This window comes from Aphelocoma coerulescens, chromosome 3, assembly GCF_041296385.1.
Source record: "Aphelocoma coerulescens isolate FSJ_1873_10779 chromosome 3, UR_Acoe_1.0, whole genome shotgun sequence".
Taxonomy (NCBI): Eukaryota; Metazoa; Chordata; class Aves; order Passeriformes; family Corvidae; genus Aphelocoma; species Aphelocoma coerulescens.
In genome coordinates, this window is record NC_091016.1 from 78,417,062 (window position 1) to 78,670,071 (window position 253,010).

Consider the following 253,010-nt stretch of genomic DNA (forward strand, 5'->3'; position numbering starts at 1 on the left):
TAATGTTTACATTTCAAAAAAATTTAGGCACATAGGGATCTTCCTTTACAGGCCTTAAGTTAGGTATCTAGGGAAACTTTGTAGCTCTTTAGTACACTCTGCTCCTCTCAAGAGCTCAGCCTCTTCCCTTTTGAGAGAGGTCTCTTGAGATCTCAACTATTTCCCTAGTAGTTCCCAAGAACAAGAACAATAAAATCTCACTCTTCATAGTCAGATAATTACCATAGAAAATGTACTTTGCAAACAGAATATGGGCAGGTTTGACTGCAGTTTGATTTCTGAAGTTTTTGTAACCCCAAAGATTCACAATAAAAGCACTGGTGTTTAAATTATTGCTACCAAAGAATTTTAAAAGTATTACTTGAAAAAAATAATACTAAGTCTGGAAAGGTATGTGAAAGGAAAGCCACCTTTGTGGTTCTGCTATTTGAGCCCTGTATGTTCACAAGAAAAACAGCTGAAAAGGAAAAAGAAGGAAGATGGACATGAGATAATCACCATAAAACAATAAAGAGGTTACAGAGATACAGAAGATATACCTCATATATAGATAACTTCATATGTTCCAGCTAAATTGGTGTTATAAACAGAAAGAAAAAGTCATAAAACCAACAGCAAAACAGAGAGAAAAGTGCACCAAACCAAGAGAGGATGGATAAGCTGAGAAATGTGATGTGAGGAAAGCCTTGGGTTTGTCTAAACTTCCTTCCTGTTTATGGTGATGTGCTTACTGTACATGTTTTATTAATACCCTACAGCTGATACAGCAATTGTGCACGCAAAAGACATAATGCTCTGTGAGAGACATCTGCTACGGTGGTACTTAGGCTGTGCCTATTTTAGGATCAATACATGAAAGACCAGTGCCAAAGGAGGAATTTGCCCTATCATTTGTGGACTTTCAAAAGCCCCAGGGGCCGGGAAATGGCATGTTCTGCAACCGTAGCTGAAATTCTAGCCAGCTCCCCATTAAACATTGACTCACTTTCTCACAAGGTATTGAAAATAGACCAAGATTTCAGTAGATCTCACATGCAGCATTTTCTTTGACCATAAGGAATATTACAATTGCCAATGACTTTTAAAAAAATTACCTGTGTTGTTGAAGTATGCTGTTAGTGACACACCAAGACAACTTTTCCATAAACCATTTTATTTGTAAAGCTTTTCAAAGTTGTGCAGTATTCCGCAAAGGTAAAGTGGACAGAATTCCAAGCCTGAAGAGTATGTGTTCAGAGAGTTTAATTTTTCCTTCTTCTGTTGATCTGATTAGAATTTGTACTGTAGTCAATGAAAAGGGTATGCCTATATCATCCAGAAAAAAAAAAAAGCTCTTCAGTAAAATGCCTAACTTTACCACAAATTTTCAACAAGCAGTCCAGTAGAAGCAAATCCAAGAAAGCAAGGAACTATACAGAGAGGACATGAGGCTAACAAAATTTTGTGGCCCATTAGACTAATACATGATATTAATGATTAAGCCTTTTTGTTCTTTAATTTTCAACTAGTATTATTAAGACAGTTATTCAGCAGAAGGATTTGGCCTTAGGTCAGAAAGATGAGATAAACAGGATAACCATTAAAACACAAAAACATATGGTATCGCCAACTGCGTGAAGATCAACATTAGATTAAATCCCATTCAGTAAGCAGTGTTTATGCATCTCTCAGCCAGACAGGATGTTCTACTGATGTTTCAGACTGGGCTCCAGCTGAGTCGTATGAACTACAAGGGCTGCATCTGACTGCTGAGCAGATGAGTCACATTTCCAAAGGTGAAAACCACAGATTTTACTTGTTTACCGTGAGGAGTGTTGAGAGCATCTAACCTAAATTTGATAATACCTACAGTAGAAGTTTTCTAGACTGCTATTAGTTGTCAATATATAGGTTCCCTCCTAATTCCAAGCAGTATGAGAGAGGGAAAGAAAGTAGACTAAATGTCTAACTAGTGAAGCTAGAGAAAAGCAACACATCCAATTCTCACGTCCACGCTTATTTAAAACACCGGTTCCAGACTTAACATTTTCCTTTTTTACGTTCACCTTATGGCTGGGGACTGGCTCCTTTACAAATTAAATTCAAGTGTGGTTTATCATTCAATGAAGAGTGGATGGGACTTGACTGGCTGTTGTCTGGAACATGGTTGACACATAACTGCTACTCTTAAAGGTAGGCAAGTGAAAGAAAGTGGCAGTCACTACCTGTCAAAGCCCTCTGCCCCTGCCAATCCCCAGCTGCACAAAGCTAAATTTTTGATGGCAGACTTTTAGTGTAGGATTTCTCTAGCCTACCTTGTCACTGTCTCCACTGTGAACATCTGATCAGGGACATATGTAGTGTTGGTAGGTGGGAACAGCAGCACAAATTACTTTAAACATTAACATTTATGATGAGATAAATGATACTGAAGGAGCCCACATGACTAGCTTAGATGTACGATTGAAAACTCTAGACACTTAAAATTTGGTGAAATTAATCCCATCCTTGGATATTAAGTTGAACATCTTAAGATAATTTTTAATCTGACGTCAAACCTGGAATTTGTTTTGATCCTATTGCTAAATGAGGAAGCATGAAGAATACATTGTCCTAGCATGATCATTCATCTCTCTTGGCAGTGAAATAACTAACAGTGCTGGCAACATTCTCATTCAGCTTCAAAGTCAACACCTCTTTCAAATGAGCAGGAACTGCTTCAAGCCATTCTTTTAGGCTGTCTTCAGGCGTGGTTTGATACCACTACACAGGTCAAGTATTTCATATTGCACACATTATCATAGGATCTAAGCACCTCAGAGTTCCTTCCTTTGTTTATGTAAATTTAATATCTTCCAGATCACCTTTGCAATCTCAAGAACTCAATTTTGCTTTCAACAAAAGTTTGGATCATCAGAGAAGCAAATGTTTTACCAAATAAACCTCATCAGGTAGTTGTCTAGAAGCAGATTTTGGTTGTTTGCTCAGTGGCCACTCACTTGACTTTTCAGGCTGCAAAAAGTTGAAAAAGGAAAAAACTACTACCTCTGACAATACTACCTGGAGTGAAAAACCACCAGGAATAGATATTACACTAATCTTGCTCACTTGATTTTTAAGAATTCTAATTTCTATGGAAGTTAAATTAACTTTGTTGATCACTGTTGTCCATTCGTCCCTTTGAAACTGTTTCTGTATTAAGGACTATAGCAAGGGCTAGCAGGTGGTAGTGGCCCCATTTCAAGGTATGATTTACAACACTCAGCATTTTACTTACTAGGTAAGCAAAACTGTGTATCTAAGGGAGTCAGTTCAAATATTAAGGCATATGAAAACTGTTAACAAAGTCTTCCATGTAGAAAGTCTACTTGCCTTTGCAAATTGAACAGATTTGTGTTGAGAAATACAACATTAAAAATCTGACATTTTAAGACTGATATGGGGGTACTAAATACAGCAAAGAATAGTTTTGGGCTGTACATATTTGCATGGAAGTATATAAATGATACAGGACATTAAGTATATGATAAATAATTTCATGCATCTACCTTGCAGCTGTCACAAAAGGACCTAATTTCATTCTACTTTTCTGCTCACAGAACTGCTTTAATATATAGAAGATTAACAAATGTGATAGTTTTTCTTTTTTTTAAAATTCTAAATTATTGTCCTCAGCCTACATCTACATTTTAAATATCATCTGAAATCCTGAATTTAAAGTTGGGTATCCCACAAGAAAAAATCCAGTCTGTTGCAGGTCAGTAAAGAAAAAACAATTACATAGTCTCTCTGGCTCACTTTTCTCCAATTGATAGGTTATTTAACACACAATTCATTCCATGTATGGTAATATGGGTAAAATAGACTTCAGCAACATTTAGTTTGCAATGACTGTATTTTGTGAAATAAACATAATGATTCTTGTTAGCACCATTGAATATCTCCTCTCTTTCAAAAGCAGAATTAAATTAATCCTTGTGTTGACAGAGATTTTTTTAAAGTTAAATAAATCCTGTATCAATGGCCTTCCTCTAAATATGTATTTACTTTGTGGTTAAATAAAAATATACCACTTGTTCAGAAGTAAGCACACACATAGGCCTTGCACTCTCTATTTATACTCTGATAAAATCCATCCCTACCAGACTAAGGGGATAACCATTACTTTACGTATAAAAAAAAAATAAACTGGTACAGAAAGAAGGATTTATAGTATGGCATATATCCACACAAATCAATTTAATTAAGGAATCCTAAATTGCTCTCCCTATTACTTAGGCTGAGCAAGACAAGGTGCTACCCCTGGCCAGCCTCACCCGTGAGGAGTACGAGGTTACCTTATAGCTGGTCATTCATAGTGCAGCATTTACTTGAACGCCAAATGTGAATCATCCAGATCCAGTGGCTCCCAAGTGCTCTTTGTCCTCCCTCTGGCACAGCATCTTTCATAACTCAAGAGATGCACATAGACTAAGATTCCTCTCTGGGATTCCTAGATGCATTCCCTGAGACAGATAAAATTAATAATCAATTTTCTTTATCATCATAATGATCTTCCGAATTATTTAAAATAAAGACTATGTAAAGATTTTTCATTACAGAAGCTTCTGATCACAGCACTGTGACATAACAGATGCAGTATCAGTTTTCAGGTAGAATTATTCAGTATATAAAAGGTCTAACTGTTTAGGTGTCTGTCTGTGTCTTACATTTTAGTTAGAAACACTTTAAAGGAAACACTTCCCTCCTTCTCTCATCAGGGTGAAATCAAGGTCATCTTATTTAAACTCCCTGGGATAGTAATATTTAAAATTAAATGACACTCCACCTAATTATTTTACTAAAAACCTTCAATTCCTCCAAGCTCTTCAAGCAACATCTAAACCATTAAGAAGTTGCCAACTGTTTGAATAATAAACTACACAGAGTACCACCCTTTGAGGGAAAGCTTGCATGTTCAAATTGGGCCAAATAAGCAACAAGACAATATAAACCCAAGCCATTTAAACCACATGAATAATTCCCAGACACTTAGAAATCTGATTTATAACCATGCATAGGCAGTGCTATCGTCATTTCAGAATTCACTTTGCTGGAATTTACTGAGGGATACTGCTGTGTACTAACAGGGTTTTACAATTAATAAGACCTATAATGCTACTGACTGGGCATGAAAACAGTGTACTAAATTATGTACAATTCTATTTGAGGTAAATTTGCTATGGAGAATAACACTATTAATCATTAAGTCATCTCAGGTTTCTGTATTATCTGAACATACTTAGTATTCCCACTAAGAAAGCCACCCCTGACATAAGGAAGTGATCTTAAAAATAACCTGGGACCCTTAGTTTTACAGAAAGAATGTTTGCTGACCTTTAACGACCCACTTTGTTCCCAGATTTTGTAGCTTTGTAGTTCCTTTGATCTTAAGGCATTTTTCTAATTGTATTTCTGCAGGATATTTGATGTGCTGCCACCAGTCAGTAGAAAAGCAGGAGCTAAAGGACTACCAACCCTTTCTTATACCTACTGTTATATTTCCACACATACAAGAGGACCTTTTTTTTTTTTTTCATTAGTTAGCTTAATATTCCAAAGGCATGTGGAAAAAGTTGAACAAGAAGAAAAGTAATTATTCTCACATAAGGCTGTTTACATGTGAATGGTTGTGGAGTAAATACAGACCTGTAAGTTGTGCTTGCACATGAATTATTGTGCGGGTTACTACAGAGCTTTAACTTCAGACCATCTTTTACTTTATTCAATGTAATAACTTGCACCCACACAGCAAATGGGAATAGTTAACCTGGTGTCAAATCTTATTGCAGAAACACTTGTTAAAACCCTGCTCACCTGTATACATCCAGCCTCCTATCTGCTTTTCTCCTTGGAAAAATAAAGTTGTTCTTTATTCAGTGTTAGAAGGGTTGATCCACTCCAATTTAAATACAATTAGCAAGATTGTTACACAAGTTGCAGTTGCCAGATCTTTGTAGCTGGTAATACCTCTGCCAAAGTACACACTACTTTTTGGTTTCAGTATGACTTTGCAAGGCTATTGGTTGGAAAAAGCAGATTTTTGGTTGTGCAATTAATCCAAGCATAGCCAGGAGTTACAGACACTTACAAAAAACTCCAACCTTGTGTTTGACTTCAGCTTTCACAGTAGGACTGATGCTCTCAGGGTAACCTCCAAAGGGATTTGAGAGGAACTTTTTCCCATTTTGCTTTTCCTGATGTGCAGGGTCAGTGTGAGAGAGCTAGACTTCTGATTTTTTAGAGTCAAGATGCGTGCTTCTTGTAAAGATGAGATGTCACTCTCCTTTTGGAGAGCAATATATGTATGAAATATTAACTGGAAGCACTTATTGTCACAGGAGGCTTGATGTCTGTTCTCTGGTTAGACATCAACTTACTCTGGTTGTATCCAAACTCAATCTCCCACATTTCAAAGCTTTGCTGATGCAGAGAGACCCGGTGTTCCTAACTCTGGATTTCTCAAGCAGATTGCCAGGTGCAGATCCAATGTTTAACTCCATTCTCACTACCTCTTCTCTCTCCTACCCCGAAACCAACCCTCCTAATTACCTGGATTAATTCCTCCTGACTCTGCTCTTTCCTAAATATGTGGTTACGTAACAACAGTTTTCAGAAACAGGTTTGATGTTAAAGTAAGGAGCACAGGCTTAGAGCAAAAATTTCTTACCCATTAGCATGTAAGAGTTACAGGTTTGTTTGTTTTTTAAACAAGCTTTTGAACACAGTCCCTGTGGTCTGCCAAAATTATTCACCAGCAGCAAATCCTGGCCTTACTTTGAAGCCTGAGGCCAGACAACCCCTCCAGACTTCTGCTTCAACTGGCTTGTTTCTGGTGGTCTAGACACTCCCTCACTCAAGGAAGCACTTTCTTCTCTGACAGTGAGAGGACTTGTAACTCAGGGTGTCCCAGAGCACAGGCCACTGATGACAAACACAAGGGAAGACTTTGCACACTTCTGGTCTGCGTACAATAGCTTGGGAAAGGACCTTGAGTTAAAAACTGTTACACTCTCAGTCTAGGAAGAAATTCTCTCATCGTATTTTGATGGTATCAGTACAACTGGAAAGTAAAACACAGTATTTCGATCAGTTTCAAATATTAAGTGCTTAAAAGTAAACCTGGCTTTTTGGCAGGACCCTGAGTACCTCTTCCAATTTTTTTTTTTTTTCTCCTTTCAGCCCTCAGTCTCACATCAGGACAACTAAACTTTGAGCCACACAAAGCTAGATAATCTTGCTTCATATCCAATTCATGCTTCTCCAGGCAAAATGGTCACCAAAAATTATTTAAGGAATGTTTTCCCCCCGCACTTACTGGGAACTTCTGTACCCCCTTCTGGCCCAGCCATTTCTGTAACGTCAGCTTGGACCTCCTTGTTAACCCTTCCTCCTCCCTACATTGGGTGTTACCAATCCCGAGACATAAAACTCACAACATTCCCTAAATAACACATTGTAGTTAGCCCTACAGAGCCATTTCAATGTGAAAATGAAAGAGAAATTCAGGCAAGGAAAAGGAAAGTATCAATGTATTTGTCCATTAGCCATTGTTCTGTCTTGCTGGCTTTTACATCATTCCTGAAACTTTTCCCTTTCACAGCAAAGAACCTGACTCAAGCTTACATTGATTTCTCAGTAGCAGTCTTCTCTTCTAACCTCCTCCAGAAGTCTGTAATTTAATGCATATATTATCTGTATCTGCATGCTCTGCTTTTTTTTTTTTTTCCTTCTGAAATTAAACAGGTCATTTCCCATAGATTTGTAACAGCAGGAAACACCCTCTTATATTGACTTTAATTTCAGCTTTCCATGTCAATGCATGTCAGGAACATTTGATGTGACAGGAAACAACCCCAAAACAATGCAGATTCTGCAATACCATTAAAACAGGACCAAAAGTTCCCGTGCTTCTTGTTACAGCAGCGAAACAGAGTTAACTGCAGAGTGAACAGAACAGTGTTCTTTTCTCCTTAATGTATGACAACACTGATTTCACACACCGAGTAGCTCTGGCATCTGATCTGTTAGTAGCTGACAGGAAACCTGAACACAATTTCCAGAGGTGTTTTTATGCTCACTATCTTTTTATGGAGACTCAGCAACTGCAAACTCCGCTTTCTGTACGCCTTAAAGGCCGCCTAAGGATAGCTAACAATGCAGGAATTGCCATCTGCTGGCCAAGCCGGGAATGGGCTTCGTCCGCAATTTATTACTACATCTCCCTGACTAAATTTGGAAATGGATTTGAGCAAAGGAGACGGTGCCACTGCCAGCTGAGCCTGCCCGCAGGACAGAAGTATGTACATACTTTTCCAACTCACGCTGGAAAGGGGGGGAAAAACTGTAGAGCAGATGAGTTCGGTGATCCACGATGTTGAAGTACTGATTTTAAAATAGACAGTAAAATAGTTATCTTCCCTCCTGGAAATTACACTTTAATTTTTATACTTTCGTGTGACAAAAAGAGAATGTACGGGTGACAAAACCCTTGCTGCTGGGAGAGGAAGGCCAAGTGTCTGCAAATTTCTGTGTCCAGATAAGAGCTGGCTAGAGGCAGCAGGGAGGCACCACAGTAATCCCTGCCCATTCTCAACCAAAATCCTGTGTAGCACAGCACAGACATCCCCTGACTCTCTTCTCTCATCTCCTTTTTCACAGCTGTGACTTTTCATGTCCCAAGCCCTTCTGTCTCCAAACTCCTTTCACAAACCACCTCCCAGCTCTCAGTGTCAAAGCATTTCTCCTTATTCTTTCAATCCAGAACCTCTCATATTTTTCATCTTCTTTCCCATCCTTCCTTAAATTTTCTTTTCTACCACGTCTTCCTCCTTTTCCCCTAACTCTTCATGCAGGCACATGAGGCACAGACCATCTCACTGCACAGCTGGTTTGTAAAGAAGTAAGCAATAACTTTCTCTTAGTATTCCCCAGCCTTAGTGGAATTATGATATATGGAGTTTTTTCTATCACTTATATTTTCTAGCAGCAGTTCCATAGCTTAAGTCCCTGTGTTAAAAAATTGCATCCTTCTATGTGCCACCTATTTTCTTCATTGCACAGTCCCAAGTTAATTAATTATGTCTTTTCCTATACAAGAACAAAAGGGGCAAGAAAAATGGCCTCAAGTTGTACCAGGGGAGGTTTAGATTGGGTATTATGAAGAGTTTCTTCACAAAAAGGGTTGTCCAGCATTGGAACAGGCTGCCCAGGGAAGTCGTTGAACCCCCATCACTGCAGGTATTTAAAAGACATGTGGATATGGCACTTGGGACATGGTTTAGTGCTGGGTTAATAAATGGTTGGACTCAATGCTCCTTGAGGTATTTTCCAGCCTAAATGATTCTGTGATCTCCATGTCATCCATGAATTCCTATTTTTTTGCAATATTTATTTTCAGTTATACCCTTTCCAAGCAGGAGAGCTAATTGATTTATTCTTCCTGTAGAATCCATTTCATATCTTCAGGCCATCTTTGGCTTTCTCTGAACTACTCCTGTTATAGCCCTTTTCAAGGTGGAGAACAGGGATAGCTGAACTGCACACAGCAGGCAGGGTATGGGCACACTTTGGATTTATATAGCACCAAATTTTTATACTCTATTTAATTTTCCTTCTACTCATTCTGATTTCCCCATTCTAATTCTTAACATTTGATTTCCTTTTTTGACTCTATCAGGGTGACTTTTTCCCTCTCTACTACAATTGCAAGGTCTCATTCCCCCATTTTGTTTTAAATTAATGTCAGTTTTGTTCATTGTTTGTATGTAACAACAATGCATTTAATTTGTGTAGCATTAAAATGCACATTCCCAACAGTCTTCTGGATGTCTTTGTAGATGCCAGTCATCTTTATAACATCAGTCAAACTTCATCATAATAGATTATCAAACTACAAGTTATGGGAGAACTTAGCCATAGCTCCCTAAACCATGTCTAACTGACACATGGTATCATAGGATCATCGAGGCTGGAAAAGACCTTTGAGATCATTGAGTGCAACTGTAAAAATTTTACTGCCCTGTCCACCACTAAGCCATGTCCCTAAACACTGCATTTACAAGTCTGAAGCTGAGCAAATGCCCCAGCTGCAGATTTCTTGGAAGGGTCCTCCTGTTTCTGGAGCTCTTTCATCTGCTGGCATTGGCGTTGCCAAGACAGTGCTGCACATAAATATTCAGCCTCCAGCTGAACAATAATCTAAGAAGTGAAAATCAAAAAGAAAGTGTTGCACAAGTCAGAATTAGTCATGTAAAAATACCTTTGATATTACACACAATTCTCAGAAAGAACATAACCAGAAAGAGTACAAAGAGGACAAATAAGCAGTATTTGTCCTGTTTTACAGTTTCTGTGTGAAAAATATTTAAATTGACCAAGACACTTCAGCTTGGGAAAGAAACCAGTAAGGAAACTGAGGCCTGTAAAGTCATGATAGGTGTGAAACAGGTGAAGGGAAATGTTTATCTGAGAACACTCAAATAAAAGACCTAAGGAAGATCAGAGAATATGATCAGACCTCAAGTTTAACCCAGTAATTCCTATGCCACTCAACAAAACTAAATTATTAAACTAACCAATACAGAGTGTTTAAGATGCCAATATTACATACTTAACCAAACAATAGGAAGCATCATAAAAGAAAGATGCAGTAACAACAAAACACAATAAAAAGATTACTTCCAGCTCAGGAACTTTTCAAATTGTGGATTTCTCTATACTAGGAAATAGCAGGAGAGGTACTGAATTAAAGCTCCTTTGAGTTTCTCCCTGTTCTCATACTCTTTCCCAAAATACCAGGAACTTAATGCTCATTGTAAACTTCCAGGGTGAAGCACAAATGCAGTTCCCTGCTACCACAGACACTGCAGTGTATTTTCCCATATTTGAGGAAATCACAGGGACAACCCATCCAGCATGTAAGAGGTAAGTCTCACCCCTGGGAAAGGAAGTGTCTAAATCATGTCCCCTCACATGAAAAGGACTCTTGATGATAGTTGAGTATAGTTCTTTTTTGCCTTGTGACATGGGTGGAAATTCAAAATGTGTAGAAGTACAAATGTCAAAGTAAAGCATTGTGCTTTTACTAAACTGAATTTCTTTTTCTTCAAAGAGTAAGATTGATATTTGCATTATTGGTAATATTATACTGAATATAAAGGTATGAATGTTTCCATGGTAACAAATCAACTTTCTCCTTTCCTCAGAGTTTTCATGCAATGGAAAGTTTGACCTTTTAATTCTGACTTGGAACAACTCAAAGTTTGCAAATGTTGTGATTCTGAGAAATTCCATTTTTCTAATAGCTTATTCTTTATCACAGACTGACTACGAAACACCAGTGTGTTTGTTTGGAAAAGGAAGGTTCCTGTCACTTGAAACCATTCATCTTGGAGATATCTTTATTCACACAACTTCTAAACCTTAGTGATCCCATTGAGATCTCTCCCTCAGCAGGAAGTGAGAGTGGCAGTGAGCTCACTGAGACTTTCTGGTCCATGGAAGCTGGACGTATCCCACACCCAAACTATCGATCTAAAACAACAAACTGCCTTAATCATGCAAGTACTTCTTGGCAAGTACAAAACACAAAGGAGGAGTAACGATTCCCAAACAGAGAAATGTCTGTTCTCATTAAGGTTTTCCCTCAGTGTGGGGAAAACAAGGAGCAGGGTTCTCCAGAACACACTGTGTTCAACTCTCTTCTGCAATGCATGGTTGCAAGTAAACAGGAGAGATTGAAGGACAAGGTCTTAAAGCTTGTTTGTTTTATAAGTAGAAGCTACCACCATTCAGGAAAGCCACGTTCAGTCTCTGAGTAAATCTCCAAGTCAAGTGTCTGGTTCAGTGTCCAAGAGGAGACATAGAAGACCAGAAAGTTTCTGATTTCAGTCATCTGGCTTTCATTGTGAGAAAAACACCTCTGCTATTGCCTTGTCTTAATAATATGGCTGTTCTTTCTTAACACTCGTTTTGCTGACAGAGTTTGGGCCCATGGAAACTAGCTCTTTACCTAGTAGGTTTAAAAGTTCATCCTGTTCTACCTTTTAATAGAAAAGCAAAACTTTCCTGTAAACTCAGCTCCCAGAATTGATTACAAAAGCTGGCTCTGACCAAATGCTGGCACCATTTTCATAAACCACAAGTTTTGACAAGCTTTTTCCTTCTTCTCTGCTAGCATTTATTACATCTTTTTCTCCAGGCATACTAGTCAGGTGGCATAAATCTCCTGCCACAAGCACAAGTTCCTAAAGGAACATGAATTACCTTTGACAGAATGTCATGCATGAGATCATCTTTAGGGTAGGTTTATTGTGTCCTATGCAGCTCACATGCTGAAAAAGAATTTCACCTTTCATTTTTTGATAATTGTCTTTTAACTCTACTTTTTCCTTAACATGGACAGCTTTGTCTACACATGCTTAACCTCACTTAACCACATAGGCCACAGAATAGATTTCCTTCCAGGAACTGAAAGAAAAGTAACTAAGAACCTAATCAGCTATTTCATCCTGAAAACAGCAACATGCATCTAATGAAATTTAGATGAAATTTAAAATATTTTTCATATCTGGAGAAAATAACTAAATCTGTCTTCAAAAGATTTGAGGCTCATGCTAAGACGTAGTGTTAGCTTTCCAAGCAAAACATACATGAAGTATTTCTAATCATGCTCAGACTAGAACAAGCCCAACTTAATCTTTTATTCAAATTCATTAAGCAATATCACTTAATGCAGTTCAAAAAGTCTTGTTCATGGCATGGCTCCATAGCATCAGAGGGAAAAGAAGTATGTTGAAAAATCTTCATAGCAGAGAAAATCCTTCCAGATAAACCAGAAGCCACTTAGGGAGTTTTGTCAGGAGATTACTCCTGATTAGCAGGAGAAGTTTCCTGAATATAATTTTGAAGGTTGTCTTAAAACCAATCTGGACAGATTTCTTAATGTTTTGCTAAAAGAGGCACAGAAATGACCTAGCATCTTTCTTACAAGAATGATGACCAGGGTTGAGTGGTGTTGGTGTTTGTTGAAAAAGCTCAGCATTTCTGAGAGGTTTTCTTTGCAAAGAAAATGAAAAATAGTAAGTGGTTCCACTTAGGTCAACTTTTTCCTGACTGAGGGACGCTGGCAGCTGTGCCAGCTCCACCACAGCATAAACAGCAGAAGCTTCAGCCACAGGAAGGTACATGGAAACCACCAACAGAGACCACACTAACAAGGAATTAATGACTTCCACGTTTTATCTTTGTTCCCAAAGCAAATCCATTTGGTAAAAGTCAGCTAACCTTTGCTATCACATCTGTAAAAAAGCGCTAAAAGACATCGCCACCGGGAAAGCTGTTATGAAGCTGACTGGCAAGTATAGGTCTCAAACCCCATCCACTTCCTTAAGAACAAATTCAGAGCCATAGTAATTCTCAAACTTGGGCACTGTCTTACAGATATTGCTGTAAGCAGCAATACACGTGGCAGGAGTTCCCTTACATCTCCCGTCCCACCCCAGCCTTTTGTTTCCTCCCCAGCACAGCAGTGCACATCCAGCTGTGCTGCGAGCCAGGTCAGGGAGCTGAGCCAGGCTTCAAAACAAAGTAAAACCCCTTCCCTCTCCCCCACCCTGCCTTTTCAAGCGAATTCAATTCCCTGACCTGATTGCCAGTCCCACAAACAGCTGCACCTTCCTAACTCCTTATGTCAGCTCTGCTGCTGCACTCCTCACTTGTTGTTACCTATAAAGCATTTGGTTTGTAGGTTTATTTGATTTTTTTAAGAAATGTCATTATGTATGACCTACTGCCTCCGAGAAACTGGAGAAGGCTAATGGCAGGAAGGGTGGGTATCCCTCTCTCTCTCTCTGGGAGGAAGGAAAGCAAGAAGGAAGTGCCTAGCAGTTACCACATCTCTGAATCTTTCTTCAAGGGAGCCTTTCTGCATGGCCCTGAAGAGGTGATCATCTGAAACACAAAGAGAATCCCCTCACTGATCAACTACAGAACTCACTTGAGTTGTACTACTGTTTTCCCTACAATATCCCAGGAGCCTTAGGTACTTCAAGTATGTTCAGAGAAGAAAGGAAAAAAAGAAACAAGAAAAAAAGAAGGAAACCATCTACAAACTTCTTTTCACAACATAACATATAAACCCTAACATTTCTTTCAAATAACCCTGTTGAGCAAGGAATTATTCCTGTGTGCAAAATAAGCCAACAGGAGCTGAAATCTATTGCCTCTTGTGAATTAAAAGCTCATTACTGTTTATTGGCATGCTGCATGTGCACTTTGGAGAGCCTCATTGATTCTTCATAATAATCTGTTTTCAACTGAAAAAAAAATTAAATGACAGCAATGGGAGGTGAATGCAAGTTCTGCATCACACTCTTGGCAGCAATCTGTCCCAAGACAGACTCCCTGATACAGCAGCTGTGACTGCCCATCTTCAGCAGTGACTCACACCAAACAAGTGAGAGGCTCATGAGAACTTTGCTTAGAGATGTTTGGGGTGAATTTATACTGCCAAATATCTCACATTTCTTTGTTGCATTGGGAAACTAGTTTCTGTCACATGCAAGAACATGACACACCAGGGGGGAGAGAGGAGACATTTTGCCTGAATTTTTTCTTCCTCCTCTTCACTTCTGTCGTCCCTTCCTCACCTTCCTCCAGAGGAGAGAGCAACTTTGAGGCAAAGGAGCTCACTGGAATGAAAGTTGCCACTGGAATGAAATATTAGGAATTCGCAAAGCTGAAAAGATGCAACTACTCATGGACTTCTTTGGATTAGAAAAACAGAGACCCTGACTTAGTACAAGGAACATGCCTTCATCTGAAAAACAAGTGGAGAGGGAAAAGGGTTTTAGAATATCTTTTGGCAACACATGACCTTGGGCCCCAGCATGCCTATCTACAGCTAACACACATAATCACTGTTGCAGCAATAATTCCAGGGCATACAGCAGCAGCAGTAATTCTCCTGCCTAGAGGCCAGCAGCAGAGACCAGTGGTTTAATTTTGCAGATTTAAAAGGGGGAGAAATAACGCCAGTACCTAAAGCAGCCTTAGAATTGATCAAAGAGCTCTGCCTCCAGTGACAGCCCTTTCACTGCATGCTTGCTGAGCACTGCCTTCTCTAGGGAGTACATCTAAATGTCAGGAAACAGGCAGAGAAACTTAGATTCTGAAGTTCACCTTACTTTGCATTGCAGCACTGTATATGTGAAAAATGCAGTTTGTTGTGCATAAACAGTAAAAGACAAGAAACTCAGCTTCTTGCCAGCACAAAGAGATGTTCTGGACAAACAGTGGGAAAGGGGTCACTGCAGCTCTGTCATGTTTGCTTTGGAGGCTTTGAGGGGGAAGGGAGTCAAGAGAAGGAAACTGCAACAATCAAAACAGAAGACAGGGCCCATACGGACGTACTTCAGGATCATGGATGGAGTCAGAAATCCAGATTTCATAGGTGATGTGTTGCAACACAGAAAGAATTATGGGATTATCAAGAGGGAAAGTTGGTACTAAACAAGATTTTGTCATTAAGCATGCATACTCCCTGTTAACTTCTACTAAAAACTTTATGTCTACTTCCCCTTAATTACTTTGTGCTTATCTTGGGGGGGGAGATCAAGTAAATGGGATATGACTGAAAGTCAAACAAAACAAGAAATGAAGAAGAGATGCCTTAGAAATTTTTTGATCAGAGAACATCTGCTCTGTTCACTGATTGCTCTGAGTAGATGATGCCCATGTTATTTAGGACAAATCTTAATCCCAGATTACCTATAAATTTTTCCTCTCCCAATACCCACCTTCATTTCTTTGCCCACACAGAACTTAGATCCCTCCTGCCTACCATGATCTCCAAGATAAGCAATTTCCAACCTCATCAGGTAGGTCTCTAAGAAACCCTATGTGCTCCCAAAATTTTGGAGTTTTTGACAGATTCTTCTCACTATGTTCTGTATAGATGTGTGAGAGCAAAGCTGTTCTTGCTATATAGTGTTAGTCATATTGCTAACTTGGAACATTCATCCTTTTAGAAAGGCAATCCTACAGAGACTTCACATTCAGAAGCCTCATGTCTCTTTTCCATGTACATTTTTAGGAAACCTGACTTCTGATGCAACTGACCTATTTCTCAGCCATGTCTTTGGATTGCATCTGGGATGTGTCAGCACTGCTAGAGGCACTTTAGCAAAGTTCAAAAGGAGGAGATAAATTGCACTGGGGGACAGGGGAGAACTCTCTGCACCATGTGTAATACACATGTTAACATATATTATGTATGGCTCTGTTATATATATAATGCACAGCTAACATTTTCCACTTTCTTCTCTTTAATAATGAAAACATCTCTAACAGAGTTCTGCTCTAGTCTCCTTACCCTGCTCCCCTGCTCCTTCATGTTTGATAGCATCTAGAATAAGCCTTTTTTCTGCTGGCTGGAGGATGCAGCAGTCAGTGCGATACCCAATGTGTCTGCCATGTCCTCTTTTCATGCTCTTTTCTAACCCTCCCCAGCTGCAACCTAAACAGTGGTGGAGGGAAACCCTCACAATCAAACCCAGAAAGCACTTACTGAAAACAAATAAGGTTGCTAAGGAACTGTGAAGATAAGCTCAAACCTACCAAGTCCAGGAAGTTCATATGCTCTTTTCAAATGCACACCACTCATTGCTCTCTTTGCTCTCAGTGCTCAGTCTGTCACATTATACTACCACAGAGCTAAGGCTGTGAGTGTGTGCATGCAGGACAGATACCCAAAAATGTGGGAATCCCAAGAACCTAGCAGGTTTCAGCACTCAGTATCTACCTCTCTTCCTGCTTTTTATAATTACACCACACCTAAAAAGAGCCAAGAAGACTTAAAGTGCAGGTAGGCTATATATGTGTATCAGCAGTTATCTATAATGACAGGAGCCTGGCTAGCAGCAGCACCCAAAGACACCAGCTGCACAGCTGGGCAACATCAGCATAGAGACCAAAGGTCACAGAAGGCACAAATTGTACCCTCCTTGCCCTTGCCATCCTGCCAGCTAGACTAAAGAGAGTGTGGGCTTGACTGCTGATTTCCAGCTTCACCTCTGTTTTTCTACACAGGCACAGCCTCAGCAGTCATGCCTTGCCCACAGGGATTTTCTTCAAAACAAAGTTATTACTAAGCTCAACCCATAAATAAAGCTAACTCCTGTGTGTTGGGAGGTAGGAAGATGAAAGCCAGAGGAAAGGGATGAACATGCCAGTTATGCCTTGTCTATCCCAGGCAACCCCTGGGGCCATGTTTATGTGTTTTCAGAGCCTGGTGAACTCTGGAAGCAAGGAGCAATTGAGGTAAAGCAAGCCCCTTTCATCAGCTGCCCTTTGAGTACTGCACGTTCTGTTCCTCATGCACACAGCTACAGAAAAATTTCCCTACACTTTGAAAGACTCTGGGAAATAAGAACATTCCACTAGAAAGATTATATTTAGCCCTCCTATCACCATTCACCTTGAGTTAAATCAGATATTTGGAATGCAGCCATTGCCTAGGGAGCAGATGGGTGGCTATACCTGCTGTACCCTGAAATGACACCAGCCACCAGCCTTGTGGCTTTATCAGTGCTTCACAGCAAGGCTGAAACTTCTCCAAAGGGCATGAGGTCATCTCATTTGTTAACTTGGCTTCATCCTATCTCGTCATACAGAGTAGAGCAGCTCATTTCCGCTGTGAAAAACAAGAGAGCATTTCCACTTCCCACTCAAGAATTTGCACCAAAATGGCACTACTTTGAGTACTACAAAGTATTTATCAGAAATACAGCAAGTTTTAATCCTTGCTAACAACATAACCTGAAAGTGATTGGCATGAAAAAGCATAACCTAAATATTCTTACACTATATCCAGAAGAATTTCTCCTTGCCTCACACATCTGGTACATTTTGTCCGCCACATAGCTGTATTTCACCCGTACAAAAAGCTACATATAAAAGGGTATTCACACCAACAGCCACAGGTGATGGACATCAGGAACTTTAAGTTCCACCTGCAAAGGGCAAATAAACACCCCCCACTGACTGATTTCCCATGCTCAAGGACTTCTCACCTCTCTGAAGCTTTAAGTAACCACTCTCAGGTGTTGGAAGGTGTAGTAGCCCCAACCTGTCCAAGACTCCTCCTCATACAAGGAGCAAACCAGCATCAGCATTAAAAAAAACCCACACCAGGATGCAACAGCTTCTCTCTGAGAGCTCTACTGAACAACAGTTTCACTTTTTACATTAAGAGGCTACAGGATTTTATATGGTCTACAGTACTGCTAAGAAGTTAAGTTTTAAAACCCAAATTAAGCACCAAAATTAGCTTCCAAATTAGGAAAATTTTGAAAATTACAATCTTTTAAACTATGGGCACGCTGTCTTTTATGAATTTACAGTATTTTACTATTACTTTTATGACTTAAAGCTTGCAAAAGACAGCATTGCCTGCTAGTATGGTTCTTCTCCAGCTTTCAGACAAAAGCCTAGTGATTTGTACTTCAGAAAGATACAGTAGGAAATACAAATCTGAAGGAAATTTATGGAATCATCAATTTCTCAAGCATGTGGTTATAGATCGGAGAAAAGGGTTTGGAGAGAGCCATGCAAATACATCAGTGATGAATATGTTTGTGCCCCCAAAATGAACTCAAACTTTTAAAGCCCTCTCTTTTTCACACCACAGATTTTATCAAATGAGTACTGCAAGAATGTCATAGGTGGCATTTGCACAGCCACAGTTACAGCTCAGCCCAACCGTAAGGAAAGCGAAGCTGCCCAACAGCTTCCATCCAGGATGCAGAAGAAAATTGAAAATAACAAACCACCTATTTCTGATGTGACATTTCAGCTGATTAGAAAACGAGCAAGAAAAGATCAAGTATTAAAAACATAAGTAGGATGAGCAAGCTTGCTGTGTTCATGATAACATGTGTATACTTCTATAATAATTATGCTTTTAAAGGGCAGAGTAACAACTTCCAAAGAGACAAGCAGAATTTAAAAAGCCAGGTTTTTCAATATGTTCCAAAGCAGAACACCACACCTAAGTCTCACTAAACTCTTAAATTCTCATCCCCTTTAAACAAGTCTTTAGCTGAATCTGCACTAACTCATGAGCACAAACTTGGGAGGAAATCAGGGTAAGAAAAAAAAATATCTGTAAAAATGTACCTTTCACGGTTGCTTCACATACTTCCATTCTAGGCACAAATCAAGCAGCAAAGATTGAAATTCAACCTGTAAAGGTTTCATTTATGCCTAAAGTAAATATCAGGTACTTTGCTACCATGGTGATGAACACAGTAAAAACACCTTAAGCACTCCCAATCCTGCCAGTGCAAAGAAGGGCCCGGTGCAATAGGCAAAAGCAAAGCCTGGCCATCACACATGTATTGAGGTCACACCTGAGAAAATGGTTTAAAGTTTATTGAGTGTTGCAGTTGTGCAAAATCTGAAATACATAAACAATAAATGAACAGAGAAGTTGTGCATATTATGTGCCTTCACTGCTCTGGTCCTGCACAGAATTTGTAAGAACTGACTGATCAAGGGCTCAAACATAACAGCAATAAAACTAAAGTGTCTGGGGGGAGGGAACCTCAATCCATCCCACTCTGACCAGTTTGATGACAGCAAGAGATGCCCAAAGCCTGGACAGGGATTGCAGGTCAACAGGAGAGCACCTGAAGGGCAGCACAGAGGAATTTCAGCCTCTCCCACCAGCAAGCCACTTCATTGGAGATGCAATTTAAATGCCTCTATGCTAAAAGCACAAAGCATAGGGGATATTAGGAAGAAATTCTTCCCTGTGTGGGTGGTGAGGCACTGGAACGGGTTGCCCAGAGAAGCTGGGGATGCCCCATCCCTGGAAGTGTTCAAGCTCAGGTTGGATGGGGCCTTGAGCAGCCTGGTCTAGTACAAGGTGTCCCTCCTCATGGCAAGGGGGTTGGAACCAGACAATCTTTAAAGTCTCTTCCAATCCACTCTGTGAAACTGTCCAGGAAATGAGTCACCTGTTTGACTCCCCTATATTGCTTATACCAAGAAACAAATACTCAGCTTTGGAGTATTGGTTATAGCATGTATTTTATTTTAAATAACCAAGTTCCATGTTAAAGCTCAATACCCCAATGTTCCCTTTAAAATGACAAATGATTAAAAAGATTTTGGTTACAAAAGTAAAGCTAACAGCAGCTCAATCTTTTATGTCTGACAATTTATATTACAACATATATTCTAAATTTGAAAGTACAAAGAGTTTTCAAAGCTGTCCCAGACTATCAAGCTGACTTTGACTTTTTGGGAGTAGGCCCACCATCTTCAGCTGACTTCTCTGCTGGCCTCTTTTTTAAGCCTTTCATTTTCCGTGTCTGCAGTTTACTAAGATCTTGCTTCTGCATGTGGATTCGACCATAAGTTGTACCAAACACATCGTGGGAGATATTCTTTTTCTTCTTAGGCTGCAAGGAAAGAACAATGTCAGTATTTCTGAGTACAGTCCCAGGAGCTCTGGTGAGAATCAAGCACCCAAAAGCAAGGCCTCATACATTGGCTGGAGTTTAGAGACTAAGATTTGTGCTGGGTGTTTTATGTGCTTCCAGGGGAGAGTCTGGATGCCAGCTGACCACCACAGAAGTGCTGTGGGCCCAGGAATGTCAGTTGGCCTTGATGAAAGTAAGCTCTGGTCAAATATACAACAAGTAACACTTCAGTCTTTGCTCTTCTTCACAGATAGATCTGAAAGCAATGCCCTTTCCAAGCTACATACCTTCAGGCCTTTTGGCTGTTTCAAAGACAGCTTATAAAGGTCATCTGAAGCTAAATGTGTCCTCCTCATAACCAGATCTAATGAAGGTCCCATCTCTTCCAGTTCAATTCTGGGTATTTTACAGCCAGATTTCTTCAGAAGCACTCTAGGAGGAGAAAACCAACCAAAATCAACATTGTCCCCTGTGCTAAAGATGTATCCATCTTCCTTAAGGATAGGATTAATCCTGCAGCTCAAAATACTATTAAATCAACTGCTACCACTAACTCTATTACTGGGAAAGGCATCTATCAATAACAATTTATAACAAATCAGTCCCATTACAATTTGAACACATCCAAAATATGACCTGGCAAAAGTAATTTATTATTTTTTCTAAATGAGACCAGTATAATCAGTATCACTTTTAAAACTCAGCCTCAGCACCCTGAAAGCCATATCACTTCTCAAATTCAAAATAGCACTCTGGGTATTATTAGGCATGAAAAATATTCACTTTAATTTACAGCAAAATAACCAGAGCACTATCTGAGAAAGCATTTTGGTTTTTTGTTTTTGAGTGAGGCTGATTGAAATGATTTTGTATTAAGAGAAATCAAAATCACATGGAACACTATGTGTGCTATGAATGTTCACAGCCTCCTAAGGCAGGGAGTGAACTGTAAGGGTAAACACCAATGCAACAAGAAAGATTGCCTTATCCTGCCTTTTCCTGGTTTTCCTTGTGTGTCTCTGTCTGCAGCCTATCCCCTGCTATTCCCTGGCAAACACCTAAGTGAGGAGAGTCCTAAAAATCAGCCTGAGAACAGACTAGTCCATGAAGTCTACGACCGTACCCAAGAATTCACTAAGTTAATTCACACCACCTTACTAATCTAGCCATATGGAAGAGCAATCCTCTGAGCCAGGAGGAGCTCAACAAGGAAGGAGGCAGCAGACTTAGGGCTCAAGTGTTCTCCTGCTGTACAAATTATGCTGGAGCACCTCTACACATTGCATGTTCTAAATGCAGCTCAAGCCAATGCAATTTCACAATTACAGATTAAAGTTGACAAGTGTACCAAAACCCAAACAAATAGATAAAACACATACTCACTTGTAGCTTCTCATGTAAATTTTCCCATCTACAGCTGTGAAATGCAGAACATACTCTAAACCAGCCAGACGAATATTGGGCACAGTGGGACCTCTGAAGAAATCTGAGAGAGTATTACAATGAATAAATGCCAGGTTTTTTGGCTGAAAATAAAACCAACAGATGCCTATAACAAACTGGTGATGTGATGTGGGTCCATTTTGATATACGAATCTCACAAAATAGCCACTACTTAAAACTGCAGCCTGGCCAAAACACAGGACAGAAATTTAACATTGCATGTGTTAGCACGCACTGATGAATCCAAATGTGTGTGGAAAACAAGAACACAGTGACTTTCCAGAGATAATTTGGTGGCAATATACAAGCTACCTATATATATATACTTCCTATTTGTAAGTGCATGAAAAAGAGCAAATACACCTTCAGAGCAGTAACTTAACATTATTAAGCTAATTGGAATAATTGCATTGTCTATGCTTTTAAATATTCATCTCTAAAATCAGGGGAAAAAAATTATCTTATTTGGTGTTTAGGCCGGTCAATGCTCAGCTAAACACAGATCAGTACAGAGAAGCCATTTGCTCAGGTATCTGTTTAAAGACATAATTCAAACCTGATACTTAAATCTTAATCATAGCCAGATTTGGAAGACTAGAAAGAGGGATCAAAACCAGTACACAGCAGATCAAAACTGCACCTTCTCTACTCTTATCTACATTTTCTCTCTCTGGGAAAAAGTTTCGATATATCATTTCTTTCATATCTCCCTCACAACAAGGCACCTCTGTCCTCTAGGTAAAGCAATATTTGTCATTATGTCTAATGTTTTCTCTATTAATAAGCAACACATCTGTGAAAATAAGATACTTCAAATACTTGCTCAGTTTGCAAAGAGAACACTGAAATACAGGTTAAATACAAAATGAGCCACCTCTCGCAAGGTCCTTATATCAGGCTATGAAAATATACTGTGCAATCAGAGAGCCTGCAATGAGCACAGCAATCTGTCCAACACACACAGAGGGTGGAGAAAGAATGTGACCTTGACCAAGAGAACAAGGTGTGCTAATAAACATGACAGGGCAATGCTGAAATATAGGAGAACTGCTAACAGATGCAAAACACATCACTCTTTCCCGCTCTGTCGTGTTTTCAGATCCCTTGGCTACTTGTCTTTTCCTTCACTACCTTTTTGCAAGAGAATCAGCACTGGAGTAACATCCAAAACACAGTTTTGCTGGCAAATACCAGCTGGAGTCAGCCCAGGAAACTTCCTTGGTCGATTAAACACTCTCTTCTCCTTTCGAGTCTAACTTGCAGTTAGCGGAAAAGTTGCAAATATAACATTTTGTTTGCCTGTGGCATATTTTTCCCTTCAATTAGCTCTCTGCAGGTACACAAGCTTACATTCATAGTGGTTTTATTGGCAACACTTCCCTTTCATATTTTCCTGTGGCATCATACATCTTTTTACCCACAGGATGATCTCTTCCAATAAACGCAGGTGGTCAGGAATTTGTTTCCTGGCAACACTGAACAGCTGCAGAAACCTTACACTTCAGCATACCCAGAGAGTTGAAATTTTTTTAACGTACTCTTAATTTACAACTCTTGCTTTGGTTGGACTAGAGACTTGCTTTCTCCTTTCTTTCCATCCCTAGTTCTCTCTCCCCCTTGTCCTCAAACATGTTTCCAGAACGTCTAATTTACTCTTTCCTACAGAGAGCTTTTCAGGACCTTTCTATTTCCAGATTAAATTGCTAATTGATTTTGGAATGTAAGTCGTTCTGTATCAATTCGTATCCAAAAGCTGGTAACACTGTAATCTATGCAGCTATGGTTAGGTGAGTGCAGTTCAAACTGTATCCCAGGCATTTCCCAGCCATCCCCTTTCCTGACCAGAAAAAGCCCTCAAATCTTTTCAAACACTCAAAAGCAGTCTGTGTGAGGAAGGCTGTTTGAAGACCAAGGTGACAGCCAATCTAAAATTGCAGAGATGTCCTGCAAACCAATGTTTTAGAAAGTGTATAAGCAAGCCCTATAGTGCCTGGCCATTTTTAGGCTAAAATAGATGTTCAGTAACTAAACTAACAACAAGCAGGCAGTGTTGTAAGAATTGAAACATTTTATAGATACAGGCATTAAATGTTATTAGCATTTCATTAACTGCATTACAAGACTTACATCATAAATGAACTCCTACACTGCCACATCAGAGAGCAATGAAAACCAAAAGAGAAAAAATGGGATATCTTTGTCTTTCAGGTCTCCAAAGAAAATGCATCTGTCATTTATTCCTCCTAAACAGCATCCTTCCACTTCACAGTTTAACCAGACTATAGCATTTGGTTACCATGAAGACAATAATTCACCTTTGCTCTTAGTTTTACAAAGAAACTGCTGTAAGATGATTGTACAAACATGCATAAGCCCTTTTGATATCACAAGACAATGAAAGCTTGGTTGTTCCTCAGCATCACTGGCATCACACTACTTTGGCATCAAGAAGCTGTCAGCTATCTAATATTCCCTCTGGGATACCAACAATACTGGTACAGCAACAAAATATTTGCAGCTGTTGTTATAAAGACATTCTCCTATCTTTCTTAGCAAGAGTAGCATCTTAAAGGTACCACCTTTTGCAGAAATGGAACAAATCACTTCTTCCTTATGTTAAGTGCAGTTTTGAAGCAGGTCAGATTAATACCCAAAGTATTTTAATTGGTTAGTGATACCTTCAAGCTTTTATTCTCCTTAACCTTTTTCTTTGTCTATTGTTTTGCATCTAGGTATTTCACAGAAGTCAGCAGAACAATCAAGACCTGGAGCACTTGGCATATGTTCAAGAAGGAACATTGGGTGTGGAGTACATTTGACTGCAAAGTCATTAATGGCTAATAAATAGGAGAGGAGAAAGGACAGACAAACATCAAGAGAAATAGGAAGGACTATTCAGTTATTTGGTAACTATCTTACTACACCTGTCTCCCACTTCGGCTGTTTGACCATGGGGTGCAGAAGCACATCTGGATGCCCATCACTGTGCACATGCCTGAACAAGATACACCCCAGAAAAGGCATCTGCTTCCTGCAGGGTAAATACTCACTGACAGTGACACAAACATGCAGCAGTAAAACTCACTTATCTTCGTATTCAATCATCTTCAAAGATGTATAAGCTCAGTTACCACCCTTTCATCCATCCCCAAGAATCAGTCAGCTGCACTGAGAGGATGAAAATTTACTCCTCTCCTGCTCCCTTTCAGTCTCATTCCAGATGAAACATCTTGCTTTAAGGAATAATACTAAGGAAAACAATTCTCATTTTTAGGGTCTGTTTCTGAAGAGCAGTCATTTATCCATTTGCCTAGAAACCTAGAAAACCAAGAATGGAACCGAAAGAACAAGACTGTTCTTACTGGGCCAGGTTCAGTTTTTCACTAGTTTAGGGAAAAAAAAAAAAAAAAAAAAGAAAAAAAAAAAAGAAAAAGAAGAGGAACTAATCTACTTTTAGGACAACTATTAAAAAGAAAAAACACACCACCCTACTTTCTATATCTAATTCTACCAAGCAAGATGCAATTTTTAAGTGTCAAGAGACACAGTATTCAGACTTCTGTGTCTGAAAAAGCTACAATGTGCTTTATCTTCCAGAGCCTCCAACCTTAGGATAGTAAAAAATTTCATGCCAGTTTGTTTCCTAAGCTCCAAGCCTGCCTTGAAGTTAGGGCACAACTATTATCTACAGCTGATTTTTACTGCACCTGTTCTTTCCAAGTATCCTAAGCAACAGCACACTTGTTAGAACTGGTGGAATTTCCAACAGAAAAAGCTTTCATTACAAAAACAGAAGCTGAATCATACTGATTTGACTTTTCTGTAAGCAAAAATATCCCACTTTCTGAACTTAGTCCACTGATTTGAATTTAGATACTTCAAAACATTATTTGGTTAGAAAAGTGATAACCCACTACAATTATAAGGCCAAGACTTTTTGGAAAATGACAGTTTTCCCACAATCAAAGTAATGAATTCTAGTGAACATGAAGTTTCATCTTCAGAGTCTTTTAGGACAGTTTTTTTTCCTCCCTTTAATAGTCCTCATGACTTAACTTTAATTTAATGTGACATGAAACCTACAAGTGCTCATTCTTGTTTTCTTTCTGTGCTGAACACAAGCAAACATTTATTGACAAACTAGCTTTTCCCAACAGATCATATTACTACAGATCTATGCAATCCTACTGCCCAAATCATCAAAATACTGACCAATAAGAAGGCTCTTCAGTCTTCTGTATTCTTCATTCACGTCAAACACATCACCAGCAAATATCAACATAGGTTTTGTCCCTTCAGGACATTTACTGTTCTGTGGAATAAGAGTTTTAAAACAACAAAAATTCAGATAGTGTTAGGGAACATATTTTTGATTTGATAGGTGGCCAGCCATTCAATACTGAATGAAAAACTTCTGTGACCTGTGATCAATCGGGACAGAATAGACCAACCAAACTAAATTAAAAAGCAGAGCATAAAATTAACATTCTGGAGTACAGAAATTACCATCCTGATATACTGCATGAAACACTTTTTTAGAACAACTTGATTCACTTCAGGGCACATAAAAAATTGCAACAAAAAATCCACCAGTAGGCGTCGCTGAAATACTGAATTAGCAATTCCTTACCTTGATATCTTTTAGGGAAACAAACTTCTCAACGCCCAGCTCAATCATGTCTAGCACGTGGTAGTCAAACATGCGACCTGTGAGAGCAAAAAAAAGAAAAACCAGCTACTTAAATATTCACTGAACACCCCATCATCCCAATAAAAACCCAAGTGAGACTTATTACCTATTATCAGGTTGTTAGGTCGCTTCTTGTTATGAGAGCCAAAGAGAAACAGAGAACAATCTGATTTCTTGGAAAAGAATTCCTGCAATTGAGGAAAAGAATAAAACTTGTTAGTTTCAGTTCACAGGATTTAAAATATTCTGCAAAGGTATATGGCACAAACACATGAGTTTAGGAGCTGCTTAATGAGAAGGGCAACTGCACTTACCAGAAGAGTTTTGAGCATGTCATGAGTGTTTTTCAGCACTTACGCTAAAACTGACAGCTGGATTCAAGACTCAAATAATTTCTTTTTTTATTTCCTATTGCACCTTAAAAGTCAAGTCAGGCAATTTTTTCTTGCCATTTTATCTATAACACTCTTTTTTATAATTCCTCATTATTTACTTTTACACAAGTTACTTCCAACCACTTCTCCTTGCCTGACAAATAAGTATTTGCAAGCTGGCTGCTGTTGTAATGCCTCATTGTAGTTTCCCAAATAAGCTTTATGCAGCATATTAGCTTTGCCTGACAGCTTCTGAACAACCAGTTAATTCCCTCAACAGCAAGTCTAACAACATCTGCACTTGGCACAGGAGTCCTACTACACAGAAACTTCATGTCAATTTATTATTTAAGACTAAGATGCTACTTAAAACCAAGCCAGTGGTGACTATCACAGAGATCTTTTCTCCAGGAGGATTAGAGAACCTATTGTATCCTGAGTCAACATGACAGCAGTTCTTTCTAAAGATGTCCAGCTCCAAAGTCCTTTTATGCACTTCTGCCTCCCAGGGCAGCTCCTCATCTTGTGTATCAACAGTGGTTCAATGATAGACACACACACACAACTTATCCAGTGCTTCCCACAAGTATGTACCTTGTACCAAGTATGAACTAGGCAGCTGTGAAGCACAGAAGGATACTTCACCTCCCACCCTGCAACAGCAGCAGCTCAGAGAGGACATTGCAGCTCTGCCCCTCTGGGAGGTCAGAGACACCTGGAGAGGCTGGGTTAATTGCACGTACAAATCACACAGCTCAGCACCAAGTTCTGCCACCAGATCCCTGAGAAATGCTGACACTAGACAGGCCAAAAACAGGCCAGAGGGGACTCCCCTTGAACCATGTGCTCACACAGCTGTTAATCACTGTGTGTTGATATCTGTATACTCTCCAATAGCTGTGTATTCTATTAAAAAGATGCAAAAAACTCAAATGCCTCAAATCTGCCCTGCATATTCTGCAACAACACATACATTGCAAAACTGCCCTTTTAAAAAATGCCTCTAGCCAGTTAACCAGGACTGCTAAATGACTGAAAGGGGCTTGGTGAGCTTTTCCACTCGGTCCCTAAGCACCCTTGATGGATCCCATGCAGCCCCATAGACACGTGTGTCTAAGTGGTGTAGCAGTCACCAACCATTTCTTCCGGGATTATGGGGGCTTCATTCTGCTCCCTGTCCCTCTTTTCCAGCTCAGGGGTCTGGGTACCCAGAGAGCAACTGGTGTTGCTATTGCAGACTGAGGCAAAGAAGGCATTAAGTACCTCAGCCTTTTTCTCATCCTTTGTCCCTGTGTTTCCCTCTGCATTCAGTCAAGGATGGAGATTCTCCTTAGCCCTCATTTTGTTGGTGATGTAATTGTTAGAACATTTTGTATTGTCTTTTATGGCAGTAACCAGATTAAATTCTAGTTGGGCTCAGGCCCTTCTAATTTTCTCCCTGCATACCCTCACAATATCTTTGTGGTCCTCCTGAGTAGCCTGGCGCTTCCAAGGGCAATATACTCTCTTTTTATCCCTGAGTTCCAGCCAAAGCTCTGATCAGACAGGCTATTCTTCTTCCCTGATGGTTCACCTTTTGGCACACAAGGCTAGCCTGCTCAAAACTGTCTTAAGAGAAAACACTGTTTATACTTACCAATGATGTTTGGTCCTCAAAAGGCCTGGTAATATTTTTCCTGAGAGGAGGGGAAAAAAAAACAAGTTAAAAGAAAAAAAAAAAACCAAAACCAGGCCCAGATAGCCACTTCTAATTAGTTCTCTGATAATAAAAAGTCCTGCATTCCACCAGAAACTCCAGCAGTAGAGGCTCAGTTTGATATTAATATTAATATTAAACATATTAATACTGCCAGGAATGCCTTAGTGCCACCATTGCCATTTTAAGTACTTTCCTCCATATTTCCTGTCTCCTGGGGCCTGACTTCCAGAACACCAGTACTGGTGACACACCATGAACAACTGCCTTTGCCTGTTCATTCAATGTTAAATTTAGCTATTACAACTGTCTCTGCATTACATTCATACAGACACTGGGTTCCCATTTTGAGCAAGACTTAGACCTGAAGCTTGCTCTGTACCACCTGCCACAGAACAGGGCTCAGCACTGATGCTGATCACACATAGCTTGTTTCCAGTCTATTGAAAATTATAATCAATCAGTCATCTTCTGCACCCTGGTCATTGTTCAAGCCCCCATGCTAGCCAGCATCTCTATTCGTGCTCTGAAATTACCAAAAGCTGTCTCTCTGTCAGGAGAGTCAAAGATGTCAAAGTGAGACCACTTACCTTTTATACAGTACAGCAAAAGGCTTCTTCACAGCATACTGCAAAACACAAAGTTTAACACATGTCATCTCTAAAACATGCACAGCACTGTTGTTTCTATAACCCAATAGTTTACAGGATCACATGAAACAGTAACTGTGCAGATCAGGCTAGAAGAAGGTACCTCAAAAGGCTCACAGTAATACCCTTCCAGCAGGTGACAATCTTGTTTCCAAATTAATTGCATAAGGAATTATTTGTAGAAACTAAGAAATAACAAAATAACTGAGAAATAGCTGAAATCAAAGCCATGTAATGCAATCCCTCTGCTTCTAAGGGGCATAAGGAAAAACAGGGAGAGAACAACAATTTGATTATAAGAGGCATAAAGTAATAGGAAAACAACAAAGCAAAGAGAAAAAGGAATGTAGGAACAGCTATAATATTTTAAGCTATGGAGTTAGGAGACATGATTGGTAGCTTAACATTTTAGGAGAGGCTGAAGCCTCCCTATCAATACAGTCAGTTAACAGGATTCTGGGATATGACTTAGCTGTGTGATACAGTCCCAGTTTTGTACCTAATCCTCTTGTTTTCAAATGGACTTAGCAACACTTCACCTTACATACTGGACAATTGTGGAAAAAATAAAGAGAGGAAGCTCAAAACTTCTGGCAAAGAAGAAACTGGAAGAAAATAATCTCCATTAAGAAGTAGGTAATGACACCTTTGGAATACTGGTCAGTCTGAGATTTGGAGTACAGGGAGAGTATGAAAATACAGATAGTGCAGCAGAGACAGCAAACTGTAAGAAAGAGAGAGGAAGGTTGCATGCTATGTCCAACAACTTACAATGTCTTTAAGCACTTCGGTCACTGTTAAGTTTGCATTTCCTCCTTTTATGAGCATAGCATTTTTTGTATTTTCATTTAGCTTGGGTTCTCTCTTCTCAAGAAATCTTTTTGCTCTCTTAGTTTTAGGCTTTCTGTAACAATAAATTAATAGTTAAAAACTTAATATACGTAACAAGACCTGACACTGCAGGAAACAGTGAAACCAAACAGGAATTGGAACAAACTGTGTTCAAGTAATTTATTTCAATGACTTAATCCCACCCTGCAGAATTACAACCAATGCCTCAGGTGAATGTGTTTTACTGCCACTCCTCTTCCTCTCTGTCCCCCCAAATTAGCAAAGGTGATTTTACAGTCTTGTGCTTTTCAGTTTCTGCTAATTTAGAGCTCAAGCTACACTAGAATTCCCAGCCTACTGACAGGCTGAAGGCTTCACCTCACACCAGCTCCCTCCACAAGCCAGAAACTTGCTTTTGAGAAGAAAACAAAGTTACTCAAAGACCACCAATGGCACCCAAAATAAAGCACAAGTATGGCACATCTGTTGTCAGGAACCAGCAAGCAGCACTGGGCACTATCCAGGTGAAATACCCCAGCCTTCGCTGGGGCACACACCTTATACACATCGGTGGCTACATGGCTTAAGAATTACACTTCTCCACTAGATTACCTTCTGAATAAACATTAATTTTAATTTCTTCTTTAAAACAACCAACCACACCCGTTCCCCCCCAACAGAATTGTCGCGGTTGGAAGAGACCTCTGGAGATCATTGAGCCCAATCCCCCTGCCAAGGCAGGGTCACCTGGAGCAGGTGACACAGGAACGTGTGCAGGTGAGTTTAGATTGTCTCCAGTGAGGGAGACTCCACGGTCTCCCTGGGCAGCCTGTACCAGTGCCCTGCCACCCTCCAGGTAAAGAAGTTCTTCCTCAGGTTGAGGTGGGACTTCTTGTGTTTTAGTTCATGGCAATTGCTCCCCATGCTGTCGCTGGGCATCACTGAAACTTCAGAGATGAAAAGAATTCTCTCAGGTGTACGGAAACAAACAAATTCAACACCAGCTTGTCACCGCGGTTCTTTTAAGCTACCAGTTGAGTAAGGGCTGTTTGGCCACCACTAAAAAGACGGCAGCGCTCGGTTTCCTCTGTCCAGCGCGTTTTCCATAGGGCCTTTCTCTCTGCTGGCTCCCCCCACCGCAGCCCCGCGCGGGCCGCCGCCCGCTCCCGTTTCCCAGTGCGGGGGTCCCCCCGGTTCACTCACACGACCCGGTCCAGCGCATCCATCGCTGCCCTCACGTGCGGGAGGATGTGCGGGAGCCGCCGTGCGGCGTCACATCCGCCGGGAGAGCAGGGCGGGGCACGGCGCATGCGCGGGGCGCGGCCGCGGGGAGCCAGCGCTCTGCCGGCTCCGCACACTCGTCCCACGTGGCGAAGGGTCTGGACGGGAATCCCTACGGGGAGCGGCTGAGGGCACTTGGTCTGTTCAGGATGGAGCAGAGGAGACTGAGGGGAGACCTCACTGCAGTCTGCAATATCCTCGTGAGGAGGAGGGGCAGACACGGATCTCTTCTCTGTGGTGACCAGTGACAGGACGCGAGGGAATGCCCTGAAGTTGTTGTCAGGGGAGGGTTAGGTTGGACATTAGAAAAAGGTTCTTCACACAGAGGTTGTATGGTTGCAAAAGTTAGGATAATAATAATAGAAACAAAAGCTCAACCATTAGAAATAACATTTAAAATATTAAAAACCCCCAACATTATTATGAATGCACTCATAGTTTATGATACACATAAAACGTTTTCAAAAAATAATACTGATTACCAGATAAACTAGAACAAAGAAACAGCTTCAGTGTAGCACTGAAAGAAAAGGCTGAGAAGGCCAGAAACCAATTCCACTGGAATACTCTTGTACATAAGGAAAAAAACTCACATACGTGGTGACAGACTAAGCAAACAGTTAAGGAAACACCAGGGAGTTGCTGTGTTTGCATTCTAACGGAGAGCAAACTCTTGGAGCACCTCTCTGTTCTCAGTGGCTGAAGCAGCCGTAGCAAGAGCGCTCGACCTCCCGCCCCCCAGCCCTCTCTGCAGGAGGCTCAGCTGCCATAAGTGCACCGCAAACACTCCCTCCGGCACACAAGAGCATGCGTATTCCCAGGATCGTTATTCCACTTACAATTGTCCTCTATCTATCAGCACCACACAAATCAAGTGTGACTGATGATGTTTTTAAACTTCCATGGTTGCAGTTAAATCCAGGGGGATGGCTGAGCAGTATCCCTGAAACCTCAAATGCAACACTACCATGTAAAAGATCCCCACCCAGGCTGGAGGCACACAGGACGTGTTCCCTCTTCTTCCTCTCCCTGCCTCCCTTTCCCCTAGGATTCAAGTTGCTTCTACACAGAAAAAAAGGAGAATAATGGGACTGATGGTTTGAAACTATTGCAGTTTTAATGACTTCTCTTGACTGATCCTGTGCTGTGAACAATGCTGGGGGTGAGCTTCTCCTCTGATCATTACTAATTAAAGTATTACATAATTATGCTGGGATTAATTAGGTGTTCCCATCCTCACAGCATTGTTGCAGTTACACTGTTTTGAGGGAGGCAGAGAAAGGTAGGAAAGAAGAAGGGTCTGGAAGAAAATGTTTAATGTTTAAAAATTGTTATTCTTTTAAAAATGTTATCCCAAGTGCACCACACACTCAACTGTGATATAGAAGAGTGTATGGCAGTATAAATGATGTAGCAGAAATCAACCCACAGACTAGCTAGGCACCACTATGCGGTCACATGGACCAATCTGGGAACCACTGATGCATGGGTACAGGATCTTAAGTAAATAACCCTTCAGAAAAATGCCAGAGAGGAAGATTAGAGCCAAAAAGTTACTGTGAGGAAAAAGAAAAAGGGGTTGATCACACTTCCTTTTGTATAACACACATTATATTATACAGAAAATGGGGGAAGGAGAGTGACAGATGCCTCTTCAAGACTGAGATTTCACTTGCTGGCAAGTTTGCAGGGGTTTTCAAGACTTGAGTGGACAAAGCCCTGAGCAACTTGCCCTGAATTCAGTGTTGACCCTATTTTATAGGGAAAGCTAGATGAGAGACCTCCTAAAGTCCCTTCCCCCATGAAAGATTTCTAAACTCCATCAAGGAGAAAAAGGACACTAGAGAGAATCTAAACGAAACAATCTGATGACTATTCAGTCAATAAAAACCACACTTACTTGATTTATTTTGTTTCAATAACTGCAGTACCAGAGCAGACATAGTATGCAGCTCAATACAACACACAAGTGAAGCTATACTTGAAAAGTTCAGGACTTTATTTTAAACAATGATGTTTCTTTCTTTTTACAAAATGTTCCAGACTGTACAATACATCAATATTTTTCTAATGTAGGAGTTTCTTTTAATAATGTAACCATTTCCACTTGTTCAGTTTTGAGGTAGGGATACATACATTTCCAGTCAGTAATTTTAAAAAACACTTAAGTCCTTTCCACTATAATTCAAACACAAAAGCAATGCACAAGAACACAATGTCTGTTTTTCCACTATTCATTTTTCAGATAAAGTGGAAATCATGTAATGGCCTATAAAAGTTGGCCCATTAATTCTGTGAAGAAATCATTAAAAGGTCAGAGTTAATATCATGGAGGTACATCCTCTAAGGCAGCACTTTCAGAAGGAGATTCCTCTGCCCCAGAAGCAGAGCTGTCAGGCAGAGGAATAGAGGCATCTATTTCCAAGGTGTCCTGCTTCTCCAGGTCACATTTCATGTCAGAATTTTCTTTGCCACTCACCTCTCCCTCTGACTCTTCAGCCAATTTATCTTGGGCCTGACCTGACTCCTCAGAATCATCCTTTTCATGCAGAAAACTGCAAATCATATTAGGCCTGCTGTAGGAAAAATCTCTGTCCTTGATCTGTAACCACTCTACTCCACCTGATGCAAAGGAGGAAAATTCTATTAGTGACAAAAGGAGTTAACAGCAGTTTTTTCTTAGTTTAAATTCACTGCTATTAAGGCTGAGCCTGACCAAGATCTAAGTAAAAGAACCACTTACGATAGAAAAATGTGTTTGTCCCTCTCCTATTACTTTTCACATACTCATTTACTACTTTTCATAGTCAGAAATACAATGCAGGACTAAAAAGAGCTTTGCTCTGATCCAGTATGGCAGTTCCTGTTGTATTTAGGTGTCTGATGTCACCCTTAGACTCTTAAAATAACTTAAACATAAATCAAAATGCAGAGAAAATATTTCACGAATGCAATGAAGAGAATAGAATGTTTGTTCACCTAAATATTAGATCTTCTGGCAATAGGTAATGACAACAGAGAGAGGACACAAGTTCTTGCACTCTCTAACACAAGTGTAACAACAAGTTTCAATCTGTTGTTCCAACACAAGTTGGAACAACAGATTGAAACCAACCCCAGACAGAAAGGGGATTCCACTCCCATTTTGATTTTTGCTCAGTACATGTTGCCAATTCACAAGGTGTTGTAGTTACTTTGTATGCACAGGTTAAATTTCTGTCACCTCATAGAAACAAAGTGGTTTTCAGTAATTATCATCAGTATTGCTTCTCCAGAATAAAAAAGGCCTTGATATTAAGCAAAATACTCTCTAGTATCAATTTAATATTACCTATACTATTACAATAATAGTTTCAATTTAATATTACATAATTATTTCTATGGAGAGAAGTGGTACATGGTATTGATAAGAATGCTGATGTTTAGTTAGATTCCAGACGACATTTCATTTTATACCTCCTATGGCCAGTGTCCAGCTGACTACTCATATTTAAGGTAAATTGGCTATACATTCTTAAAATATGAAGCAGTAACACTGACTTGAGTGAAAAAAACCAGCAAAAAGCAGTAGAATAGTTCTAATGAATACTGCTATATATAGTAGGATACTCAGTGTTATGTAAAAGTACTGACTTTTGTACAAAAAAATGGATAAAGCAAACATCTGAGCCCTGAGTTCTGCCTACAGAATTAAAATCAATATGAGTGGTCTTCTGGGTATGTCTTTGCAAGTAATTTAAATTCATTTCCATCTAAGTGTAAATTCAGTAAGTACAGTTCAGTTCTAATACAGACATGGAACTTCTTACTAAGGATATTATAGCTTTCCAATAATTACAGAGACTCAGAAAGTCATTAGAAAAAATGATGGAAGTAGGAAAAAACAAAATCAACAAAGAACTACTAAATGCCGCTTCTGCTTTCAAAACTTCTAGATGACAGAAGAACATACCAGGGAGCACCAGCATGTTTGCCTTGCTCTTACACTTCTTTGTAGGAATCTCCTACTAGATATTTCTGAAGGCAGCATTGGTCAGAAATATATTTAATTTTTAAAATTTAAATATACATATTTGGTGCCTAAAGAAGAAAGTTCCTTGAACTTCCTGCATGCTCTTGAATCAAACACTCAGTAAAGGCTGACAGTCCCAAGCATAATCCACCCATGTCCACATGCATAAGAGCAGAAGCACTCACCAACGTTCTCTTCTCCTTCCTTCTTTTCTGTCAGAAGGGTCCGTGTCATGTTCAACTTCTTCACTGTGTGGCACTTGTATTTCAGTTGCACTTTTTGGTTGCCTTCTGCATCTACTAAGAAAAGAGGAGAAAAAACAGTGCCCAAACCCCAATTGTTATAGGGAATTCCACTAGCAACTGAAATAAAAGAAATATTTTTAACCTCCCCAGCTACTGAAACGAACAGAACATCAAATCATAACAATTACCTTGCTCTGTGTTTTCTTCAAAAACCACACAGGTTCCCAAGGTATCTATGAAAAACAAAGTGAGAAAGTTTTAGAGACTAATTTATATCAGCTGCAGGTACTGTGCCCACTGGCCCAGCTGTGGGAATGTTCTAACTTCCAGCCCCTCACAGAGGCCCAGCACTGTGAAGGAACTCAGGAACAGACAGGAGTATCACAGTCATTGGAAGTCACTACAAGGGAGGACCCCAGACCTTTTCCTTCCAGATTAGTGTTGTCACCACAGGGCAAATGAGAGAACTACAGATTGCACAACATGTCAGTCCTGCTTGCACAGGGGACAACAAGCACTTTATGGCATTTTATATCCCACATTTTTGTCTGCAGTAATACTAGCTGTTGCACCCCACAGTCAGCTTCCAGGCAGACTTTCCTGGAAGTACCATGGATGCATGGTTAATTTAGCAGTGAACTCAGACTGCTGCTGCTCTACATGGTGTTATTCAACTACCCACAATTTCAGCATCTCACAGGACCAATTGCAGTAAAACTACCTGATGTTAAGAAAGTTCTTTTGGTTACTTGAAAAGGGAGAGATTGTATTCACACAGTTTTTCCTACCTTCATATTCTCCTGCAAATACATATCTGTCCACTTGTAAAATGGGCCTCTCTGTCTCTATTCCCTATAAAAAGAAGGACAAAATTGCACAGATGTCAGGTCTGTATTAGCCCAGGTGAATTTCTCACTGTAAGACCAGAAAAGACAGAAATATCAGAATCCAGATTACATCAGTTCCTCATCATACCTGTTCCTTTAAGCATATTAAGTACAAAAATAAACCAGATAATACTCTTCTAGTAATCACAGTAAAAACTAGTATAAAACTGTATAGAAAATGCTCTAGTATATCAAAATAAATTTAGATCAAACTGCAGCCAATGGTCTAAGTTAAAGTGTTGTTATTTCCTCGAGAAAATTAATGTAACCTCCATTTCAAATTAATAAAAATATAAGTGTTTGCATGAAGATGATGTTATTTTCTAAGCTTCAATTAATGCAAGTTCTGGAAAGCAGAATAACTTTCAAAACCCTTTGGAAAACACACAGGGTGAGAAAGTCCAGCCTAAGGCATTACATCAGCACCAGGAGTGCCACTGCAGGGTCACAGAAGCTTCTGTGATTACTGTGTATCTATATAGTGAAGGAGTTGGAAATTGTTGCTATTTTATTTTTTTAAACAAGGAGTGGAACAGTAGGAAAGCATTTCCGTCAGCTCATTCCCTTCCTCTACTGCACAGGTTTTCCAAATACACAGGCCAGGGTCCCATTTTTCTTATGTAAGATATACCTATGTAGTGTATTTTGATAAAAATCAGTGTCTGAACAGAATACACTAATTAAGGCAAAATGACTTTGGATAGTACCTTGTGAACATCAGAATTATTCAGGACATGAAGACAAGCATATGCTAAAAGTTTTGAAGATAAGGCATTATGTGGTAAATTGCATAAAATACAGACTATTACACAGGTTAATATGAATTTGTGCAATTTTCCTCTTAGATATTTCTGTGTTTCAAAAGTACAAGATCAACAAGATTTAAGTTCTGGGATTCTCTTCTACATAAATTGAGAACATCAATAACATTAGGCTAATATAAAGAACATTGTGGGGGGAGGTTGTGGGGTTTTTTGGTTTTGTTTTGATTTTGTTTTTTTTACAGGAAATAAATAAAAATAATAACACATCAGTACTAAGCAATAGCATTATGGGGGTTTTATATTCAACATTTTATTTCTTTGGCTGATTTGCATTCCTTTATGGACTATGCAGAATTGGAGACTGTCTTCCCCTTATGTGACCAGCATCACAGAAAACTTGCTAAACAGAGTAACATACAGCAGCACCTTTAATGAAGGATTTAACAACAGTTGTCCCTTACAAAAAGTCTCAAGGACTGCTTACTCAGTGGAGTGCCTGCAAGTAGACTTGGATACAAGTAGGACACAGTATGGATACTTTATAACCTTTTACTAGTAACGTTACAAGGGAATCTCAAAGCACAACATTAAAAAGAATCCCACCAGCAGTATTGAAGTACCTGTAGCCATTCAGCCACCAGTAGTGAATCATACACCTAACAAGAGATCAAGGAAGGAAACCTGCTTATAAAAGCATATCCATCCGGAGATGAATATTTTATGACTCTTGATTGTATTTCTACTTTTGAGACATTCAGAGCTGACTTTACCACTCACATACATTCTGATCAGTGGCAAACTCAGATGTTCTCTTCCATCTTTTCAGTCTGTAATAAAGGTCTGCTTTCAGAAAGTGTTTACAAATCAGTAGTACTTGTACTATCTATACAGCTCTCATAGTCCACACAAGTTTTGAAGGGCAAATAAAATCTGTCCTATAAAGTTATTAAAAAACTCAAAAGGAATAGGACAGGGAAAACAGATTCCTACAATAACCTCACAGTGAAGCAAACAACATCCAAAACTATTTACCAGATGCTTAATACCCAGTTATCCTTTACAAGACTTGAACTTGCCAGGACACATCTGCAAAAAACCCCATTGTAAATACAGTGAAAATCTTAAATATTTTGCTTTACCTGTCACCTGTATTCCAGTTATTTGATGAAGTGTGATTAAATTTTTTTTAATGTGCAAAATACATAAGTAAAAAAAAATTAACTTAGAATGTGAAATCAGAGCAGTTACTGGTCCAAGCTTATATATACTTCTGAAAATGTTTCCTTATATTTACACAATAATATATTCAAAGACTTTGTGCTGTTTCTGAAAGAGAACCCACAACATGCAGCCAAATACAGCACACATAATTCTCTATCAAAGATTTGATCTAAATGTTATCAACATCAAGAAATTTAGAAGCAGCCTCAGTCCCTTGTTCACATCCATAATAACTTACCCCTTTCCTATTGTGCTGTAATCACTCACCAAAATCTTGCATTTGTTTTCACATTTTTCTAAGAAGTCTGAATCAATAATTCCTGATAGCTCAACCATGACCAGTTGCTCCTACAAGAAAAGTTGATAATGTACAGCTAGAACAGGTATAACAGAACTCAGGAAAGAAAAAATCCACCCCCCCCCCCGAAAGCGATCTACACCAATAAGAACAGCATACAAAGACCCAGACTTTAAGGATAAACAGACCCCAAATTGGAGTTATGCTCCATTTTGTCAAGAGACAGAACTCTTGTAATACACAGGGAAATGTAGTGACCCACTATTCCATACAACATCTGTTTCACACCTGAATTTCCTGGCCTTTTCTTCCTAGCTAGGAATGGGGGAACACTTTTTTCACCCTTGAAAATGAGCACCAATATGGCTCTGGGGAGACCCTAGAGCACCTTCCAGTACCTAAGGGGGTCTATAAGAGAACTGGAGAGGGACTTTTTACAAGGGCATGTAGTGACAGGACAAGGGGCAACAGATTTAAATCGAGAGCGGGTTTAAATAAGATACTGAAATTTTCATTAATGAAAATGAATTTTTTTACTGAGGGGGGTTGTGGCACTGGAACACGTTTCCCAGAGAAGCTGTGGATGCCCCATGCCTGGAAGCGTTCAAGACCAGGTTGGATGGGGCTTTAAGCAACCTGGTCTAGTGAAAGGTATCCCTGCCCATGGCAGGGGGTTGGAACCAGATGATTTTTAAAGGCCCTTCCAACCCAAGCCTTTCTCTGATTCTGTGATTTTATGGCGACGGGAAGCAACAGAACGTGGAAGATCGCTTCCTGACCACGCCGTTTTCCGGGAAGCCCGAAGCAGAACTGCCAGAACCACACAGCCCTGAGGACGGGACCCCTGTGGGGCCCGAGAAACCCGCCAGCCCCGGGGAAATGCGCTCGGTCCGTGCCCGGCCACTCTCCCAGCCTGCCCCGCCGGCCGGGAGGAGCGGGGCCGGGCCACGCCCCGCGGGGGGCCGGACCCTTCCCCGAGGGCTGGGGAGCGATCCGGTGTCGGCATCCACTAACCTCCACCTCGTCCTCCTCCGCTCCATCGCTCCTCCCGCCCTCGCTGCCCGCCGCCGCCGCCGCCATGTCGCCAGCGCCCGCCCCGCGCCCGCCTCAGCGCGCACCACGTGGGGCCCGCGCCGCCATCTTAGAGCGGAGCGGCCCCGCCCCGCCGCCGCAGCCCCGCTCCTCCCTCAGAGCCGCGCGGTGGTACCGAGCGGCCCTGGCCTCCGCTCGGTGCTGAAAAACAAAAATATTAGCTGCTTTTTGGCACTCCCGAAAGCTCTTCAAGTTTTTCTTGAATCTCAGATGTGGTACCCGAGAATGGGGATCCCTAAAATATCGTCTTCCCCCCCGCCTTATTTTTAAAGAAAAGGGCTACCGGACACATCTTATTATTAACACAAATAATGACCTCCTTCTGGTACAGACCATTCGTTTAGAAAGCTCTTATTAAATAAGAAAATATACAGTTAGTTTCTACTCCTCGTGTCCTTTGCATGATGCTTTCTAGTTATCTTGACAGGTTCAAACACCACCCATCAAGTACATCCCTCTGACCAGGGTTTCTGAGATAATGTCTTAATCTATAAGTGCAGGATGTTGTTTTCCACAAAAATCAGATTTGTTTCTCAGTTTGCAACAATAATTACAATATAAGCCAATAGTTACACACTTGAGAGAGGCATTGATTATTTTATTTCAGAGTTCTGCAAGCCTGGGTGCCCAGTGGAATTCCACAAATCAAACACAACAACTATCAAAACCTTTTACTATTTATACATTTCAGCAAACAGGAATTAATATTCATTGGCTAAAGTTTTATAGTTCTCATATTAATTAGTGTTCTATCTTCTCTTGGTTAATGATTCTCTCGCTTCTCATGCTAATCAGTCCCATGGTGTTTCTCTTCTTTTGGGCTGATGGGTTTTTGGGTCGATGAGTCGGTGGTTGGGATCTCCCCCTGCAGAATTACCTTTTACCCGGGCAGAGCTGATTCAGCACAGTTGCTGGGTAGGGTTCATTAGTTTGTTCCTCATCTTGGGGGTTCTGTCAAATGTCCTTGTGGCCCATAAATTCTGCATTCTTTGTGTCTGCTGTCAATGGTACATCCTTCTTCCCAACTTTGTTAACCTCCCTCTAGGTGTGAGATGGCTGAAACCTGTCAGGCCCTAAAGCTTAACAAGGCATTTCTACCAACAAGTAATTTGTCTTTGTAACACCTGGACATCACTTAGAGCTTGTTGGCTGCTCTCTGTTTCACAGATTAAATCTCCCTTCTTGTTGATTAGGTTTGAAAGTATGCAAAGGTCAAACATTAAAGAACATCCTTTCTTAAGAAAATTTTACATATTCCACATTTTGCTACAATGCTGCACTCCATAATTCTAAGTCTTATACTGATTTTGTAAATTTCCCATTTTCTTTCAGTATGCTGTATTTCTTATTTTGTATCAAAGGTGTCTCCCTACTCATTGTGTTAAAATCATTAATTAAAATGTTAAATAAAAACTGATTGCAAGGGAAATCACTGAAAATTTTCTTCCAGCCTCTCCTTAACTTCCGTAAGATAAACATAAATGTCAGCATTGCACCATACCAAGTGTTTAACTATGTCAGCATAGGTGTAATCTAATGCACTTCTCCTTTTCCTAGAAAAATCACAGATCTTAATAATATCAAATAAGTTTAGCAGGGTTTTTCTTTGGCTTTAGGCTTTGCCTCATTTTCTGTTAAGCTTCATAGTTTTAATTATTTTTTCTTAGAGCTTGTTTTAGAATATTGCATACTGCTGTGGTAAAAACAGCCTATAAATCTGGAATTGTTCTAAATACAGAAAAAGATGCTGGATCGTGTTACCTTTTCACCAGGCAAATTGCAAAGGCTTGAATTTTGACTGCAGGTAATAAAAGCTGTGGAACAGATGTTTGGTATACTACAAGTGTTAATTATCAGATATTTTAAAATAACATTTTATATCATTGTCTGTATTTAGGAGTTTTAGAAGATGACAAAAATAAATTTTTGGGTATTTGATATCTGCCACTGGAACAAGATAGACAAATAACATTATGAATAGCTTGTTGAGCATTTCTGACAGAGGTTTTTAATGAGCTTCTAACTTTTAAGGATGTAAATATTGGTAACTTTAGCTAGCTGATCTCATGCTGTATGAGTACATGTGTAGTAAACCAAATCTGTTAATAATTCTTAACTACTGGTTTCTCTTTATTAATCATTATACTCAGCAGTTTTTGCACCAGGTCTGCCTCACTTTAGATAAAATTTTTGTTGTTAAAAAAAAAAGTTCTACCTCAATAAAGCAGAATCAACTCTCTATTTGGAATATATATATATATATATGAATTAATTGTCATAACAGGCAGTGCTTCTGCAATGTTACATTAATACAATCATTCTCTTTTTACAGCTGGGAAGAGGTGAAGTGATATAGTTAAAAACTACAGAAAGCCCTTACAGGAATGTAAATGTGTGCCAGATCAGCCTGTGTAAATCATAGGCTGGCATGAACTGCTGTGAAGGAGCAAGTACATTTATTTGCATTTATATCAGCCTAAGTGGCATGTGGTATCTCAGTCTCCCAGTTTTTGTGATTCAGGGCATGCAGTTGGATGCCAGGAAATTTTTGGTGCATTAGTGCCAAAGGTATTTTAGAAGAGATTACTGCATTGTCAGGCTAAATTTGCCATGGGTATTGGTGGTTTACCTTGGTCTTTCCTATCCTGGCAGGAGTATTTCAACAACTTATCTCTTAAAAGACACGGTCCTCAGAGTCTGCCAGCGAGATTGAACTGCTTGATGAGATAAATATGGAAATACACATCTTGAGGATCCATGTTTTGGGTTTCTGAGGCATCAGCTAACAGTCCTGTCAGTGCTTGAACAGATTTATGTGTGCGTGCTGCCAGAGGCCAGTACCTCGGTGGCACTTAGGTAATTCTGAGTCAGTGAGAATTGAATGGTCAATTTAAAATAAATGATTGTGTTTGAGATCTACGTACGGAGTATGGATGCACTGGTTTCTGTGGGTTCATCTGCAATTTAAGCATGTTAATATGTATTTTATTTTGGACCATGTAGTTTGCAAATATTAATTGTGGAAGTTCATAGATTAGAGGCTTGGACTATCTGTTTAGCAAATAAACATTGTTGCAGTTAAGGTACATTACAGGAAATTAGAGAAAGTTCACTGAAACACATAATGAATAAATTCTGGCTTACTACTTTGTCTCATTTTTCCATTTTATTTTGATTTTTATTTCATGTTTGGAATTCCTTCTCAGTCATTTTGCAGAAGGGAAGTGCCCTTTCTCCATTCCCTCCTGAACACATTACTTTCTTTGTGAGGCCCTGGCACTAGTCTATCTAAGTAAAAGGTTAAATGTTTTGTAAAAGCACAGAGTAAGATAGGAGTCTTTGTTTGAGCTCTTGTGTTTTTTTTCTGTCTGTTTAGATTCTGAGTGTCTCTGGTTGAAAGCCTTTTGTATTATACAGTGAGAAACTACAGAATTTAGCATTTAAAAATGATAATAGGTCATATGTGTGCATATAAACACACACAACTTATATTTAATCTTTGTGTCTGTGCTATTTGCTGAATTGACAGCCTCAGGAGAAGGGCATTGTAGTTCCTAGGCTTATTTTCAGTTGGAAATATAACTAAAAGCAGTGATATGACAAAAGGTGATTGCCTGTGGATATCAGAAGAGACTCAGTAAAATGCTACCATGTGAAACATCTAAATGCCATAACACAGCTTCATAAGGTGCAGAGAGATGCAGGAGAAAGCTTTTAAGAGACTAGTGTGTGTTTCTGGCTGCAGCTGGAGTTACGAAAGGTAAATTGGCCCCAAAGACAAAGTTAATTTGCTGATAGTACTACAGAAGATGATTTCCATTTCTCTGCAGCTACATTGCTGAGCCTCTTCAGTTAGGAATTTGCAAGCCAAACCAGCTCACAGGTATTGACCAAAAAAAAGAAAAAACAACCCAACCCCCACGAAAATCCCACGTGCTTGTTTCCTTTGCATATGTGCCTTTGTCTTTTCTAGAATTCCTTAGGCATTATGTAAGGAAATCCTAGGAAATCTATTAGACAAAGCAGTGAAGGGTAGGTAGAGTAAGGGGTACAGAGCTGGTTCTGTTTACTGTGTCTAGTCTAAAATAATGGAGTGAGGTGGTTCAGTAGGAAGGGAAGGGGGAGCAGTGGGCTCACATTTTTCCCAGTATTTCATTTGTCCCCTACAGAAGCACTTCTTGTTCTCTTTGACATCCCTCAAAGGCTTCAGTTCCAGCTGGGCTTTAGCTTTCGGGACCTCATCCCTGCATACCTGAACAATGTCTCTGTATCCCTCATAGGTTACCTGCTCTTCATTCCACCTTCTCTATGCTTCCTTTTTGTGTTTGAGTTTGGAGGTGCTCATTGTTCACCCACAGAGGTCTCCTGGCATTACCCCCAGAGGTCTCCTGGCATTTTTGTCTGACTTCCTGCTCATTGGGGTGGACAACTCTTGAGCTTGGAGGAGGTGCTCCTTGAATATTAACCAGGTTTATTGGGCTCCCTCTTCCCTCCAGGGCCTTATTCTACGGGGCTCCTGCAAAAGTCCTTGAAGAGACTCATTTTGTCTTGTCTTCCTTAGGAAAAAAGAGCTTAGCTGTTAAAAGTAATGGATGCTGCCTCCTGCACGCAGCAAGCTCAGAGCTTCAAATACTCCTTCCTTGGGAACACCCTGAAGAAACTTGGTGCTGTATCCACATGGGGAAGGAATGCATATTCATGTATTTAAGTGATAGATCAGGAGGGGAGTGGTGTGGCAAAGTTGAGAACTGCTGCAGTGTCCTGCATGGAGTTCTGAAACAGGGATCCCTCCCAGTAAAACTTGGCGGGTGACAATCTTCTGAAGCAGGTGGTAACAGATAGGGAGTAAATTAAATTAGTTGTTATCCAGCTGGGTCAGAATGGGAAGTCTAGCTACAGAGCTGACTTGCTAATTTATGAGATGTCAAAGTTTGGGATCTTTTACAGGACCTCAGATAATTTGGCATCAGTTATTTGAGATACCAGGATGGAAATTCTTGTTCCTGTTGGGTTGAAAGGAGCTGAAAGCCCTTGACTTCAAAGTTCACCAGGAATAATTATTTTTCAGGGCCAAGCTCTTATTTAATCCCAGCTGGCCTGTCTGTATTTCATAGAATCAGAGAATGTCTTGGGTTGGAAGGGACCGTAAAGATCCCTGGGTTCCAACCCCCTTGCCATGGGCAAGTCTACTGCAAGTTGCAGTAGACTGACTTGCTCAGAGCTCCATCCAACCTGGCCTTGAGTGCTCCCAGGGATTATGCATCCACAACTTCTCTGGGCAGCCTGTTCCAGTGCCTAACTGCCCTCACAATAAAGAATTTCTTCCTAATATCTAATCTAAACTTGCCCTCTTTCAATTTAAATCCATTCCCCCTTGTCTTATCACTTCATGCTCTTGTAAAATGTCTCTCTCCAGCTCTCTTGCTGGAGAGAGTTGCTTCAGGTATTGGAATGCTGCTCAAAGGTACCTCTGGAACTTTCTCTTTTCCAGGCTGGACAGTTCCAAATCTCTCAGTTTTTCCTCATAGGAGAGTATTTGTTTAAAATGTATTTTAAACAAACTGAAATGAATGACCCTTGGAATTTTTTTTTGCATACAATTATGTAAAATCAGAAGGTTATTTTTCTTTCATATTTATTCCCTGATTTTGATCAATGTTCCCATGGCTTACTTTTAAGTGAAATATTTTTACTGAATTGTGTTTTGTTTTCCATCTACATGAACACTGTTTTGCTTGTTAGTGAAGTGCTGTTAAAAGCAATTTTTACATACCTCAAGAACTGCCAGAGTGGTTTGCAGTAGAGGAAATAAAAATTAGTTATTAATCAATCTGCATCAGAAACATCAGAGTCTTGACTCAGTAGGTTTTTATTGAGGTGTAACTTGGCAGCAATTTGGAATTCCTGGTAGTTTAGTGCTTGTGTAGTTATGCCCACTGGCCTGCAGAAAATGTTTCTAACACAGTATAAAAAGTAAGAATCATATTGCTGAAACCTGAGGGTCAATACTATATGGATTTCTTTTTCTTACTGTGATATTACTATAAGGTGTAAGAGTGTTGCTTTTTTGGTGTTAGTTTATACTGTGTGGGTGAAATCATAAATGCATTCTGTGTCTCCAAAGAACAGGACAGAACTGCCGAAAATGAGGCAGGATAGAGTGGAGTAGCCCAATAAATAAGTCCAGTTGTGCAACCAACAGAAGGATGCACTGACTCAGTTATCCATCTGTGTGCATCTCTAGAATTACTAAAAATCTATTGCTCCACGAACACCAAAACCCCCAAATCCAGTATAGGGAACTAAGAAAAAGCTAGTTTAATTTGGGAGTGTGATACTGTGTATATGAGACACTTGAGGGAAGGAGAGTAAACACCAGATATAAAGTATATAGAGAACGTGAAAACAGCCCTTTGTACTACTGAAGGATGTTGAGACAAATCAGAGTTAAACTGAATTCCAAATAAGAAATGCATCTTGTTAGGACTGTAGTATGTAGATGGTGGCAAACACTTCCTGATAAGGAAAATCAGGCACTGTAAAAGCAGAAAACAAAAGAGAAAAGATTGTCTGTGTACTCTTGAGTGTTGTAGGTAAACATTACATTGATCAGAGTCATGAGACTAAAATTTTTGGTGCCATAAAATTTAGGCTTCTTGGCCTGGACTTGATTTTTGATCACCATCATGCATGATCTGCTTCAAACTATTTTTATAGAAGAACCATTCTGAAATAATGATCTTGCTGTACTTGCAGCTGATACGCTTGCATCAAAAAAAGATCTGTTTGCATAACAGACTACAGTGGACTGTGGCTCTTAAAAGAAACTAAGCTGCCAAAGAAAAAGTTGTTGATACAGGTTAGGAGAAAATGGTCTGTTTTCAAAATGAAAGGTGATTATTCGTGTATTTTCATGGAAATTTGAAGTGTGAAACATACCTCTAAATTATTTGTTGGAAAAAAACTTAAAAAACAAAGATAGAAAGTGAGGCACTGAAGTTAGATGATGGTACTGTATTTTCAGAGTTCTAAAACTGAAAGCCTACTGTGAGATTTAACACATGACTGGATGGTAAAACTGCAGGTGAATGGCAACCATTCTCTGTCTCAGGAACTCCTGAGATAAAGATTGGTGAAGAATGAGGAAATAGCTTTGCATGCTAGTCCTGTGTGTTCTGCTGCTTTTCCCAGGCATTCACTATGGGCTGATTTAGGTGACAAGGGTACTGGCTAGGTGGATCTTTGATCTGTCTCACTGTATGGCTGTTCTAGGCTCCTGAATTCGGTTCGGAATGACAAACTGAAAAGCTGGCAAACTTGTTACATTCCTTTCCAAAATTTGTAAAGGCAAAAATTTATATGAACTCAATGGGAGATTGGATGAGTACTTGAAGGAGGGATCCACTGGGAATAATAACATGGGCAAATCCTATCAAACCAAGGCCATAACTGACCTGACAGATGGGAGCACACCGTATGTACTTGTGTTGTTCACTCAATGGCCACTGCTGCAGATGGCATAGTGAGTGAGCTAGACCCAAAAGGTGAAACCTTTTATGAGCAATAAATTGTGTTTAGCAGCTTCATTTTTAATTCTAGATATTTAACTCCACTGTCTCTTGTACAGAGAAGCACAGGAATATAACATAATAGATAAATGACAGCAGATAAAAACCCAAGAGATGGAAATCCCTGTGAAGTTCCCATTGTCACTTAACATATCATGGCATTCGGTATGCTTACAATTACTGCTTTTACTCATGAAGGTATCAGTACTTGGGAAAGGCTATTATTGGGCTCTTTAGGAATTCTATGTAGGAAGACTGTGAAAAGTATTGTGAATGACTTTTAAGACTTTAAAGCTATTGGAAAAGTAATTTTGAGGAGTTGTGTGCAAAACCAGTGCACTGACCCACTGACAGCATGTCTTGCCTTTATTTTCAAGAGGAAGGAAGAGTAATGAATGGTGAAGAAGGACCTGAATCTATACAAAAGTACATTTACCATTTACACTGACTAGGGAATACTGTTCAGCAACACCAAGCAAAAAGTGGAAAGAAGGACATTGTCACAGTTGACCACATTCTTTCAGTAGTTCTTCCTTCCGGACTCACCTTGTGTGATAGATAATGTGTTTGGAAAGCAAGGACAGAAATGCAACATGATAATCTCTCCCATGACAGTTAGATCTCTTAAAATGTTTTATATTTGTATGAATCTGTTGTTTTTTGTTCTGCTTTGTTTTGTTTTTTAAATTGGTTCATAGACCAGCTTAGGCACCACACCGTTGTGGTGATGTTAACACAAACTCACATTACCATATCCTGTAAGATTTTGTTACTCCATTTCCAGTATAGTTTGTATTATGCAATTAAAATGCAATTAATTGGAGAACCAAATCCTAAAACTAGCTTTTGTTACAGCACACAGTGCCTAGGGTCATCTGAGGGGATATCTACATGGATGGGTGCAGACAGTGACAGGTTCACTCTGCCTGTGCCCTGAACCAGCCAGAGTAGCAGCTGCATAGCTGCGATTTGTGTGTGGCTGAACTTGAGTTAATAAGGCTGGCTGTGAAGCAGGATACATTAGCTTGGGCTCAGAACTGTGCTAATGTGGCCACATGATTTTTGGAAAGAAGCCGGTCTTATGTCCAGCTGGCTCAAAGCATGAAGAGAGCAAAGAAATGACTGTCTCTGTAAGCCAGTCAGAAATGCAGGTCAGGAGATGAAGTGTGAAAGAGTTTATCTATATTTTTATAGCTGCTGTGAATGAAATTTTCACTTTTTTTTTTAAGAAAATAAACCTACTGATGACAATTGTCTCATCTAGTTTGCAGTAAGCTTATGATATTTTCAGTATATATGAGTGTACACGTTTGACTTCTAACATATATCAGGACAAATTACTTTTTAAAAATAATAATTTTAATTTGTTGGGGGTTTTTTTCCCCTAGAAAAGCAGGTGGGAAATTTTTTTTAAAAACCAAAGATCTATTACCCTCAAGGCTTGAAGACCTTACTATCCCTTACTACTTACACTTGCAGTGAAGCATAGCTGGTTTTTTTCCCAGCAAGCAATCGAGAGGGAGATATAATTGTCAGCTCAAATTCCAATTGGACCTAGGCAGCTCTGGAGGGAGTTATTAGCTGTCTGAAAATGCCCCAGCAGCACTTATTGCTGATGTGATTTTTTTTTTTTTTCCCCATAGAGATTTGCTCTTAGAGGAGAATAATTTATACTTTCTCATATGTATTTCCAAATGGTGGATAGACTTGAGGCACTTTATACAAGTCTCTAATGAAAATGGAAAATATTGAATTCTGATGGCATTGACTTTTTAAGCTCTCTTTATTTGCACTCTTGGAGATTCTGAAGGCAAGTTGTTTACACTAAGGATCATCTTTTACAGTCAGTAGCAACACATAAATACGCTCTACACATAATTAATTCAGGACTTTCTGTTCCTATTTCTGCTCTTACAAGCATGTGTTGTATTTGTGCTAGTTCCCCAGTGCATCACCTTCTAACACCTTCTTTTGTAACTAATTTCATAACTTTTTATTGCAGTTCTTGCATTCTGAGTAGGTTATACTGGATAAAAATGTTACTGATTGAATGGTGACTGATGCTAAAGTACATTCATCTGAACACGTGCTACATAAGTTTTTTTAAAAGAAGATTGCTATTAAGTACTGCTTTATCTGCCAGGGTCCTCATACTGTAATTGAGCATCAAAATTACAGGAGCTGAGAGAAGATGCCCATAAGTTTACGCTGTCATAGCTTTATTTTAAGCCGGTATTTTTGCTTTATCCTCCTTAAAGGATTGAACATGACATCCAAATGTCAGACTTGAACATCTTAGCCATAAGGTCAATCATTAATATCTATCATGGGTTCAGAATCCCCTGCAACGAAGTAAGAGACTTCTGTTTTAACAAACAGAAGTTTATGTTGCCATTTAGATACGTATGTTCTTATGAAAAAAACACCAGGCACCAATTTTAAGATACAAAATTACTTTATTTCTGAAGAGGATAATTTTTTAGAAGATACTATGGTAAAACCCCAAACTTTCTGTCTTTACATAAGAGTTATATAATATTGTACACTTCCACCGTGCATGAAAGCATGCCCAGTCCCTTGGAAGGAGGAGAGTTTTTCCTCATGTAGAAGCTACAGAGTAACACCTAAGACTTGCTCTCCCTTATACTCAGTGTGTTAAAACACATAATGATGTGTAACTGGCACCATTTCAGTTCCTTTAAGCTTATCCTGCCAGCACTGCTCTGGAAACCAGAAAAGGCAAGGCAAAGCATTACATGGATTACAAACACCCTTCTGTCATCTTCATGTTGGGAGCAATCCAGATGGAAAGATTCTACTGGAAAGAACAGCTTTGGACCAGTCTGGGCAAGGGATTGTGTGTTTGGCAACAGCTACAAAATGGCCAGATCTGGCATTGCTGACAGGAGAAGTGGTCACTGCCAACATCTCTCTTTTACTTCAGTTTCTCAAATCAGCTCAGAATTAACAGGCAGTAGTTCTGAATTTGTGACTAGAAGCAAAAAAAAATTTTCTCTTTCCTTCTTCTCTGCTATCCCAAGCAACTCTTCCCCCCATATTAGCAGATACACAAAGTGACCAGCAGTAAATGATTCATTTATTTGGCTTTGCTGCTTCTCTGGAACTCCCGAACTGCATCCTTTTTTTTTTTTTTTTTTGAGGAAACACGCTCAAGATATTTAGGAACTATAAAACTAATCCTAATCTACCACTGAAGCAAGAGATACTATGATGAGTATTTTCACTGCTGGACACAGCAAAAATGTAAAAAATTATTCAACTTCTACACTATTCAATCTTTACACTGGTGTCTTTAATCAATGTCATTTTGGTTACTCAGAAGAGCGTGAGTAGTTCAAATTTCTTGGTCGGATTTAGAATATATATATTTATTCTTATGTAGCCTTAAGATTGTCTTATCAAAAGAATCCTCATAATATTGTGGAATCAGGGTGATTACCAATGAAGGATCATTCCACTCAGCCTTTCCATGTTACCATCTTTTCTAACATTCTAGTTGCCAGTGGTGCTTCTGTGACATGAAGTAAATGCCATTATTTCTATACTGTATAACTGGTTTACAGGATTGTGAAAAGAGTAAGCACTTCCATTCCTGCATGCAGTCCCCATGACTCACTAGAAGTCCAAGTCCCAAGATGAAGACTTATAGGTCATGTGTCCTTCCCACTTGGTCCTTAAAAGTACTTAAAGAGACAGTTGCCTGTCTTCCTGTGTGGTTTCAGTTTACATCAGATTCAGTTGTATTCTGGGTTGCTTATCAGTACAGTAAAATCCCGAATGGCTTTTTTTTTTGTATGGCAACAGAACATCCTTTTAAGGGGGAGACACATGTGACATTTCCATTCTCCTCAGCATACAAGCAACCATTCCTCTGATTCCAACAGGGTCCCTGAGGCAGGGGAAGGAGTGATCCAGCATCTGCAAAAAGGCCTGACTTCAAATCTTCCCATTTCACCCCAGAATGAATAAAAAATGTATCTTTCTGCGGATGGCTAGAGGTCCATTAAGAAATTGTATGGGATGTACGGTTCCTGGAAAAAGAGAAACTTCCCATCACACTGTCTCAGAGCTCAGGCTCCACTGCTAGAGTGCAATTTGGTTAGATTTGCAGATAGAGCAATCAAAATAATTCCAAGTCCCTTCAGAATCTTAAACAATCTTGAAAATTAGGGATCCCAAAATAATAAAACTTGAGGAATTGTTATAAAAATGGTAATCTAGAACTGCTTATTTTTAAGGTGTCCTTCATAGTTTTCCATATTTATAGATATAAATATATACCAGTGTGTATTTACTTTATATGTAAAATGTGTATTACACATGGAATACAGAGATTGTAAAAATTTCTTGAGTCACCATCACATAAACTAAAAAAAAATTACTATTTTGAAATATTCAGTATAAGTTGAACATCTGTTTCTGTAACCATCTATTTTTTGTCTATTAGTTCGCCTTTACTACAAGAAATTGAGCAGTGGCTCAATGAGGTGGCAGTCATCCAAATTTAATAAGAATAACTTGGATTACAATTCTTTAAAAAGGAGTTAACACAGTTTTGTTAAACCTGACTTAAATGTGGTTTCTGTGTGTCTCTGGACTATTTTCTTTGTGAAAAATCAAACTAGATAGCTTTTTTGAATAGTTGGCTAATTTCTTACCTACTGCTTGACATAGTAACATGAGCAGTTGAAGAGAAATTTACAGGTTTGAAACTTCTTGTCTGCTGAGCCCTTCTGGGTGGTCTGCATAGTTTAAATATTTCAGGAATGAAGTATTTAAGAGATTACAATGTTAAGAAAGCAGGTAATCAGAAAACATATTCTTCTCTTATGTAGCAGCACACTAAATGGAAGAACTGAAGGGCACAAAAATAAATTGTTCAGCTTTTTCATGTCATGGCACTTAACAACAGAGTACAACTACAAATAAACTGTTTACCATGCTTAAAACTAGAATATTAAAACCTATGAATTTACAGTTGATTATCTGCCTAAAACCAGTGCAAGCACAGCTGAACAAATGAAATTCTAACATTAAAACCAATATTAATCAAGAGCACAGACAATTACAACACTGGCTGTTTGTTTGTCTGTTTGCTTTACTGCTTTTACTAGCCCCATCAGCTCTGTGCTCAGCATCCTTCAGTTGTAGGTACTGTAGCCTCACCAATTACACCCTGAAGCCTTTGCAGCTTTACCTTATTGTTATAAATGCCAGCACTCTAGGGAAAATACACCTTCTGTAGGGGGAATGAGTAATTTTCTTATTTTTCTGTCCTCTTCCTCTAAGCTCCCCCATACTTCACAACAGTTTAGGGAATAAATAAATCAGGCCTTCATTTAAATCAGCAACTTCATCAACACTTTCAGTTTTATATCAGATTTTCACTCTAAATAAGATTTTAAGATTTGAGAATTAGAAACTATGAAATATTAGATCATCAAATCAGAAGAAAAAATTCTGCACTTTCTGAACGTGTCTGTAAAATATATGTAAGAACCCTTAAAACTGGCAAATCTGGGCTGTGAGAGATGGTTTGGGCAGTGTCCTACCTATGATGTAGCTAATAATGTGGCTTTAGGAAAGATGCAGCCTAGAAAGAGCCCAAGTCTCCAAGTCTAATTAAGTGAACACACAATGAGTAGACCTAATGATATGTGCCTGGCAGGATATTGTAACAGTACTGAGGGCGCTTTAAAACAAATAAAAACATATTCTTCCCTCTCCTCTCAGATAATGCAACAGCACTATCTTGGCTTTAGAACAGCACCATGAAATAAAAACAGGAGAAGCATCTTTAGTAAAGAGAAGAGTTTGGAGAGGGCTACCATTAGAGAACAGCCCTAAGGGCTTAGGCCCTCTGGTTAGTTTTAAGTTTCATCCTGAAATAGCATGGAGCATGTATGTTACTGCTGCCTAGGCTGTTAGGGGTTCTGGCTGCAAAATATCACAGCAGCTAAGAAGGAATCTTTTAGTTAAGTACAGTAGTTTTATCTACCTTTTTATAGCCTGGGTTCTAACTTTGTATTTGAAATCTGACCTTGTATTTGGCTAAATATGTCCTTACTCTTAAGGTCAGTGCTGTTAAAGATGAATCTAGTGAAGCTGACCACTACTTAGCAAGTTCCTCTTCAAAAGAAACAAGTCCAAATTTAGGGAGTGGAGATGGCTGTAAAGCTACAGTGGCTGGTGTGTTGATGGAGCTGTCATATGGTGTGTTTCAATAAATAATCTCTGGCAGGCACAGAGGCCAGTGCCTCTTCTGGAAGAAGCAGATGATGAAGAGGCACTAAATTGCTCCAAGTTTCTGAGCAATAACAATGGCTTTGGAACATTTTGTCTTGTTCTGTTACATCTGTGTAATTCCTGTCCACACAGAGAAGAAGCTGAACCTTAGTCCTATAACTGCAGCTTAAAACTCTGTTCAGTCCTATGCTGGTTTTTCCTTGTCTCTCTACAGCTTTGTTGGTGCAGCAGTTTTAATAATGTAAAACAAGTACCAAATACTTACTTTGGCCCATAAAGTAAGACAATGAAATTTAATAGATGGAAATTAAGACAGTGGAGCCAGACATCCATTTCTAGTGGAAATAAAGAGTCAGAAGTTTTATTTCTATGGCTCAAACTCAAACCAGAACCTTGCACCTTTCTAATGAAGAGGGCAATATTGGGACCAGTGTTAATTAATATCTTCTTTAATGACATAGATGAAGGGATCAAGTGCACCCTCTGCAAATCTGCAGATGACATAAAACTGAGCGGCACAGTTGACACACCTGAAGGATGGGATGCCATCCAGAGGGACCTGGACAAGCTCGAGAAGTGGGCCTGTGGGAACCCTATGAGGTAACAAGACCAAGTGCAAGGTGCTGCACCTGTGTCACAGCAACTCTCACATCAATCCAGGCTGGGGGATGAACAGATCAGGAGCAGTCCTCCCAAAAGGACTTGGGGGTGCTGGTGGATGAGAGGCTGGACATAACCCAGCAATGAGCACTCACAGCCCAGAAAGCCAATCCTGTCCTGGGCTGCGTCCAAAGCAGTGCGGTCAGCAGGGCGAGGAATTCTGCCCCTCTGCTCTGCTCTGGTGAGACGCCACCTGGAATCCTGCAAATTGCTCTGGGGACCTCAGCACAGGAAGGACATGGACCTGTTGGAGCGAGTCCAGAGGAGGGACACCAAGCTGATTAGAGTGATGTGTCACCTCTCCTATGAGGAAAGGCTCAGAAAATTTGGATTTTCCTCCTGGAAAAGAGAAGGCTTTGAGTTACCTAATTGCAGTCTTCCAGTAGCCGAAGGGAGCCTGCTAGAAAGACGGGGAGACTTTTTACAAGAGCATGTAGTTACAGGACAAGGGGGAATGGCTTTAAACTGAATGAGTGAAGGTGTAGATTAGGTATTAGGAAGAAACTCCTTACTGTGAGGACAGTGAGGCACTGGAACAGGTTGCCCAGAAAAGTTGTGGATGCCCCATCCCTGGAAGTGTTCAAGGCCATGCTGGAATGGGCTTTGAGCAACCTGGTCCAGTGAAAGGTGTCCCTGCCCATGGCAGTGGTGTTGGAATCAGGTATCTTTAAGGTTCCTTCCAACCCAACCAATTCTGTGATTCCATGTCTTCAGATGGGCAGATGCCTTACATGCTATTTTGAAATCTCGGTATTTAAGAAAAATTTAGAGTGATGGACTGAGAGGATCAATATAATCTAGAAAAAGACATGGGGAAAATAACAGGAAGGCTATAAATGACATAATTTAGAGTTAGGGATAAGGTAAAGTACCCATATTAGGAATTACATGATACAAAAACGTGTGTTCACATTTTGGCTAATCCAGGAATGAAAAATGCTGAGATAATGGTATTCATGTGTCTAGTCTTGCTCCTAAATGTGACTGTACATATTTCACCTGTATATATATATTTAAAATTAATAGCAGTTGTTAAACACAGAACTAAGCATGTTATAGAGAATGTAAAATTTATATAAAGATATGGCTTTCAGACATCTGCAGAAGCAAGACTCTCTAGGGCCTGCTTAATTTTTAAAAATGTAACAGCAGCTTGAGTATTGTAAGTAGAGTGTATAACAAGCAATAGAAGAAAATGGAACAGTTAACTTGAAATTTGGTTAAAAATTATTTCAAAGTGCTTCCTTGCAGGCAGGAAGTATGGTAATACCAAACATTGTAAGCAATTTTTACCCTAATCCAATCTCCCCAAACAGCAGAGGACTGGCTGAACTGTAAGCAATATGCAGAATACTCCATGGACCACACCACTGGTAATCCCATAGTATGATATTAAGTGGGATGAAAAATTGCAAGTGTTACTTAACCTGAAGTTAAACACATAATTGAAAGTCAATGGAACTGTCAGGCAATGCCTGTCTCAGCAGTTTCCTAATGACAGTGCTCTCTTCAAAAGGCTTGTCTGTAGGTACTTGCATACTGCGTCTCTACTAGCATTTGAAATTAGAAGTTTTTGAGTATGTCTGAGAACATGCAGGTGATTCTCTGCATTCCTTTTACACATGAATCCCATTTGCTTAGCTTCATGTAGCTGCCAGAGCAGCTCCTCAGCTGTTAATTTACCTTTCTACTGAATTGTCATTACTGTGGTTCCATGGGAACATAACAGATCAGCACTGAACTATCCTGTTCTTTCTAGGCTTTGGCCACAGGCTCATCTTTAACACCTCAACGGGCTTCAGATTATACAAAAAAAAAAAAAAAAAAAAAATCTATCTGGAAGCAACTTTTTCCACTTCTAATACAGTTTTGCTATATAGCTTGGGAGAACTCCACACCTCAGGAGCATATCCTCACCCTTGTTCCCAAGCCCTGTGCATTTAGATACTGGTGGCATTGCTTTTGGGATTATCACTAAGAGAAGAGAAATCTGAGTTTACACCACCCCAGTTGGCAAGGTTCAACACTTCTGCCAACACATAACCCTGCACCACCAAAGCAGCAGCACTACTGACAGCCAGTACCTGTTTCTAGAGTCATCCCACCCAGATACAAGTACCAGAGCAGAGTCATCTCTTTGGCATCAACACACCACAGTAAAGGTCTAGGATTGAAAACCACTACCTTTTAATGCCTTTTCAAGTGGCTTGGTACCAGCTCTGGTGTCAGCATCTCCCTTTCTGCCCCAGGTTGAAAGGACATCAGAGTGCTCAGGCACAGAACTGCCTTATTCTCTTTCCTGCCCCAATCATGCTACCTGCACTCTGCACATTCTCTCCATCCCCACACAGTCTAATAATAGAATCATAGAATGGTTTGGGTTGGAAGGGACTTTTATCACCCCTGCCACTGGATGAGACACCCCCAAGCTTTGCAACCCCAACACTGAGCCCTGGGGAACACCACTAGTGACCAGCCACCAACTGGATGTGGCACCACTCACCCCCCCCCTTCTCTGGATCTGATGACCCAGCCAGTTTTTTAACCCAGCAAACAGTACACCCAATTTCTCCAGAATGTTGTGACACAGCATCTAAAGCTTTACTGAAGTCTAGATGGACACCATCCACCTTTCCCTCATCCACTGAGTGGGTCAGCATGCCCTAGATGGAGATCAGGTTGTCAATCAAGTCCTGTCTTTCACAAACACATATTGTGCTTTGTGACAGTGCTCAATATCATCTGCTCCATAACCTTTCCCTGGCAACAAGGTCAGGCTGCCAGATCCTCCTTGTGGCCCTTTTTGTAGGTGAGCATCACATTTGCTACCCTCCAGCCAACTCAGACCTTTCCAGTTAACCAGGACAGCTGCTAAATAATTAAAAGTGGTTTGACAAGATCTTTCACCAGCTCCATCAGTACAATTCAGAGGTAGATTACTGCTAACTTGTCATAGCTAAGACAGGCTTCTCTTGATGCTGCAAATTGGAATTTCTTATTTTCATAGAAGTTTGTTGGGCATTTTAAAAGGTCTTAAGTACTTGAAATAACTACAAGTTACTATTTACTATCCAGAACACCAGAGGTATGTAACACATCACAGGTTATGTCTGGTGACTAATGAAACCTGTACCCAGAACTAAACAATTTAAAGGTTTTAGACCTCCAGTACTAACGCAATACTTAGGTGACTTTGGGGGATTATCAGCACTGCTAGAGCTTTGCAAGTATGATTAAACTGCAACTGCTCTTCCTGTAGGACTTACCACATGAACTCAAGGAATTTTCAGTTGTGCTGGTTACATCTGCTTCGCACTGACATTCCTAGCTACTACCTTCTGGCCTAGATTACTATGCAGATTAGGTACATGCCTACTTTACCTTAAGAGACAAATCTCACCTTGACCTCTCAAAGTCAGTCTAAGCTTAAGTACCATAAATGTATGCCAGTTTGTTACTTAGAAGCAGTTGTCTGAATTCAGAGGACTATTTAGAATATTTAATGCTCAAGAAAAAGATACAGGTTAGATGTAGACAATGAATTTGTGTCCATTTAGAGAAACGGTTTTAGCTTCAAGAACAGCATAGCATTTTAACTTGGCTTCATTTCACATGCTTCCTCATTTTAAACTGCCAGCATGTTGAGATGCATCCCCTACAAGGGCAGAGCAAATTAGGACAGTAAGGACAGAAATCTATTTCAGAATTAAACCAGAATTGGTACCAGAATGCATGAAGAGAGTGAAGGGTAGGATTGCTAGATCATCACTACAAACAATTTAAGCGAACTTTTATTGAAGCATTAAGTTGTGGTACAGATATTTTTAAATGATCAAAGTCTAACACCACAGAAATTATAAACACCATACTCCCCCCATCCTGATCACCCAGATAGTTCAATAACCCATTCAACAGCTTTCATTTTCATAGACGAGGCTTATGCTTCTTTTTATAAGATGCATTCTTTCAGTATTACTTGAAAAGGGATCTTCAGTCTACTTAAAGGACCTCAAGCCAAAAAATGTCAGAACAATTTGGATAATGCAAGAACAAAAAAAACCCCATTGAAATATTGGTCCTCAATTTTAACACCAAAAAGCATTAGTGCCATTTACAGCATGTAATTGATAACATTGGTAAAGAACATCAATAATATGCTTAAAAAAAAATCAAAATGTTCCAACCACTTGATTTCTAACCAAGCAGACTTTAGTTTAGAAGCACTGAAAAAGTGCTTCATTTATAAATACAGAAGGAACAAAAGAACCATTGCATCAAACCAGAAAGAGTCAAAACATTGCAAGGACAAGAGGGGAAAAATAATCTCAATTTTGTTGTTAACATGCTGGTCTCACAGCTGTTAAAATCCCAGTATTTTGCAAACAAACAGCTGAAAGTGTGCCAGCTTTTCAAAGCCTGCATTTTAGTCAATACTCATTAAAGTGACTTTGAATTACACACTTATTCATGCTCCATGAATAGCATTCTACTTCACTTCTGTCCAGGTGTCCCAGACAGTTCTTGTTCTATGCCTTCACTTAATGCCCTCAAGTCACAGTAAGAGGAACCACCTTAGCAATTAGGAGGAAAAAAACAGATGAAGTCACAACACTCAAGTACAACATAAGTCACATGCACAATGTCACAGGACTGTCACAAGACAGAGGCACTAGCTTTGCTTGGAACAACAAATGAAGTGACACTGGACCAGTTTAGAAGCACTCTTTACAGTCCAAAGTGGCAGGTCACAGGTTTTACTGAGAATAATCCAAACCAATCAACACACCCAGACTGGCAAATTCCACTCCTCCACTTGCCCTACCTGCCAGTGCTCAGGAGCACCAGCTTCCTGTTCTGACATAACAGGTGATTAGGACAGAAATGCCTGGTGCCAATATGAACTTGCACTTTGCAAAGCTGTCACACAATTATGCCAAAGCACTTGAAGCCTGGCTCAGCTCTTCCCCTATCAAGTCTTGGACCTTCATCAAATTCTGCCGTTGCGTAGCGGTGTGACAGCTTGGGGATGCGGACAGACAAACGAGCATTAAGGTGAGACAAAACTTAGCCTGCACTAGTACCGATACCCAAGTTACTAAAGGTGAAAGACCAATGCATTAGCCCAGTGCTACAGGAGAGCTGAGCAAATTCCTAGAAGCTTTATTAGAGCATGAAAAGTCAGCCCGATTTAAAAATAAATCAACCACCACCTGTAGTAGCAAAACAATTTGTAACTGTTTTAAGAACTTTTTCCAAACATGAAAGTGTTAATTAGGAATCAGTTTCATTAGAAATCATAGAAGTTCATCAAAAACTGTTTTAGACTTAAATCACAACTTAGATTAAAAATAAAAGAGTGACAATTTAACAGAGAACTGTCCCCAGTGAGTAGGTTGAGGCTGAAGTCTAATGAGGACGAAAGCCTTGTCTGTGGGGAATTTTTGGTGATACTTGGAGAAAAACTATAGTGTGTGTAATTCTACCTGAATCATTTTTACAAGTGTTGTAAAGTTTCATACAGTAAGATTTTTCTACATGCACTTCAATTTCACAGCAAGAGTGGCATAGAGTACCTAAACACAGAAGAGAGCATTCATGCAAGATATCTAACTCCTTGATATAATAATGCATACAATTCAAAATGGTTATACTATGATTACACCTAGGGCTTTCCACAACTACAAGGTGGTGGGAGTGGAAAGCATGGCCCCCTGAATCATTAACTAGAAAGCAACCACCACCTTCTATATGGGATTTCTTTTTGCGCTTTTTCTTCATTCTTAATCAACTGTGCTGTTGCTGGCAATTTTTTGTAAAACTGGTAAAAACAAAATTATAATCACTGAATTGGGCAATCTGGTGATCAAGACGTTTAAACCCCTCAATCTTCTGGGCAGAGGAAAACACTGTGCGACATTTAGAGCTCTAGAAAACAAAAAAAAGTAAAAGTTACTTTTTAAACTGTCATTTAGAGATGGATTAGCACACTGCATTTCATATATTGTTCTTAGTGTTAATAACATGTTTTAAAACTCTTCCTGACAGTGGTGCAGAAAGTTTAATTCCCAAGCAGTGATTCTGCTCCCTACATATAGTACTGCTGTTCTCTGAACCACTGTGAGGGGTGGAGCACCTCTCCTACGGACACAGGCTGAGAGAACTGGGGCTGATCAGCCTGGAGAAGAGAAGGCTCTGGAGAGACCTTACAGCACCTTCCAGTGCCTAAAGCAGGCTGCAAGAGAACTGCATAGGGACTTTTTACAAGAGCATGTAGTGGTAGAACAAGGGGTGACAGATTTAAACTGAAAGAGGGTGAATTTAGATTAGATACTAGAAAAAAAAATCTTCACTATGAGGGTGGTGAGACACTGGAACAGGTTGCCCAGAGAAAAGTTGTGGATGCCCCATCCCTAGCAGTGTTCAAGGCCAGGTAGGATGGGGCTTTGAGCAAGTCAGTCTAGTGCAAGGTGCCCCTGCCCATGGCAGGGGGTTGGAACCAGATGATCTTTAAGGTCCCCTCCAACCCAAATAATTTTGTGGTTCTATGATTAGCTGAGAGCAACACCATTAACAGCAGCTGTTCTACAACTGAGTTGCAGGCAAATCCAGAAAAATGTCAAAGCAAGAAATTATGCCTACACAGAACTACACAGGAAGTCATTAGAATACTGAGACTGGGATGCCTCATCTTACTGTTTCTGAAGTTTTCTGAAGATCAGATTTAATACAAAGCAAGACTGAAGAGTATTTTTACTTTCCAAAGAAACTACCACCTAAATATAGAGGCAAACTGGAAACTGTTAATCTCCAGTAAAAATCTCTAGCCTTGCTTCATTTGTATCTATGTGTATTTCATCAGCTGATAAGCAAATGCAAGAAAACTCACCTGATTAACAAAGAGAGTTGTCACAAATTTTCCTGGCTTGAAAACCTCTACAACTTTTCTAATCAGGTCATCATAAGAGGTCTGACTTATGTTTGTTTCAAAACTAACATAAGAAAACTCTGGTTCTGGAGTGATGTGAATAGTCCAGTAAGTTCCCTGAAAAAAAAATTAAAGTATTATTACCACCAAATACTTATTTCTTTTAATTACCAATGCTAATTAATAAGGAGTGTAAAACTTACATCCGATTTCATCCCATTCATTGAATACCCACAAGGATTGAACATTGTAGCATCAATAACAGAACCTGGTATCAGGTCACGAATTCCACTCATCTGAAACAAAGTTAAACAACTCTCTTTATCATGCATCCTTACACTTGTTTAGATTTAACTCAAAGGCAGAATGAACATCTATTCAGCAAACAGGACACCAGAATTCTCCAAATAACAAGTCACCCTGATTACTTGTACCACTGTAGATGACTTTGCTCTGCATCTTGTCACTACATAAATGGCAGTGACAAGCTGCATGCAGACTATCCCACTGCCTCTTACAGAGCCCAGCTGCATCCATCCAAGACAAGGAAACAGCTTAGAATTCCAAAATGTACTTGCTTTTGCTGCTGAAATGGAAAACTGAGCTTCTCTTCAACCACTATCCACAAAGTGAAGGCTGTTTACGTTTACTTCAGAGTAAGGATACACTACTTTATACCCCAGAAAGAAGTGGAATCCCAAGTGTTTTGATTTACCACACAGTACCTGAGCTACAGCCAAATCTCAATAGCAAATACAGTATGAGAATCAAAGCCTAAGATGGAAAACAAGATGAAGTCAGGGTACTTGTCAGGAAAATCTGCTCATGTCATGTGACTTTCCCATCTGGGAAAAGGGGAAGAACAGGCAAGCTCATCAAGTTATGCTTAGACCCCAAACCTGCCCTTCCCCTCATCCAAATGGCTCCATGATTTAACCCTGATTTTGATACCTACTTAACCTTTGCATTCCTTATCTCCGGTCTAAGCCTTACTCCTTGTAACGTACATCCTTCAAAGCTACTCAAATTGTGGTTTTATTCCTACTCCTACATTCTTCAGAGTAAAAGCTTCCAATCACCCAAAGCACTGCATATTGCTCCTTTCACTAAAGGAAGGGCATTGAAAACATGAAGTCATATTCCCCAAAAACATTCTAGAGTTAAATTCATTTTCCTCCCAAAGTATTAACCCAACACTTTCTACATCATCTCTCCTACCACAAAATAAACCTTGTATTAAAAAGTAAGTGAAAGAAGCATTTTGTTGCCCTGTTTCCACCATTCTCCAAAAAACCTTAGTTTTCAAGCAAACATACACGAGTGACATCATTTGCAGTAACACCATCTTTCATGTAGAACTGGTCCATAACTACTGGGTCAAGCTCACTCATCAGAATTTCCAGTGTCTGATCAGGCTGATTGGATATCCGACTCTCTGGGAAATCCAGGGTGTACAGGTACCTACATATAGCACAAATCAATTATGTAACACAGGTTAACAGCACCAAGTTAAGTTCTACTGTAAGCCCCAAAGACTTCCAACACCTCACATACATACCAGCAATCAGAGTTCATACGCCCCATGCAATAAGCTGCTCCATCTAGACAAGACAAAAAGCCTCCAGTTAATGTACCACAGCTGAACATTTATGTAAAAGATTACAGTCATTTCTTATTTAAAGACAGGCCTTTCACAGAACCCCACGAGGTTCACTGATGCAGTCAGCAGCTGTATCAAATAACCAGGTATTTAACTTCAGGAATGCAAAGTTAATAATAAGAAAAGCAAGCTCCCTCCGAAGTGGGTCTGGACACCCCAGCTGAGAGGCTACTACCAGGAAATTGATACTACAGTTTAGCTATGCACAGAAAGAAACCCTGGTACTCTTAAAGCCTCTATTAAATGCATTTATGATTATCATTTATTTTCAAATAACTCAGATGAGTACCACAGCTTCCATGTCACTATTTAAAATTTAAGATTCTTCTTGTAAGTCTTAAACTGTATTAAATGTTTAAATTCAGTTTTTAGCATAGTAACTTCCCCTAGAAAAGCCCACATTTTTCTTCAGTGTATTACTTACTTTAAATTACTATCCTAGCTTTTCAATAAGGCTTTCAGAATTCCACAGAGTGATTCTGAAGAATGATTGGAAGTCTGAAGCTGATACGAGGTGTTAAATGTCAAGCTTAGTATGATTTAAATTTTGATCTTGGCAAGCTAGTATCAGGAATTCAAAAAATAAGTATTTATATCTTTGGACTTTTATGCAAGGACTGCTGAATGCTTGGTCTGGCAGCCTGTACATATTGTACTGCTCGTCACTTCTCACGTAACATCAACCCTTCACCCAACTTTGCTGAAGTTTCACCAACTTACTTGGGAAAATTTCATTAAGAAACTCTACTTCTTCCTGGAAATTCCTATGTGGGTACTCCTGGTGGGAAGGCTTCATGAAATTCTTACGTGAATAAAAGAAGCTCTGAAAAAAGAAAGGTGCATCTTAGATATTGAATATATCCATCCATCTTGAATCTAAGAATTTAGAAAAATGCAAGCATTTATGATGAACCTTCACAGGACCTAAGGTTTCATTGTCAAAACACTGCTGCCTGTATTCCTGTTTCAGAAGCACATGGTTATCCCTATCTTAATTTCTAAGCTTCAGGAGACAGCTTAGTTCCAAACTTGTCTTCCACTAGAGAGAGCATGGTCCCAGTTACTCTTAAGTAACTCAGCACAATAGCATTTGTTAGTTAGCACCCACTAAGAGACAAATAAAAGGGCAAATGCTACAGCAGAGCAATCTTACATTACAATCTTCCCATTATGGGAAGTATACATTAATGTCCAAGTTTCAGAATACTTAATAAAAGAGTAGATTTGAATAGTAGTAAAAAGCTTTTTGTACATTTCAAGGAAGATTTGACACCTTACCTGAATTGAGTCAAACCCACTGTATTCCCTAGCAAGCTCCAACAGGGGAACCAGTGCTTGCAGTAAGAGGGTGGTACCACACGTCTTCAAAATGAAACGTCTCTTGGAGACAAACATGCTACTCTCACTGTAAAAAAAGGTGTTAAGAATATATTAAGTGCTCTACATGAAACAATCCAGGTCTTGGTTCTTATCCCAACCAAATACATTCAGCATATGGCAAATAAACATAGTCAGCAAATAAATCAATAGAATGCAGCTAACATTTGAGAGCTGTTATGATTTCCCAAAACAAATACCTGCTCCAAGCATGATATTGCAGAGCTGTCACACTACAGGAAAAGGCACACACATTAGACACCCTCAAACCATCCCAGAAACACAAACATGCTGTGATTTGGGTACACAGGCACAGCTATATGATATGCCTTACCAATAAAATACTGCAATTAACTATACATTAAGTCAGATACTTAACTACAGCCCAGCTGAACTGGAGATAGGCATTGATACTGCATCCAGAACATTTAAACATGCTTAACAAGTATCTTGTCACCAGGTAACTGAACAGTGGGAGTAAAAATTAGCTTAAATAACTCAATTTGGAATGCAGTTTACAAATCGACGTCAAGGTTAAATTTCATCCAGGATGCAGTCCAACTAGTTACTCTTTTCAAGATTTTGCTTTAAATATGAGTCTTGAAGAAACAAGACTTGAGCAGTTTCTTTGACTAGCTTGCTCTTAGCACAACCTTGCCCTCAAGGCAGTCTTTCAGAGTACAAAAGCTTCAGTATTTGTAATCTGAAGTAAACCAGAGAATGTCAAATGTGTCTGTAAAGTTCATGCAGAAAAAGCAAGAAAGCATTTTGCAAGATGAAAAACACATGGCAAAAGTAGTGTCCTTACAACTAACTTCAGCATAACACAAAAATTCCAGGGTTTCAGGAAAGCTACAGTTTTACAGATACCCTTAGGTCAGCTGCAAGAGTTGTTCTACTTGATTGTAGTATCTGCAGTTAAAGCTGATCTACTGATAAGGTTTTTTTGCTGATCTGTAAGTGACATCTATAGCCTATTCTGCTGAAGTAACACTAAAATTCTGTATTGGGGATACTTATTTACCCATGGACAAAATTCAGTGATGAGGTGCAAAGCCACCACAGCTTTGTCAATCCTTTTGGTTAAAGGAAAAAAGAAACAACTAATGAAGAAATCTGCACCTCTGAACAGAAGATCCCTGCAAATTGTAGCCATCAATTACAGGACATTAACCCAACAATGGATTCTCAGCCAAGTGGATCACATATGACAGCTTTCACTTTTTTCCCTCCTAGGGACTAAAAGAATGAGCCAGGGCCTTACCTGAGTACATAAGCTTCCTGCTTGTCAGTTTTTGTCACACTTATGATCAAACAATGCACATTCTCCAGAAGTTTGTCCCACTCAATCCTGTGAAGAAATTATAGAAGAGCACAAACAACAGGTTAAACAAATCAAAGCTTGGGGGAGCCCTGGATAAAAAGCCCAAACAAGACTAGAGTCTTGAGTTACTGGGTCTGAAAGCACAAAATGGGAAGACTTCATATAAGGACTGTCTCTCACAATACAGTAATACTGAATTCTTTGCTCTTGATGGCTCAGTATTCCTCAAAGTCTGATACTGTGATCTCCTGCATGCGGACAACTGCCAAACAGCAACCTCAAGCTTCTAACTAGGAGAGTCAGGATGACCTTAAATCCTGCATCCCACATGTACTAAGACAAAATTAATTGTTTAGTAACTTAAGGTACACTTTAGGTTGCATTTCTATGCACTTCAACCACAGCAGTCATTGGCAACTACTAGAGTAATAAACCAGCAAGTTATCATTAAGATGTTTTAATTATGCATACAACAGAATGTTGAGAGTCAAGTTCATAATTTAAATGAAAACCTAAAAACTAATAGATTTCAATGGCCTGAATTCCTCTTTGACCAACCAGGATCACACAATTCCTTCATACAGTGCAAATTGTAGCTATGGTGCTAGAATTCAGTATGGTGGTAGAAGTTTAACATTTCAATTCTTTACTAATATTACTCATTCTACAAGGAATCTGAAAAAAAATAAACCAAGGGCTCAAATTAAGCCAAAAGACTTTCAAGTACTCAAGAGGAATGACAGACTTGCAAAAAAACTACTTTGGTTGTCAGTTCAGTCTTGTGTCTACACCTGATCAGCAGAATCCAATATAGTCAATTTTCCTATAAATAAGACAGAAACAGATACAGCTTCCTGACGTCACAAAATTGCAAGACTGCCAGCTGTCCTACTTCTCCCTTCCCACAGCATATTCCACCTGCAGGTTCGTGCTGGCTCTTGTCCTCAGGGATGTCATGAGCCAAGAGATTTACTAACCCAGCACAAAACTAAGCTGCCCATCAGCAGAGCTAGAATAACTGCAGGAGCTGGGATCATGAAAGAATTGCCAATTTTTCATCACCAAGCAAGCTCAGCTTGCCCATATAAAACTGTCAGCCTAATCCTTCTTCAGGAGTCAGACCTCTCACCCTTTACTGGCACTGCAAAAGCCCCGTGGCTGTGATCCATGACAGAGCACTCACTGCACATCAACAGGCTTCCTCCTGCAGCCACCAGTCTCTCCTCTTAGAAAACTGGAGAGTTCATGAAGTTTTAGATTCTGTTGTATGCATAATTAAAACATCCAGATATTTTTTAGCCTCTCTAAGCACTCCAGAAAATAAATGCCTTAACTTCTCCTTAAATGAATTTACTTATTCAGGAGAATGCCCCCTGAAACTGAATTCTGTATCTTTACTAATACTTGAGGATTTCCCATTTAAAGTATATATTACACCAGAATAGTATTTATATATATTTGATTCAACCAGAACATACTTAACTTACAAACTCGTATTATACTCTCCTTTTAAATGACACTGAAGGTATTAAAAATGAGTTTAGGAAAATCCTATGCATTTTAAAAAAACCTCATAATTAAGTGCACATCTGAACAAATTTTGTCCTCTGGCTACAACACACCAGCATAAGTCTGCCAGTCACCCTTCCTGTAAACTGAACTAGGTAATGTATGAGATTGTTCAGATCATTCCAGCAACCCTATTGACATTTTATCTGCCATTAAATAAAACCCAGCATCTGACATTGCATTTGTGAAAGGTGAGGAAGAATTCCCTGATACTGAGCTGTACTAACTCCATTTGTACATTACTACAAATCTGATTTTGTACTTGCCTAAGTATTAATGGGCACATAACTATCTTAGGCTTTGCAAGAGCATACGTCTCAGCCTTCACAAGCTTCTTATCTGGTCAGACAGTAAAAACCTCAGCCTTATGCAGGCAAGTGACACTTTATCCCTGTAGTACAGTTCTGTCCACCCTTTTCAGGGAAATGGCTCCTCTAAGCATCACACATATTAGCAGAGGAAGATGTAACAAGTTTGGCAGTCCAGGGAGGGGTCAGTATAGCACCAACAATACACTACTGCATGTTAAGTCCAAAGCCCACGAAGCAAAGGAAGTCCCATTATGCTTGTTGGTGCTACAGCTGGTATTTAGGTACTATGGCTGAAATCCACAGTTGCACAGGACCTCTGCACATCATAGTCCTCACTATTGTACTACAGAAGCCACAGGTAAGTGTACACTAAATGTTGTGTTCAGCCTTTACAGAAATCAAGGGCAAGGTCATAATTTGATCTGTTTAGAGCAGCGTTAAGGGAAAACTCCACAACTTTATAAACAGACAAGATGCCAGGCTTGCTCTAGAAGAATATGTAGACTAACAAAGGATTGCAGCACCCAGGATGAGACTTTGCCACATTAGGGAGAAGTTCTGCAGGGATACTGGCCTGTATCTATTTGCATGTTAAAGTTAAGTACAGAAAACTAAAGAAAGGCTGGATTTGATCCAACATAATCTATTTAAACAAGATGACCTTAGTGTTTGGCATGTGCTATTGTTTAAAGCACACAAGGAAGAATATCTGGGACTACTTTGTACCAAGCAGATTAAGTTCACTAGAAGTCTAACTCCTGTATTTCTTCCTTTTTTTTTGATCCTCATAATTTATGTCACTAGTTGAGACAAGCAATATCTACCCACACTTAAACGAAGAAACAAAATCAACCTTAAAAGTAGTATTTCAATGGTTATCACTAAACATATTGCAGCTATTCAGTAATAAGTAAAAATTGTCTAAGTTAGTAACTCAAGTTTTTGAGAACACTACTTATTTCACAACTGAGTTAAGTTTTAACTTGGAAGCAAAGCCTCCAACTGAAAAAGGGTAACCGAGTAAGGCTAATTCTCAACAAAGTGCCACCACGGACTTCTGCTCATCAAAATTCCCCATTCAATGATCAATGTGCAAGGCATTACTATTTCCTAACTTATTTCCCATAGCCAGACATCAGGACAACGCCAGTTTGGAAAATGCTTTCCTATACTCAAGCATAGTAGAACATGATCCATGAGAATCATTGGCAGCTCTCACTGGAAGCAAGTTCTGCAGCAGACCTGCAGACACACACTTGAGACGGACTCCCCACTTATGTGGGCTTATTGACTACTTCAAATCTGTAAGATTCCATTTCTGATTTTTCAAATAACTGCTACTTATCCAGAGTCAAATTAGTTTCTTGAATGGGCAAGCATGATTCATCTGAAATGACTGCACCTTCTCAGAGAATAGCAAATTAAAATGAAATACATCTACTCAAGTGTGAAGAACTGTCCTTGCTTGAACGGTAAAAAGCTATTTGTTCTACACTTGACTAGCTGAACATCCCAAAAGGGAAAAAAAACCAACCGAGTTTAACAATCTACTCCTATCCTACTCCTACAATCTACTGTGTTGCAATATTTAGTGCCTTATCAACAGACTTGTTACCAGAGTACAAATAGCTTCCATTCAAACTGCCAACCAGGTACGTCAGTAGGGGAAAGCTACTATAACTGAGAAGTAGCTTAATTGTAGGAAGTGTGCTTCATGTTGCTAATGAATAGTGAACAGTGCCTCTCAACCAAGCTCCAAAGCATTGTATTTGCACCTTTATTTCAGAAGGAAGTTTTCCTTGACAGATAAAACCATGCTATTGAATGCAAGTTATTGGCCTCTTCTGAGCCTTTACCTTCGGGGTAAAACACATTCTTTAACAAGAGTCAAGCATACCAGGCACAATACTGCTGTTTCAGGCCAACTGGGAGAGTTGCCTGAACAGCAATTTGAAGAGATTAAGAACTACATCAAGAATTCATTCCTATCAGCAACAACAGCCTCCTCAAGCACACCACCCCAGTAGAAGTACCTTGCTAAGGCAGCTAGACAGCACTGGAAAGAAAAGCTGTTTTGCAGTAGGGAAGGAATTCTTAGCAAATAAATCATATGGAACTCCTAAATACAGCTTAAACCACATACATACTCTTGCATAGCTTTTCATTAAAATAGAACAGCTGACGATTCTGTAGTACCAAAAGTAATAAGCCTTTTAATCTTGACTGTAAGACCTTGTTTTAATGTCAAGCATTCAAGTGCAGAGCAATCTTTTATCCCTTCCCTGTTACCTACTAAGTACTTTCAGGAGCCACATAGGTATCAGTTACCTCATTAGCAGGCTACAGTTAAATAGGCAAATTCCTACCAATACCATGATCTAGACAGCCAAACTTAAAACTGTGTCTAAACTGCCTATGCAGAGGAGATGCAGCCAAGACACACGAAAGCTGGCTAAGTATCAGTGTCAGCAGAGCTGGAACATTGGTTTCAAGTGTCCTGAAACAGGCAGGAAACACACAAAAGTCACAAGCATTTAAAATCACCTCCCAGCCATTAGTGTATTTCTCTGCAGACAGCTGCATGTGAATTACTTCCTACTACAAAAATAATTCATAAATTGCTGTTTAAGATAGATTACCTTGAACCACTTACACAGCCTGAGTTTAGGCTCAGGGCATTTGCAACTTGGTAAGTTTACTTAGGCAGTATCTGTGGGGTGCACAAGTGTCACACCCTCTATATACTCTGAGCACATCTATACAGAGAGACTGTCCACATCTCCCTTATCTTAAACTTAAGGAGCTCTCCAGGGACATACACTTAATCTAGAGAGACAGGCACCTGAACGGAAAATTGCATCCACATCGAAAGTGATTCTATGCAGTACTCCTCACAAAATCCTTCTTACCTAGAAAGTCCCAAGCCAACTACTTTAGAGCATCACTACCGAATGAAACCAAAATACTTCAGCAATGGCACAAAGATGGCCACAGATAGTGCTCTGAAGGCTGCATATTCCTCCTGCTGCAGGCCTTACATGACTATTGCAGTTACATGAAATGGGGACTCCATCCTTTACATCCAAAGATACTCAAAGGGTATTCCCAAGTCTCTCATATCCAAGGACATCCAAAGTGTTTAAGGAACCATGAGGCACAGCAAGACCTACAAGCAACATTCAGGGCAAATCTGAGTGTAATTTTCTCCAGAAGGAACATACTGTAAAGCAGCAAGTATCACCAAAAGCCCCAAGTCTTCCCGTTCTCCTGGCTGAGCAAACAACCATTAGGAAAGCCCTTTGAGGAATACACCAATAGCTGCTTATTTATTTGCTACAGAGTCTCACTAATAGCCCAGACCTTTGACAGAAAGTGACTAACCAAATGCTTCAGCGGTAAAGTAGGAAAATGTCAGAAAGCCTTCAACTTAAGTCTTCACTTCCTGCAAGCAGTATCAGAATCAGCAGTAGTGAGAATAAAAGGACTTGTTTCCTTTGTGTAAAACCATTCTTTAATTATAATTTTGAGTTACAAGAAAACATTTTACCTGTAGTTTTGAACCCGATCTAAAATCTAGTTGATTAATATCCATTCTGATGAGGGGAAGACTGCACTCTTGCTTAAAGTTCTCCAGATAACCTTGCATTGCCCATAAAAAAAGCTCAGCAAGTACACAGGGACAGAAGCCCTTATCTTAGCACACCCCTGCCTTATTTCCAGAGTCACTTCAGTTTTGTTCCGAAGCACTGGCAGAGTAAGAGCAGAGCAGGGTTCATGGCCCAGCTTCCTTGTACCGTCAGTGTTTGAGGAAACACTGCCCAGGACTGGGGGAAGGGCAGAGGTGCAGCGGCACTGCAGCAGTGAGCTCACTCAGGCTACAGGGTGCAGTACAAAGCAAGGATTTACAGGACTCCTATCAAATCCTTGACTGGATAGTGCTTGGGAGCTTTCTTGTAGCACAGGATCAGAATGTGGTATCAGTGTCACCCCATGCTGCTCATTGATGCAGTTTTCTCCACATAACATAGACAAATAGGAAGCAGATTAGAAGTCCATAAATAAGCTTAATTTCAGTGTATTCCTCAGGGCTGAATGGTTGAGATATGAACTTTTAACACTGGCATCATTTATTTATGGTTTCAAACTTCTGTACATTCAAGATCCTGATAACCCTTGAGATGGAAAATGCATAGCTGCACATCATCTGAAGGAATAAACAGCTTATTTTACTGTGGGGATAGTGAATGCACCACACAGTCACCATGGAAATCCAGGGCTTGCAGCACGTTCATCATGTTTTCAGCAAACCCTCTGCTTTCTATACATAGTTTAAGGCTATTTTTTTAGAAAAAAAACATGCTTTACAAAGCATAGTGAGAACAAGCAAATTAAAGCAAATTATTTTGAGACCACGAAAACATTAACTTCATGCCACTGCTGAATATAAGCAGGGTAGGCATCTTTAGATGCTTGCCAGTAACTATTTCAACCACAAGACCTTTCTGCCTAACTCATTAACAAGTGAGCAAAACCACCCCAAAACTTAACAACAAAGTAGAGCTCAAGTTCAATACTTTTTAGTTGGGATCTTTATTGAATGTATTTAAATGACAGTCAGATCTTTTCTGAAATACATTACACCCAATCCAAACTTTGATCCAGAAAGCAGGTTTGCCTACAGGAGGAAAAAATGTGGAAAAAAAAAGTCTTAACCGCATCAGCTCAAGAGCTTTTTTTTTTGATGATGATATCCAGCAAGGACTTGAAAATATCTAGTCCCTAACAAGCATACACAACATGGAAATTTTTAGCTTCGAACACCAGCTTAGTCATTCAGTAGATGAATGGTTCACATTTCACTACTAAGCAGGTATCACAATACAAAAGGCAAGCTCAACTGGTTTGCAATTTGATTCTAATTTAGCTATTGTTCTACACTTTCAGCTTTGATTTCAGATTCTGTTCAACATAAACTAGCTTATTCAATCCCTTTATAGAATTAGCATAGCAGGATACATTGTATTCAGGACTTTCATTTGCAGCTATCAGCTGTAATAGGTAACTTAATTCTGACGGTTTTCCAGAAGAGAATGTTTGTAGAAGTTCGTTTCATGCTAGAAACACAGTATCACTGATAATTACAAGCAAACTCAGGTTAATAGCACTTTCAGACATATCACAGCTTCCTGCCAAAAAAAGTAAGCAACTTCGATTAACATGCTGTATTAAGAGCCAATTAACACAAAAGTCTTCAAAGCCTGCTCACAGCTCTGACAGTGTTAAAGACCACACGTTCAACAGTTAACAGTTTTTATCCACTCTATTAAAACTTTACAGCCATATCTAAACCACACAAAGGAACTGCGCCGGTACCTACACTGCAATTACCTTAAATGCTCTTGAGCAGTTTAAAAGTTACGTTTGCAGTTTTGCAAACACGAGTCTGAGCTGACAAATGGAAGACCAGAGAGCATGAATGTGTCAGCGAGGAAAGCATTTGCAGAATGCCACCTCTAAACTACATCTGCATAATTAACACAAAAATACTTTGGGAATCTTTCACATTTTAAGTCAAACACTGCAGGACTCCTCAAGCACCTGCGTAGCTCACATCATCTGCAAGTATTTCAGCTAGGATTTTCCTTCCAGGATTACCTGGACATTAACTGTACAAGCTGTTACCCTGTATCTGCTACACCACTAAGCCTCAGAGCTATAAAACCACATTTGATGATTTCCATGTTAAGTACATTATTCAGAAAGATCTAAATAGTTTCACAAGTCAAAGTCAGATGAGCATATTACCTCATTACACCAACAGGACAGAAGTAAAAATGTATTCTTCAGTGCTTCTGGTACAGCAGAAATGAAGCTTCCACTAACCATGAGCATTCAGATGCACACACAACATGGGCTATTCATTTTTTTTTAAAAAAAGGCAGTTATCTGCTCACTGCCAATTCAGATCTGTGAATAGCTAAGTCTACCAATATATAAACGAGAAATTTGCTGAGAAATACCAAAACAAAGGAAAAGACAAATAGGATACATCTCTGAATGGAGCTGCTACCATCAACAACATATTCCCAACATTAAATACACTATTACAAGCTCCCTGACCAGAGATCGTTGGGTAACAGTGATATGCACAAGCAGATCTGGATACACTGACAGCCAGATCCTCCAGCTACCACCCGAACCTGAAAAGCTGAACAGTTGACCATACTGAAGGTGAACTACTGACATGAGTAAAACGTGCAGATTTGCCCTGTTTGCTTAGGACAAGCCTGCCTTTTCCAGCTGTGTCAGCTGATCCCACCTACATACCATTTTTGTTGTCACTGCAAGCTCATCCACAGTTCTGCAGATTTTGTTTTGTACTTCAAGCTTGCAGCTACCATTTTCTGACACTTCCAGAACACATTTTTTTGTGGATCTATAGCTAGACCCTCCAAGTTAGAAGTCTAAGTATTCCATAGAATCCGAGAATGGTCTGGGTTGGAAGGGGCCCTAAAGATTATCTAGCTCCAGCGTTTCTACACTGTCCCTCTCCAAAATACAGCCCTGCCAATCTGCAGTACAGACGCCTCATGCCCGCCTTGTCCAGCACGGCTCCAGAGCCGCCCCGTGTGCCGGCAGGTGGCCATCGGCTCCTGCGCTAACAAAGGCGGCGCAGGCACATTCCTGGGCGGCGGGCGGGGAGCGGCGGGAGCCGGTGCCGAACACGTGCGCCGGGAGCGGAGCGGTGCGGAGCGGGCCCCGGGCCTTCCTTCCCCCGCCCCGGGCGGCGCCGAGCGCGGCGCCAGCGCATTCCCCACGTGCCCATTGGGTGACGGGCGCGGCCCGGCCCTCCGCGGCGTCCCGCTCCCATTGGCCTCGGCTCCTCAATGGGGGAGAGCGACGGGAGCGGCGGCGCGGCCCGGGAGCGCGGCCAGGACACTCACGTGTAAACCGCGGCTCCGGCCACACTTCTGGGGGAGGAGGGAGCACCCCCTTTCCCGGTGCCTCCCTCGCTCCGGTGCCCACCGCACCGCAGGGAGACACGGGAAGGGTCCCCGGGTACCGCCCGCTTCCCTCGGCGAGAGCTGCTCGAGGGACCTGTCCGGCTACGCAGTGCCGGAGGTCGCCGCCACACCGGCCATGTGAGGGAAACATCAACCCTCGCCCCGACAGCCAGAGGAATCTCCCTTTCCAGCTTGCAATAACTGAGAGGGAGATGCCTGAGCCCCCACTCTCCGCAGTACGGCACGGGCAGGGATTTCCCGAGCCTTTTCGTCCCGAAACTGGCCGTAGGAGCGGGACGTGCCGCCGCAGAGGGGTGGGCGCCGCTGCCGTGCTCCGACCGCCAGCAGCACTGCGACACCGCGCCCGCTCCCCCCGCGGCGCTCCCGGCCGGCGCGGCACACGCCCGGCTCCGCGCTCCGCTTCGCCGCCGCCACATGTTGCCAGCGGGAACCGCGCGGGGCTGCACGAGGCGGCGGCGCGGAATGGCTTCCGTCCCCGGCACCACCACCTCCCGCCGGCCGGGACGAGGGGAGCCTCCCTGCCCGGGGGTCTCTGAAGGGCGGCGAAAAGTCACCCCAGCGGGGAGATGCTGTCACCGCGGGAGCGGGAAGGCGGCCGGCAGCGCGGGAGCCCAGCCCCCACCGACGGCCACCCCGGAACCTGCCTTCCCCCGGCGCGGCCGCCATCGCCCCCCAAAGCGCCGCCACACCCGGGCCATTCAGGGACCCTCCCGCCCGCCGGCCGTCCCCCGAGGGGAGCGCTGCCCCCGCCGCCACCTCTCCCCGCTCCGACCCCACCCCGCCCCGGCCGTTCGCGGACCTGGGTATGGTGCGGAGGTCGCCGGACCCCTTGCTCTGGTGCGGCTCCTGCTGCGCGGGCTGCTGCCGGGCGAACCACACCTCCAACAGCTTCTCGGTCCCTTCGAAGAAGTGTGCACCGCTCTCCTTCATGGTGAGACAACTCGGCAACCAACAACCACAGAAATTAAACGACAACCAAACTGCCGCCCCCGGCTGCCACCGTTCGCTGCTGCTGCACGGGCCGCGCTGCTGCCGCCGCCGGGTCTCAGTCCGTCCCGGGCGGGTTTCACCTTCTGGGAGATTTGCTTAATATTAATTAAAAAAAAAAATAGAGGAATAAGTAGAAGAAGGAAGGTTTTGTTTTTTTTTAAACGGGCGAAAACCACCCGGAGTGCGCGGCGGCGGATGCGGCGTGAGCGGGTTACAGTCCGAGCGGGGGTGCGGGCGGGCGATGCGGTTCGGTTCCTTGTAGTCCGTGTGTTCCCCTGTTACAGAGAAGAGCGTTGAGCGAGCGCTAGCTAATGTCGCCGGCCATACTGTGTAAGCGAGGGGCCAGTGCGCACGCAGCCGCCTTTATATCCCGCAGGTACCCGCATCACGCCGGGTCGCGCTGCACATTGGGCGGCCGCCGCTCCGGCCCGCCCTTCTCAGCTTCCCATAGGGCGGCGGCGACGCCCGTCGAGACATATGCCGGTTCCTCGGGTCCCTCCCGCTGCGGCCCGCCCGCCTACCCGCAGGGAGCGGGAGATGGAGCGCGGGCGGCGGCGGGGCAGGGACAGGGATGGGGACAGGGACAGCTCAGCGGTAGCGCAGCGTTCGGGGCCGCGTTGTGGCGGCCGCACTGGGATCGGACCGCGCCGACCCGAGCATGGGTAGGAAGCACGGCCTGTGGTCAGCAGTGAGCCGTGCCAGGGGGAGCAGGGCTGGACACGGCCTAAAGACGGCGGGCGAGCCCGAGAATGCCGGGTCTTCCCGGGCCGCGGCGGCAGCGCTGCGCCCGCACCCGGCGCTCCTTCCCTCTGCGCCCGCCGTAAGGCGCTTCCCTCGCTCGTAAGAGGAGCTCAGCCGAGCGTTCAGGCGCAGTTCCCATTCCGTTCGCCCCTGCCAGGAGACCGGCGTGTGTGACCGAGAAGTGGGGAGTCACCGGTACGCGGGTGTGTGGCACAAGGAGCGAGCGACCGGGCAGGGCATGTGCGTCTGTGGGCGTACACGGGGGGGACCGCGGATCTGTGTGCGCGGGTCATTACTTGATAACCTGCGACTTTTTTTTCTAATATCTAGAAGAAATTGTTGAAAACCACATAGATCTATGGTCGCCTAAAGCATTTTTTAGCGACACTATAACACATTATAAGCTCCGTGTTGCAATACTTCGTAGTCCGAGGAAAGGCTCGCTACTGATCAAATGAAGAACAGAAAATCCCGTCTTCCCTGATGAGCCTACGGTACTTGCACTACATGGGACAGGCAGCAGCAGATGGCTGGGGACAGATGAATGAGTCCCTACTAGGAGACAGTGAGATAGTATCGGACGGCATAATAGGCAGTGAGCTCTGTCCACCAGCGGAGGAGTGAGTCACTGAGCCAGTGAGTCAGTCCCAAGGCAGCTGGCCGTGAATCATTCCCTAGGTGGCTAGTTGCCGCTGTACGCTCCCGTGGCACAGCCTTACTAGCTGGCAGAGAACCATGTTCTCCAGTGCTGGGGCTTCACTGGTTTTTATTAACTTTGTATGAGTTGTGACAACCCTAAGAAAAAGGTTTTCCTTTCTCACCCGTTTTTCTGTACCTCCATGCTGTCTCCTTCCTTTTGTCAGTGCAAGCACTTGCATGGCTGTGTAGTGGACTGCATCAGGTTTAATGCTAACTACTTAGTTTTAATGATGGTTAATCGTTTTTAATTGTGATCAGCTTTAATTTGCATCAGTTTCCCAAGGCAGTTCATGACCCAGCTACACAGATGCTTCTATTGGTATAAATAAGAAGCTGTGCTTGGGCATGCACGTGAAATTATGGATGGGGAGTGCAGGACCACTAGTTTCAGTAGCCACAATGGATTAAATCTGCTTAAAGTGCTAATAGAACTACAACTGAGTGTTTGTGGACTTTGTCCAACCATATTCCACATTTACTTTTAATATCAGTCCACCCCATCCTTCTTTCTAAATGTGCAGTACTAGTTCCTAGTTCTGTCTTCTGTTGATTTAATGTTTTGTCTGGTTTTCAGTCAGGTATTTGATCCTACTTGCTGTTTGCTAGTGATCTATGTGACTTTGCTCCAGCCAGATATATCTTTTTCTTGTCATGGATCCTGTCTTTATATGGACTTTCTGACTTCCTGATCTTGACTGTGGTGTGGTCTGACAGCATGTCTTGGACCGTGTGCTCACAAACTTCATCATTTCCTGAAGTCTTGACTGGTCTTTTGTCTGCCCCCTTTAATTCGTTCTTTTTCTGACTTTTTCAATTCAGGACTTTGCACTTGCTACCAGACAGAGTTCACTATAGTCAGAGTGTCCCTACCACTATCACTACCTGTGACTGTTGTCCCTTGGTTTTAAGGCACACCAATTGCCTGTAGAAATGTTTCTGAGACATTTCAGAGGACAACACGATTCAAAAAAATGAAGTACATTCTTTTTTTATTTCTGGGAAGCTTCTCAGTGGGATGGATAACCTTTGAAACCACATTAAGTATTTGTTTGAATGTTCAACAAGGGACAATACAGCTCAGTATCACCAGCTGACATGAGGAGCGAAATGATCTCAATGCTGAGTAAGATGAAAGTATTTTTTCTGATGTGTTAGGAAAGTAGCAGGGCGATGTTATATATTTGAAGCCAGAGAGTAGGGGTATGATCACCTAAAAAGATATTTGTATTAATGCTGAAGGCTGCAGGTCTTCTTCACAGGAGTCTGGATTGCTGAGAGATACACAAAAAACAGGTGGAGGAGGGAAAGGAGGGAAACAGTGAAAGCTCTTTTTTGAACTTGACTGACAACTAGACATGAACAAAGTATTGTCTGAGAGACAGGCTGAGGTTTCAGGAAGGACAGAAGGAGATTGTTTTGGATTAGAGGGAGGTTCTGTGAGTCACTGTTGGAAAGATGGTTGCTGAATTCATGTTTACAACTGAGATTACCCAGAGATAAAGGGCAGGACAGGAGCTGAAGGACCAGCAGGTTTTAAAATGTCCATTCAAAGGGGTTGTGCTAATGTTTTAATAACAATAATCAGGCATTTGAATCTGGAGGAAGAATGGCTTGGGAAGACAGGAAGGCTCAGATATCATCATATGATTGTGAGACACGGGGCCAAAAATTGTTTATGATCTTGTTCCTTTGTAGTAATCTGCTGGCACAACAGGCTGTAACTGGCCAGGTGCATTCCCCTGTGTGCAGGAGGAAATTCTGTGTTGTAAAAAACTGTTGTGACAATTGTTGTAACCTCTTTTTTTTTTTTAAATGTTAGGTGTGTAACCAAGCCCAGCAGTCAGAGTGGTTCAGAGTTTCTGCATACCAAAACAGAGCTTTGGGGCAGTCAGAAACAGAATGCAAGCCTGTATGGTGCTGAAGCTTCTGCCCATTTTCATTGCTAATCTAGCTGCAGAGCACAAAGCTCACAGAGTTAGTGTGAAGCAATCTTTGCTCTTACCCATATTCTTGAATAGGGTAAGCTTGGTGTCAGCAAATAACCAAGTCCAGAAAGAAAGATGAGAAATTATGAATGTTTTATTGTATGGAAAGGACAATGATGAATTCTGTATTCTTAGCCAGTCTCTTTACACTTTCCCAGTAGCACAGAGGGGCTGTAGAGTTCTTGAAATTTCTCCCTAGGGAATACTCCTTGTGTAGAGGTTTCCTCACTTTGAACAGCTATTTTGAGCAGCTGGAATGATCCATAAGGGGCTGTGGCAGCGAAGTCATTTAGAGCAGCCAACTTACACGAGAGGCAGTGCCAAGAAAAATTGAGATTCAAGTACAGCATTAAAGCTGCCTTTACCAGCCCTGCACCCACCGGGCAGTAAGGGATCGTGCTCGCTCTTTGTGAAGGAGGACATTCCTTGTTAATACTTACGTAAAAGTTATATTACTGCTAATTCTATGCACCTCTGCTATGGCACCAAGAAAAGCAAAAACTAATGTGCAAAAACTAATGCACTCTTAGTGTCTTCCCCAATTGTTTCAATGGTTGTTACAAAAGGAATGGGAAAGCAAGTTGCTGCAGAGCCAGTGTAGGCCTAGAAAATGCGTGACTTTCACGGCATTTTTCCCCTTCTTTTAGAAACAAAAGCACTCATCTCTATTGTTGCCAACCTGGCCCTGCTCCTCCATTCCCATTTTGATGTACTTGCCCTGCTTCTCAGGTTTCTACTTACAGAAAGGACAGCAACCGCAGCCAACTTCACAGTTCAGAGAGTCAAAGGTCTCAGAACAGAATTTCTCAGCAAATCTGGGCTGTTCTGCCACATGGTAGAAATTGTAAATTGTCACAGTAAAAAGCAGAAATGATCTTTCAGTAATGGGAGCTATTTTTAGCTCAAAATACTGATTTCAGCACCTAATGCTGTTATTCCCCACTGAATAAATGGATTTATTACCTACAACCAGGAAATAGCCTTCTAAGTTAAATGAGGAAAGTAAATACAAAGAATTGTTCTGTGAAATAATTTTCAGGGTGCCATTATGGTTTCCTCTGCATTTAGTTCAGATTTGACTGATAGATGTAAATGTAGTGCTGCCATATGATTTATCTCATGATAAATGATACTTGCTGACAAAAAAAAAAAAAAGGAAACACTGACAATTAAGTAACTCTTGTAAAATTCTGTATGTGTGAAATTGTAAAGCAGAAGTAGCATAACTTTAATACTTGGACAGTGTATGTCTTACTAAAAACATTAAATTACTGAAGCTTTTTAAGGTTTAGTTTGCAGATGCAGTTGCAAATATTTGGCTAATGGAATAATCAATCATTTACGTTTGGGAAAGATGAATTAAATGAAAATGTTAGGAATTTCAGTTTTGACCTAAGTTATACTTGCTGCTAGTTTATGTGTGTTCTACAGGCCTTGATGTCATGGTGATGGGCGATAAAACCTCCACTGCTGAAATTAACCAGCATTTTAGTGATGGGTGTGAAATTTCCTCCTCTCAGGTCACCTGGCAGTGGACCCATGAGCTCACGTGCCAGTTCCTTTCAGAAATGGGGTGGAGAAGATGCAGGGTCTTGCATTCATTTTCCTGAGTTCTGTTCTGTCCTTGTTCTGAATGATGCTTTGCCCCATACTCCTGCTGTTATCTAAACTGACCTTGCTCCCATGATCAGTCAATGTACTCATTAAAATCTGAGGTAAAGTATTCATTTCAGATCAGTAGCAAAGGGCAATTTATATTTTGTCAAGATTATCTTCCATTTCTCTGCACTTTTTATTCCATAGCACTACAGTCCTTTTCTTTGTTGTCTTTTGTTTATGGGGACGAAGAATCTTTTTTGTTGTTTGCTTTTCATATCTTTTTGAAAGTCTAATTCAGCTTGACTTTTGGCAATTCTCACTTTGTCCTTCCTTTTCTTTATCCCTCAGATAACATTTCCTTTGTGCTTAAGCCTCTTTGCCATTTTGCAAATGTTTTGGGTCTTGCTTGTGGTTATTTATTCAACTACCTCTCTTCAGTAAAACTTTTTCTGCTTTCTTGAGAGAAAGTCCAAATACTTCTATCCTTTTCACTTCAAATAATTATATTATCCTCAATATTTGAATTCCTTAGTCCCTGACTTCATAATTAAGTTCTCTGGTTTCTCAAACCTTGTATTTTTGAAATTGAGAATATTGTTTGCTTTTGGATCTTTTGCTGAATCAATTTTTACCTTACCAAATTGTTGTACATCTGTCAAAGCCCTCTTCTGTCATTGGTCACTGGTCAATGGCAATGCAATTACTATCATGCCTATATAGGTTTTCATATGCATTTGATTAATGAATTTAATGCACTGAATGCAATAATGAATTTAATTCACAATTACAACATAAATGTTTTATCTATGAAGTTTGCTTTTATAGCAATTAAATACTTTTAGCTCAGTTGTAGTTACCTTCAAATTTTATTTGTACCTTATTTACTAAATATGTGATATTACTCAAACAAAATCTAAACCAGTTACATTTGATCTTCAAAGAGGGACTGAAGAAAGAGAATTGGGTAATCCTGCTTTTTTCTTATTGGTATTAATTTTTCAGTGTTCTAAAAATTTGTGTCAATCCTTACATTTGGGTAATTAAAAAGTGCATGGAGACTGTTGCTTGAGAGATCTTGTAGTTGTGTTCCTGAAAATGAAAAGGCTTGCTTAAACCTCCCTGAGAAGATTGCATTACTGAACAAGACAATACACACATATGAGCAAAACTCAGACTTTCTCCCCTTCCACAATCTCCAAAGGCCCCTGGTCATATCGGTCATTGTAGTCCAGTCTAAAGAAGTCAGTATGCAAACTAAGGCCTTGTTCCTGCAAATATTTACACATTTAACTTTTAAACTAAATTTGACGTCAACAAAAGTACACAAATCTAGGAAGCAATTAATGTACAGAAGTATTAGCAGGCATGACAGAATGAGAGACAGACTCCTCTTAGCTCCTCTGAAAGGAAGGAAAGGTAATTTACAGTCTTATCTACTGTCTTCTGTCACCAGGGTGCAGAATAACCAGAACTGACCTTCAGAGAGAGGGGTTTCAGGGAGGAAAATGAACTGTGCCCTTTCTTTTCATCTATGACTTTTTTTGTAAAACTAAAATTTTTTTTCTGCTTATTTTTACAATAGGAATTCTGGCTGCCATGTGCTCTACCTTCTTCTCTCCATCTGTCTCTATTGGTCAGAGACCAATAGAGACATCACAAAGAATAAGGTATAATAGTTTAATTAATTATATTGGCATGTACTGTAGTTAAATACTGAATGAACATATAAGAGATTTTTATTAAAAGATTTTGTGTCTCGTTTCCTTGATGTAGATTGCTAACAGTTCATATCTGAGACCTTTACATTATCTTCTGATAAGCAGCTGAACTAAGAAAGCTGCAGTAGGCAAAGGGAAAACAAATAATTTGTTAAAAAAAACCCCAAACCCCAAAAGGTTTTTATATTTTAAAGAAGAGACAAAGCTCCCACTTTTCAAATATCCGACCTGGACTGTATAGAAAACTTTGTTTGAAGAAACCAGCCTGGGAAGGGTGGGATGTCAACCACGTGGAGGAGTTTTGTTTACACAGAGCTAACAAAGATGCATCCCTTTTTTTATGACCCCATACACAAGGCCTATGGTCGAAGCTAAAAGGATTCTTGGGGAGACAACACTGAAACCCATGTTTCTCTCAAGAGTACCTAGGTATATCCAAAGTTCAGTTTAAAGTTATGTTCCTTTTGTTTTCACTTAGTGTGTCTTCAAGGTAAAGCAAGTCCTTTTTGTCTTGATTGAGGAAAGCCAGGCTGTCTCCTCTTTATGCTGGTCGTTTCTGCAGAGACATTTGATTGTGATTGATTTATAATCAGCTTTCCACAGGGAAAATTTCATCTATTTATCAGAAAAGTAATGAAAAAATATTTATATAGCTTGTAATTGCTTACATTGTTTCTAATTGCTCATTTATATAAAGAAGGGGATTTACATTGGTTATACTATCATCAATTTTAATAAGCCTAAGCATAGAAAGTCACCAGTTAGGTCTTAAACTAATGAGATTTATTAAAAAATAATAAGATTTCAGACATTAATAAATTGGGATTTGACCTCTGGGGTATTTGTCAATGTGTACATTGAAAATTTCAAAACTCTGAAAATGAAGTGAAAAGAAAACTTGAGGCTATCATATGACTAGAAATACAAACCTTAAATTGAGACACTGAGTGATACTGATAGGATAAAAAAAAAATGGCTCTTTATATGGCTTTGGGCACACTGCTGTATTTCATCCGGAGCAAGAAAAAAGCTTTCTTATATCAAAGAGGAGTAGGTACCAGATTTAATGTATAATTAGCTGATTTACAATTGAAATAATTTATTCTACTCTATGTGACAGCATCATTTAATTATCTCTGTAGTGTTCTCTGTAGACCATGCTAGAGCTAAGATGCTGTCAGGATTTCAAAAATAAAACCTTTAAACAAAGGCTGTGACTAATTTCTGAAAGTTTCTCTAAGATAAATTGTTGCAGAGAGCATATTTCTGGGTGATATAAAAAAGTGATCTGACTGTTTTGGAGACTGGAAGGCAAAGCTATTACACAGTGTTGCGCATAAATGGAGCTCATCATAAAACCCAACAAGGTGCTGTCCAACAATATCAGTTTTTCATAACTGCAGTTTGGTTTGTTTTTTTTTTTGGCTAGGCATCAGTAGTCCTTGATTAAATTGGAATCTACTTTGTGCCCTTACTTTTCATAAATATTTCTTCAGTAGTTTAATACTGCCCCTCCCTCTGTGTTTTCAAAATATTAGCTAAGGTCTAAATTGCACAACTGTCTTTGATTGCCGCTTTGAATTTGTGCTCCAGCTATGCCAACTCTGAAAGATGTGAAAGATGTGCACTGAACTTTTATACTTACTGCTAAGTGCAGGTGCAGGAGCCTTTTTGTCATTTGGTCAACAGGGTATCTCTCACTAGTGATTTCAGTCGGTGTCCAGTTATGGAATATATGCTGCCTGGTTATGAAAAGACACATCTTAAGCAATATGGTCAGTTTCATTATAATAACTTGATTTTTTTTAAACTTAGTATTTGCAACATATAACAAAGACTGATGGAATCATGGCATGGTTTGAGTCGGAAGGGATCTTAAAGATGATCTAGTTCCAACCCCCTGCCAGGGGCAGGGACACATACCATTAGACCTGGTTGCTCAAAGCCCTATCCACCCTTTAAATGTTGCCAGGCATGGGGCATCCACAACTTCTCTGAGCAACACGTTCCAGTGCCTAACCACCCTCATAGTAGAGTTTCTTCCTGATATCTAATCTAAACCCACCCTCTCTCAGTTTAAAGCCGTTCCCCCTTGTCCTGTCACTACATGCCCTTGTAAAAAGTCCATCTCTCTTACAGCCCCCTTTAGGTATTCGAAGGTGCTGCAAGGTGTCCTTGGAATCTTCTCCAGGCTGAACAACCCCAGGTCTCTCAACTTGTCTTCATAGGAGAGGTGCTCCAGCCTCCTCTGATCATCTTTCTGGCCTCCTCTGGACTCACTCCTGAAGGTGCACATCCCTCTCGTGTTGGGGGTCCCAGAGCTGGATACAGTGCTCCAGGTGGAGAGCAGGAGAGCAGTGTAGAGGGGCAGAATCACCTCCCTTGACCTGCTGGCCATGCTGCTTTGGATAAGCCCAGGACACAGTTGTTGTTCTGGGCTGCGAGCACACATTGCTGGGTCGTGTTGAGCCTCTACTCAACCAACACCCCCAGGTCCTTCTCCTCAGGGCTGCTCTCAGTCCATTCTCCACCCAGCCTGTATTTCTGTTTGGGATTGTCCTGACCCAGGTGCAGGACTTTGCACTTGGCCTTGTTGAGTTTCATGAGGTTTGCACAGTCCCACCTCTCAAGCCTGCCAAAGTCCCTCTGGATGACATCCCTGCCTCCAGCGTGTCCACTGCACCACTCATCTTGGTGTCATTGGCAAACTTGCTGAGGCTGCACTCAGTCCCACTGTCCGTGTCACCAACAAAGATACTGAACAGCGCTGGTCCCAGTACCGAGCCCTGAGGTCACCACTCGTCACTGGTCCCCCCTTGGATGTTGAGCTGTTGACTGCAACTCTGAGTGTGGCTATCCAGCCAATTCCTTATCCACCAAGTGGTCTGTCTGTCAAATCCATGTCTCCAGTTTAGAGACAAGGATGTCATATGGGACAGTGTCAAAACATAACCTGATTGTACATATTAAGAAAAAATACTTTTTTTCTTCTCCTACCTATCATTTCTTTGGTCTCTTCAATTCATATGTCAACAAGGAGTTCAAGGCTTTTCATCTGAAGAACTGTGCTGATTTAGCTACTCTATAACCAAATTGTAATTCACATAAACTATGGTAGGATATTGTACCAATTTTCTTAATCATAGTTACCTGACATAGTTGGCGTACAAGAGGTTGATAACTTCAAATTAGTTCTTCAAATTGTAAACACCATATATGAAAATACATATACTTCAGATTCCTGTGATCTAAAACAAGACACTAATTCAGACATTCTCTATAATCTCTAGTTTTGTAAGGGAAATGCCAAGATTTAGACAGGTAATCTACAGATTTATTTATCTTTCTTTGTATCCATATCTGTTTATGTCAGGAAAAGAATGTAATTCAGTGTGCTAACACCATACATTTGACAGGATCACTAAAGTGACGAATTTTTTCTATTTCCCAGTTTAATTTTCTAGCCTAGTCAGGATACTGAACTTTTCATATTGGATTTTAGATGGGAAACTAGAAAATATTATTTATATAGAACATGAGTAAGTTCTGTCCAGGTTCTGTCTATTTCCTCTGCCTCAGTTTATTGGATCCAGATTTCTGCATGTTTCCCTCTTGGTGCATTCTTCTCACCTGTGTTTGTGTGCATTTACTTTGTGGACAGTTTTAAGACATTAATCACTTTGTGGCAAAAGGATTTGTGGAAAGGCTGATCAGTATTTTCCTTCGGTCCAGTGCTTTCTTGGCTTTCAAAAAAACATGTATTTGAGCTCTTTCAAAAATGTCTGTTTTGCTAGGAAATGTCTGAAGCAATTGAAGATACCACCAGAAAAATTAATCTCATTTAACTTTTACATATGCAATGCAGGTGTTGATAACTAAGATGTGTCACCTAGGGCTTCCCTTGGTGGTCAGTGTAGCAGAACAGGTAGGTTTAGGGCATGAATCACCCAACATATTTTAGACAAGGATTCATTAAATTTTCTAGGTACACCAAAGGATCTACTTGTTCTACTGGAAGAGTAAGTGGAATTGTAGCAGTGAAACTGTATGTCCAGTCTGGGCAGAGGGAGCAGAGAACTGAACCACCTGTGCAGCAATAGCAACAGTTCTATCACTCATTTTCAGGAACACTATAAACTATAAGTCATAGTCTATGGAATAATTTATTTTAGTAATATAATTTATTTAAACTTTGCACATTTTAAATTTTGCACATAGACTGCATGAAAAAATGGCTCCATAAAAAGCATGCCTTGCTGTTTCAGGGATTGAAAGACTGATGCATCTTTACTGGAGAGAAAATATTAATAAATTCCTTAGAAAATTTTTAAAGAATGGTAAGAAAGACGCCTGCTGAACATTGACCTGAGACCATTTGTCTTCCATCTTTACAGCATCAGCACTGGAATTTGCATTATCTACCTTAAGATGTCTGCAGTACTGATGTCTGCATCTGACTTGGATTCAAAGCAGAGTTGGTAACTGACAACCCCAGGGTTTTTAGATGTGGCTCCATGAAAAACTCTGCTGTCAGCCTGCAAGAGCTGACACTGCAACACCACATGCAGGGCTGCTCAGTCTGACACAACCCAGCTTCACCAAGTGTGATTGTACAGGGTGGAGCCACACCAACATGTGATGTCACCCTGAGCTAACTTGCACTGCATTCCTCTGCACAGAATTTTTCCATTCAAGACATTAGGATCGGTTTCACACATTTCTCTGTTGCAGTTTTTGTTTTCTTTTTCCATGTAACAAAAATCCATACTTTGCAACTTTCTGTCATCAGCACAAGATCTGTAAAAGATAATGTACCTTGCATTTGTCATTTACATATCTTTCATATACATGGAACTTAAGCAAGTCCTTCTAAAATGATGACTCATGATAGGAAAAGAATGATTTAATTTTTGAGGAGCAGGAAAAAATAACACTATGGAATAATGCTTCTGGGCCTAAAAACCACTGCACGAGGAGGTGAAACTGTTTTGCAGGTTTTGTGTGACTAGCACTGGATGAAGAAATTCAGAGTGAAGAAAGCCACATAAATGAAATTGCATGCTGAAGAGGTGCTGGCCCTGGCCTTCATCAAAGAGACACCAAAGTGGGAGCCACTCTGATGATAGATAAGCAAATAGCATTCATGCTCTAGAAGTTAGCAAGCAAAGCCAGCTTACCAGACAGTGGGCGATCAATTGGGCTGGAAAATCCACAGTGAACACAGTTGTTGTGCAGGTCTGCAAGATCATCAAGCATTTCCTACTTTCTTGAGATTATGAATCAGGGTGGTGCCTGGGGAACAGAGGAATGCGAAGCGGGGGATGATGGGGTTGTGGTAGAGAAATAGGTTGGGCGCATCATGAGTCTGCATCCTCTGAATACAAATGGGCATATTTGTCCATGATATAAACATTGGCTGATCAAGGAAGATACACAATACTCACAGGAAACATTTTTCTTTGACTGTTTTTTACTCGAGAGTGAATAGTGAAACTTGGCCTTTTCTTCCTGAACGCAGAAACCAAAAAGAAGAGGTTTAACTTTTGTTTCAGCAAATGCAAGATGAATGTGGTTGATTTACTTAAAATTCAGAAGCAACACACCCTATTAAGCCTGCTCTGAGTGAAATAAGCATGCCATTGTGCCTGCTGCGTACTTTCAGTTCAGGTTTTGTGAGGCCTGCTTTAAGCAATAGGAAAAGCAGTAGGTTGGTAAGTTAAGTAGGCAAACATCTGGTTAGTTTCTATGGCATTGTATGGCTAAGGGAAATATAGGATCCCTTCAGAACTGTGTTCTCAGGATGGCTGTTTGCTGATAGTGAGTTTTCCCATTACTGACCTGGGAAACAATAATTGGTTTCAAGTTAACTACATTCATTACTGAATTCTCCTTGCTTTGAAGTCAGAGTCCAGAGGCTGCAGGAGGGTTTGGAAATATGCAGGAGCGCAAGAACACACTTTGGAAACAAAGAGAACATGCAGCACTGATGCAGGGTTCTTCTGGACAGTCCTCCTCCTGCTGCCACATACAAGATCTCAATGCAACCTCTAGGAAGGGATCTGCAGAACAAAGGACCCTCCAAACCAAAATACTAATGTGTATGCACTTGCTACACGACCAAAACATTCTCCCCGAATTCCCTCCCCCTCTCTTCCTGCCCACAGAAATTCATCACTTCAGGCCCTGCTCTCTTTTCGAACTGCCAGGGAGCGCGCTGCCTTTGCCAGGGAGCGCAGTGCAGGAGGACGAGTGGCAGGAACTACCCTGCCTGCACTCAGTCAGGGAGGAGAAGGTTGGACTCGATGATCTCAGAGGCCTTTTCCAACCTAACTGATTCTGTGACAAGTAAGGGACAAGGCAGACGGGGCTGCCTGGAGTTAGAGATGAAGTGCATGGCTGTTAAGGGCAGCTAGGATTGAGAAGGGCGCTGGGAGTCAAAACTGAGAGCCCTAAGGATGAGGGTGTGTTACAAGGACATGTGGGCAAGCTTGTGTTGTACAAGGACGTGGTCACGTTTTAAATGAAAGTGTTTTTATAGAAACGTCTGTTTTTCAGTCAGCATTGTCATTACAAAGCAAACCTATTCTTATGCTAAGGAAACTGCTGGGGTTTGGTTGCTGCTAACATTAGTATATGGGCACTCAGCACACCGGTAATGTACTCTGCAGTTTTCCATGCTCAGGGACAAAAGCTGAATTGGTACTATAGAACAACTTCACAGGAGGTTAATTTTGCAATTTAAATATCCTTACTGAAAGCAAGCAAACAAAAAAAGCAATGAGTGAGTATGTATGTGATCAAGAATTTCTCAACATTTTTTGGCTTGTTAGATTAATGGGCTAAACCTGCCTTTTCCCAGCGACTCAGCGTGGTTTCTGCACTGGTAGTCAGAGTTTTGCTGGTTTCCCTGGCTGGGTAATCAGGCTGGTAAGGAAGGTGGCGATAGCTGCTGTTCTCAGGGCAGACTGGGAATTACAGCTCTGCGGTCATGGACATCTGAGAAATTCCAAGGAGGAATTTGAGCCTGAGGGAAAGCTTGTTTCTTTTGCTCCACGACTCCTCAACTTGTCTAAAGAGCTGATTGATAACAGATGCACCTATCTGCCTTTCTGTTTTTATTGAAGCATGTTGTTTTTCTGCAACAGGATTTTTCCTGTGATCTCCCCAGGATATTTCTCCCCTTACTGTATATACTCATGGTCAGCATTCTTTGCAGAATAAAGAGGCTCTGGAACTGTATTATCTCTTATTTAACCCGTTTTTCTCCTTAACCTGCATCCATCCTTCAGCAATTATGGAGACTGCAGTTTTCTAGGACCTTCCATCAAAGGAGAGATTGTTAGATTTTCTTGGTAACAGGAAGGAGAAGGTATTTGGAAATTCCTGAGACTTCTTTCCCTGCAGGAATTTCTGTCCCTTTCCAAACAGCTTGCTCTGGGTAAAGGCATTGCTGCAGGGAAGCTAAATTGCTGGGGATTGCCTGCGAGTCCTATGAAAGGGGGAACTGATATAGTGGCTCTTAAAGTAGGAGGACTGGAACAGCATAGTCAAAGTCAAACTCAGTACAGGAAGCAGTGGTTATGACCATTGTAGTGTCCCCAGCAGTGACAAAGGCCCAGGTACACACAGTTACAGGTTCCCAACCATATGTACTGGGATGACCCAAGGGCATATCTTCATGGAGTGAAGAAAAGCTTGGGAACCTAAGAAAATTATGTGGAGGCACCAAAAAGGATCCAGGAGGATGAAAGAGTCATTTTTCTGTAGGTAAAATATATATTCTGAGGAAATCAGAATTTTTCCCTTGTCTGCAAGTTGAAGAAAATTCAGCTACCACTAAAAGCCCGTTCCTTTCTTATGCTAAGAGACAGAAGAAAAGAAAAGGCTGTTCCTTTCAAGTGAAAGAAAAGTCAGGTTCAAGCATTCCCACAAAGGAAAAATCATACCTTTTAAAGTAATATGCAGTAGGACATCCTTGAGCTCCTACCCCCTTTCCTTGATGTACTTGACTCTTTGTAAATCTGTCTCTAATCCCACCCTGTTTCAAAAAAACCCCTCTCCACACTGATTCCTGCCCTGCCTTAACACTCTGCACTCTGCTTGCTCTTCAGGGCTGGGAGTTTTATCCATTTCAAGTGTGAGCTGTTTGGGGGGATTACATTATTCAGGCAACACAAAAGCTGAGTTTTCACATCAGTTTTGTGGTGGAAATATGGATAGAGATGACAAAAGTTAACACTTCGATTGCTATAGAGGATTTATTCATTGTAGGTTCAAGAGAGTAAATAAAAAGCCACTCAGCATTATGGCATCACTGTGGAGGTTCCCCAGCAGAGCATACTCTCTGCAGTGTCCTCTCATATGGTTTTCATTATGATATACTGATTAAAAGCAAACAGATTTAGAATCAGTAGTCAATCTATAAGTCATAGAAAAATAGATTATAAGCTCTTCCAAGACTTGTTGTACCAGGGAAACAAGATAAAAACAGCTTTGGCTTCTTAGAATTACATCCAGCTTTAATAGAAACTGCAGTTATTAATGGGCTCTCACATAATACAACAGAATGACTTGAGCAGGACTCTACCTAAAGCTCTGGTGAGCCCAGTTTAGTCAGGTGTTAAATATGATTAACTGCAGTGGCTTTGGGTGGCTTAACATTTTATTTCCAACACCCAGTTTCTTACAGTGTCATAATGCATGAGGCAATCTGAAGATAATACAGCTATTGATTTTTTAAAATGACACGAGCATTTAATGGAAAACATTAGTATTAAAAAAAAAAAGCAAGAGTATGTATGATTATTAACAATATATAAGACAATGTAATAAACATAATAGAAAAGTAGCATTCTTAGTGTGAGAGTAGAGTGGTTGGTTTTGCCACGTAATTCCAACTGATAATAGGGAGACTATATAAAGGTGGAAAACATTCTGAACACATGCCACACACAGCTCATGGGCTACATTGGTTCAAAAAACAATAGAGACAACAAACTCTTTTTCTCTGTATTGCATGCTAAATTTCTCAAAGTCACAACTGGATCTCAGAGAAACCTTAAGTCTATCAGAGCATCTTCCTGTCAAACTCTACTCCAAAGAGATTTCTTTCAATCCACAAATTTGCCTTCTGAGCATTGGGTTTGTTTAGCTCTTCCGGGGCTTATGCTCCCTCCTGTACTGATTGTCTCACAGTATGAGAGTCTTTATGCAAATGACTGCAAGGTATTTGTGTCTGTCCGGGACACACCTTGGACCAGTTGCTGAGTGTTCCCGCATTTTCTGCATAAATGCAGTAGCAGTAGCAGATAGGCATCTCACTGAGATAATGTGAAGGCAGCGTCTGCAGTCCCTGGTACAGCACAGCCACATGTTTATCTGCTTGAACTCAGGGCAGTGAGGAACACGCGTGAAATGCTTGTTTCAGGAGTTGACACTGTGTGTTTTGGGGAAAAAAAGGGATATACCACTCCCTTACTTTTTATCAACAAGAGTGATGGTGCAAGGTGGCCTCTACCACACAAGAGAGTGCAAGGATAATGGGACCTACTTCAGCAGTACCCAGAGTACCAAATGGTCCTGTTGTTTTGAGCCGCTGAGCGGATTGGAGTCATGTTTTGTCAAATCTTTTCTCAGACAGGGTGTACTTCAAATTTGCTTTGTGTCTTGACTGTCAGTAGGAAGTGCTGGTTTTTGCTTCAGGGGGGTAGTTTGTCTTCAGGATTCTTCTCACAGGTTTCTGATTCCTGAGCTGGAAAACACATCTTCCATCAAACTCTCTCTAGAATAAAAGGTTATTCTGAAGGAAAACCAAGGAAGGGTAGCCATAATCCCATTAACTCCAGCCAGATTTCACAGTTATTATGGCTGTCAATGTGCTGTCCCAGAATTTGCCTCTACTCTGGGATACCCTTATACAATTCATTATCGGGAGATCAGCTCCTGTCACTTCTTTTTGGCACTTGCCTGTCCAAATGTTTTTATTCCAGTAAATGGAATCTTGGCTAGAAATAGTAGGTGGATTCATGTCTTAGCGTGCACTCTTAAGTCTCATCTAAAATTTTTTTTAAATGCTGTATCTAATTGTATTTAAATCAAGAAATTAAACTTCTTGCCTTCATATGGTGGTATTGCTATTTTTTTATATTAGCAGGCTATTTCTTTTCATATATATATACACACACACACATATTTATATATTAATTACAGTGGAGCTTTCAGAATGACTTCAGCTTCAAATCCTCTGACTAAGAAAGATATCTCAGTTTGCTATTTTAATGCAGAAATTGTCCCACACGACAAAATTATTGGATTTGGATTTGTTATAAGATTACAAAGAAGAAACCTCCTACCAGGATCAGAGTACTGCAAAATATTTGCATTCCTAAGAACACAGTGGATTGCCTAGGTGGAGCTTTTACCAAGTATTAAGCCACTTCTGAACTCTCTGATGCTGCCTTTGGGAAGACTGTCATTCAGTTCTTGACTCTATTAGAAATTTGGGTGGCTGACAGGCACAGCATGGGAATACTTGCCCACCATGTGGCCATGGGCACTGGCAAGTGCTCAGATATGCATTACTTGCCTGCAGGTTTTGGTTCTCCAGATCTACTGTGCTTGTTCACAGCTCCACAACTCAGCAGGACAGTAAGTTCTGAGGACTGTGTGATTCAGGTGAAGGGAAAGGGAAGAAGAGCAGACCTTTACAATGGCATGTAAACATGCAGAAGGCACGGTGCTAAGCTGCACCTAAAACTTACACCCACGAAGTGAATGTACTGATAGAAGCATCAAAACAGGTAAGCAGCCTTACCCGTGTTAATGCAATCTATTTTCTAATTTTCTAATCATAGATTAGAAAAAGATATTAATTTTATCTGTTATGTATTTATGCATTCAATATATATTTGCATAGAGCAATGACTTCTGGCTAGGTTTCTTAAGGAAGATACTTTTAAAATAAGGGGTACAATTTTCAAATATATTGTGTAGTAAATAAAATGGTGTGACTGGAGGAATTTAATATCAGAAATTATCCATATATTCTGCTGTTTTACTTGGTCTCAAGTTGTATCCTTTCAAATGCCACCAAAGGGCATTCAGGAGACCTGGCTACAGTTGGGGGCTATCAGCACCCTTCAGTGTGGCACATTCCATGTCACACGGCATAGGAACAACCTCATAACTTACAGCCTGACCCTCCCAGCTATCCTGCAGCTTCATTTGGCCCTGCTCAGTAGTTTTTTTCGGTTTTCCGTTTGTTTTATTTGGCTAATAAAGGCATCCTAAAACTACTTAAAAATTGCACTATTTTACATTGCAGTGCAATTAGATAAGATTAAATTAAAATGGCCTCATGAGATGATAGATAAAGTATTCATCTTTTATGCTTACTTATTGGGTCAGGATGCAACACTACTTCATGCTGTAGATTATGATAAAGTTACTTATTGTATTAGAGAGAAATTTATAGGAATATCACATCAGTGAAAAAAAATCCTTTAGAATGCTATAAATGTGCTTGCACAGCGGGGTTACCTGCTTAGCATTATTGATTTTCCAATCAATATAGCAAGTATATAACACAAGGCTGTGTGCAGTCAAGGCTTTAGCATGGTTTAGATTTGTTTACACTGGTTCAGCTGTCAGCAGGGCAGCAGATTGATGTTTCCTTCCCAGCATAGTGGGAACTGATGAAGATCCAGCACTTCGTTGCTTGTCACCATCCAGCAGCAGATTACCCCACCCACAGCTGTTGTGGAGGTGCTCTTTGGCTCATCTCCTTGGATACTTCACTGGAGGTTGCTCGCCAACCTTGCTGGCACCAGGGACCTGTTTGGGGTCAGCCTGGCAGAACTGCGGGGGTAAATGGCCTTTTGCAAATGGTCAGTGATGAAGGACTGGGGAGAAGTAATGACTCTGAATGGAGAAAATGTTTGCAAACTTAATTTGTGCTTATGGTGTAAATGTATAGTCATAAAGCAAACTGATAAAAATAGTTCTAAGTCGATGTAAGAGAAACCACACACAAAAATTGAACTTGTTTGGTTAATAGTGCATGAAATAAGTCCATATAGCTTCTGTATGTAGGAAAGAGGTCCTGAAGGGGATTTTACGTGACTTGCCTGCTGAAAGCTCTGCAGTGGTCAGGGCACAGCACTTAGATCTGCATTTTACACATGATCAATTTGAGCTGGGAAATCAAATTCCCCATATTCTCAGGCTTTCTTCCATATTTTATCTTTATTTCCAATACTGTTTCTCATATATATGTGCAGAACTTCTCTATTAGCCCCTTTCTCTGTGAAAGTGTATTATGTGCTTTGTTGCTTGACCAATATGAGCTACAGTCACTGCAAATTATTTCCTCATCAGTAATTTACCAAATTTACCCCTCTGTTTTCAGTTTATCCAGATTTGGTATGACCACCAGAATGTTTTCAGACATAAAGTTCTTCTGAAACATATTTTAGAGACTAGATGGATTTTTCTACTATTTCAGGGACACATTTTCAATACAATCCAAATTATTGCCAGTCATAAATAAATTCATTAGCAATGCCACTGAGTTCAGCATGTCTTTGTCTTTGTCTTCCTTCCATCAAGGTCATAGCAAGGTGAATTTGTGTCTGGTTTTTTTTTTTCCTTTTTCCCCCTCACTTTTAGTGTGTTTTGGAAGGGATAAGGATGACATGTGGTATCAATATTCAAATGACATCAAGGAAAAGAGACTATTCAGAAAAGAAAGCATGCAATTTTATCAGGCTTTAGAACAGGTATCATGTTACCTGCACTGTGCCAAAGCCAGTTCTTTTTGCATCTGAATTCAGGTCAGGTACAGCCTAGGATGCTCAAAATGTGAAAAAAGAATGCACTTACTAAAAACAGAAAATACAGTCATACATACACTGCCTATGATTCTCATCTGTGGATGTTCAAGTAGAAGACCTCTTGTATGCAGGAAGTCCTAAAGGCAGTGAAAATCTTTCATTCAGTAGGATTGTGTGAATGCTAAAAAGCAGGAGCAGAGGAATTTTCCAGCTGCTGAAGCATTTTGTGAAGTTTTCCTTTCCCATGCTTTAGCTGAGAAACAGTGAAAGACGGTTTTGTAAACTAACTCTCTATCTTGCACCTGCACAGTCTTGTTTTGGTTCACTGAAGAAAATATTTTGAAATAGATGTTGTAGCATTCAGCCAATCACTCTGGGAGGTGTATGGTCAAGCAGCCAATAATGTCATTTCTCTATTGCAGACCAAGTTATATAAATGAGGTGATAATTAATTAAATAATTCCATTCTATCCTGGACTTGGGTTCTGTGTCATTCTTTGTGCTGTCCCTGTGGACAACAGCGACAGGATTGTATAGTATGGACCTATGAATATTTTTTTCTTTTTCCTTTTTAATTTATATCTAATCCTGTCTAGGTTCTGACAATAAACTACAATTATATTTGTTTGGGAAATGATGTCTAACTGCTGGAGCAGAGACATTTAACAAGGACACGTTCTGGCTCCTGAAATGTGCTCCCAGTCTCTACTAATGTCTGTATGAATCCAAATAAATCAAAACCACTGCACTTTTTCTGCTAAATGGCTTTGCAGAATTCCCTTGAATATTGTAAATGGTATGGAAACTCCTGAGACCAATATTTTGCATATTGCCCTACCTTCCATCATTAAACCTTATTTATAAACTTCTGGGAACTGTATCTATTACATCATCAAAAGATACTTCTCTGGGATTGTAAGCCTCAGGAAACAGGGCCTAGGTGATATGTTGTTTGCCTACCCATCTTGTCAGACCCTCTCTAATAACGTTTGAATTCATAAGTTCATTTCAGTTACATTTGGCTCAGAAACAGAAAACTTCAGGCTATGAAATTCCTCCAAGTTTTAAGAAACATAACAGCTCAGTAAAGGAAAGACTACTTCCTTCAAATTACTGCTGTGACTGAAAGGCTGCTGCCTGAGCTCAAAGGTTATTTATTATGTTGAGTTTGCTGGCAGCCAGCACATGCCCAGCTCAAAAGCAGCCACATCCCCTTGGTTCTCACCCAGATGGTAGCTGGGAGGCAGGAAGATGGAGCTGTGGACACTGGGGGAAGGGAAGATTGATGATGGGCAGGCAGCCTGAGGTGTGGACATGGGGAAAGCATGAGGAATGGGGCACAGATCCAAAGAAGCCAGGGCTTTTCATTTCTTAAGAGCAGAACTTGATCTCTACTTGGGAGTGACTAGAGTCAAAAGCAACACATCAAAATTAAGCAGACTGAAGCGATCTTAGCACCCAAAATGAATTCTTAGTGTAACCAGCACAACAGTCACCATTTCAACAAATTTTGTTTATCTTAGTTCATCTTCCTTCAGCATCCAGTTCACTACACACAGTTCAGGATTTCACTACTGAGAAGAGTCTGGTAATCTGATGCCAGTCCACTGTTATTGCTTCTGTTACCATTGATAGCATTGATTGATTGACAAATATTTCTGTTTCAAGCATGCTTACTTCTATAACAAGCATGCCAAAGTTACAGCTGCCAGTGTTTTGTCTTATGCCAGAGAATCCATTGCAAGTGATGGACTCAATGGATTATATGAAGAAAGCTTTGTTTGCACTAGCAGCTATTACTCTGCAATAATAAAGTACTACTAATAAAGGAATGGTTAGCACTTGGAGTGCCCACGGTTACCAATTAGATTTGAGACAGCCCTATTAAGGATGTCTAAAGATGATTGTTCCTACTTTATAGCCAGAAGAACTGAAACACATACGATGCATTTTTTCCAATGGCAACAAAGTGGTTTGAAACAGACTCTGAGTTAAACGTCTCCATTAACTTACTATTGAAGCTCTATTTAAAGAGTGCTAGATTCACTTCTTAAAATTTCAGTCTCCTTACTCTGAGATGACAAAAAAGAAAAACTAAACCCTTTCCACATTTTTTTTGCTTTCCAACAGTCCTGAAAAGCTCATGCATGTGTAGAATCCAAATTCTTACTGTTCCTCAGAAGCCTCAGGGTTAATGGAGGAGCTTGTTTTACCATAGGTTTACCCAACAACAGGAAAACTTCAGTCAGGGGAAAATTTTGGTTTGGATGTCATGGTATCAGACTGGGGCTGTGCAGAATCAAACACAACAGTTTCAGATTAAGGAAGATGAAAGATGAAAGCTCAAGTTCATGTGACACCCCATCGTGCTAAGGAGAGGTCAAACTTTAGAATGACACTATAGACTGTTGGTAAGGATTCTGCTGGAGGGTAGAGCTGGGCCCAAGGTGGCAGGGTAATTTTGGCTTTACTGGCATTGATTTGTTTGCTTTTTCTGACAGCTGGACATACAGAAGGTGCAGGAACTTCCATTGCTGCACTGCCTGTTATCTGTCATATGGTGTAGTTGTTGCAGAAGCCACATATGAGCTAGAGGTTGCCTATGCCTGCATTAAAGGTTGGAAGAAGCAGCATATTTTGTTTAGTTCACATGACAGGAACTATTACCAGTTTGTTAATCCCTTTGAGATCCATACTGCCTTCTTGCTGGCACCAGCAGATGGGAAAGAGAAAATGAACTGTAACTTCTTCCACCCAGTCCCTAACAAAAAGGATTTGGTTGTTTCCACCTACAGCATTGAAGAAGAGAGCCATGGCAAAGCAATTAGTCCAGTAAGATGCATCCCATTTCCTTCTCATTCTTTCCTCAGAGCTTTTCCGTGGGTGGTGCGTTGACCCTGGCCAGCCACTAAACACCCACCCAGCTTCTCTCTTACTCCCCCTGAGGTGGGGTGGGGGAGACAGGCAAAAGCAAGAAAAAGGCATGGGTCAAGATAAAGACAGTTTCACATGGCAATGAAAGAAAAAAGGATTAAGAAGAAGTAAGTGATAGAAAGGCACTCACCACCTCCCACGAGCAGACTGATGCCCAGCCAGTCTGCAAGCAATGGCAACTTTGCAAAACCTCCTCCCCCCCCAGTTTCAAAACTGGGCATGATGTTACACAGCATGCAGGACCTCTTCAGTCAGCTCATGTCAGCCTACGTGCTGTGGGGGCAGAGTGAGAAACAGAGAAGGCCTTGATGCTGTGCGAGCGCTGCTCAGCAGTAGCTTAAACACGGGTGTGTTATCAACACTGCTTTGGTCACAAATCTAAAACACAACACCACACAGGCTGCTGTGAGGTGAGATTAACCCCCTCACAACCAGACACAATATACTTCCTGAGGCTACCGGAAACCAAGGGCACTTTATCCTTCAAGGAAACATTAACGTGGGAATTGAACGTACTTCACCTTAGGTGCATTGATTTAATGCTTTTGACTGTTCTCACTTTACTGAGTGACTGTGTAAAACTGGAGTGAAGGTAAGACAGAAGCAAGTAAGAAGAAGTTACTCAGCAGCAAGGGCATTCACATTCTGTAGGAAGAGTGATTGTGGATGCATCGTCCCTACGCTTCCCCTGCATCTAGCCTTTTTTGTGCATCTTCTGTGAGGCCAAAGTCATAGTCACCTTCTCCTTGATATTTTGATATATTTGATACTTGATCCAGCCAAAAGCACAGTAAGGGTTTGACAACAAAATTTTTGAGGTCTGGTAACAAGGGCTTAAAAGATATTTTTTCTTCAGCAGTCAGAGCTTAAGTCTTTTCTATATATGGCATTAACAATAGGAATTTGACTCAGGATAATATTTTTTTTTTCCCTGAGTTGTATTGGCAATATTGTAGCCTGAAGTATAAAAAGATTTTGGTCAGTTCTTTTTTTAGGCTGACTGAAATTTGGCTGAGTGCAAATTTTTTACTGATTGATGAACATAGCTAGTAAAGCTAAGTGATAGTTTTAGTAAGACTTTAATAAAACAGTTTTCCTAAAGATGGGAAAGTATTTTACCTTGCATTATAGGTAGAAAACCTTCTCCCCAAAGAAATATAACCATGCAGGACAATGGAACTTCTGGTTTCTGCTCTCATTAGACCATCTGGCTTTCTTTTAAAATTCAGAGTTGCTCAACTTCTTCAGTATTATGAGCCAGCAGCCAATGCTGTCATTTCCTATTTGGCTGTAAATACAGTTCTGGAATCTAGATAATTTAGGATTTTGCCACTGAGGCACAGATGGAGTTAGGAAATAATAAAATTAGGGTGGAAATAAGAAAACCAGAACTTCAGCAACATATTGAGGCTCTCAGCACAGGAGTCCTAAGGTTTTTCTAAATCTAATTCCACCATAGTTACACAAAATCATTCACAGGCAGGAGGGATTTAGCTCTTGGATCACTTGTTTCTTTTGTTAGCACAGCTCCTCATATTCTAACAAACTGTGTTCGAGTGAATTCCTGCGCTGGAAGTTTCCTCTGGACCATAGTATACAATAGCTGCAAATGACACAATATTAATCAAGTATGCCTTTTGTCTCCATTTATTTTTTGCCACTTTTATCACCTCCCCCCCCCGCAATCATTTATCCTTCCAGCTAACAAATCCAAATGTATTTAGCCTCTCCTCATAGGATAATAAGAGTGACTGTAGTTGACAAGACCAGACGCCCAATGAAAAAGTATCTGAAAAGGGCAAGGAGGTAGCAATAATCCTTTCTGTGTGCCTTCCCATCTTCCAGTAATCTGAGTACTGCAAACTTGCTAAGACAGTGCCAGTATTTTGTACTTAAAAGCTTGCAATGTATTTGTATTTTGCCATTTCTGGGTTGTGGTTATTCAATCCTGAACATTACTGTAGTCCTGCTATATGGACTTTGGGGTAACAAGAACTGAAAGCAACATGCAAGTAGTGCACTGCACTACAATGTGTTTTACATTATGTTTTCTTATCCTTTTCCTAAAAAAGTTCATCTTTCTTGTGTTATTAATCACTTCTGAGCACTGAACCTTTGTTCAGAGACCTACTCACAGTGACTGCAAGGCTGGTTGACACTAGCTTTTAGAGTTCATCATGTCTGTATGTTTCTACCCCCTTGAGCATTATGCTGCTTTGTGCTTTGGAACATTGCTTTTCAACTACCACTACTCATACAGTGGCGTGGAAGCCTCTTGCAGTACTTTTCAATCAGCTTTAGATCTGAATTACTAGATATGTTCTTCAAATGTTATCACATCATCATTCATGCCTTTTCCCAGTTTGCTTATGAACTGTGAACAGCTCAGTGTTAAGTATGAATCCTTGTGGGATAACCTTTCTGTCATGAAAACTCATGGCTTACTTTTGTCTTTTAACTGGTTAGTCTAGGAACTGAGGGTCCTTCTTATGCCATATAGAATAACAGAGGCATGGGAAAATAGGTCTGGAAAGAAAAACCAGAAATCTAATTTCTCATCATGTTATTGCTATCTTACCTACAAAATTTCTGACAGAGGCTTATCTAATCTTTTATTAAAAATATCTAATGATTTTAATTTTAGGGTAATGATTACACAGTATCTTCAGACAATTAATTATGTAATTGTCTTTATCACTCAAAGATTTTCCCATATATACCTCACCTGGTACAACTGATGTTTGTTATTCCTTGTTCTATGTCTCCTACCCAAAGATGATTTATTGATGCCCTTATGAACATTTGCTGTTGAAAACACTTGTAATAGGGCATCACAATCTGATTGGCTAGGAGTAACACTAAAGAATAATATATATTCTCTCTATATAAATTATGTATGTTGTATAGACCTGTCATCAAATACTGTTCTGTAGCTGGAGCTTGTATTTAGCATGGATTCTCTCAATACAGCGGTATAAAACTTATTATATCCAAGGAAAAAGCTGGAAACCTAAGAGTAGAACTCAATGTGGCTCAGGCTATCTTTTTAGCACAGTTCTGTTTCTTCTGTGGGAATGAATTTAACAGCAGAAAGCTATCAGACAGAGCAGTTTAGCTGTATTCTCCTTTACATGCTTCAAGGGTAAGCAAAGAAATATCTTTCCTTTTTCATTACGTGGTACTGTCTTTTCCAGTGGATTCGAAAGCAAAGTTTAGAATTACTTCCAAAAACTTTAACAACTGGCAAGGAAATACAGTAGATGGAATATGATGGTGCTAGAATAAGAATGCCAACAATGCAGGAAGACTGGAACCATGTATACCAATGAAGACAAGGAAACTCAGTTACACTGACTGTGCAGCTCCAAAGGATGAAATTTTAGGCTGCTATATTTGGAATTAGACTTTATGCTTTCTCCATAATTATGGGCAACTTCTACATTTTTGGAATTCAAGGCTTTCTCTAAATCTTTGCTTTGGAGGTATTGGCTTGCCTTCTAAACCAGCTGTCATACTGATTGTCAAATGTGAACACAAAGGCATTAGTTAATAGTATCCTCTGGCTTTTTTGTTAGTTCTTTTTCTATCAAACAGAAGCCAGCCCACAATACTGCATGCTGCTCCTCAAATGAAATAAGCTTGTGCATCCTGCTTCACAATTCACAGGGAGTAAGTGGATATCCGAAGAAAGATACACGTGGTTACACTGCTTGAGCAATAAGGTTGAGGTATAGAGGCATAATGATGAACTCTAGCACACTGAGAAAGACAGAATTATTTCACTTTAATTCATTCACTTTAATCACTATAATTTCACATAAAAAAATATTTTACTTTGCCGTCTCCTACTGGTTTTTAGTTGCTGAATGATGAATTACCTTGATTTTGTCAAGTAAGTGTTCATTCTTGCTAGTCTGTAAAGAGAAGGTAGGGAATAGCTTTTGCAAAGGTTCTCTTTTTCTCAGGAAAAAAACATGATGTAAAGCAGTATAGACTACTCTGGGACCAGATTCTTGGATTATGCTCAAGAAAAGCAGCGCAAGGTTTCTGGTTTAGTAGTATTTGGATTACGGTACTACAAAAATGAATTAGAAAACCCCCAACAAAACAGAGCTAGCCAAATAATTATATCATAAGTGCAGAAGTCACCACTCCCTTCTTTCAATCCTAGCATGTTCTCTAGATTTACTGTAAAGTCTTGATGGAGCCCCTTAGTTATGTAATTTGTTTTTTAAATCAATATTATAAGGTTAATACTTTTACTATAGGGGTTTAGAAGTTAATTGACATAAAAGATTCCAAAATTCAGGGTTTTACTGGGAATCGTAACATATGAACCTCCAACCAAGTGGGGACTTTCTAATCTATCCCTATTAGAAATCCTCTGGTATGCTGTCCCACTTTCATTAGGCTCTTCACACTCACACAAATATGTTTAAAAATCCCAAATATATCTCTACACAGTCTGGAATAGGTCTGTTAGTTTTTCTCTGCTTCTGTAGAGATGATAATAAAGTTCATGTGAGACCTCTACTCATCTAAGACCTCTATTCATACTTGTATCCCTCAGAATTCTGAGAGCCATCCTCCCATTCTTAAGTGAAGCAACATCAGCTTTAAATGTAACAGACAGAAGTTAACACTGAGTGCATATGTTTATTAATATCCCACTCAAGATCTACTGGAAAAGATGCTATCTTGATTCCTAAGAATCAAAAATTTCCCATTAGATTAACGAGTTAAAGCTTACAAAGAGAGCGAGTTTAGAAAAGGTGCTGCTACTTCCAAATGTGGCCTAGAAAAATAAAAAAACCCACCACCTATCTTTGAGTCTCATTAACAAATGAAGAGAGAATTCTAAGAGACTGCCCATGGAATGAAGCAATCTGGAAATAAAATAAGAGAGTATTCTAAGTGCAAGACAAAGAAGAAAAACAAAGAAGAAAAATGTTCTGCATGTATCACTTTCTTGACATTGAAGTGTTAAAGACCAAATTTTCCCATTTTACATTAGAAATGTATGTATGTGTTATCTGTGTTAGATAATTGTTTAGAGAACTGGTGAGGATACTCAATTCCTCAACTTTCAGTCTTGGTTGACATATCTTTCACCTCCAGTGAAACTTAACTGCAGTGACTTGAGGTTTGGAAGGAATGGTGATTCTAATGAGTGACAACATGGCATCTTCATTTAGGCTGGCAGGCTGAAAAAAGTCCTGTTTGCTCTGCAAGCCTGCCATTTTCTGTTTTCTTTGCTAAGGCCACTCAAACTTTCTGCATCAGCACAATTAACTAATGATATGGCACTGCATATTAAAAATGTTACAGTCATTTCTCTTCTGACCAGAAATGAATAATACAGTTAGTAAAACACTTTAAAAGAAAACATGAATGCTTTTAAATATGTGTTACTGGTATCACAACTATTCTACTAACTTGGAAGAGCAATGGAAATGTCACAGTATTGCTCTGCCTCTTTCTCTCAAACAATTTGCCATCACTGTTCTGTAAATGGCTGCTTGCTGCTGCTTCTGCTCTGCGAACCACCTGGAGAGGAGATGCTAGGCAGCTGTTTTCCAACAGGTCTGTCAGCCTGTGCCCACATAAACAGTTTTTTCCACCTTTATGAACTTGAAACAGAATCCTGCCGTGTACTCCAATTTCAAGAAGAAACAAAGGTGCCCATTTCCATCTTTTAACCATGAATCAGTAAAACTTCTGCACGAATGAGACGGTAGCCTCATTCTCACCAGCCTCTGAGCTGGCCTGTGCTTGAAGCTGCTTAGTTGGTTCTAAGCTTTTAGTGGTTTTTCTGTGGCCAACGTATGGATTCAGAAACTAGAAGCAGGGCTGTGTCACAAGAGAAGGATCAGGGCACAGATCACTTTCTGTGTTTTTCACGACCAGCTTTGTACCAGTCCAGCTTTCACTGGCAGGGCTTAAAAGGGGAATGTGAAGAGCATGGCTTGATTAGTCCAGCAAAATAAAGACTGTGTGGGGATGAGACTGCTGTCTGTAAATACTTTTGGCAGGGGTACACACAGGAGAGCGGGAAAGGCTACTTCAGGACAGTATTTGCACAGGAAGAAAAAATGGACGTGGACTGGTCACAAGGAAACGTAAGCTTGACATTTTTAAAAGGCTTCCAGCTGTTAGAGAGGTTTCTCTCGGACAGCCTCCCAGTAGCAGCAGTGAGGGCCAAAAAATTTACTGGCAAAGCACAATTAATTTATGGGAGAAAGGATAAAATGGCTGCTTGCAACACTAGGGAGCTGTGTACAGTATAGGATGGAGGGGAAATTATGCTGCCTTGGCTTACAAGTGCCAGGTTACCATAATGGGGGTGCTGTTAGCCCTCTCTCACCACTACTGTAGACTAAAAAGGAATGATAATAAAAGACAGTCTTGTCAGTACATTGTAGAGTTGAAAGAGTAAAAACAAACGCCTTAGTGGTGAAAATGGGCAGTAATGGCTATTTTTCTTGGTCAAAGAGGGCAATGTGAACTACTTGAAGAGTTTATTATTACCAACAGCGATGTAATCCTTGTTCCTATTGATGTTAAAACTGGCAGAATAAATCTGGGTAGAAAAACTTTCTACAGATAAGTTTTCTTTTTTATGTCTGCGTCCCTTTCTTCTCAGTGCTGGCTTTGATTACTAGGTGACCAAAGATGTGAATGCTTTGCAAAATTTAAATGGTTACCTCTAATTTTAGCAAATGTCTTTAATGCTGACACTGAAAGATCGATGGTGTTCTTCCTCCCATTCAGGAAAATCGCCAGCTCATGATCAGGCCTTGTTCAGAAAGATCCACATCTGCAATGGCAAAGCAAAGCACTTGCAGTTCTCTGGAAAATATTACTTTGGTAAAGGAGTGATGAAGTTTTCTGAGAATTTCAGTTGCTAGCTACCGGTCCCTAGGGAAATTCTGAATCATCTACTGCCTTCTGGAAGAAATAATCACTTCAAAATGGTTACACTGTCGCCTTTCCTTGAGAAACAAACTTCTGGCTATGACCTCATGATTTAGCTATGCGCTAGTAATCATATACAGCACTGTACCTTATCGTGCAGTTGACACCTCCCTGTGCTTTGTCAGCAATGACAGCTTCTCATCATCTCCTCTACCCCTCCCATCCCGTATGTGGAAAAACTTTCCATTGAGGTAAGTAATGCTGGCAGAGCAGGTGATGAACTGAGATGGTTTCTGTATATGGCCAGATTCCATTTTTACTCTCCCCTCCTCGAATTTAATTCTGCTTCGTTCACTTGCTGCTGGCAGTAGTAAGCTAAGGTTGAATACACAAGGTGGGGATTGTCCCTTGCTTCTAGAGCAGGATGTAACCTGCAAGTCGTATAAGGTCACATCAAGGTTGACCTTACACTCCCTACAAAAGAAAGTTGTAGGCGGCGGTCAGCCTCTTCTCCCAGGCAACAAGTGACAGGACAAGAGGAGATCGTCTCAAGCTGCACCACGGGAGTTTTAAGTCGGACATTAAGAAGAATTTCTTTACAGAAAGGGTCATTAGACATTGGAATGGACTGCCTGGAGAGGTGGTGGAGTCACTGTCTCTGGAGGTATTTAGGGAAAGAGTGGACATGGCACTTAGTGCCGTGGTCTAGTTGACATCGTGGTGTTTGGTCATAGGTTGGACTCAATGATCTCAGAAGCCTTTTCCAACCTAACTGATTCCATGATTTTGTGTGACTTCATATTTGGTTAGCTCTGTGTGGCACTTCCATAACACGAGTAAGCTTGCAAAGTGACGTTTTTCACAAAAAAAATCTCCGCGAGACCGAGACATAATATTAAGAGGCCTGATTGTTTCTGTGATGTCGAAGTACTCTGATGAAATCTGAAGCCCAAAGCAGCGCCGCGTTTGTCTAAAAATCTCTCTGCTTGGGGCTGAAGTGGCACAGCCTTGCTACGGCATCGGATCATAAAGACGCAGCAGTACGCCTGGGCTATATCTGAGCGCAAGCACAGCACGTGCCCTTGCATTTCTGTGAGTGATCGGTTTATTTAGCAGCACCCGGCTGCAACAAGCCTGCAAGAATTCCCGTTTCCAACATGGACCCGCAGTACCACAGCCCTGGGGCCGGCCCGGCCCCGCCCCGCCCGCCGCACGGCGGGGCGGCCCTGGCCAATCACAGGGCAGCATCCCACAGGGGGGCGGGGCCGGACCGTGAATGGCAGCTGTCGAGATAAACAAGTCGCTGCACTGTTCGGCGCCCCGCAGCATGGGGTGCGTGTTCGCCCTCCATTCCTCTGTTCCTCCCTCCCTCGTTCCTGCCAGCCAGAGGCGCCGCGTCTGGCCGCGCTCGCCTCTCCCGCCTTTGCGCGCAATGTGAAGAGTCAGCAAGTTCCCAGCGGCCGCTGAAACGCTCCGCTGTCTCCGGGGAGGGCACTGCGCCGACGCCGCCCGGCTGGAGCGGCCCGGGGCATGCCGGGAGTTGTAGTTCTGCCGCTCCAGCGTCCCGCCTGCGGCGGCGGGGCCGGCTTCCGCAGCCGCACTACGACTCCCGGCACCCCTGGCGCTGCGCCGCGAGGAGCCCAGTTGAAGCGGGTGGCGGCGGCGGAGCGCGCCCCCTCCCCCCCCCCCCGCTGAAAAGCCCCAAACCAAAACAAAAACAAACCGCCCCCCCCCGCCCCCCGAGCCCACCGCCCGCGCCGAGCCCCGGACATGGCGGCGCCGGGAGGGGGCTCCGCCAGCTGCGGGTGCTGATCCGGCCGCCGCGTCCCCCTGCCCGCCCGTCCCTCCCCGCCCATGGGCGAGACATGGACTACGAGTTCAAGTCGAAGCTGGCGGCCGAGCGCGAGCGAGTGGAGGACCTGTTCGAGTACGAGGGATGCAAGGTGGGCAGAGGCACCTACGGGCACGTCTACAAGGCCCGCCGCAAGGACGGGTAAGGGCCGCGCCGAAAACCCCTTTCCAACCCCTCCCCACCCCCCCGCACCAGCGCCCTCCGCTCCTTCCTTCCCCTCTCTCCCTCCTCGGAAAGTTTCTGGCAGCGCGGGGGCCGGAGCGCGAAGCCCGCCCGGGTATCCCCCGCCCCGCGCCGGGAGCGGGCCCCGGTGCCCCGGCCCCGCGGATCGGCGCCCGGCTGCTCGGAGTCACGGAATTAATTAGGTTGGAAAAGACCTCTGAGATAATCGAGTTCAACCTATGACCGAACATCACCATGTTCAAGTAGACCGTGGCACTTAAGTGCCACATTCAGTCTTTCCTTAAATACCTCCAGGGCCGGTGACTCCACCACCTCCATGGGCAGTCTATTCCAATGTCTAATCACCCTTTATGTAAGGAGTTCTACCTAACGTCCAACCTAAAGCTGGTCCCGCTCTGCCCCGCTTCCCCCCGCCATCCCCGGTGGTGCGGTGTCAGCAGGCTGTGCCCTGGGGTCGTCGTTGCTTTTCACGCCGCGTTTCAGGTCGTCGCTTTCGTCTTTTGTGTGACCGCGTTCGTACTCTGACGTTCTGTTCCGATTACTGCAGGGGATTGGGAAACGAGGAGCGCCTGGCTCCCGACGGCTCCTCTCCGGGTGCTCCCTCCCGGGCGGCCCGGGAAGCTCCCGGGGCGTGTGTTGGTCCTTGGTGTGACCCCAGCCCCAGGTACCCCGCTGGTCCCGGTGCCGGGCAGGCTTGGCTTGATGGCCTGTCTGGGACGCTCCTTGCAGGCAGAGCTGGTGGCTTCTGGCCAGTACCTACGCACAGGTGTGTCTCCATCAGCTTCCCGTGAGAGAGCAGGATACAGGTCCCTGTCCCCAAACACCTGGCTGGTGGATTGATCCAGAGAGGTCCTTTAGGCATTAAGCCCATGTATGTTGGCTAAGCAAGGTTTCTTTTCTCTGGGGAAAAGACAGCTGGCACCATGGGATAGGTACTCCATGGATGCCATTTTCACGGTACTGTTTAGGGAGCGATGGAGAGCTAGGGTTGCCATTTGGGGTTGCTTGGCTGGCATGCAGTTGTTGAAGGGGAGCAGTCCTGAGGCCTGAGCAAGGCTCTTGTGCAGGTGTGAGTTCCCAATAGAATCTTTTGCTTTCAGAAGAGCCATTGAGCACTTTTTCACTGTGGTGTGTGCTTGGTTCACAGACATAGCCTGTGTTTGCAGACTGTTCTAAGCATACTGTAAGGCTGGATAAAATATACCTGCGAATTGGTGGTGGCTCCTTTCCATGAGAATGCTAAAGGGAATAGCCTTCCATTATAGCCAACTGAAACTAAAGAAGAGACTGAATGTGTAAAAATGACAACTTTAAAATAAAATTTTGGAAGTGGTTAAGGGAATGCTGCTAGATTAATAGAGAAGTCCTGGGATTCTTTTGTAGGAGTAAATGGCATTCATATGTGTCTTGAAAATTTAAACTCTGAATTAAGTGGTTGTGGTATAAAAGTGATTAATAACTGAAAGGTAGACGCTAATTCCAGTGAAGGATTAAACACCGGGAAATGAGCTCTGATTCTGACTAGCTTGCTCTGCAACCTTAGGAATACTAGAGCATAAGTAACTTGAAATATTAAGGCTTTTCCAGGTATTATAGCTGCCACTGAGCTCTTCCAATATTTTTGAGTTAAGTGGTCATGGTTTCTTCTTTTTCCTAAGTATTAGTTTATATATATATATATATATATATGTGTGTATATATATATATATATATATGTAAAACATGCATGGGATATATGAAAAGAAGTGGTAATAAAACCACCAAAAATGCTAGCTAAATGGTTTTTGCTGTTCTTTGGTATAGTAAGCCTAAAATTGCTGCCTGTAAGAACAGTATAAGAAAAGGGAGAGCTTTGAGTTTACTGTTTTATGAAAAAAAAAAAAAAAAGGAAATTTGATGTCTGTTTTTAACTTACCTGTTTCACTTCCATCATTTGCAATGGAAAGCCATCACAGGAATTGCACTGATGCTACAAAGCACCATAAAGGACATGTCTTCAAAATCCCTACAATAATAGCAGTATGATAAGTGCAAATGGATAGTAAACTAAAAGTAAATATGATAAAGAGATAGCTGATGTGTCAGAGCTGGGAATAATCAAAGGGAGACCTTGAGCTGCAAGAAAACTAAGTGGTAAAAGGAAGTGCAAAGTTTCAGTGCTGTCAGGTAGATTGACATGTAATATAACATGGCACAGACTCAACTGTACTATGTGCTCAGAGGCTTTGCTTCATGAAGCTTGTGAAATGGCTTATTCTTTCTCTTTTTTTTCTTGGTCTTCATTTTTATTGGCATTGGTGAGTTTACTCTTAGTTGCTTTTGTGTAACTTTAGGTCCTTGGGTGAGAGTAAGATGTGAACAATTTAGGAAAAAAATCATTAATATAAACTAAAATAAACTAAAATCATTAATATAAGATGATTTCCTTGTAAACACCTAGCTAAAGTATATCTGAGGCTTGGAGGATATTTAGCATTAGTTCTTAACTTTAAGTGATCTCATGAAAGAAATTAGCAAGAGAAATCTAGCAGTGGTGCATATTTATTGTGTGCTGATCACTGAGTGCTTTTGAGCCTCATGTAAAGGAATTCTTCTTTAGCTGATTGCAGAGGCTGTTTCAATATTTCCAATTTGCAAGGCATTCCTGTATAAAAGGAATTCTGGCTTCTTGCTTCATATAGTCAATTTACAGGCTCAGGAGGCTGAGGGCAATAAGAACCTTGTAGCTCTGCAGAAATTCCACTGAGAACTTGTCACTTCATGTTTCAAAAAGTTGGCATATGAATTTTATGAAATAGTAAAATGTGTTTATATGGAGCTTGGCAAGCTGTTCGATAAAATGCTTGTAAAAAAAGTGGTTGTGTTGCTTAGATCTCTATGAATGGCTTGTGCATAAAAGCAGTTTTTTGACAAAGTAACAGCTTAGTTTGGCTTTTTCAGCCTAGAGTAGAATATTATTTGGGCATGTTTCTAGTGAGCTGACTGGTTTCTATGAAAGTTAAAAGATTTTTTCTTTTTTAAATAGACAGATTTGAACAATGTTAGTGTGACATGTGAATGCACTGCATCATTATGCTTTTAAAGATGTTGAGCACCTGCAGCTTCTGTTTAGTTCAGTGGTGTTTGTATGGTCTGATGAGCTCTGGAGGTACTAGCTGTGTTATACATTTAGCTAAATTAGGCACCTGGGTTTACAGAGCTTTCATTAATACCTCTGTAGTCCAGAAGGTGTAGAAAATAGGTATTTATATAAGCTGTCCAGTGCTTTATTTCATGTATGCTAAAACTGGACCAGTGACTTTAATGGGGGAAGTAATGATATAAGCCTCATGATTGCAATTCAGTCATCAATATTAAGTTTTTAGCTCTTTATGTAGTTGAAAAATCTGTCACTGTTTTTTTGTTTGTGTACTGATTCAAAGCATCATGTTGACTTTTGCTAAGCATATTTTTGGACACGTTCACATCTGTCTAATAAAGCAAAGAATGCAACTTTTGCAGTCATGGTTAGGAAAATTTAGTTTTGTTTTATGCCTTACCTCTTTTCATTATGTTCCTTGCCACTTCTTTGATCAAAATTTAAGCTGCTATGTTGTGCTTAGTTGCTTCACTTCTTGTGTCTTCTCCTCATATGAGAGGAAAGTTTTAGGATGAGTGAGGTTTGGAAATTCTGTTTGTTGTATATGCCTGAGTTATTTTCCTTTGCTTTTTTGAAATGATCAGTCTTTGAGCCCAGGCCACTACAGAGTATTTTTGTTCCTTCACCAGGATGTCAGTCCACCTGCACCTGGATGTTTGCATGAGTCAGCAAGCTGAAAAGATACCACTGCTGGTTAGTCAGGAGCGCAAGGAATAGTGGGATACTTGAGTCAGATAGAAAATAGGCCACTTTGTTCTTCATTCTGTAGCAGTGACAGCAGATGTAACGCTTGCAAAAGCTGAAATCTTCATGTGACTAAAACCTTTCTACTTACTGCTGCTTCTGCTTACCTGTAAACAAGCAATTGAGGTGGCTGCTTTTTCTTAATCTAGGGCTATTTTGTGTTTTATTTTTCTTTGACTTACTATCTGGGTTTGGGCAACAGAGGTTATTATAAATATTACCTATATAGCTACTTGAAAAGAATTAAAAAAGTTTGTAGTTTTATTTTAATCTGTATATTTCAGAACACCTTTCAAAAAGCAAGTATGTGCTTTTTGAACTTGTTATTGAAGGAATGACAGAAATACCAAGTGATTGGCTTTCTAAAGGATGGCAGTAGAAAGGCCAGGATTTGTACCCTGGGCAGCTCCCAGGCTCACTGCCAGCTCAGTAGCTGGCACTGCCCTGGTGGATCCTCCTTCCATGTTATTCTTTGGCAAGTAAAAAAGGTTTGTCACTGCCCTGTACTTACAATGTAGCAGCTGAACCAAGTGTGTAGATTTATATGCTACTGTAGTAGTATACTTTTGTAACTTGTCAGATTACTTTATTGTTACTGTACCTGTAACTTTTAAAGCGAGCTGGTATAATACAGGTTTCACCTTAGTTGCCAAATACGGAATTCCCTTTTGAAGACTGGGCAACAGTGATGCAAGTCCAGAAATACCACTGTGGAATACAGGCATAGGAAGGGGAAGAAAAATGAAATATTCTTTCCCTCTTCTCTCCCCTATTTTTCAGTACTGTAAGCTTGTAACTGAAGAGGAGAGTCTGTTTTCTTCCTTGGACTGATATTGGTGTGCAGAATCATTAATGTAAAGTTCTTATCTGACAGCATCCAAGTCCACGTAAGAGTTGAGTGCCCCCTTCCTGGCAGTGTTCAAGGCCAGGTTGGATCGTGCTCTGAGCAATCTGGCCTAATGAAAGATTTTCCTGCACATGGCAGGGGCATGGAACTAGATGATATTTAAAATTCCTTCCAACCTAAACCATTCTATGGTTCTATGAAAGGCAAGACATGGGGAGAGAAAGAAGGATGAAGTGCATAGCCAAGGCAAGTATATAATCTTAACACAGGGATGCTGCTTGTGGTTATGGCCATGTAAACTTTCATTTGTTTTAGTTTTTTTGTTTGATGAATCTTTTTTGTTTGAACTAGAATTGGACAAATATTGATTAACAGAGAAAAAAAATAGCCTGCTATGAAGCATGGCTCCATTGTAAAAACAGAATTTCTTCTGGGGCAGCTTGGTGTGTTTGATATTTCTGCTAATATTGTAACATTGTTCAGTGGTTGCACCTGGTCATGGTGGTGGCTCAGGTCACTGTGATGGTAGAAAACTTAAAAGTGTAGAAGAGGTAAAGGTAATCTGCTCGATCTCTTAAATCAGTATTTGTATAGCAATTAATTTGTATACTGTTCTCCCCATATTCTTATTTTGTAAAACTTAAATTACTTAAGTTATGTAGCAGGAGTGTGTCAGAAGAGGAAACTTGCTCTCAAGTTAGCTAAATGCTGCAAATGAACAACGTTGGTGGCAAAATCACAGGGGAATGAGGACATGGGTACTGCAGTTGCATTTTCTCTTAAAAGAGAAGCAACTCACTGATGTGGCAAACATTATACTCTTTTGAACGTGAAACTGGAATATTATGTACCAATGCAAGTTGATACTTGTAAGATATTTGAGAGTCTATAATAATTTATATCTTTGCAGTTTCTTATTTCCTCTATTTGACATTGCCTTGAACAAAAGTAATTTGAGTGTTGAGCTGTAGTTGCTGGTTACTAATATAAACCTGTTGCAGGCTGAATCACAGAATTATTGACCAAAGTCAGAACACAATGTATTTGATCCTAAACAATTACTTCTCTCTGCAGGAAAATCTCTTATCAGTTATGGTATCTGAAGAGCTGTGGTTTGCTTTCCACTTTCATATATTTTTTTTCCCAATGAAACTTCTTATCTTGAGGAAGGTAGAATGACTGAAGCTGTTGATGCCTTGCTAAAATCTCTCAAAAGCTAAGAAAAGCCAAATACTAGATTTACCTGCAAATCCTGAAAATACCTCTTAACCAATGAGTGCTCTCAATATGTGTGAGGAGGAGCAGCAGAGCTAAACCAAACTTGTCTAACTAGTTGCCTGCAATGCATACTAATAGAAAAGTCCCCAATGTAGGAAGATATAATTAGTACTTCATGTCTGTGCCTTAATGAGTGTTGCTGTTGCAACTATACCGTGGCTTTGCTTCCTGCCCAAGAGGATAGTGCAAGTGGTGATCAGTAATTTTTAGTGCTTCCCACAGACTCCTGCATATGGTCTCTCCCATGGCTATTTTGTACTTTCTTCTGTTACTCTCCCTGAAACTAAGTGCAGAAATGAGCTGTAAAGCCCATCATCACCTTTCAGAAAGCAAACAGCATTTGGCTGATGTTCTGTCTGCCACTGTGGCAAGCACAAAGGTGGTGTGGTGGCAGTAGGAGCTTAAGGAAGAAAGGGGGTCAGTGAGATGTAGAAGGGGTTGTGTTTGAGAGAAACAGATGACAGTTCTTGCCAAGCTTGCAGAGGAAGAGTTGTACATAAATTAGCCCATCAAATGTGAAGGAAAAACTCTCAAAGTTTAGTGTTTTTTTTGTTTTTTTTTAAAGAAATGAAGAGGGCAAGAAACTTCCTGTTACTGAGTGAGGGGGTTAAGAGTTTTCCAATAGTGCTGCAGGAAAAGGAAGTAAGAGTTTGAAGGAGAAGAAGAGATTCTTTTCTGCCCCCCGCCTGGTAAGAAAGTGCAAAGCAAGATAGACTAGGGACTAGGTCAGAAACTAAATACTTCTCGTGCGAACTGCTTGACATAGTAATTTAATATGTTGTTGTATATCTGGGTCATCCAATCTAACATGTTATATTGTGGGTAGAAGTGGAGAGGTGTTTTTCATAAATTTATTTCCAACACAAGTATTTTCTCATCATGTATGATTTAAAAAGAAACCAAAAAAATCAGCAAAAACCCCTAAGCCCCAGAAATTGCTGTGATTCATAATGCTGCAGATGTGTTTTCACAAGTAACTAAAACTTCTGTGGAATATCCTAACCAAATTGCACTAGAGATTTACCAGTAACGTTAAACTTTCACCTATGTTCTGAAAATACATACTCAAATCCTGTTTGCCTCTTCTGTGGCTCTAATCAAGCTCATGATTTGCATGGACTTGGTCAGAAGGTGCCTTTTTCCTCTGTTTGTAAGAACCAAGTTCCGTGTTGTGCAGGGACTCTGTTTGCGTGTGCTTGCTGCTGCTTTATGTTTGGTCCAGAAGGTACAGTCTATGCGTGTGATTGGGAAGGGATTGTTAGCAGCAGTGATAGGCAGCTCTTACATTCTGCTTCCAAAGATGTGTCGTTCTTTGAGCTCCTTTGCTGGCATTTGAGAACTAACATACACTGCAGGTTTTTTTTTTCTTTTTTAAACTGAAACGAAGTTTTAGAACTTAAAAAAGATTTATTTGTTTCAATAACAGCACATTTGCTTGAAGGAATGCTGAAAGTGGTCCAGGACAACTGCATTTAGAATAAATTGGCTAACTCAGTATGTGACTTTAGGAAATAAAGAACAGTTTCTTCTTGTGTAGCAAATACAAGAAGTTTATTGTTTTGACTTGACTTTCATATTTTCTAAATAACATAGGTTTGTAAAAGACCCCAGCTCTGGGAGCTTCGTTTACGTGGTTTGCTTGAGTATAAGTTAAATGACTGATAGATAACAATGCTAGTTGTGATGATACTAGAAATCATCATACCTCTTATGAAGTTCGCTATCTCAACAGATTCAAGAAGAAAAAAGTGCAGAAATATTTTAAACCAAAATTGCTGTTGTTGACAAAGTCCAGGGAGTCTTTAACTCAACTGAAACTTAACTTCTATATCTGAATTTTTTATTAACTTTTTTTTTAGACTTTTCTGTGGGAGCATAATCCTTTCATTTAGTGGTAGGAGTTTGTTTGAGACAGTTTATTAAATGCTAGTGTATCTAATAGGACTGGGAGGGAGGAAATGTTGTAGAGATAGTGTCAAGTGACCTGTACAAAATGGGTGTCTGTAAGTGTGGGTTGGGTTTTTTGGTTGGTGTGTCATTTATTTGGTTGGGGTTTTTTATTTTTTATCCTTTATTTAATTTTACTTTATTGGAAAGCAAAACTGACTTTTCTGCTTGTGAGAAAGATAGAAGGAGCTGAGACTACTGAAAGAGTGGATCTCTGAAGGACATTCATGTTTGCTTCTGTTGTTCCTGGGATTAGCAATCTTTAAAACAATATTTTCAGATGAGGCCACTGTATAACTGCTTGTTTCTCCCTCAGTCATCTGTTTTCTACAAAATTCATGATTCTGAAATATCCTACAGTTCTTCATCTTGTAAATGAAATCACACTGAAGATAGGCTTTCCAATAGGCAGAGCAGTGGCCATAGCTTCCTGTGTGTGCTGGGAGTGTCAGGTTACACAGTTAAGTATCAGGGTTCTGGGCTTAATAGAAGCACAGATATGAACTGGGGACAGTCTGAGACAGTGTGGCTTTAAACATGTGTTCCCATAAAGTGGGCCTCGTGTGTGGTATGATTGTTTTTTTTTTTTTGTTCACTCTGTGCTGACTTAAGTAGAAAATGCTATTGATTTCTTTCTTCAGTCAAATGAAAATAAGAGTTATAGGCAATTGTCTTGGAGGCAGAAGCTAATCTACTGGAATGGAAACCACATCTGGAGGTATGCTTCACTATTTTGAAGCAAGGTATCTGCTTTCCTCATGCATTAGTTGAAGGAAGAATCAATCCTTTTTATGTGGCCAGAAGGTTTCCTGCCTCTTTTGTCCCTCCTATCTTTTGCTGTCTTTATTAGAGCACTTGGAAGCATTCACACAGGTAATGCTGGGATTCTGCTCTGGCTGCGATTGTCTTTGACTTTCCCACCTCATTGGGAATGATGTGGGCCCTGAGAGCCTGAAGAGATTCGAAGGCCACTCATGTGCGACATTTTTAGCAGCATGTTTGGCTCTGAAGTTGGTTGTATTGAGAGAGATACTTCTTACAAGACACAAATTCTGCAAATTCAGAGGTGTTTAGAGAAAATTCTCACCTGTGCTAATATTCCATGAATTATCATGGATTCATGCTAAGATTTAACACCTTGCACGTTCAAAAATGCCGTGTTTGTTGCTTGGGTTAATTATCCTCAGTGCAGCTGAGAGCGGGTGTCAGCTCATGTCTTTGAATGTGTCTATTCCTGAAGCAGAGTTTCTGTATCAGTTGTTGTCTTGTTCTCTAGGGCATTGTAGACTTCAAAGTTAGCTTGTGTTCATATCTTTTGATTAAAACCAGTCATTGTACTGGATAACCAGTTGTTCCTTTGCCCAGTTCTGTCATGCTTCAAATGAGAAACAGAGGTAGACAAATTGCCAAATTTAACTTGACCTTCAGAACAACCAAAAGACCAGTTACGAGTTGAATGCCATTTATTCTACTTTTAGCATGACTTCAGTGATAGGGAAAAAACAGCATAAAATTTCATCAAGCCATGTTCTTAAACCTCAGATTGTGACAGAAGCCTGTTCTGACTGTGGGACATGCAATTCTAAAATTCAAAGGAAGCAGAATGCCCCTCCCTTTCCTCAGGAACAGATATGATAGTTGACTAAAGACCTTGTTTGTTGTTGAGAAGTAGCAAGGTTGTCTTAGTGGCTGGAATTAAGACCTCTATCTTGGAGAAATCCTAATTCCCTGACACTGAAGTGGGGAAAAAAAGTGGAGATGCTCCATTTTAAAAAAAATCATCAAAAATTACGGTATCTTTTTACATTTGAGACTGAATTAAATTAAACCTTGTGGTGACTCTATGGAGTTTCATTCCAGTCCTTATACCTTATTGTGAGGGTGTTTTTGCAACTTCACAACTTTTCAGCTGTAACAAATGTTCTCTGTCTCACTCTGACCAACTCAGCCCGTTTGAAATTTGGGTCTTGCTTCTTATTCATTATCTGGGTGCAGCTTTTGTACCTAAAGGCTAATTTACCACCTAAAAATTACATCTGCATTGTGTTAGCAAGCTTTCATGTAGGTCTGGCTTTGAGTTGAAAATTTCACTGAATTTGTGATAGGTCTCTGATAAATCTGGGCTTCCATGTGCTTTAGGGGAAACATTTGATTATGTCATGTGTCAGAAAAGGAAAACTGAGTAACTACAGCTTTTAGGCTATTGTCCTTCTGTTTGGTTTTACATTGAGTCAATAATTCTGCTTATTCTGCTTTAGGCAAACCTAATGCATTATAGGGATTTAGAAAAAAATCTGCACCTGGTATTTCAAACATGTTCTTGGTAAAAGAGACCCCAAAGAAGTACAGGCTTCCTACTATGTGGTGATTTGATAGTAATTTCCTGCCTATCAAAGTTGCAGTATTTAGCCAGATTTAGCATTACACAGAAAGAGCTGTGATGCACATTAAGCTGGACTATGTAGTTATGGTATGGCTTTATGACTTAAAAAATTCCAAAACCAGACCGCTCATTTCTTCACAATTACAGTTAGTCACAAGTATTCTTCTTAAGTGATTTTATGAAGCAAATGGCAGATTCTTTTTTGGCGTAGCCTTAGGACCCTCTTTCTATGAACTTGGTATGTAATTTACTGACTAAAAAAAATTTGCTTCCTCTTCAGTGGTATTTTTCTCCTTGCTGCTGCTGTTCCTTGTTTTAAGGTAGCAAATCCTCCCATGTGGTATCCTTTCAGGCAGGGAGGTATTTCCTAAATCTATTCATTATCTGTAATCAAGCCTGTCTGTAAAGAAATAAAATCAAGTGCAGAAATAAAATCTGTCCTCTGCTTAAATAGAGCAAATGCTGGAAGAAGCTACCTGGAGCAGCAGAATAATTTTACAGCTTTCAGCGTTTAATGTGAATGCTTTAGTTTTTACTCTTACAAACAGGCTGTCAAATCTGCTTACCCCAATCTGCTATGACCATACTTGTATGAAATTCACAGTTCTCAGTCACTCTAAATACTTTGGAATCAGTCTAATTTTAGCAATGGCAACAACCCTGTAGCTGATTGAGGTCTCTGAATTTTCATCAATAAGTTTGGCATGAGGGTGGCTGTGACTGAAGCTGTGCTCTCTTTCCTTGCAAATACAAAGTTTTATTATAGTGTGAAGGCTGAATTTTAATAGATTAAGGTTCGTAAGATTCCTGTGGTCTGGTATTACAGAGATCTTAAAGACTGTCTGTAATGTGAAATAATCCAAAATTGTTGTTAACAGTTAGAAGGTATTTATGTTACAAAGATTTGCTTTTAAATTTCTGAATTAGAAACTACTGGAATAAAGAGAAGAGGATATGGTTAGGTTATGTGTAATGGTGCTGAAATAGTTCCAGTCTCCTCACATTAAGAGACCTCTACTCCCCCCTCCTAATTTAGTGAAACCATAGCTGGGAAAAGGCATCTTTTTTAAATAGCAGAAAGCCTTATCAGTGCTCAGATTCAGTTTCTGTCATTTTAATCAGCTATCTTCTCATGCATAAAGAACACATCATCTATGTTAGGTGAAGATTGGGAGGGATTTATAGGTATTTAGCATCTTTTGTGAGGCTCTGTGGAAGCAGGCGATGTCAAGGGCATTGTGTTTAATGGCAAGTGGCTTAGCATCACTTTAAGAACTTGCCTTGTTTTTTAACATGCACATTTCCCCCTGAGTTCATAAACTGGTTTACAGAGGAGTAAACAAGGAAAAGGATAGCCATATCACTAGTGTGATTTAGAGATACATCTGGGGTTCTTCTACAGATTATAGAGCAAAATCTGTTTCAGTTTCTCACAGGGTGCTGTGATAACAGAGTGTCTATTAATAATCTGATGCTGTTGGTACTTTTAATATGAACTCTTTTAGTATGACTGGGGCATGGCAGATTTTCCAGCAGGTGTAACTGCGTATAACGGTTCTGCTGCCTATTTCTCATAGTGTATGTAGTGAGAGTCAGATAGCTTTTTAAAAGGCTAATTGTAGTAAACAGTTGTTCTGTATTTTAATGTCTCTGCCAGTTTATAGTAGACAAGTTCAGAATGCCAATTTCAACAAAAAAAAATTCTCTTTTCTTGAAAAGTTTTTTTTTAACCAACCAACAAAAAATAATTATTTAAAAAATTCACAGACTGCATTATGATTACCAAGTTAGCCTTCTTTTGGTGTGTATTTATACCACCTGACATTGGCAAGTCTATGAAATTATTGGAAAATGGAGTAGGAAACCATACAGCATTCAGGAATTTGGTCTTGTTGCATTTTGAGAAGCGTAACATCTAAAATGACACACAAACGTCTGCCTTTTGGATGTGTTTTTAGGTTGTTCCAAAGGGTTTAATGGGTAGACTTTAAGTCTTGGAGGTAGGAGCAGATAGAGAGAAGTGCTGCTTTCTTGTGTTACTGTGTGTAGATACTGAGCTATCTGGTGTCATCTGGTGTTTGGGGTGAGACCTAGTGGAGTTTAGTAGGTGTCATCAGGCAGTGACACCAATGAGCTGAGAAGCATTTAAGCCCCTTTTTGAAAACTGAGATTATAAGGACTTGAGACAAAAAAAAATATTCAGAAATGCAGTATTTCTGTATATTGTCTCTATTCCAAAAAGCTTTTTCCTTTTGTTTACCTGGATCAGGCTTGGAGATTCTCTTTTAATTCTAGTTCTTTTTAATATTAGTATAGTAGAGACTGTCCTGTTTGATATAAGTTTGTTGCATTGTTCCCACTCCTCAAGTTTACTTGTAGATGTTTCAGATAAGATACAAACTCAGCTTTTAAAGATTGAATAGTTATTGCCTGCTGGGGAGGTTGATTTACCACCCTGCTGTTGTCCACAAAAATCGGATTTGTTACGGGCAACAAGCCAATAACTACACACTCAAGAGAGGCATTGATTATTTTATTTCAGAGTTCTGCAAGCCTGGGTGCCCAGTGGAATTCCACAAATCAAGCACAACAACTACCTTTTACTATTTATACATGTCATCAAACAAAGGAATTAGTGTTCATTGGCTACAAGTTACATAATCCTTGTATTAATTAGTGTTCTATCTTCTCTTGGTTAATGATTCTCTCGCTTCTCATGCTAATCAGTCCCATGGTGTTTCTCTTCTTTTGGGCTGATGGGTTTTTGGGTCGATGAGTCGGTGGTTGGGATCTCCCCCTGCAGAATTACCTTTTACCCGGGCAGAGCTGATTCAGCACAGTTGCTGGGTAGGGTTTATTAGTTTGTTCCTCATCTTGGGGGTTCTGTCAAATGTCCTTGTGGCCCATAAATTCTGCATTGTGTCTGCTGTCAATGGTACATCCTTCTTCCCAACTTTGTTAACCTCCCTCTAGGTGTGAGATGGCTGAAACCTGTCAGGCCCTAAAGCTTAACAAGGCATTTCTACAAATAAGTAATTTGTCTTTGTAACACCTGGACATCACTTAGAGCTTGTTGGCTGCTCTCTGTTTCACAGATTAAATCTCCCTTCTTGTTGATTAGGTTTGAAAGTATGCAAAGGTCAAACATTAAAGAACATCCTTTCTTAAGAAAATTTTACATATTCCACATTTTGCAACACTGCCACTAAGAGGAAAGCCCAAGTCCAGGTGACATACATGTCTGCTCTTTCTGTATGAGAGGTCCTTTCCTGTGACTGGCACATGTGATGTTCTGTCTGCAACACCAAGAAAGTTCCCACCAAACCTCTGAGGGATGCATCAGCACAGAGGCCAGCTATGCAGTCACAGACATTACTGAAACTCTTCACAATAGCAGAATGAGGTAAACGCCTGCTGGTTTCATCCATTCATGGCCAAAACCAGCCAGTTGTAGTTCATGTCGTAGTGAACTTGTCTGGGTCTGGGTTGTAGGGTCAGCCTGTAGCTGCTGTGAAGTTTTAGCTGCTGCCTGTGGATGTGAAGAAAGACAAAACCTAAAGGGCTGATGTTGTTGTGGATTTCTTTTCAAATTTCTGCTTACCAGCCTTACTGGTTTACATTTTGAGTTTCTCATGTAGGTGTCAAAATGAACTAATGTAAGTGCAGTGAAATGCAACATCTATACGGCTGGCTAGAAATAAATTAAGATCAACCTGGAGGTTCACAGCTTCTGTCAGTTGTGACTGGCTGCCACGTGGATGAAAAGAGCTGGCTGAGCTGCTGACTGGATAGGCTTGATATGTTTGGAGGATAGTGGTAAATGAAAATGACTTCCTAGTCTGGTAAAGAACATGTACCCTAAAGACACCATGTGTGGATTTTTTGATCTTGTAGTTCTTTTGGCTTAGTGACTGCTTCTATATCCATAAAAACACTAAAGTATAAGAAATCACTACTTTTTTGAAAGGATTAAGTCCCTTTTTCTAGTCAGTCGTAGGCATCTTTTCTGGTTGTTACCTTTGTAAAGGGGCTATGGCCATGTGCTAAGTATAGGATTAAACCCATGAGCAGCTTGCGTAAGGTAACCAGTGCTGAGCATGATGGATTTAGTGGCTTGGCTGCCACATTGCAGATGAGGTTTTCGGTTAGTTTCTAGTTGTACTTCAGTGTCATGGTTTTGCCTTTTCTCAGGGGGGAAAAAGTTTTCAACTCCTTGTGATCTCCTGCTAAGTGATTAACTTAATGCTGTCTGGCAGCAATTAAACAAAGTGATGAGAAGCTAACCAGATACATGTATGGACATTGTGTTCCAGGCAGTACGGTGAAGGACACTGAACTCCATAGTGTTCCCAGGCTTTGTCCTACAAAGTCACAAATACTGAAATTCCATTATTGTTGTTACAAGGGTGAATTTTTGTTGTTTTCTATTACTTATTTTTCTAGCTAAGTCTTGAAATGGTTTTATGGTGCACTTCTTTTTCTTAAGAAAATGTGCCCTTTAATTATTATTTATTTATGGTATTGTGCACTTAATTTAAGGCAGCTATTATTAGTATATACTGTAATGATAATATCTGTATTAACTGATGTGATAGTCACAGTTCTAGGTTCAGAGTGATTGCAGTCTTTCAAGCCAGTTTCTTGATGTGGATAATTAATTCTGAAGTTGGGATGTATGTTAAATTATCAGTGAATTCAAGAGAGACCATAATGGAAAGTTTTCAAATTTGAATAATAGGGATAAAACAATTGTTTGAACCATGCAATATTTTCAAATCCTCCTATTTTTCTTATGGTCTTGGGCAAGTTGTTTCTAGTTTTCCATTCACTTGTTTGTAAATTAGTTTCTCATATGATGGGAGGTCTCTGAAGTACAATTGCAATAGTTAAGACAGTTTAGCTCCTTTGAAATGCTGTAATTATTCTAAATCTTCTGAACTGTGTTCTTTTAAAGTGAATTCGGTACTTTGTTCTTTCTAAAGCATTTGGAAGATGGAAACTGGAAGTATTACCTAGAAGAAGCAGTAATCATATTTTCATTTTCTGTATTGAATACAGCAGCTAGACATCAACCACTGAATACCATTTTTTGGGGCAAGAGGACAGAGTTTTCCTTTGCACAGTACAAATTAAAATATTAACATATTAATATTAACCTTAAGGTTTGCAGAATGGTGAGGGAGAAACACTCGAAGACCAAGTTTTTATAGTGGAGCAATGTTCTCAATACTTGCTGGCATGTATGAGGACCTTTGTGTTTGGGTGCTGCCTATGGCAGTCTGAAATACCAGTTGGGAAGTTTTCAGGAGGACAGTATCTAATATTGGCAGTGTCATTTTGGTGAAAAGTTAATCCCTCTTAGAATAGCATAAATGGTAATATTTCTGAAACTAGAAGCAATGCTGATTTTAACCTTTAAACCCCTAGTTTTGGATAAGGGAGCTTGAAGTGTAGAGAAGCCTTGTAGTGGTGTGATGCGGTGCTTGTTTTATCAGGCAAATTCTTCTGCATCAGTTTTGAAAAGCTTTAATAAAAATGGTTAACTCACAGCTTCCTAAAGTATGGGTTCCCTTTGAGTGCTGCTTCGCTATGTTTTTTTTTCTCAGAATAGTGAACACATTGCCACCATTAGCCTGGGGTGGCTGTTTGATAGAACCTGCTTGATTAAACTTGATCTGTGCCACTTGCTTCCTGCCCTCAGACAAACTCCTACACAGTTGGAGGTTAAGACCTTCAAGTTAGTTAAGCTGTTCCTGAGACAGTGTTTCTGTGGACCAGATAAAAATAGTTATGGGCAAAGACCTTGCTTTCTGCTTGCCTAACCCTGGCACGGGTGCCCTTTGCCTCATACCAGAGCTGTGTGGTTTCTGGTTGTTGTTCGGATTTGGTGTTAACTTGATCATGCTTGCTTCACTCCATTAAAAAATGTACCAATCTAGAATCTGTCAGAAAAGGATTTATAAAAACTTTCCTGCTGTGTAAGTCTCTACAATTTCTTGAAATGTGTTCAGAGTTCACTAGAGCTTTTCTGAAATGAAATATAAATACTTCCCCCTGTCTCAAGTGTTTCTTGATAGCATTGGTCTTTAGGGAGTTGAATAGTGTACTTACCTATCACACGCACCATTTAGTATTATTTATTGAATTCTTACAAGTGGGGAAATAGCTAATAAAGTACCTATATGTTCTTTTCTTTGGACACTTCACTGAATAACCAGAATTGTGTGTTTCGTCAGATTGCACTGGCTGACTTGCTTTTGAAGTTTCGAATATATTTATTTCTTTCTCAAATTATCTTGAGTGAAAAATACTATGAGCTGAAATACCACTTGGTGGACATCTTTTGGAAAGTGCTTTAATTACCTACTATGTTTGCATAATAAGGACAGTTAACTTTGGAAAAGTATTCATAAAGACTTGCATTTCTGCCAAAGCAAGTAAATAGTATTTAAAGGAGGCTGTGGTGGTTTTTTTTTTGCCAACAGCTTTGGAATAATAAAAATTGTCAGGTTGAGAATATGATCTCTTTGGAGTTCTTTATCCTTGCCACCCATTTATTATAGATAAGCATTTCATTATCCCTATTTTTGCTCATTTTTTACAAAACCAAGTATTCTAGAACTATCTGGGTTGCAGCTCAATAAGACTGCCTCCTTTTCCCACATGCCATACTACCTTAAGTTGTTGGATTGTTTGGGGGTTTTTTTTAAACATCTTTCATAATTTCTTGTTTGTATCTTGAAATCCTGCATGGAGTGGCTGTCTGTCAAGTGCTGACAGCCTTGCCGTGGCGGTGGCGTTCAGTGCTGCTGAAGGCAGTGTGTGCCAAGTGTCATGCCCGGTCTCTGCAGTGACCTTCACTCTGTGGAGGTCTGAGTAACTGGGTGCAATGCTTTGCATGTAGAACTAGTTCAAGGGTGGCCATATCAGTGTGGTCCTGTGCCTGGTTCAGTAGATGTGCCAAAAGAAGGATGTGGTGCAGTGCTGTAGTGAATACATTGCTTTGGGATTCCAGCCGATAGTAGTCCATGGGATTGTTTGTTCTGCAAAGTTTAAACATGGCCATAGTTTAAAAGCCATGATCAATTTTATGTGTCCAGAGTTCCTTTTGGTCCTGCAGACAATATAATTTTTTATTCACAGTCTCTGTAAGCAACCTGAGTTAATGGAGTTAATACTTTGCAGTGTATGGAAATCCTTTGCATAGATAGCACGATCATGTATAAGAGAGGATGGGCATTTATTATTTACTGTTTAAAATTTGGACTAATTAATGAAATAAAAACCAATTTCTGTGAGAAGGTGTGATCTTATTACCTGTGAAGTTACACGTGTTATCATGTGTAGCTGGAAAACATCCGGGATTTTTCTTGTTAAACTTTTGTTTCCAAAAGTGTAGCTCGGTGTTAACTATAGACATGCATTGAGGGTTTAGCTGCTACTGAAAATTACTGAGAATAATGCTTGCCTGTGGTTACTAATCATATGTGTAGATGGCTATTATTTCTAGTTATCTCATCCTGTCCACTCAGTCACTTCTCATCCCATGAATTTTGGAGGGAGAGGATGTGGAGGAAGGTGGGAAACAGGCTGAAGCTGGTAGGACACAGGCTTGGAGTTCAAAGCCAGAGAGACTGAAGCAAGTGCAAACTGAGAATCTTTCTGTGTGGCAAAACAAAATGGTTTGGGACTGGAAGAAAGGCAAATTGAGATCTACCAGAAATGCCATGGGGAATTTGGATAGGGGCTTGTGGCTTGTTGAATTGTAGCTAGTGAGTCTGCAAAGGGGCATCAGCACTGTGGGCATCGATGCCTATCAGCATCTGTCAGTGACAGCTGAATCCTGCAAAACCATGCTGTAGTCTGGTTCTGTTATATCATGAGAGGTTCAAGAGTCTACCTGATTTTCTTGTTCTTTTGGTGGTCCCTCTAAATCACTTCAAGCTGTGATTATTTAAAAGGATAGTATAGTGTTTGGGCTGAACATTTTCTCATATTCTGGCTTTGTATATCAGAGCACACAGTTTCACTTGCTATGTAGGGATCTGTCAGTAGCCAGTGCTTATTATATAATTAGTTTAAAATAGTGGTATTTCAGAAATAAAAGTGGATTAAGAGTGGTTCATAAAAAAAGGAAAAAAGACTGCAGTTCCCAGATATTTCTAGGGAGTTTTCCAGGCATGGGATATGCCTGTAATGTTTTCACAGTAGTAGACAGCATCCTGGAATTTCAGGGAAAGTGTCCTCCAAAATTCTGTGCTTGCAGTTATCTGCAGATATTATGTCTGTTTTCAGAGAGAAATGAATATAGGTTAACCAAGTCTTTTATGAAGAAGTTTTTGTTTGGGAACTGTAAGAAAACTCACTTTTCATATCAAAACGTAATTTATGCATAAAAGCAGATTGGCTTTTTACCTTCTTGATCCAGAACAAATTAAAGTGTTTCATCGTTATACTTACAGTGATTGGTGTAATGTAAGTAAGAGCTAAATATATTTTTCTTTCTCTCTTTTTTTTTCCATGTGTGTACAGAAAAGATGAAAAGGAGTATGCACTGAAGCAAATTGAAGGTACAGGGATATCCATGTCGGCCTGTAGAGAGATTGCAGTAAGTGTACATAAACGGAAGTATTTTTACTTACATTATTACTCAACAGGTATTTTATTTTCCTAGAATTAAGTAACATAAAGATTATCCAAATTTTTTCTTTAAAGTATGCAAGCATGGAAGTTTATTCAGATCTGAGCCTTTTTAAGGAGCTTTTAAAATCATAATTTTCTTTTAGTTCTTTCCAGGTAATAGTAATGCCTCTTTCTGATATAACTTTGTTTCATCTTGTTTTATGTGTTGAGAGGGAAATAAATGTGAACTTCTAAATGAAGACTTACTTTAAAAAGGAATGTTTTTAAAATGACTTGAAAGAAAAAGATTCTGAAAGATTGTAACTACTATCAGAAGTCCACTTACTAATAATGTATTTTATTTTAGACTAATGGTAGCTTGTTGTTCTTCAGTATCTGAGAACAGTTTGTTCTCCACATTTCTTACTTGTTTTTTCAAGTACGGAGAAATTTCATAGCAAAATGAAAAACAGCTTTAATTGTATTTTTATTACATGTGTCTTCTATTACATACCTATCATTCCTTCAAATTTGGTAAGAATTAAGTGTTTGTATATCAAGGTAGAATTTGATCTTTAAATTTTTTTGTGTCTGAAAATGTGCATTACTGACAAAATGCTGGATACTGAGCAAAATTTTGTAATGCAAGTATTTATTGCATTGCAAAAGAAGTGCACTTGCTTGATTAAATATTTACCTTGTCTTAATTCTTGTCTTAATTCTGTCACTATGCAGCCAGCTGTTGAAATGTATTTTAGGATTGTGTCTGAAGCTTTTTATAATCTGGCAGTGTTGCATTGAAATACAGCATTCAGATATGCAATGCAGTGTGAGGCATTAGAAAGTTATAATGTCCATGAACTGAACAAACCACTGGATTGTGTTTAGTGTAGTGTCCATGGTGATTCTGTATGAAGAGACTTAACAGATAAAACTGCTATCGTTTTAAAGTGTTTATCACTGTACGGTCAAGGTCACTTGTGGATTTGAGAGGTGGCTGCACTGCTGTCAGTCACTTCACACAGGATTTACCCAGTGACCTTTTTTTGCTAATATTTCTGCCTTTGAAGGAAATAGGAAGTCCTCTTTTAACATCAGTGCTAGATTATATTCTTGCTACTACGAAGTTGTTTTTGACAATATTGAGGGATTTTTGTTTCTTAGATTCTTGTCCTTTGTTTTAAATTGCACTGCTATGGAGATGTGTGGATTAGTCTGAAGGAAACTTTCCTGTGGTCATGGTAGCACTGTGGTATAGAGCTGGTTCTGTCTACCTGGACACAGCAATGTAAGGAAGGAGAGAGTGTCAAATTATGTTTTAACTCCCTTGATAAATTGCCTTTTTTTTTTTTTTAATATTAGTAAAGCTTTGTAAAAAGGTCAGTACAGCTTGTGAATTTTGACATCTACTTCGTAAGTTACTTGGCTACTTTCAGTGGTTCTTCTGGTAATTCTTCCTTGAGTTATACTTCACTCTTCTTCAAACCTTATTGTAAAACTCTGTAACCTGAGCTGATGCAGCACATTGGCATTTGCCTCAGTGAAATTTCAGATCAAATATTAGAAATGTGAAAAAGGGAAAGATGAAATAGTTGAAAAACAAATACAAAGCTTTTGTCATGCACTTCATTTTGGCCTGTTTCTGTATTTTGTATAAAGAGAAACAGACTTGTAATTAATTCATCAATAGCTTATCTTGTATTTAAAGTATTATATAGGTGACAAAGAAGGTAATGTTTACTGATTAAATAAAGATTATCAGCCTGGACAGAGGCCATTTAAAAAATGTCATTAGTAGTTCTTTCAGCATTTAACCCTTCCCCAGACGCCCCAGCAGCAAAACAAACCCACATCCCACTTTGGAAGATGAGACAATGACAGGGGCACCAGTGTACCTGGTTCTGTATGTGCATGTTCAGAATGTTTTTAATAGTTCTATAATCTGAAGACACTTGACAAAAGTGTCAAGAAACATATTGCTGAACTGAAAGGCATTCAGTTTTACAGTCCAAGACCATTTCATGCGTCTTACTGCATAGATACCCATAATACGATCTGCTGGCTAACTTTCTCTAAAGGAAAAGGCAGATGACTCTTCTCTTCCAACATTACAAATCAAGTTGGCCAATTTTGCTTAGGACTTCAAAACCCATAAAGTTTCTCTTACCATTCTTCATTCATATGAGCTTTTCCTGGAAGGAGGTTTATGTCAGTAAAAACAGCATATAGGCAGTTTTTCCTGTGGCAGGTGACTGTTGCTTTATTTCAACTGTAGGGTGATCCCTGCTAAAAGAATACTTATTTCAGCCAATTCTGTTGAATATGAAAGCATTAGAAAGGACTCTTTATACCTCAAAGAGTTGTGTATGTGTGTAAAAACCTAATTAGTTCCCTGTAATTCAAGTGTGTTCTGAAGATAACTGAAATGCCAACTATTTATGTGTTCTTGTTATGAGGCAGATTATTGCTTGGCTTAAGCAGCAGCTTTTTTTGAAGAGCAGAGCTGTAAAATATGAATGAGAGTTGTGAAGTACAGTGTTTCCATTTTTAGATGATTATTTAGTTAATGAATGTGACATTTCTTTCAGCTCAAGACTTGCATTAGCTTATTTTGGAACCTGAGGTTTGGTGAAAGGAAGACTTAAATTCTGCTGCTTTTGTGTTTTACATTATTTCCTTACCTCATCTAAGTAGCTTTTGTAGAACAAGAAGGGGTGACACAAGAAACAGACCAGAGGAGTATAATTTAATGCTGTTCTTTAACTGTTGACTATCTTGGCCATCATCTGTTAAGAACCAATGGCTATGACTTTAAAAGTCTGCAAACAGGTAGAGGTAATGGAATTTGGTATGTGTTTATCAAAAGGCACCAGGGTAATACAGCTTTATCTGAGTTTTCTTGTCCCAAAGGCTTCACTTCCTGTGAGAGTACACCCGTGTTAACTCAAGGACTTTGTTTTTCACAGTAAAGAGACTATAAACTTCTAATTGTGGATTTTGGGAAAAGTTAATTCAGAAAAAAGAAAAGTAACAAGTCTTTTCTTAGTTGGTGCCATTCACCAATCATGTAAATTGTAAATATATGTATATGTATCCTGTCCCTGAGCATGGAAGAACTTCAGTGCAATTGTTATTGGCTTATTTAGCCGGTATGATGAGGTTCAAGATCCTAAGCGAATGGAGTATGTCAAAAAGCAGAATCACAACCCTGGACTTTGGGAGAGCAGACTTGAACCTCTTCAGGTATGTGCTTGGAAGTATTCTGTGAGATACAGCCCTGGAGAGAAGAGGGATTCAGGAAAACTTTTTGGTGTTCAAGGATCACCCTGTCCAAACTCAAGAAAGTTACATCCCAGCACGTGGAAAAGCAAGCAAGGGCAACAGGAAGCCTGCATGGATGAGCAAGGATCTCCTTATTGAACCTGGACATGAAATGGAATTATATATGAATTGGAGCAGGGATAGGCAGAACAAGAGAAGTATAGAGCTGCTGTTTGATCTTGCAAGAACAGAGGTTAGAAAAGCCAAGGCTGACATGGAGTTGAGTCTGGCAAGGGACCAGAAGGGCAACAAGAAAGGATTCTAAAAGTACGTGAATATCAAAAGGAAGACTAAGGAATACATGAGCCTGCAGCTGAATGGGAATAAATGGTATGGAAAAGGCCAAGGTACTCAATAATTTTTTGCCTCTGTGTTTACCAGTAAGTCCAGCCTTCAGGAGTCTGATGCTCTTGAGACCAGAGAGAAAGTTGAGGAAGGCAGACTTAACTTGGTGGAGGAGGTCCAGGTTAGGGAGCAGTCAAAGTGGGCATACACAAGTCTTTGGCACCTGATGAGTTGCACCGACAGGTGCTGTGAGCTGCTTGGATTTCATTATGAAACTACACTCAGTTATCTTAGAAAGATAATGGTGAATGGAAGAGAGCAAGTGTCACTCCTGTTTCCAAGGAGGATCAGGGGAACTACAAGTTGGTCATCTACACCTTAGCTGCTGGGAGAGTGATGAAGGAAATCCTCATGGAAACCATTTCCAAACACATACAGGACAAGATGGTGATTAGAAGTAGTCAGCATGGATTTTCAAAGGGAAAATAATCCTTAATCAACCTGTTCATCTCGTACAATGAGATATCTGGCTTGGTGAATGCTGTGGATTCTGTTTGACTTTGGTAAGGTTTTTAATGGTATCTTGCATAACATTCTCACAGAGCAGCTAACACAGTCTGCGGACAAAAATGATTTTACTAAAGGTTTTGAGTGAACCAGTGACTTGAATCAAGATTTAGATATTCTTTGGTCAACTTCTGGTCCTTTCTAGCTTTTTTTGCACCCTCGCCAATGAGAGCTTCCTTCTTCCAAGGACAAATTACCAGCTCTAGCCTTCTCTGTAAATAGTGACCTTAATTCTAAACTTAATTCAGTTTTTCTCTATCAGGGTGGTTTTATAGCTCATTCCACAGCCTGAGCCAGGCTGTTGCAGAGGATTTAAATGGGAAAAGCAGAGCCACAAACCAGCATTGCTACCCTAGTGTTTTTTAAGGAATGCCCTAAATTGATGCTGTTCTGCCCTATGTGAATGTTGAGTCTGGGTCCTGTAACCATTTTAGTTGCCACATCCTGTGCCTATGTGTGCTGGTTGTTAGTGAAGGCTGCTCCTTCTGGGAGGCCTTGAAATGTTGCCAGTGTGCTGTGGCACACTAGTGGGAGCATTAGTTGGTCTTTGTTGTTCAAATTTGCATTTCTGGGTACCGGCTAAAATCAATTCAGACTATGTTAAATGAGTTATTGAAAGCTCAGTTGAACAATTTAGCATGCACAAACCATTCTCAGGCTGGTTGCCTACTCATGCAGTGTATGTTCCAAAGTACTACAGCATACAAATATTTTGGTTTCTGATGGTGGGCAAAGTTTTAGAAGCCTTACAGGTTGAATAATAGGTCTTTGTAACCTTTTTGTGTTTGTCAGCCATCTTGAAGGTGGTACCATCTCACTGTATTTACGTTCTTTTCTGCCTTGCTGCTGTCCATGGCCTTCCTTTCTGTGTGGGCAGTTCTTCTGGGTTTGGGTATGCTGTGATGTTGTGGTGCTGAAGCTGAGCCAAGGAAGTACAGCCAGAGTTAGCATCTCCATCTTGAAGCCCTTTGTGCCTTTGCCATGTGTTTTTCTCTGGTGCCATTGGCAGTGTGGCACAGGGACTCAAGAGGGCATATTGTGCATTGCTGGTAGAGCTAGGAAAACTTACTTGCTTTTGCCTCTGTCAGGTGCTGCACATCATTTACAAGCTGCTCTCACCTTCCTGGCTGGAAACCGCTTAGTCAAATGAGCTAAACATGAAGTTACTTAATTTGAGACCGTGGTCCAGGCTGGCCTTACAACATCTTTGACTTGTCTTGGCATCTCATAGGAATGTGGAAAAAGTCAGCTGTACAGGAATAATGATAACTTTTCAGTATTTATAAACACTTAGAATTGTAATGCCATAGGCTCCCTTCAAGTGAAGTTGCATAAAATTTCATAACAGGTACAAGTTCTGTGCTTTGCCTGTATTGACCCTCTCTTTGTCCGTGACTATCACAGCAGCTTGCAGTACTTGCTGCTGTGTAGACCTCTGTAGACTTTGTTCCCTGCCTTTGTTGGAGGTAAGGTTAAGTAAAAAAAGGCTTTAAAAAAATCTGTGTACCTGAGTTCATTTGCTGTAGGAGATTCATTTTGAATGTCAGAACTTCTTTTCCCATGCCAAGACTAGATAAATGAGTAGAATATTTGGCAATGTAAAATGTCCCCATAAATTCTCTACTACCTAATTAGAAAAGATTGTTTGTGGAAACTTTGAAACTCCAATCCCTCTTTCAATAGCTGGAGGTAGAGAAATAAGTGAAAAAAAAATTTTTTTTTGAAGGGATTTTTATTAGGGAGCTAAGGCATGTGTTGGCTAGAAGTGTCTATGCATTTTGATTTTATGAGTATGAATCAGCTGGAAAAAGGTTTTTTGGTTCAGCTACATGGCAACTTATGTTTTGCATACCATAAGAAGAATAAGAGCCTTCTGCATTACATGGTCTAATCTTGTATAATCTGTGTAATTTAAATGCTTTTTGTGTAAGGGAGTACTTAAATTCCTGCTTTGGTTATTCTTCAAAAGGGTTCTGTGGACATTTTTTGTCTTCTTTATTTTATTGCATCTGAAAGAACAATTAACTTCATTAAATAAAAAAGTACACAAGTAGTAAATATGTGGAATAAAACTATTTTTGTTTAATAAATTAAGTTAATGTTTTTATCAGCCCATAAATACACTGTACTGTTTATGAAGATAAAGCTTCACAGCTTGAAGTACGATTTTATATCAAGTAATTGGACAAAAGTAGAGCATCATCTGAAGCAGCTAGTTGACTCCATTCTCTAACTACAGCTATCTCCTTCAGCAATTTAACAACAAAATAGAGCATGCAGAGGAGAAAGGAAAAGAGAAATGCTGCTTTAAGACTTCTAAAGGCAAAATTTGCAACTTCTCGGAGAGGTTACTTTTATTTTCTTGAAGCTGTGTTTCTGCTCAAAGCAGGAGAGCAATACCAATACATCTATGGCAAGTACATTAAAAAGAAGAAAAAGAAAGCTTTTGCCCCATTCTAACATGGTATGAGCCGAGGAGACTTCTTTGTGAGTTCGATACTTGACATCAGGATATAATCCAAATTCCCAGTGCAGCTGACTAGGGAAAATAACTGTTCAGTGCTATTTAGGCTCAGTTATTTTCACTTTGAATTTGCTGTTTTCTTCAGATTCTGAATATTCTCAGAACACACAAATGCAAAACCAACTGATGGTGCCTTCAACAGAAATGAACAAAAAAACAAAGCCAAATGCTTTGGTTTTCAGATTAAGCTTTAGGTAGCAATGCACTGAAAGCAAATAGCTACTTTGTCACTCAGATAAAGAACAACAGAGTTGCAGGTAATGCAAAGAAGAGGTTTTTTAAGTACTTACTTGCCAAACTGAAATACTTCTTGTAAGATTGTGTATGCATGTGCACAAATGAACATATATACTTACATGTTTTAAAGCTTCAGTTGTTTTGTAAATTTTGTGTTCTTTTCTGAATTTATCATAAACGTTCAGTTTTCTGTTTCTCATTCTTCTTTTCGCATTGCATATTTTCTTTATGTTCCTCCATTTGTCAAGTAAAATTAGTTTGTACATGTTTTCAGTTTATTCTGTGTGGAGTTGTAAAATTTTTTGAATTATATATTGACTTTGCATAACTAGCATGTCTCTAATTTAACATTACATGTGACTATTTTTATGCCTCAGGCTAAGAGGTGATGGCATGGGTTTTCAGAGGATGGATTCTTTTTAAGTTGGGACTCTTGTCCTCAAATTCTACTGCTGAATTGTCCACTTAATTTAGAAACAGGCTCACATTTTCCTGTTCAGCCTTTCATAACTAATGTAGTAGCAGAAGCTCTTGTTGCCCTCAACATCCCTTGTAAGTGTCAAATCAAGGTGACTTCAGCTCTCCTGACACCATCCCTACATGCCTGGGCAATGTCTATAAACTCCTCCCATGTCGCTTGTCCCTGTTTGCATCTCTCTGTACACTTGCATTTGAGCTCTGACAATCTACTTAGCCAAACAGGTCTCCTACTTGTATTTCTTTATAGACCTACCAGTTTTCCTGAGCAACTTTGCTCTTCCAAGCTGCTTCCTGTGGCTACCTACCAGTTTCTTCAGTAAACTGAAGTATGCTCTCCTGAAGCTCCAGGTCTGTGCTCTGCTGTGTGCTTTCTTCACTCAGGATCTTAGAATCCATAGGATGATGCAATGTCTTGGGTTGGAGGGGACCTTAGAGATCATCTAGTTCTATCCTCCCTGCCATGGGCCAGGGATGCCACCACTAGATCAGTTTGCTCACGGCCCCATCCAACCTGGCCGTGAACACTGCAAGGGATGGGGCATCCAGCTCCTCTGGGCAACCTGTTCTAGTTCCTCACCACCCTCTGAATAAAGAACTTCTTCCTTACTTCTAAAAAATCTCTCCTCTCTTTTAATTTAAAATTCTTCTCCCTTGTCCTATCACTATCTGCCCATGTAAAAAGTCACTCTCCTTTTTATAAGCCCCCTTTAAGTACTGGAAAGCCACAGAAGATCTCCCTGGAGCCTTTTCTGTGCTGCATATCTTCAGGTGTACTAGTTGGTGGTTGCCACAACCAAAGCTACCTTGTCAAATCTCCAGCCAGTTCTTCATTGTTTTAGAACAACTGGGTGCTACCATTATTGACCCTTCCAGTATGTGTATCAAGAAGTTGTTCCTGACAGCCTTGAAAATTAACTGTGTTCCTCGTGTCCCACTGTTGCCCTTCTAGTGGGTGTCAGGGAGGTGAATGTCTTCTCATAAGAATGATGGCTTGTGGGTCAGAGACTTCTCTGAGTTGAAGAGAAGCCTTCACCCTATTCCCCATCCTTATCAGATGGTTCTGTAATGTACTCCCAACACAATGTCATCCTTACTGGTCTCTTAGGTGTCCTAGATCTGTAAACTGCCTGAAACTTCTTGGTTCCCATGGAGTTTGTGAGGCAGAACTTAAATACTATTAGTAGTGCCTAAACTGGATAAATTTAATATAGAACAGAGATGACTGGATTGCAAATGGATTATCACTGGAAAAAAATTATAGGAATTTTATCAAATGTTGCTTTTTTCAATACATTATCTGGCATTATTTTCAGCCTTGTATATGGATAAGTGGATAGTGTTTTTAATCTGCAGTCATATTTTACTCTGCAAGTTTTTGTGTGCAAATTGTAGTCAGTTTTGTTATTGAAGGCAAAATGTCACCTTCTACTAAAACTTTATTCACTTAATTGAATTTCATTATGTTAACAGTTTCAGTGTGGCGTTTGTTTTCTGGTGAACCTCTGTGTGTCTATTTTTGTGGTAAACTTGAACAGTAGCTCTATTTAAATACAGTTTCTGCTGTACCCTAAGATTTTTCTTTGTGATGATTTGAGACATTAATGTATGGGGGGTTTAAGATACAGGGAAGCTTTCCTGTTTCCAAACTGTAGTTAACAATGTGAAGTGGATAGCCTGGTGTCTTCAGTTCTGTGATGCATCTTACAGTGTGATGCTGTTGCTTTGTTTGCATTTGGGTAAAAAAGGTGTCATCATCATAGTCTTGTTCTCTGCTCCATTTGGCTGTCTAATTGGCAAAATGCTTCTGTCTTGTAGAAAGAGCATCGTGCTTGTGTTTCCTCTGTTACTGCAGTGTCAGGATGCTTCCTGGAACCTTCCTGTTGCCTGTATGTAGCACATGTACTAAATCGTGGGTATGTGAATATGCCACAAGTATACTTGACCTTGAGCTTTTGCATATGCCACCACCTGAGCATACTGAAGTCAATGTAGTCCAGGCTATACTTCTGGAAAAAGTTTACTAGTTTTTTGAATATGTGGAATATTGAAAAAAGCTATCAGTAGAATGATTTTGATTGGAGGCAGTTATGAAATGGGAGATCTACTGCCAGTTCTTGAAGACATTTGAGTTCCTGCCTTTTCTTTCTGTGCTAATGAACTTACTCCATCCCATGGCCCCTGCAGAGTTTATTTCTCAACTGTTATTGTCTTTCCATATTTTCACTTGCTTATTAGATTACTTTAGCTTCTTTTTTACCTCATTTGCCTTTTGTACTTTCCATTGCTTTCCTTTATCTCCAGATGTCTTTAATATTTACAGGCAATCTATGGTATATATGGTTTTGTGTCTGCCAGTTCTATCTTGGATCCATTTTGATTTGATTTCTCTAAGCTCCTACCCTAAAAAAGCTTCTTATTACTGTGATTAATGATCTCTCTCTGACCAAATTCCAAGGTTTGTTCAGTATGCTCATTTGCCTTATTATCTTTGCACTTCAGACTAAAAATTTTCTTCTTTCTTGACATGTTATATTTGTTATGTATTAGTGATTTTCTGCTTGCCTAGGTTTTACCTAGTCTGTTTAATTTTTCTGAGGATGGGTGACCCTTGCAGCTTTAGTGGCCTAAAAAATACTTTACTCTTGCTAAACTGTCTTTTGTACTGTTTCACATTTGAAATTCACTGAACTTTGCTCAAAGCCTTGCAGTCAAAATAAGGAATTCTACTGTGATTTTGTGTTTTAATCATTTTCAGATATTGCCATTGTTCAGATTTTCAGTCTAAGGCCAGATGGATGATTTAATTTTTGCTTCTTCTGGGCATCTCAAATCCAGACAATTTTCAAGCTTTTATTTTTTTATCTTCAGTACTTCTAGAACTCATGCTTGCTTTTTTTTTTTTTTTTCAACACAGATGAGCCTGGAAAACAGATCTGTGCTCCTGTCTCACTGGGGTTATTTTCATAAAATTACAGAATGTTTTGGGTTGGGAGGGACCTTAAAGATCATCTAGTTTCAATTCCCCTGCCATGGGTGGGGACATTCCTCTAGATCAGGTTGCTTCAAGCCCAGTCCAGCTTGGCCTTGAACGCTGCCAGGGATGGGGCATCCACAGCTTCTCTGGGCAGCTTGTGCCAGTGTCTCAACCCCCTCTCACAATAGAGAATATCTTCCTATTATCTAATCTAACCCCGCCTTTTTTCAGTATAAAGCCATTCACCCTTGTCCTTTGACTACATGCTCTTGTGAAAAACCCCTCTCCAACCTTAATGATTCTACAATTGCAGTTTCTGTGTCTATTGGTCTTCCATCACATGCACGTGGGAAAAAATAAATCCATCCATCTTGCTAAAGTATGCAAAGGAATTTGGTCATCTGGTGCACTTTATTGTTGTTGTTAACATTTTATCAATATTTATAGAATTGTGGTGAATTTAAGGCAACAAAAAGTATCTTCAAAGTTTAGTCTTCTGCTTCTCTCCTGAATTTGGCTGGAGGACATTAGTGAGTGCCAGTAAGGGATGAGTCCCTTTAGTGCTAGAATAGCTCCAGTAATCAAAAGGGATGGCAGTGAAAGTGACTGTTTCTGCAGTGCATTCAAGGGACTGAGCTGGCAATTCTAGATTTGATAAGACTTGCTCTCGGAGTACTCGTAAGCTGCAGCATTTTCAGCTTGACAACTTGGCAGTCACAGTGGTGGAAACTGGCTGAATACAGAGCCTCAAAGTGACTGTTGCTTGGCCAAAGGACAGTGACACAGCTGTTGCTTTCAGTGCATGCGAAAGTGGGCCTGAGTGTATGCAATCCAATAAATATGGGCTTAATGTTAAAAAGTCACAGCATTTGGCTGCATTAGCAGCGATAAGGGAGCAGTGGGGAGAGCGACTGTGCAGTGTGACTTAGGCTGATACTGCCCTTTTATAGTGCATGATGCTCAGAAGGATTCTGTTGTCTAGGTAACAGGGTCTGCACTTCATTTCTTAAGAAAGATGGAACAGATGTTCCTGCAAGAAGCAACCAATTATCACCAGTGAGAGTATTGGCAGTATTTAAACTAATTGCTTTGTTGTTGCATATAGTCCGATTCATATGCTATGAATAGTAAAGAAAATTTAAAGGAAGGAATCTTCCTTGCATGGATTTTCCTGAATGAGGCTTTTTAAAAAATATTTGCAGTTTATAAAATAGCATTCATCCATGTGCCTTTTCAGACTTCCATTTATCATTCCTTTTTCCTCCGTATCATTCAATCTTTTTTATTTGATATTTGTAGTGTCTCTTTCATGATCCACTGAGTCCCATTGTTCCATCACATCTGTCAGATCACATTAATTTATTTTGTTCATTTAAAATAACTAAAAATTTGAAGGCAGTGGGGTAAAAGGGTGCATGCAGTGGAGTAAGAGATGGAGGAGCTTTTCTAAGTGATGTAAATATCTTCTTAGATTGGATTGGATTTTTTTTTTTTTTTGGTGGCAAAATCCAAGCACAGCAACTCAGGTAGGGAGTGTGCTATTAAAAGCTGGGGCAAAAGGAAGCCATATAGACAGGCGTATACATGAAACCCCACCATGTGCTGCTTAAATAGGGACATAACTTGTGTGTGCTGAGATAAGCAGGTGGTGACAGTGGCAAGAAAGAGAGAAGAGCTGAAGGGGACAGTGTGGAACAAGGAGTGCCTGAGCTCTCTCACTGCAGCACTCATCAGCAGTGTGCCTTGTTTTTATGAGAAGTTGTGCTAAAGTAACTTGATATATGGATTCAAGTGTTTGTTTTCTTTATGGATATGGCTTTGTCACTCTGGGAGATTATTGTAGTCCTTACAGTATAAGATATGCTCCTGTCTTTTATTTTGGGGGAGGTGTGTGTGTGTAAATCTACCTTTTTTATACCTTTGTGATAAAAATCTGATGTTGGGTATGGAATAAGAAGAGGGCATTGGGACCAGATTCTCAGTGCACTGTTTGTGAGTCCTTAGTAAAGCTAACACATAACGTTATGCATTTTAGACAAAAGATCTGGCCCGTTGCCTGAACTTTTCCATGCTTCTTGCCAAATATAAAAGGCAAATATTCTGTTTTTAGGTAGGGCATTGCAAAAACATGCTTTTTTGTCTTGGCAATAATAGGATAAAGGAAGAATCCTTGACCTGCTCTCTTTTTTTTTTTTTTTTTTTTTTTTTTTCTTCTGATAAAGGACGTGCTGTTTTGATTTTTATCTAACTGTGGAAAATGTCATAATGAGTGGAAACAAAGTGCATGTTGCTCTTCTTAGATTATTTGGCTGAGTTACCCTATTGTATAGTAGTGACATGTTGATTGGGACAAAATGTCTTACTAAATTCAGTTATTTCAATAACCATTGTAAAATATTTGCAGTCTGAGTAGGAAAAAAAGTATTAGTTCTTGGGGTTTTTAATCCTTTTTACCAGACTCCTTGCATGTAACTTGTAATCTTTTACTTGTCATCCTTCCTCTGACTGACTCCTGGATTTTCAAACATTCTCTCTAATTTCTATTACAAACCTCTTCTTTATTGTACAGTTTCTTCTTTGTATAGTATCCTTCTTATTCTGTTGCTTAGACCTCTTTATGATATCTGGTATGTAAGTATTCACAACTTCTCATTTGTGACTTCATTCCTGCTTGCTTTTCTTCTGTTGATACAGTTTTTGATTCTCCTGCATTTTTCTATTTTATCACAGGGTCTGTCAGCAGCAATATTTGCTACTTTTGATGCTTGTTTTGTATTCTAGACTGCTTATAATAAAATCTTAGTCACCGTCTGCAGATTTTTCACCTGCTTTCATGAGAGTTTTCTCTATTTTTGCAGTTTAATTGTATCACATATTGCCAGTCCCAGGTTCTTCTCATCACCCTTGACATATACTTTGAGCCCTCCCTTTCTTTCTTCTGCCACCCCTTTTCATACAAATCATTCTGACTGATTTTATTTCTGAAAGTCATGCTCAAAGAATAAAAGAATTTGACAAGGACTATATCTTTTTCCATCTTCTGTCCTTGGAAATTGAAGCTTCTTCTTTATGTCCTGTCTTTTCCCTGCACTGGTTCATTTCCCTATGCCTCATTTTTTCTTCTTCTTTCTGACTTTCTACTCACAACACAGCCTGCCATCTTAAGTAACCTCACTGTCACAGGAACTAATGCTTAAAAGAGGAGAACAAGAGGACACTTTTGCCAGAGGGTTGGTGGGCCTCTGGACTTTGTGCCAAGGTTAGGGGGAGCATTTGCTGTGTTGGACACATTTTCGTGCATCTCTCCTCCCTTGACATTTTCTGTATTTGCCCTTTGCTTTCCCTTCCACTACTCTTTCCCTCTGTTCTTCCTACATAGTTCATTCCTTTTTACACTTTCTCCCATATCCCATTCCTCACCTCACCATTTTTTCTATCTTCAGCTTTGCTGGTGTCCCCTGCTTTTTTTTTCTCCTCCCCCTCTTCCCTGCTGTTTCCACAGCCAGTTGCATTCCTCATCACTGATATACCATTGTAGTCCATGTATCCTTTTACCATGGTCTGGCATCTTTCTCAAAGGTTTTGCAGTTATCCTCACTTCTGATTCCATCTCTGCCATTTCTCCTGCTAAGTGTTGCTGAGCAGAGCAGCTGGTAAGATGCACCTGTGTCCCTCTCCTCCTCCTGGCTGCCATGCTGATTTCCTTCTCATTGGGATGGTTCTCCTGACCAGCTTTCCCTTCACCTTCTTCCTACCTCTCATTCTGGAGTGAGTTTCATGCCCATTGCTCCAGAAGAAGTCAGCCTTGTCCTCAGGGGCTGAATTAAGCAGGGGAAAATGAGGGACACTTTCTCCTTTGTTTTAGTGCCAGAGCTGTCTCTGACCTGCATCATTTAATAGCTCTAAAGGTCTTTCTACAGAGTATGCTCAAATAGTTTTGTTCTTTTTTTCCCAAGGGAAAATGAAGCACCAGGTGGCAGTTTGATGATAAAAAATTGCTTAGCCTGCTTTTGTTTCTTTGCTAACCTGTGCAGAAGTGCAAAAGATCTCATAATACTTTGCAGCTTGTATAATAAAATTATGTTTATGTCTATCATCATTGAATTTTAATGTAATGGGAATGGGAGAGAAGCTATCCTACCTATTTACAGACAGCAGTGGCTTCTTGAATGATCCTTACTTCAGTGCAAGTTGAGGGTTGGGAGACAGTCTTTATCACTCTTCTTCTGTAAAGAGCTCCAAGATTAGGATCAGTCAAAAATGCAAATTCAAAGTCACTAGAATGATTTTCCAGTGAATTTCTTAAGTCAAGACCTGAGAGCAAATCAGGTTTGGTCAACCACTTAAATCCCTGGTGTGTTCAGATGATGAGTGTCTGTGCTATCCTGATCTTTTTTGGAAAGGATACAGTAGCACTAGTAAAGGTAGAGAGAAGGGGAATCAAAAAAGTTGGTGATACAGAACTACTTCTGTATGAACAGAGACAAAATAGACTGGGAATATGTGGGCTGGAAGAGAGGGAAGCTGAAGGAAGATGTGAGAGGTCTAAAATGACAGACTTAGATGGGAAAGTTAATTATGGAATTGTTATTCACTGTTTATCTGAATAGAAGAACTAAGGCAACTGAAGGAACACATCAATCTCTGGTTCTTAAATCCCTGATCCGGTGAGTTGCTGGAAGCTGAATGCTCATACCACAAAAGGCTTGTACTGTCTGTGCACTGCTCAGCCTGTTTTCCTGAGATGTTTGCCTCAGCTACATCAGGGGTAGAATAGCAAGCAGACTTTAAATGAGTCTTGAGTCTGAATCAAGTACCGCAGCTCTGACTTCTTTGACTAGGGATGCGCGTGTATTTTGTGTTTTTATTGCAGTGGTGTTCTTATAAATGGCTAAATGATTTATGTGAACAATCAGGTCTTCACTAGTGCCGAGACTAGAAAATTAGAAGCAGTAAACATGCAGAAGGCTTGCTGTGTTCTTAGAGGATCATGGCATCATTGTGTAAGAAAGTTACCTAACTTCGGAAAGATGTACTTCTTTTTCTTCAGGCAGTCCAAAGCTGTTGTTTCAGAAGGAAGATGCACATAAATGAATGCTGTCATTTTGGCTGGGATTAGAAAAATGTTATTTGCTGCTGCTAATTGCATGCTTAATGAGATATTGGGAGAGTTCTCTTGCAGGTCTTGAGAGTCTTGAGAGATTTCCAATTACTTCTTTCTGCATAACATCTGGGGCAGTCTCTTCAGTCAGTTCTCAGGAAGAAAGTCTAATGTGAGTGTTTATGGTATGTTGTTTTCAGGGCCTCATGGCTTTTGCTGCCTTGGGCAAAAAGTCAGTTCACTGCCCATTTGCTTGCAGTCAAAGTTACTTTAGAGAAGGATTATATTCAGTGGAAGGTAAATGCATAGTGCCACATACTTAACCTCTTATGTTGGTAAATATTAACCAGTTACTAATTTCTTCATCTAATAGCAACCTACTAAACCTACTACAACATCTAATAACAAACTACTGTTGCTTTCAAAGCTCTCTTACAAAACTGATGTTGTTCTGAGTCTTTATGGGTTGCTGTAAGACCGCATTTATCATATCATGTTTATATTTTTATTTCTTTGCTTACCAAATTTTGTAACTTGCATTAAGTCACCTTTTGAGCCTTCCCAAACTGCATTGGTCTTTATTGAGGGAAGTATGATTTTGCTGCATTCATTGTCTCATTAAAGGATTTTTGATATTTAATAGAAGCATGAGGAAATAGCAGGCTTTAGGTTACAAACAGACTTTTTTATCCAGTTGCAGTCTGATCCTGAGAGTATGAGAGGAATCTTGTGGTAGGCGTTTAATGACTTGGGAGACTGCCAGTGAACATCTTGTTTTAGCTTGCTTCGCACATTAGATTTGTCTAACATGTGACTAAAGATTGCAGAAAATTTGGGTAAAAAGTTGAAACCTGTGAGCAAAAGTAGAACAAATTTAACAGGTAATTGTGTTAATGAACACTTAAGAGCATTCTAGTGTTGTGCTTCCAGAGTGAAATGCTGAATTTTGTAAATAACTGTCAACAGACTAATTATTGAAATAATTCTTGAGTAAAAACTCTGAAAGAGTAATATTTCTAAATTAATCTTATCTGGAAACAGAATATAAAAAACCTGATCTATGTGCACAACTTTTGCTCTTTTAAACAAACCCAAGTTAATAAAAGGAAGTTAAAACCCCAAAATAATATATTATCTCCTTCCGTCTGCAGGCACGTTTCTCATTTGGAGCGTGGTATTAGACTCAATTTACACTTGCAACTACAGGCTTGTGTATTAGCTTGTTTAAGTAGAGGTAAAACATCTAAGACATTAAAGCACATTAGTTTTGAAGTATATCAAAGTTCAATGGATGCTGTCATTCAGAACTAAAGCAGCTTTAACTTGATTCCCATAAGGAGCAGAGGTTTAATATGCTTAATATGTTTTTAATTCATACCTCTGATTTGATTTAATTTTCTATTTAAAGAAGACTGTAACTATAAATTATGTATCTAAATGCCTGCATCTCAGTCTCAAGTAAGTAGAATGAGTACATATGAAGCATAACCATTAGGGTGGGGTGGGAGGGGGTTGTATTTCTTTTTTTCTTTTTACTTCTCCCACGTTAGCTATATGAAACTAGTATTTTCTTTTAATCCTTAAATGCTAAAATACATACAGTTTGTCACATAGTAGTGTCATGGAAAACTTAGTGTGGTCTACAAGACTGTTACTCCTCCATGAAAAATCTGCTGTTTCTGTAATTCAGCATCATGGAAAGAGTGTGTAACAGAATTGTATCCTGGCTGGAGGTAGCTGTTTTGTTGCTGGATCAGCCTTCTTGTTTGGTCCAGATTGGGGCATAAGCACCTGATTTAACTTTGTTTGAGTTTCTCAGAGCATGGACTTTTATGCTGGCTTTAGGCAGACGTGTCCTGATACTGGCCATGACAGGGCTGGTTAATTTTTGCAGGAGTACTTCATGCCATTTTCCAGGAAAGGGGGAAAGGGTCCCTTTTGGGTCTGGGTAAGGAGGTCATGTGTTGTCAGATTCTGTGATGTGGTGTGGAGCATTTGCATATGAATCATTCACCTCTCTTGCACACACTTTTGTTATTAGTATTGTTGTCACTTACTGTTCTTCTTCTTATCTCGTGGCTGTTTCCAGTAAATTGTTCTTGTCTCAAGCTGTGATCTTTGCCTTTTGTACCTTCAATTCTTTCCAGCCCTTCAGAGGTGATGGGGAAGAGGGAGGAGTGAGTGACTGACACATGGTGGGAACACTAAATTGGAGAATACCATTCCTAAACCACTCCACAGGATAGCCAATACCTGATCAGTACCTGGACACGAAGTTAAGCTAAGTTAGTTCTTTTTTTCCAAACAGTTTTTGAATCACAGCAGTGTTGTGTTAATACTTCATATTATCAGAAGAGTGCCTTCTTCATATGCTATTGGAAATGATAAATTATTGTTAGACTGTTGTCTCACTGTAACACTTGATTTATATTCCTGTATATTTCTGTATCAGAGAAATAATTGCCTGCAAGTTGAGAACTTGGATGTGACAGTAGTCAGTAGCAGCACGCCTGATCTTGAATAATACACCAAGTCCTTTTACAAAGCAGGGGTAGATTTAAATTCTGAAGTTGTATTTGTTACTTGCAGCATGCACACTTGAGAAGCTGCTTTTTTTGGCTCTTTCCTGGGGAAGGACTGGGATACCTTCCATCAGGCTGTAGGGAGTCGCCTCTTTTTACCTGGAATATTGTCCTGAAGTGCTTGAGCTGTGCTTTCCAGGCACGGTGCCCCTTGTGTTCAGCAGGTCAGAGCAGTGAAGAGGACTGCTTCAGCTTTGCCCCTTGGTGGGAGTGCTTTGGTTGTTGAGCTGTCAGATTGAGAGGAGATGCTGGCAGTCTCACAAGCACTTTATTATGGAGCCAAATCCATTATGTATCATCTGAGAGAACCCCTCATGCATTGAATTTTACAGGTGGTTTTGGCAGAGACTTTGGATCTTGGGTATACATGTTGGATCACACTTGATGCACTCTGGTTCTAGCAAATGCAGGAAATTTTCATACCATAGGATAGAGAACTTCAGGATCAGAAGTAGAGTCACAGAATTGTGCTTTTCTCTGAGCCCAACAAACATATTTACCAAGTTGGGAGGCTGGTTATTGTCCCTGTTCAGATACAAGAAGTTGTTGGGTGGAAGGTTTTTCAAGACCTAGATTTTTTTTTTTTTTTAATGGTAACTTCAAATAACTTGTTTCACAATTTGTGTTTATACAGTTTGTACTGTATAAAATGTGGAAAACGGCAAAGAAAAAAATTGCTTTAATAATAAAAACATTAATCAAAAAGTCAGTTAAGTAGAGGAGATAAGTAAACATTAGGACTAAAGGGGAAAAATGAACTGTAAAAATATTATCTTTGCAGGATAGTATTGCAATCCCTGCCCAATATTTTGCATAGGTTAGAAATTTATTACCTTTTGAGAGATGCGTCACTATGGTGCCATAATTAATTGAGGTTAGAAAAACATGCTTTTTGGCTGTTCTTTGCTAAAGCATTGTTTCTCTTACTCTGGTTTATGTGACATTTATCTTTCTGAACTCTTCTTGAGAGGAAAATCTACTTTGAAAAATGGATGATCAGAATCGATGTCTACTCATCTTATTTGCCCTTCTGCAAGAGTTTTAGAACACCTCAGTTGCCATCACTGTTTATTCACTGCGAGGCACAGTGCTAGAGCAAGTTGATAACTGGTTGCCAGGAATTCAGAAAAGTGTTAGAATAAGACCTGCAAGAAAAAACTAGTTGCAGTTTAAAACCCCAGACTGAATGTGTAGGTTCAGGGGTTGGTGTGATGCTACTTGTGAATTTCAAAAATGTATTAGCAAAGCGATGCGTTGTATACCCTCTGCCCCATTGTAACATTTTAATATAGCTTCAGGTTTAAGAGTTTTTGTTAGTTTGATGGGAAATTTCTTTATCCTCTCAGTAACAGAAGAAATTTCTAGTCAACCTAGAAGCAAATTCAGGGTATCTTAAAATCTTCAGAAGGGACAAGCATTTGCTATTACTTTTCAGCAAGTTACTTTCTAGAGATGTTTTCAGTTTAGTTGTTGATGTTACCTGAGTGGTAGGATGTTCTTTTATTGTAGGCCGAATAAGGAGAAAAATCTCTGTATAGAGAGAGACGGAGCTTTAACTTATCTATACCTTTCATTTGGGAGGAAAATGGTTATTGCTAAATCTCTGCCAGACTCACCAAAATTAAATACACAGTTCTCTTTAACAGAAGAGAGAGCACAGAATTCAATTGTCCTAAAGGAAATGAGGTTTCCTTTAGGAAGATGCCGAAATTCAATAATAATTCAGATTTATTTTGTAGAAAAGATATGAAAATTAATTATATCTTTAATATGTGCACTGGAGTGAAGTTGATATTGTGTGATCTTAATGTCAGCATTTCTTTATATTGCTGTATTAAAAATTAAGAAATTTCTTGGGAAGTAAATTTACAGTAGTCCTTTCTCTCTGTTATTAAGAAGTCTGTGCTATGGTATATGATACTGGTAAGTAAGAAATGGAAAGAATTCTTATACTTATATTTCTGCCCATGTGCTTCAAGACAAATGCCAAAGATAATTTTTTTTTTCTGAGAACCTCAAGAATTAAAAATGCAGTTATCCTAGTTTCTATTCCTTTAGTTTAGTTAAAATGCAGTACTTAAAAGAAGTCTTTTGCCAGGCTTTTGTTTCAGAATAATAATGTTATTTAGCAATGCCAGACCATTTTCAGCTCCCGAAATGAAAATATTTATAGAATAAATACTTTCTTAATCCTTCTCATAGGAGGAGGGTGGGGCACATTTCTTCCTGTCCTGACGTTTGGCAATTTACTGGCTATATTCTGTTAGTTGTCTTCCTTTTTTGTTAAAAAACATACATGATCTTCTGGTAGTTTGGAGCCCTCAGTTTGGGGACTGTGTGCTTTAAAGAGATGCAAGTGTGAAGAAAGAAGGTTGAAGAATGTGTAGAGCATACTTAGAGTGATCTTTCATAATGAGGGACTGCTTGGGATCTGGTGAAAATTGGATGCACATGTAGGAGAATTAGAGGGAAGAAGAGAGTCTACGTGGACTCTGCTTGGAGCCTGTTTTGAAATATTTTAGCTTGTTAATTTTAATTTGGAGTGTGTCTTGTAAACTCAGGCAGCACTCCTAGCAGTTTGTGTAAGAATGGCAGTTGTTAATTTTGGGCATTATACTCTGCCTTCCCTTCTTGGCTTTGCATGCCAAAGGCTGTCCAAGGACAGGCCTTTCCAGACTGGTGTAAAAAGATTATGTCCTTTCTGAAGCAGAGCTTAAGCTAATGCTTAAACTTTTACCTTTCTTTTTAGGTTCTTTGGATGGTTTCTTTTTTTGTGTATATATATCTGTATATCTCCATGTCCATTTTTATGTTGCCTGTGTCTTTTTGAGACCTCTTAAAAGTGTCAGCCATGGACAACTTAAAGCTGGAAACAAACACTCCATACCTGCTCAGTTTGAAGGTATTACTATAAAGACTTCAGTTACGCAGTAACTCTGTAATTGTAATTTCTCCAAGTAGAAAAGGGAATCCAAACGGGAAAATCCCAAACTTCAGAATCAACTGGATCACTAAACAAAGCTGAATTTTGAGTAGTTTTCCCCTGTTTGAATTTGAATTCCCTTCTCTTTTCTTGATAATTTCTCATCTTATCTTGATAACTTCAAGGTCTGTAGCGCAGTTAGCAAAGGATTGTTCTTACATGTTTAATAAAAGGAATAGCTGCCTGGTTTTTGGGGTTTTTCTTTTTGTTTATATGGGGTTTTTTTGTTTTGTTTTGGGGTTTTTTGGGGGGGTTTTTTGGTTTTTTTTGAAAGGCCCATATATACCTCCCTGAGGGAGAAGCTGCAGCATGAGCTCAATATGATAATAGGCAGCAGAGGGTCTATGTGGAAAGGATAATATTAATAACACAGAAGACAGTATATAGTATTTAATAACATCTAAACCAGCTGGAATTTTAAAAGACCTTCTGAAGAAGTAAAATTATGATCTTTATGTTCCTTTGAAAAGCCCAGCTTCAATTAAAAAACAACTTCAGTGACCCTAGAGGCTTTGAATAGGTTCATCACACAAGAGGCAGCTTTAAAATTCTATAATGTGCAATTGCTTTTAGGAGCAATCAGCCTCATACTTTGGTTTTTCCTGTGATTTCTTGTGATCCACATTTCCGCCATTTTTGTTCTAACCTTGAAAATGGTTAAATGCAGTACAGTGTGCATTTCCATCAAAGAAACTACCAGCACTGTTCCAGATGAGCTGAAGTACATAGATCAAAAGACTGAAGTAAACTATGTGAAAGGTAGGTACACCTCTTAGATGAGATTGCCCTCTGAGTAAATTTCTGAAGGTGGTTATGGGTTTTGTCATCACTGACACAGAAATACATGTTTGCTGCAAGTGTCTACTAGTGTCAGTAGTGAGAGCACTGTTTGTCTTTATTTTCTCTAATTTTTCTTAGGTTTCCTTCACAGCGAGATGAAAGTGTCTGTCCTCACCCTGCTTTTGTAAGTGGTAGCTAGAAAGCATTATCCATTCTGTGGCATAAAAGTGTTTCTGTGCAAGATTTATTTCCTTGAGGAATATACTGTTTGACTTGTTTTTAAATGTGCTAAATGCCTTCATAATTGATTATGTTGTTTGTATTGGTAAAACTGCAACTCTTCTATCATTCACAGAAGTTGTCTATCTCTTTGGGGGGAAAAAGGGAGAATTTTACATACCTCAAAAGAGCGAGAGACTTCCTAGTTTCTAGTCTGCTTCTTGTGAAAGGAACTTGCATTATATGGTGATAGATGATTTGCAGGCTCAGTTCAAGCATTTAAACCAAATTGCTGTAGGAGCTTCCTGTCAATCATCTTTTCCATCTGCTAGAGATGATCAGTAAAACCTCACTAAACCCATTTTTCATCATGGCTTCTACAAGAGCACATACAGCATAGGCATTTATCTAGTGGCTGACTTACATCAAATTCATCAAGTAAAATTGTTTTCGAATGTTGATCAAGAAGCATATGAGATATACTATTTTCCCTGCTATTGAGAAGCTATTCCTGAACCTTCCTGTTCATGAGATGCTATCTTGCAGGGTAATTTTCTCTCTTACTAGCTGTCTTTCTGTTCTTCAGCCATGATTATCATCTAGTGTAATGATTTCTTTCATCATTGATGCTCACATCTTTGTATTTTAGTGGGTATCCATCTTATTTCCTTTCAATATTTGATCAGTTACAGTAATTGAGACTTCCCTGTTGAGAGATAGATTGTTTTGCTCCTTTGGTCACCCTTTGCCTCTTTGAGAGTGAGTTCATCTTTTGTGTGGGTGTGGAGGGGGAGGTGTTTGAGCAAAGAAACCAGATATAATATAAAAACTATATCACAGAAGCCTTTTATGTATTGCTATCAATACATCCCATTCTCTCCTGTAAAGACCCCAACTAGGATATCTAACACCAGAATTACCCTCTTAATTTTCTTCTTTGTTTTATGTCAGTCCAGTTCTACCAGTTGTCACTTGCACCTGATGATTTTCCCTCTATAGTAGAAGTTCTTGGTTAGTTTTTAAGTGCATGAATTCAGATTTTGTTCTGTTAATTTAATCATGTTTCTGTTACTCTTTCTTTACTCAGTTATAGAATAAAGTAGCATAAAAGATGATGTGTTATCACATTCCTTTTCTTCCTTGGGAATGCTGCCTTTATTTAATTGGGTAATTTCATTCATGCTCCTGATGTTGATACTAAGATGGGTTTAATTAATAAACACAATACTTCTTCTTTGGTAACTCCCTAAATAGTTAATACATAGAGCTACTTTACCTTGAAATATATCCCATTGTCAGCTGCTCTTTTAGGTAGTTTCTTGCTCACCTTGAACGTATTCCAGTTGTCATCTTTCCCATCTGATGAAGTATTTAAAACTATTGTAAGGTTGAAATTTGAACACAGATCTGCTTGTGGAGAAAATCAATTATCAGAGAAGAAAGTCAGGATAGTTTGTTTTTCACACATTTTTCTTTGTTCTTATTGTTTAAAAATTGTTTTTTTGTGTGCTTTGGATTCACAGGTCTCCAAATACCTTGTCTCCTTTGTGTCCCTTTTTTGAATGTATATGATGTATTTGCTAATCATCTGATACCATCTCTGAGTTTTGCTTGTGTAAGACTCGTGCTAATTTGCTTTCTTAAATGTGAGGCATTTCTATTATCTGTGTGTTCGTTCATTCCATGATCAGTATCATAATTATTATTAAAACCTGAGGTAAAATATTTCAGATTTTTATTTTTGTCTTTTTTTTTTTTTTATGATATCCCACTTTTACTTGCTTAATCTTGCTTAATCTCCTTCTCTGGCTAGACAACCTCTACTCTTTACTTGGATTTTCCATCCAGAGTCTGCCTCAGCATGACTGCTGACACTTTACATTTCCAATGCTTCAAGCTTCTATACCAATGCTGTTGCCAACTTCACTTTTTCTTGGGCATCAGAGACTTCCCCTTCCCCTGCTACAGGAAACATTCACTTGAGAGGGAAATTCTCACAGTGTCCATCATAGAGAACTTAGTATTCATCGAACAATTGAAGAAATTACTTGCATATAGCAGATAGCCATCTGGGAATCCTAGAAGCTGTTCCATGCTATTTGGGCTATCCAGAAGCATAATTTTAAACTTTAGGCTGTGGCATCAGCTAAGAACGACAGTAAGCAAAGGTGTTTGTACAATTCTCTTGATAATAATTTTAATAATAATCATCATAATCTGTTTAGATGAAAGCCATTGTACAGGACAGGCAAAGTTGCACAGATGTTGACAGTTCATCATGAAGCCCTTCTCAGTGTCTTTCTATCTAAACTGCTTTGTGTGCTACTACAAGAAAGAAATGTATTGTAAATGAGACACAGGTTTTTATTAGCATTTTACCTCAAGTTGGGTATGATGGAACTTCAATTTTAGAGGAGCATTAGGCTAAAGTACTATTAAAATACAATGCTGTGTTCATTTAGTAATAAATTCTAGTAGTTGCAGATCATTTCTATGTTCAGGTTGTTATCTTGTAATACAAGATGTTGTCAAGTACACTGGAATCTTTCAATTACTAGGACTGTATATTGATTTCTTCCTTCTAAATTCAGGCTTAAATCAACCAATTTGACCAACAGTTTGTGGCTCATGCTCATCCCTTGTACCTTACATTATCATGTTTGACCTCCTCTGGTTGGTGTGGAGTACCACTGCAAGTCCAGCTCAGCTATAACAGAGCTCACATTCTTGATGTGGTATGTTGGACTCCTACAGCCAACATTTCCTTGGTCTGTCTTGCGCTGCTGAAGCACTGGATGCTGTGGCACCCAGCCTTGACAGCCAGAATGTAACAAAGAACAAGTCTCACAAGGAGCTGCTGAGGGAACTGGGGTTGTCTGGCCTGGAGAAAAGGAGGTTCACGGTTAGGGAAAGAAAGAAAAAGAAGAGAACACTTCCTGCATGGTAAAAGAAATATTTAAATTATTTCATTTACTGGAAAGCTGGAATGCATTTAAGCAGCTATGATATTCTTTAGATTTCTTGCTTTGACAGATATCTGTATAGTCAAAAGATAGTATAATTTAAAATCTGTATTTTTTTTAAATTTCCCCTAGAATAAACATCTTGAGTCTTTTTTCTCTAGGGTGAAAAAAGGGAAGATTGATTTCTCCAACATTTGCCTTGGAACCTACTCCATTTACAATTTTGCCATTATAAATTGATTCTTGGCAATGTATATACTAGTGCTGCAGATGCAAACAATTTTCAGATAAGACAGAAATGATCAATCATTCTTCTGACTACAGTGTGGAGAGGGGGGAAGAAAAAGTGATTCCATGGAAATTATGTTTTTGGGAGTACCGATTCCCAACTGCTTCTGGGACTGATTTAATCTGGCAGAAGGGTGATTTCAGCAGCAGTGCCTGCTTTAATATGCTGTCTAATTAGTGATGAGACCTAGTTTTCTTTCTGGCAAGCAATAAATAAACTTGTGATTATTTCTGGATTACAGAATAGTAATTGAAACAACCAGTAGGAAACCCATTTTGGTAAACTTTTCTTTGAAAACACCCTGATGTTCTGAGAACAACTTTTAAGGCAAGTGAGGTAGGGATCCAAAGCAAAAGAAAATTATTGGTAATAAAAAATTATGTGGTGATCAAGAACTCTGTTGTCCAGACAAAGAACTGGACCAGCTGTACAAGCTTCATTCTGGCATCCTCAAATCCTGATGTTCACCTTTGATAAGAAAACAGTTATATTTGTGTGTAATAACATCTTTTGAGAAAGATACTGGTGGTAAGTAGGATGAATAGGTGGGATGGGCAGCTCTGTGCTGAGCATGGGACAGAGAAAGGTAGGCAGTGATGGGCAGCTGTGCTGGCAGAACAGCACAGCCACAGTGGCTGTGTATACCTCATTTTGATGTTTGGAAGATAATGTGCTGAATCAGTGGCATCTTTCCTTCTGGGGCCTGTTGTAGGATTACTTGTTTGCCATTTGACCTGTTCGGTGGTTTCGTTGTTGCGTTTGCTTTTTTAAACAAGCACAGAAGTAACAAGAGCTTCTCTGTTTCTCTGCAGCTTTTACGAGAGTTGAAGCACCCAAACGTGATTGCATTGCAGAAGGTTTTCCTTTCTCACAGTGACAGAAAGGTTTGGCTGCTGTTTGATTATGCTGAGCATGATTTGTGGGTAAGTACAGATTTCCCTGAGTGTTTGAGACAGTGCAATAAGAGCTTGTTCATACTGATGTGTGTGTGCCGTACCTTCATATAGGCAGAGATGCATTAGTTTCTTGCTCTGTAATTAAGGGTCTAACTGAGATCCTGTTACTTTTACACTTTAAAGCCTGCCAAAGACTATGTAGAATTTTTTTTTAAAATCAGATTGGGTTTTGAAGTGAAAAGGATTTTCCTGCAAGCTTTAATTTGAGTTAAAGAAAGTATCCCTAAATTGAGATCTTCTAAAACTGTGTTTGGAAAAGTATTTAATACTTTTTTCCTGACATTTTGCACATGCACACAAAAGAGAAAAAGGAGAAGGACTGCTTTGATGAGTCCTCTCACTGAGATGCACTGCAAGTGACTAACATGCAATCATCTATATCCTAAACAGAGAATTTGTGACAGTATGAGTGGAAATAAAATAACAAATAAGTAAACTAAATGGGCCTACTGATGGACTATAACTACATGGAAGAGGAGTAGAGACTTAGATGTTTGTTTTTAAGTTTCCAGCAAAATATTATGTGATTTGGTTTAGTCTATTGTAGAGGTGGACATCAGTGACATTGTGACTTGAACTCAGATGCAAATATTCAAGCTCCACATCTGTTGATAAGATATGAGTTGCTTGGACCTGGATTTGTGTTTAAACCTGAAAGATATCAAACATGAAGTGTAATCAGTATGTTTATGATTCCTTTGAAAATACTGGCAAGGAGAGGAAGTGGTAGTATAAATTCCAGTATTACTTTTGAAGGCTTCATTAATATAGAAGTTGCTATTACAAATGTTAGTGACAAATTGCTCGATTTCTTCATACTTGGCTCTTGAGCTTGTAAATGACATAAAATTTTAATTGGATGGAAAGGAAACTTAGACCATTTAAAAGACACTTGTGGCTCAGAACAAGTAAAATCATGGTAATTTGTTCCCCTCCAAAAGCTTGGAAGATATTTAATTTTATTTCCCTTAAAGGCTAGCAGGTTTGTATTTTGAAAGCTTTCTTCATCAAAGTTCAGTGGACACTGAGAGTTTGTGTATTTCACATAACTGGTGACAGTGATGATGAAGAGAAATGCATCAGCTTTGTATGATAGAATTTACGTCTGCATTAAATGAGTTTATTCATTTTATGGAACAGTCACAACAAACACATTTTACTGCTACATTTATTGCCGTGTGTTTTAAACACCTTTTTTCCTAACCTTTTCCATTTGATTTTGCTTTGGGCGTGTGGTTTTTACACTACATAGTGATTTTTCACATGATTTAACAGCTTTAGAAGAAGAATCACTGCAATTTGATGTTCTTGCCACTCCTCCCATATGGCTGGGTATTGGATATAATCTCAGTGAAGTTAATTATTTTCTATTATTTAAGACTGAAATGTTTGTTACAATGAGGTACTTGATATGAACTGGTTTCCCACTTCCTAACTCTCTCTTACGTTTTTTTTTTCTATGGGACATGCTACACAAATCATTTCTCCTTTCCTGTATAATTGCCCATGTTTCCTCGCTTCTTAAGCCTTTGCCAGGAATTTTTTCCTCCCTTGCATAAAGTTGGCCATGTTCAAGGCCCTCTTGGTTCTGGCTTAACCTTGGTCCTCATTTCCTTTACCGTCAGCACTTCCCAAGCATCGCTCTTAATTCCCCTTTTGTCTGTTTTGCTCACTCCCAACTTTGTGTCTTTTTCCACGCTGCCTCCTACACATGGAACAGCCTCCCAATTAACGTACGTAAAGATCCTTCACTATCCTCCTTCAAAAAACTCCTGAAAATCCACTTATTTTGTAACGCATTTCAGTAATACCAACCACTTGTCATTCTGTCTGTGTTGTGTTGTGTTTCACATTTCCTGTGCTTTACAGCTTGTGCCCTTTCAACTCTTTGGGGTAGAAATTGTGGTAGGGGTTTAGCACTTTTTTTTTTATTGCTTAACACCATGTGCTTCCCCAGCACTACATAAAGACAAGTAAGTCTATTCATCATGGATATATCTGTTTATAAGGATTTAAGTTTTGTAATTGAAGGTGTGCTGTCTCTAGAGAGATGTAGATTTCCAGAGACTAATGTTTTCCAATGTAGGTAGCTTAGAGTTACTTACCAAAATCAGTAAGTATGGAAGCTGTCCTTCTGTTCAAAGCTGCCCAGCTTTAGTAACTCCTATTGGCTTCAATGAGAAGAATAAATGCTCATCACATTCAATCATTAGATTAATTAAAATCATTATATTTTTCATCTTCTGTACTGGGAACATTTGGCAAGAGATGAATAAAGTATATTAGATGCTATCTTATTCTGTTAATTTTCTAATACTGAAAAAAGTCCTGTTCTAAAGGGTTGGTGCTAATTAAACTTATTAAAAAGTTCTTCTATGGTGAGCAAGAACCTTTTTTTTTACTTCTCATGTAATTCTCAAGAATGAAACTGCTCAGATCTGAAATTTTATGTTTAGGTAGTGCATACTTAATAATTTTCTGTAACTTCTGCTGATACCATTACCAAGGAATGTAGAAGCTATGCTAATTTGAACTACTTTAGGCAGGCATTGGTGAACACCGATTATACTGTCCTTGACTACAAACATAGTCATTGATATTAATAACTAAGCCTATCAAAGATACTTTCTTTCCTTATCTCTCAAGTTACATTATACAAAACAGTGCAAAGCCATTAGATTACCATAGAGAATATATAAGAATTTAGGAATTCTTTTGACAAAATGATTTGTAACTAGTTTCCTTTGATTACCAAAATTCTTGGTGTAATACTCAATGTCATTATGAATTTTCTTGGCTATTTGTCTCTGTCAAAGAGAACTGGTAAAGTTCTCAGTGTATAGGATGTTAATTTTTGACCTTAAAAATAAAGTTTTTTTTAAATGCCAAAATTTTTGCTGTTTTGTCAGCAAAGGAATAACTTCTTTATCTATTGAACTTTCTTGTATGTCCTTATTTCACTCTAGTCTTATACTTCTAGACAGTATACTGCTGTCCAGAATTTCCTGTGTAAAGCTAGTTCATTTAAAGACATTATTTAAATTTATGTCAAATGCTTTAAAATGCATGATGATTACTAAAATGGACTTTTCTTAAAGTATGATACAAATGAGATCTGTCCTGGAGGTGAATTGCTTGTTGTCAGTCTAGTTACTTTTAGCCACTGTAGAGGTTATAATATTTAGAACTTTTCTTTTGTTCCCTTTTACAGCAGATTTTTAATATTGAAAGTATTTTCTAAAGCACACATTTTTAGTACCATGGAAAAGCACACATTTGATGACTTCAATTCCATAGTCTCTCTACTTTAAGCAGGATTTTTGATTCTAAGCAACATTTTTGTTATACTTTTTTTTTTTTTTTTTTTTTACTTTTGATATTGGTAGATTATCTACCTTTCCTAGTTTTACAGAGTTAATTCTCAGACTCATTTAGTATGTTTGTATAATGTCAACTCTTTAAGATCCTCTTTTCTGGAAATATATGTTGTAACTTAAATAAGAAGCTTCTGAATGGGTTTGATCTCATTCTGAAAAAGGGTAACATTTTTATCATAGTAAAATGTGTTAAGTATGTTTTATAGCAATAAAAAACATTGCTGGTTCTTAATAAATAAGTACATAAATAATTAACTATGATTTGATAATACTGAATGTGATAGTACATTCACTATCCAAGACCAGTTAAACCATGATCTGTGTATTTTTTTTAGGTTTGGTTGAATGTTTCTCTTACTATTAGATTCCAGTGATCTCTAACACCTAAATGCCTAGCAGCAAATACTACTGAGAAAGGTGGAGTAAAATTAGTCTTGGAATTATTGTTGGTAATAATAAAAATATATGGGCAGACTGGCTTTTTTAATAGGAAATACTTGTTATGTATATATTCTGCTTTTTAAAACTGCAGGGTAGAGATTATTAGCATAGTCATGTGTACCTAAAAATAATCATCAAATAATGGAAAGGAGAAAATAATCTTCCTACATGTGAATTTCATAACACTAGTTGACTCTTTTAGTCTACAAATAAATGTACTTAATTTCAGCTAACAACATTTTGAATAATCTTTTATAATAAATGAAATTGGGAGAGCGTTGCATACTGATATGTGCAATAAAACTGCACATTTGTTTAATCACATGAATATTGTCTAACAGCTCTGAGGTTAAACACATTCCTTAAATATGGTATAATCAGTTACAATTCTTTCTTCCACAGGCTTCAGTTTAGCTCTCAATCTTGAAGATAATTCAGATGCTAGTTGATGACAAATTTCTCTATATACATGAAATTACTTTTGTCAGTGTAGCAGTTTTATTTTTTTATCTTCTGAGTTTCTAAAGTAATGTCTACACTTTTGTTGTAGTTCAGGTGATGCTGCTAGGTGATTCTTCATGCAGTCTTCTCTCTTGTATGCATATTTACCGATACAGGATTCTGCTGGGTGGAAGAAGAATATAACATTTGTCCAGACAGAAGGCGATGGACTGGCGTAGGTCTTTATGGCATTCGTTCCAAGTGAAATGGATGGGGTTTTTTGATCATCAAAGTGATGGTTGAATTTCTTGCAGAGGGCAGTGGTATTCCTTGCCCATAGCTGTTTGTCATATTCTCAGAACAGATACTTGCTTTTTCTGCCAGACTTGTACAAATTTGAGGGCAGTTTGTGGATGCATTTTCTGTACCACAAAGTGTGAGAATTGGAGGAAACAACAGGTAGGAGCAGGCCTCGAAACAAAGGCAAGGTGCAAAAGCATAAAACGTGTGAAAAATTGGTGTGAACAGAGTGGTGTGGTATGAATACTTTGTGTTTCACTTATATGTATACTGAAAGGGTAGCTGAATTCTGATGATTTTTTATTAACATTGTATAGAGTTATTTTGACATATTTAGGACTGAAAGATATCCGAGACCTAGAAAGACCCTGGCAAAACTTAGGAAAATTATACAGGATCTGTTCATGCCTGCTCTGTGTTTCAGAGCTTAGATATTTAAAGCAAACTGGCATTAGCAAAAGTTGGCGAGTTAAATTTCTTTACTAAAAATGTTCACCTCCTGTCACTTGGAATAGGATCTTTCGTTAGGCAGTTTAGTTAATGGCATTTTAAAGAAGATACTTGATGATGGCCATGCACTGGCATCATTTAGAGGGAACAAGCATGCATTTTTCCTCTCTTCTTTTGAAGGACAGTTTATGGTCATTGCTGTAATGTTTCCAAAATTGGAAACTAAAGTGATCTCTCTAGAAGTACTTCTACCCACTTCTGTTTTGATTTTATTTTACTTGTGATAAGTAAATTGACAAAATTTTCTTAATTTCTAAAACTGTGGTGTCTGAAATGAGTTATAAATGTAGGCATATGAAACAATGATTTATGTTTGGAATAGCAAACAAATGTTACTTGGGTTCATTGGGTCTTTGCTTTCTCTTTTTGAAAATCATGGAAACAATGCATGTTTATTTTTTATACCACCGTAAGATTTTTATTTGATTTCTTTTAAAATGCTTTACATTTAAAGTAAACATAGTAATTTGAAGTAATTTTGTGTTTAAAATGAGACTGGAAGCCATATAGTATGAACCTTCCTCTTGACCGTGGTACCAATTTAACATGTATCCAAGCTTCTCTCTCTTCAATATTAAAATGTAACTTTACTTTTTATTGGCACACTGACATAATTCTGTTTTATTCTGAAAGGCTGGATTAGGGATTGGATAGAATGCAGGGTTTTTGCTGAAGGGAGCGCAAGCAGTTTGCTTCAGCTGGGAGAGGCATCTGTGTTGGCATGATTGCATTTCAGTTTGATGGAGATGCATGTAACTTTCAACAAGCATTTTGTTTTCTAGAGGCTTGTGTCTAGGTTTTCTAGAGGCTTGTGTCTAGGGATTATCTCGTGTGTTGAGGGGGGAGCTCACACTGTAACTTCATTTAGTCAGACATGCATAAAATCTCTCCATTAGCTGGCTTCTTACTTTTGTGATAAGTTTCTAGGTCTGACTTGTTTCTTTGTTTTAACCTCTGTCATACTGAACAGCAGCTCTTGGAATTGGGAATGGGATGACACAAACACAGACTTGGAAGCAGACTAAAATTAGGATCTTACTGAGTGCTTATTTAACTGCTGGGTAAATCCTAGGGATTTGAATTTGCTCTGTGTTGTTATGCATTATGTTTGCTTTGTTTATGGTGGAGAATTTAGAAAATGCACATAGGTCTTCACTTTCAACTTTCAAACCAATTTTAATGCACTAGCTAACACAGAAGAAGGCAGGCAAACTCCTAGATTGAGTATTGTTTCATCATTTTATTTCCAAATGTCTAGTTCGGTTTCTCCTCTTCATTTTTTGTCATTTATATGGTCTTGCCTTTTCAAGAGCTAAAATGGTCTTACTGCAATAATGTGGTTTATCCAGTTTTCCTTGCAATTGTATTATATTTTTTGAAGTTGAAAATTGGGAATAAGCAGTTAGTAAGTAAAACCAATAGTCCCAGAGATTGCAAACAGAAATTTATAGCTTCCTTGCTTTTCTAGACTGCTAATGAATGTGTACTTCAATGTTGGTCAGTGAAGTATTAATTTAATTTAGAATAAAGACTTAAAATCACTTCTACAAAGTTGCTGTCTTGTTTAAATTAAAAACAAAATATGTACAAGCAATAGAAAAATTTTTACATTATGTTTATATTTAATAGTGAATACCTAATTGACTCACATCATTTTTGGGATCCAGTCAGTGGCAGCATGTTTTTAAGATTTAGGAATCAGAAATACAGATGCACAGAAGGGGAAAATGACTTGGCTAATTTTGCTGAATAGATTTCAATATTGCTTGGAGTTCCATTCACCTCTTATGACATGTGTTCTTCTTTCATTTTGAAGGATTTTAGATATATCAGAAAAGAGTCTGCATCTGCAGTGTTCTAATGAACTAATTAAAATGAATTTATGTCTGCATAACATTGTGGATGGGTTTCTGTTCTGTAGCATGTGACTGGTATAGTGTGGATTGACAATTAAGGCATCCCTCATTAATTTTGCTGAATGAGTCTGAGTGTTTTCCAGCTTTTTTGGCCAGGTGATGTATCAGTATATGTGACTTATCTTTAGGGAGTTGCAGTGAAAAAGGACATGGGGAGTGCTGAAGCTTTTTGACCCTTTGCTTACTGTCTTGTTACAAACATGCCTCTGACTTGCCTGGGTTGTGGAAGTCCCCATGTTTTGTTCTTAATGGTTGTCCATTAGGGGTAAGATTCAGCAAAGAATTTGAGTATACATGAAGGTTAGAAGCTGCAGTGTCCAAGTTCATCTCATGCTTCCTAGAGAGAGAGGCAGAATGTGCTTCATACCTGTCATGGTTCAGATTTATACTCTCAACTCACAGGACAGTCTTGATTCTGTGCTATTCAGCAAAAAGATTTATTCAATGAGAGAAGTCTAGTTTTGAAGCCTAGTGGTTAGGTCAGTTATCTGGGAAATGGAGGCTACAATTCCTGTAATTCCTGTAAATTATCCCATACCTTTATTAGGTCCAAGATTCTGGCTGTTACGTGCTGTACTTGAAACTGTACTTTGGGACTCTTCAGGCAGTGAAGCTAGTAAAGAGTGCCTCCTCCACTTGCATAGTGCACTTACGTATAAAGAACATCCTAGTTTGTGTTGGTACCTGTATCCATTTCTACACCTGAGGTCTTGGATTTAGACTCTTAAATATTAAATGTTTTGACATGTGAGGAGCACATCTCCCTGCCATAGCTGAAGTCAGCACAACTGTTCAAGTTAAAAAGTTCCTTTAGCATTGTTGTAGTGCTGTGGCATCCTTTGCTTTGAAGCTTACTGTACACCTGATCTGCCAGATCACCAAAACTTTTGTCCTGTTGTTTTCTGATTTGATGCTCTTTTCTATCTATTTTTTTCTTACTTAATTAGAGGTATGATTTCCCACAACAGTGGTAGGGGCATATAGATGTATTTCTGAAAATACAAAGAAATAAGAGAGAGAGTTTAGGCTTGCTGCCTCCAGTGGAAGAGATGATGTTCAGCAACAGCACCCGTTTGCTCTTCTGTTTCTTCGATGGACACTGCCATTAGAATTGCTGCTTAGTGTTTGTTAAATATGTTGGTCTTTCTTTATATGAAATTGGATGCACTATTTCTTTTTAGAAAACTTCTTACTGTAGGACTTGGTCACAAACACTGTGGATTCATTCCAATGTCATGGGCCAAATCCAGCTTTTCAGTTGCCTATACTACTTGGCCCTGCAATGTAGTTTTAGCTTTTGTTCAGTTCTCTAAACTGTGACATTTGTGGTCCTTTGGATATAAACTTCTGTAGAGTAAGCTGGCAGGTTTTATTTGCGTTTGCAGGAAGTTGGATTTTAGTGGTGATACTGCTTTCTTCAAGCAAAACTATCTGTTTTAATTCACTTCTGCAATTCAATAACCGTTTCAAGAAAGGAGCTTGTTTCCTTAGCCTTTCGAACTGGGAGCCACATGGGAGGGCAGGGACAGAAATCCAATGGCATCAACCTGGTGCTGTCTCAGTCCCAACTTCCAGAGGTACCAGAGCAGCTGAGGCAGGGCCAGAAGCACAGCCACGTGTGTTTTTCCTCCTCAACACATCTGTGGTTAACTGTGTCCTGTTCTGTGTCATGAGACTCTTTCATTTTCTCTGTGCCTAAGGACTAATGTTTTGTCTGGATAGTAGTCAGTTTTTAAATGGGTGTAGAAATCCCTTCTAGTGATTACATGCACTTTGAAAAAGGTCAGGACTGGATTTATGGGTCTCTGTGTATGACCTTTGCCTGTTGGTTGCTGTGTATTTTTTCATCTCTTGTATTAATGAATATATTAATTTGTGAGTTTATGGTATCATTACTGCTTTATAAATTGTATTGTAATTACACATGAAGGTCACTATCCAATGAGCATTGTGTGGTACTAGGGACTCCTAGCTGAAGTTATGAGACAGAATCTTGTGACATCACAAGAAAAAATTTTCTAAGGAAATAATCCCTTAAAGCATTTCATTACAGTTTCCAGAGTGATTGCACAACTAAAGGATCAGGTACTAAGAGCTTGTCTTGTTTACTGATCCTCATGAGTATACTAAAAACTGACAATCCTGTGAATTTCTGTTTTTAAATACACAGCCGTAAATACTGTACATTTAGTAGTGGAAGACTGTGGGAACATTGTTGATAGGGAGTAAGCAGGCTGTTTTGATTTATTTGTGGTTTTCTGCCTTTTTTATTTCTCCTTAAACAACACTGTTTACACTTCTGCTAAGTACAGTTTGACAGTGGGTAAAGTACTGGTGACAGCCAGAGGTAACATTTAACATGAGTGACCATTAACTCATTACCATTTTCATTGGGAGCAGTAGTGACAAACTGGGTGGGGAGTGGGGATGGTGGAGGAGGGAGCTGGTCTAATTAAAGCACAGCCATTGGCTACGTCTTTAACCTGAGAAGGAAGAAGATCTTGAATGAGACAAATCCTGTTTAAAGAATTGGGTAATTAATAGTCCTATTCTAGCATTTTGTATCATTTTCAGTAAAAATGCAAACTGCCTTTATTATTTCCACCTTTCAAAAGACACATAATTGAAAACTATTTTGTTATTTAAGGTGCTTCATTGAATTGCCTTCAAAAAGGAGATTTTTTTTTTTTTCCATCTGAATGAACATACTTAGTTGTTTGCTAAATGACTATATATTAAGATTCGGTTTGTGCCTTGCATAGCCCCACCTTACCTGAGGATTGAAAAGGTAGAAAGGCCTCACTCCAGTTTATTTCTCGTACAGTGGAGCAAAACCAAGCCTAACCCATCATCTCCACACTGATCTTAGAATTAATTATTTTATGACTATTTCATGATCTCTCAGCAATCTTTTCATGATTTTTTTCATTTCTTCAACTAATACTGGGCTCCTTTACTGCATTCTGTGTTTTCAAGTGGTGTTTGTCCTCCAGTGGGCAGACTGACTATTGTAATCCAAGAGCCACCAGCTTGTCATCATCAATGAAGTATGCAACCAAAACTTGGAAGCAAGAAGATAACCATTTTTCAATGTTTGAACGTGATCTCACTGAAATGTTGTGGTGTGGGGTTTTTGGAGTTGTGCCGTGCCCCCCCCCCCCCGCCAAATATTTATTAAAACATTTACTTAATCTCTGTCTACTGGGATTCTGATTTAGGGGGGAATAGTAGTTGCAAGTATGATATCCTGGGTGTTTTGGAAGAGGAGGAGGGAAAGTGTGAAAACATAGTGTGGTCCTCCTTCTGGTAGATATTCCTGGTTTGAAAGGTTGTTCTGCTCTAGCTGTTGAGGGTAAGAGGATTCCATATGGGGAGGAGGGAGGAAAGAGAATGTCTAAGACCCTTTACTGAAGGTAAGTAGCCAGTATTTAGTTATTCACAAAAACTTGACAGCTGTTCTTTGAAGCAACTCAGAGAATAAAAACAATTTAAGAGAATTGTGAGTGCATCACTGTTACTTTAATTGCAAAGTTCAACAAACTTTGTATTTCATTCCATTATTTAGTGTTAGTAGTTAAAATACCCCAAAACACCCAACCTTCTCACCTATCACCTAACTTTCTTCATGTTTCTACTTGTTTTATTTCTAGCATATTATCAAGTTTCACCGTGCCTCAAAAGCAAATAAAAAGCCCATGCAGTTGCCAAGATCTATGGTTAAATCCCTACTCTACCAGATCCTCGATGGAATCCATTACCTCCATGCAAACTGGGTGCTTCACAGAGATCTGGTAAGTGTGACATGTGATACCTGGTTCAGAAAGTTCCACGTGCGTGTTGTTGGGTAGGACCAGAAAAGCCCCTGTTAGTAATCTTGTGTATCGACCCCTACAGCTCTTCCTGTTATTGTTGCAGGAGACCAGTTGCGACTTCAAACATGAAAACAAACTATGCTTTCACATTGTTTTTATCTGAGTCATCTGAGCTCAGACAATGATGCCAGATCCGGTAAAGGGATTGCAGATACCAATATCTGAAAACAGTACGTGAGACAGCTGATATTTGTTGGTTGAACATTCTTACAACTTTTCACATGACTTTGAAAAGGCATCTAAATAGGAAAGTGATTGATACCCTTTTACATTGTTTGGCTTACAGGCAAGTTACCATAAAAGCTAGTGAAAGAGTAGTTTTTTCGTGGAGTATTTCTTTTCCATGTGGTATTTTTTCTGACCGTGGGAAGAGAACTATAAAAGAGTTATCATCTTGAAATTTCTCATGACCTGAAGTAGCTCTTGAAGTTGATTGCAGATTACAAGGGCAGCCTTGTCTTAGTTCCCCTTTTCCCGGTAAAGTTTTCCATTGCTCCTCATAATTAAGTGAAGTACTACTATAGTTTATGAAAAGAATACTAATATGAGTGTGCTGCAACTTGCATTGTAACTAGAATGTTTGGCATGAGACAAACAATGGGATGGTTAATATACCAAATACACTACCATACCTAGGAGTGTTAACCTGTGTATAAAGTCACTACTTTTATTTGGTTTTTTGTAGTTGCCTCAGTATGTCAAAATAGGGCTGCGTGTCCAGAAAATTAACAGTCTCTAATTAAGTTTTGTGAGATATAGATTGTTCTTGAATTTTTAGTAGTCAATAGGGACTTTGATTAATTTTTGGATGTAGAGCAAATTTTTTTTTAATAGATAAGAATAAAGTAAGGCAGGCCAGGAATACAAGTCACAAACACCTTCTGAACTAAATTTTATTTAATGTTTGTTGTAATACCTAACAGCAGCGGCCAGAACAGGTTTCAGTTTTTGTTACGGATAATTTTTTTACTTTGTTCCTTGGTAGTTTATTGTTGGTTTTTCTGTTAAATTCCAGATGTTAGTATATTTGGGGAGAGGTGTGGGGTGTGGTTTGCCTTTGGAATAGTAGCCATGACCAAAAACAGGAAGTATGTACAATTCTGATTTTCACGTTAAAACTACTACTTTCCTAAAGAGTCAGCTGCTGCTTTGGCAGAATGCTCAGATGTAATTAGATACAGCTTGAGAAGGAACACCTGAAAAGTCTATATCCAGCTCTGTTTAAGGGAGACATATCTGTTCATGGAACTATTAATTATATGCACACTTAAATGCTATATATGAACTTGGTATTTTGATAGGAAATACAAGGTGGTATCTAAGATAATAAAAACAAATGCCCTTGAGAATTTTCTTTCTGGTGTTATTTCAGCCTGCAGCACCAGGTGTTTTGCGTGACTAGTGCTGCTACTTTACAGTTCTTATCTGTTGCTGATGAGTTGCAGCAAAACTGTTGTCTAATGTCTTTGTCTTTTTTTTTTTTAAATTCTGGGAGATGATGGTTGCTGTTGTGAAAAAGATGACTATATTTTATGGTTCTGGAATGATAGTGCTTGAATGATGTTGGCATAATTAAGAGAGGAGAAGAACAGAAATTTGTGAAGTCTTAGTGTGTTCTTGGTCTGCAAATAAATGTAAACTGATGGATTCCAGGATTCAGAAAGGATTCAGAAAGACGAAGGAAACCAGTTCAAAAATTGCTTTGATACACTAATGATTTAAAGGTGTAATCAGAATCCTTTGCCTTTAAAAAAATTTTTCTGATTTCTGAAAAATTCAAGTATGTCAAATAGTTATATCTTGATCATGGTAAGAAAAAAGCTGATGTTATTCTGGATATGTCCTTGTGTCTGCACTTGAAATTAGAGGTTAATATAATAATTCAGTAATCAATTTAAATCCTTGATTAAACAGAAATTTTTATTTATCTGTAATTTTTATTTGTATGCTCATACTTGTAACTTTTTGCTACTGTGAATGATACCTCAGGCACAATTTCACTGGAATCAGTTTCTTGCATAATACATAAATACCAGCTCTTCAATGTCTTCTTAAGCTGGGGAGCAATTTTCCTGGTTTTTCTCTTAGCTGTTTCAATTTACATCTGCTGGAGAAGTATTTTTCTATTTTATGTAAACCAAATTTTGCATCAAAACACCTTGTACTTTCTTGGTTTAATATAACTCTGTTCTTACTATTTTTAACCTGTATTTGGATGTAGACCAAAGATGGTGACATCCATGAAAGTCATGTTATGCTTATTTCATTGCTTAAAAAAAATAAAATTAGATTCTCCAAGAATATTTATCATAATATTGGTCAAATTCTCCTGAGACATGGAAATGATCTCTGTAATTTATTTAACAAATGTTGTGAAAAAACAGAAACCTGTGAGGTTAGGTATTTGCTCAGAGGTATTTGAAGAACATTGTTTAAATCTTAATTTACTACTACCTTAAATCAAAGAGGTTTTTAAAGAAGCTGGAATACCAAATTTGTTACTTAAAAACCTTAAAATTACTAGGGTATTTTTAATTAAATAGTTTTTAAGATCAGCAGTAGCCAGCAGATGCATGACAGGGTAATAAAAGTGGTGAACAATGTGAACTTGTCAACTTGAATTCCATGTCCTTTCCTTGGGCTGAGCTAATGGATGGGTGTTACCACAAGGAGACAGTCTGGTTCCCCTCTTCACGCCGCCAGGCATTGCCACCAATGTTAATGGCCTGGCAGGGGACACTCACCTGACTCATGGTGAGCTCCTTCAGGGAGTTAAAGCCACAGAAAGTGTCCTCTTTTCACCTGCAGAGCTTGCTCCCTCACTGTACAGGAGCTGATGCAGAGGCAATGTGAGGCTGGAGGTGATGGCAGAAAGCTCAACAAGCTGTTCTAGCATCACCTGTCATTAGATCTGGTTATTTTACTGTTAAAATGCACTATTTTGATTCTTAGAAGGGAGTGCAAGTGTTCTTAAAAGATTAAATCAGGATAACTTTGTGATGCAAGACTTACAGCAGCTTAAGACTGCCAGCACAAGTCCAGCTTTGGGAAAGTGCTCTAATTGAGGCAAACACCAAATAGACTTGCACTCATGCTTCTAGAAACTGAAAACTAATTTAGTGTAGTGTATTGTCCAATTTTTTGTAGTATTTGGGTTGTTTTGTGTCTGGCTTTTGTGTCCTGAGGGTAGCTTAAAGGTGCTAAATGACTTTTTAGGTATATTTTTTTAGCTAAGCTATTAATTTCTCTCAGTTAAAAAACATTCAGCCTTTACGGCAGGATTCAAACAAGTAAAGACTCTGGGTCAGGAGCACTGGATTACTGATTTCTTTGAATAGCATTGTGTCAGTTTATACACAAGGTGGAATTGACCTAAGTTTGTGAAAATCCATGCATTTGTTCTCCTGTCAGCCCATTTCGAGTGGGATTTTGCTGTTGAATTGCGTGTCATTGGGCAGTGATAATTTTCTCATTTCAACATAGCAGCATTCCTGAAAGCTGTGCAAGAGAAGAAGGGAGCATTTGCTGGCTCAGCTAGCTGCTGGAGCACTTCATTATGAACAAGAGATTAATAGAGATAGATCTTGGAGAAAAAACCTTTGAGTACTAAGCTTTTGGCTTTTTAAAATATTCTATATACACTGTGGGCTGTCCACTTGAACAGGATCTAATCAGTGCTCCATACCTCGAATTAAGAGCAAGTTAGAAGATGCAGCACTTGAAGTACAGTATTTCAGAGTGTTCTGAGATCTTTGTCCCCTTCTCCCCTAGAAGTGAAGTATTTAGATTATACAGGAATGTTCAGCAAAGGTCTTACTTTGCTAGGATGTCAAAAAATGGAGATCTCCCATGTAGTGTTTACAGTGTCTGTTCATGTTACCAACTGAAAGGATTTGGGCACTCTCTTGTGCTAATAATCCCTCTGTAGATAAGTTGCTTAAGGTCAAAAGCAGGTAGAGACCATATCCTTTAGCACCTGATAAAAGCAATTTCTATTTGTAACAGAATGTATTTTCCTGAAGGGAGGTATTATCTGTGGGATGTTTGAAGTGCACAGAATCCATACTGAGAAATTAATTTAAGATTCCACTTATGTCCTTGGGCATTTCTTTAGAATACTGCGTAATATTATTAAAACTACTGGTTGAAAAATGAATGTTGGAAATGAAACTCACCAGAGAAATGCAGATTTCTTCTCCCCCTCCACCCCCCTTCTCCCTAGGATTGTGTTAAATGGTTGCTCTAAGGGTTCTGAAATAGAAAACTTACTCGTTATGATGGTCATATAAAGTAGCTTTGTAAAATGAGCCAAGTTGCTTAAGTGTTTTTATTATATAAACCTTTATCTGGACACGTCTGTGTGGGGTTTTCTCAGTGTAACCCTTTCTCTCCAAATCAACCTTTTCACTTTAATTTCACTAAGGAGGGGGAGGAGGAATCCAGCTGTGGTAAAGACATTGCTACTGGTTTCCCATCTGCAGCTTTTTTATTACCATTCCTTTGTTAAAGAAGGAGAAAATAACATCTACGTTATGTAGTTTGTTTCACTATGTCATCTGTATTGGGACAAGCTAATTTCATTAGCTTAAGCTAATCAGTTTCTGTTTGTTTATGGAGTGGATTATGGAGGGTCTGTGTGCTTCTCCCACCTTGAGAATTTATGGAGCGCTAATCTGGGCATTTTTGGTGGAAGGACATAGAAGACAATTGAGGTTGACTTAATTTTGACTCTGCATATCTGTCTGTATAGCAAATGTCTGTACACAGCCTTTAGGATGATCAGACATGTGAGCTCTTGGATACAGGCATCTTAACAAATCTCCTGGATACCCAGCTGGTGCAGTAACAGTAAGCCCAGTATCTTTCCAAGGGTGAATCTTGAGCAGAGCCAAGAGATGCCAGTGTGGTGTCTGGCTCCGGCTGGCCGTGACTGCACTCAGGGCAAGCTGTCTTCTCCAGTGCTCCCGCTCCGCATCTCTAGTGGAACTGTGTGGAGTGGACAGTGCAGTAGCTGTTGTCTCCCAGGGTTTTCTGGAAACTGCAGCCATTTGGAACCTGCGTTTTCTCCTGTCACAAGTAAAGCAGAAAGGGAAAGCCCAAATGGAAGGGGTTAGACAGATAATTTTCTGTGGGAATCTGCAACTTCTGTCTCTCTCAAAAGCACAGACTATTCAGAAATGATTAAACAAATTAGTTTTTTATCCTCTCTGATAATTTGTGGGGTTTTTTAAAAATATTTTTGTTTATTCAGAATAAGTATTTTAAATGACCCATCACAATGTTTCTGTAGAATAGCAGCATTTTACTAAATTTTCAGTAATACAGTTATATTAAATTCAGTAAAGTTCTAATAGTTTTCAGGTTTTTAGTTGACTGATTGACTTTTAGCTTAGGGAAAAACCCCAGTCATTTCCTCATAGTAATCCTCTTCAAGCCAGTCGGTAAATGTGCAGTCTCTTACCATGGACTTATACCTGAACTCTGCTCTAAAACTTTGCTCCCACATGACACAACTCACTTAACTTGTCTTTGCCTCTGTTTCCCAATCTGTTACCTATTTATGGGTCTGTTTTGTAGCTCATTGCTTTACGTGCTATAAAATTGGTATAGTATGGTTTTGTAGGTAACTTATTTTTGTCATTTAATGCTCTTCTTCTAGAAATAAAAATAATTGCATGTTGTATGAAGGCACCAGAAAACTTAAAATTATGTTATATGGATACTCACTTTTTGCTTCTCCTTTCATGCTTTAATTTCAAAGCATTTGATAAAAAAAGTCTATTATTACTAGTTTATAGTACTTAACTACTTCTCCCACTTCCTCCCTATGCCCTCCCAAGATTTTCCAGTAAATGATTAGAAATGTTACCTAAAAAGCAACAGAACTGAAGTGGCTTTTAAATTTCCCACTTTCATTTTGCTATGCAAGCAAACTGTGGGTTTGAAAAATAAAATGTAAATAGATGTGTGGGAAACTCCCCTTTTACTAGCAATTCTAAAATGGGATTTTTATGTGCTGATATCAAAAGTAAATTTAGATACAGGTTCATGCATCCCTCTCTTGACAGGCAGCTGCTGTGCAGGAATGTAGAACTGTTGGGTCCTGCCTTCTGCCAGTAATTTTGTACTGGCTCGAAAAGCTTCTTGGCCCTGTTGCCCCCATTTGAGCATGCACATGGCTCCTGTAAATAAATACCGAGTCAACCTGTCTACCAGTTTCTTTAAACTTGTAAAACCCACTGTAATTGTAATCCCCACCATTCTGTGTCATCGTGTGTGCATGCATGGGAAGGGTGCAGGAATATGTATGGACATGCACTCCTAACTCGTGTTGTTCCCAAGCTGTGTATGGGTTCGGGCCTCCTAATCATTTATTATTTCATCTGCACAATCTCTTTGGGATGGAGGGCACTTTCCACAGTGTCAGAGAACCATACGAATGATCATACTCAGCTTGCAGATTTCCCAAAAGAAAGGAAATGCAAGCTAAACCCACATCAAGAAATTAGACTCCATTGATGACTTCAGAAAGTGACTTGAATTTACTAACGGAAAGGTCAACACATTTTTCTTCTTTTATATCTGGTTAGAGAGAAGATAAACTTTTTTATTTACTGGTGCGGAAGAGCAGTACGTAGGTGCCTACACGCATATCAGTACATGCTTCTAGATAGATAAATGAACCAGAAATTTTATGTGCTGGTTAACAAACTGAGTTTTATCAGCATATACTTTAATTTTTTTAAAATTTTTTTTTAGCATTAAACATATATTGGGGGCACCTATTAAAAAATGGTGCATTGCTCATTACTGAGAACTTTGCTTTTGTCCTTCAGTTGTAAAAACTAATCTTCACATGATTTAAAAAGGTATGTGAAGACGTGCAGACTGTTACCTCTGTTGTGTGCATGGAAACAGCAGTTTTTCCATGGTTGACTAATGCATACCTTTTGGTTTGTGGCAAGAGTATTAAGATGTTTGTAGATTAATTTTTACTAATAAAAATAATTACAGTTGAGGAGAAATGCTTTACCTCAGGTTCTGAAACAAGCTTATGCTCATAAAACCCTGACTGGATATAAATTCAGATGAGTCAGAAGAAACAAAGGGGCTGATTTAATGTTCTTTTGGCTGCATTTTGCTGCTAAAGTCAACAGATGACATATGGCCTGTGAACTTCTTATCTCTTTTCCTGAGATGGAAAAAGGGCAACAAGGAAGCAAAAGTATTAAAATAATACTAGAATTTATTTGGTTTTTTTTTTCCCTGATACAGAATAAACATCTTGATTGAAAACATCTTCTTTTCTAGTAGCCCCAGTTTAGGTACCGTCTGTGTAAGGAGGTTTCTAGTAAATATGTGATGTATTTAAACTTACTGTTGCAGCAGACCATTTGGAGTGAGGAAACTGAGTTTTGCCTTCTAAGTAAAAATGCAAAGTTTAGAAGCTGCTTTTAGAAGTTTTTCTTTTTTTTCTGTTCAAGAAAGTACCCATGGGATAATGGGATTGATTACAATTGCATCTATGGGATTATTTCTGTTTGGACTCATTACCTCTACTGAATAAGGCTACAGAGGTTGGCACCATGTTGTTTTATAGCGATAGAAATTAATGAAGCTTAAGAAAATTATGTTAAAATCAGTGAATACAACTAATGTAGCAACATATAATCAAGAAAAAATGAAAAAAGGGCATTTTTTCCTCCATGTTGCTTGCCATCTTGTGCTTTCTCATGTGCATTTCTCTTCATTTGCAAACATGCTGTAGTTATTGCTGCTCCACTAAGCAGTTGCAGTAACATTGCAGATTGTCTTGCATTTAAATTAAACATCTTTGATTAGTGATCCAGGAAGCTGCAGTGACTAGCAAAGGATGTTAGTTTATTTCTCATTCTACTATGTGTGAACTTTGTCAAAGAAACTGGCTCTGCTGCAGAAAATGACTGATCAGCTGGTGTTTCCCAGATGGCTTATCTCAGGGCCTCTGTCTTCTTCAACCTCCATGCTTTCTGCTTTCTAGCTAATGTTTCAGAAATCACTGGCCTTATGGTAGCTCTTGAGACCAAATACTACAGTTATGTATGCCAGTTAAAGAAAACAAAGGAAATACTTTGCAAAATCTGTGAAGTGATCCTCTCAGAAACTGGGCATTTGGTCTTCAGATTCATCTCTAGGGAGGATTATGGTAATCTTTTTTCAGAATTCCACATAAAACCATCTTGGAATTAAAATTTCAAGACACTTTAATTAACACAGGAACAATTCCTTCAGGATATCTGGACCACTGCTAAAATATTTATGATATTCTGTCACCTATATTAACAGTGAAGCAGCAAAGATTGCAAGACAAAAAAGGCTTGTTATAGTGCAAATAGTCAGTGTTAAACACACAATTTTCTGAATACCAAACCTCAGTACTAACAGGACTTTTTAAACTGCTATTCTCTTGTTTTCCTGCCCTTTGGAAGCTAAAGCCCATGTGAATGTATGACAGGTGTTTTGACAGACCCCCATTCCACTTCATTCAGCACCTCAGTGGTGTTAGAGCACAATTCACCTTCTGGTTTCCTTTGAGTGGCTTGTAGAAGCACTTCCAAGCAGTTCAGTAACCTTTCTGTGCTACTATGTAAAGTAGTTGAAAACTGTGGAAATTATTTTATTCTGTTTAAGTAAGCTGGTGGCATCTGGAAAGTGTTCTTGATACTGGAATTATTTACATTTTCCTGCAACCCTTTTCTCCCACCCCCAAGCTAGCCCTCCATGTGTGATGTTTTGGCTCCTACTGGTATCATAATCTTTGAACATAGGTTGAGGTTGGTTTTCTATTAGTTTATTTCTATTTAACCAAATCTGGTTTGTTTGGGATGTTTTTTGGTTTTTTTTTGGTTGAAGTGTTTTACCTAACCAAAAAAAATAGTCATAAAAATGAAGTCAGGTTGTACTAGGAGTTTATGCCTGCTTGTTTTGCTAGTTTAAATATTGAGCCCAAATCCCAGGATTTAGCATGGTAGTGTTCTGTGTAGCTGGTGTTCTCAAATGTAACTCATGAAAAAAAAGTTCCATAGCCAATATTTTGCATTCCTGAAAATCCTCTTGGAGTGGGGGATTTCAGCTACTCAAGCCATTTTGTCTTACACAGTAGTAGTTGCCAAAGAGAGGATTTTTCACAAATGTGTCTTCTGTTCTACATTCTTCTTTAATCCATGAAATGCACTTGTACATTTTTACTTTGATTTGCCTTTCATGTAGTTACTTTTGATGTAGCAGTTGTGGATGATGAATGTTAGAATTATGAAATAAATGCAAACTCCAGTAGGTTATATTTTAATGAGCTGATACTGACTTCTAATGCTATGAAAACTGTTTTTGTGGCTGTTTAACTGCGAGTATGATTAGCTATTTGCCAGCTCAGCCAAAATAAAATTTCTTAAATAGGATGTTTAAAGTTTGGTTTGTTTTTTGACATTGAGCATGAATCCCAGTATCAGCCCTAAAACTGTTTATCAGGTAAATATTAATTTGAATTCTTGATAGCTAAACCCAAGAGAATTGGAGACCCATTTAGGTTTTGGGTAAGACATGTGCTTGGAATTCTGATTATAGCTGGATAGTAAAATACATTTTCAGTAGCTTCTTAGTAATTTTGCTGTCAGCAAGCATATATGCTGTTGCTGGCTGGCTGCTGCTCTTTTCTAGGACACAGGATTTACCTGAAGCTTGTTTCTCAGTGCACGTCTCCTTGCTCTGGTGGGGAGCTGCTGTTCTTCTTTGGTGCCAGTTTCTGTAGTGTGAAGGGAAGCAGTAAACCTTTTAGGGGACCTAAAAGTAATCTTTTCTACGTACCATAAGAGTGCCTGAGTGTATATTGCAAGTGGTTTGTTAAGTTTGAAAAAATGTTAAATCAAGCTGTTTTCTTGTTTATGTCATTTCAAGATTTTTTTTCCTTCTTCAATATGAAGTTTAGATTCTTATTTTTTCCCCTCTCTATAGGGATATATATTCCTATTCCTTTATATTCCTTTATAACTTGTAGCTTACTCATGTGCTGTTCCCCACAGTTCTGCTCACTTCAGGACTTTTCTTTTTGCTTCATTGGAAAAATACTAGATGCTAATCTCTTCCTTACTCTCACAGGTGGTGTACATGGGGGCACTCTGGAAAGTCTGCATAAAGTGTTGAAATAGATTAACTAAACTGTGTTAAACTTGTTTGTGTGTGTCTCCTGAGTGGTCTGAGAAGTACCAATGTGGCTATTCTGAAAATGGTCTGTGCTCAGTTCAGCTGTGCCAGTGTGAGGCAGTGGTGTCCCTGTGCAGCCCTTTGTGGCGCTGGGGGCGATGCTGGGTACCGTGCTTTCAGTGATGTGAGGGTGCTTCTCCACTGTGTGTTACCCAGCCTTTGAGGTGCAAAAAGTGGACTGGAGTGCCACAGTAGAGGAGCCCATCCACTCCAACCATTTGCTGGCTGGGTGATTTTTTCCAGGTGAGACATCATGGACTATTTAGTGGCAGCAACATTTTTAACTATATGGCTGTCTTTCTTGGTGCACATGATGTGGAACCCTTTTTTAGTTTTTGGGTAGTTTTTATTTCCCTGAAAACCTTAAACTAATGCAGAGGGTATGGCTACATGAACAAGTTACAGCAAGGTAGTCTAGGGTGTGGATTTACTCTGCGTTAGGTGCTCTGTAGTATCTGCTCACCTGCGTGTTTTTATTCTGCAGAAAATGCATAGTCCTTTGATATCTCACTCCTTAATGAGGGTGAGATAAATTTGTCCTGTTTACTGTCATTAAAACTGGAAAGCTACTTTGTTAATTTCCAAGTTCTTTACGTTGTTTCTGAGAATGATTTCATGAAAATGTGAGCGACTAAAATGTCGGTATAATAATGACAGTATGATATTGTGTTTTTCTGACTGGTGCCCATATGCTGTGCTTGTAGAGCAATGCAGCCTTTTGGGCACAGTCCTCCTACTGTGTGTGTCTAGTTTAGTCTTCAGCATGCAAGAAGCACTTCAGTCTTACAGAAAATTTTGTTCAAAACTGAAGGCGTGAGTGTCTCTTTCATCTTATTAACATTAGATATCAAGTTGTTAAATGTGTTGATAGCTTTGGGATTTTTAATAGTAGGGACATTGCAGTCAGTAAATCTGTATCACAGCTGTTATTGCCTCCAATAAAGCTTCCCTAGACTTTAATCCTAGTCCTAAATTTGTGATGATTTTCAAAATTGGTGTTGCAACTATAAAGAAGAATTTCAGCTGATTGTATGATTTGTATAGCATTGACTATACAAAACATGGGACAGAGTAACAGGAAGTATAAAGTGCTCTGATGCTGTGTTCTGAAAGACAGGGATTTTCTCAAAGGCATTTCGTTACACAGTAAACTTTTCAAAAATCATAATCTGGCTTTGAGTAACAGGACTTGAGTGTCTAGCCTGTTTATACAGTTTGAAAAAAGAAAATAAAAATTTCCACAGGAGTTTGTTTGCATTTTAAGCACTTGATTTTTGTGAGAATGTCCAAAGACTTATTGGCAGCATCAATAGTGAGGTAAATCCTAAAACTTGAGCACTGAAAACATAGATATTTTATCTAGTAGGCTGAGGCAAATTTGCTGTAGCAAGGACAATTGCGTCTTACTTTTTAAGTGTAGTATGTGTTTGGAGTTGTTTAATTTTAAAAAAATAAAAATTAAAAAAATTAGGGCAGCTTGACCTGCCACTCTTTAACATGCTCATGTTTTTGACATGAATCACAGAATGTTTCTCAGGAATTGGCAGTATCTCACAGCCATTGCATGTCTACACAGGCTGTTTTTCATTTTTTAAAAGAGCATAATTGTTGAATGGAAAAATATTATAATTAGTTCTGGACTACTTCAGATTTTGTTTTCGGCACGTAGAACCTTCTTCACAACTATTCTTCTGGTTTTTTTCTTGACACACATCTTTCATTTGCTTCCAACTTCCTTCTTCTCTGCCCACGTTCTGTATCTGTTGATCTGCCTTTTGCCACTTCTTTAACATTACTCATATAACCTTGACTCAGCTTTGACTTTCCTGAAATACTCCTCTATCTCATCTTCACAATCTTAATTATTGCTCCTCCCTTTGGCCTTCGCAACTTTGAGTTCTGTGGCTGGTACAGGTAGAATGCTGTGTTTCATAACTTGACACCCATGTAGGAAAAGCTCACACATTCCAGGTGGAGTGACTCTCCTTTGTTTTAGGTTCTCATTAAAAGTACCACACTCATACAAAAACTTTACAGACTCATAAAAACTTAGTCTCTAGATTCTGAATTCGGTGACCCTCCTTACTGTAGTGGTTCTGCCTTAGAAAAGATGTTGAGACTGACTTTTCTAAAGCTTTTTTTTTTCCCAAAACAGCTTTTCTATGTTTCCCCATGCAAAATTCTATGTATCAAATCTTCTTTCCCTATCCCTTCTAGCTTTTAGCTTCTATTAGTAGCTTTATGTGTGAATATGGTCATGTATGTTTAAATTGCTACAATCTATAGTTCTGATAATTAAAAAAAAGGATAAAAAAAATCGAACTTTGCAGTTTGTGTTATTTAAAATATTAGAAGTATATGTGTTACTGAGTACAGGGTTTTTGGAGGTGTCAGGCTGATCCCTTATCATGATTAACTAGCTTGCATGAAAGTTGAAAATCTTCAGTCACAGACTTCAGTCTAGAATCGGCCTTGATTGACAATTGATCGCAAAAAACCTTTTAGAAGTTGGTGCTGCAAACTGTCTGTAGGCATTCCAGGTCAATCACTAATTAGCCATTCATCATGGTATTAGATACAGCACAGCAATTTCAATGTGTAAGAGGGGTCTTGGCGCTCACTATAAAACTATTATAAAAGTGTTTCAAGTAACTCCAGAGACATTAACAAGGCTTTACTTAAATGTTAATGTGTTAGGTTAAATTTTTCTAAGGTGACTTAATGATTTCTTTGTTTTGTGCCGTATGTGTCATTTGGAAAGAGCCTAATCTTCAAAAGTAGTTAACAGACTCTCACATCTTGTCTTAAGCTGGTTTATCTAAAATATTTAAGCATCACCTGTTAATATCCTGCCAAGAACTGCTTTTTGGTTTGCATTAATGAGGACAAGTAATACTAATACCTAATGTATTCGTTCATTAAAGCATCCCTTAACATAATTGCCTTCTGATGCATGTTTATCAGGTGGTAAAATAAAAAATGGAGATTCTGGCAATATACTACAGAAACAAATTTTAAGAATCTGAAATGCTGTGCTGTAACAGTATGTTATACTATATAAATATATTTAATGTACTTTCTTTCCCCCAAAAAAGTTTTTGTACACTTCTGAAGAAATGAAATAAAGAAACAACTTGCTTCTTGTGTAAGTTACTCTGGCCTAGTTGCTTTCACTGCTTCCTTGAATATGTTTTCTTTCTTCTGTTTACATTCATAAATCAAGATGGTTTTAGGACAGAAGACTAGCATTTTGCTTTAGAGACTGTGCAGCTTTTAATGAACTGTAGTAATTTCCATGAACACTTCAAGTCACTGTATCAAGTATGTTCAATCCAAATACTCTATCTACCTAGGTTATTTTAAATTTAAGGGCTGAAAAGCTTCCATTTATGTATTATGGAATCCTAGATGGAATACGCATGCATCTGACAGAGTGTCATCAACTCAATCTTGTGTTGACTTTGTAAACACAGTAAGATACTGGGTCAGGTAGATAAACTCATTTTAATCTAGAGAGATTTCATCACTGATCTGCTACACCTCAGTTTTCATTTATCAGTTATCAGCAAGGAACTTCTTCCTCTGAGATTTGCAGGTCAGAGTATAAGCATGTTTTCTTGAAGGAGATGTTATTGTGGCTGAGATGGGGAATATGAACTCAAAGCCCTTTAGCTGCTCTACTTGCCTGTGAGCACACTTTTACCAGTGGTATCCTGTGGTAAATATATGATATGTTCATGCCTTCATGGAAAGGAGCAGGTTGCTTAGTGCTTACTGCAAGACACCACATGATAAGAGTGTGCCCATGGCAGTTACCTGCATGTTGGTGGAGGTGCTGACAACTCCTGCTTTCATTTAGCCTAATTTGTTCATCCAGCTGCATGAATATCTAAGGCTACTCCAAACATGTTACTCTGCACGTGAAAATGCCCATAGCAAATACTAAGAATGTAACGTAACTGTTTAATGGATGTGTTTATGAACTGTTTTTAAGCAGGATCTCATTTATGCTGGGGAGAAGTATGTTGTTGAAAGCCTATTGCTTTTGGTTACTCAAGCACATGTATGAGGGGTCCTGGCACTTCCCACTAGCATGGAAGTGCAATGTGAGCTCTTTGTGGCCAGAGTTTGTAGGTTTAAAAACAGGTTGTTTAAACTCTTGTGAAATTTTTGGCCCTCAAATATGATCTCATTGCTAGTAAGAGATTGATATATCGAAAGGAGGGAGCAGTGTTACCAGTTCTGAAGTGATGGTGTTGTGGAGTTAGGAACCTTCCTTGCTTGTGTCCCACATACTTTGCCTCAGCATCTGTAGAATCTTTATTTTGAAATTTTGGAGATGCTGGTTTGAAATGAATGTCTGCAAGTATTCTGTGGAAGGACTCTTTTGGATAAGTAAGTGATGTTTTTGTGAGTGAAAATCTGGAAACTGGATTAACAGGCAAAAATACTTGTGCCCAAGGTGGCAGAGTACATAACTACTTAAAACCTTTGCTTCTAGCTTGTCTTAGGCTGTGACTGTTGATACTAAAACACAAATTACAAATGTCATTCTATAAAGTGAAACTGTTTCATTTTCACTAATGGTTTTCAAAACATAAATATTTATCAAGCTGAGTAAATAATATGGTATCTGAGAAAGGAATATATTTTTATTTTCCAAGGCAAGAAAACTTAGCAATCTTGGACTATATGTAAGTAGCTAAGGAACTGGGATAAATGCTCAAGAGTCTTAAAAGATAATTTGTGGTCTCCATAATTTTTTAATTGGCATATTAAATCTTAACTTTAAATAGCTTTTCTTCAACCAATTTCAGGTTTTCAGTCTCTGTATTCAGAGCCTTTTTTCCCCCCCTGTTGCTTATACACCTTTCACAGCCTTCACCAGCTATGCCTGTGGCTGGAGAAGCTTTCCTTGGTTTCTGTCCCTTGCTCCTCCCAGTTTCAATGTTTTATGTGTCAGTCTTTGCTTGGAAGAGCCTCTCTGGTTACTGTTCTCCAAGTTCTGTCCCTCCCGGAAACCAAAGCCCTGGGTTGTGTCGGTGCAGTTTCTGTGTCTTCCTTACACAACGTGCACTGCTCTCTGTTCACTCCTGTGTTTTGTTGCTGTACTGGCCTTTCCCAGACTGGAGCTTTCCAAAACAGGAGCTGTTTTTTGGTACTTTAGCCATTGTGCCCTTTGTGCAAGAAAGGCTGCATAAATAAACAATAAAATACTTGAATTGGGTTGTTGTGTAGGCAGTGTTCACTCATGTTTGGAATAGCAGTATTCCAGATCTATGCCTTTCAGTTGTTTATGGTAATTTTGGAAAGTACATTCTGTATTGAAAGGGTTCGTGCTTGTTCCTGCCTGGCCTGTTAGAAAATTATTTTAATTGGTGGAAAACCTTCTTAAACACATATGACCTTTAATTTATGTGAATAATTGTTATGATGAGGTGCTTTCAAATTGTTTTGAGATGCTGATAATTCTGAATTAGTGTTGATTTAAGGGTTACGTCTTCAATTCTTCAGGTACATCTAGACCATGTAGACCTTTATTGTTACACTGGATTTATAATCATTACAGTTTATAATACAAAAGGAACACCATAAAAATTTTGAATCCCAGATGAAGATTAAGCTCCTTTCTTTAGCATTTACTGATAGAATGAGAAAAAAAAGGAATGCAGTATTATTCTAAATTTTACAGAGTGCATACATTTTACAGAGTGCATTTGTACTGAGAAACATTGCCAAGACATCATGGATGTAAACACATGCAGATGTGCTATTTAATATCTCTTAATCTCATCTGTGAGTGGGAGTAATGGCAGGTAATGAACACATCTCAGGCTTCAGAAAACAAGTAGAAATATTATAACTTAGGAATCTTACCTGCAAACATAGCCTTTGTTACCTCTGACTTTTTCTTCTACATAAAAAGAGCCTAAAAAGATTTCAGAGAATCATCCTGTCTTGTTGGTACTTTCCTAACTTTGTAATATTGAAGTCTAATACTGAATACTGCTATAGCAGTATATCCAAAAATGCTTTCCTGTGTCTCCTGTGAGGGTCACTGCCTCATAAAATCTCATCAGTACCTTTTCATTCAAGGGAAATGTTGCAGCCCCAGCCATGACAAAAACCCCAGCCTTGAGCACACAAGCAGGTTGTTGGCTCAGGGATGAGCACTGCAGCTACCCACGGACCCTGCTTTAAGGGGTAAAGTAATGGAGATGTGGGCTGGTGAGGCAGGACAGCTCTTCAAATGGTGTGGGGATTCTGCTCTCCTATAATGTGGTTAATGTTGTGAAACAAGTGCTCTTCTGAATAACAGTGAAAATGAAATTGAGTATCTGTAACCCTGTTATGGGATGCCATCAGCTGACTGCATTTACTAGGTACTTAAAAGACTTCATAACTGCTTGTTCAGGTGGAGAAAGCATTGGAAAACCTCCAAGAGAAAACTAGGAGCACAAGGTTTCTGTAACTTAATGTTACAAGACTGAGTCTGAAATACAAGTTTTGCTAAAGAGGCTGGCCAGTGGTGCTTGTCTTCTTAAAAATAAAGATCTTCATGGGCCTGAGGATCTCCCACAAGTCAGGAAGCTGGGAAGAGAACTGAGTGAGAGATAAAGAGAGATTTAATCTGAGTCCTCAGGTGAACAAAGTTTCTGTTAGGATGGGTTTTGAAGGTTATGTTTTATTTAGCTTTGTTTATAATGGATGTGTCAGCTGAACAGTGGTACTCTGTCTGTCTGCTTGATTTGGGGTCCATAGCTGCTTTTTTTCCACTGCAGGACACCTGGGGTTGTGCTGCTGCAAGTGGTACATGCATAAGTTGTCTAAACATGGTAACTGGATGGTGAGTTTAAGACCTTAAAGTCCAGAGGACTGTTAAATCCCAATCACTATTGCTGTAGGCATTAAGGCTTGTATTGGGGTGATGAAAGTTCTTCTTGAAACCTGAAAACTGATCTGCTGGACAAACCGTGAGGAAAAGGGACACATAACCTAGCCCTGTAAATAGTGGAATGTGGGAGCTTGCTTTAAGATGTTCCCAGAAAGACTATATATAAGGATTGGGGTTACATTATAAATCACTGAGCTAGATTTTTTCCACACAGAGAAGAAGGTTGATACTATAGTATAACAGGCATGTATATTGCTTATGTAATTAAGGGTTAGTTTTAGTCTTGAGATTCAACATGAAGGAAGGAGGGGAGAAGAGATGGGCTTTCACCTTTTTCTCCTTGAGATAATGAGCATAGAGAAACAGCATATGTGTAAAGTGGATAAAAAAATGTAGCTTGATGCTACAAAATTACTTACGTAATAAACTGACAAGAGCTAATAAAAATATATTAAATATTATTAGACATAAACCTTTGTTAAAGTCCTGTAAAATTTAATGTTTTTATTGCTTTTCTAAATCTTGCCAAGTTTATACTCTACTAACAAAAGAAATGTATTCCCTAGTTCTGGGTCCCTTCAGCTATACTCCCATGCCCATATGCAGGCAAAAAGGGACTCGTTAAGACCTATTCAGCATGGAAGTAACCACTTCAGGTAATCATGCTACTCTATTCTTTTCATCCTTTGACATTCCCATTAAAGGGCTTTTAATATTTCAACCTAATTCAGTCATTCTAAGCTATCCAAGCAGAAGCTTGTTTTTAATGAAAATGGGTTACATTTATATTTATTCATTTCATACTATGTTATTTATTGCAGTCAGAAAAGCTTTGTTAATTATTTGACTCTACCAGACTCTTGGGGGAATGGAGGTATTGGAGTTTTACTGCCAAAGATACTTTGTGAAAGGCAATTAAGAAAATGTTTTATGATGGTGTCACCAGTCTCACTTTCAGTCATTTATTGTTTGATTGGATAGAGGCATAATCCTCCTGTCTTAATAACCCTACTAAATCAAGAGGAGTAGTCAGAATATTGTATAAAACAAATACCAGGTTTTGGCAATGGTGGAATTTAGTGCTGCAACTGAAAGAATTACCAGTTATGGTATCTAATTTTCATGCTGCAGGAACAGAAACAAAGTAATGCAAGAAACAGGTGAGAATAGCATTTTGTCATTTCCCCCTTCTCTTAAATTCTAGTCCTAAGCTTAGTACAGGCATAGGCTTTCTTATGTTAGTGTTCTGTCAGACTTACTGTCTCCTGGCGTTTGCCTTTAAGAAGGTGAAGAAAATAGTAGTGTTTGTAATGTTTCACACGTGCAAATATCGTCTCAGTTCATTTGCCTTTGGGTTATTATTCTGAGTAAAGATTATGTGTGAAGAATGTGTAATGAGAACTTGACGGCAGAGATGCAAAGACTTGGCTTGACCACAGTATCTTGGAGCATTCAGGATGTATATTAAAGGCCCAACAGAGGAAGAGTTTGACTGTGCTTTTACAGAACAAAATTTATCCCCTCTGGGTTTGTTGGTTTTGGTTTTTTTTTTTTGTAATACATTAAAAGCAGAACATTCTTCCAAAGTATTCCGGAGGTGAGGCTCTCTTCTGTTCCATGCGTGGTGGGCCTGCACATCTCACTGTTCAGAAATGGGGTAGCAGAGATTGGGCCATCTGTCTTGTCCTGTGCTATGCTTGGTGCTCCCAAAGAGCCCAGACAAGGTCTAAAGACAAGGCCCTAGATGGTTGCTGGGTAGCTTCATGGGAATATTGCTGGAATGTGTATTGCAGTGTGTTGAAAATCCCTGGGATAATGTGAATTCAGCATATTACTTGAACATTTGCTTTATGACCTTTTCTTTTTCATTGAAAATTTATGATTATATTCTTCTCTTTGTTTCTGACTTCCCCTTTCTTTGTCCTTCTCAAGGTTGCATGTAACATTTTAAGTTCAAGTATGCTATTGCAGCGCTAGTAACAGCAGAATGCCTTGGATAATGTTGCATAGCAACATAAAATTTAATTTATGTCAAATGTTTTGGCATTCTGCTAATGTGGGGTTTTTTAATCCTTTTCTTTTTACTTAACTTGCATTGCCCTTGATTGGGGTGAAACTATTGGTACACTGCTACGTTGTGAAGATTGTTTTAACCAAAGCAATGCCCAGCATCCAAAATTGTAGGGAGTCTTCATTTTTGTCTTGCAGTAATTTAATGCCCTGTCAACCATAAGAAACCTGAAATGGTGTGTGAAAGGAAGACTGTTTCATTTCTGAACTTCTATGTAGCCCAGAATTATATTCTCTTTTTATGATTACTCTTATTTTATATTCCCCTTTTGTTTACAGTCAATTTTCCAGTGACATAAGTGCAACTATATTATCCATTGGTTAACCAGGGAGTAGAGTTGGTGAATAGTCTTTTCCTGTTTCAACAATGATCAAACACCATGAGTTTATGAATTAAATTTTTTTTCTATAAATTGCCTAAGAAACCATTGTTTCAAGTGGATTTTGAAGCAGAGTGTTCTTATAAGGAACCTGGATGTTTTGGCCATTTCTGGGGAAGGCCTAGATAGAACCAAGGGGAGTGAATTCAAAGAATTAATGTCAGTTGAGGTACATGCTTAATTACATGTCAAGAGAACATCTGACCTATGAAAAATGAAGTTAAACAGAGACATGAATACTCTACCTGACCATTGATTTCATTGTTAAGGTTATATATGAGAGTAACTGAAGGCATAGCAACTTGAATAGAATGTACATCTGTGTGTGATTTGGTTAACATGGAGGCGGGAGTGGGAAAGTCTGCCTTTCCCTTTGGTAAAATACTTTTGTAGTGAGTGTGCTCTAGCAACTGGACTTCCAGGCTGATGCTGTCATCTCAGATATGTTTTTCTAATGTTAAATGTGTGGCTCTGGAGCTGTTCAGGTGAAGGTGCAATAAGGTTGGTTACAGCAGTGACAGAGATGGCTCTGTGAGCATCAGCTGTGCTGCCACTGCACTCGGCAGCGTGAGTGGTTTGAGGGGACTTGAGCTGGGGGGGTTGTAGAAAAGGTGAAGCCTTCTTAAGGGAAATGCAGGAGAAGGAGGAGAGGGGACAGATCCTTGTTGTAACAAGAGACATTTTGATTAGGTGATGGGAAACAATTTTTTTGTCAGACAGTGCCAGGCATTGCCCACCAGAAGGGCTTGGTGCCCTCCAGTGCTGGAGACTTCCAGCTCCCGTGATCATGATACTGAGCAATCTGATGCAGCTTCAAGTTTGGCTCTGTTTTGAGCTGCAAAATGTCCAGATGACCTCCAGAGGTCCTATCCAGCTCAAAGCATTGTATGATTTTGACTGATCCTCCAGATGAGTATCCACATTCTTGGGCTGGTTTAAATTGGTCTGTAGTGAAGCTCATATAGTGACATCTTTCCTTTTGTTGAAGGCTAGATCACCTTAAATTTAATTCAGGGACTTTTTTTTTTAAATATGTGCAGATATATGGTTGCACTGTGGCCAAGGTTTGTGTTTCTGCTTTCTTTTACTTTTGCTTTTGTGCAGAGAAAAGTTTTATAAGAGTATATAAACATGAAAAGATTTCTTTGCTAGCTAACTTCTGTATGAAAACAGCACATTTCCCCTCTCAAGACATAATGAATACAAGCAAGGAAAGTGTTTAACCAAAATCTTTACCTAAGGAATTCCAAAGAAATACTTCAGGTATCTTCTGTACAGTTTGTTCCTACTCCTAATTAGTAATATGTTTTACCATCAGTCTCAGGTAAATTCTGCAGCTGTAGTTGCTGTTAGAATTCCTGGTATCTGGAGTTAAATGACTGTTTTGACCATGTCAGTTCAGCTGCTATGAAATACATAAGTCACTACCATAATCCAACAGCATGGTTTGTGATTGAATATCCAGTTTGCATATCTCAGAATCATGCAAGAGAGGTTTTTTTCCCCTCAAAGAGTGGCACATGCTTCCATTTCTTTATCAGTTCTGTACATTTCATTTTAAAATTATTTTATGAGGATGAAGAGTAGAGATAAAAAGTTACCATGCATTTTTAAATGTTTCTGTTATCGCTAATATTCCTCTAATAATAATAAAATAAATTTTGGAAAATTTTTAAAAGATCCAATCTGGTGACACTTAGCTGTAAAATTCTGTGTACCATTTTATGGTGGTTTGATATGGGCTGGATGTCTTGTGTCCACCAAAGCCTCCTCAACTGGACAGGGAAAAAAAAGTAGAAAAAACGCTGATGGGGTGAGAGAAGGACAGGGAGAGATCACTCACCAATTGCCATCACAGCCAAACCAGACTTAAGGAAATTAGTTGAATTTATTCCCAATCAAAATCAGAGCCAGATAATGAGAAGTAAAACAAATCCTAAAAGCACCTTCCTCCCCAACCCTCTGTCCTTCCTGGGTTTAACTTTGTTCCTGATTCTCTACCTCCTCCCTACACTCAGGGGCACAGGGAGATAGGGAGTGGGGTTAGCAGCAAGTTAATCCCATGCTGGTTCTGCCACTGCTGCCTCCTTAGGGAGGGGGGAGTCCTTCCCCTGTTCCATCACTGTGTCCCTCCCACGGGAGAAACTCCCCCATGAACTTCTCAGAGCAGTCTTTCCCACGGGTTTCAGTTCTTCACAGACTGCTCCAGTGTGGGTCTTGTTTTTTTTTTTTTTTTGTTTTTTTTTGTTTTTTTTTGTTTTTTTTTTTCCTTTCCATGAAGTGCAGCACTTCAGGAACAGGCTGCTCCAGCATGGGTCCCCCCTGGAACCACAAGTCCTGTGTCACAATTCTTTTGGGCATCCACCTTCTCCAGCAGGAGCTTCTCCACAGGCTACAGGTGGATCTCTGCTCCGCTGTGGACCACAGTGGGCCTCAGGGAGACATCCTGCTTCACCATGGTCTGCACCACAGGCTGCAGAGGAACTGTGGCTCCAGAGAATGGAGCACCTCCTGCCCCTCCTTCTTCACTGATCTTGGTGTCTGCAGAGTTTCTCTCACATATTCCCACTCTTCTCTACTCCGATCTCAGTTAATTCTGTGTAATAACTTTTTTTTTTCCTTTTAAAATCTGTTATCCCAGAGGCACAAACACTCTGCTGGATGGGATAAAAGCATTCTATGGTACTCTTTGTTTCCTGTGTAGTCTTATATTTGCTTAATGTGTTTACCTCTTATTTTTTTCCTCCTTTTCAGATTTAGATAAGTTTTGAGTTCAGTTGAATGATCTACCATTTCAAAGAATTTTGTATTCCTTGTGATTTTGCTGACACTTTAGATCATGTGCTGTAGTAATCAGCTTTATGTTTGGCCTTTCGATAATTTGATAATATCTGTATTACATTATTGATTCGAATGAAATGGTAAATATCTTGATGGGATTTGTTAATGATATTACTTTGCAAGGTCAATCATTTCAACAGAAGAGAGAAATAGTGGAAGAAAATTGTATGGATTACAAATCTAGGCCAAAAATATAATGAAATATGGTTGGGTTTTTGTAACATTAAGGATAATATCTGATAAAAACCAAGTTGAAATTGATGGGTATGTAATCAGAGTAGTGACTCTCATATGAATTTGCAGTGTGTAAGGCTAAAGAGAAGCAGATGTGAAGATATTTTACTCTATATGGTATACCTCTGTCTAGTGCTTCAGTATCCGAAAAATGTTGACCAGCTTTCTAAAAAAAGAGAAGTGGAGATAACAATTTTCCTACGTGCATTTTTAATATATGGAAGTATTTTATATGGAAGTGGTAATGATTTGGAGGTTTGCAGTGCATATAAAATATTTTAAGAGACTTTAATTAGCTCAATTATTAGCAACAGTGTTAGTACATATGTGCCAGTTTATTGATCTGAGCACAATGTCTGGGTTTGAACAGTGGGTTTAAGGCAGGGAAGTGCCTACATTTCCTTACAGATGAGAAGAACAAAAGCTTTGTTTGCAAATTTCTGTGAACAGTCAGCATCTCACTCTTAATCTTGAACTGAAAGGCTCAGTGGTCTTTGGAGTGGTGCCTGCAGAGTGGAACACTACCATCCCACTCAGGACCTCTGTCATTTGGAGAGCAGCATGCTAACAGCTGAGACAAAAATACTATTGCTCTCATTTTTGCTTGTGAAATGAAAGTTATCTCTATGTATCAACACTGTGCTGTTTACAATTGGTTTTTTAAATAATGGAAACTTGAAAAGACTTCATCACAAGGCAGTGTCAGTAACTGTGGGGAGAGCTTTTATCTATAAGACTTGCAATTTCTATTACAATAGAAGCCTCCTAATTTCAGATTATTCTTTGTCCAGTGACACATTCCAAAAGGGAAACACATTTGTTTGGATATAAACAATAAAGAATGGTGCATGGAGAGTGGTATATCCCTATGGACATTTTCTCACAGGTCTGTAGTTCTGCACCAAATCTCTTAAGAACTGTGTCACTGCTGTACTTCAGGAGATAACAACCACCATTAAAACTGAAGTATTGCCATCTATTGTTAGGTTGTTGTTCCTGTTTTGAACTGTTACAGTCTTTTAATACCATAAATGGTTTCTTTTCTTTCAACCTTTCTTCTGTTTTACTGTCTAAATATTAAGCTAAGAAGCGTATCTTCAGATGGATGAGTCCCAGTCATGACACTTCTAGTATTTGTGAAAACACACTTGTTAGTCCAACATTTTCATTTCTCTCCCACCGAGATTTTTGTTTAATTGCTTTATTCCCTCTCCCCCACCAATGTAGAAAAGTAAATGTTATTATCCATGCTTATTGCTTGTAAATAACCTAAAGACCTGTAAAGAATCATCATCATCTTCATTCCTTTTTGCAGATATTTCAGATTTTTGCTTCAGTTGTTTGTTGCTGTTGACCTTGCTCTTTTTGCAAATGTTTTTTAGACAGTCAAACCTCAACTGAATTTCTCAGCAGGGATTAGCTTGTTCATTTTTATAGCTTGTATTAAATGTGAGACTCCTAATTCTTACTGTTTCTGTTGTTCCTATAGCAACTAGATAGGGGGAGATGCAGCAGCATCACTTTGCTTCCCAGCTGGTGTTTGTGTTCTCAGGAAGGGGGGGGAGAGTATGAGGAAAACAGAGTATTAATTAGGATGTAACTGGTTGAAAAGCATACTCTTGTTGAGTTGTCCCACCCTTTACTCTAGAGGAGTTAATTAATAATTAATAATTAAGTTAATTTTAAGCAGGGCTTCTCAAACTTTCTTTATTAAAATTCTGTCCTCTTGGATAGAGACATGATTTACTCTTAAGTGTGTGTCAGCTTTTGGTCTTTAGCTGCTTGGTTCTTGATAGTTCCTTCCACCTGAAACCCTGTTTTCTTCACCACATGGATAGCAGTAGGATTTTTGTTAGGAACTGGACTGGTGCTTCTGACTTGCATGTAGCCTGAACATACATGAAGTGTGGGGCTTTTTAATTCCTGATTTTAATCTGATTTTTGCAGCTGTCCAGTAACTATAGTGTACTAAAATGTAGTTTTGTTGTCGACTAAGTGACTATCTTGGAGTAAAATGTTTTGATATTTAAATGCTGCATTTTCAGAGATTACTAAGAACTAAGGTAGAACTAACACGTTCTACCTTCTCCAAGAAGCAGAGGTTGTTTGAATTCCCCTTTAGTAGTCCTTTCTCTTACCTCATGATGGAAACCTTCATTACATAGTTTCCTGAGGATCTCTGATGCCAAATTAATCCCTCTGAAGTAAACCAGTGTTTCGTCCATACCTGAGCACCTACAGTTCTGCTGCTCTGCCTTGGTGCCGCTTGTTTAGCCAAGCACTGCTGCTCTGTGGGGGTTGTGTTACTCTCACTGTGGCATGTGCATTGTGAAGACTCTGGGGAGAGTTTTACAGTATTCAAGCCATTATTATATAAAACAACCACAAAATATGTGACTATGTTTTAAGCACCTCTGTGACTGTTTATTAAATAAAAATTCATGGGCACAAGAACTGGAAATCATATATTGCATCTCGAAAAGGTTGGTCCCATCAGGTTTAATGTTTAGCCTTTCCCAGCTAGAACAGCTCTGTTTAGCAAGAGGAACTCAGAAAGTGCTGGTTAGTAGATAACCAAGTGGTAAAATTGCTCATGTGGGAAATAAGAAGTTGAGATATATGCTTCTTGTTATTTAAGGAACAGGGTGGAACCAAGACTTCTCACCTTGCAGGAAGGTGCCACGATGCAAGATGTTACTGAGACAGTGGGGATCCTGCAGGTGTCAGGTTGCCATCCATGAAATGCCTGCTATCTTCACACCAGTGGTGGTGCCTCAGGAGAAGCGCTTGCTGTTTTGGAAATAAGTCTTTAATTGTTTCCCATTTTATTCCTTCTCTGTTTCCCCTGCCCCTGACTCTCTCAGAAGGGTTCACAAGAGCTAATGAACATGACATCTGCCAATTTATAAATCAGTTTGTTTCTCTGCTGGCTGCCTGAGCAGGGTTCTGATCTTGGTGGATTATATATTAGAACAGATTTAAATCAGAACAACATCTCTTCAAAACATTCTGGCTTAAAAAATACATAAATGGACAAGTCTCTTGCTTCCATAGACTCTAAGCTAGTGTATATCCAGTATTCATGGGAGCACTAAGGTGGTCTCCTAGGGCTTGGGGGAGTCTGAGGGAGCTGGGGCTATTCAATCTCAGGAAGAGAAGGTTCATGGGATCTTACCAATGTGTATATGTGCCTGATAAGTGTGAATAAAGAAAACTGAGCCAGACTCCTTGCAGTGCTATCCAGTGGTAGAACAGGAGGCAGTAGACGTAAATATAGTGTATCGATAAACCTTTTTTACTGTGAGAGTGGTCAAACACTGGAGGTTTCAGAGACAGGCTGTGAAGTCTTCATCCATGGAAGTTAAACCCAACTGGGCTCAGGCCTGAGCAATCTGCTGTAGTTAATGCTGCTTTGAGACTTTATGCTCTCCAGAGGTCCTTTCCAACCTGAACTATTCTGTGAATATTGTGGATTATGTCAGCAGATAAAATAGTTGGGAGCTTTTTTTCTCTGAAGAAATTGCTGCTTGGAGAATATTGTATTGTCACAGATAAAATATGGCTCTTGTGAGATTCTTTTTGAGAATCCTGTTGCTTCTGCTTAGATTTTAATTTTTATCTTTGTACATCTCCTGCAGTTATAATGTTTATTTCTTACTACTGTAATTCTTTTATTAGAAAAAACCTGACTTATAAATCAGCACAGTGATTACATTTTTATCAGCTTTCTTCATTTGACAAATAAATGCATTTTTATAGTGCTTAAAATCCAATCCTGAATGTAAAGGTCAGTTGAAGTATTTTTGATTCATAGAATCATTAAGGTTGGAAAACCCCTCTAAGATCAAGTCCAACCATTAACCTCACACCACCATGTGTACCACTAATCCATGCCCTCAAGTGCCACATCCTCATGTTTTTTGAACACTTCCAGGGATGGTGATTCTACCAGTTTCTTGGGCATCCTGTTCCAGTGCCTGTAGCTGCAGCTTTCCAGCCACTTTTCCCCAGGCTGCAGCACTGCATGGGATTGTTGTGACCCAAGGTTGTGACCCAAGGTCAGGACCCAACACTTTGCCTTGTTGAACCTCATACAATTGGCTTTGGAGCATCAATCCAGTAAACTCATACTCAACTCTGAATCAAAGTTGCTAGGTAAAAGTTTAGGAAGAATTTCATAAAGGAAACTGGAGTTTTGCTCTCTTAGTTAGGACAATTGTTAGCCATATGATTTCTAACAGAGGTAAAATGTAGTGTGAACTTGGCATGCTTCTCTTGCTGCCTGGTTACTGAATATGCAGAAAGTGATTATTCTGTTCTCTGGAATATTCAATTCAGGGTAATACATAAACGTACAACCAGTGTTCGACAATTGCCTTGAGGTGTTGATTTTATTATCATTAAATATTAGCTAAGAGCAAGCATCGTCTTTCTCTTTCCTGGATTTGCTGGTGAGTGTTTGCTCAAGGTCAATTGAAATCACTCTTGTGTTTTCCAAGAAGGGAGTGCATATTCCCTCTTGAATGATTCCAAATACATGTTGGGGAATGAAAAGGATGGTGTTGAGAATTAGAAATTAAAAAAGGAGGAATAGAAGATGCATCTGGAAAGAGAGGCAGTGGTTGGAGCCAGGGAAGAAACAATGTCTAGCACTGGGTGTGGGGTGGGAAAACCAGCTTCCTGGGGAAAGGGGAAAGAATAGGTGAAGTAGGGTGCTTTTGTTTTTCATTTGCTTGCCTTTTAAAAAAAGCTAAATATGTGTAATTTTGAGCCAAATTAGTAACTCTAGTTTGAGTGTCTCATTTCAGGTGAATAGTGGCAAGGAACTGAGAATTCAAGTGAGATTCTGACACTGGTTTTCTGGACATCTCTTGCATTGATTCTTGAACAAATCCTGCTTGAGCAGACCCCTCTGTAGGCATTAAGGATTTAAATATAATTATTGTTTGGATGAACATTCTAAAAATTCTGCTTTGAAGCTTTGTTATGCATCTCTTCATTCAAATCACTTAATGTTTTCAATCTTGTTTACTTTTTTACAGCTGTGAACACAATAGGGCAAAAGCTTCCAAGGAATGACTATTGATGTCTGAGGGAACCTAGATCCTAATTGCAGAACAATTGCTGTGATGTCATGTGCAGATTTTATGTGGTGTTCACAAACAGCTGGTTGCAAACAAATAGATTGCAAAAAATGCCTATAAAGGTTTTGTTCTCCTTGTAAAGCTGCTGTCTGCAATGTCAAAAGCTTTTGGGATGTAGCTGTGTGTGTATACTCCTGTTTCCAGTGAATTCTCATAGCATGAAATCAACTTTGTGGGAAAAAAAGTGCTTTTGCCCATGCAATTTTTATCATTCATACACTAAAAACAAACACAGCTCTAAAAATGTAGTTACATTGGATGGTAACAAAAGTGGCTCTCACCTATTCATTTGCATACCAAGATTTGGCATCACTGTAAATAAGTTATACCAGCAAAAGTGGTTCTTACCAGATTATTTATATGTAGCATAAAAGTTAGCCTAATATAAAACTTGCCTGTGGAAGAAAATTTCTCCAGTGAGTATAATCATTCTAGTAACAATGGAAATGCACATTTAGTTAAAGATGGCATTTCTTACTGTGAAATGTCAAAGTATATTTCTGTTTTCTAATTGTGAAATTGGGAACTAGAGATAAAAACTAAATGTCAGCAACATAAAGGTACGGTAATTTTAGACTTTTAAGGATATTTCTAGAAATGTTTTCATTATAAAATAAATGTATGTAATTTTATTATTCTTAAAAATAAACAACAGAGGCTGGTCAGCTAAAAATTCTACTTTTGTTTTCCAGAAACCAGCAAACATTCTGGTAATGGGTGAAGGTCCTGAAAGAGGAAGAGTCAAAATAGGTAAACATTTTGAGAAAATTTAATTGTGCAGCTAAGGGTTTAATATTAAAAAAAAAAGACATCTTCAGTGTAAGATGGAAACAGATTTTCAGTATTCTTTGAGTATATGTATCTACAACTTCTAGTTCAATATTGAATCTCATTCACTGAGTTTACACACTTAAAGAAGTTCCAAGTATATTATTAGACATTTCTAAGCTTGCCTGGGTTATTTGATGATATATAAATACATCTGTATGAAACAAAAAAGTAATAATTACAGAGATCAGTGCTGATGGCCAAGGTTCTTTTGACTTCTATTGTGATTAGTTAGCATAAGTTAGCATCGTTACTTATAAATTGTGCTTTTTAAAAATTGTTAATATAAATAACATTACTGCACGTGTTTGTAGAGATCCAAAGGTTTGCGACACAAAAGTTATTTGGTGTCAAGATGCGTAACACATATAGCTGTGATGGTCTTTATCCAAAATCTAATTACCTTCTCAGTTTTAGTGATGTGGGTATTACCTTTTTTAAATAAAGCATGTGGCAATACTCAAGTTTGTGTAAAATAAAAGTTTCAGATTTGAATTGGGTTTAAAATGTGTGGGCTTGACAGTACACCAAATTTTGTGCTTTCCATCTAGCAACTCTTACTGTTACTTACAAGGCTCATTCTAAAGAGAATTTTTGAATTCTATAGAATGAATGCTTAGTTTTAAAATACATCTCTGTAACAGCACATGCTGACTGACTCTGAACCTCATTCCTCCAAGTCAAGTAGGAGGTGTGCCTTGAAAAGTAGTGCAAAACAATCTACACTGCAGTCATATTGGTTTTGCACTTTGGGTAAATATACAGCGGCCACAAGGACTCACAGTTTTGTAAGCATCTATAAAAATAAAGGAGAAAATGTACATTAGAGACCTACTACTCAACTTCAGTTAACCAAGTTTCTGTTACAGTTTTAAAAAATGAACAGGCATCTGTGTTATGTAAAGTTTTACAATACCATGATGAAAAAACACCAGATGTTATCCTTCATAGTCTTAGGAATGAAGTAAATGACATTTAGCCTTAGATAAATTTGGTCCAGTACTGTTATAAGTAGTTTTTGTTTTGTTAGAAACTTTGATTTTTAATTTTTAATGTTTTTGAGCTATTGTTGTAATTGTTTTTTGACAATACTGTTAAATTCTGATTTATTTGTATTAAAATTTAAATACTCTTCTCATTTTTTCTCCCCCTGTTAAATTCTGATTTATTTGTATTAAAATTTAAATACTCTTCTCATTTTTTCTCCCCATTCTCCAGCTGATATGGGTTTTGCAAGATTGTTTAATTCGCCTTTGAAGCCATTGGCAGACTTGGATCCGGTTGTGGTGACATTCTGGTACAGAGCTCCAGAGCTGTTACTTGGGGCCAGACATTACACAAAGGCCATTGGTAAGTTGTCCTGTAAGAAAGACGTTTGCCTGCAAGTTCTGTAAGGATAGTAGCCTTACAATATGATATGATGATCAGCTGACCAGCTAGTTTTGGGGTTTTGTCCCTAAAGTAGTAGCAGATGATCCCATCCATAAAAGATTAATCAAGATTAAAACTTTTCAAAGATGGTGCTTTTATTTTTCAATATAACCTGGACATTTAAAGTATCTTGTTTGTTTTGTTTTTAAAACAAAAATATCCTTTGAATTGGTTTATGTGTTTTCTTAATATGGGCTTAGAATCTTGTAATTGTAAACCTTCGAAATGGAAATAGCTATGGCAGTCTTGTCAGGTGTTACATGTCTAGATGCTTCTATGAAATGTGTGGCTTGATAAGCAAAAGGCTGGTCTCCTGTGCTGTGCACAATCTGCACATTGTTTACTCCTGATGATTTATGAAGCTCCATGTTCAGGAAATGCTGGTAGCCAGGCTGTTTGTCCCCTGCTAAGTTCTGGAAGCACAATCAGCCTCGGTGCCCAGCTGTTTGGAGAATTAAAGCATTGAGGTGCATGGGAGGTATCCTGGCTGCATGGTTGGGTTACATATTGAACTGCAAAGGAAAGAGTGACCCTCTGTTAATAGTGTTAAATCGTTCTATGAGTACAGAGGTGGCTTTCTTGGCAGGCATTTTTCTGTTGCAGAAGTCTTTGGAGATGCTTTGTGGGCCTTTTTTCAGAGTTACAAAATACTGTGTCATACTGGCATCTCAGTTTGAGTGTTCCCTTGGGTGGACCAACACTTCCCAGGCTCACAGTGTGTTGTTTTTTTTTCTCCCCAAGTAACTCCTGTTTATTCAACTACCATATACAGGAAAAGTTTGGAGAATGAATGAACTGACACCTGACTTTTTGATGTAGACTTGCACTTTCCATTTCTTTACTGCTTTCCACTTCCATTTGGACTCCTCCAGTGCAGGAGTTTATTTTGTGTACTCTAGAACTCTGCAGCAGAAGCTGAAGTATCAGAAGTGGGGGAAATCTGATCCATTTCAAAACCAAAAACCTGGTCCAAAGAAAAATACTAATTGCAGACAGATTCAGTCAGGTCAAAAGGGACCTTAGGAGGTTTCTTGTTCATCCTCCTGCTCAAAGCAGTGCCCACTGTGAATTCTGCCTGGTCTGTTGAGGGGTTTGGCCAGCTACATCTTGAAAACCTCTAACAACAAAGATTTCACACCCTCCCTGGTTAACCTGTTCCACTGCAAAATCACCCTCATAGTAAAGAATTTTTTCTTTATACCTAGTTACAATTTCTTGGTTTGGTTTATGCCAATAACCTCTCACTCTCCTGTCGTATGCCATTGTAAGAGCCTGGCTCCGTCATCTTGGTCACCTCTGTGTAGGTACTGGGGGCTGCTCATAGATTCCTCTTCAGTCTGAACAAGCCCATGTCCCTCAGTATCCTCTCTCAGAGCAGGCTCTCCAGCCTCTGACCATGCTGGTTACCTCTGCTCCTTGCCTTGGTTACTCCACTGTTTTATGGTTGTTACAGCCAAGGCTGCCATTGATTATCATATCCCCAACCAGTTCTTCCTTCTTCCTCAGTAGCAGACCTGAGGAATGACACATATAGTTTACCCCCAAGTCCTCTAGAAATCTTTTTAGCATCCCTGAAGTAACCCTGTTTGTGTTCTGTTTGTTCTCTGTGATGCCCCATGGTCTCTTCACCTCCTCCCACAGCTCCTTTTGCTGGTGTCCTAGTGTCCCAACCAGGGTGTATCTCCCAATGTGAGGCCAGTGTCACCCTGCAGAGTGACTCCTGCATGGCAGCACCCTCCCTGTGGAGCTCTGCTTCAGCTGAGACAGAAGCATCCCAGGGTATCTGCTCCAGTGGGAGCTGGGGATGGAGCCTTGTAATGCCCCTGTCCCCTGCATGGTTCTGGCACAATCACGTGGTGGCAGAAGCAGACTCTTAGAGCCTGCTTCGCATCTGCCACCACGCAGACTGGGCTGCTGGCTACTAAGTCTCTGTTTGCAGAAGTGTTTTAAAGAAAATACCAACTGGATTGCCTCAAACACCTGTAAATTAGATGCTTAAATTGCCCTATGTTCATAGTGGAAAACACTGATGCAAATGGACCAGATTACTGAGTGACCTGCGTGTGTGGTACGGGGAAGTTACTTCAACTGACAGCTACCTGGTTTTGATAGATAGCATATTGTTTAGAGATTTGGCTGAGTGATATGTACCATTATCTCAGGATATCTCTTTGAAGGATGAATTAGTATAATGCTGTTGTTTGTTTAATTATGTCATAAATAACTTGGTTCTTTCCCTGAGGGATCTCTAGTCTATACTAAAACACAGGCAAGAAGTTCTTAGGAAACTTTAGAGGACAATGGTACTTTGGAGAGATCTGGTTTTGCTAGTAGTTTATTATTTCTGAGGCTTTTATTTCTTGTATCACACCAGTGAGTCACCCAGGAGGGGTGTGAATGGTTACATAGTACCTGGCATGCAGTGGGAGTGCTGAGGGGTACTCAAAACAGTTTGGGCAGCAAGATAAAAAATACGGAAATGAGAACAAAGAAAGTTGCAAGTTGAGATTTGTAGGCTGACTGAAGGATTAGAGGAGCATGTGATTGAAGAGAAGGGAAAAGAAAAAAGGTACGTGGAGCTGATATATTTGCAGCTTTAAGGCAGAGGGAACAAGTGAGTAACAAAATGACAGCGGTGATGTTCATGCAGTTTATTGAGTCCAGACTTGTGTTTTGCTTCAAGCACTATGTGCCCTTAAAAAAAGGCCATTTTCATGAGCTAAGCATGCTAGTGAGAGTTTAATTCAAATGCTAATGTTTTTGGCAGATGATGCAACTCTTAAAACTTTCTCTTAAATCTCTGTGCAAGAAATACAATTTTAAGATCTCTTAATATTACATAATTCTCAGGAAGTCTAATGTATTGCTTTTAGTAATAACCCAAAAATTAAGATTCTCACATAATTGCTCTTGAGTTGGAAACAATAATTTAGAAGAAAGGTGATTAGATATAGCAAATTATTTTTAAAAAAACCCCAGGTTATTTAGTATAGCTACTTGTTTTCCATAGCTATTTTCCCATGTCTTTTAGATAATATATTACTTTTATTGATTAGTAAATACAAATAAGGCTAAAAGCAGAGTTTTCTCTTCCAATTTTTTCATAGTGAGAAATATTTTTGTTTGAATTTACTAGGAAATCATTGTCATCAGTTCTCTTCTGCAACCTCCTGAACATTGTCCAACAGCCGCTATGTGATTCAGATGTTTTCTTAGGTTTTTACTGACTTTATCTTGTTTTTACTTTATTTTAAATGTATTTTTTATATTCTACATGTAATACTCTCTTCCTTATCTTTGTTTCACATATAATTTAATTATTAGCAGTGTATTCAAAATATCCTGGACACTGTCTACTATAGTTTCCAGTTTATTCTTGTAATAAAGCCTTTAGGTTTGTTGCTTGCATGTAAATAATTCTCATACAAGATCAGACTGAAATTAGAATTTGACTTTTGACTTGTTCAGGATTTTTGGTTTTCATTTCTGGACCTGATCTTAGTTACATTTTGTGGGTTTAACTTTGAGGGAAAATTGGAGTGAATACAGTCTGTTAAGAAAGTGCTATATATTACACAAAACAATACATAAGCATATTTCATTATTTTAGGGGTGATTTTTCAGTGACATTTTTCGTTTATTTAGTTTGTCTCTTCCTACGAATGAAATATTCCACTTTTAATAATACCTTGCAGAACAGGTAGTTAGTTGTTCATCATATATTTGACATCATGTTTTAAAGAGATGTAGGAATTGGGAATATAGTATTGCTGAAGAACAGAAATAGCTTTTGCTTTTTGCATGTTAAAAGGATAGTAAAAAGCCCATGTTAGGGTTTCATGGAGAGTATTATTTCGTTTCCTGAACTGTGAATGTTTATAATGTAAGCCCTACTTGTTAATAAAGTTTCACATGTAATATCTGCTCCCATAGTTATGAGTAATTAACTTACCAGATTAATGCAAATTGGGAGAACAGTGTTATAGAAGCCAAAGTTCACTCTCTATTCCATTACCACAATTTAATCTGTACTAAATTCACTATGGCAGGTCAAGGTTTTCTAGATTTTCAGCATCATAATTCAAAAATAGAATCTGTTTCTATTTCCATTCTATACAATCTGTGTTCATTATAATACTTTAGCAAAGATGTAAAACCCGCAAATAAAAGTAACTTGAACAAGCTTCAGGTGAAACCAAGTAACTGCAAAAATGGAAATTGCTTGCCATTATGGAAACTTTAATAAAATTACTGAACGACTAGAAAATCCAGCACAACGGAAAATGCTTTTGTACTCAAAATTTTAAAGAAACAAGGTTGAAGTAAGGTACAGTGCAAGATACAGTGCTCCTTTCTTGCATGGGCAAAGACTTCTGCACTTTAATTTTAAGGAAACCAAAGGAAATGATGGTGGTAAAATGAAGGAAAAGTTAAGCTGACTTTGAGCTTGAAAGGAGACATTATCAGTTGGGTTTTTTCACTCTGGGAACATCAGATTAGAAAATAATGTTTTAGTAGGTAAAGCAAGTAGTAAGAACTCTTTCATCATAGGTTTTTAAGAAAGCATGTGGTAGTCTCTAGTGTGATTCATTCTGGGGCATCTTGTAGCATATCAAGGTAATAACATAATTATGACTTGTTTTTATCAAGCTGCAGCTTGTATAGTTATCAGTGCTATCAAACAAGCATGTTATCTTACCTCTCCTTACCACTTGCCTTAATTTAAAGCAATAGCATATTTGATAAATGGCATTAGATGACTTAGAGTATTTCAGATGGTTTGGATTTTGTTGACAAAAAGTGATCATTCAACCACCCATTAATCAAGGTTAAAACACTGTTGTGAACCAAAAAAGGGTGGGCTTGTTTATTGTGAAAAAATAAGTCTGGAAACCTGAGAAATCTCTATTTCTTAGTTACCTTTTTGCACTTGTCTAAATTATAAGTCAGCAGAAATGTCAGAAATGGCTGTGTGGTAACTGCATTTACCAGCCCAAATGAGACTTAGGTATAGAGAAACTGTAATTCAAAGCCTGGGTAGTGCACTGTCACCTCATTCTATTTCCAGACTACCATGTAGTTATGGAAACTGGAAATGTGTGAAAGGTATAAGCAGATATCAAAATGCCACTGAAAGAAATGTCACAGGAAAATATTTGGTGTATCAGAATGAATGAATTTATAATGAATGCTAGGATCCGTCAGAGTTTCAGCAACTCTGTTTGCCCTCGTGCAGGAAAAAAAGAGAGGGAAATGTCTAGGGTGTATTATGTAGGATTTAGGAAGGAAGTATGTCCATATGTGTTCCATATTGCTTATGCAGTGAGTCCCACACATGCCGAGTGCATCAGATGTCCTTACTGTGTGCGCACAGATTGTTGGTGTGCTGGCCAGGCTGTGGGGCCTCTGGATATCTTGGACTGATGCCTGAAGTTCTTTTGGTCTCGTGTTCTGGGAGGGTTGGGAGGAAAAAAAATAAGACCTATCTGGAAAATCTGATAAATGAGAAATTATAGGTGGGACCAACCAGAAGATTGTAAACTCTTCAGGCAGGATGTACAGGGGAGGTTCCCACCTGTTGTCTGTGGAGTCACAGGAGCAGGGGGACTGCTTTTAAACATCCATGAGAAATAATTGAGAAGAACAAATCCATAGTCAGTCAGCATTTGACTGCTGCACTGGAATCCACATTCTTGTTTGTGAGAGGTTGTGATTTGAGGATGGGGTTGTGGAAAAACTAGGAAAATAAATTAAATCAGAGAGTTTTGGAAAAGACTCGTTTATGCACACTGAAAAGAAAAACTCAGGCTACACCAAGAAGGGAGCCTTGTTCATGCCCTGGGAAATGTTATACAACATGAGGAGTAATTGGATTCAGATGATATTTTGTGGTAAGCTTGTTTTGGCATGTGGTAAACTTTCTTAATTTTGATTATCAAAATTGTCCTTACACTTTCTGAGAGGCAAAATATTTTAATACCAAGGATTAATTGCTGCTCTCTTATCTAGTTATTGCAGATACTGGATGATTTACTGCTGTTTTTTCTTCTTGCTCTCTAAAATAGGAAAATATGTCTAGAATACTATATAAGCTTCTTTTATTAAAAAATAAAAAACATTATCTACACTACTACAATAATCTAAGAAATGTAAAGTTATATAAAGGATTATTAGATCACCTAATTAGAATATTTTAAAGTTATATTCCTAAGTATTTTGGGAAGCTTGGGATGCTGACAGCAACTCAAGGAGTATAGTCTGCAGGATTGTTGCAAACTTTAACACATTAACTCTTTTGTGATCTAGTTCCTGCCTTCTTCTAACTCCTCTATTACTCTTGCTTCTCAAATATGTTATGTCTGGACATTAGCTAGTAAAGCTGCTGGCCATTGTCAACTCTAAATTAGAGTCTGAGAGGTGTTGTAGTAGTTTAATAGTCAGAAGAATGAGAACAGTGCTGTGGGTCTGACCTGTCTCTGCTGATGTAAAACCAATGGAGGTACTTTAAAGGGGGCCAGACTAAGTTTCATTTCTTAGGACAGTAAGCTGGGTCTCAAAAGGCTTGATTTTAAATACTGATTCAGTCCCAAGTGTTGTGTGTAGTTGGCTACGTTTCATTTATTCCATCCCAAGTGTTGTTTCATTATCTATAAAATAAGGATGCTGCTTAATGGTATTGTCCTGGATATGGAGGCTGGTGGGCCTGTGGTACAAAGGCCAAAGAGAATCCAGTGGTGAGACAGTCCCTAGTACCAGAGATTCCTCCCTAGGTTAGGGTGACAGAAAAGGCTTCCCCCAGGCTGCTGTGCTTTGGTATGTTAATATACCCCAGTTCTGCTTCCCCGGTTGGCTGTTGGCCTCCCCGCCCCTTGTTACCTTATATGTCCCATGCCCTAGAAAGTTCTCCACTCCAGATTCCCTCCATTGGCTCTTGCCCCTCGCCACTCCCCCAGAGTTTTCCCATTGGCTCCCATTCCCCAGTCCCGCCTTTGTACCGGCCCTGTGCCCTCACATCATTGGTCCCTGATGCTCCCTCCGCTCCCAGATTTAAACCTGGACCTTCCAATGTTCTTTGTCTTCGTTCCTGGGACCCTACAGGAGCGTGGCTGCATTAAACACCTCCCGTGGAACCCCATACAAAGATCCTTCCTGTTCTTTATTGTTGACCCGTTTTCTGGAGCTATCCGTGTGTGTGTGCGTGCACGTGTGTGTGAGTGTGTGCTGGTCCTGCCAAGCGGCTTCGCTAAGGAGATGCTTTTAGGAAGCACCGCCAATCCACGGACAGCAACACTGGAGATAAAGTCAGTTAAGGATAATGGGGTGCTCCAGTACAAGTATGCTGTAAATTGTTTTTGTTAACTCAATGAATGGATTGTTTGTCTGAGGACCTGGGATGTCACTTAGCATCTGCAATTAACTTGAGAAATATACACATTATGGACAATAAAAACAAAAAAGGAAAGAAAAGGGGAACGAAACCGCTAAATCTTCAATCACAACTACAATCTGTTAATTCGCCTGATTTGGATTGCTTGGTAAATTAACGTGTAAACTTCCACATGTGGTCACCCAATACTTTTTGTATTCTCATGACTCTCTCCCCTTGCAACACTTACGAAGGGAAGTACTGGATGCTTTTGCATCCAGTATAGTATTTTGGCACATTTGCTGCTGCATTGACTTAGCTGTACATGGCTTATTTTAGAGCAGGAAAAAGAATATAAAAATACTCAGAAGGCAGAATATCCTTTATAGCAATAGCTGTGATAAAAACCCACTTTTGAGCAAGAAGTGACTTCAAAAATCTGTCTACACTTAGTCCCATGTACATCAAGAGTTGTCAATGATTTGTGGGCCAAAAATCCTCCATACTGGTTATAGTTTCAGTTCTGTGTCTTTTTTCCTTCTAATTGTTTTTCCCTCCAAGTATCAGCTTTGTGTTCTTCCAAACTGTTAATAACCATGGGGCCTCATACTTTCCTAGTATCTCACTGACTTCGTCCTTTACCAGACAGATGAGCTTTGCAGCAGCAGCATTGATTCTCTAATCTTCCTGAGCAACCTATGCCATGAACTCAGTTTGAAAAAAGATTTAGGTTTTTTTAAAGAAAGATTACTTAGGGAAGTAAGACAGGAGTTTTTCTTGTGAAAGCTGGTTCCATAAACATTTTACCCTCATGATACTGTGCAGTAATAAAGGCTTTTAATGTGCACTTTTTGCTACCAAATCTGAAAAGTTGGCTCATAAGAGTTGATTTTGGCTGAAAACCAAGTGCTTGCTATCCTAACAAGATGCATACTTCTGGTGCAGAGGAGTTGTTTTAGCTGATCCATCAGTTTGATCCTCAGGCATAATTACTTCAGCAATATCAACTGAAACTTTCAACATTACAGCACTGATCGAGTAGAATGACTGGTTTTCAGGACGGGTGTGATTGCTTCATAAGTTGACTTCTTGTCAGTAACTGTGACTGACAGCAGAATTACTCATCACGCCGGTTTATTTCATGTATTATCCAATGGAGTTGCCTATAATTATGTTGGAGTTGTTGTCAGTGCCTTACTAGAAATAACTGTAGGGCTGAAAACCTTAGTAACAGAAACGTTAAGATACTGTAAAGTAAAACACTCTGTTTGGAAGGACAAAGAAGCTTCTCCAGTGGTACTGTCTGGGAGGCCAGGTTTGTTCATGTGCATTCCTCTCCATTGACTGAAATGAAGTAGGCATCAAAAGCTTTAATAATTTCTAGAAAAGACTGTCATGGCTTGTGAATTGGAACTGTCCAAGAAAGTATTGTTCACAGGTGTTCCTTATTACAGCTCAATCTACGAGATAGCAGGGCTTTTGCTTGCCTTATGTTAGTTCTGAAGGTGTTGACATATTGGACCTGTTAAAAAGTTGTAATAGCTAAAGACACAAGCCAAGTGAGAGCACACAACAGATAACAAACTCACTGTTCCTCTTTAGTTAGCATGGAGTTAACCTGCACAGAGCTCCACTGTGTACAAAAAAGCTGGTTTATTAAAATATTTTGCATTTAATTAGAAAAAAAATTGTATTTCCCTTTCAAAGAGTATGTACTGCTTTCTTATTTGCTGTTGTCAGTAATTTTTTCATATGATTTTATGAAATGCAGAGCTGTGTGTATTTCCTGAAAAGCTTTGTAAATACTATTTTACCAAACAGTGTCTAATCTTGCCTGTTCTTAATTCTGTCATCATTATAGGAGGAAATAGTAACAATTTCTGTATTAGACCTGCCTAATACTTTGCAGTACAAGAGAGACTCATGACCTTTTCAATAAGAAGTTTTCATACTTCCTTTACTTGATGCAGTTGTTTGATATTTGGTAGGGGCAAGTAGCCCTGAAATGACAAAGCTGCCTTTTGTCACCTGTTCCTCAGACTTTTGAAGAGTTGTCACTGAAAGGCCCTTTTTCTTTTTAGCCTTGTTTCCATGAAAAGCTTGACAGCTTGCTAGGGTACCTCTTGGACCCTAAGCGTGGCTGTTGCTGAAACAAAAGTAGCAATATGTTCTTTGCTGAATCTTGGAGGCACTGGAGTTGTCATAATGTTCCTCTGCCATCTCCAACAATCTAAAGATTTAGGATTAGGGAAGAAGCAAGGCTGTAACACATTTTCCCTGCCAGAACTAAGTGCTTGTCCCACTGACCTAATTCATTGCCCTGAAGTGACACCACCTGAGGCTGGAGCAACCCCAGGTTCTGGAAGAACTGAAAGAAGAGGAGGAAGAAGATGGAACTGTCACTCTATTCTGCATTCATGCAACCATCACTCCGTGCTCCCAAGGAAGTTAGCTGCTCTACTGCTAGCTAATGTAATAGATAATCTGTAGTTTATACAGCAGTAGTCTTGGAGACACAAGTGAGGAGTTAAAGAATTGCTGATGAAAATGTGGTATGTGTAGGATTTGGGGTTGATGTGGGGAGAGAAGAGTATTTGAAAAGAAAATACACTGAAAATCCTTGTAAAAGCAATATAATGTTGGTGAAGGTTTCGTTCTCAAGGTGCTGATGCTGGCAAAAGTCGAATTCTTGTGCTCTGTGGTACAATTGTTGGTAAGATTTCAGCCTTGATGATTCCTGTCTTCAGGAATCTGCACGTTAAATACAAGGTTTCATGAAGAACCGTAAACCTGGAATTTCCAAATTCTTGGATGTGACGTTCTGTAAACTAAGGATTAAGTTCTTTAACAGGATTTTGCTGTTTGAAATCATATTTTTGCTGCATGAAAGGACTACCTAGGGCCTCTGGATTTGTTGCCACTCCCTGTACTAAATCTATTGTATCTGTGTTGTCAAGCTTAGCACAGTAATTTAAGTCTAATGTTGCAAGCTAGATAATGTATCTAATGCATAGCAGAAGTCTGAAATCATATAATCCAGGATCTTCATTTAATGATATACTGAGGAGTAGAAATGTAAGTGGGAAAATAAAATATTTTGACAACCTCGAAATACCTCTGTTAAGAGGGAATAATGAAAGTCTGGCCCATTAAAACACTGCAGAAAATGACAATTTATTTAAGTGAACTCAGAATTTCAGTCAAGATGCTTTAAAATTTTTAGGGTTATATTAATTGAAATTAATTCAATTGTTAGTGCAAACATGAGAAGAAGGCAGCTTAGTTTAAAGGTCTAGGATGAAGGCATACAGGTAAAAAGAAAAGTAAGGATAATGGATTTCATTATTTATTCAAGTTATTATGGTTTTGCAGTTAAAAGTTTTGAATTATCTTGACGTTACATCATGGCACAGAAGATGATGCACTTTTGAAATAAAACATTGTTCTTAGATACATGGTTGGCTGGCTGTGAACATACCTCAGATTAGTGCGAGGTGTTGTTTCTGTCTGCAGTAAAGTCATCTTCATGGCTTTACAGTGTAAGCTATTCTTCAGTCAAGGTCTATTGAGATGCTGTTTGTTAAAAATTGGTCAGCATTGCCCAGCATCAAAGAGTGATGGCAAATTTTTGACCCTTAACCCACTGACACCATTTTTTTGCTTCCCCTTGAAAAGCCTGTCACATGTAAATGTTTGACTCCATTTTCTGTTCTCCATAGAAGGTGTCAAATTTAAAAGGCTACTAACCACTTCCTCAACCTTCCGTTTTGCTGACTAAAGTTTAAATGAAGCACATAAAAATTGGGAGCTTCATGTACGAGTGGGAAGGTCTTTCCCTTGTGTATATGTGTGATAACAGAACATATATAACAGGCATGTTCTGTTCACCTTACCAGACCAAAGAAATCCCTCTTTAAAGATACATTATTTTCTTAGATCTCATTTCTAGTGTTAAAACCAGCATAAAAATTAATAAACTCTTTTTCTGTAGTATCTCTGTGCTCCTAGACTCTTATGTATAAAGATTCCAAGTAAGTCCAGAATGTGCTGTTGTGCTCAGCATCAGATAGGACATTTTTTAATTGAGGTTATACCTTTTCATTAGACCACTGGTTACTTGAAAAAATTAAAAACATTTGCCTGTACAGCCCCTTTTCAGATTTCCAGTCTGTTGGTGTGCTTGATGTCCTTGCCTTGATTGGAAAGTTTTGGAGGATCTTAAGTAAATGCTGTACTTCTTAGAGATGACCTGAAAAGCCCTGTTTGGGCTAAGGCCTTGTTAACTAGCTTTTGGGTACCCTGGTTGTTGCATTAGCCCTTGGGAGGTGCAGGGAAGCGGTATTCTGCTGTCTGTCCTTCTGCTCTTCACTGCCTTTACCAGCATTCACATGTGTCCAAGAGTCTAGACTTTGTGTTCAAAACAACAGGAAAAAGCAGTTTGGTTGAGTACTGATGCTATTATGCTAAACCTCACTAATGATGAATTCCTCAGATTGATTGCACCTAAATAGGTGTTTTCCAAGTCTTTACTTACTTTCTTTAAGAGAATTTTATTAAAGAATTTTATGATACGAAGAGACTGTTTATTTTCTTGGATATAGTTAAGAATTACGATGTATTTAATCTTGGATTCTGTCCTGTGTTCAGTGAAAAGTTTTGGTTAATATGCATGGAAAAAGATGTTTCCTTTTAAGAGTCAAGGATATTGCTTAATAAATTGTCTTACTGTCTTAAGTGGTCATACTATTCTTAAATAATGTTTCCAAGATACTGGAACAAATACAGACATGAGATTATTGTGCCACAGAAATGAAAGAATACACGAGCATTTGTCTGCTTAATCATCCCTATAGTTGAAACAGCATCCCTTTGTTCTTGCTTCTTGGCTACAGTGCTAAAGTAGAGCAGGACACACAGGATTTTCTCAGCTGACCTATAAAGCTATTAGAGCCCCAGGTTTTAAAACTGGGACATAGACAGCCATAGAAATATTTTAATAATCTTTTAATAATTTGTATGGGAAGTGTGCTTACCAATCACAAGTGTCCATCCACAAAAGGCTATTTTTTTTTCTGTTTGTAAAATTATGTAGTACTTGAGAAGTATTGTCATAGTGGAAGAATATTTCACTTGAGAACAGGTTTGAATGGAACCTGAGGAAGTTGTTGGCTTTCTAGAGCCAGGGAACAAAATTGGCTTGCACTCAGTTCCAGTGTGAACTTGGGGAAAGTGAGGAATCTGTAAGTCTTGGGAGGGGAGGAGAACTCCAACAGAACAACCCAGCCCAACAAACAGTAAAAAAATTTTATCATGGGTTGGCCCTGAAGCCTGGTGACAGTAGAAGAGACTGTGGGAAACAACCATCTTTACAGAAATGGTTGTGTTAGTCTCACAGACTTATTAGGATCTTCCCAAGACATCAGATGGGAAAACATTTAGTACCCAGTGCAACTCTGTAGGACCTTTGTGTCCCAGTTTTCAGTGGGTCTGGGACATAAAAAATGGATACCTTCAGTAGTTTTAGCTTTGGCTCAAGAGCAGTGAGGTCACTCACCCTCCTGATCATTAGTAGAGGGGAGAGGAGAGAACTAATTGTTGGATAATTTTTGCCACTTACTTTGGTGCGTGCTTTAAAAAAGTTTTATTATAATGAAATTTTTATACAACATTATAAGAAGCTGCTTTTGGGCTAGAGGCAGATGATGTGCATTAGACTAATAATACATTGTACTTGAAAAATACTACTTGTGTGTTTTAAGCTCTGCTCTGTCATTGCCCATTTCTGAGGGGTAGTACATGTTAGTTGGAATATATTTGGAATAGATGTAATAATCATTAATTTTGAAGGATCACAAATGGAAAACCTTAAATGGCACTAGACAAGGACTTTTTTTCCATAGTTAGACCTAAAATTTGTATTTGGTTGACTACTATGAACAGTATAGTAGATAAATACCTACTAAGACTTGTATTTATGAAGTGTTTAAACTTAGCAGAATTTAATGAGGCATTCCTGCTAGAAAAAATGCCACATGTGGTACATTATTTTTTGCAAATAATGAATGTTTTTACAAGAAACAAACAAACTAGCTAATCTTGGCAGAAAATCATTAACTGTGAATGGTATCAATATATGCTAAGGATGTGTTTAAGATGTTACATAAAAGGGTCATGAAGTGAAGACCCTGACCTGCTTGAGCTGCATGGCTGTAAGGCCTTTTCCATCTCTTTAATCTTTTCTTACAGAAGTTAAAGCTTCAGGTTTTCTGTACCAAGTCTTTTGGGTTACTTTATATTAGCTCTTTGGAGATGAAGAATATCTGGCAAGAAGCATAAAGGGTTGAACCCCAGCATATGAACTGCTAGAAAATGTAGCAACTGATCAGAGTTAAAGTAGTCTCATGCTTGACTTGCCCAGTAATGCCATCCCACAGAAAATTATAACACCAGCTTGGGAATTTCCAGTGTTTATACAGATGTAACATCCAGTTGGTAAAATGTCTGTCTTTCTGAATTCTCAATATAAAGTACACTCTCTGTGCACTGTATAGTGGCTCTGCTCTCACACAGTGCAGGTGATGAAGGCAAAACAGAGTTTAGAAGTTTGCTGTGTCACGGAGATTTCCCAGTTCAGCTTTGCTGTCAGGGAGAATACTAGATTTTACTTTTTTTTTTTTTTTTCATTAAAAGGAAAAGGTCACTCTGGATAGAGCAGTAATGAATGGAATAAGGAGCAGTGGTCCAGCCTCTCTCTCACCATGTGATGTACAGTGAGCACTGCAAAAAGCCACAAAAACTAAGAGAGCTGCCATTCTTTTGGCCTCTAGATAAGCCAGCTCCAAAAGGATTTGCTATCTGTTATGAAAATGAGTGAATAGATACTGTTAAATGAAGACTCTATTCTTCAATTAATAAGTAATTTCCATTCTGGAGTAGATAATATATGCCTACTACCCCGGCAGCAATTGTGATTAATATGCTGCATTAGTTGCTTGAGCAGATAAAATCTCAACAGCTAAAGATCTTGTTTTCATGCAGATAAGGCTGATAGGAAAATCAAAGGAAGATAAAACCTCAAGAATGTGATGTAATGCACAGAGCAAGTTATACCCTGTCAAAACTGTCAAGTCTGAACAAAATGTTATCAGATTTTCCTGTAAGGGAGGTTGGAAGAAAGGGTTATATACTGGGACACCTCAAGCCCCACACATGATGGAAATGGAACTGACTGGTTTTGGCAAATAGAGTGTGATGGCTTATCTTTCTATTTCTACCTACAGGAGAGTGGTGCTTTTTTTAAAGGACATCCTGTGTCTTATAAGGCAGCATTGGCCAAACACCACCATTGACAGCAAGTGGGGTTTGGAGTTTCATATTAACCAAGAGACACTTCTCAGTGTTTTCTTTAGTCTGAATCTAATAAACTAAACTCTGGTTAAATAATTTTGTATCTTATTGACTTATACATTAAAGTTAAATTGCTTTTGTATTTATTCTGTTAAATTAGAAAAAAATCAAAAAGGCTTCCTGGGGTCATCTCATTTAACTTCTATTACTACACAAGTTTCCACACTCTTGTGTTCAGCAGACTATGCTTATTTGTCTGATCTCAACATCTTCTTCCAAAGTTGTATCCCAGTGTCCCAGACACAGATTTGTCAGTGTAGCAAATTCTTAAATCCTTTTTTAAATTTTTTTTTTCTTGGCCGATAACAACCTTCTTCTCACTGGCAAATTCACACTTTCATTTTAAAATGCATAATTAAGCATTTGGGTCGTACACCACTGAGATGGGTGGTAATAAGCAGTAACTAGAATGAATACATGTAGTCTGAAAACTATTCTCTTGTAAATTAATGGTTTTGTCCACAGTAGTTTTAATCTAAAAAATCATATTAATGAGAATTTTATGGAATAGAAGTTGGGTTTTTTTCTTGCAGTATATAGAATCATGAAGGTAGAAAAGATCTCTAAGATTGTCAAGTCCAACTGTCAGATATGCTGTTATTTTCTTTATGTACATGAGATGTAGATGAGACAAAGTATTGTTGCTCTGGGAGTCAATTGTCAAGTAGGATTTTAATTTCTTCAAAGTTTGGTAATCACTATTCTATACTTGATTAAAATTAGGATCTTTTTTTCCTCATTTTAACTATCTTGCACCATTTGGTTTAACATATGGGCCATTAGTCTTTTCCTTGTTAGTGTTTATTTGGTTATCAATTACCTGTTCTGAAATATGTGGTAGAAGTATTATTTCAGTGTATCTTTGTGGGGAATAATCTTTGGTCAATTGTATGCCCTTTAAGCTATGTTGTAAGGAAATATTGTGTAGTTTTCTGCCATAACTGTGAATTTGTTAAATGCTGGACTGCCACTGTACAAATTGGATTTTGAGACTCTAATTTTGGTTTAAAGAACACATATCTCCAGATTTTACCGTTTTTAATGGATTATATTAATGCATTTTTTAAATGTGAAGCATTTTATCTTACTGTTGAGAAATTGTGCAGAAACAAAAACCACAGCAACTTGATACAGTAAATTTTATTAATTATCTTCCTTCTTTTGTAGATATTTGGGCAATCGGCTGCATATTTGCTGAACTGTTGACTTCAGAACCTATATTTCACTGTCGCCAGGAGGATATCAAAACAAGTAATCCTTTTCATCACGATCAGCTAGACCGCATTTTCAGTGTAATGGGATTCCCTGCAGGTAATTTATTTTCATTAAAGCAGCAGACATAGTGCTACTGAGTTGTTTGTTGGGGTTTTTTTCTAAAGGAAATTACTAGTTGTTTTTATAGGTATAAAGCAACTGTCAGTTTGATGGATTTGGAAATGCTGACAATTAAAGAACAATAGCACTGGCCAGCAAACAGGAAGTCAAACAACTCCTGTAGTTATTTCTTCCTGAGTATTACTTAACCTACACATTCAGAACTGTAAATGCTTTTTCTTTTTTCCGCACTACCATAGATAAAGACTGGGAAGACATAAGGAAGATGCCAGAATATCCAACTCTTCAGAAAGATTTTAGAAGAACAACGTAAGTAATGATAATGTAACAACAGTTCATTGAGTGTGGTGGAGGCAGGAATTGGCTCTGACTTTTTGGGGAGGGGATTTTGAAGTATTTGTGTTCAAACAACTGTCCTGTTTGAATTAGCTGGTTTACTTGAATGGTGTTCTCTCCCTCAGCTGCTTGTTAAGAACATCAACTGAATAGCCTCATTTCTCTAGAAGGGGTTGTCATAAGTGTAATTTAGTCTATGGCAGGCACAGACAAATGAGCTTGCTTAACCCATTTTATTACATGTTCAAGATAACTTCATTTTGTGGGAGAAAGAATAGGGAAGCACTGGTATTTTTGACAAGTGGGTATGTGGAGACAGCAATGTATTGCACAGAAATTTCTGTTGAAGGTAACATGATCAGTAGGTTGTGATGCAAAGCCTGTCTGGGATCTGAGAATTTTCCACTTCTACTGTTTCCTGGTGCTTTGGCTAGATGAGTCAAGTGGCAATAATTGATCAGAGCTGGAAAGGAGTCACATGGACTCCTTAAAGTAAGGTAGAGGACGGATTTGGGAGTTTTGGATTCTGTTGCCAGCTCTGACATGGATTCATTACACTGGCTTTACATAAGATATGAAGTTTATCTTTTCTTTGAAGCTTCTTTCTTTTGAAAATGTCTTTAGATAACATCTGGAGTTGTAAATTAAAGGCAAGGCACAGTTTATAAGTATTTAGGGCATTTTTGAATTTGGGAGCTGTAAGGACTGTATGGTTTTCTGCAAGTTGGGGAGACAGAATGGTAATCTAACTGCTCTGCCAAGTTCTAACTGGGTACAACTTAATAGCTTAAATGTTGAGCTGTGACAAACTGCTGAACGTTTTCTGTGGCAGAGTTGCTTTAGAAAAATAGAGTATAAACTTCAAATTGTCTCTCTGTCGTATATCCTTATCAGCAGCTTATCCATATGCTATAAAAGTTGCCTGCTTCATGGAAATAATCTTTACACAGTTGATTGCACTCCTGTTGGTGAAAAGCACACTTTATGTGTGCAACTGCTATGTAAATATCTGACGCATCTTCTGATAGCAGGTTCTTTTTACAGTTTACTTACTGAGGGTTGGGAAATGTTTCTGTGGTCACTTGATAGAGTTACATGTTTTTAATGCACTGTTATTTCAGATGTCTTTCTTTAACTGTATTTTTCAGATATGCCAATAGTAGCCTCATAAAATACATGGAGAAACACAAAGTCAAGCCTGACAGCAAAGTTTTTCTTTTGGTAGGTGCAACTTGAAAATTGCTGTGATGACAGGAATGAAATTGCATTTCTTAAGGGTAATATCTGTATCTGTTCTCCTATCTCATTCCAATGGACACCAATGTTAAAGAAAGCTATTTATCACTAACTGGCCATTTTTGAAATGTGTTTTCTTCATACACATTTTGCTTAAACTGCTGGTATTGAAGATCTGAGAGTCTTCTCTAATTAAGATCTGCAAGACACTTGGATACCCAGCCTTACCTTTAGGTCTCCTGTGCAAATAAGAGAGTGAGTATAATATGTGTCTTGATTCTGTGTGGCTTCAGAGAGCTAAAGAACCCCCAAAAGCTAAAAGAGTTTTGTGAAGAAAGGGAAGAGGAAAGGAGAAATTAATTTCTTGTAGTAATTTGGTTTTCTTTTTCTTCCCTCTGAGAGTAGTCCACCACTGTTCTGGCAATGATTCCAGACAAAATCCCTAAACATATATTTGCTGGTTGCCTAGTTGAGTCATCTGTTGTAGGCCAACACAGGGTTGCTCTGTCTAATACAGCATCATTTCTGGATGCCTCTGTGATGACTTGGTGCTGTCTAAATTTAGGAACGGCGTTCAAAGTGACTTTGCTAATGCTGTGTACAGGGAGGTCTGTAATGAGGCTCTTAGTGCAGCTTGAGTTTCAGTGGTCTGCTTTCAGTTACAAATTCAGCATAGCAGTCATCTCTCTATGTCCTGGCAAAGATTTGCTCTTTGACTCGTTAGTAGTTGCTGGATGATGTCACAAATAGCTGTGGAAACAGAATAGGTTGATACCAAGTGGGTGGAAGGGAAGAATTTCCATAAGAAGAGTGAGACTTGATGAAAAAAAAGAATTAAAATTTCTTAAACTCAGCTTACTGGCCACACATTGGAATCACCTGGAGGGTAAATCTAACTGAAAAGATGACAATTTTAAGAGACATCATTAGTTAGCACATGAATTTCCATGTTTTCCTACTAAAAGTGAAATCCACCAGAAAAGCTGCTGCTGTCAGCTTATATTGCTAATTCATCAAGGCTGAACACTGAGTTGAGAGTCATCTTGGGTGGGTAGGCTGCTTTTCCTAGGGGAAATATTAACCAGATCTCTAAAGAACACCAAAACTACCATACTTTGCTGTTCTTTCTGAATATCGTGAAGAAAACTTAGTTCGCTAAGGAGGGTAATTTGTTAGAATTTTCTCACAGTTCAAGGAGTGAATAAGGGTGGTTTGATGATCAGCCACAGAGACGGAGGCTGATCTCAAATAGGGCAGTCTCCCAGAGTTCTGAATAAGAACACCCGGGAGTGTGGACTACCTTCCTGATATCTCATTGCTGTACTGAGGAGGTTCATGTATTGTGAAGCAGACTCCCTAAAACTCCTTGTTCATATCCAAGGTAGTTATTTTTATGAGGTAACCTCCATTTTGCAGGGTGACCTCTGAAGGCATCTGCTTTGAACAGTCATTGATTGAGACTGTGCTAATGAGTGCAGGAAGTGTGGTACATGGGGAACAGATGGCATCAAGTAGATCAGTGCAGGATAGCAAGTGACTCTTGACAGAGAGAATGATATTATGCCATTCTGCTGATTGACATTGAATGATAATGTCTACATGAAGGGCAGAATGTTTTCCATTCAGGAAGAGGCATCTGTTCTTACTGTCCTGGAAGAGTTACAAGGCATAGTATTCATAGCTGTCATGTCAGGCCAGTGGAGCCTGAGAGAGAGCGAGCTTGAGACCTACTGGGAAGTATGAGATTTTGATGAAGTCTAGTCTCATTGGTTTCCTATGTTGCCTTAGCAGCTGCTGCCCTGAAAGCAAATTGTCTCCAGACATTTTTTTTTATTCATTTTCCCAGAAGCTACAGATAACCAGACTTTCTCAAAGAAGTTGGTTCACAGTAGCATCCCTGATAGGCAGGTTATCTCGCTGGGAGGGATGTTGTGTGTGGTATTACTTGGAATGGGCAAGCTGATTGTATCCTCACAAGTGAAGCAGGAATGCTAAGGGAATGACCAGATCCTTAAAAGGGCCAAGATATCATCAGGTCTTCTGCTGCAGTACATTAACCTTACCCTATGAGTGACAAAGAGTACAGGTCATGTTTGGAGACAGTTCATGATGACAGTGTTATATGGCAGAAAACTGGAGGAGCTTTGTCTCGAGTAGGGCTGCAGCAACGGGGTCTGAGGAAGGAGTCCAGGAAGCAGAGGCTGATGCCCTGTAGTCTTCTGTCAATGATGACATCTGGTACCAAAGATCAGGAGTGGCCTTGTACAGAATATGCATGTTTGTCCCTGCAGTCAAGGTGGAGGAACTGGGAAATTTGCATAACCTGTAGTGGTGCCAAAAGCTGCTCTAGCTGACAAAAAATTTTCATGTAGGGAAAGGTGATTTGAAGTAAAGATACTGAGTACCAAACTATTGTCTGTACTGTGTTGTGTGAGGTCACTGTGTAGAGAGCCAGCATCACATTAGAAGTTCTGTTTGCTAAGATGCACAGAAAATGTAGGGTTAGGAGTTCTCACCACACAAAAATACAGTAAATCAGTGCCCATTCAAACCCTCCAGGTGTGTACAATGCAGGAGTATCTGGAGGTGTATCTAGGCAAGCAGCAGAAATCCATTTAGGAGTTAGTTGCAAATGAACTGATAGGTGGAGAGACAGCCCAAATGGCTCTGTTTTGTTGTCAGTCTGTTGCCCATAAAGTATGGGAATAAGAAGAGTTGGGAAGGAAATGGCAAAAGTACAAAGAATTTTGAGACCTTATCTATCAAGTAGGGTTAACTACAACTATTGAGAAAGATGATTCCCTATATTTCCTTTCTTGAGGGGGGTGAGTGCTTTTACTGAGGCTCTTTACTGTAGCATATATATAGAATATAAAATTGTATGTTAGGTTTTTAATTTATTGGAACAAAAAGCCCTGAATACCCATGCCAAAATCACTTTTTTTTGCTGAATATCCAGGCAGTTTTTGTTGGAGACCTGAAAAAGAGTTTGAGCTGAGATGTCCTTTGCAGAAGGATTTTTATTTTTACTACTGAATTAAGAGAGTATTGTGTGAGAGCAGGATACTGTATAATGTAATTTCAGCACCCAAATTTCCTACTGTAAATTCATCAGAACGTGATAAATAAGTAACTATTTTAAATGATGTGATATGCCTATAATTCCTGTTTTATACTACTAATATATTGTAATCCTCTTTTATAGCCTGCTGCAGTCAAAAGCATTCTGGCTAATAAATTTGTGCTTGTTTTCCTCCTAGCAAAGAGGAAAGGTTACTAGGAAGGGTCTGCTCCTCCTCTTTTTTATTTTGGTACCAATTAGACTGGGTTTGGGAGCTGCATGAGTAGCAGAGTGCTCTGATTCTGGAATGTTGCCAGTGCAAGAAATGAAGATTTATTGTTTCCATCCCTGAAGCGGAGATACGGAGAATCCTGGTCGTGTTCAGTCTGTTCTGACGCTTTTTTGCTTTTGTGTCTGCAGTGTAGAACAGTATAAAAGCTACACACGTACCACAAGAAAAAGCTGTTATTTAGAAATGATGCTTTATGAACCTGTGACAGCTGAATTTAGCGTTGCTTCAGTGCAGTGGTTCAGCCTGAGCAATTAATATTGCCTGGTACACTTAACTGTTTATTACATGAGAAGTACTTCACAACCACAGTACTTTGATGGATGTGCATTGTAGTTCTTGGGAACTTCACTGAACAAGCAATGCTAACTTAGGTTTGTCTGGACAAGCCAGAAATAATTTAGTAATCCACAATCCAAGACATACAAGTCATAGTTTGAAAAATGATAGTTTGATAAGCTTTTTGCTATTTTTAATGTTATGCTTTGCAGCTTCAGAAGCTTCTTACTATGGACCCTACCAAGAGAATTACCTCAGAACAGGCTTTGCAGGACCCTTACTTTCAAGAGGATCCTCTGCCTACATCAGAGTATGTATTCCCTCTTTTGTGCACATCGGGGTGACTTCCTTCTGCTACATGCTAGTCCCTGAAATGACATGATAGCTGAAACATTCACAGATACCTACCTACCTGTGTCCATAAAAAGTTGCAGCTCAGGAATGCTCATTAGAAGCTACAAGTGTAGTAAGAAGTGTTTGTATCTACTGGTGCCAGAACTGAGTGGTCATGAAAAATAACCCAGTACCACACTAATGTTGTAATTCTGAATGTGCTACCAAAGCCGGAGTGACAACATTACTGCAGTATTTAGAGGATCAATCTCTGCCCTCTTCTGTTCTGCCTTACACAGCCTCAGAGCCCTGTTCTCCATTGCCTGGTTGATTGTGCCTCTCCCTAGGAGTGGGCCAGTTCTCTGACCTACAGCCCATTCCCATGCCCTCTTTCACAGGGTAACAGTATGGGAAAAGTGAAGAGGTAAATGGCTGCCTAAAATCCCACAAATCCCTTGTTCAGAAGGCTTGAGAGTACAGAATTTATATCTCTGTATATTTTATTGTCATGAAAAGTTCAAATGATATATTTAGCTCCAGCTGGCAGACTTTGTCAGTTTCTCTTCCCAGTTTTCAGAAGCATGGTGGTGCACAGCATTATGATCCGTATGAACTTGGTGCAGGTAGACTTCTACCTTTGCTTTCACTGTTTCCTTAACTAGCAGGCAACACTAAAAGGAGGGAACAGTCACTGGAATGAAAAAGGAGTCTAGTTGAGACTGGTTGGGTTTTTCAAATTTCTTTTTCTGTTTGAAAAAATCAAACACTACATAGCAGCAAGATTAGGAACTGTTTACACCCTTCTAAAAACCACGTCATGTTGATTGTATTCTGAGTGTTGGCACAGAAATATAAGAAATTTATACTGGTCAAGACCTACCAGTAATTTTCTGCTTAGTGTTTATCTGATGCTGTCCTGTGTAGAGCTGGATAGCTCCCCATGGATTACAGGATAACATGATGATAAACATTAAGGAATGTTCCAAATGCCATTGGCCAGATGAATTTAAAAGTGATCTTTTTTTCCCTAAACCAGACCTGAGAAGCTTATTGAAAGTAACTCTGCAGTTGTAATTGGCAAATATATTGAAGCCTGTTGTAAGCCAAGGCAGGCTCATAAGACACTAATACTCTTTGGATCAGTCCCTTTATTCAGTGAGCCATGCATGTTCCAACTGGGTGTTGTGGAACCTCTGACACTGCGTTTGTTCATTTTGCCATCTGGATCAACAAGTGGTCGTTCTGGCATTTGGGCATGTTCAACCATGCCATGATTTCTAAATGACAGCCTTGTGCCAACAGCAAAGAGATCTGACATTACAATCAGCACCTATCTTGGGTGCTCACACTGCCACTCACTTGTGGAAACAGGATTCGTCAGATAGCAGAAATGAAGTTGTGTGACATGCATTTGTTTTTAACATAGTGTTAAGGAAATGTATGCCATATGTACATATTTGTGGAGTGTTTACTGTTTACTGTGTTTCAGTGTGTTTGCTGGCTGTCAGATTCCATATCCAAAAAGAGAATTCCTCAATGAAGATGAACCTGAAGAGAAAGGGGATAAGGTATAATAAACTCCTTTTTTTGGCTGGTTTTTTTACTTCTAAGTGTGCAATAAGAAAGCATGATGGTGCCAAATGAAAAATACTGAAACATGAAGAGTTAACCAAAAATGTGTTTCTAAGGCAACGCTCTCTTAAAACTGCTTCTCAGACAGTTGAGAAGTGTCAGATGACTTGGGGTGTCTCAGGTGATATCACCAGCATGGTTTGCCCTGACCTGTGGGGAATGAGCTGGAGGGCTCTTCTGTCAGCAGTAGCCTGCTCTCAGTTGCTGTCCTTCCAAGACCTTGCTATCTCCTCCAGCATCACATGATGAAAATACGTTGTGAGCAAACGAAAAGAATGGTATTTTCATTGTATGACTGGCATACATCCAGCCATTTGAATGTAGATGGCTGTTGGGGTCTCAAATAAATAGTGGCAGCCTGCTTCTGGCACTACATCAGAACATTTCGTCCATCTGCACACAGTTTCCTGATCATGTTTTAAGGGCCCGCAGACAAAGGAGTAATAAGGACTGTGAACTGTTCTGGTAGCAGCAATCTGCTCTGAATATTCTCTTTCCCATAGCCCTGTAGACATGGGCAAGAACTTGTTTGTGTGCATAATACATTTTGGTGTGTTTGCAACATAATCTGATCTGCTTCGTGCATGTAGCTCAGCTGAGCTACGTGACCACAGTGATTGTCCCATAGTGCTGTGAAGGCTGGACAATGGTGCTACAGTGTAGGAAACAGTGTTATTTTCACTGAACAGGGTACAGTGAGGCACCAACAGTGATGTATAGCTAACAAAATGTGCAGAGAACAGTCTTGAACTGTAGTTATCTGAGGACTACGTGAGAAGGACTGTTGTCTTTTGGAAAAACCATTTGACTACATGAACGTTCTGTTTTCAGTTTTCTGTGTAGCATGACTAACTAGGAGTTTAAAACTGTATTTCAGAGAGCAAATTTTGTTTTCAGAACTGATATTGCAGATTCTTCTGTACTGAGAGCAAGTGGTAGTATCCCTGAGTTTTGTGTCCAGATAGTTTTTTCCAAAGGAGGAAACAGGCTCCTGGGCAAAAATAAAATGTCATGATGTCATGAAATTTTCATTTCAAAAAATGAAAGTCATGATACTGATTTGTTTGTAATTTAGTTACTAGTTTTGCTTCAACTCTCACAGCTTCAAAAAACAAGAAGAAACCTTATGAATTCAAATTACTCTGGCTTTTTTATATTTAAGTCCATGTACTTCAAAGTAAATATCTGTCTTTTCCCTGAGAGTGTTTCAGGGATGATGACAATAGCATGCTTATATTTAAAACAGCCAATATATAAATGGTCTTTGAGATTGTTGAGGACAGTCAGGTATTTATGCACGCTCCAAATTAAACTTTTTTTAGACCATTTAGGTAATATAAGTCACACATTACTCATTGAATGTGTTCCCACAGTGTAGAAAGTGTGGGGGTAAAAGCTGTTCTGGAAGTTGAATCTGTGCCATGTTTTGCTGCTTTATGACATAAATGAAAGGGTTTTTTGGTTTTATTTTTTTTTAAACTGGTTCCTTACTGGTTTGTTTTTAAAATTGTAAATATCTGTATAGTCATTTGGAAACCTGGAGAAGTTGTCTGTGTTTGTTTATTTGGAACTTGCATCTGAAGTAACACTTAGCATAAGCATCCATTCTCCAATATTGTTAACTGTTAGTCAGCAAGGCTAAAATGAGGGTTTGTAAAACATTTAAATTCTGTTAGGCAATTTTCTGCTAGGTTTGTTTCTAGGTAGGACTAAAATTTCATTTTGGTAATTTGTGCCTGAGAGGTGACATATGGTAATGTGTTGTTAAGTGTAGACCTTTCACAAGTTCAGTCATTTAGGAACTGCCATGAGCCAGAGTGACCAGAGGACAGTATTTTTGCTGGCGAAAGCCATTTTTGTGCAGTAAGGCAGGGCAGCCAGACCCCAGCTGGAGACTGACAGAGCAGGTCTCAGTCTCTACCCAGGCAGCAGCAGCAGTAGTTCCACACAAGAACAAGCTCAGGCTAGTCAACTAAATTTTGTGCTAAAATCTGAAGCACAAAACCTGAGACCTACAATAAACTCTTGCCTTTAATTGTGAGAGTCCCTTCAATATTTGTTTGCACCTTAAAAAATTGCAGTTTTTCAGCTCACACAGTAGTAACTCCCTTACTTGCATCCAAACACTCCTATAAAACCACAAATTTCAGAATTCTAACGCAAAGAGTACCTTAGTTATTGGTGTCTTGTTTGTGTAAGTGAAGCTCAAACGATTATGAAAAATAAATTGCTTCTTAATAGCTTTTTTTACAAGCTAGTTTGATTAACTTTTTAAATGATTGAAGTTTAAATCTCCCAGGAAGTAGAACCTGACTGAGATGAGATTTGAGGACTACATGCAGGAGGATAGATTATGGGTTTTGCTAAATGTGAAATGGAATTGCAAGCCCTCCTCTTAAGTCCTTGAAGATGCAAGCCTTCTTTGTTATCTTAAATGAATACATCACTGCAAATTTTGTCTGAATGTATCTTGGGAGACCATTGTGATGACTGGCATAGATGCAGATCTTTTATGTCATTTATCTGAGGTAACTAAAAGCCTCTTGGTGATGGGGGCATCAAGGATTTTCTGCTAGTGGCAACTGGTTGTCAAGATTTCTGAAAAACTAATAAAGTGAGCTTTTTATTAAAAGGCTGCCATACTAAAGCTTTGATCATTACATAAGCGGATATACTGGGGGGAAAAAGCTCTACCCTGGAATGTTCCCTACAGTATATTAGGGGAAGGGTAGTAAGTCTTTTTAATTCAATCCATGTCATTTGAAGGTTTTTTTCCATGATGAGCAAGTGACATATCTCACATTTGGAGTGAAATTGCTTTCCCTTGCAATTCTCTTAGGTGGTTTAGTGCTCTGATGCAGGAGCCATCCCTGGTGTTTGAAAGCAAATGAATGTGTTGTCTTTCCCAGAACTGTCTTTCCCATGGAGGGCAGAGTTGCACTCTGTTGATTTTCTGACCTTCCCTCCACTTCCTCAAATACTCCTTTTAGTCTGTAGGCCTCTGAAGCCAGAAGAGCTCCCTATATCTTTTACTCTTGTGTTCTCCTTCTTAACCTTTATTCTCCCTTCTGTGACGCTTTTCTCTGTTTCTTTTCCTGCTAGGTCCCAGTGTCATCTTAATTATCTGGCTTCTCTTCCTTTGCTAGTCTTCTCCTCCCCTTGGCAGATTCTTCTTTCAGTTGTTTCCTCCTCTTTCATCTTCAACATCTCTGGTCTATTTTCACTTTTCTGCTATTTCAATAAGATTTTCTGATGCTATACATTGTTCATCATGCTGGGCCCTATTCCCAGTACAGCACTCCCTGCAGTGTACTTAAAAGCACAGGAGACCGAAATCATAATGAAACCTGTTTCTGGTTTTGCCACAGAATTTCCTTGCAACCAGGAAGGCATGATATAACTTTGGTCTCAATTTGCTTACTTTTCTGGCAGTAATGCTGTCAGCCTTCTTCAGGTGAAAAGTGAAAGTTTGAAAAGTGGTTTTGATTCTTAGTGAACAAGGCCATTGAAGCTCTTAGAACAACTTACTGTGGTTCCCCATGTCTGCCACTGAACACTAGTGAAATTTTGGGCGTTTTGATTTCGTTCATTAGGTGATTACTGCTTTATAAATGGTTCCTTTTATCCTCTCTGAGCTGTAGGAGGCACTAGACTGTCTTTCCAGTTTAAGTCCAGCTTGTTTCATTAAAAAAGCGAAATGACCACAAGTTGGATACCCCCACAAGGTGTGCAAGTCTGTTCTGAGAGTGAACTTCACCCAGCATTCAGCCTTGCTGTGTTTTCCCATTGGGCAGATGGGCCTGCCTCCCCCTCGGTGATGCCAGGGTTGGCAGCTCCATGAAGCTCACAAACCTAGCTCAGAGCAAGTGACTGTGTTGTGTCACTTCTTCCCTCAGAATCAGCAGCAGCAGAATCAGCATCAGCAGCAAACAGCACCTCAGCAGCAGCCGCAGGCAGCGCCGCAGCAGCCGCAGCAGCAGCAGCAGAACAGCACCCAGACCAACGGGACGGCGGCGGGCGCCGGCGCGGGAGGAGGCGGTGCCGGCGCGGGGCTCCAGCACAGCCAGGACTCCAGCCTCAACCAGGTGCCTCCGAACAAGAAACCACGCATAGGGCCTTCAGGCGCTAACTCAGGCGGGCCTGTCATGCCTACAGATTATCAGGTACCTCTGGAAATTTTTCTGCTTCTGATATATAGGGCCAAGGGCCAAAATGTCATTTTTCCCCTTCCCCACTGCAAGAACAGATCACGTTTTAATGAATTTTTGATGTAACCTGAGGCGTGCTGAGGTTTTGTTCTGTGATTGGTAATTCTCAATAGAATACCAGTTTGAGTTGTATCTACTGCATCCTGTAAAGTGTTGAGGAGTAGTCCACTCCAGGAAAGCACTTAAATATTTGCTTAACTTTATATTTTAGAGTAACCTTGCTGAAGCCAGTGGATGTAAATGCTGCATTGCATCAAGTTCAGGATACTCAGGTCTTGGCATTATTAAATCCCATGTGAGGAGCAGATGTGAGATGATCCTGAGAAGGAGAAGCAAAGATAGAATCAGGCTTTCCCATTTCATTCCTCATATTGTCACATGTATGAAGTGGTGCTGTAGTTTATTCTGGTATCTTTCCAAGTCTGGTTCTAATGTTAAAGAAAAAATGAATGTAAGCACAGGAATGACAATTCGGTTCATCCATTTGATTCATGCCAAAGTAGGGCACAAAGACATGCATTGTTTCTAATGGGACCAAAGTAGAACAGATTTAATGTTTTCCAGTACAGTAGCATTCATAAGGAAAAGCACTATCATTGAATCATTTTTGAATTGGCATAATTTTATTTGCTTACTAGAATTTTATTTCCCACCAAAAAAGTAACTTACATTAACTATGGAAAGCATTGAACTTACCAGGATCTTCAGTACTTGAGTTTATACTTGCTGCAGCAGTAATTAGTTGAAAGAAGAATAAAAAAAGGTAGATATTAAGGGTAAATTTTAAATTATGTTAGGGCATCCGTCTGCTTCTAGCCTCCAAGGGGATCCTGCCTTGGAGAATGGTCTTTTCAGGCTGCTTTGAAGTTAAAATAAGTAGGTTTTAAGGCACCCAGCTCTAGAGTTGTCTTGACTTAGCCCTCCAGACCTTCTCCACAAACAATTGATTACTCAGTGCCAGACATACTTCTCCTATTTTTGTTTGACTCTTTGAGTTACAAATGGTCATGAAGGCATTGAGGGCAATTTAAAGAGAAAGACAACTAGGTTTCTTCTTTGAAAAGTTCCAGACAGGCTTCAGGCCTGGACAGATCAGTACAGCTGTCTGACTGCACAGTATTTATGGCTGGTCTGGTTTGGTCTGTACTTTGAGGACTGGTGTGCTGCATTTGATGATATCCATTATAGAATTCTTAACCAGCTCTCTGAATTGTTGGCAGACTTCCCCCTCACAAGTTGCTAGCAGTCTAAATATTCTTTTTTTTCAGATTTTTTTTACACTCTATGACACTTTCCTTCTAAACTTTAACAGAACAGGCATCAAAATCATCATCTGTATGTTTCCTTTACACCATTCAATAAATTGTGTGGTCTGACCATTTTTATGCTTGTGTTTGGCTATCTGCCTTTAACTTCTTGGTGACTATCTTCTGTTCCAGAAAGGAATGTCTGCAATTTGTCCAAGTCTGACTTTGTTAAAAACAAATTCTCATATGTGGAACAAAAATAAGCATGGGCTAGTTAATGCATTCTTGTAGTCTTATGGCATTAATTTTACTCCATTTTATCTTATTCAGAAGTAGGTAGAAGATTCCCTTTGCTTTGCGTTTCATTTCATTTAGGTCTAAAGTATATGTTGCAGTTTTTTTGTCATTCACCAGCCTCAATATATGTTGCTTTCAGAAATGACAGTGCATTGTTGAATTTTAGTAAGCCTTTCTTATGTGACCTTGGGTATTTTGCTTAACAAGGTGAGGTGATGCTTTTCATCCAGAAAGAGCTCCTACAAAGTCATAGCATTTATGACAATTCTTTTTCTTTCCCATTATAAGTAGAAAATATTTCCAGAATTTTGGGAAAAATGTCAGGTTTCAGACACTGTGCTACATAACCAGCCTAATTATGGGGATTGCGGTGGGGTTTACGTTGCTGGAGAGTCTCCTGTCCATTCAGCAGTACTTCTCATGCCAAGTGATTTTGCAACTGGCATTATTGGGCAGCTCATGAGTAATTCTGGATGGGGAATGGTAATGGTAATGAAAGGGCAAATTCAGCAGGCTGGAGGCTGCAAGATCCATGAATTTGTCTTGCTGAGATTGGAGTCCACTGCACTGATTGTCCCAGGAGGGGAAAAAAAGACATTCAAGAAAATGAATGTAAGGTTATGTACATATACACGCCCATCTTTAAGCAGTTCTCCTTGTTTGCAGTGGGTAAGGAAGCAGGTTGAAAGTCTCGCTTAAAATTATATTATCTTAATGGAGAATTTTTCATTTAGATAAATTGAGTAACTCTTAATTAATGGTTGCCTTTTTCTCAGAAAAGAATAAAATTTTTCTCTGTAACATTTAGTATTGCCTATCTTGAGAAGGTAGTTTGTGGCCTTAGCAGTTTGGTTTTGCATTAATAGCATTTACAATAATGATATATGTAAGTTTAAGAAACAGATGAATTTTGAAAGGGAGTCTGCTCTCTTCTCCCTTGTGTATTTTTTCTTCAGAAAATGGGTGTATAGATGGAGACATCTATAGGTGTCTCCTAGAGTTCTTGTGCGTTTTGTGTGCTGTGTTAAAGCTGATTGCAGATCAGAATGAGGACTTGTTTTATGGGACCCCAAATAATAGCACTATTTAGTCAGCTTCCCCAAAAATCATGTTTTAATGACCACCAGCGAGGTTAAAATTTTCCTGAGCTGCATGGTCCTGATAGGCTGGGTTTCATTCCTTTGATCCTTCTCTTTTTTTCCTGCAGCACTCCAGCTCACGCCTGAGTTACCAAAGCAACATTCAGGGATCTTCTCAGTCCCAGAGTACAATGGGCTATTCCACATCGTCTCAGCAGAGCTCTCAGTATCACCAATCTCATCAGTCTCACAGGTACTGAGAGGCCTGATAGGCTGCACTCAGAAAGGAATGGACTAGAAGCCAGAAGACTCCAGCAATATGAAGTTCATAATGATGAGAAGACCAAAAATACAAACTATGATGCAGAATTAAAATTCATGATGACAAAAGGAAAACTTCACTCACTGAAGACTTCCCCCACCCCTGCCTCATCCCCATCCCTTTATTGCCATAAAGGAGATTCTTGTGAAGTTTTCCTTCCTCTCTGCCCTTGCATGTGCTCCATTGTGGTTACTCTAATGAACCCTTCTGATCTGAACCCAGCACTTAACTTCTTTAACCTTTGGAATTTTGAAGGATTCCTGGTGCACCTTCCTTATGCTGTAGTGATTGCCATAAATCTGTCTTTTCAATCTCTTTGATGGGATTTTAAAGTTTTAAAATCTTGAACTCCCAGGCTTTCAAGCTTGTATATAGTTAGTTTTATACTAGGCAAACCAGTTTAGCTATACAGGTATATTGCACCTTTTTAAAGCACTATGTTATTTTCACAGGATATTACTGTTTTGCTCATGGATGTCAAGAACAGCAAAATTTTACTGTTCCAGAGTATTTTACTATTCTGTTTTTATTAGTCTAGTTTTCAGGCAAAGTATTAAAAATAAAAAATTTTAAAAATTAATAAAATGAAAAAAGAAAAATGAAAAAGAAGAAAACCCACCCAAGTCTCTGCAGCGACAGATACGCTTCATGCTACTGGACTGAACGCCAAACAGAAGATTGCTGATATTTCTTAACTCATTCACATTGAATTCTTGAAATCACAGTGATCATGCTCTGACTAGTTTTAAATTAAGCATTACTTTAAATGAAACCAGGACAGTCACATAAAAAGGAGATGCTTTCAGGATCTGTTGGAACAGGAGAATGGAATGTCTTCCCAGGCTGGACACCAAAATAGTCAGGAAAATGTATTTACTGCCCTCAAGTCTCAGTAGGAATGTGGATGACGGGCTTTTTCTGTTTTTCTGCTAAGTAGCTTATTAATGTGTGTGAGCGTTCTGTAAATTTAGCTTTCTTTCACATTCCTGAGTCAGTTCTCAAAATTTAAAGGTGACAGAAATACTAAGACTTGCAAAAACAAATGCATTTAATCATTTTATGTTAGAATTTATAATTAAGAGAAATTATTGTGCAGATTGAAAAGCATGTTGAAAATTTTTCCTTTTTCTTGTTTATAATGCATATTCTGTGTTCCTCACATCGCTGTGATTAACCAGATTAGTTACACCAGATGCGCTTGATTGCACTGAAATGTTTCTTTTTCCCTAGAGCAAACATGTTTTGATTGTGCCTAAGGGACTGTAAGTGGATGGGTAGCTGGCAGAAAATCCCTAGTAATTAAGCAAGAGTTCAGAAGCATAATCAGAGGATTATTGTCCAACTTCTGGAACCACAGTTATTTGAAGAGACACAACATATAATTTGGGACAGCTTCATTTTTGCTTCAGCCTTCAGAAATGAGGCTGACTCTTGTGGCAGAAAACCTGGAGGAATGCATTTAGAAAACTACTGGCAGTGTAAAACGAGTGAGCTTCTACAGCTGGTGTCCAGAGAAGAGGTGAAGTGAGAAGAGTTTCGATGTAAATGATCAGTGTTCCAGGTTTTTTTACTGCAGAGTGTTCTCTTCTGTCCTGTGCCCAAACAAAAAAAACTGTGTGCCCGTACGCATTCACATTGAAGTTGTGATCAGATGTAGCAAGATGAGTAGATGTGTTTGCTCTGAGGAGAATGCTTTTCATCACAGCTAGTCACATACATGGTTCTACTGGATTTGATCTCCCAATCACGTTTAGTGCCCCCTTTCTCCTCAAACTCGTGTTGTTTTCCTACTTTTTGTGAGCAGTTGTTTTGCTTTGGCAATACCTACCATCATGTGATTTTGACAACGCCCAGCTGCTCTGGAAAAGCAACCACAACCTGCTTTTGTCATCAAATGGATAAGAAGGTGGTGAAAAATTAAATGAAGCAATTGGAAGGAAAAAATATTTCTGGGAGAAAAGAATCTCCTGAAGGATACTTCCACTGTGTAACCCTTGAAATGCTACATTTTATACATACTGTAGTACCCTGTTTGAAAGAACAGGTTTTAATTGTTCCTTTATTTCAGTGACTTCGGGGTGACATTCTTTCTGTCTCACCCCTTACTGATGTTAGGATGAGGTACTTTTGATCAAATGGATATTTGGCCAATGCCATTAAGTAACATTTCTTTTATACTTCCACAATTTGAATGTCACATTCCTGGAAATTAACTTATGGCAAAGTGATTCTTGTCCCCTCCTGTTCTTTTCATCCTTCTGTTCTCTCAAAATTATTTTGTCTTTTCTACTACAGTTATCTAACGTTTCTTCTCCCTGCTGTGACTTGCAGTTGATCATCAAAATTCATACAAGATCAGGAGGTGGCAGGGAACCATATGGTTAGTTAAGGTTGGCTCTTGTGCCAATAAGGCAAAATCATGGTGTAGATTAATCGGTGTGTAGAGTGTGAAACTTCACAGCAATGTAAGGTGCTTTAATTGAGTGAGCTTCCAGCTTCTAGAGTGACTGCCACAACCTCTTTAAGCTGCACTTGCATTTCTTGCCTTGGTTAGGTTGATAGATGACCACATGCCATTCCTCTCTCTAGCTTTAGTGTGCACAGGTGAAGCTGAGCTGACTTCCTCCATTCCCTCAAATTCACAACCAGGAGGAGAACAAATAAAAGCAACAGTGCTGGCTGCAAAATGTAGGCTCTGCACACTCTTGTAGTCCTTTCGTGGTGGTGAAATAATTCGCCTTTTCTTGGGAGCTTGATGCATGCTGCCAGGGTGGGTGGCAGTCCTAGTGGAAGAAGCCTTGCTGCCTAGGGGTTATCCCATGAGGTAAAAACTCTCCACTTTCAGAAGTGAATAGTGCAGTTTGTCATGGGAAACCAGGACCATGTCTTTTTTATGTTATTTTTTGCCTGTGCAGTTTCATTATTACTCAGCTCTGTCTCTGCCCATAACCTGTAGACCCTCACCAAAGTGTTTCACACTTGTACTGAGAGGCGCAGAGCTGTCTTCTCCATCCTGGTGGGAGAGTGGGCTGCTGAGTACAGCTTTTCCCATTGTGGCTCGGAGGAAACAAATGTGGGGAATTAATGGGATGAGCAGCCTGGTCCGCGTTGGTGAATTTTATGTAGCACAAACTGCACAATGAAGGAAAAATATAGGGAAAGCTGCGAGTCCTGCACTGTATCTGTGACACTGTATCTGGGGAGGGGGAGGGAAGCGCATTCATAGCGGGAGGGGTGGTGGGAAGCTAGAAGTGTTCAAATATGTATGATATTTTATATAAACATAATAAGCTTAGTTCCCCTTCATAATCTTCAGGAATGGTACTTTAACACCATTAAGCAAAGAATTGTTTTAGGGTTAAATAAATGTATTGTACATAAGGCCATACGTAATCTTCTAAAATATGTCGCCAGACAAGAGCGATGTGTATTACTATATGAAAAAAGTCCTTAATGCACTGTTATCTCCTAAATATTTAGTAGTAAATTAATGCTATTTAATTTTTTTAAAAATTTGTCTTGTGTAGACACTAAAAAGTATTACACAAAATCTGGACAGAACATGTCCTTTTTAACAGCAATTTAAAGAACTTTTTATATATGTAAGGTAGTAACTTTTCAAATTGTTCTAGTTGTATATTCCCATGTTTACTATTTGTGGAAGTGTGCCTGTCTCTACTCAGTTATTTTTTTTCCTATTATTTCATGCACGCATCTTTCATTTTTGTAGTTTCCATTAGAAATTACTGTGTATGCGCCTGGTGCTGCCACAAAACTTTGCCGCTCTAGATCTGTGGTGGCCACATTCAGCAGTGCCCGTGCCAATGGGCTACCAAAACCACAAAGCAAAATACTTGTTTCTCATTCTAGAGTTGAGAGTTTACTGCTTTTGAGTTGTCCTGATGTCACTCTTGAAATGACTGTTAAAACTAAGCTATGAGTTCATTGCATTTATTTTATATTCTTGGTTGTAATGAAATGGAATTGACTTTGCTTCAGTGTGAATTTTTTTAATAAAATAATATACATTTGTAATAATAATAAAAAGTTCAAATCAAACAACTGTGCAGAAAAGTTTCTGTAAACATAACTTTGGGCTACCAATAGGGAAATACAGGCCACAAAATTACAGTTGTAATTATATTCAGGATGTTTATGATATCATACACCACACAAAACAAAGCTTGCAAAACCTCAGAGTTGAAATCACAGCTTTTAAAATGCCCATGAGGATATTCACGGGTATGTATCTATCAATAGAATGAAACCTTATGGAAAACAGGATTGATGGAGTGTTCTCTTAGGTTTTGCTCTCTGCTTCTAAGTGTGCCACACCAATGCCACTTGCTGAGATTCATTATTACTTGTGTGACAACCCTTATAGATGCATCTTCTGAAAAAGAAAGCTGGTTTACTCTATTCTGGAAATAACTACCTTCCTACTTTCTCCTCCAGCTGGATCTTGGAGCATTTCAAGTATTCCAGGTGGCAACATGGAAAGCATGAGCTAGAGCATATTGGTGGGTTTTCAAAGTGGGGTTTCATGTGCTTTGCTAATCTGTGTGTTTCTGTTCCATCTAACTTTGGATGGATGGATGGATGGGTGGATAACTTCTTTCAAAAATCCCACTTGTCCTCTCTGTAACAGTTGCATGGGTAAGAATGATTGGGATTTACTTGCACTACCAGTTGCCTAAGAAAGAGGCTTTGTTTTTTGATGTACGCTTTACACAAAGGTGGGAATAGGAGTGGCCTTTGTCAAAAAGTTTAGTCTGCATCTCTGACACCTCGAGATTAAGAGCTGTTCTTTCAGTCTCAGTGCAGCTGAGCATTTCCAACTCTGTAACCCTCATAGTTTCTGCTTCTGTTGTCCTTTTGTTGATAAGGTTGTGCTTAGTCAACAGCTTTTGCTTGGATGTTTCTAAAACCGGCTCTGTCTCAATCTCTGTTCTTTTACAGCACATTTCTCTCTGTTTTTCCTACCTGGTCATGCAGTTTACAGTCTAATCCAGCCTAATCATACTGATTTGAATTATGGTGTCCCTTTTTCTGTCCTTGACAGTTAAACAACTTTGATTTCACAGCCACTGAGAAAGTTGCAGAGTGGGTTGTTTATTAATCTCTTGCTTTGACTTGTTGCTTCTTGCTTTGTGTTATTGCCCCGGCTCTGCCATCTCTGTTGCATTAGTTGTAAAGCTTCTCTCTTCACTTGACGTGACTGCCAAAGCCTGCTGTTACGCCATCTCTCTTACTCAAATCAAGACATTATGTAAGTTATCTCTTGGTCTGATTGTCCCACCACTGTGCCTCTGCGCCCTTCATTTTTAGATTTTTAAATAAGCATTTTTTAGGCTCTGTTTGCAATTGCCCATTGTTCCTGAAGAGCTGTTGCATAAATTTCTAAAAAATTCCCTCCTAAGTGTCTTCTGTATCCCTCATTAAAACCCCTTGGCTTTGATGTCTATAGAAGTTTAGTATTTTAAGCTACTGGTGTGCAAGGAGTCATACCTATTGTGTTAATAGAAACTGTTCCAGTGTTCATTTTGTCTTCCAGTCTGTCTGCATCCGTCACCTCCCTGCACGCCCTTCACAAGCTCCCTGTGACAAGAACAGTAATTTTGTTCTGATACAGTAGCTTCATGACTGGGGCTTGCAGCACTCTCAAATATGAGTAATAGTCACTAATATGGTGTTTTACTGCTGGACAATACACAGTAGTAGTGTTGTCACTTTCCATGTGCTGTTTCAACTCAAAGAGCATCATGTTCGTGCCAAATACCAATTTCATCTGGCTAATCACAGAACCTGAGCAAGCATTGTTCCAATAGCCAACGAAGGTTAATGATGGTTTACCCGTAATGTTGTTTTAACAGGTAGGTCCAGCTTCTTTGCTTTCCAGGGAGCTTCATGTTCTTGTTTATGATCACAGAAGAAACCAGAAGCTTTGGCTTATTTTGGTGGTTTTATAGTAATTTAGAAAATTATTATTGCATAATTACTACAATGATTCTTGTCATTTGCAAGAATTATTTGTTAGAACAAGAGTTGTTGAGGTAGATTAAAATCACCAACAAGGTTATGAAAGATGTGTGTACAGTCAGAACTGAGCTGCTGAAATTACTGGGGGAGTACCACCGCTGTTATGTAACAGATTTCCAACTTAATCCAGAGTAGGTGTTTAAAAAATTATTATTGTTGTTATTATTACTATTATTATTATTGCAAGTCTGAAAGTAATACCAGTAATTTTTATATAATGTACTTGCCTTGGAATAGGATCAATTTTTCCAGCTTGATGTATTGGCATACTGATATGTGTATTGTCCAGACTATACAAGCCATTTCTGTGATTATTTTGTGTGTTCTTTGAAGCATCTTGAAGAGGACAGACAGCCTGAGAGTATTTAACTTCTATATGTGCATTGCATGCATAGAACACATGGCTGAATGAAGTATTCAGCAATACATTCCCTTAGCTAAAATGTCATATAATCATGTTCAGCAAGAAGTTGTTTGAATAAAGCTGGTGTTTGAAATCATTACAGAAATCATTACCTGTGCCCCACTCCATTCCCAGAATGGATTTTTGCTTTGCTTGTACTGTCAGTAAATGTGATATGAATTAGTAAAGGAAAATCTGAATTTTAAATATTACTTAAAAAAAAAATCAGTTATCTGCTACTGAATCTTGGGTCGATGTGGTAGCCAGCAATAATACCTTTTATGCAATCTCCATCCCACAAGACATCATGTCTTAAGTACCAAAAAACCCAATCTGTGAAGCACTGAAGAAAGGAATTCTTCATACCTAGCAGCAGCAGACAAAGTTTTAGTTATGAACCAAATATGCCAAGTGATGTGTGGCTCAGACATCCTTTCCATAGCCTGCATGTAAGCCTACACTGGTAAGATTCTTCCCTGTATCCACAAATAGGAATTCCCTGGGATGTTACGGAGGGAAAAGAAGGAGTGGAAGTGTGCAGCCTTTTGATTTTGTAACAAAGTTTTAGGTATCAAGTTTAGGTATCTGAAGTTCTCCAGATCATAATGAAATTCTACATACTTTTAAATATGTATTTTTAACATATGTTAAAAATGTTTTCTACCCTTATTTGGGCAATGTGGCACAGCCCTGCTCTGAAAAGATAACCTCAACTCTGCATGCGCGACCTGGTCAGGGGCACAGTTGTCAATTCAGTCTTGCAGACAATTTACACATGTGGATACTGAACTTTACCCTGTAATCTCAGGTTACACAAGTGTGTGGAGAAGCAATCAGCTTTTACAGAAAACACACTTCCTTGGCTGAAAGGTGAGCCAGAGAACTACAAAATTAAAGGCTTAAAGATACTGCAAAAGGCTCCTGTGGCCCCCCAGTTTGACAGACATTGTTATGAGATTATTGTAAATTATCAGGTAGTATTATTGCTGCTAGGCTGTGCACTTCTAAAACATCTATTGTTCTAAAACATCTTGCCATTATCTAGTATGATGTGGAATGAGTAACTTGTGAAAGTACCATTAGGATTTTCAGTTTTCAACCTTTTGTAATTGGATGACTTGTTTTTGCAGTGGTACAGAAGAAAGAAGGACAGTTTCCAGTAGTTTGGTTTTGGCAGTAAGACTCAGTACATTAACTTGCTAAGGAAGAGGAGCCAAAGGAGATCAAGCTTCTCCCTTGCAGTGGAGGAGATTCAAGGAGGCATATCATACTGTGACATTGTGTAGTAACTCCAGTTCTTGGGAAACACTTGCTTTTGAAAGAGAATTCTTCATACGTGCAGCATCACAACTGTAGAAAGTACACCCGGCAAAGTTGATATGAGTGAGTCACCTTTACAAAATTCCCTGCACATAGCAAGCAGACTGACTCGATCATGTTGAGAAGTTTATAGACTTTGGTCTTCCACCCATAAATATGTGAAAATCTGCATAGTTTCTGGTTTCAGAATACTTCCTCTGGTAATAATGGAGCTTTTCTTTAAACATCTGAAAGTTTTCTTGTAGCTTGCAGTATCCCACAAGCATAGAAATCCTACTCATTTAAGAAACAATGGGGACATCTACTAACACACCCTGGTGGTATGTCCCAGTGGGGATTATCAAGAGTTGCTTCTATATCATGTTGCTGCTAGATGAAAGCTGGACTTCCCCTGTGACTTTGAAACAGTTGGTTCTGGGAAGCAGGAGGGAAACAGCTTCTCTTATCATCCACCGCGATATTAGAGGTGTTTTAAGTGCATTTGGGTCATCTGAGATTGTGACGTGTATCATGTGTGAACAGTGGCCATAAGCTTCCAACTCCAAGAACTCAATCTCACACAATAACATTTACATATATTGTCTGTGGAGAAGTACTCAACTGTGACTTGCTAATGTAAATCTTACAAAATACTTGTCAGTGGATCGTGTGTGCTGGAGGACATAAGGAACAACCTGCCAGCTCAATCAGAACCAGGCATGTTCCCTTCCCACCTAACGTGCCAAGCTCATAAATCAGTCGCAGTGCGTCATGCTTTTTAATACGCGGTGCTTGTGCTATTCCAAGACTGCGTTATCGCTTCTGCTTCTCGTGCATTGCAGATGTGGTAATCCGTCTGTGTTCCGCCTAGCTCCTTTGGGATATTTCGTGTGTGGCTGTGCAGCGCACTGGCCTTGACTCTGGATAGGCTATACGTTACCTTGAAAATGAACTCAAAAGAGCACCACAGCAGCATTCAGGCTTGTCCTTGTGTGGGCTGAAATTTCTTTACATGTGACATGGCATCCTTACAGAGGGGACACAGGAAGAGAGTGGGAATTACTCCTTCTGTGAGATTAGGGATGCTTTCTGGATATGCTACATGTGAATATGAAAACAAAATGCATTTTTGCTTTGGTATTTCAGGATCTTGCTGGACAGCTGAATTCCAAGAGTATGCATGTTTAAATTATTAGGATATGTCCTAAGTTTCTATAGGCCAGCATGATTAATAAAACTGGGTTGACATTGATAGTTGCTATCACTTCTTAAATTTAAAAAATAAAAACCCAAACAAAAAAACCGAAGAAAGTTTCCTTTGCCTTGCTGCTCTCACGCACATATCCAAATGTGGGGCTAAGGAATATCTCGTTTCCCAAAGATGCCCTGAGAAAACAGGATACCCTGTGTAGCCAGCATAGCTATGCATCCTAAATATAACAGCGCTGAGCATTCACGGAGCAGGGTTCAGGTTTACGGCACGTACCGCAGCCTGGGATGTTCAGGGCCAGACATCCCCGCCGTGTAACGTGACTGCTTCCTTGGATGCCAAACCAGCTCCCAGCCCTGCAGCTGCTGGTTGGGAGGGCAGTTACCTGACCCAGACCCACCTCCTCCCAGCTAGAACCGTCCCTTCTGCAAGGGAAGGTGGTGTGTGGCCTGGGCAGGTCTCTCAGCCCCTGCGCAGACCTGGTGTGGAGGTTCACTGCTGTGGATGGATGTGAGCTGTTGGGTTGGTCCACTGGGAGGCTCTGGGGTGGGCACAGAGTTCTCCTCTTGGGTGGCAGCGGCAGTGGTGGATGTACAGGGTGGTGGATGCAACGTGCATGGAGCAGCTCTGGAGCGGGGCCCATGTGTGGAGATGGGAAGGAAGATTGCCCAGCCCCCAGGAGCCGTGGGCCCCCACCTTGCGCAAGCTGTCAGCACACGTTGCAGCAGTGGGCGTCCTGGGAAGGTGCTCACGCACCAGGGGCAGCCTGGGCAAGGATAGCGCTGCTGGTGTGGCACTCCTGTCTGGGACAGAGGGGCTCTGGCAGTGGGGTCCTCTCTTGAGGACACTTTACAAACACCGTGGTGCTGCATAGAAACTCTCTGGGCCTCCCAGAACGCCATGGCGAATCCCAGCCTTGCAAACTGGGGCACGAGCAGCTGAAAGCATGAAGGAGGCTGGTGCCAGCAGCAAGGTGCCAGCCAGCACAGCGATGGGCATGTTGTGCATCGCTTGCCCCCACGCACGCCGCTCCCCAGGGCCCCCAGGGGGAGAGGCAGAGGGGAAGGTGCCACGTGAGGACCAGCTCACTCCTGACGGGAAGGGTGACGCACTGGATTGCCCAGCTCCGTGGTTGCATGCCTCCATGGAGTGGGGCTGTGGTACCCATCTTCCAATGTGTTTTTGGCCCTGAGGTTTCTTGGAGAGTCTGACAAGTCCCACATGTGGGTGAGGGTAGGACTTTGGGAGGTTTGTAGAAGCGTGTTCTGCTTCTCCACAGTGCCCCAGATACAGACCTTGTTTGCTTGTGCTTATGTGCTGTCCCACAGGAGAGTCTCACAGTAACTAGCAGTTCACTGGATTTATGTGGATTTGGGGAAGGTTTGATCTCCTCCAATCTTTTTTCCCTGCTCTGTTCTCATCTGCTAGGGCTGCTCTAAGCTTTGGAAAAAATACCCCTTTTCAAAGAATGGCTCAGATTTGCCCAGTTCTACACAAAGCCTCTCTTCTCTGGATACCTGGCAGCCTGTACATGAGGAGACCATTTTATGGCTAATGGCAGATGCATTTAAAAAAAGGTGTATTCAGAGGGCCCTTGGGTGGTTTGTTTCACTTTGCCTTTACTGCCAGGGAGGATATCTGCTGGCAGTGCTGTCTGCTGTTCTGGGGAATTGTCTGACAGCTTGGATGTTTGTCTGTCAGGATATCTAACATGACAGCATGTATTTCAGAGCACAGCCTGAGCCCTCTTGGGATTATAGTCTTCAGATTTTCTTACATATTATACACCATTGTGGATGAAAACATTGTGTGCCTAATTGGATACTACTGAGGAAGCTGTGAAGAGTAGTCCTACATGGGAGAGAGTTAGGCAGTTCAGCAGTATGGTAGGCATCATCTCCTATGGAGCTGGATACCCTACTTGGGAAACACAGGTCTTGCTGAGGAAATGCATCTCATTGACCTGCAAGTTAAACAGAAAGGGCTGATGGAAACTTGGATTCTTGGCCATGGCAGGCAAAAGGAAGTCTGCAAATACTATGCTTGTGTAGGGCTCTGGACAGCCCATCTGGACTAGGCAAGGTGTGGTTCATGCAAGCCCTCTGCCAGCAGGAGCTGCTGCCTCTTTAAATCATTTGCTGGGCTGGCAGCCTCAGCCTATCGAGGGATGGGAGATAGCAGAGAGTCTGAAGCAAGAAGGGGGTCTCATCTTGTTGCAGGGCTGCAAGATGACTCGCTTCCTCAAACATCAAGGAGGGGACTGGCTGCCCGTCGTGCTCTGAAGAGTGGGACCCTGGGCACCCACTGGCATCATTGTCCTGTTCTCCTCTGCAGCCTGACCTGCCTCGTCCCAAAGTCCCAGGCAGCAGCTGCTTTGGAGGAATATTTCCAGCTAAAGACTACACTGACTCAAATGACTTTCCCACTTGAGAAGAAGAGGGTGAGAGCTAGACCCTCTTTGGGAAAACCCTTGAAAATGTGCATTTTTCCTTCCCATCGAGATGCTGGCAGGGAATGAGCACAGGGTCATTTAGGGAGGATCTGAACAAACCCTGACAGAATCCATTAGAGGGACTGACATCCTAGAAGAGGGAGAGAGGTGGGACAGGCTGCCAGGCCTCAGGGGGTGCTCTTTTATATTTCATTTATGAACTGTTGATTTGTATCTGGCTGGGGTTTCAGCCCACATGAGTCACATTCACACAGGCAGGTGGGAGTGGCTTCATTATTTTCTCTTGAATCACCCCACATTTCTCTGTCACCAGAACATGCTTTAACAGCCACGTGCATGTGGGTATATGTGGTGCGTGTGAGACCCAGCCAACCTGGTGGGAACAAGCTCAGCTGACTTTGCCTTGGCTTGGTGGACTTGGCAATGTTCACTTTACAGTTGGACTTGCTGATCTTAAAGCTCTCTTTCAACCTAAATGATGCTCAGATTTTATGATATGTGAACTATGGTATTACGAACTGTGAGCAAGTGCCATTCTGCAGGAGTTTCTCATTGCTTGTTTTTTACACAAGGCTCTCCAGTGAGGGGTCAGGACCCCCTTTTTGATGCCTCCACTGGATTCTTGGAACACCAGCATGCTTAATCTCCTTGCTTTGTAGCTGGGCAGCATGAGCCTGCAGCAGTCACTGCTGTTGGACCTCAGTAGTCCAACAGACCTGTAGAATCATAGAATAGTTTGTGTTGGAAGGGACCTTAAAGATCATCCAGTTCCCCCCCCTGCCATGGGCAGGGACACTTTCCACTAGACCAGGTTGCTCAGGTACCCGTCCAGCCTGACCTTGAACACTTTCAGGGATGGGGCAGGCACAGCTCTCTGAGCAACATGTTTCAGTGCCTTACCATCCTCACAGTAAAGAATTTCTTCCTAATATCTAATCTAGACCTGCCCTCTTTCAGTTTAAAACTATTGGCCCTTGTCCTGCTACTATCTGCCCAGTGCTGGGGCTGCAGCAAGATCAGGCCTCTGGACAGTAGAGCTGTCACTGTCTCAAACCCCAAACCCCAGCTTTGCTCATCACAGTGCCTGGCAGGCACCGCTGCAGGGGTGATGGCTGTCCTGGCATGGAGGAGCTGATGCAGCCCCCAGGAAAACATGTATGGAAGAGGAAAGGTATGGGGTAGCACACAGCCTGTGTGGGCAGAGCTGGCCCTGTGAGGACTGTGCTGTAGGTCCTGACATGCTTGGAGAGGAGAGCAGCCTTTCAACTGCTCTGGGAGCACACCAGCCTGCAAGCTATGTGTGTGTGAACAGGGCAGAGGCAGCCAGGCCGGTGGATGCTGTGCTCAGCAGCCCCCTCACACTCCAGGTGGCTCCTTGTGATGCCAATAGAAGGGCAAAAATCCACTGGTCTGTGGGGTCCACTGAGAGATGCTGACCTCCTCTGAGCTGTTCCATGTGCACCTGCAAAGGGAGAACTGCAGTGAGAAATACTCAGGCTGTGAGAGCCCAGGCCCTGCACATCCCGGGTGCCAGAGCATGAATAAGGTACAGGCACTGCCTGACACCCTTTGGCAGCTGGTGAGAGTGTGTGGTGCAAGCTTGGAGGAGGGAGAAGAGCCATGAGGCCCTGCTGTCCAGCCCAGCAGCCCGCAGAGCTGGGGCTGCTCCACTGAGCTGGAATGGCCACAGAGCCAGCTCCATCCCGCCAGCACCAGCCACAACTCCTGATAAGCCTGGGAGAGCCGGGGCTTGCAGGCCTGCCAGCAGAGGGGTGGCTCTTTAGGAAGAGGGTGCTGTGTATTAGTTAGGGGTTTTTTTTGTGGGTTTTCCCCTCTTAAAACACCTACAAATGTGAAATTCACATTTCTCTACAGGAGTTTGACTAAATACTCTTTAACACATAAACCACAAAAAATTTGAACACAGTTCTGAGCCAGCTCCTTTCCTAGAGCCTTTCAGAGCAGACTTGTCACTGGTTTCACTGGGAGCTTTCAGAGCAAAACTGTTTCATCCTGGCTTCGATTTTGCAAACAGCTTCTTGAGTCTTGAAAAAGAAATGCCTGTCCCTAGCTGTTGCCATTTTCTGCTTGGCAAGAGTCTCTGCCAGCAGAGACACCTCCATGTTGTAATGATGGGGTTTGTGAAAGTGGTTTGTGTTGGCCCATGTCCTGGGCAACAACCAGGGTGAGCAGGCACAGGGCCCTGAATCTGAGGTCTGTGGTGCATATCTGTTTGCTCCTTGGAGTTGGCATGGAGTGTCTGATAATGGGCCTCTTTTTCCTTAAATATAGGACTGGGGAAGGGGCCAGAGAGCTGGGAGGAGACAGTCTTGCTGTTCAGATGGGACCGAGTAGTTTAGTAGCCAAGCACAGCCGGCCACGACTTCTGTGGCTGGCTGGTGAGGACCTCTGCCAGGGGTTGCCTGCCATCTGCTGGCAAATCCCATGGGATGGATGGAGCCCAGGAGGGAGCTGGAAAAGGAAAGCTGTTGTGGTTCGGTAGTATTGCTCTGGCCAGAGACAATACTGTATTTTTCTGGGTCGAGGGCTGAAGGTTCATCACTCTGATGCTTCCAGCTGGTGAGACTGAAGACTGCATTACTGTCCAATACATTTCCATAACTCCATTGCTCTGGACAGGTTGCAGAGGTAGATGACCTTCAGAGAGAAGCCCTGAAATTCCTGATCTGCCACTGCCTGGCATTCACGTACATCCTGATGCCAGCATCTTGCCTCTGTGTCCAGCTTCTGCCCACCACCACCAGGGCCTGCAGTGACCACCATTCCAGAGTCAGCCTGTTCTCTGCAGTTTTGTAGCCCTGAGCTGTGCTGGATTCAGGGCTGTGGCACTTTCTTGCCAAAGCAGGCGTCACCGGTGCCTTTCCTCTGGGGCTGCAGGAGGATGAGATGAGGATGATGCCCCAGTGGAGCGCTGGCTGTGGGGTCATCAGGGCAAGGCCACAAAAGGAAGCAGGCCCTGGGATCAGCCCCTCACCTGCCCGCACTGGGACCAACGCCGCAGCTGAGGGTGATCTCCTGCAGGCCGGGGAGGAGCTGCTGAAGTGCCCGGCTGGGGCAGGCAGAGCAGCGAGGTCTGTGTGGGCAAGGGGGGAGCAGGCAGCCGGGCACTTCAGTGACACGATGGGGCAGATGTCGGTGAGTTCAGAGTGGCCAGCTGGAAGTTCTGTGCCTCTGAGTAGCAGTGCCTGAATCTATTTACATACCAGAATGCTCTTGTGGTCTGGGGCCCAGGCAACCAGGCAAAGAGGATCTGTACATGCTCCTGGTGCAAAAAGAGCAACACTGTGATTTGCAGCGAGTGCCTCCCTCCCCCTGTCTCTGCCGTGGAGATAAGCAGTGTTTTGCCTGAGTCTTGCTGTTTGCACAGGGAACCTGTTTTCCAGATTATTCGACACGTATTTTGCCTCCTTCATGTCTGAGCTGTCAGATAATGCTGGAGGCTAAGTTAATGTGCGGAGCAGAGGTGCAGCGAGGGCCCAGCCTGCTGGGTCAAGCACCATTAGCACCACCAGCAGGAGCAGCAGGTTGGCCCACATGCCAAGGGCTGCTGCAGCTGATCCGCTGCCCCGTGCTCTCCACCAGCTTCCCTCCTCTGCTACCAGGCTCACCTGCTCCTCTGCTGCAGAGTGAATCCCACCAGCAGCGAGGACACTGGGCAGGCCCAGGCAGCCTGTGGTGAGCTTCAGCAGGAGAGCAAGAACCTGCCCAGGGGGCTGCTCTTTGTGCTGGTGGCTCAGTCTGCCTTCTCTCTGCCTTTATTTCCCCTCTGTGAATAGCTGGCCTGGAATAAACTGCCCTGCACTGCCCATCATGGGCATGGTTATTTTTTTGATTTCCCTCCTAATTTTCTTTTTGTACCCAGTAGGACTAGATTAGACAGAGTTTTGTGGTTGTGCAGGCTGAAGTAGTGTTAGACCCTGGTTGTGAGGAGTGGCAGTTCTGTGAGACAGAGATTTTGGGGAGGTTTTTTCTGGGAAATTGTGGCATTCCAGCCCATCCATCCGTGAAAAATGAGGCAGTATGTCTGCTCAGACCCTTCTGTACATTTTGAACCGTTCCTGAATTAAAGCTGTGTGTGGGCAGTTCAGAAATGAATCTGGGAGCAGTTCTGGTGCCAGAAGACAGGCATCCTCGGGTATCAGCTCTGGCTCCTGTGACAGTGGCTTCTTTTAGCCCTGAGAGTTAGAGAAGCCAATACCTGCAATGATTTTTGCTACATCTTAACTTTGATTTTTTTATCCACAAATTTTCCCAGTCTGTTTCACTCTCTGGTCTCATTCAGGTGTGCTAGCTATGCCTTTTTTGTAACAAACTTTTAAACACTTGCAAAGATGATTGCATCCCTAACCTGGGGAGGGGATTATTACTGGTTATGTAGAAAATCCACTTGCAGCAAACCCCATTGCAAGGACTTTGTATCAGCGCCTGGAGGCAGACACATGGCCCTAAATGTAAGGGAGGTATTTGTAAGTGGGATGGGTACCATGACTATAAAAAAAAGTTTAATGCAATGACCTATGCTATGCATGTGTGTGACTTTGGCTGCAAAGCTATAAAAACTGTCCATCTTTCTCTCTAAGCTACTTTCTGGCCGTGTTTCTGTACCTCCCACAATATGGAGCTGTTGAAATAGATCTAAATATTCAGGGTATTGCACAACTTGAGATAATGCTGCCAGTCTTGCTCAGTGGCAGAGGGATAATAGTGGCAGGCTCGCACAAAAAATACCTGCAGGGAGAGATCCCAGTTTCATTGGTTTGTTTGTTTTAAGCTGAAGTGCTGTACTCGCATTTGTTGGTGCCAAATTCTTTTGCTCCCTCTGCCATATAACTGAATGCTGGCTTACTTACTATAAAACGTAGCATGAATTCCCATGCTGCATTAACTGCTGGAAAACATACAGCTGAGGAGAAGGGAATTCAGGTGTTTTCAGGAGATACTTCATCAGTGAGAATGGAAGGTGATGCTCAGGAGATGGGTGCCTCACATGCAGCTCTCCAAGGAAACTCACTACAGGGGAGAAAGGAGTAACAGCATTTCTTGCTTCACTTGCAGAGCTGCAGCCTTTTACTCTGCTTTTCCTGAGGCCCATCAACACCAAGTTGTCCTTAGTGTTTTAAACCGTACCCTACTAATCGCTGGCATTAAAAATAGAAGGGCTTCTGTTCTGTGCTAGTAGAGAGGGTGTCAGCCCCTGAGCCCTTTGGCAGCGGTGCAAGGGCTCCCGTCAACTCGGGCAGGTGCTGGCACTTGGCCCAGGACAGCCATCACTGCCAAGAGCCACGCTGCCACCCGCTCTTCAAGTGAGAACCCAACACCAGGGCAAAACCCAGGACAGCTGCAGCAGTCACACACCAGCGCACCATTTGGAGGCTTACACAGAGGCACAAAAATGAGCTGTGCCTTAATATAACCTATTACAGCCAGCTAAACCATGCTTTGCAGAAGGAAATTGCATCTTCCACAATATATCCTAGTGGTGTTGCTACACAGAGGCACTCTGAAGGCACCATAAAATCTTAAAAGGCATCAGACAAAATGGAAGGTTTTTCCTACAGAGTCACAATAATCCCGATTAGGGCTATAACGCACAAATGTGTGAGATACAAGGTTTCTTAAACAGGAGCTGTTTATGCAAGCATTTCCTTGCCATGCCTGCTGGGAATACAGCCTCGACAGGAAAATGACATTTGCAAACAAATGAGCAGAGAGACACCAGCAAGTTCTCATCTCGGAGGGAAATTAGCATTTTAATATTCTGTGCAGGGTTTTGCTAGGCGGCCAGGGCTCGTAGGTGCTGTGTAATAATGACACCAATAATTAATAATAAATCTGATGCTGAAATGCCACGGAGTTGGGGCTGTCTGCATCCTGGAATGTGCAGGGGCTCAGGATGGGAGCTGTTATTGTGGCAGATACCTTCCTAAGAATATTTTACAACTGGGGACAGGAGACTCTTGGCTAAAATTAAGGTTAGGAGGGGTGGCTGGTAAGAGAGCTGAGTGGCAAGGAAGTAAGGAAAAACTTCGGTGCTGAGAGAAAGAAAGACAAAGGTATCATAGGCCTGATGCTGCTTCTGAGGTTGCATTGGGACAGAGCATCCTTGAGCAGTGCTGGCCCAGGCTTTCCACCCCTTGCAAACTGCTGGTCCTATCTGGGCAGGGACAGTGAGGACATGGTGCTTGTTGGACGGGGAGTGGGATAAATAAGGATGGAGGCAGGGGGCAATGGAGTCCCTGCATCTCTCTCAGTGGGACTGGGGAGATGGAGCCTGACCCAGGGAACAGCAGAAAGGGTGGGCTGAGCCACCACCGATGGCAGGCTGGGACCCAGCCTTCCCTTCAAAAGGGAAGGCAAGAGTTGTTGGCTGGCAGGTGCAACTGCTCTGTGCCTCCAGGGAAGTGGATGGTCTGTGTCTGAGTGCCTGGTCTGGGGACTCACATTTCTCCTCCATAGCCTTGTACAGAGATGGGAGGAGATGCTGCTGCTGCTCCTGGCTGGCCCAGCTCTACCATTCATCAAAAAATCTTGTAAAGAAGGGGTGCAGAAAATATGAAAACCATGTGGAACGTTTACATGGAGAACATCTCCTATAAGCAGCTCCTCCTGTGGCTGACTCAGGACCACCAGCTCAAGATCGTGAAGGTTTGAAGACTCCCTGGCACAAGCTGTTGAACCTCCACCTGCCCCAGAACTGCAGGACCCAGGCTAACTGGGAGTGTTTATCCCACCAGATGGCTTAAAGGGGTTTTGTTCCCCAGCAAGCTGCTTGAAGGGATGCTCCAAGTGGTGGTTTTTCACAGGCAAGGCACATCTCGTAACACCACCGTATGCCACATAGCCACAGTGAGGTGTTTCTGGCAGCATCTGATGCTGTGGCAATTAATTAACCGTGGGCACAGCGGGGGCCTCTTTAGCCCAAAGCTGCAATTTCACCACAGGCATTTCCCCATAACCTGCCTCTGATGTGATTTTTCTGTCAAATGTATCTGTTGCTCTCACTCTTTTTCTTTTTTTTTTTATTTTAAATTTTAATGATGCCTTTTACTACTCTCTCCAGAGCCATTTGCCAGCTGCTGCAGTCAGCCATTCCCCACACATGCAGGAGAAGCTCAAATTAGGGCTTCATTTCACAGAAGGTGAGAAATGCACAGGCTGGGGCTGCTGACAGGCATTGCTCCCTCCCAGGGTACACTCAGACTGCTCTTTTCCCTCCCTCCTGGGCCTGACCAGCACAAATTCATCCTTAGTGCTCCAGGCAGGAGCCTCTGGGAACTGACTGCTCTTCATTCTTTTATCTCCTATTTCTGTACGTGTATTTTGGAGGTCTTTCTCTGAGGTCTGCCTGGGTGGCTTTTGCCTCTTTTATGGGATTCTAAAATTATTGGCTGATGTTTATTCTCTTCATTGGGTGAAACACTTAGAGCCTCTTGCTAAATCTGAACAGTTGCTCTCTAATTTGTGTTTCTGTCTTCTCAAACCCTAAAGACAGAAAAAGATATTTTGAGTCCAAATTAGTTGTTTGAAAATTGGGCTTTGAGGGAAAAAATATGCTGCTGACTGTGCAGTAGGGAAGGCTGGAACCCAACCGATAGCTAGGTCCTCTAGCAGGGGGGATTTAAGTCAGGCCACTTTCTTCTCAGATGCCTGTTTTGCTGGGCTACATGCACTGCAAATGTAAAAGGGAGAACTGATTCTAGATCCCTGATTTCATAATAATGTTATGGGCTCATATCAGTAGTTGCCAAGAATGTTGTTGGCTCTTGCTGTGGAGTTCAGAATCAGGTGAGGAGGAAGCAGGGTAGCAAATAAGATTACAGCCATGGACTTTAGGAGAGCTGACGTTACTGACTGCCTTCTTCGCATCAGTATTCACTGGCAAGACCATCCCTCAGGAATCTCTGACCCAGGAGACCAAGGTAAAGGACTGTTGGAAGGAGGACTTTCCATTGTTCAAGGAGGATTGGGTTAGCGAACACCTAGGCAAACGTGACATCCACAAGTCCATGGACCCTGACGGGACACATCCATGAGTGCTGGGAAAACTGGTGGACACCATAGTGAGGCCACTCACAATCATCTCTGAAAGGTTTGGCAATCAAGAGTGGTGCCTGAGGACTGGGAGAAAGCAAATGTCATCCTGGTCTTCAAAAAGGGCAAGAACAAATACCCAGAGAACTACTGCCCAGTCATCCTCACCTCAATCCCTGGAAAGGTGATGGACCGTCTCATTCTGGAGGCCACCTCTATCTATAGGGATGACAAAAAGGTGATCAGGAGTAGTCAGCATTGATCCACTAAAGGTAAATCCTGCTTGACCACCCTGAATGCCTTCTGTGATGTGACAGCTACCTGGATGGATGAGGGTAGAGCAGTGGATATTGCCTACCTTGACTTCAGCAAGGATTCTGACGCTGTCTCTCACAACACCCTCATAGGCAAAATCAGGAAGTGCGCCTGAATGAGTGGACAACGAGGTAGATTGAGAACTGGCTGAATAGCACATCCCAGAGGGTTGTTATCAGTGCCACAGGGTCTGGTTGGAGGCCTGTCTCTAGTGGTGCCCCCAAGGGTCTATACTGGGCCTAGTATTGTTTAACATCCATCAATTACCTGGTGAAGGGGCGATGCCTCCTCAGCAGGTTCGCTGATAACACAAATCTGGAATGCCGATACCCCAGGGTGCTGTGCAGCCCTTCAGCAGGATATCAACAGGTTGGAAAGACGGGCAAAGACCTGTGTGAAGTTCAAAGACAAGCGCAGGGTCCTGCACCTGGGGACGAATAACCCCATGCACCAGCACAGGCTGGAGGCTGATCAGCTGGAAAGCAGCTCTGAGTAGAAGGACCTGTGGATCCCGGTGGACAACAAGTTGCCCATGAACCAGCAGTGTGTCCTTGTGGACAAGAAGGCCAATGGGATTCTAGGGTGCATTAGGAAGAGCACTGCCAGCAGGTCAAGGGAGGTGATCCTCCCCCACTGCTCAGCCCTAGTGAAGCCACATCTGGAATGCTGTCCGGTTCTGGGCTCTTCAGGACAAGAGTGATATAGAGCTCCTGGAGCAGGTCCAGTGGATGGTAACAAGGATGACTAGGGGTCTGGAACATCTCTCTTACAAGGAAAGGCTGAGGGAGCTGGGCCTGTTCATTCATCCTCAAGAAGAAACAACTGAGAGGGGACCTCATCAATGTCTATCAGTATCTGCAGGGAGAGTGCCAAGAGAATGGATCGAGGGTCTTCTTGGTGGTGCCAAGCAATAGGGCAGGAGACCACGGGCAGAAACTGATACACAGGAAGTTCCACCTGAACATGAGGAAAAACTGCTGTGCAGGTGAGCAAGCAGTGTAACAGGTTGCCCAGAGAGGCTGTGGAGTCTCCCTCACTGGAGATATTCAAGAACTGCCTGGACACAATTCTGTGCCATGTGCTCTGAGATGACACTGTTTTAGCAGGGAGGTTTGACCCTCTATGGTCCCTTCCAACCTGACCCATTCTGTTATCCTGTAGAATCTTAAAGCCTCATGCAAACTACCAAACTGAGCCCAGTCTCTTAGATTTGAGTTGTACCCTGCCCTCTTTACCACGAGGTGTCCAGAGGTTTGGCATCTGCTGTTGCCCTTCATAGGCCATGAGCCAGCCAATTCCCAAGCTGTGAAATTCTGTACAGGCTGGTGGCAATGCAGCCACAACCCGGAGCACCTATGAAGTGAATCCAGGCTAAACAAGGATGAGCTGATGAGACTGCAAAGTAATTTCTTCAGGCAACGGAGATGGGGATAGCCAAAAAATGGTTCCTAGCTAAATGGGTGAGAGTGTGTTAGCAATAGTTTTAGGACAGGCAAAATGATCACCTATGTAACCCACATATCTTCGGAGAAAGGAAGACCAGACCTGTAACTGGAGCAATAAAAGGGAAAGATCTGCTGTGGTCCATGTTTTTTCAGTCATTCCTAGCATCCCTGTGAGGCATCAGGCCAGCCATGCAGCTTAGTGTTGGGCAGGGCTTTCTTATCCTACCACCTTTTGCCTGTCCTTAGGACCACATCATTCACAACCACACCAGTCTTGCCCCAAAGTAAATGATAGATCAATAAATCAGGAATGACAAAAATATTGCCATTTCAATTTCAAGCAGCATTTAGCTAGATCTGTTCTATTCTTTCTTTATGATCAGGTCAGTTCTTGCACAATTGTGGCTCTGAAGGCAAATTGTAAGAGCTGGAAGCATGAGAGCACATTTTCCACAGAGGACTGTGTAGATCAGTGATTTACACTGCTCTGCAGATCAGTGATTTACACTATTTTTCATCTGCAGTGGGAAGAGAACTCTGTAAAATAGAGGGAGCTTTTCAAGAGAAAGTGATTGCCAAACACCTCCAGGATTTTGCTTTGTCAGAGATGAGGAGGATGTTATTTGCATTCACAGAGATAAATACGTTTTCTTCATCTCACTGGTGCCCAGACCATGCAGATTCCGTAAAGAGCTGTGCCTTCAGTGCTCCTCTCATGTGCCCATTCACATAGACACAAAGGATCACACTAGGAAGCAAGTGATATAGTTGAAGTTGCAGTTTTTTCAGCTCTGTAAATCTAGTCAGGACTCCCGACTGAGGTTTGGGATGTTAGATGCACTTCAAAAATCAGCATCTGCACAAGCGAGAGGTTGTCTGTAGCCTGACTTTTGCATTTATTTTTATTTTTAATCTCTTCTCAAACAGGCTGCCGTGCTGCCTCCCTGACTCTCCAGTGCACGCACGCATCTCGGATGGAGATAAAGTATCACCATCTACTGGCGGCTGAAAGGATAACGGCAGAAAATTTTAGAAGGTAATGGTGCTTTTGCCAGGTACCGGTGTGAGATGATGCAGAGAGCCCTGCTCCAAGGACAGGGAAGGTGGCTCACAACCTCCTTGGCTGCATTAGAGCAGCTGAAGACTGGTAGGTAATTTCTCAGTCACCCTTGCTGTGGCTGTACCTGCCGGTTGGTCCTGTGTGCAGGAAAGGTTGATGCTCCTGGCACTGTTTTCCCTGGGCATGCATGACATACGATGGGCTGAAGCAGTTGTGGTTTCACTGCCTGGAAATGAGAACTGAAGGCTGAGCCCATGAACCACGCTCCCCCAGGAGAGAGCCAGGCCCCCACAGGATCTAGGCTCAAGTCCCTGGGCTGTGAACGGCTCCAGCCAGCTGGACACCTTCCAGGCTGTCAAAGCCAGGTGTCAAGTGCAGAAAAGATCCTGTTTCTGCTGCTCTTTGCAGCAAAGTAACCAGTGAACCCGGAGCAGGGGTGTGTGAAGATAGGAAGATGCTACTTGCTGCTCTGATTCAAATGTGCAGATAGGTTGTTGAGATCATCCAGGGATATTGCAAGCTGTGGTGACCCGGGGGACAAGGAGGAGGTGGGGTCACCTCCTAGTGTCAGGGAGGGTGTTCCACAGCCCACAACTTTGCTGCTGTCCTTGCCTAAGTAGTGGAGGAAAGCACAGCCGTGGCTTGATTTGTGCTCCCCAGCAGAGACCTGGGATCCCACAGCCCATGCACAGCCCTTGGCAGGTGAAGGCATGGGTGAGCATAGAAGGAACAGTGCTAGGAATGGGATCTTCTTTGCTCAAGGGTTCCCATAGCTATGGAGTCCCATCCACTGCAGTCAGTGAGAGGCAGTGGTGTACAGGCAGTGGCACTGAGCTGCACCTGTGGCATGGACACACTTTTGTTGAGAGTGGAGCCCATGGAGCTGACCACCTGCAGCAGGCAGTGGATCACCTGCACCCACCTGGGATAGCTTTCCCTGAGAGCTGCTCACAGTCCTAGCCTGTCTGTAGCCAGTGCTCACCAGCTCCTTCAGGATCTGAGGGAGATGGAGCAGAGGAGAAAGGGAAATGATGGGAGAAAAGAGAGTGAAGGGGTATCAGAAGGCAACTGGGAAACTGAGAGGAGAACACCCAAGGATATCTTGGGGGGATCTCCTTCCTTAATAGCAGCTCTTGCTCTGTTTCCTCAGGATACTTGTGTGACTTGTCCTTCTAATAAAACCTTGCCTTTGGTCCACATGTGGAGCGTGTCAAGGTGGCAGCCACCCTGGAGATTACAGTACAATGTACAGGGCTTTATTCCCTACATGGTCATTCATTCCCTACTTGCTGGATGGTTTTTGAAGCTGGGGCCAAGTTTTGTGTTGCTGCAGCTGCCAGCATACAGGTTTTAGCATGGACATAGTCTCTGCTGAGACAGAGGGATAGAAACAGTCTGTGCATACATTTTTGTCTCTTGTCAGTAAAGGTGCACAGGAGATGTGTCTCTTCTTTCCAAGCTACTTGGACCTGTTGTGTTGAATATTCCTAAGAGGAATTCCTACTAACAGCAGCACCCAGCAAATGGATCATGTGGACTTCTTGGATAGATACCATGCTCCACTAAATCTTGACTTTGTTTCTGATTGCCAGTTAAAAGGCAGACGGAAGAGGGATTAAGAGCCATCCTATCTATAGCTGTTTTATGCTTTTTCTTGCTGAGGACTTTCTGAATTCTCTTTAGCATCATCATGTCCCCTCCCCATTTGCAAAAGGCCACCACAAAGTAAAGAGAAACACTTCTGGGTGTCAAGACAACACTGTTCAGGGTGAGCCTCTCTGTCCATCCATCACTGCTGTCTCCCTCTCTTCAATCTACCATTCTTGGCATTTGCAATGTGCCACAGCAATCACAGCCCACATCCCTGCACAAGCAATGCCTGTTGCTCTCTCCTGTGCCTGTTGCCAACGGAACAACTGCTGAGTTTGGAGGTTGTGCTGGGAGCCTCCTCTGACACTGCCACAAGGCATTTTAATATTTTGGTCTTGTTCCACCTAGCTACGAAACTCCAAGACATCAGGTTTTCTATGGAAGGGACTGCAACCTTGCCACTGGAAGAAGCAGCATGTCTCACATCCTGGAAATTGTGGGCCCAGGGGCTCCTGAGAAGCTGAAAATAGAGCAGCTTGTGTTGCTAGTAGATGACTCGTTGTTAGGCAGCCAGTGAATGGTGCTGATGCACAGCTTAGGACAAGTGTGGGCTCTTCTGAAACTTTGCCAAAGTCATGGCCTTTCCACAAAATATTTCAACATCACTGAATTGGCAAATTCTAATGAAAAAAAAAATATTTCAGCTCATTTTTCTTTACCAGGGAAGAGACCCAGCTTATTGGAACAAACACTTTGGTAACACATCCAAAGCCACAAATTTTCTTTTTTTTTTGGTCCCTCTATCTTCTTCACGTATGCTTCAAATCAATCATAGCTTGATGTCTCCCAAACAAATGGAAGAAAATGCAGAGCCTCACTATTTTACTTCTTTTATTTCACAACTCTTTGCCTGTTTTTTCCATCTGAATTCAAGTAGTGGTGCAGGATGGTGGACCAAATTTTTCCATCTACCCGAGTTTATGTCAGGAGTAGCTGTCCTGGGATGATTTTTGTTTGTATATTGGGGAATCTCAGAGAAACAGGTGATGTATCGTAAGCACACAAAATCACTCCTTTAGTTTCCCAAGCTGCTGAGTTTTGAGCTGTCAAAACACTGAGTGGTTTGATTTGGTATTAAAATCATGTACTTACATTGAGCCTTGGGTGTTTTAATAATGCCCTTTGGAAAACTCAGCTGTGCATCCTGTGTGATTTTTTCTGAATGAAAACTTATTTAGTACCTTAAAATAATTGTCTTGAGAGGACTGGAAGTCCTCGAGCCTGTGCAGTCTTGGTTCAGTTCCTCTCGAGGCAGCCAAACAAATTCAAAAGTAACAGGAGCAGCATCCTGAATAATCACTGCTTTCTGCTTGAAATCTCACACAAGCCAGCATGACAGGGTGTAGGAGGAATACTAAACAAACTGTTAATCCCAAAGACTTGGCAAGAACTTGCTGGGTGTACCTGCCTCACTGTGGTCTTATAGCATATAGCAGGCATTAGCAAATCCAGTAAAGGAATAAACTAAATAAAGGAATAAACTGGGTCAACTGGGAGTAAAGCAACTGGAAAAAAAATATTGGTGTATTCCAGGTCATTTTCACTGCAAGATTGAAGAGATGAGTGTATCAAAGTGAAAGCAAAGCAGCTGAAATGCCTGGGATAGGATATTGGCTTCTCTAGCATGTCACCAAAATTCATGTTGTACTTTCATATTTGTCTAAAGAACACAGGGCCCTGCAAATCTGGAATAGTCACATATGCCAATTTCAGAAGCGAAAAGGAGGGACAGCTTCAGCTGGTATCAGGTTAAGCTAGTTGTAGTTGTTGATAGCTCCTTTAAGTGAGGGGAGGCACAGGAAATGCAAAGGTTTCTTGGTGCAGGGTGTGTGCTACGTAGTGTGAAATGACATCTGTTGTGGGATTCTCTACCCAGATATGAATTACCTTGTACAGGAAATCAAACCGTTACAGCTAAGTGCATAATAGCCAAAATTGCCATCGAATTTTGCTCAAATGATTTTACAAACGATGTAAGTTTTCTTCCTTCTGTTGTCTAGGAGTGGTGGTATGCCTATAAGGAGAGACAAGACCATCTCTTGGCAGGGCTTCTCCTGGAAGGTCCTTGCTATAGTGTTATCCATCTGTGCTGCTTGGCTTTGGCATATTCTTCACTTACTTCTGTTTCCCTTGCTCAGCTTTTGCATGGAAAAACCAGTCTGGAGTATTGCTTGATGAGAGTGGCTTCTCCATACCTCTTAAGAAACAGTGGACATGGCCACAGGACTTGGCACTAGGTTTTCCATGGGGTTGTGCTTCAACAAGGTTGTAGAATTAGAATTTGGATTTGCTTTCTAGCCATTTGTGGATTTTACCTGTCTCAGCTTGGCAGCAATATTTAAATCTTTAAAGTGTTTATGTAGCCATCATCAGCCTGAGGTTGGGCTTTCTGACTGAGGGATGCTTGCATGTGTCTTTGGAAACTCAGCCTCCTTTTTCTTTGACTCTGCGTAGCCAAAATGCAAGCAGCCCAGTGAATGCAAATTCACCCGTGGCATTTCGTATCCCTAAATGGAATGCAGAATAATTGTGCTTCTATAATTGTGTGTGGCAATATTTTCTGAATCTGTTGACAAAATTGTCTAAAATTTTTGCCTTCAAATGAGAATTTTTGGTGAGAGTGTCTGACAATACCTGGCTGCATATCCTCATATAACCTCCATGTGACTTTTGTGAAACACACACAAAATGTGTCTCTCATTTTTGGTACTTTTCTTGCAATAAGGAAGTAATTTTTTCTCAAAATTTTCAGTTACTCTTCATTGCTCTTTGCCATATGTTAAAGTCATATTACATTAGAAAATGAGTAGATCCTGTTGATGCCTGGTCTGCTTTATTAGCCAGGGTGTTATTTTGCAGTGTACAGTACACACAGTATGCATTCCAGATCCCTGAGGTGCTCGTTCTTGGCGTCCTTCCTGCTCTGAAGTCTGTGCTGCCACTTCCTTGTTCCTGAGACCACCAACAGACAGGATCTGGGAGTCCAAATGCAGGGGTTTAAGATACTGCTGGTACTCAGGTCCAGCCCATGTTTCTGCCAACACAGAGAGGGCCAAATAATACGAAATCTGATCCTCATCCAGGATGTTTCACAGACCATATATTTGCTGAGGCATCAAGCAGAAGGCATGGTGTAGACACCTGGTACTGGTATCATCTTCAGTCACTTCATCTAAATCTGTCAGATCTGTGTCCTTGGTTAATCATGCTAAATAGCTTAAGCTAACATGATGTGCTGCTGGCTTTTCCACACTGTTAAGCACTGTTAAGGAGCCACAAGGCTTTTCTGTGAGGTCCCAAAGAAACTCCAGTTTTCAAAAAGAGCTCTAAACATCAGCATGGCAGTGAAAGGAATTCAGTAATTGCCAGTGTGGCTTTACTAATCAACTGCAACAAAAATTTCACCTCATCAGTTTTCTCTCCAAATATATTTGTAAATTAGAAGGCACTTCTTGCATGTCTGATCATCTGCATAATGAAAGATATAGACTTTCCACTTGGATTATTATGTAACTAATTTAATAAATATTTCTGTATATGAGAATATCTCTATATAAGCAAATAGATATCTATCTATAGAAGAGAAAAACATCTAATTTGATGATGTTTAGAAAATTTCAAGGAGTGGAAAATGCATTGGTTCCTTTGGTTGATGGTTTCAGTAATTATTTACAATTTTTGCTATGGCCATGGACCTTGTTTCTTATTTTAATGAATCTGGCTTAAACCTTCAGCTTCTAGTTTATATACACTCTGTCTCTGCTAGTGTATAGGACCACTTGGTTATTGTGTTTTTTCCTTATTCAGGTTCTAATGCAGCATAAATTCTAGTCACTTCTTTGTTTTCCTTGTAACAAGATTACAAAATTGAACTGTGAGCTCCCTTTACCCTCTTTGAAGCATTTTCTTATCTATATATTTTGGTAAGAAAGGTACTAAGGATCAAAACATAACCAGCATAAAATGTAGGATATTCTAAATGATGCATATTATAAAGAGGCCTTCTCGGTTTCCCCAACTAAATACAGACTGGCAGAGAATAATTTCGTAACCCTGCTAGCACTGCTGTTGCAGTCAATGCTGCTGTTTTAGGAGGTCTCTAGGGAGTTCACAAGGCCACATTGTCACTTTGCTGGTCACATCAGTGTCCAGGATGTTGTGGTGAAAACCTTAGAGCAGACAGAGCTGAGAGTATATTTGCCTCTGAGCCTGTGTCTGCTGGGTGCTTTCTGGTGCTGTGTCCTGGCGAGTATGGAATCACTGGATACAGGAAGGGAGGAAACCTGCTAAGGGAATAATGATGGAATCATAGAATTGTTTGGGTTGGAAGGGAGCTTAAAGATCATCCAGTTCCAATCCCCCTGCTGTGGACAGGAACACCTTCCACTAGACCAAGTTGCTCCAAGCCCATCCAACCTGGCCTTGAACACTTTCAGGGATGGGGCATCCGCAGCTTCTCTGGGCAACCTGTGCCAGTGCCTCATCACCCTCACAGTAAAGAATTTCTTCTTTATATCTAACCTAAATCTGCCCTCTTTCATAATAATTAAATAAAAATCAAAGGTGGGATTTTGAGTGTACTGTTTTATGTTTAATTACAGCACTCTCTTCAGAATTTTCTTTAAACTTTTGCTAAAATGTATTTTTGCGACACCTATCAGATTTTGCTGTCTTTCATAAGGCATTCCTGAAGAACTGTGTTGTGAAGATGGAGTTTAGCTTCTACTTTCCCTAGAAGGCAAACTCTAAGTGTACACCCTTAGAGGTAGTCCAAAACTGAAACAATACTCAGATAAATTCTCATTGCCATCTTCCTTATAGACTAATGGTCTTCTGTTACCCCAGAGAGTTGAGATGGAGTAATGACCTGTAAAGATTTCATTGTTTTCTTGAACATTCAACTTGTTTTTCTGAATTTCTGTATGATTTTTAGATTATTCAAGAGGGATATTTATTCATATTGGACCAGTAAAGAAAGTCTCCATGATGAAACACTCTGTTCATATGCATTCAACATCTGTATGGCTGCAATAACTAAAGACAAAAGCACACTGTGGAGGAAGAGCTCTTGAAAATGAAAAGCTCAAATGGCCCACACTGAAGTATCCTGGTTAGATGTATCCTTGCTGGCATCCACAGCACAGCTAGGAGACGCTCTCTAGGCTTCCAAAATCCTGTCTGGGCATTCATTGCACTGAGTAGAAACCTTGAGTGAGTTCTCTAGGGGAGCCTCTCATGATTATTCTAGAGTCCTGTCCAGGAGACAGTGGAAGAAAAAATATAGCCAAAGCCACAGTGAATTACTTTTGGCTGCTGCCACTGCCTCGTGCCTGCCTGGCCTGCTTTGAGCAGCAGCAGGGAGAAAAACAAGGTATATTGAGCAAATTTGTAGCAG

General features: G+C 40.0%; 4 protein-coding genes and 1 long non-coding RNA gene across 7 annotated transcripts; 1 reads left to right on the forward strand and 4 right to left on the reverse strand.

Annotated features, from left to right (window-relative positions):
- Positions 1–1,146: 1,146 nt before the first annotated feature.
- LOC138107315 (uncharacterized) lies at positions 1,147–17,981 on the reverse strand. The gene is made up of 3 exons (XR_011149402.1): positions 17,883–17,981; positions 4,317–4,484; positions 1,147–1,305 (listed from the first exon to the last, which is right to left on the reverse strand). It is a non-coding gene; the product is annotated as an uncharacterized lncRNA (long non-coding RNA).
- A 2,112-nt stretch (positions 17,982–20,093) lies between these two features.
- On the reverse strand, positions 20,094–32,087 carry RPF2 (ribosome production factor 2 homolog). Of its 2 annotated transcripts, none has more exons than XM_069010981.1 (10): positions 32,070–32,087; positions 30,132–30,264; positions 29,301–29,338; positions 28,651–28,690; positions 26,747–26,828; positions 26,581–26,657; positions 26,163–26,262; positions 21,891–21,993; positions 20,795–20,939; positions 20,094–20,486 (listed from the first exon to the last, which is right to left on the reverse strand). In XM_069010981.1, exons 2-10 carry the CDS (start codon positions 30,186–30,188, stop codon positions 20,307–20,309), a joined length of 822 nt encoding a protein of 273 aa, XP_068867082.1. In that variant the 5' UTR covers positions 30,189–30,264; positions 32,070–32,087; the 3' UTR covers positions 20,094–20,306. The 2 variants fall into 2 exon arrangements, with proteins under 2 accessions (XP_068867082.1, XP_068867081.1); XM_069010980.1 differs by lacking the exon at positions 32,070–32,087 and adding an exon at positions 31,395–31,493.
- A 1,365-nt stretch (positions 32,088–33,452) lies between these two features.
- Positions 33,453–39,979, reverse strand: GTF3C6 (general transcription factor IIIC subunit 6). Its single transcript, XM_069008390.1, has 7 exons — positions 39,914–39,979; positions 38,869–38,949; positions 36,518–36,581; positions 35,918–35,962; positions 35,670–35,783; positions 33,952–34,094; positions 33,453–33,764 (listed from the first exon to the last, which is right to left on the reverse strand). Exons 1-7 carry the CDS (start codon positions 39,977–39,979, stop codon positions 33,759–33,761), a joined length of 519 nt encoding a protein of 172 aa, XP_068864491.1. The 3' UTR covers positions 33,453–33,758.
- Positions 39,980–58,259: 18,280 nt separating this feature from the next.
- On the reverse strand, positions 58,260–76,000 carry AMD1 (adenosylmethionine decarboxylase 1). Its single transcript, XM_069010982.1, has 9 exons — positions 75,477–76,000; positions 65,713–65,799; positions 64,350–64,476; positions 63,792–63,894; positions 62,970–63,012; positions 62,728–62,872; positions 61,615–61,707; positions 61,373–61,528; positions 58,260–60,411 (listed from the first exon to the last, which is right to left on the reverse strand). Exons 1-9 carry the CDS (start codon positions 75,605–75,607, stop codon positions 60,271–60,273), a joined length of 1,026 nt encoding a protein of 341 aa, XP_068867083.1. The 5' UTR covers positions 75,608–76,000; the 3' UTR covers positions 58,260–60,270.
- Positions 76,001–106,833: 30,833 nt separating this feature from the next.
- On the forward strand, positions 106,834–227,831 carry CDK19 (cyclin dependent kinase 19). Of its 2 annotated transcripts, none has more exons than XM_069010983.1 (13): positions 106,834–107,081; positions 125,994–126,069; positions 152,201–152,311; positions 162,980–163,120; positions 191,697–191,754; positions 193,051–193,182; positions 209,204–209,347; positions 209,611–209,680; positions 210,856–210,928; positions 214,785–214,882; positions 216,395–216,473; positions 220,434–220,700; positions 223,497–227,831. In XM_069010983.1, the coding sequence occupies exons 1-13, from the start codon at positions 106,954–106,956 to the stop codon at positions 223,626–223,628; spliced, it is 1,509 nt and encodes a 502-aa protein (XP_068867084.1). In that variant the 5' UTR covers positions 106,834–106,953; the 3' UTR covers positions 223,629–227,831. The 2 variants fall into 2 exon arrangements, with proteins under 2 accessions (XP_068867084.1, XP_068867085.1); XM_069010984.1 differs by having other exon boundaries at positions 106,834–107,031.
- The last annotated feature ends 25,179 nt before the right edge of the window (positions 227,832–253,010 follow it).

Coding starts and splice junctions, on each gene's coding strand:
- RPF2 (XM_069010980.1), bottom strand. CDS start 31,417: ATGGATGCGCTGGACCGGGTCGT. Junction 30,265..31,394: donor GATGCGCTGGACCGGGTCGT/GTGAGTGAACCG, acceptor TTATTGTTACAG/AAAGCCTAAAACTAAGAGAG. Junction 26,658..26,746: donor ACCTAACAACCTGATAATAG/GTAATAAGTCTC, acceptor TTGCTCTCACAG/GTCGCATGTTTGACTACCAC.
- GTF3C6 (XM_069008390.1), bottom strand. CDS start 39,979: ATGGCGGCGGCGGCGGCGGGCAGCGAGGGCGGGAGGAGCGATGGAGCG. Junction 35,963..36,517: donor ATTTGCAGGAGAATATGAAG/GTAGGAAAAACT, acceptor TGTTTTTCATAG/ATACCTTGGGAACCTGTGTG. Junction 34,095..35,669: donor GGAAGGAGAAGAGAACGTTG/GTGAGTGCTTCT, acceptor CCTTTGCATCAG/GTGGAGTAGAGTGGTTACAG.
- AMD1 (XM_069010982.1), bottom strand. CDS start 75,607: ATGAAGGAGAGCGGTGCACACTTCTTCGAAGGGACCGAGAAGCTGTTG. Junction 64,477..65,712: donor CAGGAAGCTTATGTACTCAG/GTAAGGCCCTGG, acceptor CTTTTTTTACAG/TGAGAGTAGCATGTTTGTCT. Junction 60,412..61,372: donor CAACTCTCTTTGTTAATCAG/GTGAGTTTTCTT, acceptor TTTGTTTTCTAG/AGCTCTAAATGTCGCACAGT.
- CDK19 (XM_069010983.1), top strand. CDS start 106,954: ATGGACTACGAGTTCAAGTCGAAGCTGGCGGCCGAGCGCGAGCGAGTG. Junction 210,929..214,784: donor ACAGCAAAGTTTTTCTTTTG/GTAGGTGCAACT, acceptor TATGCTTTGCAG/CTTCAGAAGCTTCTTACTAT. Junction 220,701..223,496: donor TCATGCCTACAGATTATCAG/GTACCTCTGGAA, acceptor TTTTTCCTGCAG/CACTCCAGCTCACGCCTGAG.